This window comes from Anomaloglossus baeobatrachus, chromosome 4 (assembly GCF_048569485.1).
Source record: "Anomaloglossus baeobatrachus isolate aAnoBae1 chromosome 4, aAnoBae1.hap1, whole genome shotgun sequence".
NCBI lineage: Eukaryota > Metazoa > Chordata > Amphibia > Anura > Aromobatidae > Anomaloglossus > Anomaloglossus baeobatrachus.
In genome coordinates this window covers 526,694,598-526,965,891 of record NC_134356.1, presented here as the reverse complement: position 1 = coordinate 526,965,891, position 271,294 = coordinate 526,694,598, and the positions used below count along the sequence as shown (strand labels likewise).

Below are 271,294 nucleotides of genomic sequence, written 5' to 3'. Positions count from 1 at the left end.
CGTTAGGGACTTGGCTGGACAGGCAGATATGCGGTATGTTCCGATGTGGGACCTGTAGCTACTGTGATTCTATGGATTCATGTAAAATAGTAAGAAGTGCAGCAACAGGGAAAATCTTCACTCTACGAGACTTTAGTAATTGTAAATCTACAGGAGTCGTTTATAGAGCCACCTGCAACTGCCCCCTCGACTATGTAGGTAAAACGAGACGAGAATTTCGAAGAAGGGTAGGGGAGCATTTATCCGATATACGGAATAAAAGGGATACCCCAATTTCCCGGCATATAAACACCGTACATCACGGGGATATAAAGCATATCCGATTCTCTATACTCGAAGTAGTAAGGCGTAATCCAAGGGGGGGGGGACTTTGATAGAATTCTACTACAGAAAGAATCTGAATGGATTTTTAAAATGGGTTCCTTATCTCCAAAAGGGCTTAACGAACTGCTCTCTTTTAGTTGTTTCCTACCCATGTAAAAATACCTAAGGACTTATCTGTTCGATATCCTATAACGCTATAATATTAGAGACAGAATGCCTATGGCATCTATCCAAATCTTTGGAAAATATTAAACTATAATTTCATCTTCTTGCTTTGATAAATAGGAGTATATTAATGACCAATCTTGGAGAAATTTCTGCATATTAGGGTTGCCTGTTGCAGGGAATTTCTGAGGTATCACTGGTAATTGTTATGTATACGTTATTAATCTTACACAGGATCCCTGCTATATGTTGTATAATAAGCTACATTGATTAATATATAAAAGCAGAGATTTACCCTATTATCATGAAATGTATTCCTAATGAGCCTTCTATTAGGCAATCTAAAAGGCCGTGCATATTTATCTATGTAAAGATCAGATCTGTGTGCCCTGATGTGGCAGTATATACTGAGAATAGTTACATGATCTATACCTGCTATGTATATATGGCAGGTTTCATCCTGTAATATATACTGGCGTCGTAGAGATCATATGCAAATATGTAGCCGTGAGGGTTCGCTGCGATACGCAGGCGCAACAGTAACTCATCCAAGACGGCTGAATGTGGCGGAATGTGATGTACTGCGCATGCGCGTTGACGTCAGAGATGACGCATCGCGCATGCGCACTAACACTGCCACTATGATTGCCGGTATATTATCGGTATATGCAAATATGTTGCGGGTATATAGATAGTCATATGCGGCATTCAGCCGTGATGCTGTACCATGAGATATAGAAGGCTGCAGCTAATCTATCGGAATTGAGGTGGATGTGCGCCTGCGTGGCGCGATGCGATGTACTACTGCGCATGCGCGCTGACGTCATGGTGACGATTCACGCATGCGCAGTGGGGGCGATGCGCCGCGCATGCGCGCGGACATCGCTCATAGCCGTTCATGATAAACAGTTGCAGTGATTTAACTACTGCACGCAGGCGCAATAGCGACACTATGATGCGCCAGCCCATCTGATCAAGGGGCACACAGCTGTTCTAGGTTATGCCGGCTTTATAAACCCCTAAGGCTATGCAGATCCATAGAGTCTCCAGGGACGGAAGTGGCTGTTTATCTTGACAGGATCGCTCTGTGCTACCGCCGATTCCATTAAGGAAAGACTCCGTGGATCTGCATACCTAATTGACTCTTTGTTATGGCAAGTAGATACAATGTATATTGACTATGTTCATGTTTATTTTCCACACATGCATGTGTTATTCTTAATGATACAAATATGCAAACCTGATAGACTGTATTCTGCTTTTTGTAGCCTCCTGATGAACCACAATAATTCATGTGGGGAAACGCGTTGAGGTGAAGATCAAATTAACAGGCTTGATGTTAAACTCACTCTGAATATATTGGGACTGGATTCCATATGCTCGCCTATTCTGGACCTGCTTAAACCATAATAGCGTCTGCCATGAATGTAATGGGAAAGAGCATATAAGCCCACAAGTTAAGTTTTTGTGATGCATCATCCATAATCCTGGAGTGAGCAGCCTGTATATATGTTGAATAATCATTGTATGCTATATGTATGCGAATTCCCTTGTTATCAAGGGCCTATATGTACTATAAACCATTGTATGCTATATGTATGCGAACTGTCCTTGATATCAAGGTTATATGTACTATAATTAATTCACTGTAGGTGTGGATATTTAATTTATATATTCAAAATAAAGAAATAATTGGGAATATTTTGTCTGATAATGGAACTGTAAGTGCATCATACCAATGGGGCTTTCTGCCAGGTTATCAATCATACTGTGCGAATGGGGTGTGCTTGTAGAACAAATTATGGAGGACACTCACTGTGATGCATCTAACTATGCTGGGAACAGTTTGAAGGGTGTAATACTCGAAGGGTGAGACCACTAGGGGGGTGAGACCACTAGGGGGCTTCAGCAGGGGCACTATTTCTGTGTACATGCTGCAAAACATGGCTTTCTCCATTTGTTTAAAAGTTAGGAGCTGTAACCCTGCCTCCTCTGCTGAATATTTGATTTTTTGGGGGGAGGGGGACCCAATACGGACTCTAAAAGTCACTTTACACGCAACAACATCGCTAACGAGATATTGTTAGGGTCATGGAATTCGTGACACACAACCGGTCTCGTTAGCTACGTCGTTGCGTGTGACATATACGAGCGACCATTAACGATCAAAAATACTCACCATATCGTTGATCGTTGGCATGTTGTTGATTTCCATAATATCGTTATCGTTGTTCGTTCAGGACGTAGGTTGCTCGTCGTTCCTGAGGCAGCACACATCGCTACGTGTGACACCCCAGGAACGACAAACAACACCGCACCTGTGTCCTCCGGCAACGAGGTTGGAGTGACGATCCAGCACCTCCCCTCCGCCCCTCTGCTGCTATTGGTGTCCTGCATGGTGACGTCGCTGTGACGCCGAACGAACTGCCCCCTTAAAGAAGAGGTTATTCAGCGGCCACAGCGACATCGTTTGTAAGGTAAGTAGTGTGACGCGTCCTAGCGATATTGTGCACCATGGGCAGCGATTTGCCTGTGACCCACAAATGACAGGGGCGGGTGCTTTCACGAGCGACACCACTAGCGATGTCGCTACGTGTAATGCAGCCTTTACTATGGGGTCCAATGATTCCCATGTATGCTTCTGATGCTAACTTCAAGATGACATGTATGCATCAATAAATATTTGTAAAAGTGATAGAATATTCCCAGCCATCCAGCTATGTTAGTTGTAGCATCATTGAGATTCAGATTTGCTGGAGTTGCAGATAAAATAAAGGAGTTAAAAAATGTAAGTGAAATAAAGAAAAAACCTGTCCATTGAAATTGTGCAGAAAAAAAATACAAGGGGTAAACAGAAATACGCATATCAAACAGTAAAAGACATTTTATCTGTGAGAGCTGAAACTTATAAGACATTAGCACAGTGTAACTGAGCGAAACTCTTCTATTCCCAGCCCTGCTAGTTGCAAGCTATAAAAATAATAATGAACTTGGGATTTATGCCTCATGTAGTTGGCCATAGTACAGCTCAGTAAAAGTTATGAGTTTTATGGAACCATAATAAAGATAAAGATTTTATGAAAATAAACTGTAACCTCTGTAAGTGTCTCCATTTCATACAGCTCCATACAAAGTTGTGTGTTATTTATGTTTTTGAACTACAATAGAGAACTTTGGAAAAAGAATATTCTTTCAAATAAAGACTGAGTGATAGAAATATTACCAAACTATGTCCAACAACCTCCCCCCTAAAATATCAATGTAATATCTAGAACTTTTTTAAAACATTTTAATTCACTATCAGTAAATCACATTCAAAGATGCTAATAAAGAACTTGTCTGATAAGTTTTCCCTTTTTATTACATTTAGCATTAATGTTTTGTGTTAGCCACACAAAGCCAGCAGTGATCAGCTCACTGTCTTAGATCTATACCTGGGTATAGAGGGAAAATCAACAGTTGTGGCTGCTACAGGACTTGCATGGGAAAGCCTATTGGAGTAAAAGTGACTTTTTAATTCAACGCATTTCGCAGTGTACCCCACTTCTTCATCAGGAAATCCACCAGAATTAAGGTCTGTCTGGTGAATTTCCTGATGAAGAAGTGGGGTACATTTCGAAACATGTTGAATTATACCACCTTGCATTATACTTCTCTTGGACATGTGTCGTATCTCCAGCAGCGCAGTGCTAGATCCACGTTATACAGTGTTCCTGAGGGGCTTTTGGGTTTTCCTAGCAAGTGGATTCTGCAGCAGCTGGTTACAGGTTTTAAATCTAGTTGTGTGATAGACAACTTCATAAGGTGAGCATATTCCCTTATTTATTTTCACTCAGTTTTTGGGTAAGACCCTATTGCGCTTTTTTTCCCCTCCAGCACTTTCAAGTGACTTTTTGATAGTTGTTCTTTAATCTTGAGAACATCTAAAGTGCTCTGCAGATTTGGTGCAGAAAATAATCTGCAGCATGTCAATTGTTGGTGTTTTTTTCCTGCATTTTTTAGCCTTTACACCCATTGACTTCATTAAGAAAAAATTCTTAGGGAACTTGATCAGGATCCGGCAGTCAGGAAATAAAAAAGTAAAGAAAAAAAGAATACAGCAAGCGCACTACATATACTAGTCTTTGGAACGGCTTTAACTGCTCCTGCAGCCGCTCATTCTACTTCCGCTTATTAGCTGCGTGCATATTCATTGCTCTCCCTGCCCACCGACATCTGTGATTGGTACCAGTCACATAGTCTCCCTACCCTGAGAGGCAGCGCATCTATGAGACCCCCCATTACTAATCTGTAAGTAAAAAGAAATAAATACAAAGACCAAAAAAATCCTTTATTTGAAATAAAAGACAAAAAAGCACCCTCTTTCACCACTTTATTAACCCCCAAAACACCCAGGTCCGACGTACTCCAAATGATGTCCAACAATGACCCTGGCTCTGCCACATCTGAAGTGACACTGAGTGGCCATAGAACATGACCGCCCACTGTAACTTCAAGCAGAGAAGGACTTATGCGGGCATCACACGGTACGATATATTGGGCGATATGTCGGCGGGGTCACGTCGTAAGTGACGCACATCCGGCATCATTTCATATATATTAGCATGTGACAGCTACGAGTGACGGTGAACGAGCAATAATACTCACCTTATCGTTGCTCGTTGACACGTCGCTCACTTTCAAAAAGTCGTTTTATCTTCTGTGCGCCGGTTGTTCATCTTTCCCGTGGCAGCACACATCACTCCGTGTGACACCCTGGGAACGATGAACACAGCTACCTGCATCCTGCCGGCAATGCGCCCCTCCGCGTCTATTGGCTGGCGGCTGTGTGACGCCGCTGTGATGCCGAACGTCCCTCCCCCTTCAGGAAGAGGATGTTCGCCGCCCACAGCGAGGTAGTCCGGGAGGTAAGTACGTGTGACGGGGGTCATGGCTGGGTATCAAAATAATTAAAATAAAAAAGCCGCATGCAGTTCCTCTTATTTTGATACACAACCAAGATAAGCGCACTGCAGCCTGTAGCCATATGCTTTAACTACATTGGGTGTCATAAAACGGGGGAGAGTACTCCAATTTTTTTGTTTATTTATTTTTCTACCACGATAGTGACCTGCAGACAGCACCTCTGATTGGTTGCAGTCAGACACTGTCACACGGGCCAGGAGCGCGTCTGACTGTGACCAATGGAAGATGCTAGGACTGCCAATGGGTGGGTGATGCAGTGAATATGGATGAGCAATAATGAGCAGACCCAGAAGAAGAATGAGAAGCAGTTTCAGCCGTGCCGAAGACTCAGTAAGTATGGAGCGCTTGCTCTAATACCCTGATCCCTACCACCACCATTTTTAAGCCCCTTATCCTTGTCCCCATAGACTTATATGAGGAGCGGCATACAGACAGATATCCGGGATCAATTCCGGGCTGGAGCCTTTTTTTTTCTTAAGCACAGTAAGTCCCGCTGATCCCAGATATCTGTGAGTTTGCCCATCACTACCTACGACAGATTTTCATGAACTACTAATTGCAAAGGTAACCTAAAACAAAATGTATCCTAGAGTAATTTATAAAATGTATATTATATCAATCTATGATCCTATAGACGTCTATGCGCAGGATACAATAGATGTTACTTTAGAAGACATTAGCAGCTGCTCTCAGAATAAATGTGTTACAAGCACGTTTATGCAATGTAATATGTTCCTGGCAAGACTGTTTTTTATTGTTTCATTCTTTTGGGCTTATACTAAACAGACCATGGATTGTGCTCCTCTTTTTAGTTATGAGTATTCTATGGGGACAGAAATATGATGTCAAATTCTAAATTCTGCATTGTTTTTGCAAATTGCTGGGAGGTACAGGATGGAGCATCGTTTTCTAACATTAGTGTGTGCCGGTGTTTACAAGATGAGAAGGGTCATCTCTTCATGTCTCAAACCAAACTAATTACAAATCAGCTCTCGCTACAGAGGATGTGGTTGTAAAACAATGCAAACAATAATTGTTTCAATTCTGTTTTTAGCATTTGCTGGCCTTCAGGACTGCAGAGAACTTTTGTATCAAGTCATAAAAGTTACGTAACCATTCATTCTGGTTTCTTTGGAAGCAGCAACTAAGAACAAATTTTAAGGAATTACTGTTTGGTTAATACCTTGTACGATGTATCATATAGAGCCCAAATAACATTGCTGTTATTTCACTGCTGAATCCATAAAGACTGCAGCTGCATCCTGAGCAAATGCACAGTATAAAGTATACGTTTAGGGGTACAAACTCCTGGTGCCAAGCCTAGTCAAATTCTACTGATTTTGGGCGATGTTCGAGTCGTTTGTCGAACTCGAACGATTTGCTTCTAGTTCGGCCGTTCGAGTTTCTGTTCGATAATGGTTCGATCACCAAAAGCGTGGCTTTTCACAGTAAAGCTATGTGCGCACGTTGCGTATCTGCATGCGTCCTGCGTCCCCAGCACAATCCCTCTCTCTTTCCTACTCATGGATCAGCTGCACAGCTGTCACAAAACTCCAGCGGCTTTTCCTCTTTTGAAAATGGCTGCCGCTCATAATTCAATCTGGTATTCCCTGCTTTCCTCACCTTTTGGCGCCCATTATTGGTTGCAGGCAGACACGCCCACAATGAGTGACAGCTGTCTCACTGCAACCAATCACAGCCGCTGGCTCTATATCGTGCAGTAAAATAAATAAATAAAAAAAAAACTGCGGTTCCCCCCAATTTTGATACCAGCCAAGATAAAGCCACACGGCTGGAGGCTGGTATTATCAGGATGGGGAGCGCCACGTTATGGGGAGCCCACCACCCTAAAAATATCAGCCAGCAGCCGCCCGGAATTGCTGCATCCATTAGATGTGACAGTCCCAGGACTCTACCCAGCTCATCCCGAATTGCCCTGGTGCGGTGGCAATCGGGGTAATAAGGTTAGGTTAATCATGACAGGCGTCTCCCCGAGATACCTCCCATGATTAACCTGTAAGTGAAAGTAAATAAACACATACACCCGAAAAAATACTTTATTTGGAATAAAAGACAAAAAACACCCTCTTTCACCACTTTATTAAAATCCCCAAATACCCCTCCAGGTCCGGCGTAATCCACAAGGTCCCGCGACGCATCCAGCTCTGCTACATGAAGCTGACAGGGAGCGCCATACAACACGAGCACTCTGTGTCAGCTCCACGTAGCAACTGAAGTGAGTCGCGCTGTCACCAGAGACTTCACTCAGGTAGTGCCTGCATGTGTGCGAGGATGATGATGGGGGCATTAGTGCCTGCATGTGTGCGAGGATGATGATGAGTGCGGTAGTGCTTGTGTGTGCGAGGATGATAATGATGAGTGCGGTAGTGCTTGTGTGTGCGGTGATGAGGATGGGGGAGGTAGTGCCTGCGTGTCTCTCTCTCTCTTCCTTCTCTCTTCTCTCTCTCTTCTTACTCCCCCCCTCTCCCTTCTCTCTCTTCTCTCTCTTCTCTCTCTCCTCTCTCTCTTCTCTGCTCTCTCTTCTCTCTCTCCTCTCTCTCTCCTCTCTGCTCTCTCTTCTCTCTCTCTCTTCTCTCTCTCTTCTCACTACTCTCCTCCCTCTCCTCTCTCCCCTCTCTCTCTTCTCTCTCTCTTCTATTTCTCTCTTCTCTTCTCTCTCTCTTCTCTCTATCCTCTCTCTCCTCTTTCTCTTCTCTCACTCTTCTCTCTCCTCTCTCTCTTCTCTCTCTCTCTCTTCTCTCAAATTCAAATATGCTTTATTGGCAGGACCAAAATACAATTGTGTTGCCAAAGCAAGAGAAATACAGTAAGTGTGGTGGGAGGGGATCAGGGTTATGGGGAGTTGGGGGCACAATTTGGGCTCTGAAAGTCCATTTAGGGGCCTTATGTTCCCCCCAGCTTATGACATGTGGTGACATATCTCCTCTCTTCTCTCTCTCTCCCCTCTCTCTTCTCTCTCTCTCCTCTCCTCACTTCACTTTCTCTTCTCTCTCTCTCTCAGACCTGGCGATGATCAGCTGATGTGGTCACCTGACGGAATCAGCTGACACTATAAGTCGAGCGGTGAGGCCGGCTTTTTACCGCCCGGTCGGCTAAGCTATCAGCTGCTGCTGTCGGACAGGAGTCTGCACAGAAGTGTGTATTTTTTTGCACTGAGGCATCAGCTGATTGTAATAAAAGCCGTTAATACAATCAGCTGCTGTGTCATGTGATTCAGGCCCTTGAACCTGACACATCATCTGATTGCTTTGGATGGTGCGGGACCCTTGACCCAGGATTACTGCGGAGGGGGTTCTTTATTTCAATAAAGATGGAGTCACTAATTGTATTGTGTTTTATTTCTAATAAAAATATTTTTCTGTGTGTTGTGTTTTTTTTATCTGTACTAGAAATTCATGGTCGCCATGTCTAATATTGGCGCGACACCATGAATTTCGGGCTTAGGGCCAGTTGATAATATACAGCTAGCCCTAACCCCATTATTACCCAGCAAGCCACCCGTCACCAGGGCAGCTAGAAGAGTTGGATACAGAGCCAGAAAATGGCGCTTCTATGAAAGCGCCATTTTCTGGGGTGGCTGCGGACTGCAATTCGCAGCAGGAGTGCCCAGAAAGCTTGGGCACCCTGCACTGCGGATTCCAGTCCCCAGCTGCCTAGTTGTACCTGGCTGGACACAAAAATTGGGCGAAGCCCATGTCATTTTTTTAATTATTTCATGAAATTCATGAAATAATTAAAAAAAGGGCTTCCCTATATTTTTAATTCCCAGCCGGGTACAAATAGGCAGCTGGGGGTTGGGGGCAGCCGTATCTGCCTGCTATACCTGGCTAGCATACAGAAAAACTCCTGCATACAGTCCTGGATGGAGGAGGCTGAGCTTTGTAGTTCTGCAGCTGCTGTCTCCTCTCCTCCATACAGACAGACCGCAGCTGCAGAACTACAAGGCTCAGCATACTCCATCCAGGACTGTATGCAGGAGTTTTTTGCCCCCCCCCAAAAAATTACGTGGGATTCGCCATATTTTTGTATGCTAGCCAGGTACGCTGCCTATTTGTACCCGGCTGTGAACTAAAAATATAGGGAAGCCCTTTTTTTATTTATTTCATGAATTTCATGAAATAATTAAAAAAACGACATGGGCTTCACCCCATTTTTGTGTCTAGCCAGGTACAACTAGGCAGCTGGGGATTAGAATCCGCAGCAAAGGTTGGCCCGAGGTTTCTGGGCCCCTCTGCTGCGAATTGCAGTCGTCTGCAGCCGTCCCAGAAAATGGCGCTTTCATAGAAGCTTTCATAGAAGCGCCATCATCTGGTGCTGTATCCCACTCTTCCAGCTGCCCTGGTGATGGGTGGCTTGCTGGGTAATAATGGGTTAATACTAGCTTTTTTTACTAGCTAGTATTAAGCCAGAGATTCTTAATGTCAGGCAAGTTTGACAAGATTTGTGTAGTATATGATTAGTAGTTGTCCTGTGGATAGATTCTACATAAACTGTGAATCTCTGCAGATCCTGCAGAGTAATCATGGGCATATTGCCTGTTCATCTAAGTAGGCTCTCCTTGCTTGGAATGTAAGTTTAGGTAGACGGCCATATCTTGGTAGGTTTATAGTTGTGACATACTGTACTTCTTCCATTTTTGGATGATGGGTTGGACAGTCCTTCATGAGATGTTCAGTGCTTTGGCTATTTTTTATAACCTAACCCTGCTTTATTCTCCTCCACAACTTTATCCCTAACCTGTCTAGAGTTCCTTAGTTTTCATTATGCTAATCTTTAATATTGTAAAAAAAAAAATAACCTCTGAGGCCGTCACAGAACAGCTGTAGTTATGCTGAGAATAAATTACACACAGGTGGGCACAGTTTACTAATTAGGTGACTTCTGGAGGCAATTGATCACTCAGGATTTTATTGATATGAGACTTCAATTGGCTGAATGCAAATTCACGTTGCAATTTTCAGATCTATATTTTTTAAATATTTAGAAAATCATGTATTATTTCATTTACACTTCTCAAATATTTGCCACTTAGTGTTGGTATATTACATAAAATCCCAATAAAATACACGTAAATGTCATGCACCGTTCGTATCCGCGCATGCTGATTACTTCTATGATGTCAGACTCTGTTCACATTGCAGAGTCCGACAGACAACCTGGTCTCTTTTAAATACTCAGCTCGGCTGGGCGTCGGCTCAGTTGTTTCACCGCCCCCAGCCGTGCAGATGTTAATCCTTGTTGGAGCAGCTTGCAGAGAGCCAGGTTGCTAATTTCCTTCCACAGCTGGTCTCCTCCTATTTAAGGTTGAGGTCTGTAGTGGGAGACCACCGAAGATAATCTCTGCTTCCGTGGCATACCTCTATTTGGTGACCAGCTTATCGGTGTCTGCTCGGTTTGAGAGTTCCCTGGTGCGAATGTTTTCTAACACTTTGGTTTATAACCTTTGGTGTAGTTTTGTCTCTCCTCTGTGGTCATTTGCGGTGTGAGTGTGTTTCAGTTTTATCCCCTTGTCTGTGCCTTTGGGAGGTTGTTACCTGGGGTCCTGCCCATCCCAGGGTTGGTGTTACAAGGACAGGGCCAGAAAGGAGACAGGGCTTAGGGTGGTGACCTGTACCTCCATACCATCAACAATACCTCCAGGGTCAGAGCGCGCACAGGGCCCAAAGTCGCAGGGCCAGGATAGCACCCCATGACATTAAGTTTGTGGGTGTCACATGAAAAAATGTGCAAAGATCATGGGGTATTAATATTTCCCAAAGCGAGAGACCTGTCAATCACCTGAACAGCACTGGGGCAGCGGCAATCACCTGGATTAAGGGCAGCATTGGAATAATTCCCTCTCTGGCTATGGTTTGGTCTGATATTCTAACTGTATTTTTTCTGAAATGTTCTCTTTAACATTTGTGATGTGATAGTTTGGTAGCCAAGTAAACATCTCAAATTATTTTCTTATGGATTTCATATGAAACCGTTTTTGCATGTTTTTTTCCATTTGTTTTATGCTAATATATGCAAATAAACAGCTGCTTTTTACAGTACCAGCAAAAACTATGAGATTTCAGAAATCCAGAAACCTCATGCACACACACACACATACACACACACACACACATATATACACACACACACACATACACACACACACATACATACACACTTGCATTTTTCCTGACTGAAATGGAAAACTGTTGCGTTTTTGCTGCATTTTTGAAAGAAGCAGCCTGTCAGTTCTTTCAGCTTTTTTGCTGCTTTTTTCACCACTGACGCAGCTGCATTTTTTGCTGAGTTTTTGCTGCTTTTGTGGGGAATGAAACTAACATTATTTGAACATGTACTGTAGACAAATAACACCCCACAAAAAAGTAGCAAAATCGCAGGGGTTTTTTACTGTCAAGAGAGCAGATTTTCCTGCAGGGAAAAAAAGGAGCAAAAACGCCATGTGAGAACATTCCCTTATATGTGCAGGTAGGTTTTCTTATTTTGGAAAAGATGAAGTTTGAATATAACTGTAATTACTCTAATAATAATAATATTACTCTTGTACATCATCCAAATTGCAAAAAGACTTCACACTCCACTGATAAACAAAAAGTAGGTCATAAAGAAAAGTGTTTGGAATAGTTTGGAGTGCAGCCTTCCATAATAACCTTGCTTCCAACTCTGCAGAAAATGTATCTAATATGTTGCATTAGTAATATACATCCTAGAACATGATGTTCCAAAGTGTGTGGCGACCACATGAGAATTGCTCCTGTGTAAATAAAATAATGGATAAATTGTGATGCCGGAAACCTTGTAATTTAAGGACAGCGCTCAATGATACATTTATGTCCTCTGTGGGATACGTATACATGGATCAGCAGAGGATACGAAGATACAAATAATGACATACATCAAAAAGCTGGGATGACAAGGACACAAAGTACAAAAAAACACCTAGAAATCTTTTATTTTTCTTTTATATTTTTAATATATGTACTAAATATTGACTAGGCATTATTAATAACATAACGAGATTTACCTCCATCCATTATTAGTATCATATTAATAGATTTTGTTTTGCATATGTATAAGAAACTATATTCTGTGAACGATTTATCTATAATTTGCTAACATATGTCACAAAACTGTACCAAATACAAGCAGGTGTGATTGGGAAGATCAGTATGACCTTCTTGACAGGCTTCAGGAGCAACTGCATGGAATTCGAGGTCACATGACATCCTCCTTTCTGATTGGATTCCTTTGAAACGCATTGGATGAAATGTTTAATTTGTGATCCTTGGCTCTGTGTGTAGCGGGTGATGTCTCTTGGAGCGTGTCACTCTGTTCTTGTTCATTACGGCAGTACCGGCCGAGGCATCTCTATGGCTACCTTACTTTCTTCAGGACTTAAGCTTAAGAATTTTATACAGACTGGTGTGGAAATTTTGGCTAACATTTGACACACCATTTGATTGCACCATTGGACTTTTACCTGTATAGGTAGTCGTGGCACAGTTCCATATTTCTTAAAGGGAAGGTCTCGTGTTTTTTTATTTTTGTATTAATAATAGTGATTATGAAATCAAGTATTTTTAATACAAAATTAAATTCACTGTTTATTTCGTTTTTATTTAATTCTAGTTTTACTGAAGCACCTGAAGCACTGGGGGCTGCCATATTGGATCTGCTGTGAGTAATAACAGTTACTCACTGCCTTTATGGCAGCCCTCTGTGCATTCACTCTGATAGTCGCGCTGCTACCCTATACTTAATACAGTAGAGCTCCCTGATGTCATCTGAACGAGCCTCCTGGGCTGTCCAGATCACAGCAGAGGGAGGAGACCAGAGCCATCTTTATGGAGCACACAGCGTATGCTGTGAGCTCTACTTTCCCCCTGTCACCCACCGGGATGGATGGGGTGAGTACTAGTGCTGGGCAACGGTGATTGTACCATAACTGATGCTGGCTGCCACCCACTCTGCCGGTCCCCCCCTACCACTCCGCTCACCCCCCTACGTGTGCTCACCTCTGGTCTCCGCTGCTTGTACTGTGATCGCTGACAGGACAGGCTGCTGGGTGCACAGGTCTGAGGTGAGTGCATGCAGCTGGGAGCGGTGATCTTGGCGTGACATCTGTAGTGCAGTGCCACTCAGGCTGCAGATCACCCCTCCTCGCCACATGTTACCTTGGACCTCCGATACCAGCCAGCAGCACAGTATGTGGGGCGCGAGATACAGTGAGGCATTGGGAGACAGTCAGCGAGCGGGGCATAGGGAGACTGTCAGAGAGCGGGACATAGGAAGACTGTCAGAGAGCGAGACATAGGGAGACTGTCAGCGAGTGGGAGATAGGGAGACTGTCAGCGAGCGGGGCATAGGTAGACTGTCAGCGAGCGGGACATAGGTAGACTGTCAGCGAGCGGGACATAGGTAGACTGTCAGCGAGCGGGGCATAGGTAGACTGTCAGCGAGCGGGGCATAGGGAGACTGTCAGCGAGCGGGACATAGGGAGACTGTCAGCGAGTGGGAGATAGGGAGACTGTCAGCGAGTGGGGCATAGGGAGACTGTCAGCGAGCGGGGCATAGGGAGACTGTCAGCGAGCGGGGCATAGGGAGACTGTCAGCGAGCGGGGCATAGGAAGACGGTCAGCGAGCGGGGCATAGGGAGACGGTCAGCGAGCGGGGTATAGGGAGATGGTCAGCGAGCAGGGCATAGGGAGACGGTCAGCGAGTGGGGCATAGGGAGACGGTCAGTGAGCGGGGCATAGGGAGACAGTATAGCACTATGCAGCTGGCCTTAGTGACACTTTAGACATATTAGGATCAGTTTGGAGCCACCAACAAAAATGGCTTGGCACTGTGATCCTAAACTTCATTCTCTCTTATCCTTTTGGAAACACCCATATTGGGAGGGGGAGGTGATATCACACACAGGAGAGCAGATTCTGCCCACTTTTACTGCAGCTGTAACGTGAGCTAGTTCTACAGTAGTTCTACAGCAGGATTTCAGCAACTGCTCTCCCTAGTGTTTAAGAGTGGAAAATATCAAACTTTTAATTTTTTTTTTATTTTTTTCTCAATTAAAAACAAATCATTTTATTTAAACATAACATTAAAACATTAATACTTTATATTTTTTCAGTTATTGAAAAAACATTTTTTTACGACACCTTCCTTTAACCCCTTCATGACCGCGGGCAGTAAAATTACGTCCTATTTTAACGTGACTTAACGACCAGGGACGTAATTTTACGGCCTAAAGTTAATTTGATTGCCGTGGCTATAGCAACGGCTTTCAAATGATGTCCCCCGCTGTATCTTACAGCAGGGGACCTTTGCTTCACCCCAGGGGGGTGGCATCGCCACCCCCCATCGACGATTGATATGATTGGTTGTTCAAATCTGAACCGCCAACCACATCTTTCGCACTGATTTCGGTAAAAATAATGCCGGAAATAGTGCGATACTGTGAGATCCGGCTATGATGTGCTGTAGCAGGTACAGCAGATCATAGGTGGATCTCAAACATGCCGCCCCCAGCCCCTGCAGCACTGATTGGAGCGATCGTGCTATGACGCGCAATCGCTCCAATCAGTGTGCAGTGGGGCGGTCTGATCTGCCGGTGGCCGCCCTCCCCAGGCCTGTGCTGGTCTGGGGACCCTCCCCCAACATGTCTGCAGCGTGCAGCACTGGCTGGTACTAGTGGTACCACGCCACCGCTGCTGCTGCCACTGCTGTCACGTCACAGAGCAGGAGCAGGAGCGGTGAGTATTGTACTCACCTTGCAGCCCCCGCGCGCTTCCGTAATGGCCCCTGCTCGTGCCCCCCTGCGATCTGCCCCCCCGACATCCCGATCTGCCCCCCCGACATCCCGATCTGCCCCCCCGACATCCCGATCTGCCTCCCGCCATCTCTATTCTGCAGCTCCTCCGGTATCTCCCTCCTCCTCTGCTCTCCTTGCAGCCCCTGTGCGCTCTTGTGATTGCTCCTGCGCGCTCCCGTAATGGCCCCTGCCCGTGCCCCCCTGCGATCTGCCCCCCCGACATCCTGATCTGCCCCCCCGACATCCCGATCTGCCCCCCGCCATCTCTATTCTGCAGCTCCTCCGGTATCATTCCTCCTCTGCTCTCCTTGCAGCCCCTGCGCGCTCTTGTGATTGCTCCTGCGCACTCCCGTAATGGCCCCTGCCCGTGCCCCCCTGCGATCTGCCCCCCCGACATCCCGATCTGTCCCCCCGACATCCCGATCTGCCCCCCGCCATCTCTATTCTGCAGCTCCTCCGGTATCTCCCTCCTCCTCTGCTCTCCTTGCAGCCCCTGCGCGCTCTTGTGATTGCTCCTGCGCGCTCCCGTAATGGCCCCTGCCCGTGCCCCACTGCGATCTGCCCCACCCAACATCCCGATCTGCCCCCCGACATCCCGATCTGCCCCCCGACATCCCGATCTGCCCCCCGACATCCCGATCTGCTGGCCTCCCCCGTGATCTCTATTCTGCAGCTCCTCCGGTATCTCTCTCCCCCTCTGCTCTCCCCCTCCCCCTCTGCTCTCCCCCTCTGCTCACCCCCTCCCCCTCTGCTGTCCCCCTCCCCCTCTGCTGTCCCCCTCCCCCTCTGCTGTCCCCCCGACGTCCTCTTACCTGTCTTCACCGGCTGATCACATCTGCCTCCATCGCTGGGTCCTTCTTCCTGGGTCTTCTGCTGAGCTGTCCAACTTACTGCCTGCGGCTCCTGTACAGCTGTCTATCTCGCTTGCCTTCTGTTCCTCCTGCTACTCCTCTGGGTACTGTGAGTATAACTTTTTTTTTTTTCCCTTTTTTTCCTCTTTCCCCTGTCCATTTTTACACCTCGTGCGTCCCGCCGAGCGCTGATCAGGGATGCAGATAACGTATCTGCATCCGTGGTCAGTTTTCGGCGGGACTTTTTTTTCCCGTATCCCCGACGCTTTTTGTATCGCATCAGTCCGTGCGTCCCGCCGAGCGCTGATCAGGGATCCACATAACGGATCGGCATCCCTGCTCAATTTTTGGCGTGACAAAAAGCATCGGGAATACGGAAAAAAAAGTCACGCCAAAAATTGAGCAGGGATGCCGATCTGTTATGTGCATCCCTGATCAGCGCTCGGCGGGACGCACGGACTGATGCGATACTTTTTTTTCCGTATCCCCGACGCTTTTTGTATCGCATCAGTCCGTGCGTCCCGCCGAGCGCTGATCAGGGATGCACATAACGGATCAGCATCCCTGCTCAATTTTTGGCGTGACAAAAAGCATCGGGGATACGGAAAAAAAAGTCACGCCAAAAATTAAGCAGGGATGCCGATCCGTTATGTGCATTCCTGATCAGCGCTCGGCGGGACGCACGGACTGATGCGATACTTTTTTTTCCGTATCCCCGACGCTTTTTGTATCGCATCAGTCCGTGCGTCCCGCCGAGCGCTGATCAGGGGATGCACATCACGGACTGATGCGATACAAAAAGCGTCGGGGATACGGAAAAAAAAGTATCGCATCTGTCCGTGCGTCCCGCTGAGCGCGGATCAGCATTCCTGCTCAATTTTTGGCGTGACTTTTGTTTTTTTTCCGTATCCCAGCGCTTTTTGTATCTCATCCCACCGTGCCTCCTGCAGCGGCCGATCAGTGCACTGCGTCTGTGCGTTTGAAAAGTCAAATGGCGTTCCTTGTCTTCTGAGCCCCGCCATGCACCCAAACAATTGATTTCCACCACATATGAGGTATCTGCGTACTCGGGAAAAATTGCACAATACGTTTCATGGTGCATTTTTTCCTGATACTGTTGTAAAAAGAAAAAAAAAAAAGCTACCTTGTTGCTGCAAAAATTTAAAAAAAAATAATTTTCACGGTTCAACGTTATCAACTTTGGGGGTACAAGGGGCTCACTAAACATCTAGATAAATTCCTTGAGGGGTCTAGTTTCAAAATGGGGTAATTTGTGGGGGAGCTCCACTGTTTAGGCACCATAGGGGGGGTCTAAAAACGTGACATGGCGTCCGCTAATGATTCCAACCAATTTTGCTGTCAAATGGTGCCCTTCTCTTCTGAGCCACGCCATGCGCCCAACAATAACTTTCCACCACATGTGAGGTATCTGCGTACTCAGGAGAAATTGCACAATACGTTTTATGGTGCATTCTTTCCTGATACCCTTGTGAAAAAAAAGCTACCTGGTTCAAGTAACAGTTCTGTGGTAAAACAAAAGAAAATTGTATACATGGCTCAACATTATCGACTTCTGTGGAGCCCCTTTGGGGCTCACCAAACGTCTAGATAAACTCCTTGAGGGGTCTAGTTTCCAAAATGGGGTCACTTGTGGGGAGCTCCACTGTTTAGGCACCTCAGGGGGTCTCCAAACATGACATGGTATCCGCTAATGATTCAAACAAATTTTGCTGTCAAATGGTGCTCCTTCTCTTCTGAACCCCGCCATGCGCCCAAACAATTACTTTCCATCACATATGAGGTATCGTCGTACTCAGGAAAAAATGCACTATAAATTTCATGGTGTATTTTTTCCTGATACCCTTGTGAAAAAAAAAGCTACTTAGTTGAAGCAACAGTTTTGTGGTAAAAAAAAAAAAATTCTTTTCACAGCTCAACTTTATAAACTTTTGTGAAGCCCCCAGGTGTTCAAAGTGCTCACCAAACATCTAGAAAAATTATTTGAGGGCTCTAGTTTTCAAAATGGGGTCACTTGTGGGGGAGCTCCATTGTTTAGGCACCTCAGGGGGTCTTCAAACCTGACATGGCGTCCGCTAATGAGTGCAGCTAATTTTGCGTTCAAAAATTCAAATGGCGCTCCTTCCCTTTCGAGCTCTGCCGTGTGCCCAAACATTTGATTTCCACCACATATGAGGTATCTGCGTACTCAGGAGAAAATGGACAATACATTTTATGTTGCATTTTTTCCCGATACCCTTGTGAAAAAAAAGCTACCTAGTTAAAGCAACAGTTTTGTGGTAAAATATTTTTTTTTTCTTTTCACGGCTCAACGTTATAAACTTCTGTGAGGCCCCCAGGTGTTCAAAGTGCTCACCAAACATCTAGAAAAATTATTTGAGGGCTCTAGTTTCCAAAATGGGGTCACTTGTGGGGGAGCTCCATTGTTTAGGCACCTCAGGGTGTCTTCAAACCTGACATGGCGTCCGCTAATGACTGCAGCTAATTTTGCATTCAAAAATTCAAATGGCGCTCCTTCCCTTTCGAGATCTGCCGTGTGCCCAAACATTTGATTTCCACCACATATGAGGTATCTGCGTACTCAGGAGAAAATGGACAATACATTTTATGTTGCATTTTTTCCCGATACCCTTGTGAAAAAAAAGCTACCTAGTTGAAGCAACAGTTTTGTGGTAAAATATTTTTTTTTTCTTTTCACGGCTCAACGTTATAAACTTCTGTGAGGCCCCCAGGTGTTTAAAGTGCTCACCAAACATCTAGAAAAATTATGTGAGGGCTCTAGTTTCCAAAATGGGGTCACTTGTGGGGGAGCTCCATTGTTTAGGCAGCTCAGGGGGTCTTCAAACCTGACATGGCGTCCGCTAATGAGTGCAGCTAATTTTGCGTTCAAAAATTCAAATGGCGCTCCTTCCCTTTCGAGCTCTGCCGTGTGCCCAAACATTTGATTTCCACCACATATGAGGTATCTGCGTACTCAGGAGAAAATGGACAATACATTTTATGTTGCATTTTTTCCCGATACCCTTGTGAAAAAAAAGCTACCTAGTTGAAGCAACAGTTTTGTGTTAAAAAAAAAAATTAAATTTTTTTTCTTTTCACGGCTCAACGTTATAAACTTCTGTGAAGCCCCCAGGTGTTCAAAGTGCTCACCAAACATCTAGAAAAAATATTTGAGGGCTCTAGTTTCCAAAATGGGGTCACTTGTGGGGGAGCTCCATTGTTTAGGCACCTCAGGGGGTCTTCAAACCCGACATGGCGTCCGCTAATGAGTGCAGCTAATTGTGCGTTCAAAAATTCAAATGGCGCTCCTTGCCTTTCGACCTCTGCCGTGCACCCAAACAATTGATTTCCACCACATATGAGGTATCTGCGTACTCGGGAAAAATTGCACAATACGTTTCATGGTGCATTTTTTCCTGATACTGTTGTAAAAAGAAAAAAAAAAAAGCTACCTTGTTGCTGCAAAAATTTAAAAAAAAATAAATAATTTTCACGGTTCAACGTTATCAACTTTTAGTGGAGCCCCTGGGGGTACAAGGGGCTCACTAAACATCTAGATAAATTCCTTGAGGGGTCTAGTTTCAAAATGGGGTAATTTGTGGGGGAGCTCCACTGTTTAGGCACCATAGGGGGGGTCTAAAAACGTGACATGGCGTCCGCTAATGATTCCAACCAATTTTGCTGTCAAATGGTGCCCTTCTCTTCTGAGCCACGCCATGCGCCCAACAATTACTTTCCACCACATGTGAGGTATCTGCGTACTCAGGAGAAATTGCACAATACGTTTTATGGTGCATTCTTTCCTGATACCCTTGTGAAAAAAAAGCTACCTGGTTCAAGTAACAGTTCTGTGGTAAAACAAAAGAAAATTGTATTCATGGCTCAACATTATCGACTTCTGTGGAGCCCCTTTGGGGCTCACCAAACATCTAGATAAACTCCTTGAGGGGTCTAGTTGCCAAAATGGGGTCACTTGTGGGGAGCTCCACTGTTTAGGCACCTCAGGGGGTCTCCAAACATGACATGGTATCCGCTAAGGATTCAAACAAATTTTGCTGTCAAATGGTGCTCCTTCTCTTCTGAGCCCCGCCATGCGCCCAAACAATTACTTTCCACCACATATGAGGTATCGTCGTACTCAGGAAAAAATGCACTATAAATTTCATGGTGTATTTTTTCCTGATACCCTTGTGAAAAAAAAGCTACTTAGTTGAAGCAACAGTTTTGTGGTAAAAAAAAAAAAATTCTTTTCACAGCTCAACTTTATAAACTTTTGTGAAGCCCCCAGGTGTTCAAAGTGCTCACCAAACATCTAGAAAAATTATTTGAGGGCTCTAGTTTCCAAAATGGGGTCACTTGTGGGGGAGCTCCATTGTTTAGGCACCTCAGGGGGTCTTCAAACCTGACATGGCGTCCGCTAATGAGTGCAGCTAATTTTGCGTTCAAAAATTCAAATGGCGCTCCTTCCCTTTCGAGCTCTGCCGTGTGCCCAAACATTTGATTTCCACCACATATGAGGTATTTGCGTACTCAGGAGAAAATGGACAATACATTTTATGTTGCATTTTTTCCCGATACCCTTGTGAAAAAAAAGCTACCTAGTTAAAGCAACAGTTTTGTGGTAAAATATTTTTTTTTTCTTTTCACGGCTCAACGTTATAAACTTCTGTGAGGCCCCCAGGTGTTCAAAGTGCTCACCAAACATCTAGAAAAATTATTTGAGGGCTCTAGTTTCCAAAATGGGGTCACTTGTGGGGGAGCTCCATTGTTTAGGCACCTCAGGGTGTCTTCAAACCTGACATGGCGTCCGCTAATGACTGCAGCTAATTTTGCATTCAAAAATTCAAATGGCGCTCCTTCCCTTTCGAGATCTGCCGTGTGCCCAAACATTTGATTTCCACCACATATGAGGTATCTGCGTACTCAGGAGAAAATGGACAATACATTTTATGTTGCATTTTTTCCCGATACCCTTGTGAAAAAAAAGCTACCTAGTTGAAGCAACAGTTTTGTGTTAAAAAAAAAAATTTAATTTTTTTTCTTTTCACGGCTCAACGTTATAAACTTCTGTGAAGCCCCCAGGTGTTCAAAGTGCTCACCAAACATCTAGAAAAATTATTTGAGGGCTCTAGTTTCCAAAATGGGGTCACTTGTGGGGGAGCTCCATTGTTTAGGCACCTCAGGGGGTCTTCAAACCCGACATGGCGTCCGCTAATGAGTGCAGCTAATTGTGCGTTCAAAAATTCAAATGGCGCTCCTTGCCTTTCGACCTCTGCCGTGCACCCAAACAATTGATTTTTACCACATATGGGGTATCAGCGTACTCAGGAGAACATGACAATAAATTGTAGGGTGCACTTTCTCTTTTCTCCCTTGTAAAAATGAAAATTTTATGGCTAAAGTAACATTTTTGTGTTAAAAAGTAAAATTTTCATTTTTTCCTTCCACATTGCTTTGGTTCCTGTGAAGCACCTAAAGAGTTAATAAACTTCTTGGATGTGGTTTTGAGCAGTGTGAGGGGTGCAGTTTTTAGAATGGGGTCACTTTTGGGTATTTTCTGTCACCTCGGCCTCTCAAAGTCACTTCAAATGTGATGTGGTCCCTAAAAAAATTATTTTGTAAATTTTGTTGGAAAAATTAGAAATTGCTGATGAACTTTGACTTCCTAACGAAAAAAAAATTTCTTTCAAAAATTGCGCTGATGTAAAGTAGACAAGTGGGAAATGTTATTTCGTAACTATTTTGTGTGAGATATCTCTCAGATTTATGGGCATAAATTTTCAAAGTTTGAAAATTGCAAAATTTTCAACATTTTCGCACAATTTCCTAAATTTTCACAAATAAACACAAAAAGTATTGGCCTAAATTTACAACTGACATGAAGTACAATATGTCACGAAAAAACAATCTCAGAATCGCCAGGATCCGTTGAAGCGTTCCAGAGTTATAACCTGTCAAAGTGACACTGGTCAGAATTGCAAAAAATGGCCCGGTCATTAGGGTGTTTTAGTGGCCGGGGGTGAAGGGGTTAAAGCGCACCAATCCCCAGGATTTTCCTATGTAAACTAAATCTGGTGCTATACTGGCACTATCATGCTGATTCTATACATACCTTTAGTTGTCAGATTGGATGTACAGTTTTTGAAATGCAGGCAATTAAAGTTACAGAAATGTACAGCTTTTTGATTGGCAGCAGCTGCTGAATAGCTAATATGTGGGTGGGGTTTTGCTATCTATTCCCGCCCCTGTCTGCTGCCTGGCCTCTTTAGATGCTAGACTGTATGAGTTGCAATTCTAACATGCCCCTAACACGTGACAGAAGTGACTCATACCTGGAAGGAGCCCATACAGTCATAGCATCTACAGAGGCCAGGCAGCAGACAGGGGTGGGAATAGATAGCAAAACCCAACCCATATATTAGATATTCGTCAGCTGCTGCCAATCAAATAGCAATGCATTTATGTAACTTTACTTGCCTGTATTTCAAAAACTGTACATCCAATCTGACAACTAAAGATATGTATAGAATCAGCCTGATAGTGCCAGTATAGCACTGGATTTAGTTTATATAGGAAAGTCCTGGTGATTGGTGTGCATTAAATCATTTTTTCTTTACATTTCAGTCTCTAGGGGACTTGAACCTGCAATCTAAACATCGAAACACCTCACTTGGGTTGGTGTAATGGATTCTGGAATGAAAACATCACACAATTCAATAAATTCTGCTCTCTAAATTCTGAATGCATGCTACATTTAAGTAGTTAAATAGCAGCAACTGGCGCTGGCTCTGATTTGTGATGTTACAGACAGGAACTAGTAGCATAACACAGTCATATAAATAGCAGATTCAGGTCAGCATGGTCAATAGACCCACACCCAATGTGTGACGCATATGTACAGTGGCATGCAAAAGTTTGGGTCCCCCTGGTCAAAATTACTGTTACTGTGAATAAGTTAATGATGAAATGATCTCTAAATGGCAAAAAGCTAAAGATGACACATTTTCTTTGTATATTAGGCGAGAGGTTTTTTTTATTTTCATCTTTTACATTTTAAAATGAATAAAAAAGGAAAATGGGTAGATGCAAAAGTTTGGGCACCCTGCATAGTTAGTACCTAGTAGCACCCCCTTTGGCAAGTATCACAGCTTGTAAATGCTTTTTGTAGCAGCCAAGAGTCTTTCATTTCTTGTTTGAGGGACTTTCATCTATTCTTCCTTGGAAAAGTCTTCCAGTTCTGTAAGATTCCTGGGTCGTCTTGTATGCACTGCTCTTTGGAGGTCTAGCCACAGATTTTCAATGATGTTCAGATCAGAGGACTGTGAGGGCCATTGTAAAACCTTCAGCTTGCACCTTTTGAGGTCGTCTATTGTGGATTTTGATGTGTGTTTAGGATCATTATCCATTTGTAGAAGCCATCCTCTTTTTAACTTCAGCTGTTTTACAGATGTGTTATGTTTCCATCAAGAGTTTGTTGACATTTCATTGAATCCATTTTTCCCTCTACCCATGAAGAATGAGGAAATGATACTGAGGTTAAATATCCCTTCTATACAAAATATGTGCAATTCTAAGGCAATACTTTTTGTTGTCCATGCAGGATACTTCATCACTGAGGCATAATAGATTATTCTTGAATCAACCTATGAAAAATCAAGGGTCAATATTTAATCATGTGGATTACGTTGGACCTGGATGTTTTGAAGGTTAATATTTTGGAGAGAGGTATTTTTGTATTTTATTTCAAATAAAGGATTCTTTGGGTGTTTCTGTTTATTTCTTTTCACTTACAGATTAGTAATGGGGATGGGGGTCTCATAGATACCTTCCATTACTAATCTAGGGCTGAGTGGCAGTTCTGAGCTGTTACTAACCCCTTATTACCCCTATTTCCACCGCACCAAGGGAATCGAGATGAGCAAGGTAAAGTTACGGGATTGTCACATTTAAAGGTTGCGAGAATCCTTGGTGGCTGCAGGCTGATATTTTTAGGCTGGGGGGGCCCAATAAGCATGGGTCTCTCCAGCAGTTGTCGGCTTTATCATGGCTGGGTATCAAAATTGAAGGGTCCGCACATCAGTGTTTTAAGCCTGTATTCTTTTTCTATGCTGGGTATCATAATACGGGGGTTCCCTATGCCAATTTTTTTCTTTATTAATTTTTACTCCAATCTACAGTGACCCGCAGGCAGGGTCTGTGATTGTAAGCAGTATAACACGCCGTCACACAGGCTGGGAGTGCTGTCTGACTGCAACAAATCGCAGACGCCAGGGCTGCCAGTGGGCGGGGGAAGCAGTGAATATGTAGGAGTCTAATGAGTGGCCAGAAAGCAGTTACAGCCGCCCCAGAAACTCAGTAAGTATAGCATGCTTCTACCCCTTCTACCACCATTTTTAAGCACTGGATTCTGGTCCCCATAGACTTATATGGGGACCAGCGTCTGGCCAGATATTCCTGATCAGTTCCGGGCTGGAACTGTTTTTTTTTTGTTTGTTTTTTTAAATCCGGTTAGACCCGCCGATCCTGGATATCTGCGAGTCCGCCCATCTCTACTTGTATGCACGCCAGGGAACAAAATTGTCTTTCAGTATTTTCCATAATTAATTTAAAAACACATTGTTCATCTCATTGTGCCTCATTTGAAAAGATTTCTCTACAATGAAGGAAAGTAATTTGTCACATTGACTATTTCATATCTAGTCTTACATTATTTAATCTTTGTATCTCACACAAGTGTGATATAGATTTGTATATAAATATGTCCTCGCTGTTAACCAGAATCTCTACAACACTTCACATCAACTTTTATAGCTGTGGTAAACGTGTCTCTAATTAAAAGCTCTGTTGTAACAAAGTGATGTAATAAAATTCTGTCCCATTTACAACTAACAGTGCAATGTGCTGATTGATTTAGTACAAGTAAAGTTAAACTTGGCTTCCTAGCGAAACACTGTTATAGCCAAAGCCTAGCTTAGAGAAGAGAAAAAGTAAGAGAAGGCAGCAGAATGGACTTATGTATATCATCGGTTCCTTGCTTCAAAATCAAACATTCACCCTGAATAATCTGCTACATGATAAATAATGGTGGTGGTCCGTGAAGCGGGGTATTACATCCAATTTCTTCTTTGCAAATAAATAAAGAATTGAAGGTTAGATTTTTTCTAGATTCCACGCCTCTTTGAAAAGCAATGGTTTAGTTTCACCGAGGTACTGAACAGCATGACAGATAGTGGTATTATCTGAGCGTTTTATGGATATATTATTTTGACACCTTCATTATCATTAGTGCTTATGTGGTGTTTATAGTTTTAGTAATACATGTATTACTAACAGGTTTGGGAAAATTATCCCCAAAATTTGATTTGCTGTGGATTTATTTATGCAAATCACAAATATTCTAATTACTCTGAAAAGGTGTATAACATTTTGTTGTCCACAGGAGTGTATACAATCTGTTTTATATGGTTTTGAGAGCAAAAGAGAAAAGAGAGTGGGACGAGGCAAAGGGAGCAGGAGAGGAAAGGGGAAAGTGGGGAGAAAGAGAGAGGAGCAGGGGGAGACAGAGACCCCCCAGAACATCATCTGACACGGCTTCTATGATTTTGTATTCCAAACTACAGTACTGTACTGCTTTTTGCTGCAAGAAGGATGAAAAATGTGTTTAATTTTAATTCAAATATAGCAGAATAGATACCAGATAAACCATATCATTAATTATTTACACTGGCACTGCCGCTGACACCTGACTTATCTTTCTCTCTTATAGATTGCAACTCTGTATTACAGACTACTACTCTCATCTTGCAGTTATTCGACATATTATTTACTGGATTATTTGTTCAATGGTTAAAGGCCACTTCACACATAACGAGATCGCTAACGACATCTTTGCTTTGTCACAGTTTCTGTGACGAAACAACAACTTCACCAGCGATCTCGTTATGTTTGACACGTACCAACGATCTGCCCCCTGCTGTAAGATCGTTGGTTGTTGCTGAATGTCCTGGGCCATTTTTGGCTCGTTGGAGTCCTGCTGGGCAGGATAGATCTGTATGTTTGACACCTACCAACAATCTCGTTAATGACCTAGATGAGAACTTAAACAGATGAGAACTTAAAATTGTGACACATAGGCGTGTAGTTCCGTCACCTCTGCACCGATTGGTTGGCGCTGAGAATAGTACTGCATTCTGATTGGGTATCGCTTCATGCTTTATTCCTTTTTGAGCCTTGTTTTAAGGTCTATCAATGAAGAGCAGGTAATCCTGGTGGAATTGCAGCTTCGATCCTCAAAACAAAGACTCGGGAACGAAGGAGGGATGAATCCGGGTGCAGATGCAGCTTCGATCCTAAAAGCATGCAAGCAACCGGGAACAAAGTACGAATGAATCCGGGTGGAGTCGCAGGTTCTATCCTCAAAGCAAGGTTCAAAAAGGGACAAAGGATGAAGCGATACAAAGTTGCCTTCTAGGCCGTCCGCCTAATCAGAACGCAGTATTGGCCACTAATCGGAGCAGAGGGGTGTGGAAAAGGCGACGCATATGCACGGGTACGTGGCTCACAGAATCAAACACTACGCCCCTATTCGAGGTCGAATCGTTACATAGCTGCTGTGTGACAGGGTCCCAACGACCTCGTTATACAGGTCGCTGCATCGTTACTAAAGTCGTTGGGAAAATGACTGTGTGACATCTCACCAACGATCTCACCAACAATTTAACAACGATCCGGAAACTGCGATGTAGTAACGATCTCGTTATGTGTGACTGGACCTTAAGGGTCCATTTACATGGACCAACTATCAGCATGATAAGACTAATCTACAGTTGTTTACATGCCAAAACCAAAGTAAACAATGAGCACTGAAAAATATAGAAGATTGCTGAGCTCTAACATCTTCTCACTAGCCTAAAATCACCCTAAAATAGCTCCTGCAATCCCTGCCTCAGCTTTTATACAGGCAATGATAGTCCCACTTGATTGGTTGCTCTATACCATGTGATGTGATAGCTTCAAGGCATTAAGGGGAAGTCCTCTGGAATCATGTCAGAATGCTGTGACTGATGCAGTCTTCTGCAATGTGTAAAATGTTGATTCACATTATTTTTTTTTCAATTCACGCAAATAGAATTCCAAGTCATGAGAATTTCAGTAACTTTGACTCAAATTTCAGTAACTTTGACTCAATGTTGATGTGTGACAAAACAATTTGATCATTTCTAGTAACTAGTGTATAAATGTATCATAAAAATCCAACCTTCATAATGCATAGGATTACATGCATTCTCTCTGGTTTGGCTGGGATATTTAAGACCATCAAAATATCTTTACACGTTGACTATCTCAATGCATGGTGCGGCTATAGATATTGAGCTTCTAGTCTTTCTTATCTACTAAACTGATAAACTTTTATGAAAGTTTAGTATGACAACTCAGTGTCCTGCCACTTGTGTGGGAGATGAACTGTTCTTAATTAGGCCAAACGTATGGTTGCTTTGTTTGTTAAGTCAAGAGAAGTTGGGCATTTTCTTATGTCAGACTGATCGGAGCCCTATTGTTTGTAAATGTGGATTGCCTCAGCCATTGTGACTACATAATTCAGAGGAAAATTATGCAGTTGGATTGAACTGAAGTAGGGACCAATGAGAGAGAAGCTGTTACGAACCGGCGCCGCCATAGCCGCAAGCAGCCTGCTGCGGTTCCTGTTGCGCCCAGGCGCTGGCTGCCGTTCTTGGCCGTGCCTCAGGTCGTCCAGTTGGCTGCTCCTTCCACCACGTCTGAGTGTGGAGAGGCGGCTAGTGCGCATGCGTGCGCCGATTTACCCCAGCCAGAGTCTAAGCCCGGTGTTTTGCCTAGTGAGCATGCTCAGCCTGATTGTGTTATTTCTGAGACTAAGTCCTCAGTTCAGGCTACTGAGCATGCTCCCACAATTAACCCTAACAGCCTCTTTGCACAGGTACTTGGACTTCGTGCTGTGTCTAAGTTCTGGCATGTGCCTACTGAGCATGCTCAAACTGATAGTCTGCTTTCTGAGCCTGTTGCTCAGGCTACTGAGCATGCTCAGGCACTTAGTGCATCAGAGGCTAGGTCCGGTAAGGACCTCACTGAGCATGTCCGTGAGGTGGCAGGCCCTGATAAGGCAGAAGGTGTCAGGTGTCCTGATGACGTGGCAACTCCGGACTGGCTCGCAGAGGCCCGCCCCTATGATCTGGCACCACACCATTGGTCGTCAGACGATAACTGGTGAAGTGTTTAGGGCGTGGCTGCCATAATGTCATCAATGACGTGGCGGTTCCGAATAGGTCGCATGTGACGTCACTGATGACATAGCACTCTGCTATTGGACCTTGGTGGTTCCACCCTGGGTTTGGGGCAGACCCAGGTTATAAAAGGGGCTGGAGACAACATGGAGGTGTGCAGTCTTCATTTAGAGTTCTTGGTGGCATAATCCTTGTTAGAAGTGGTAGGTATGGCTAGGCAAACGGTGCCTGTCACGCCAAGATTCGTGGCTCAGCACATGAGGGTCAGGCGCCGTGCTTCCTTGCTACCGTTCCTGTTCTGCTAGAGCAGTCCAGTGGCGTTAACTGGGCTGCGGCTGCTGCATCACCTGTTCAGTTGTGCCTCCTACGCACATGGACAGAATACCTGTTGCGTCACCTGTCCGAGAGTGCCCTCTACGCACACGGACAGTGTACCTGCTGCGCCACCTGTCCGGTTGTGCCCTCTACGCGCACGGACAGCGCACCACAGAACCCCTGTGAAGCTAACAGGGTGTTCCTGGATTGGGTGTGTGAACCCTATTATCCTCCTCGGCTTCCCAGTCAAATGCTACTGGTGTGACTACCTGGTCTGACGTGTCCTTTACACGTGGCCAGTCGAGTGGTGGCCAGAAACGCTAATCGGAGGACCGCTCGGCCTGACGTGTCTTACACACGTGGCCGACAGGGCGCTGTCGCAGCGGTCTTCTTGGTCAACGCTAACTGGTTACCATCCGGCCTGACGTGTTGTTACACACGTGGTCGGAGTGGCGTCTGCTCCACCGAAACGCTAACTGGGTTGTCGTCCGCTCTGACGTGTCCCTACACACGTGACCGGTTCCTTGAGTTATCTCAGAGCCATCCAGCTCTATAGTCTCCGCCTAACCCACAGGGTGCCAGCAGCTCCATTACCATCTGGAGCACGGTGGGCCCCGACTGGCGATTGGGATATATACCCCTGGTCCTAATCTGCCGGTCCCCCCGTAACAGAAGCCAAGCAATCCTGTCAGCCCCAATACCGTGAATTGAGAACTGAGTAGTATAGAAGGGCCTTGCTTCTGTCACCAGGTAGATATTCTACAGTATTTCAGTCTAGGATCGACAGGTACAGCTGAAGGAGCACAAAACTACTTCACTGCTCAACGCTGAACATACGAACTCGCTTGAAGAACCCAGGTTGGGACAATTTGGTCTCCTCGCTACATATTTTGCTGTGCTCAATCAGCTTCCTAAGCTTGCCGCTATCTCCTCTCACTGGGTTGCCACTGAAAACGAGGTGCTGCTGCATGAGATAGTTGACCCTGGATGCCCTGAAGTCCCAAAAATTCTAATCCCTGGTGAGCCAATGGAAGGATGAGACTTTGTTGCTTGTACCATTTTGTGTTCTTGCTGGGAATGTTTGATATGTTTTTGACTGTTGATGAACCAATAATGTCTTACCAATGTGTGGTTCCCTCAACCTGTGTAGTCTGAGTAGTGTTCTGGGTGTATAGTGGGATGAGTACAGGTCTGCCCATTTTAGAAGACAGCCATGCCAGCGAACAAGAGCACCCATTGACCATCATGTCTCCACAGTTAGCACCACTAGTTTTATGCAACTTAGAGGATAATCATGTAGTGTCACAGACTATTTTGTGACTCTTCGGAAAAGATGAAGCAGAATGAAGTAGTAATAAATGAGTGTGAGGGAAGTGCCACAATAGGTACATGGTTCAAGTAATCTGGAGAGTCTATGTAATCATATCATCTCCCCACTGCCACAAAAAGGTTTGAAGTGCGAAATGATACAATAAAGGTGACAAATTAAGAACATCGACATAAGGAGCTATCTGTGTCAAGTCCAGGTTATATGCAGACAATATAATGGAAAAGTCTAGAGGTGGGAAGATTAGGAAGAATGATTGCAATTGGTCATTGGCCCCATAATAATGTATAGTAGGTAAGGCCGAGAAGACAAAATGGTCTGTCACCACTGCAGATTGCATACGATTGTGCCACAAACCAATATATTCAGTACATCAGTGGAAGCAAGCCCTTGTGTTTATAAGACCATCCTTCTATTTCAGTAAAATACTGTATCTTTTTATTCTCACTATATCCATTCGCTAACATCCTGGATGTTTATCTTAAGCCTATATTTATCTCTTCTCGGAGTTAGCAATTTTCTAATTACTAGCTTCAGTATTTTCTGTCTAATTATTTCTCTTGCTTATATATTTATACTCCATTTCAGGACAAAGATTTTCTATTTTTGTCAAAGTTGTCAACTTCATGAAAGTTGCATATAAATCAGATTTTACTGATTGACAGCATAATAATCATTTTTGTATTTGCTTAGGATCGTTTCAGCTTTGTATTTGTAATTGTCCTTGACATTCACAGTTAGCAGGAGGACTGTAAATACTCATGTAGTAAGCAATCATATTCTCACACAGACTAGTATAATTAACTCCCAAGTGTCCGGCATCCAACAAGAATGTAGAACGAAGAGGGCTGTTCACGCCAAAGGGATATTTTCAGCAGCTTTTATTCACATTAAAAGCATCGCTGATGCGTTTCAAGCTGACAGTAGCTCTTAGGGGCACTTTGCACACTGCGCCATCGCAGGTGCGATGTCGGTGGGGTCAAATTGAAAGTGACGCACATCCGGCATCACATGCGACATCGCAGTGTGTAAAGCCTAGATGATACGATTAACGAGCGCAAAAGCGTCGTAATCGTATCATCGGTGCAGCGTCGGCGTAATTCAAAATTACGCTGACGCGACGGTCCGATGTTGTTCCTCGCTCCTGCGGCAGCACACATCACTGTGTGTGAAGCCGCAGGAGCGAGGAACATCTCCTACCGGCGTCACCGCGGCTTCCGTAGGATATGCGGAAGGAAGGAGGTGGGCAGGATGTTTACATCCTGCTCATCTCCGCCCCTCCGCTCCGATTGGCTGCCTGCCGTGTGACGTCGCAGTGACGCCGCACGACCCGCCCCCTTAACAAGGAGGCGGGTCGCCGGCCACAGGGACGTCGCACGGCAGGTGAGTGTGTGTGTGAAGCTGGCGTAGCGATAATTTTCGCTATGCCAGCTATCACCACATATCGCTGCTGCGACGGGGGCGGGGACTATCGCACTCGGCATCGCAGCATCGGCCTGCGATGTCGCAGTGTGCAAAGTGCCCCTTAATCATGATACAAGTAAGAGCTACTGTCAGCTCGAAACGCGTCAGCGATGCTTTTAATGTGAATAAAAGCTGCTGAAAATATGCTTTTGGTGTGAACAGTCCTCTTTGTTCTACATTCCTGTTGGATGCCGGATACTTGGGAGTTAATTATACTAGTCTGTGTTACCTGGGAGTTGGCCCTAGAGATCTTTGTCCGAGCACCACACATTATCCTGCAGGATGCTGAATGAACTTTTGGATCTGGTAAGCTGATTAACTATTTTCTTATAGACATTCTCATACATTCTTTGCACCAATTAAGGCCCAGTCACACACAACAACTTACCAGCAATCCCGAAAACGATGCGACCTGATAGGGATCACTGGGAGGTCGCAGGTGAGATGTCACACAGTTAGATCTTACCAGCGATGCAGGAACAATACAGGTCACAGTAGCGACCTGTATAACGATCTCAGCAGTCACTGTGACCCTGTCACACAGTGTCAAACACAGCGATGTGTCCTGCCCAGCAGGAAATCGCCTTTGAAGAAAATGGCCTGGACCATTCTGCAACGACTAGAGATCTCACAGCAGGGGCCTGATCGCTGGTAGGTGTCACACATAACAAGATCGCTAACGGGATCGCTACTGCATCACAGAAACCGTGACTCAGCTGCGATCTCGCTAGCGATCTCGTTATGTGTGACGGTACCTTTCCTCTTTTCCTTGTGCTCCTTCACCCCATTATCTTTTTTGCCACTCAATCGTTATATAACAAACACCCATAGGACATTTCAAATCTCAGCTGTTGGATGATATATTCTGAGGGAGAACTGGAAACCTGAAGACAAAAAGGACTGGTACCGTGTTAGCCAGAAAAAAAAGATTGCTCTCCGAAGAAAAAAGGAAATAATCTTGTAGTTATGATACTGTTAGATGACTAACAAAAATAAAATAAATCATGTTACAAAGTAAGCTTTTGAGACTTTTAGGTGTCTTCATCAAATTACAGGAGACCAACCGGAGCGAAGGAGATAGAAAGGGAAGCCACCAGAAGGTGAATATAATACAGGGCTCAGGTGAATTAGATTTAAAGCGCCACTTCAGGGGTGCAATTAACACCTTCACAATATTAGAGGTATCTATACATCATGGTCAGATAGAGTTTCCTGACCGATGACGTATAGGTACGTCATGGCAATCACGCAGGGCACGGAAGCTATGCCCACACAATCACCGCCAGGAGCTCAGTGTAACTTAAAGCCGACCTCCATCTGTCACAGCCAGGGTCAGTCTCCATGATTGCAGTATTTAGGAGTTTGGGCGAGTGAGCGCGATTCAAACTTAAAATGGCACTCCTTCCCTTTTGAGCCCTACTGTGCACCCAAACAGTAGTTTTCAATTACACATGGAGTATCCTTGTACTCAGGAGAAATTGCACAACAAATTGTACTGTCCATTTTCTATTGTTACGCTTATAAAAATGGAAAAAAAAAAAAATTGGATTAAAGGGAACCTGTCAGGTGCAATATGCACCCAGAACTATAAGCCGTTCTGGGTGCATATTGCTAATCCCTACCTAAGGCTATCTGCGCATGCTGCGTATTTTTGCCGCATTTTTGCGTGTTTTTCGGGTGAGTTTTTGCTCTAAAAACTGCATGAATCTCCTTCCCCAGCAAAGTCTATAAGATTTCATTTTTGCTGTCCGCACAGTGCAGTTCTTTTTTGCTGCATTTTTGTGGTGACCACAAAGATGCAACATGTCAATTCTTTTTGCGGTTTTCCCTGAGTTTTTCATTAATTGAATTGAATGGAGAAAAATGCAGCAAAAATCGCAGCAAAAAAATGCATGCTTTTTTTTATTTGCTTTTGCCGCGGGTGCATTTTTTTGGGGCCAAAAACGCTTCATCTTTGTGGTCACAAAAAACGCAGCGTGCGCACATAGCTTAAGGGGTACTTCTCAAATAGCGAGATCGCTAGCGAGATCGCTGCTGAATCACAGGTTTTGTGACATACCAGTGACCTCATCAGTGATCTCACTGTGTGTGACACTAAGCAGCGACCTGGCCCCTGCTGTGAAATCGCTGATCATTACACACTGCTCTGGTTCATTTTTTGCTCGTTGCTCTCCCGATGTGAAGCACACATCGCTGTGTTTGACAACGAGAGATAACGATCTGAATGTACAGGGATCTGGCTTCTGGCAGCTGCGGACGCTGGTAACCAAGGTACATATCAGGTATCCAAGCAAAGCGCTTTGCTTAGTAACCCGATGTGTACCATGGTTACCAAACACAGCGCCGTTACACAGGTTGCTGGTGGCTGATTTCTGATCGCTGTAGAGATCTGCCTGATTGACAGCTCACCAGCGACCATGCAGCGACGCTCCAACAATCCCTGCCAGGTTAGATCGCTGGTGGGATCGCTGGTGGGATCGCTGGAGCGTCGCTTAAGTGTGACGGTACCCTAACTGTCCCTGTATAGATAAAGGGATCTTTAGAAAAAGTATTTCTAAAGATCTTTTATCTTATGCTAATGAGCGCAGGGACTAGTCCCAAGTGCATTTCTTCCCTGGGCTAGTCGGCCCACATAGCATGCCCCTGTGGGTGTACTAACATGCTAATGAATACACAGCGACGCATGGCGGTTGCCGAAGGATGGATCCGCTCTGCGCATGATACAGAGTCCTTAGCACTTCCAGTCATGTGCACTGTACCTCGCTGAAACTGGGAAGCTTACACTCGGCATCAGTTATGTGCACATGATCGGATGCCTCAGGTACTCCTGATGATGCGCAATGAGCATCCATTCTCTGCCAGCCGCCATGAACAGTGAGGTATGTGCGTCGTCGCTGCGTATTCATTAGCATGTTAGTACTCCCACAGGGGCGTGCCAGCATGCTATGTGGGCCGACTAGCTAAGGGGAGAAACGCCCTTGGGACTAGTTCCCGCGCTCATTAGCATAAGATAAAAGATCTTTAGCAATACTTTTCTAAAGATCTCTTTATCTATGCTAGTGTATACAGGGATGGTTAGGCAGGGATTAGTACTAAGCACACAGAACTGCTCGTGGTTCTGGGTGCACATATTTCACCTGACAGGTTCCCTTTAAAGCAACATTTCTGTGCTAAAAAAATATTTTTTCATTTTCATGGCTCAACGTTAAAAAATTCTGTGAAGTACCTGTGGGATCAGGTTGCTCACAAACCATCTAAATAAATTCTTTGAGGGACCAAGTTTCCAAAATGGGGTCATTTGTGAGGGGTTTCAACTTTTTAGGCAAATCAGGGGCTCTGCAAACGCAACATGGAGTCCGCTAACAATTTCAGCCAATTTTGCATTCAAAAAGTCAAATGGCGCTTCTTCCCTTCCAAGACCTGCCATGCCCCCCCTCATATGGGCTATTGGCATAGTCAGAAGAAATTGCACATCGAATTGTATAGTGCATTTTCTCTTATTAAAGTAAAATTTTCATTTTTTTCCTTCCACATTGCTTTAGTTCTTGTGAAGCACCTAAAGGGTTAATAGACTTTTTGAATGTATTGAACACCTTGATGGGTTCAGTTTTTAGAATGGTGTCACTTTTGGGTATTTTCTGTCACCTAGGCCTCTCAAAGTCACTTTAACTGTGATGTGGTCTATGAAAATATAGTTTAGTAAATTTTGCTGGAAAAATGAAAAATTGCTGATAAACTTTTAACCCTTCTAACTTCTTACCCCAAAAAATATGTTTCTAAAAGGGTACTGATGTAAAGTAGACATGTGGGAAATGTTAATAATTAACTATTTTTTGTGACATACGGTAACTCTCCGGTTAAAGGGCATAAAAATTCAAAGTTAAAAATTGCCAATTTTTCAATATTTTCACAAATAAAAAAAAAAAAATATTGCTCTAAATTTACCACTAACATGGAGTACAATATGTCATGAAAAAACAATCTCAGAATCACCGGGATCCATTGAAGAGTTATTATCTCATAAAGTGTCACTGGTCAGAATGCAAAAAATTGGCCTTTTCAGGAAGGTATAAACAGGCTCGGGGGAGAAGGGGTTAAGAAACTGTCATTTTCAAATTGCACATAATAAAGCATTAAAAGTTAATGTTAAAGTTAATGACTTTATATATGGGGCCATAATAAGCAATACAAAATATTTCAGCGTAAACAAATCTGTTCAGGTATTTGTGTAGAGGTTACAGTGTGGGTTTTTTTATGTCTAAAAATCTATTTAATACATTTTATAAATCATCTCTCTCCATTTCACCTTACAGAAACACGTCTCAAGTAGGGGACCCTCCTCTGTGGTTATCATATGTCCTATTACAAAATGCATTGCGTTATTATTATTATTATTATTATTATTATTATTGTTGTTGTTATTCTAGTGTGTTATTTCTGAGATTCTAATACATCTAAAATGAACAAAAATTATAATTCAGGTCTGTACTGCTAGAATATACCTGGCAGGTTAAAAAGACAATTTACATTTTATAACTAATGTTAAAGTACCCTATTTTTTGGGCTATAAAACACACTTAATTTCCTCCTTATATCGGAGGAAAGTGGTGGATGCATCCAGGCCTTGGCCCCAGGTTTTCATGGGCCCCACGTGAAAGAGTCGCAGTAGACTCAATGCACAAGCAGACACGCACACACACAGATACGTACACATGCAGGTATACGTACATATACATATTTGAAGACAAATTCAGAAAAATACTTAAAAACAGACAAATATATACACATTCATATACACTGACATACATAGCAACCTCACTTACCTCCTTCTGTTGTCTCCCGTCCATCTCTTCTAGTAGCTTGATGGCGGTTACTTTAACAGACATAGCCGGACACAGTGCACTGTGATGATGCTGGGACAGCCTGCGCCTTTAATTCTGTTTGTATGCTGGCTCAGCAGCATCACTGTTAGCAGACACGGCCGCACAGTGCACACTGAGACTGCAATATATACATTAAAGGAGACATTGGGGGCTACAGTATATACATCACAGGAGGGGCTGGGGGAAAATACATCATAGAGAAGGCTAGAAGCAAATACATCACAGGATAGGCTGGGGCAAATAAATCATAGGAGAGGATGGGAGCAAATATATCACAGGGGAGGCTGGGGACAAATACATCACAGAAGAGGTTGGTGGCATAGACATCACTGAGGAGGCTGGAGACATAGGCATCACTGGGGAGGCTGTGAGCATAGAAATCACTGAGGAGGCTGGGGGCATAAATATGACTGGGGAGACTGGGGGCATAGACATTACTGGGGCATAAATATCATTGGGGCATAGACATCCCTGGGGGGCATACATGTTACTCAATGTTAGTCAATGAGGCAGAGCAAATCTGCAATTTTTTCTCATGACAGTTTGGCATAAGAGAACAATTGCAGCATGCTACAATTGACAGCATGTCTTTGATCATGGGCACCACACAAGTCAATGGGTGTGTGCACCAGAGAAAGCATAGTGTAGAGCAGTGTTCCCCAACTCCAGTCTTTAGGAGCCACCAACAGTGCAGGTTTTCAAGGTTTCTGTAGTATTGCACAGGTGTTGGAATCATAACCTGAAGAGTTGATTAAATTCTACCTTTGCAATATTAAGGAAATCCTGAAAACATGCACTGTTAGTGGTTCCTGAGGAGTGGAGTTTAGGAACACTGATGTAAAGTGTCAGAGTCTTTAGTCTGAACAGCATATGATGCCCACTATGACACTTGTCAAGTTTAGAGACAAATACCGTGTAACAGGTGCAGTTTGCTTCTAGGTTCTAGAGGGTGCTTTGAAAAAACTTGAAGATCTCTTTGGATGTCTCCTCAGCTTATCACCCCCAGAGTAATGGGCAGTCTGAAAGAATGAATCAGTCCATGAAGTAATATTTACAAATTTTCTTAAACTTCTATAAAGATAATTGACCACATTCACCTACTTGGGCATGATTTGCCCGTAATAATTCAGTTTCAGAGTCTTCTGGGAAATTTCTATTAGTTAAAGTGTATGGCTGAGAACCTCGTCTTCCCCATCCAATTGCACCTAAAATCCTACTTCCTACTTTGAACAGCAGAGTTCAGGACATTCATAACATCTGGACTGAAGAAAAATGCAACATGGCTGCAGCGGCAGTAAAAGTGGAGACACCGTCGACCAGTTCCAAACACCTCTCTCGGTGATAAGGTTTGACTTTGAACCAAACAGTACCATATAAAGACTCATCGTAAAAAGTTTAGGGCTAAGTTCTTTTGCCTATTCTAAATTATTTAGCAAATTAATACAGTGACTTCCTGCCCAAAACCACCTCCTGAGTTAAAAATAATTCATGCTTTTCAAATCTCTCTACTACATACATTCACTGCTTCTCAATAAATTATGTCCTACTGTCAAGACAGTTCCTGCCACTGCCTCTGGACTAGACATGGAGTATAAGATCAACCCAGTTATGGACTTTAAGAGGTTTCATTGGAATCTCTTATACTTGATTGACTGGATGGGATACAGTCCCGAGGAGATGTTAGGTAGCCAAAAGGACATTAAAGCTTCACTTTTTGTTAAGAGATTTCAAGCGAAGCATCCATTATTTTCTAGTACTGATTGTTCTGAGAGTGGCTCCAAAGGGGCAAGATTTTTTCACATCTGCCCATTTAGGCTGACTTTGGCTCCCTTCTCTACTGCCACCCTTTGCTGTGCTCCACATTGGGCTTTACAAGTTGCCCAATGTGTCTCTGTGACATCATGTCCACAGGCCTCTTAAAGCTTAGATACTGTAACATGGTTTCTGGTCACATAGTTAATCTTGGGTACAGTGAAGGAAATAATTATTTGATCCCTTGCTGATTTTGTTAGTTTACCCACTGACGAAGACATGAACAGTCTATAATTTTAAGGGTAGGTTCATTTTAATAGTGAGAGATAGAATATACAAAATAAAATCCCAACAATTACTATATAAATTATATACATTTATTTGCAGTTTGCAGAAAGAAATAAGTATTTGATCCCTCTGGCAAATAAGACTTAATACTTGGTAACAAAACACTTGTTGGCAAGCACAGCAGTCAGACTTTTTTTGTAGTTGATGATGAGGTTTGCGCACAGCCATAAGTTTTCTATGGGATTAAGGTCTGGAGACTGGTTAGGCCACTCCATGACCTTAAGGTGCTTCTTTTTGAGCCACTCCTATGTTGCCTTGCCTGTATATTTTGGGTCATTGTCGCACTGGAAGACCCAGCCATGACCCATTTTTAATGTTCTGGTGGAGGGAAGGAGGTTGTGACTCGGGATTTTTCAGTACATCCATTTTCCCATTGATGCGGTGAAGTAGTCCTGTGCCCTTAGCAGAGAAACACCCCCAAAACATAATGTTTCCACCTCCATGCTTGACAGTGGAGATGGTGTTTTTTGGGTCATAGGCAGCATTTATCTTCCTCCAAACACAGCGAGTTGAGTTAATGCCAAAAAGCTACATTTTTGTCTCATCGGACCAAAGGAACTTCTCCCAATTACTCTCAGAATTATCCAGGTGTTCATTGGCAAACTTCAGATGGGCCTGCACATGTGCCTTCTTGAGCAGTGGGACTATGCAGGAACTGCAGGATTTTAAGCTATTACGGCGTAATGTGTTACCAATGGTTTTCTTGGTGACAGTGGTCCCAGCTGCCTTGAGATCATTAACAAGTTACCCCCATATAGGTTTAGGCTGATCTCTCACCTTCCTCATGATCCTGCATGCCCCACGAGGTGAGATATTTCATAGAGCCTCAGATCGATGTCAATTGACAGTCATTTTGTATTTCTTCCATTTTCTTACTATTGCTCCAACAGTTGTCTCCTTCTCACCCTGCGTCTTACTTATGGTTTTGTAGCCCATTTCAGCCTTTTGTAGGTCTATGATCTTGTCCCTGACATCCTTAGAAAGCTCTTTTGTCTTGCCCGTGTTGTAGAGGGTAAAGTCTTACTGATTGAGTCTGTGGACAGGACTCTTTTATACAGGTGACAATCTAAGACAGCTGTCTTTAAAGCAAGGAAGGAGTTGAATAGGAGCGTCTAAGTGGTCTGTAGGAGCCAGAACTTTTAATGGTTGGTTGGGATCAAATACTTATTTCTCTCTGCAAAATGTAAATAAATTTATATAATTTATACAATGTGATTTTCTGGATTTTATTTTGGATATTCTTTCACTGTTAAAATTAACCTACCCTTAAAATTATAGACTGTTCATGTCTTTGTCAGTGGGCAAGCTAACAAAATCAGAAAGGGATCAAATAATTATTCCCTTCACTCTATGTATCACAGAGGTGGTTATGCTCTATGATTTAAGCCCGGGAGCAAGCTGCAGTACATGTATCACTAAGAGAAATTATTAGGGCATATCAGGGCCGAGTTTTTACGAGCAGCCAGAGTGATGAGCGCGTCTGGCTACTCACATGCCCACACCCATGAGCCTGGTACATGAGTTAAAATGAAGACCGTTTGTTTCCCATATTGTCTGTGAGTGGAGATAGAAACACCTCCTCTGGGACCTTGGTGTGCGATTCTGTGCGAACGAACCCCTCATAGATATTGATACAGACCATTTACTTTATGTGGTTTACTTTGTGCCGGAACAGGCTGTTTTGATTTCTATTTTAATGGATCAGTTTATGAGGACAATAAACCTGCTGGACTTCAAATGAAAATCGTTCCTATTTGAGCCCCTAACCTGCAACCGAGCAAGTCAGAATCTCACAATACAGACACAAATATCTTTATGACACTCTAGTATTCAGTTGTTGTTTGGTTATGCTCTACCATCCAATCCCACCATCAGCACTGCCACTTAACCCTCTGCTAGCAACCTTCCAATTTAACCCATCAGTTGCAGCAACCATAATTAACTGTTATAGGACTCGTCATATTGTGCATTTCTTTTCCACAACTCCTGTGACTCCTGCACACCGTCAGTCCTCCCAGTTGATCCTCTGCTTCCTACTTCATGGTTAAACCATCAGTTACAGTATATTACAAACTCTTATTGGACTCTTCGTATTTTGGATTTATTTGCAAAACTTCTGTGATTCCTCTGCCTTTCACAATGTGCTGCTTTGTTATTGCGGTTTTGCTCTTCATCTTCCCTCCTGGTATTGTAGTTTCCAGTGTATCCCAGTCTTCACTATTCCACTTGCCCTTCAGCTTGCTATACTTAACGCTCTCAGTAAAGGCCCAGTCACACACAACAACTTACCAGCGATCCCGAAAACGATGCGACCTGATAGAGATCGCAGAGGTCGCAGGTGAGATGTCACACAGTCAGACCTTAGCAGCGATGCAGGAACAATACAGGTCGCAGTAGCGACCTGTATAACGATCTCAGCAGTCACTGTGACCCTGTCACACAGTGTCAAACACAGCGATGCATCCTGCCCAGCAGGACATCGCCTTTGAAGAAAATGGCCTGGACCATTCTGCAGCGACTAGAGATCTCACAGCAGGGGCCTGATCGCTGGTAGGTGTCACACATAAAGAGATCGCTAACGGGATCGCTACTGCGTCACAGAAACCGTGACTCAGCTGCGATCTCGTTATGTGTGACGGTACCTTTATTAGTGTGTCCACCGTGACCTGCTGCTTCATGCATCCACCTCACCAGATGATTGTTTTATGAGCATAAAAGTGCTGTCGGCCTGTCTGAGCAGGCTATTAAATGTTCACTTATTGGCTTCCATGGCACTAATCAGCAATTATTTAAGGGCCACAGTCGAGCAGTGTAAATTCACAGTTGGGCAGTGTTAAACAACTGCCAGTTATCAGCATCATGTGTATTCTAAGCCAATCGTGTATTTTATATAATGTTTTTGACAGCACAACTCTCCTCCCAACAGATGATAAAGGTGAGTGATAGGGATCCAGCATATCCGATTTCAGAATGCTGATCCTTTTGTTCTCGACCACATAAGCCATAATCAGAAGTGACTGGTACCGTACTTGCTTTGTCGTAGAGAACACAGGAGAGCTCAGTGGAGCAAGCACTCCTATGTTTTGAGATGTTAGAGGAGATAGCTGCCACGCGAAAGAGAAACAAAACCATCATTTAACAGACAGATATCTATTATGTATACGGGCCCCTTACTCTGATTGGCTTATACAGAGGGGCTCAGGTGTGCGATATCAATAATGATACCCATATGTAACGGGTCCGAGCAGACTTTCCTTGAGCTTTCTGAGAGCGCAAGGCTCTACTCTGACCATGGTGATGGGACGCCTCACCCTCACCCCTGTAAGGAGACTAGACGTTGAGCAGTTGCAAGGAAAAGTGAACACCACGAGCTGCACTATAATGCTGAGCTTGGTTGTGCTGGAACTCACAGGACCAGTAAGACCTCAAGCAACCCAGCAGGAACTAGGACTGTTTGAATATGCCTTGAAGAACTGCAATGTGCTGGAAGATATGTGCCCACTATCTGGAGTATGAAGTTTTGAAAAGAATGAACGTTTGAGTAACACTACAAACAAGTGGTCAAAAACATAGTAGGAGAGAGACATGCGGACAAAGAGGAGAAAAGACAGTGCAAAGATAAAGCTAATAAAAGAAGAGATAACGATATAACGAAAAGATGTATAAAGTATTCCAATGTGCAAAGTACTTTCTGGAATAAATGACTTCATGACTCACGTTTCATTTCATGTGTTTGGAAACTTATAACTAGAAACTTGGTGTAAAGCAATTAAGTAGAAGAATGATTCAGAGAAACGAACAGCTGGACCCCAACAATGTAAATAGCACGTACATCCCTGGACTTTTTCCTGTTTTATTGTATAATATGATTGGATCACCAAGGGCTTAATGATGCTATTTGACAATGATCAACAGAAAAAGACACATGAATGTCAAATCTCTGAAGCGTGCTCTAGTTGTTAAAGGGGTTGCGCAGTCTAAACCCATGTTTCTCTATGTGACTTCAGACTTATGAATCCTCACATTGAACACACAGTGCACTTTGAGGAGTCACCATTTTCAGAAATGGGAGCAGGGATTAGTTTCGCTGTGGTTCCGATCAGCTAATAGGTGTGTAGCTGTCCAGGATCCCAATAGGTGTAATCATCTCCCCGCTGTGGCCAATGGGGCAGTACCACACCCTTTACAAACCCCCAGCATTCTACCTTACTTGGCAGATGTTGTGCCTGGAAGCTTTCTGAGACTGTTTTTTTTGTTAATGATGGTATTCCTGATACTGACCTGACTGGCACCCTGTCCTCATTGGATCCTGTTATTCCCCCTATTCTGACTTCAACCTGATTGACTTTATTCTGACGTGTTACCTGTAATCTGCCTCCCTGATTTCGGCTTTTGATTCCTATTTCTCATCACTCCAGTTACTTAACTGGCTAGGTAGTCTTCTCTTTTCTCAGGCTTGTTCCTCTGGCCAGCAGCTACTATGTGGAAGCAACGGAGGGGACCCCATTCTAAGTCCAAATAACTGTGCAAGGTTTAAAGGGTGAAGGCCGAGGCTTCTTCTGGGAACTTCCATATGGATTAGTTAGCACAAAGTCTGTCCTTTTTAAGCTAATGGCCTCTGACAGACTTTACATGTAGGAAGAAAATAGACATTTAGATAAATTAACTAAATGAACGTTTAAACAAGAACATGTGATTAGAGATGGGCGAGCACTAAAATGCTCGAGTGCTTGTTACTTGAGCCAAGGAGCTTAGATACTCTGAAAGTGCTCAACTCGAGTAACGTGTATAATGATGAAAATCAATAATCGGGCAGTTTGGCTCTCTGCCCACATACAGCTAGCCATATACAGAGCATTTATGGGGAAAGGAGGATTTTTTTTTTGTTTTTTTCACACACTACATCCAAAACGTTGTTTTAACCCACAGTGAGAGCCATTGAGGGATGGCAAATGCCTCTCACTGGGTTACCTGCTCACATCATGCAGTGAACTAAGCCTGTGTTTTGTGTTCGTTATTTCAGAAATTAAACATCTGAGCATCCATGATACTCGGCTGAGCACCTCGAGTACCCGAGCATCTCGATGCTCGATTAAGTATCGAGCAGTGGTGAGCACGTTTGCCCATCATTACATGTGATGTAATGCTATAAAAGTGAACAGTTGTTATGCTGAGTATGTAGAAACATGGTGCTATAAAAAACTGGTTACTATGATATGGAAGGCCAGCAAGTGGCTCAAAGTAACATTGTTAAAGAGGTTGACCTCTATTTTAACATTGCTGTCCTGTCCTTAGGATAGGTCATCAATGTCTGATCGGCCAGGGTCTGACACCTGGCACCCCCACCAATCAGCTGTTTTCGGTCCCGGCGGTGGCAGAAGGCAGCTGGACATACTCAGTTCCGGAACTGCTCTTTCTTATGATAGCAAACACGGCTGGGTACTGCACATCAGCCTCCTATGCAGTACTCGGCAGTAGCCGCTATCAGTTGATGGGGCAGCTTCAGAACGGAAAATTTCTGGCTGCCTGATGCCACCGCCGAGACCGAGAACCAGGGCTGTGGAGTTGGTAAGCCAAACCTTCGACTCCGACTCCTTAATTTCCCTTGCACCGACTCTGACTCCGACTCCACGACTCCGACTCCTACATATATTGCTTATAGTTAAGTGAAAAATTTATTGTAGTGCATGAATATGTGTATGTGAACATCAGACATTTAACAATTTTTATGATACAATAATCAAGATATTTGGAACATAAAATATATTTATTGGAATACAACTTTAGAACACAAAAAACTAATAAATTGTAAATATGTAATACACTATGTAATATACAGTAGGTTACATATATATCTTGTGTGTGTGTGTATATATATATATATGTATACTAGAAGGTGGCCCGATTCTAACGCATCGGGTATTCTAGAATTTATGTATTGTGTAGTTAATGTATGATTTTTGTTATATATATATAGATGTTGTTGTGTGTAGTTACCAAGTGTTTGTGTAGGGCGCTGTAAATGTTCTGGGTGTTGTCTGGGTGTGGGGGTGTGTGAGAGCGGTGTTGTATGTGTGTTGCGTTGTTGTGTGTTGCGTTGTTCGTGGAGCGCTGTGTGTCTGCAGCGTTCTGTGTGTGTGGTGCTGTGTGTGTTGCGCGGTTTGTGTGGGTGTGGAGTGCGTGTGTGTGTTTTGGGGGGAGGTATGTTTTGTGCAATGTGTGTGTTGCGCGGTATGTGTGTATATTTATGTATGCCGCGGTGTTTGTGTGTTGGGTGTTGTGTGTGAGCGGCGTTGTCTGTGTGTGTGTGGGTGTCAGTGTAGGGCGGTGTTTCTGGTTCCCAGTGTGTGTGTGGTGTGTTGTGCGGTGCGCGTGTGGCAGCGTGTGTGTGTTTTGGGGGGAGGTGTGCACCCCCATCGTGCTCCATCCCCCATGCTGTGCACCCCCCATCGTGCTGCATCCCCCATGCTGCGCACCCCTCATCGTGCTCCATCCCCCATGCTGCGCACCCCCCATCGTGCTCCATCCCCCATGCTGCGCACCCCCCATCGTGCTTCATCCCACATTCTGCCCACTCCCCCATCGTGCTCCATCCCCCATGCTGCGCACCCCCTATTGTTCTCCAACCCCTATGCTGCGCACCCCCCATCGTGCTCCAATCGACATGCTGCGCACCCCCATCGTGCTCCCTCCGAAATGCTGCGCACCCCCCATCGTGCAACATCCGACATGCTGCGCACCCCCCATCGTGCTCCATCCCCCATGCTGTGCACCCCCCATCGTGCTCCTTCACCCATGCTGCGCACCTCCATCGTGCTCCATCCCCCATGCTGCGCACCCCCCATCATGCTCCATCCCCCATGCTGCGCACCCCCCATCATGCTCCATCCTCCATGCTGCACACCCCCCATTGTGCTCCATCCTCCATGCTGTGCACCCCCTATCATGCTCCATCCCCCATGCTGTGCACCCCCCATCGTGCTCCATCCCCCATGCTGCACACCCCTCATCGTGCTCCATCCCCCATGCTGCGCACTCCCCATCGTGCTACATCTCCCATGCTGCGCACCCCCATCGTGCTCCATCCTCCATGCTGCACACCCCCCATCGTGCTCCATCCTCCATGCTGCATACCCCCCATCGTGCTCCATCCCCCATGCTGGGGCCGCCGGGGGCGGGTCCGAGCGTGGCAACGTGTGCCGGGGGCGGGACTGAGCGGGCGAGGTGTCAGCATATGCCGGCTCCCTGCACATGCGTACCGGGAGCCTGTGTACGCTGGTAACCATGATACACATCGGGTAACTAAGGGAAGCACTTCCTATAGTTACGCGATGTGTATCATGGTTACCAGCGTACACCGGCTCCGTCACGATCCCAGCATCGCAAGGTTATGTCCTCCGGGGGCGGGGCCGAGTGTGCCAATGTGTGGCGGGGCGAACGGGCGAGGCGTCAGCGTATGCCGGCTCCCTGCACATGTGTACTGGGAGCCGGTGTACGCTGGAGCGTGCGATGCGTGCGGAGGGCCGGGGCGAGCGGCTAATCCATGCGGGGGGCTGGGCCAGGCCGAGGCAAGCGGCCAATCCGTGGGGGGGGGGCGGGGCCAGGCCGAGCCCAGCGGCCAATCCGACAGTTGTCACTCTAACGACACTGTCACGGTGACACAATTTTGGAGCAAGACAGACAGACAGAATAAGGCAATTATATATATAGATTACATATTTACAATTTATTGTTTTTTTGTGTTCTAAAGTTGTATTCCAATAAATATATTTTATGTTCTATCTAAATATCTTGATTATTGTATCATAAAGATGATTAAATGTCTGATGTTCACATTGTACTACAATAAATTTTTCACTTAAATATAAGCATTATACTAAATATTATTATTTAGTATGTTTTTGTTGAAAACTGTTTTTTGCTACTTACATAGTGTTATATATAACACTATGTAATATACTATGTAAGTGGCAAAAAAACAGTTTTCAACAAAAACATAGTAAATAACATTTGTGCAGTCTATGAATTTGTTGTAAGAAATAGAATTGCCTCCATCAGATCCTCCTTCGCAGATGACCTCAAATCTGACCTAATAATTTTAAGGTTATAGAACAACCTCTCTACAGTAACTTGGGTTGGAGGCAAAGCCGTAACCACATGGGCAACATCTCTAACAATTTCCGGGTATAAAGGAATTTGCCTCATGCACAGCCAGTTTTGATGAATGGTTGAATTTTTCTATTTCTTTGAGTGAAAGTGAAAAATTTTACTGAAATCTGGTCAATCTGCTGCTGTAGGAGACGGAGTGAGATCTTTTTCCTTGCAGCCACGCTTTGCCTGCTCCATGTCATCCAAATACTTGTCAAAGTTAAACTCCTCATCTGATGAGGATGAAGATATGGCAGCAGTAGCACTGTCAGGATCCAAGTCCTCTTGCACCTGGCAGTCCTGTAGCCGCTCATCCTAACTGCTACCTCACTCAAAGCTTCTTTTCCTTTAGTAAGCTGTTGATCATCAAGCAGTATACGATGACTTGGGTCCACATACACAGCTGCCAGAAGAATTTTATTTTCCAATAGCTGTGTCTCTCTCCATTTCATTGAAGCAGAAATGCCATCTGTGATTAAACCTCCTCTTTGGGACAGGCAAAATAGCAAGTTCTTCCACTCCCTTATGAAAATGCCAGAATTTAAATGCTCAGCTTGTAATTTTTAGTCACGGAAAATGGGTGATTAAACAATTCCTTCAATTCAGCCACCTGTGTCCATTGACCTTCATTTAATGTTACTTGAGGTTTAACCATTTCTATAAGAAACTATTTTAGTTCAAGCAATCGCTCAGTCATTAAATAAGTGCTGCCTCACTGAGTGGCTTGATCAACAATTGCCCCTTTCCCAGCACATCTCTTCAAGATGGAATCAATTTTAGGGGTTCTGGTGGCAATAGCCAACTTCCTTACTTTTCCAATTAGATTTCCAGCATGTCCGCCCAGTTTCACACATCTGGCTTTTCGCTGGTTTGGCGGATGTGGCGCACGCAAGTACAGTACGATACAGTACAGTGGTAGCGCCGCAACTTCCGGGTCACATGCTCCGGTCATATGACAGCATGTGACCGGCATTTGTCGCGCTGCCACTGTACTGTATACACTGTCCTGGAGTGCGCCGCATCCGCCAAACTGGCGAAAAGCCGGATGTGTGAAACCGGGGTCCCTCTTGCAGACTCTTATTGCCAGCTACAGCGTGTGCACAACACAGCGCATGTGATGAATAGGAAAGTGTTTTGAAGCAGCTTCAACAACATCATCTAATCCTAAAGTATCATTTTGCTGTTCTTCTGTTGTAATATCTGTTTGTTCCTCAGTTACATGAGCGGCACTGTGGCTCCATCTCTAACATACTAAATCCTAAATTTTCTTCTAGCTGTTGTTCATTACTCTCATTCATCAGTTTAATTGTACCTATCAAGTTTGAAGCATTGTCCGCTACAATGGCAAGAACCTGTTCTTTTTTGAGTTCGTAATCTTGCAGAACTTTTTCCACTAAGGCCTGGAGAAACTGGCTGATGTGATGAGCTTTACTATCTTTTACTGCCAGTGTCTTCATAACAATTTCTTTCTTGTTACAAACATATCGAACATTGACGGCAAAATAATTCAGTGAAATGCAGTGACTCTGGCATCCAGCAAAGGCAATGGGTGAAAAGATAGGATATTCAGACACAGCGTTTTGTGAGGATCCTCACAAAGAATGAGCATGTCAGTTTGTGTGGCATTTTTCTAATCTGCTTTTGCTATTGAAAACATTATCTATGAGCTCAGAAACCTTTCAACTGATGCGTTTTTTTAAAAAGCTGATCTGTTTTTGCAGCTGACAAACGTATCTTCAAAAAACGCAGCAACAACGCTGTGTGTGAATGTAGCCTTAGATCTGGAATAGAACAGACATTTATAGGACATTTCATGACTTTCCCAAATTCCTATGAAAAAATATTCAGCACGTTCTGCATTGCACTACTGTCCCTATTTATTATATATTTTAGGAGTCGGAGTCGGTGCATTTTATACCGACTCCGACTTCACCAAAATGAGCTCTGACTCCGACTCCACGACTCCGACTCCACAGCCCTGCCGAGAACAGCTGGGTAATGGGTGTTGGACCCCTAGTCGAACAGACATTGATGACCTATTCTAAGGATAGATCAATAATGTTACAGTAGTGGACAACCACTTTTGTGGCTTGGGGGTAAAAAAGGATATTGCCATTAGGGAATCCTGTCACCATGAGGAACTTGTCAGTATATCCATATAAATGCTCTAACCAAAGTTTTTTCAGAAGAACACTGTCATCTTGAGTGTAACCTTGGTGCATCCTGACACCATATCTATCTATCTATATACCAGCTATTGTGTGCACCCAGGCATACACACGATGAAAGAAGAAACTAGAATCATTAAACTAGGCTATCTTCCTACATTAGATTATGGTCCAGTTTAGATGCCAACTTGCTTATTTGTTGGTGAACAGAGCCACATGGGCGCTCTAATTGTTGCGACTAAACAGTCTAAGGCGGGCTTTGCACACTACGACATCGCAGGTGCGATATCGGTGGGGTCAAATTGAAAGTGATGCACATCCGGCGTCGCAGTCGATATCGTAGTGTGTAAATCCTTTTTGATACGATTAACGAGCGCAAAATCGACGTTATCGTATCATCGGTGTAGGGTCCGGCATTTCCATTATTTTGCAGCAGCGACAGGTACGATGTTGTTCTTCGTTCCTGCGGCAGCACACATCGCTGTGTGAGAAGCCGCAAGAGCGAGGAACATCTCCTACCTGCATCACCGCGTCTCACGCCGGCTCTGCGTAAGGAAAGAGGGGGGTGGGATGTTTACGTCCCGCTCATCTCCGCCCCTCCGCTTCTATTGGCCGCCTGCCGTGTGATGTCGCTATGATGCCGCACGACCCGCCCCCTTAATAAGGAGGCAGGTCACCAGCCAGAGCGACGTCGCAGGGCAGGTGAGTGCATGTGAAGCTGGCGTAGCGATAATGTTCGCTACGCCAGCTATCACCATGATATCGCAGCTGCGACGGGGGCGGGGGACTATCGCGCACGCCATGGCAGCATCGTCTTGCGATGTCGTAGTGTGCAAAGGGCCCCTAAGGGTGCGTGCCGATGATCAGGGTTCACAGCAATTTGGACGCAGCCTGTTTTCACTGCTTCAAAAACGCTGTGATGTACAGCACAAGCACAATAGATGGGATTTCTAGAAATCTCATGCCCAATGTGCTTGTTTTTCCTGTATTATTTATCTGTGGAAATGAAAGCGCACATAGGGTCTTACCCAGTATGAGATTTCACAGATAGGTGCCAAAGGCACACTCACCTGATGAAGTTGTGTCAGGCACAACTCCTTATAAGCACATGTACAGTTAGGTCCAGAAATATTTGGACAGTAACACAAGTTTTGTTATTTTAGCTGTTTACAAAAACATGTTCAGAAATACAATTATATATATAATATGGGCTGAAAGTGCACACTCCCAGCTGCAATATGAGAGTTTTCACATCCAAATCGGAGAAAGGGTTTAGGAATCATAGCTCTGTAATGCATAGCCTCCTCTTTTTCAAGGGACCAAAAGTAATTGGACAAGTGACTCTAAGGGCTGCAATTAACTCTGAAGGCATCTCCCTCGTTAACCTGTAATCAATTAAGTAGTTAAAAGGTCTGGGGTTGATTACAGGTGTGTGGTTTTGCATTTGGAAGCTGTTGCTGTGACCAGACAACATGCGGTCTAAGGAACTCTCAATTGAGGTGAAGCAGAACATCCTGAGGCTGAAAAAAAAGAAAAAATCCATCAGAGAGATAGCAGACATGCTTGGAGTAGCAAAATCAACAGTCGGGTACATTCTGAGAAAAAAGGAATTGACTGGTGAGCTTGGGAACTCAAAAAGGCCTGGGCGTCCACGGATGACAACAGTGGTGGATGATCGCCGCATACGTTCTTTGGTGAAGAAGAACCCATTCACAACATCAACTGAAGTCCAGAACACTCTCAGTGAAGTAGGTGTATCTGTCTCTAAGTCAACAGTAAAGAGAAGACTCCATGAAAGTAAATACAAAGGGTTCACATCTAGATGCAAACCATTCATCAATTCCAAAAATAGACAGGCCAGAGTTAAATTTGCTGAAAAACACCTCATGAAGCCAGCTCAGTTCTGGAAAAGTATTCTATGGACAGATGAGACCAAGATCAACCTGTACCAGAATGATGGGAAGAAAAAAGTTTGGAGAAGAAAGGGAACGGCACATGATCCAAGGCACACCACATCCTCTGTAAAACATGGTGGAGGCAACGTGATGGCATGGGCATGCATGGCTTTCAATGGCACTGGGTCACTTGTGTTTATTGATGACATAACAGCAGACAAGGGTAGCCGGATGAATTCTGAAGTGTACCGGGATATACTTTCAGCCCAGATTCAGCCAAATGCCGCAAAGATGATCGGACGGCGCTTCATAGTACAGATGGACAATGACCCCAAGCATACAGCCAAAGCTACCCAGGAGTTCATGAGTGCAAAAAAGTGGAACATTCTGCAATGGCCAAGTCAATCACCAGATCTTAACCCAATTGAGCATGCATTTCACTTGCTCAAATCTAGACTTAAGACGGAAAGACCCACAAACAAGCAAGACCTGAAGGCTGCGGCTGTAAAGGCCTGGCAAAGCATTAAGCAGGAGGAAACCCAGCGTTTGGTGATGTCCATGGGTTCCAGACTTAAGGCAGTGATTGCCTCCAAGGGATTCGCAACAAAATATTGAAAATAAAAATATTTTGTTTGGGTTTGGTTTATTTGTCCAATTACTTTTGACCTCCTAAAATGTGGAGTGTTTGTAAAGAAATGTGTACAATTCCTACAATTTCTATCAGATATTTTTGTTCAAACCTTCAAATTAAACGTTACAATCTGCACTTGAATTCTGTTGTAGAGGTTTCATTTCAAATCCAATGTGGTGGTATGCAGAGCCCAACTCGCGAAAATTGTGTCACTGTCCAAATATTTCTGGACCTAACTGTATTTCAAATGGTGGTCAGCAGCAGCCCTGCAGAAATAAAGAAAAAGGATTCATCATATATCCTTGGATTCTTGTGGTTTCTAGCGCAGCATTAAACCCGGATCTCTCTTGTTTTTCCTGTAACATAAACAGACATGCGGTGCAGCTTCTCAAAACGCAGCATGTCAATTTATTGTTGCAGAGCTGCGAATGTTCTCCGCAGTGAGAAAGACCACAGCGGCCCAAACCTCATTCGTGGGCACGGGTAGCTGTGGTCTCCTGTGGAGAGCACTCACGGCCCCGCAGTAGAGGACATTCTGCATCCAGGACGCAGCAAGTCCGGATCGTGGGCACGTACCCTATGGCTACATTTACATGACTGTCATTTTAGTCTGATCGCTATTCATAGAAAAACTGACATCCCAAGAACAGCACCAAGAACATTGTTACTCAAATGGACTTTTCAGATGACCATTTTTTTTTTTTTATTTTTTTTTTACACAAACTGAATGGTCGTGTTTCAGATGAGATTGGCCTATTAAGGTCTATGAATGCGCAATGAAAATCACATACAGAACTAGTTTTCGTTTTGTAAGTTTCACTGCTGATATATATACATAAACAAATGGCATACGGATGCCATGTGTATGACAATGCAGATGAAAAATTGCCCATTTTCTCCTCTGGATGAAAAGCAAACAATTTTTTTTTTTACGCACACATCAACTTGGCCTAACAAGCAGCAGCTGTAATGTACTGACCCCCCCTCTACCATAGCCAGCAGAAACCTTATTAACAAGGTGCACAACTGTAAAGCCGGCGTCACACGGGACGATCTATCGTGCGATCGCACCCGCCCCCGTTGTTTGTGCGTCACGGGCAATTTGTTGCCCGTGTCGCACAAAGTCGTTAACCCCCCGTCACACGTACTTACCTCCCGTGCGACCTCGCTGTGGGCGGCGAACATCCTCTTCCTGAAGGGGCAGGGACATTCGGCGTCACAGCGACGTCACACAGCAGCCGGCCAATAGAAGTGGAGGGGCGGAGATGAGCGGGACGTAAACATCCCGCTCACCTCTTTCCTTCCGCATTGCCGGCGGCTGCAGGTAAGCTGTGTTCATCGTTCCTGGGGTGTCACACGGAGCGATGTGTGCTGCCTCGGGAACGATGAACAACTGGAGCACAGAAGGAGGACTGACATTTTGAAAATGAACGACGTGTCAACGAGCAACGATAACGTGAGAATTTTTGCTCGTTCACAGTCGTTCGGAGGTGTCACACGCTACGACATCTCTAACGATGCCGGATGTGCGTCACGAAATCCGTGACCCCGACGACATATCGCCCGATATATCGTACCATGTAACGCCGGCATTACTCTTGTGGGATAGGAAAAGACCAAACAGCTCATGTATCAGTGATAATAAGAACCCTTCACAGTGTCTTAATGGTTGTCCTTTATGCTTGTTGTCACAGCATACCAGATAGGATCTGCCCCCATTAGACATGATCTGACCTATTAGTTTAACCATCAACATATGGCACTTTCTAAAGTCATTAATTTGCCCATTTTTTGGTGCAACACTACTAGAACTCGCTAGTGACTTGCTCTCACTCCAGGTGCCATTGCCACAACATAACCAATGATATTCACTTCAACAGCCGATGGTTTTAATCTGACGACTGAGCGGTGTATAACTTTGTTGTATTTCCCTATTATTAGTAATATTAAATAGTTTTGATAAGATAAAGGTGAATAGCTCTAAGCTGGATTGCACAATCAGTTATATCTGACAAGGAAATATTGGCTCTGAGATAATATAAATTGATATTCTATGGTTATCACTAAATGCCTTTATTGTTTCATGGAATTTATAAATAATCACAAACTGGGGACATCGTGGAATAAGGATTATGTTTCTGTGCTAAAGAAGTACTTTTATGTTAAGTATTGTGTCATTTCATAGATTGTTATAGATTATTATAAAAGCTTCAGAAATAAAGTTTAAAGAGGACGACCCAGCAGAAATTTGTAATATGAAGTAAAGGCATTGCCATACAGGCACTAAGATACTGAAGCTAAGCATACCTGTTATAGAAAGATCCGATGCTTGGTTGATGAAATATCTTTTATCAAGGTTGAAGGCAGGGGTGGGATTCAAATTTTTAACAACAGGTTCTCTGTAAACCCCGCCCATTTGAAAACTACACCCATTCTGTAACCACACCCATTTTGTTAGCAACACCCATTTTTACACACTTGACCTGGCCATTTTTTGCAATTTTGACCAGTGTTAATTTATGAGGTTATAACTCTGGAACATTTCAACCGATCCCAGTGATTCTGAGATTGTTTTTTGTGACATATTGGGCTTCATGTTAGTGGTAAATTTAGGACAATATTTTTTGCGTTTATTTGTATAAAAAAATCGGAAATTTGGTGAAAATTTTGAAAATTATGCAATTTTCAAAGTTTGAATTTTTATGCTCCTAAACCAGCAAGACATATCACACAAAATAATTAATAAATAACATTTCCCACATGTCTACTTTACATCAGCACAATTTGAGGAAACATTTTTTATAAGGAAGTTATAGGGGTTCAAAGTTTATGAGCAATTTCTCATTTTTACAACAAAATTTACAAAGCCACTTTTTTTTTTAGGGACCACATCTCATTTGGAGTGATTTTGAGAGGTCTACATGACACAAAACACCCAAAAGTGACACCACTCCAAAAATGGCACCCCTCAGGCTACTCCAAACCACATTCAAGACGTTTATTAACCCTTCAGGTGTTTCCCAGGAACTAAAGCAATATGGAAGGAAAAAATGAACATTTTACTTTTTGCAACAAAAATATTAATTTAGCCTCAAATATTGCATTTTCACAAGGGTAACAGGATTATATGGAGCACAAAATTTGTTGGGCAATTTCTTCTGAGCACGCAGATACCTCATATGTAGGGAAAATCCACTGCTTGGGCGCACGGCAGGACTCGGAAGGGAAGGAGCGTCATTTGACTTTTTGAACAGAAAATTAGCTGGAATCGTTTGCCACACCATGTTGCGTTTGGAGAGCCCCTGATGTGCCGAAACAGTGGAGCTCCCCCACATGTGACCCCATTTTGGAAACTAGATCCCCCATGGCATAAAAAGAAATCAGGATGCACGTACGAATGTACTGCAAAAAAGGGGGGGCGGACTAGGTGGGATGGAAGAAAGAAGTCCTGTCCAAAGTCGAGTATGGCTGCAGGACGCTAACTGATCAGGTATCTAATTGTTTAAGTTTTGTCTTTTTTTTTTATTTGGGGTGCACAAAAAAAGCAAAAACTCAAGCAATTACATACCTGATCAGCCAATCACGTAGCTGAACAGCGGTTGGCAGCAAACAGGCAGGCAGGGGTGGGGGGCGGAGAGGGAGTGGGAGGTGGGAATGGGGATAGTTAGAAAAGAGCTAAGAACAATACTTATGGGATGGATCAGAACAGCAGCAGGATCACAGGAGAGATGGAAGCAGATCGATGAGGCAGCAGATGGGGGCAGCAGCAGATGGGGGGAAGCAACAGATAAAGGGGAGCAGCAGATGGGTGGAGCAGTGGTGAATGTGAGAGGGCGGTGGTGGCTGGGAGAGGGTGGTGGATGGAGGGGCGGTGGCGGATTGGAGAGGGCGCAGTGGATGGGAGAGGGTGCAGCGGATGAAGGAGCAGAGGAGGATAGGAGAGGGCGCAGCAGAAGAAGGAGTGGCGGAGGATGGGAGAGGGCGCAACGGATGCAGGAGCGGAAGAGGGGGAGAGTAGGGAGGTTGGAAGGGGAGTGGGCGGTGAGTTTGGGGATAGCTACCTTACAGGGTGGATCTAGGCAGCAGGATCAGAGCAGATGGAGGAGGCAACAGATGGAGGAGGCAGCAGATGAAGGAGGCAACAGATGGAGGAGGCAACAGATGGAGGAGGTAACAGATGGAGGAGGCAACAGATGAAGGAGGCAACAGATGAAGGAGGCAACAGATGAATGAGGCAACAGACGGAGGAGGCAGCAGATGAAGGAGGCAGCAGATGAAGGAGGCAACAGATGGAGGAGGCAGCAGATGAAAAAGGCAGCAGATGGAGGAGGCAACAGATGGAGGAGGCAGCAGATGAAGGAGGTAGCAGATGAAGGAGGCAGCAGATGAAGGAGGCTACAGATGGAGGAGGCAACAGATGCAGGAAGCAACAGATGGAGGAGGCAACAGACAAAGGAGGCAACAGATCGGGGAGGGTGAGAGGATAGAGAGGGGGTAGCAGATGAAGAGGATGGGAGAGAGCGGACAGCAGATCAGGGAGGAAGGCAGCAGCTAATTGGGGAGAGTGGTGGCGGATGGAGGGGGGCAGCAGATGAAGGAGGGCAGCAGCGGACCGGGGGCAGTGACTGCGGTGGCGGCGGCTGAAAGGAGGCAGTGGCTGAAAGGGGGCAATGGCGGCGGCAACAGCTGAAAGGGGGCAGTGGCGGCAGCTGAAAGGGGGCAGTGGCGGCGGCTGAAAGTGGGCAGTGGCGGCGGCGGCTGATCGGGGGCAGCGGTGGATCGAGGGCAGTGGCTATAACTTACCGATGGGGCATGTACAGGGATCGCTCTCCTCAGCTTCCACGGATGGAGTGAAACTGAGGGGAGTGGTCACCAGCCCCAGATCCATGGTGATTGGAGAGATCGGTCACAACGCCGGTCTCTCCAAGCAGAGCTGGGGGAGGGTGAAACAGAGGTCACCTAGCTCCAGCCAATTATCAGTGCAATAGCTGCACTGATCATGTCTGGATTTGAATGTTTCAGCCATTTTCAATTGCTGAAACATTACAGTGGCTGTGATTGGATGAGTGGCGTTTGTCAGCCAATCACAGCCTCCGTAGGTCCGGTAGGGAGACACCACCCCTCCTGATGTCAGGCAGAGGTCCCCTCTCCTCCTTGAATCTTCGTTTTTTTAAACCTATCGCAGTCACTGGGGCTCCGGGGCAGCGATTTCGCCATCATGTACTGGGTATGTCATGGCTCCTTAACACTAGAACTACTGGACTCGTGACACCTATATAGAAATACATGGTGCAAAGTAGTCAAAATGACTACCTCAGTAGTTCTAGTGTTAAGTACCAGGGAGCCATGACGTACCCAGTACGTCATAGGTCGTTCATTTACTAGCACAAATGAATACAGAGAACCGGATCGCCGGATCGGAGAACCGGCTGCTATTTCAACAACCGACTGAATCCCACCCCTGGTTGAAGGGTGCAGTGGTGCAGGCCTTTATGGGTCTGGTCCTCGGTGTTTATTTCTGCTCTGGGGTCCTCTTGGCTTGCCCAGTTTTCTTTATTTGAGTATAATGCATCGCTACTGACAACAGCAATGGTGGCGCGATATTCAAATATAGAATAGGAGTGCATTGTCACAGTAAAGGGTGCTTTACATGCTGCGACATCGCTAGCGATTGCTAGCGATGTCAAGCGAGATAGCACCCGCCCCGGTTGCTCATGCGACATTTGGTGATCACTGCCGTAGCAAACATTATCGCTACGGCAGCGCCACACGCACATACCTTGTCAGCGACATCGCTGTGACCGCCGAACAATCCCTCCCTCATGGGGGAGGTGCGCCCTTGGAGAAAGCCACGGCGAAACGCGTCAGGGTGTGAATGGTGAGGCTATAATCTAATCTAGCACTGTGTATGATATTTCTTTAGCAGGCATGTCCTTAGATGTTATTGTCTTTTGATTGCTTTGGGCTCTATTTCAAGCCCCTTTCTGCATTATTTAAGTCACTTCTAACATCCCTGCCTAATCAATACCATCTAATCACGGTTGCTAAACACATCTTATAACCTGTATCCTCCTTTGTGTAAAGAACTCTTTATGGGAATATATGATATTCTGTCATGAATTAATGTTATCAAGATTACTATTATTAATTGACAGACTCCTTTTGTAATCAATTAATGGTGTCTATTGTTGACACTTTTTTTATACTCTTTTCTGCTGTACTACCGTTTAAAGACAACAATATTTTTTTAAAAAACAATAAAATTTATATTTTTCCATACATTTGTTTGTGTTTCTTTCTGGGTAGTATTTTAGGTTTAAATTCTGCCACTGTGTTACTACCTGGTTATATTGGCATGTGAACTGGCTTGTTATGGTTGGTGGCCAAATTGTAGGTTGATATTCAAATATAGAATAGGAGTGCATTGTCACAGTAAAGGGTGCTTTACATGCTGCGACATCGCTAGCGATTGCTAGCGATGTCGAGCGAGATAGCACCCGCCCCGGTTGCTCGTGTGACATTTGGTGATCGCTGCCGTAGCAAACATTATCGCTACGGCAGCGTCACACGCACATACCTTGTCAGCGACATCGCTGTGACCGCCGAACAATCCCTCCCTCATGGGGGAGGTGCGATCGGCGTCATAGTGACGTCACTGCGGCGTCACACAGCGGCATGCCAATAGAACCAAAGGGGCGGAGATGAGCGGGACATAACATCCCGCCCACCTCCTTCCTTCCGCATTGCCGGTGGATGCAGGTAAGGAGATGTTCGTCGCTCCTGCGGTGTCACACATAGCGATGTGTGCTGTCGCAGGAAAGACGAACAACATCGTACCTGTGGCAGCAGCGATATTAAGGAAAGTAGCGACGTGTCAACGATCACCGTTTTCGAACGATATTGCGATCGTTGATCGTCGCTCCTTGGTGTCACATGCTGCTATTGTCACGGGCGGGGAGGTCGCCGCTGCGCTCGCTAACGCTCGGGTCCGGCGCTGCTGTAATGGCTGGTCGGTGGCTCGAGCGGCGCTCCTCACCCGTGAGTAAAGGGGGTAGTTTGGTTTGGGGATTTGGTCCGTGACGCCACCCAGGGGTTGTGGTGAAGTTGGGCACCACCGCTTCTGGTGACGGGGATCCCGGGAGCGATGGTAGGGAGCAGTTGGGATGTTATTTTCCCCCTCCGTGGGTAGGGGTTGGTGGTCCCGGGGCCCGGTGAGGTGATGGGGAGGCAGGGTTGGCAAGGTACAGGGTCGCCTGGACTGCGCAGCGCAGTGCCGGATGGCACAGTTGTACTCACTCAGCCACAAATGTACGCAAGTCTCTGGTAAACCAAATGGCTGGATGGACGGGTCCCGCAGCCGGCTGCTGTGACTTCTCCCGGATGGTTGGTGGTGGCTGCCTTTCCCTGCACCTTTGTGTATGTTCGGTCCCGATGGATTACCACCGGTAACCCTCTCCCCAGCGTGTATGTGTGCCGGAGGAGCCCTTTTGCCCGCAGGCTCTGGCCCTTGGAACTCTAGCTGTGGCGGTAGCTGTATTTCCTTCTACTGGTCGGACGGTTGCCTTCAATCGGGTCTTGGCTGTTAGGAAACCCCTGGGGTTCCGGTCACTGACGGATTTGACCTCTAATGGCGACTCCAAGCCTGGTCGGGGTCCGCAGGCCCTGCCTGTGTGTGCTGGCTTCACTTCACTCCCCGGTTCGGTACCGGCGGGCCACCGCCCGTCCCCAGTCCTACGGTTCCACGTTGATTCACCTCTCCTGCAGACGGCCACCACCGTCTGCCAACCTTGCTCTTGGTGCCCGGGCCACACACCCGGACACGGTCAGTTTACTCCTCACTTCTCACTCCTCTCTCTTCCACTTCCCTAACTGATCTGCCTTCCTTTTCCCGCCTCCAGGACTGTGAACTCCTCAGTGGGTGGGGCCAACCACCTGGCTCCACCCCACCTGGTGTGGACATCAGCCCCTGGAGGGAGGCAACAAGGATTTTGTGTCTGGCTGATGTGCCTGTCTCAGGGTGGGGGTGTGTGTTGTAGTACCTGTGACGACCTGGCTAGTCCAGGGCGCCACACTATGTCGCTACCGGCACCGGATGTGCGTCACTAACGTCGTGACCCCGACAATATATCGGTAGCGATGTCACAGCGTGTAAAGCACCCTTAAGGGTGCATGCTCACGTTTAGTTTTCATAGCGTTTTGGAAAAAGCATGCTTCAGCTGCGTTGTACAGTACAAGAAAAGTGGATGGAATTTCTAGAAATCCCATGCCCACTGTGTTTATTTTTTCCAAAGCAAACACTGACCTACGGTATAGCTTTCCAAAGCACAGCTTGTCAATTGTTTGCTGTGGAGTCACAACTGTCCTCCGTATGGAGAAAAGAAGAGAGAGACCGCAACTTCCTAAGCTTGGATTGTGGGCACGGGCAGCTGCAGTCTCCAGTGTAGGAGACTCCTGGCCCCGCAGGTCAAGACCCGCCTTGTCCAGGATACAGCGGGCACTGATCTTGTGCATGTACCATAAGGCTATATGTGCACATTGTAGTTTTGTTGTCCCCAAAAAACTGCACCAAAACTGCACCTTGTCCCAGAAATGTAAAAAAAAAATGCTTGTAATGATGTTGTGGTTTTGATGCATTTTTTCAGTAGAAGTAAAACAAAAACACAAGATGATAGAACATGCTGTAGTATTGTTAGAAGTTTGTGACAAATAAACTGCAGACAAAAAAACTGCAACGTGCGCACAGCAAATCTGACTTCTCATAGACTTTGCTGGGAAGTCAAACTTGAGAACTTTCTGACAACAAAGCTGCACCAAAAAAGTGACAAAAACTGCAGTGTGTGCATATAGCCTAATTCTGTCTTCATTATAACGGTGCCAGATTCCTCGGATGCGCGTACTACAATCTCCGCCGCCATTTTATTGAAAACACTGCAGTGAAGACTATGAGAGGCATTGGCGCATGCACAGATTTTTTTTTTCTACATTTGCGCACACACCCCTGCCGCTCATAGGCTTCACCGCAGTGTCTTCAATAAAATGAGAGATCGCGGTATATGCATGCGCTATTTTAATGAAGATATTCAAATAAAGAAAAGGGGCCAAGCTAGGAGGACGCAGGAGGAGGAATAAACGCCGAGTACCCGACCCACAAAGACCTGCACCGCTACACACGTCAATCAAAATGCAGTGCATTTCTGCAACTTTTATTATTGATATTTCCTCAACCAAGCATCGAATCTTTGTATAACAGATATGCCTCGATTCAGCATCTTAGTGCCAGTATGGCACTGCCTTTACTTCATATAGCAAAATCCTGGTGGATGGTTCCCTTTAATATGTAATGTGCCTTTATTGTTGTTGTTTTTTTCCTGTCTGGATCATGATGTGAATTTATGATTATAATGATCTCTGTCCTGTGAGAAGCCCAACACATTCACGTGTTCTCAGGTTCCCTGGGTCTGTAACAGCACCTCATGTTGCCTTTTAGATGCCAAATGCTGTAAATCAACAACGGAATCCTGCTGAGACTAAATTCCCTAATCTGTGGGTGTTAGAAGTCAGAATGTAATGAGAATATTCAACGCTGACTAACAGAAAAAGACTCAGAAATGTCAAAACCTGCCCAATATCAAGTTCAGTTATTAAATGCAAAACAATTGAATGTGTAATATTCACTTCCTTTAGTAGAGGAGGTAGAGGAGCCTTGTAAGGATAAGCATCTTTCAAGTTCAAATTTGACAGTGACACACCCACCAGGGCCGCTGGGGGTACTTGGAACCAGGCCACGGTTTTGTTTGCGGAGGTCACGACGGCAGGGCCCGACTGCGTGTCCCTGGTGGTGTTGTTAATTAAAATGATGAGGGAAATATATTTACAGGGGATAATGAGTCGTGACGCCACCTGTGGTATTCGGCAATGTATGGCCGACGATGCCGGATGGGACTGCTGGGGCAGATGGTGATGCAGCAATGATGGTACAGCTTCCCACAGGTGGAGCTGGGCCCCAGGGCAGAACACACAGTTCTTTAGCAGATGAAGTGTAGTTCTTTAGCAGATGAAGTGTTGGACTAGTGTGGGGCTAGCAGCTAAGACAATGAATCCAGGACACAGCAGGATGCAGTCATTAGCTTTTTACTCACAGTTGTCAGTTCCAGATTATCATGGCAGGCCAGTCAAATGCTGCCCCTAGAGTGCTGAGTCCTGCGGTGACGGGATCCAACCGATCCCCAGGTAATTCAGAGACACAAAACCGGTGACCCTTTCTGAATCCCTTTCCTCATCATCTTCCTGCTCTGGCTTCGCCCTCCTGCCCTGCGCCTCACACACAGTGCCCTGAGCTGGTGTCCGAGGGCCTTGTCTGGGAAGCTCTTCTGCCCTATCCCCTAGCCCTCTGTGGTCACGTTTTCAACGGATTCACGTGTGGCTGCGGCTTCAGCACATGAAGATACCTCAGCCTCTGGTTTTCTAGCTAAGCCTGGTTCATCTCCACTAGTCTAGGGGCCGGTACCCCTTTTGCGGCCTAGTCCTTACACACAGGTGCATCGGATATGGATGCGAGCCCATGGGTGGATCTCCCACTGCCCGTGACTCTAGGACCCCTTCCTCCTTTCTTTTTGATCTTCCTCTTTGTCCTGGGACAAGCTCCACTGGCTCCAGTCCTCAGCACCTCTCTCCTCTGTGTCGTACTTCGTTCTTCACCTTTCACCTTATTTGTTCTACTCCTCTCTGTTCTAACTAGTTCTACCCACTAACTAAACCCCACCTCCAGACGGGCTCCGGGACTGTGTTCTTGGCTAGCACCCTGTTCACATTTACAATGGTGTTCCAGCAGTCATTTTGATTGTTATGTAATTTTTTTTCTGTCTGAGAACCCAGTCCCGCCCTTTAGCCATGATTATTCAACTTCCTATATAGCCAGGTCCCTTGCTTCCCATACACAGCAGGTTTCAACCGCACATAGAGGTAACATTTGGTTAGGTGAATGAGGCACTACACCTCTGGCTGAGGTGCAGTACCTCTGTGGTGACTTGACCCTCAGTGGCGCCACACCAGCTTCTCCCAAAATTTCACTTGCAGTGAATGCATTCTCTAGGCTAGGTCTTTTTCAAAGTAAACAAGCAATAGCTTACAGGGGCGAGCTAGGCTAGAGGCAGAAGTGCAAATGGCCCCAGGGCCAGTTACCAAGCAGCTGATTAAGGCCACCAGGCGATGTCACTGTTGTATATGTACAGGCCAGCACAATGTAGTGATGAAGACACATCCACACTGCACTGTGTGCCGCCCCTGCTGAAGAGAAGGGAGAGGCCGGCTCGCATCTTCTTCCTTAGGGAGCTTATTGGGGGACAGAATTGGTGTATCCACCTGTGGCCCCGCCCCCACCCTATAGGTATAGGAGATACCCACATTAGCCTTAGCAATGATAAAGAAGAGGACATTCCCCAATCATTGCATTGTGCTGGTAACCAGGGGACTGAGAGCCTTAGGAACAACCAGTCTGGGCCCACTTCTCTGATGATACAATTTGCCAGGCCCCTGATGACACCAGTGTGGTGAAACATGTTGGGGAGGCAAATTATTCTATTTTAATAAGGCAAGTGCAGTGTTAGTTTGCTGGACAGGCTGTCCCTTACAGGCATTTAGTACTGACAATTGTCCAATGTTCCACTATATGCAATCTATATAACTAATCAGAGCTGTCTGACTTCACCTAAGAAAGCAATTCAGCAATTAATACACCTATCACTGTGTGCCGCCCCCGTTCCAGCAGCCGGTGCTGCTCGGATCCGGATCTACAGTACGGCTCGAGGGGTTCTCTGGACCCGGGGGTCGCGCGGACACTCCGAATAAAAGGGGACGTATTTATATGGGATTGGTTGTAAAATGTCTGTGACGCCACCCACAGTGTGTGGTGAGATGTAGCACCACCGCTGCCGTTGCAGGGGTCCCTGGGGACGTTGGGCTGGCAGCTGGATGTTAACCTCTCCGTGGGTAGAGATGGATGTCCCGGGGCCCAGTGTCTCTATGCTGAGGATGGTGATTGCAGGGGCCAGCGCACCCGGTCAGGCCAGGATTGTTACTAACAGTCGAATAAAGCACACAAGCCCTGTGGTAAACCAAGGTGATGGTGGTCGGCTGCAGCAGACGGGTGTATCAGGTCCCTCACCCGGGATAGTAGTCAATGCCTTTCTCCTCTGCACTTCATGTTGCTCTAAGTTAGACTTCCCGGTGTGTAACACGGGGAGTCCGCTCCCGGTCCTTCGGTTGGGAGCCGTGCCCGTCTGACGCTGACCCTTGGGATCTATGGGCCCTGGCGGTTGCCCTATCCCTCGCTGTTGGTGGTTGTCTACTTTTCGGGACTTAGGTTGGGACAGGACCTAAAATCCTGCCCTCAATTAGTTAATTAGCTAGGCTGTTGGTGCCAGTCCTGGCTTCAGGGTCCAAGTACCCCCTCTATGCACGGTTTCCGGGTCGGTTCTCCAGTGAGCTTCAACCCTGTCCCAGTCCACCTCGGATCTCTGGCAGCCGTCTTCCCGTCTCCTGCTGGCACTGGCTACTGTCTGCCACCTAGCCAAGGTGTCAGGGCTCCGACCCTGGCACCTGTCAGCTTGCGGTTCAGGCCTTGACTGCCTGAGCTCGTCTCCTCCACTCCACTATGCACTTGATTCTAGACTTATCTGACTGTTTTTCCGCCCCGGGTTCTCCAGACCCCTAGGTGAGCATTCCTTTACCACCTGGTCCCGCCTACTGGTGTGCCTGTCCTACCCTGAGGGGAGTGACTAGGGTTTCAGGTCGGCTGATTTAACCCTTTGTGGGATGGGTGTTATGCGGAGGCCTATGTGTACATCTACATGGTTTTCCAGGGCGTTACAACTGCTCTAAGTAATTTTGTATATTTGAATAATGCGTTTATATTGTTATATTATTAACTTAAATTATTAAAAGTTATATTTTAATGAGAGTCTTTAGTTTAGGCTTTTAGTTGCCTTTTGGGAAATTGTATCTAATGATCACCCCTACACTGACTTTTTGAACTCTATTTAAAACAACACTTCTCACATGATGGACAGAGCAGGACACCAACTGCTATGAGTGATGCTTGGCGAGCGAAAAGCCAATCAGGAGAGGGGCTGAGCCTGTTCAGCGCAGTGGCAGGAGAAAGAAATTATGAGCAAAAGGCAAACAGTGCAGGGAGCGGGTGAAGGAATCAGAGAGCAGAGGAATCAGAGAGCAGAGCAAACGGGAAGGATCAGAAAGCAAAGGAATCAGAGCAGAGCAAACAGGAAAAAGCAGCCAAGAGCAGCACAAATAAAGGCATCAGAAAGCAGAGCAAACTGGAAGGAGGCGAGAGCAGAGAGAATAAAGGAATCAGAGAGCAGAGCAAACAGGAAAAAGGAGCAAAGAGCAGAGCAGCAGAGGAATCAGAGAGCAGAGCAAACAGGAAGTAACAGAGAAACAGAGGAATCAAGCAGAGCAAACAGGAAAAAGGAGCAGAAAGCAAAGCGAAAAAAGAAATCAGGGAGTAGAGCAAACAGGAAAGAGCAAAGAGCAGAGCAAACAGGAAGGAGCAGAAAGCAGAGTAAACAAAGGAATCAAAGAGCATACAAACAGGAAAAAGCAGGGAGCAGAGAAACAGGAAGAACAGAGTAGATCAAACAAGAATGAGAGAGCAAAGCGAACACGAAGAAGCAAAGAGGAAGGACCAGAGTGAACAGAAGAATCAGAGAGCAGAGCAAACAGGAAGGAGCAGAGAGCAGAGCAAACAGGGGAATCACAGAGCACAGCAAACAGGAAGGAGCAGAGAAACAGGAAAAACAGAGAACAGCGTGAACAGAGGAATCAGAGACCAGAGCGAACAGAATGAAAAAGCAGAAAACTGTATCTAAACAACACAGTCAGAAGGAGCCACAGAAAGTGCAACATTGAGACAGAAGTCAGGAACCACTAACATGCTCTCTCACAGCACAGGACTAGGTGAATATTATAATGTTCAAATGTCTGCCTGTTACAATACAGAAATTCCCCACTCTATGCGACATCACTGTGTATTTGACCTCTGTACTGTGATATCACTAAGTTTACCCTTGGATTGTAACATTACTGTGCATTATCCGTGTATTGTGACATCCCTGTGCTTATAACCCCTGTACTAAGACATCACTGTGCATATGACCCCTGTACTGGGACATCACTGTGTGCATTACCCCTGTACTGGGACATCACTATGTTTATTACCCCTGTACTGTGAGATCACGGTGTATATTATGTCAGTACTGTGACATCATTGTGTGCATTACCCCTGTACTGTGATATCACTGTATATACTACTCCAGTACTGTGACATAACTGTGTATATGACTCCTGTACCATAACGTCATTATGCATTTGACTATTGTACTGTAACATATCTGAGAGCATTACCTTTGTACTGTGACATCACTGTGTTTATGATCTCTGTACTCTTATATCATTGTGTATGTGACCCCTGTACTGTGAAATCACTGTATATATGACCCCTGTACTGTGACATTATTGTTTATATGACAATGTAATGTGACATCACTGTGTATATGACCCCAGTACTATGACATCACTGTGTATATGACCCCAGTACTGTGACATCACTGTGTATATGACCCCATTACTGTGACATTATTGTTTATATGACACCTGTAATGTGACATCACTGTGTATATGACCCCAGTACTGTGACATCACTGTGTATATGACCCAAGTACTGTGACATTATTGTTTATATGACACCTGTAATGTGACATCACTGTGTATATGACCCCAGTACTGTGACATCACTGTGTATATGACCCCAGTACTGTGACATCACTGTATATATGACCCAAGTACTGTGACATCACTGTGAATATGACCCCAGGAAGGGGGACATAGCAATTTTAGGCCAAGTTTATACATTGCAGATTTTTCTTTCAGATTTGTGGTGTGAATCCACTGGGGTTTTGCTCAGTAACAGGATGTGCTTATGGTCATGGTGTGGTGGCATTATTTTGGAATATATAGCAGAATTATTGGTCATGGTTGGTGCTGTTCAGTAAAACTATATAGTAATTGTTATTTGGTAATTGTATGACTAATTTCTTCAAAACGTTCTTAAGAAAATGTAGAGATATTTGTAGATTTGTACTCAATGTCAAGACGCAGCTGCTAAAGCAAACAAGATTTTAGGGTGTATAAAAAGAGAGATTAGATGCCGTGATCCCAACGTATTGTTACCCCTCTATAAATCACTTGTAAGGCCACATCTAGAATACGGGATCCAGTTTTGGGCTCCACATTTTAAAAAGGATATTCAGAAGTTAGAGTCAGTTGAAAGGCGGCAACTAGACTACTACAAGGAATGGAAGGTCGCCCATATGATGAGAGGTTCAAAAAGTTAGATATGCTTAGCTTAGAAAAAAGACGTTTAAGAGGAGATCTCATTTATATGTATAAATACATGTGTGGTCAATATAAAGGACTGGCACAGGACTTATTCCTTCCAAAGACAATACTAAGGACCAGGGGGCATTCACTGCATCCGGCATCTAAATAGGAAATGGTTCTTTACAATTAGAGCAGTCAGACTGTGGAATGCCCTACCACAAGAGGTAGTAATGGCAGATACTATAACGGCTTTTACAAAAGGGCTGGATGATTTCCTCAGTACACACGACATTGTTGGTTACAAATGACTTAGTGACAAAATGTAGAATTGGTGGAAGAAGGTTGAACTGGATGGACCTAGGTCTTTTTTCAACCTATGTAAGTATGTAACTATGTATTACTTAAAAATTTTTGTGGAGACACAAAATCTTTCACTAATTACTGTGAGGCACTTTGGTAGGTTTTTTTTTATTACTGTTTACTCTTGAGAGCTTTGGTTTGTTGGCTCCGTCTGATCCGCTGTATGCAGGCACTGAAGTACTCGGCGAGCGTCAAGCATTGTTACTTTGGCCACCGCTTGGTAGCCAAAGCTCATCTGGCGTAGCACCCCATCACTCTCCTTCTTAGTCAAATAGCCCTTACACAGCCTGGAGGTGTGTTTGGGGTCATTGTCCTGTTGAAAAATAAATGATGGTCCAACTAAACGCAAACCGGATGGAATAGCACGCCGCTGCAAGATGCTCTGGTAGCCATGATGGTTCAGTATGCCTTCAATTTTGAAAAAATCTCCAATAGTGTCACCAGCAAAGCACCCCCACACCATCACACCTCCTCCTCCATGCTTCACAGTGGGAACCAGGCATGTAGAGTCCATTTGTTCACCTTTTCTGTGTCTCACAAAGACAAGGTGGTTGGATCCAAAGATCTCAAATTTGGACTCATCAGACCAAAGCACAGATTTCCACTGGTCTAATGTCCATTAATTGTGTTCTTTCGCCCAAACAAGTCTCTTCTGCTTGTTGACTGTCCTTAGCAGTAGTTTCCTAGCAGCTATTTTACCATGAAGACCTGCTGCACAAAGTCTCCTCTTAACAGTTGTTCTAGAGATGTGTCTGCTGCTAGATCTCTATGTGGCATCGACCTGATCTCTAATCTGAGCTGCTGTTAACCTGCGATTTCTGAGGCTGGTGACTCGGATAAACTTATCCTTCGCAGCAAAGGTGACTCTTGGTCTTTCTTTCCTGGGTGGTCCCTCATGTGAGCCAGTTTATTTGTAGCGTTTGATGGTTTTTGCCACTGCACTTGTGGACACTTTCAAAGTTTTCCCAATTTTTCGTACTGACTGACCTTCATTTCTTAAAGTAATGATGGCCACTCGGTTTTCTTTACTTAGAATTTGTATTATGGCACGAAAAAAGCAGCTAACAGTTTATTCAGTAGGACTATCAGCTGTGTATCCACCAGACTTCTGCACAACACAACTGATGGTCCCAACCCCATTTATAAGGCGAGAAATCCCACTTATGAAACCTGACAGGGCACACCTGTGAAGTGAAAACCATTTCCGGTGACTACCTCTTGAAGCTCATTAAGAGAATGCCAAGAGTGTGCAAAGCGGTAATCAAAGCAAAAAGTGGCTACTTTCAAGAACCTAGAATATAAGACATATTTCCAGTTGTTTCACACTTTTTAAGTATTTCATTCCACATGTGTTAATTCATAGTTTTGATCCCTTCAATGTGAATCTACAATTTTCAGTCATGAAAATAAAGAAAACTCTTTGAATGAGGTGTGTCCAAACATTTGGTCTATACTGTATATAACAGTTTTTCATTAACAAGTAAGTTATTTATTTTTTATAGAGGAATACATTTTGATAAGTACACCAAGAATATACCAGGCAGCGCAGAGTGGAGTAATCGTAACATATAATCACATTCTACAACAATGCCTATTCTCCTGTCTTGATTTATCCGTGAACTCTTTTTAGCCTAAGGTACGGAGAACACAGGAAGCAACCATAAGTCATAATGATAAGGTGGTTATGGCACAGTCTGAAAGAAATATGTTCCTGGCTGTGGAAGAATAAACAATTTCAAGTCTTTCTCCCCTAGAGTTTTTTTTGTTTTGTTTTTTTTAAAGCATGAGTTTTATGTCTTATTGGTCTGAAAGCACATCTACAAGAGAAACTATGCTATTTATATATCGCTTATATTAAATGGTGCGAATCAAATTTTTTATAACAAAAAAAGTCTATTTCCAATAGTGTGGTCTAATTGTTTAACACTTTATTGACCAGTAGTTACAACTCAAGCCAGACATGTCACCAGAATCAAGGATCACCAAGCTATGACTTGCCTAGTTTGAACGTATCGTACAGAGAGAGCAATCACTGGAGAAAAACATCATGGTCGGAAGAACAGAATGATCAAGGTAAAGAGGAAGACCAGCAACTTGATGGCTTGATACTATCAAGATAATAGAAAAGAGTATGGCTAAGCTCACCGCTTTTCCAGGTGCTCTGGAGAAAAAATGTAACTATAACATGAAACAAACTCCGGCACTCAAAATAATTTTATGTTGTGAATATTCCCTTTATTTTTAGAGATATAAAGTGATAGCAAACAAAAACGTTTCGGCTATTTGCCTTCTTCAGTTTTTTATATATGGCTCTATAGTACTGAAAAGGTATACACCCACAACACTTTTTTTCTTTGTATATAAGTGTGACAATATTATATCTCTAATATGACATTTATCAGGAAATATGTTATAATAAATTGCCCATAACATACAGGAAACATCCGGCATTAATTAGGAGAAAGGATCATTGGTGATCGTGGGAATTTGTAAACTGCTCCACCGGTGGTCAGAGGGAAAGTGAGTCTTCCAATGATCCTTTCTCCTAATTAATGCCGGATGTTCCCTGTATGTTATGGGCAATTTATTAGAACATAATTCCTGATAAATGTCATATTAGAGATATAATAATGTCATATTAGAGATATAATATTGTCACACTTATATACAAAGAAAAAAGTGTTGTGGGTCCAGTGTATACCTTTTCAGTACTATAGAGCCATATAAAAAAAACTGAAGAAGGCAAATAGCCGAAACGTTTTTGTTTGCTATCATTTTATATCTCTAAAAATAAAAGGAATATTCACAACATAAAATTATTTTGAGTGCCGGAGTTTGTTTCATGTTACTATCAAGATAATGGCGGAGAAGACCCTGGTGGGCCTATCTACACTGCACAAGATCAATCTTCCTACAAAGGTTTCATCCATGAAGTCGCCATGGCTCAAAATCGAGCTGAAGGGCATTAAAAGAAGAAGAATTAAACCCTACTTGTCAGGCTTTACGCATTACCGTATTTTACAAGAAAGATTTGATGTAGTTTTTGGGGTCAAAGTAAAAAAGGATATATAAGAGTAGATATCAGTTCTATCTTTTTTCTATACATGAAAGTAGTTTAGCCTTTCAAAATGCCTGTACAGTACAAGAAACAATATTTATACTCCTTTCAATTGTAGGTTAAGGCTCCATAAATCACCGAAAGGAATGGACTTTCACAAATGTTACATTATTTCTTATTTAACAAAGAGGGAACAAATAAAAAAAGTAAGAGAAAGGTAACAATGAAGGCTGTCAGAGCACGTAACTTATAAGAAAACTGCTGATCAAAATCACTCTGGGAAAGAATGTCAGACGAGGACCAAATTGTCTCTCCAGTAAAGGAGACAAACTCTAGCACAGCGCCACCTATTGGAAGTAGCGATCCTAAAAGTCACAAGTCACAAGACGAGGACCAGTATTTCATCAGTCAGTGCACTTGCGGAAATTGTCCATCAGCATATGGGTAAGTAACGTCGTCTGATATTTTGTCATCATTCATGTGTCAATTGGTCTGACTTTTTTAAGGATGCAGTAAAACAGATTGGAAATAAATATCCTCACTAATATTATTTTAAACTATATGATTCAGAAGAATAATGGAAAGAGGAACTGGAGAAGATTAGTCGATGCAGAATATAACAAGAGCATATACATGACAAAAAGTAAAGAATTGGTGAAAAGCATAAAACGCAGCAGCGTATAAAAAAAGATTCATTGGACACAATGTCAAATGCTCAGGAAGGCTATATTAACACAGGACTTTTTTAGTAAGTTTTTTTTCCTGACCAAAACCTGATCTTGTGGCAGGAAATCTCCTTTGAGTCATCTACATTTTTGGTGCGTTTTTTAGTGGCGTTGTTGGTGCGTATTTTTTTCTACAAAATAGGCTGTATCAATGAAAAAATGTTGCAAAAACGCCGCAAAGAATTGACACGCTCATTCTTTGAAATCTGCAGCAAAAACGCAGGTATTTGACAAAACAGTCAGGAAAAAATTTGACGGTGTTTGTGTGTGTCTGTGCATAAGATTTCAGAAATCTCATAGCCTTTGCTGGGACTGTAAAAAGCAACTTTTTATTAGCATGGATTTACATAAAACCAAGGCAAACCTGCAGCTAAAAAAGCAGCAAAAACTTACCAAAAAAGCCCTGTGTGAACATAGCCGAAGAGAAATAAAAGTTTGATAGAGAATCTTTATTACCTCCATGTGTCCTAAGAATTTAGAGTTATGTTCTTCAAGACTGTTAGTCACTTATTAGGAAGTAGGAAAATCTCATGATTGCATAAGTAAATCTAATATATAAAGCTGAGTGTATGTGTGTATGTCCGCTAAAGGAATCCGCACCGTCGAATGTACAATCATGAAATTTTGCACAGACGCCTCATGTGACCCAGGGAACGTCATAGACTATGTTTGGGCGGGAAAATTTAACCCCGTGCTTTCCAGTTACATTACAAAATTCTACAGCCATTAAACTGAATGGATAAGAAATAACGTTTGGAACTCCATTCTATGTCTGAACTGTGTGCAAAAACCTAAAAAACATCACTATATGGAGATAAGGTATGCACACCAGTGACTATGTAAGGGGAATACATGTAATAGCAGAAACTGCTGTGTGAATACTGACATGAAAAATTCAATAGCTATATGTAAGAGTGAAAATGTGAAAAATGGAATCTGCATTACTGCCATGAACATATGAATCAAGAGAAATTTAGCTACTGAATTGATCAATGCAACAGAGCCCCAACACTACGCCAAAGTATTTCTCTACGTTGGGGTCCCTAGCTTGTGTGTGTCCTCTCACCTTATCTCCATATAGTGATTTTTTTTAGGTTTTTGCATCCAGTTCAGACATAGAATGGTGTTCCAAACGTTATTCCTTATTTGTTAGTAGTTTTTCGTTTGTGAACCCACCCCACTTACACCTATTGCCAATCCACATGATACGTATACATAGCCTGGGTCTCAGCTTCCCATACACGGTAAGTTTTTTAACTGCATGAGAGGACACACACAAGCTAGGGACCCCAACGTAGAGAAATACTTTGGCGTAGTGTTGGGGCTCTATTGCATTGATCAATTCAGTAGCTAAATTTCTCTTGATTCATATGTTCATGGCAGTAATGCAGATTCCATTTTTCACATTTTCACTCTTGCATATAGCTATTGGATTTTTCAAGTCAGTATTCACACAGCAGTTTCTGCTATTCCATGTATTCCCCTTACATAGTCACTGGTGTGCATACCTTATCTCCATATATTAAACTGAATGGAGCTGGGAGCTATAGCAGGCTATAAATAGCAACTGTCAGTGGTTGCTATAGGAACAAAATAAACTGTTAGTATAAGATAGGATAGACGGATAGAGAGAGATAGAAAAAGACAGACATACATAGAGAGACAGACTGGAAAATAGACAGCCCGGGAAAAGAGACAGACAGGGAAAAAGACAGCCCGGGAAAGAGACAGCCGGGCAAAGAGACAGCCCGGGAAAAGAGACAGCCCGGGAAAAGAGACAGCCCGGGAAAAGAGACAGCCCGGGAAAAGAGACAGCCCGGGAAAAGAGACAGCCCGGGAAAGAGACAGCCCGGGAAAGAGACAGCCCGGGACAGAGACAGCCCGGGAAAAGAGAAAGCCCGGGAAAGAGACAGCCCGGGAAAGAGACAGACCGGGAAAGAGACAGACCGGGAAAGAGACAGACCGGGAAAGAGACAGCCCGGGAAAGAGACAGCCCGGGAAAGAGACAGCCCGGGAAAGAGACAGCCCGGGAAAAGAGACAGCCTGGGAAAGAGACAGCAGCCCAAAAGAGACAGCCGCCCAAAAGACAGCCGGGCAAAGAGACAGCCGGGTAAAGAGACAGCCCGGGCAAAGAGACAGCCCGGGCAAAGAGACAGCCCGGGCAAAGAGACAGCCCGGGAGACAGCCCTGGAAAGAGACAGCCCGGGAAAGAGACAGCCCGGGAAAGAGACAGCAGCCCAAAAGAGACAGCCGCCCAAAAGATAGCCGGGCAAAGAGACAGCCGGGTAAAGAGACAGCCCGGGCAAAGAGACAGCCCGGGCAAAGAGACAGCCCTGGAAAGAGACAGCCCTGGAAAGAGACAGCCCGGGAAAGAGACAGCCCGGGAAAGAGACAGCCCGGGAAAGAGACAGCCCGGGAAAGAGACAGCCGTCCAAAAGACAGCCGGGCAAAGAGACAGCCGGGCAAAGAGACAGCCCGGGAAAAGAGACAGCCCGGGAAAAGAGACAGCCCTGGAAAAGAGACAGCCCGGGAAAGAGACAGCCGCCCAAAAGAGACAGCCGCCCAAAATACAGCTGGGCAGAGACAGCCGGGCAAAGAGACAGCCGGGCAAAGAGACAGCCCGGGAGACAGCCCTGGAAAGAGACAGCCCGGGAAAGAGACAGCCGCCCAAAAGACAGCCGGGCAAAGAGACAGCCGGGAAAAGAGACAGCCCGGGAAAAGAGACAGCCGGGCAAAAAGACAGAGAGAGAGAGACAGATACAGAGATTGAAACAGACTGATGCAAATACAGAGAGATAAAAACAGACAGACAAGGAAAGAGACAGACAGACAGACAGCGACACACAGAAAGAGACTGGGAGAGAGACAGAGAGACAGTTACTATCCCGGGCAATGCCCGGGCACTACAGCTAGTGTAATATATAAAGCTGAATGTGTGTATGTATGTACGTGTGTGTGTATGTCCAGGATTGGCATCTGCACCGTCGCAGCTACAGCCACAAAATTTTGCACACTCACACGTCTGGACCTCGAGAGCGTCATAGGCTATGTTGTGAGGCGAAATTTTAACCCCGCGCGTTCCAATTTACCAATCAATTTTGCCCCTATCTACATAATGGGGGAAAAGTGAACCGAAAAGTGTATCCGCACAGACACCTCATGTGACCCAGGGAACGTCGTAGACATTTTGACAGGAAAATGTAACCCTGCGCTTTACAGTTACTCTCCAAAAAACATAGCTCCATTAAAGTAAATGGAGCCTGGAACTACAGGTAATAATAATAATAATAATAATAATAATAATAATAAATAACCAATTAACTAGCATAACAATGGCCGGCCAGATCAGTGTGCTTCACCTCTTGTGTCCCCCTTCTTCCCCATAGATTGTAAGCTTTCGAGCAGGGCCCTCATTCCTACTGTAGCTGTTGAATTATGTACTATTTTGTTTTGTATTTGTCTATACAACCCCCCCACCAGATTGTAAAGTGCTGCGGAATATGTTGGCGCTATATAAATAATTTCTTTTATTATTATTATGACATTCACACTCATTGGAGTTACAATTTTTGGTAGCTCAGTACATAGTGAGCCATAGCTGTAACCACACCACGGCATTGACTGAAAAGTCAGATCAGCACTGATAACACTGTTGAGTCAGATTTTAGTCTGTGCCAGGGGTGTGGTTTCAACCACCGCTCACTACGTACTGAGCGGTGACTGAGGTTTTGCCGTCTATGCAACTATGACTCAAAGTTGGAGGCTGCTGGGAGGAATAAAGTTAATTTTCTTTAGGTAGCTGTGCTTTAAGTGCAGGAGCCGGTTACCTTTGGAATGCTATTAACCTGGAAGGTAATAGCATTTGGGGGATAACATATTCCCTTTAATAGAAGGGTTCCAACAATTTTATCTATGTTTGTAGATGCAGAAATGCTACAGAAAATCTGAAATATAAAAAACTTACCAAAAGCTCATGGTAAGACGTAGCCTACTACTTGGTGTTACTAAGAATTTGAAAAGCTTGTGCACAACATTACTTGTATTGGTAAAAAAAACATATAATGCCCTCCAACTCCCCTCCCCCCCAAAAAAGGATGGATCTTTTTCTTGATATATTACTATATGTTAATGTTTCTGTTATTACAGAGTCTTTATGTTATGTAATAATGGGAGGTCTGGATGAATTTAAAAAATTAAAGTAATTCTTTGCTCTGTCCTCTTTTAATGGACCCCAAAAGTGAAACATTTTCTCCCGCATATCATGAGACTAATATTAGGCAATGCATTACTGCTGCTTTTTGCAAGTCATTCAGTTCACACAGCAAATATTTCCTTAAATCCAATGTCCTCATACAGAAAATGTGATCTGGTGATTAATACTTCAGCATAACCTAAAATGACTAAATACTTACCACTCAGCTAATGAGCTGACGTTGTACTCCTCAGTTTCCTCTTTGCCGACTTCAAGCATAGCTTGTTATGGGCTTCCATATACTATTAAGCATTTTAGTAACTTTGGTTTTCCAATCTTAACATGATATCTCTCTCCTTGCCAATCAAATCTTCAGACATAACGTTCTTCACTGTGATAAGAGCACATGGTTGCTGATATTCTACTGCTCTTTGATCTATTCCCACTGAGGGAGATTAAAGGGTTTTCCCAAACAAATCAAGCTATCCACTTGATCCGACCACTGGGTCCCCAACGATCTCAAGATCAGAACTCTGGAACCTGCAGAATAGGACTTTGTAGCCAAGCCCTAATGGAGCTGAGGTGCACAAGCTTGGCTATGGGACTGCTGAAAATAGCTGAGGAGCTGTATTGGGCAATTTCATTATAAATGAAATAGGGCATGTGCCTATTAGCTCCATTTACGCAGTTGCTGCAAAGACCCATTGTCAGGATCCCAGGGGGCCCTCCATGGTCAGACCTACAGTAAATAGCAAGTTATCCCCTATCTATTAATCCACTATTCTACAGAAATTTTGCTTACTAAAATATCTTTAAATTTTGGTGTGCTGAATCCAAAAATCGAATCCGTTTTCTCCAGTCATGTCCGTTTTTAGCACAAAAAGCTGGTTTCCTAAGGAACTTTAACAGTAATAATATAACATTATATATAATTTTAATTAAATTATCTAAATACGCAAAAAGAAATGCTGAATATGTAATTGGTATAACTAATAGGAAGACTGATTAATAACGAGATAAAAACTGCCAACATCAGAATTTTGTGGCTATATAAGCAGCGTGAAAACTAAAGGCAGCATTCAGTTGTTCAAGAGGCTTACAAGTCGCAGCAAATTTAACTCTATTGTAAAGTTTATTGTATAATATGTGATTCAACACTCAAAACGTTTGTGGACGGTGCAGGAATGATCATGATATATTCTGTTACATTTGTGGTTGTTTTCAACACCCAACTATTAACTATTATATCATACCAATTCCAGATCATCCAAAAATCGAACATTTCTCCCTAACATTTAAAATTTACACAATTATTTAATTATTTATTATTTAATTATCATTATGCTCTCTTGGTTAGACAATAGACTCGTTTTGTGCATAAAACAAATATATTATATTGGATTGCGTCTTCAGAATTTCTTATTAACTGTGATATTCGATATTCAAAGGGGGGGATATGGGAGGGGAACACAAAAAAGTCTAGTAGCATGAAGTTTTACATAAAATGTAGTTTATGAGTAGTTTATGAATCATGATCGATTGAGGAGAGCAAACCAAAACCATGTAGCTTAAAAGACCAAAGCCCAGAGAAAATGGTTTAAAGAATGTTACCAGTCTTTCACTACATCATCTGCGAGCACCAAAATGTAGGGGCAGAAGCTTTATTGATTCATGCTAGGCAACTTTGCTTTTCCAGATATTTTGGACAGATTCATGAAATGTGACTTTTTCAAAGGTTGCATTATTTTTGCATATCTCACTCTAATCCATGTTTAAAGTAAGTCTCTCAGGCTGAGTTAAACTGTAACAAAAAAAAGCTAAAGCCAGTGCTATATACTGGCACTATCAGGCTGATTCTCTATATATAGGTTTTGAAACACAAGAAGGTAAAGTGTATAAAATCAGCAGCTTCTTGAGTGACAGAAGCTGAGGATAAGATAATATCGGGTGTGGGGGGGTATTCAGAGTTATCCCCTCCCCCTGTTATAATTAGCATAAGTATTAAATAAATGATTCACTTTTCACTTGCAGAACCTGTGTGAGGTCATACCCATGTGATTATAAGGGGCAGGGCCTCAGCCAACAAAGTTAATACCACTAAGCAATATTTTTCTGTTGGCTGAAGCCCCACCCCTTCTGGTCACATGGGTATGACCTCACACAGGTCCTGCAAGAGGAAAAAAGGGAATAGTTTGTGTATTGCTTATGCGAATTCTAACAGGGGGGTGGGATAACTATGAATTCCCCCCAGATATTATCTGATCCTCAGCTGCTGTCACTCAAGAAGCTGCCTATTTTATAACCTTTACTTTCTTGGGTTTCAAAACCTAAACATCCGAGCTGACTACTACAAGTATGTACAGAATCAGCCTGATAGTGCCAGTACAGCACTGACTTTATGTTATATAGAAAATCCTGATGATTGGTTCCCTTTAAGCTGGGGTGTCGGGAGGAGGTTGAGGGAAGTGAGGTTGTCCGAGGACCTTCCTACAAATGTTTTCTTGGAGACTGATCTGGAATGGCTGGTTATTCAGTATGTTCGTGACAACCCTCCCAGATCTGTAACCTAAATATTAATGTTGTGAATATATTAATATCAAAGTAGTGCATGATAATAAAGAATTTGATTGTGCAGGGGAACTCAGCCATGTCATCTTGCGGGGTAATATCACTGAGGATGCCCTCAAAGGAGTAAGAATCAGTGCTAAGGGAGACAGGCATGGCGACCACAAGGAAGGTGGTTGTGTGAAGCTAGTCAGGGTCACGACGGACTGTGATAAGACCGGTGGTAGCTGGTCCATAATTACCACTGATCTTGAGATATTCCTGGAGGATGGAAAGTGCTTCTCACAGCCTGTCCGAATGATGGGAGAGTGGTACCCATAACCTGTCAGGGTGATGGGAAAGAGGTACCCATTATCTGTCAGGATGATGGGAAAGAGGTACCTATAACCTGTCATGATGATGGGAAAGAGTTACCCATAATCTGTCAGGATGATGGGAAAGAGTTACCCATAATCTGTCAAGATGATGGGAAAGAGATACCCATAACTTGTCAGGGTTATGGGAAAGAGGTACCCATAACCTGTCAGGATGTTGGGAAAGAGGTGCCCATAACCTGTCAGGATGATGGGAAAGAGGTACCCATAACCTGTCAGGGTGATGGGAAAGAGGTACCCATAACCTGTCAGGGTGATGGGAAAGAGGTACCGATAAGCTGTCAGGATGATAGGAAAGTTACCCATAACCTGTCGGGATGATGGGAAAGAGTTACCCATAACTTGTCAGGGTGATGGGAAAGCGGTATCCCCAGCCAGTCAGGCTAATGTTAAAATGATGTTATCCCTTTGGAGACAGTCTACATATCCTCTGTCACCTGCAGTCAGAGTACCCAGAATGCAGGAAATGCTCTGCCTTCTGGAACCTCATCATCCAGTGGGTTAAAAAACCAACTACTGACCCTGAGCAGATTCCAGAGGATTCCAGTGAGGCTGGGGTTCTAACACTACTCCTGGCTACCTCTAGCCAGGAGTTTCAGACTGCACTGTATGCAGATGCCAGTCTTGAGGTACTGAGTGACCTCACTGAGAAGCCTATTTCAGGGTCCAAAAAGGAGAGGCTATTGTGGAATTCAGGAAGGTTGTACCATAAGATGGGCTTGGTAGACAATCTGTAAATCCGATCCCCACTCTAAAAGAGGGAGATTTCATAGATAAACTAAACTCCATCAGACGTTTCTTTGGTCTCTGGATAGGGGACATATCAATCCACTCCCCACACTGAACATATGAGATTCATTAAAACAGGGGAAGTAAAGAGGGATGACACTGCCATCTTCATTGAAGCTGGACCTGCTGGTGTGGACAGGTAATTAAAACTGGCACAACTGCTGTAAGCAGACAAAAAGCCTGGGCTTTGTATATGCGGGGCTTAGAAAAGCGTAATTCCTGTCACCTATCCAGTTAGTCACCAAAGTCCACTTACTTATGAACACTTCTATGCAGTCTGATTGAACACAAACTTGACACCGTTTTACCGGCCAAGGATGAAGTGAATTAATACAATATCATCAATGAAAAAATGTATTTTATTATTAAAAAACTCACAGATATACACTTTCAAACAAGAGAGCCACCTGGGGGGCACATGGTTCCAGATTATCTACATATCATATCATTCCTATACATATATATACCATATCAAGGTTAACTCCAAGAAACTGGATAATTGCACTCAATATTTATACATAAATACTTATTCAAATTTAAGAGTCACATCCAGAGTCTGTTTACATTAACCTACAGTGTATAACAAAAATTGATTGCAAGCAGTCCTCAATTACTCATTCAGACATATGTGACTACTTTTAGTACGCATATCACCACTGTTGCCCAATCTATATAACCACCTACTTTTCTTTGCCTTCATCAGCGCAAGAAAATGAGGTAAAAAAATATGGATTCCTCTGACATTATATTAGGGCTATCATACGCACAGCTGAATTGTCCACCAATACATCAATATCAGCATCGCCTGATTTATATATAACACTATTCAACTGCTGCGTCTCCGTCATCAAATGACGGCTGATCCCCACAAATCACGCTGATGATGCAAGGGCACTCTTACCCATGGAAGTATAACATATGATCGGGCTAACCAGTAGTGACAAGCGTTACAGATAGATACACTTATAGTAGGTGAAATTTAAGGATAGATACTTACATTATTGACTGATTTGTCTGGCCATGCGTCCCACCACCCCTGACGTACGTTTCGCCGCTGCTTTTTCAAAAGGGGGCGTGTCAGGGTGGGGAACGTTCGTGTTTATATAGTGTAAACCAGCCGGGTAATTATCGCGTCTCATAAAGATGACAGGCTGTACACGTGCGGACTATTTCCGGTATACGTCGGCGCATAATACTGATTCTGCTTCCCTCATTACAAAGGGACTTCCGGACTGCGCGCGCTGACCCGCAAGCGTCATCACGCTCTAGGTCACATGATGCGCACACGTCATGAAGTCCGAGGGGCAAAAAACAGTGCATGCGCACTACCGGATTAATACAGTCTGTCATCCCTGTGTATTTGGTTTCACATATAGAGGCGCATACACACATTCAAAGAGCAACATTGCATTAAAGATTTACATTGTACGGAGGGTAGCCAATGCAGCATCAAAGATTGTCGCTGTGTGACGGCTGACGTCGAGTCGTTATATACTTCGATTCGTCACAGGGATGGCCTTAGAGCTGTGGAGTGGTTCCTTCGCACTAGTAGTCTTGACGCATCCACTGCTGAACTATTACTGACACTGCTGGAGTTTGTATTACGACATAATTTTTTTACTTTTAATAAAAAGATTTTTTTACAGTTACAAGGGACTGCGATGGGGGCCTCATGTGCCCCCTCGTATGCCAATTTATTTTTGGGTTTTTGGGAAAGAAAGATTTTTTTGGGGGATGACATACCAGCGGTGTCAAAAGTTCAGGAGTGGATGCGTTACATAGACGACGTGTGGTTTTTATGGATGGGGTCCAGTGAGGAGTTAGATGCGTTCATGGCAGATTTAAACAGTAATGAACAAAATATTAAACTAACCTATAAAAGTGGTACCCAATTGGAATTCCTTGACATCATGGTCAACATTGATGTCAATGGAGAGATTGTCACGGACATGTACCGCAAGCCTACAGCTACGAATTCCCTGCTTCATGCATCTTCTTCACATTTGCCCTCTACAATACGAGGGATACCAGGAGGGCAATTCCTGAGGGCGAGAAGACTGTGTTCCACTATGGATAATTTTAAAAAACAGGCAGGTGACATAGCTCGTAGGTTTGCGGAACGTGCATATAGTCAGAGAAATATAAAAAACGGATACGGTAAGGCCCTTCGGTGTAACAGAGATGATCTGTTATATGGTACTCATGTCAAACAGGATAAAACTATTGAAGGTACGACTCGTATTGTCACTACGTACAATTCAAGATGGAGTGAGTTAAAAACCATTATAAACAAACATTGGGGAGTACTGATGATGGACCCCATTTTGAAGAGAGAACTGTCACAGACACCATTGATGGTGGCAAGGAGGTCGCGTAATTTACGCGACATTCTTGTTCACAGCCACTACGAAACTAAACCCGCCATTAAATCTGTTATGGGTAATTCCCTCAACGGTTTCTTTCCGTGTGGCCTGTGTAAGGCGTGCGGCAATTGTGTGAAAACTAAGAAATTTAAAAACTTTGATGGGTCAAGAACATACGATATACGTAAGACACTAAATTGTTCATCTAGTGGCATTATATATCAGGCCGAATGTCCTTGTGCAAAGATCTATATCGGTTTAACGACAAGAGAATTTAAGGTTCGTGCCCTGGAACATCTCAAGGACATTCGGAATGCAAAGGTAGCCAAAGACCCGTCAACATTGAAAACATTGCCGCGCCACTTCCACCGGTTCCATGGGTGTAACCCTAGAGGGTTAAAATTTCGTGTTATAGATCAGATTAATTTGGGCCCGAGGGGTGGCGATTTAGGCCTCGCCTTAGCGAGGCTAGAATGCAAATGGATTTATCGGTTGGGTTCCATGGCCCCCCAGGGGCTCAATGAAAGTAGTGGATTTGGCTCTTTTCTGTGATCCTCCCCTTTTCCCTTTTCCCCCCCTTTTCCCCCTCCCCCTCCCCCCCCCCTTCCTTCCTCCCTCCCCCCCTTCCCTCCCCTTCCCTTGCCCTTTTCCCTCCTCCCCCCTTTCCCCCCCCCCCTCCCCCTACCCCCCCCCCCTCCTTTTTCCCTCCCCCTCCGTTTTTCCTTCCTCCTTGGGTTATCATGTGAGAAATATATGTATAGTGGTAAGTTTAATATCTCCGAATGAAAATTCATAAATCTTGATACAGATATAGATGTATATGTTGGCTCTTTACATGCGGGAATAAGATCGTGTATACCTGCAAGACTCTGTGGTTGTTTTTAGGTGTGGGTTATGTTTTTAAAGTGTTTTTTGTAAGTGATTTTAATTTCATTTTATTCATTTTTCCAGCCAAGGAATTAATGTTTATACATTGCATTTGACTACTGATGAGAATAGGTGAACGCATGCAAGATGAATTTATGAGATCGGAGGTGATGTCGAAACCTTGAGGAACAACAACAATGCGAATTAATCAAGAAACAAGCAATGAGGATAGAATTGTAATAATACAACAGTATAATGTTTTATATATGTAACATATTGTTGTAGCATTTGCTGTATCTGTATTTGAATAAATTATACTATAGTTATTATAAGTGAACTGAAAGTTATACTAAGAAGCAATGCTTGTTATGTTTGCCAGAAAAGCTGGTAATTTGCTCTAGACTAAATTGATGAATCTATATTTAATGCTTATTTGAGTATTTTTGACAATATGATTGTATATGATAGGGTTTAGTGGAGGCAATTTGTAATCTGTCCTGATGTGTATAGGATTTGCATGTACGGGAGGATCGCTGATGTAGCTTTCAGAATGGTATAAATTTAATGTTTTGAGAAAATGAGGTTTTTGATACACAGCGACAATCTTTGATGCTGCATTGGCTACCCTCCGTACAATGTAAATCTTTAATGCAATGTTGCTCTTTGAATGTGTGTATGCGCCTCTATATGTGAAACCAAATACACAGGGATGACAGACTGTATTAATCCGGTAGTGCGCATGCACTGTTTTTTGCCCCTCGGACTTCATGACGTGTGCGCATCATGTGACCTAGAGCGTGATGACGCTTGCGGGTCAGCGCGCGCAGTCCGGAAGTCCCTTTGTAATGAGGGAAGCAGAATCAGTATTATGCGCCGACGTATACCGGAAATAGTCCGCACGTGTACAGCCTGTCATCTTTATGAGACGCGATAATTACCCGGCTGGTTTACACTATATAAACACGAACGTTCCCCACCCTGACACGCCCCCTTTTGAAAAAGCAGCGGCGAAACGTACGTCAGGGGTGGTGGGACGCATGGCCAGACAAATCAGTCAATAATGTAAGTATCTATCCTTAAATTTCACCTACTATAAGTGTATCTATCTGTAACGCTTGTCACTACTGGTTAGCCCGATCATATGTTATACTTCCATGGGTAAGAGTGCCCTTGCATCATCAGCGTGATTTGTGGGGATCAGCCGTCATTTGATGACGGAGACGCAGCAGTTGAATAGTGTTATATATAAATCAGGCGATGCTGATATTGATGTATTGGTGGACAATTCAGCTGTGCGTATGATAGCCCTAATATAATGTCAGAGGAATCCATATTTTTTTACCTCATTTTCTTGCGCTGATGAAGGCAAAGAAAAGTAGGTGGTTATATAGATTGGGCAACAGTGGTGATATGCGTACTAAAAGTAGTCACATATGTCTGAATGAGTAATTGAGGACTGCTTGCAATCAATTTTTGTTATACACTGTAGGTTAATGTAAACAGACTCTGGATGTGACTCTTAAATTTGAATAAGTATTTATGTATAAATATTGAGTGCAATTATCCAGTTTCTTGGAGTTAACCTTGATATGGTATATATATGTATAGGAATGATATGATATGTAGATAATCTGGAACCATGTGCCCCCCAGGTGGCTCTCTTGTTTGAAAGTGTATATCTGTGAGTTTTTTAATAATAAAATACATTTTTTCATTGATGATATTGTATTAATTCACTTCATCCTTGGCCGGTAAAACGGTGTCAAGTTTGTGTTCAACCTATCCAGTTAGCCCTACTGAACTAGACTGCAACCAGGCTTTTCGGAGCTATAGCAAAGTTATGAATATTGGAGTTTGCATAGATCCTGAAGTTATGAGAGATATATGTTCAGCTTTGTGACAGAATGACGAACACAATAAACATTTTTACATAACTGTGAGACCTGAGCATCGGATTTTAACATTGGGTAGATGGATACACATATCATGTTTCATATCTATAGAAAGATAAAATTGAGATAAGAAACATGACCACAATATCTTCCGCCTAGGCCCTCCAGAGACAAATGTTTCCTGAAAGTTAAGGATCTCCTAAAATTCTAAAGCGGCGATCGCTTCACACAAACAGCCCCCACATAAGTTCATTAAGGGGAGGTATGTGGGGGTAACGTTGATTTAATAAAAAGCAGAAATTGGGCTTGGTACTTTGTCAGTCCTTGGGAGGTATAGTTTGCTATGGTTTCTGTCTGTTTTTTTCCTAAGGAGTACCTCCCTCCTCTAAGTTTGAAGCCATTGCTGTGATGTAGGGGGGTTTAGGGTTAGGCCAATCACTGCATTCGTGTCTGGCACACTGAAGGTCTGTATACCCATTGTAAAGTGTACATGCCTTGTGTAGATTCACTACCAGGTGGCAGGGTAGCAGCACAGTTGTCCTGGCACCTGGGTGGGCAGCAGGATAGAGGTATATAAGGGAGACAAGGGGGAGGGGATAGGAGAGTCCTCGGGAGGATGTACGATTAATAACCCCACCATAAAGATTCTGATCCTATGTGTCACCCATGCGGCCATGACACACGGGATCCAATCCGGATTGATCAACCACGTCCCCCAAGGGGAGGGGTTGAGTCTTACGGTCGGGGGTCTGGCGTCCGTTTCATCTGGGTGCTGCTACTCAAAGAATTCCTCATTCATAGAAAGTCAGTGCATCCTCAAGTCGTAGGGTATGGCTGGATGGCCTGGGCACGGATGGGAGAGCCCTGTTAGTTGCGGTCCTTGTTATGTGTTAGCGTCCCCTATGGGTGGGGTGAAGTGGCTCAACGGACTTCATGACCCGGTCTGTGCCAGTGTGAAGTGTAGTGATGGAAGGAGAGGCCAAGAGGTGACAAAGTACCCAGGTGCCAGAGATACGGACTGCTGCTAAATTATGTATGAGAGGAAAAGATGTAAGGAACCCATATGGGAAGAGTACTGGTAGCGGCGAAGCGTGGAGCTGGGTGATGCGGAAGATAACGGAAAATAAAGTTGGCTTGTTCTGAGAAAAGAAACTTTGACTGGACTTTATTTCCTGAGAATGTGAATGTTGTGTCATCTGAAACTGTTGCGGAGTCCTCCTGTGTGTGGGGTCGCGAGGGGTTAATGACAGGCTGTGCTGTGACCTGTCGTCCCCTGATACCACGACCACTGCCTGCCCCGTGCCCTCCACCACAGTGACATCATGGTTAGTCATTTTTTTTATTTGTCACTATTATTATATGTAATTGTATATGCTGTATTAGGCTGTGTTCACACACTGCGTTTTTGACCTGCGTTTTTGGTCCGTTTTTGGTCCGTTTTTGCTGCAGAAATTTCTTGAGAAATTCTTGTAACCTTTCTGCAGACATTCCCCAGCAAAACCTATGGCAAAAAAAATTAGCTGTGCACACACTGCGTTTTTTTCTTAAGAAAATTCTTTCAGTAGATTTTCTTAAGAAAAAGAATGAGCATGTCAGGCTATGTGCGCACTAGGCGTTTTTTTCACGCTGCGTTTTTATGTGCGTTTTTGTCTAAAAAACGCACCCGCGGCTAAAAAACGCGGCAAAAACGCATGCGTTTTTGCCGCGATTTGGTGCGTTTTTTGCTGCGTTTTTGCTCACTGCGTTTTTAATCAGTGCACAATGCCATTAAAGATTGTTGATGAAAAAAAAAAAAAAAAAGTCTGATGTCATTTCCTTCTTCAAAATGTTCATTGTATGCAGGAGAGCAGACAGCAGCTGCAGAACTACAAGTCTCAGCATCCTCCATTCACTAGTGTAAGCAGGAGAGCAGACAGCAGCTGCAGAACTACAAGTCTCAGCATCCTCCATTCACTAGTGTATGCAGGAGAGCAGACAGCAGCTGCAGAACTACAAGTCTCAGCATCCTCCATTCACTAGTGTATGGAGGAGAGCAGACAGCAGCTGCAGAACTACAAGTCTCAGCATCCTCCATTCACTAGTGTATGCAGGAGAGCAGACAGCAGCTGCAGAACTACAAGGCTCAGCATCCTCCATTCACTAGTGTATGCAGGAGAGCAGACAGCAGCTGCAGAACTACAAGGCTCAGCATCCTCCATCCAGGACTGTATGCAGTTTTTTGCCCAAAAAGAAAAAAAAAATGACATGGGCTTCGCCATATTTTTGTATGCTAGCCGGGTACAGCAGGCAGATACGGGCTGCCCCCAACCCCCAGCTGCCTATTTGTACCCGGCTGGGAACCAAAAATATAGAGAAGCCCTTTTTTTTTAATTATTTCATGAAATAATTAAAAAAAAAAAATGACGTGGGCTTCGCCTAATTTTTGAGTCCAGCCGGGTACAACTAGGCAGCTGGGGATTGGAATCCACAGTGCAGGGTACCCATGCTTTCTGGGCACCCCCACTGCGAATTGCAGTCCGCAGCCACCCCAGAAAATGGCGCTTTCATAGAAACGCCATCTTCTGGAGCTGTATCCAACTCTTCCAGCTGCCCTGATGCCGGGTGGCTAGCTAGGTAATAATGGAGTTAGGGCTAGCTGTATATTATCAGCTAGCCCTAAGCCCGAAATTCATGGTGTCACGCCAATATTAGACATGGCCACCATGAATTTCTAGTAATGATAAAAAAAAAACACAACACAGAGAAAAATATTTTTATTAGAAATAAAACACAACACAATTAGTGACTCCATCTTTATTGAAATAAACCCCCCTCCGCAGTAATCCTGGGTCAGGGTCCCGCGCCGTCCAATCCGGATCCAATATCATCTGATCGGTTTGCTGGAAGGCAGAGCGATCAGATGATGTGTCAGGATCAAGTGCCTGAATTACATCATGACACATCAGCTGATTGTATAAAAGCCGATTATACAATCAGCTGATGCATCAGTAGAAAAAAAAAAAAAAAAAAAAAAATACATACTCACTTATGTGCTGTGGTGATTATTACCGGCAGCTCCTGGAGCGATCGATTGGACAGGAGTATGATCCTGTCCGATCGCTGCCGGAGCTGCCGGTGATCAGCTGATGAAGTCCCCTGACGGCAGGATCAGCTGATAGCCGGCCGGACACGAAAAAGCCGGCGAGACTACGATCAGCTGATGCGTCAGGTGACTGCATCAGGTGATCCACAGCCAGGTCCTGCAAGCAAGGTCCTGCCGGCCGGGGAGACTGCACACAGGCAGAGCAGCGGGACCGGGAGGAGCTGGGAGCGGGCATGGCACCGGGACCCTGCGGACAGGTGAGTATATGACATTTTTTTTTTCTACTGTTCACTTTGTTTTTCGCCGCTGCCTCCACCTCCCGCCCAGACATGGCGCCGCACGGTGCTGACATGCACAGGACGGGAGGTGGAGGCAGCGGTGACGGTACCGGGAGGATTCATGCTTCTGTGTTTACCAACAGAAGGAATCCTCTTCCTGTACACGTCACTGTAGTGCCCACCCCTTGCGTTTATAGCTGCGTTTTTAGTCATAGAAACGCAGCTATATGCGTTATTCATTGCGTTTTTAACATCTCATTGAATTCAATGAGTGAAAAACGCAGTGGAAAACGCAGAAATAATTGACATGCTGCGTTTTTGTGGTCACCACAAAAACGCAGCTAAAAAAAAAACGCTGTGTGAGGACAGCACTTCTGAAAACCCATTGACATTGCTGGGGAAGCAATGTCACTGCGTTTTCAGCACAAAAACGCGGTAAAAAACGCCGCTAAAAACGCGGCAAAAACGTCTAGTGCGCACATAGCCTCACTTCTTTTCTGCAGCTAACTGCGTTTTTTGCCATAGATAATTGGCACAATAACGCAGGGAGCAACCAGCGGTAAAAACGCACCAAAAACGGACTTAAAACGGACCTAAAACGGACCTAAAACGCACCGAAAACGCGGCAAAAACGCAGGTGCGTTTTTGGTGCGTTTTTTAACACAGGTGCACTCTTAAGAAATTTCTTAAGAAATTTCTTAAGAAAAATCATTTTTCTAGTGTGAACATAGCCTTATTCTGTTCTCCTTTGTAATATATTCTGAATATTTTTATAAACACTTTCTACTTTCGGATTAAATATATAAAATTTAAAGCGAATCTGTCCCCAGGTTTTTGCTATCTCATCTGAGAACAGCATAATGTAGAGTTAGAGACCCTGTTTCCAGCGATGTGTCACTTACTGAGCATTACTTACTATTACTTACTGTCATTTTGATAAAATCAATGTTTTCTCTGATGCAAATCTACTAGTTATACAGCGCTCATGTATATGCTGGACTACCTGGCAGCAGGCCAAGTAGTCCTAATGATAATCTACTGTTGATTAGACAGTACTACTAGATAGTATACTAGATTGATAGTCTCCTGCTGATAAAAAGTGATTTTATAAAAAATACATTAAGCAGCCCAGTAAGTGAAACACCGCTGGAATCAGGATATTTGTTCCTAAACTATGCTCTTCTCAGATTAGGTGGCAAAAACCTTTAATAGATTTGTTCCTCTTGCTCTATTAATCGTATCCCAAAGCCATATGCTACATGTAAGGGGTGTCCAATCAGCCTGCAAAAAATTTGGTGGTGGCAGCTAGTACTGTACTTCCTTTTATTGCGGCATTGGCAGTTACTGTACCGAGTTATACATATATTCCATGTGTTGGAATTGGTTTATATATACACTATATCGTCACAATGAGCTCCAATCGGCCTAATAGTGGAAACAGTGGCTGCCTCATCCATTAATTGTCCTGACATTAGGGGGCAGTAGCATGCTATTCTTGACAAATTGGTGGCAGCAGTGGAATATCTGTGTGATTCCTCTGGCTGTCTTCTTGACACTTGGCATTAGAGGGATGTCTGATTTTTTTCACAGACCCATAGACTTGCATTGGCAAGTTTGATCGGAGATTCGGATCAAAATTGGACTTCTCAGTAATTTTGAGTTACCAGTGTTAGACATGTAATGACTGATAGTTTGACCTCCTGATCTTATTGCAGAGCTGTGTATGATGATAACTGATGACAGTAAAGCATTAAACACATCTGTAAGTGTCCTCTCATAGTGCTTCAGCTTCCATCTCTCAGGTAGTTAGTGTTGCAGTACAGCAGAGCTGTAGCTGCTAATCTATATATATAATTGCCTTATTCTGTCTGTCTGTCTGTGTTGCTCCAAAATGACGTCCTTATAGTGACAACCGTCGCATTGGCCACTCCGCTCGGCCATGCCCCCGCACGTATTGGCCGCTCGGCTCGGCCCGGACACGCCCCCGCACGCATTGGCCGCTCGGCTCGGCCCGGACACGCCCCCCGCACGCATTGGCAGCTCGGCCACGCCCTCTGCACGCATTGGCCGCTCGGCCACGCCCCCCGCACACTGTGCCCGCTCGGCCACGCCCCCCGCAAACTGTGCCCGCTTGGCAACGCTCCCCGCACGCATTGGCCGCTTGGCTCGGCCCGGCCACACACCCCGCACGCATTGGCTGCTTGGCTCGGCGCAGCCACGCCCCCCGCATGCACTGGCTGCTCGGCTCGGCCACGCCCCCCGCATACTGTGCCCGCTCGGCCACGACCCCTGCACACTGTGCCCGCTTGGCACGCCCCCTGCACACTGTGCCCACTTGGCCATGCCCCCCGCACACATTGGGCACCTATACACCTCCCCCCAGGACTACTCCACCTATTAGACAAAAAGAGATTTTTTCAGCTCACCCGAATGAATGTCCTTGGTTCCTCAACTCGAGACGGTGCAAGGAGGTGGGCTCCGTGTTCAGGAGGCGGGAGTAGCAACAGGGTAGAGGGAATAGAATCCAGCAGCACGTCCGAGGTAAATAATTAAAATTCCACTTTTATTTCAGAAAAAAAAATAAAAACCACATATATAACATATAACAGTCAAATGAGACACAATATATATATATATAGGTGCATTTGTATATATTGTGTCTCATTTGACTGTTATATGTCTAAGACTAAGGGCCGCCAAGGCCTGAAATGCGTAAGACTTTTTTTTATTACCCCCTGGATGTTCATCTAACCTATGTGATTTTGTTTTTTTCTGAAATAAAAGTGGAATTTTAATTATTTACCTCGGACGTGCTGCTGGATTCTATTCCCTCCACCTATTAGACACCTCCCCCCCCAGGACTACTACTCCTATTATCCTCCTCTCCTCCCAGGACTACTCGTCCTATTATACTCCTCTGCCCCCAGGACTACGCCTCCTATTATACTCCTCTCCCCCAGGACTACTCCTCCTATTATACTCCTCTCTCCCCAGGACTACTACTCCTATTATCCTCCTCTCCCCCCAGGACTACTCCTCCTATTATACTACTCTCCCCCCAGGACTACTCCTCCTATTATATTCCTCTCTCCCCAGGACTACTCCTCCTATTATACTCCTCTCTCCCCAGGACTACTCCTCCTATTATACTCCTCTCTCCCCAGGACTACTCCTCCTATTATACTCCTCTCCCCCCAGGACTACTCCTCCTATTATACTCCTCTCTCCCCAGGACTACTCCTCCTATTATACTCCTCTCCCCCCAGGACTACTCCTCCTATTATACTCCTCACCTCCAGGACTACTCCTCTCTCCCCAGGACTACTCCTCCAACACACACACTGCACAAAACATACCTCCCCCCAAAACACACACACACCCACAGAAACCGCTCAACACACACACACACAACGCTGCAGACACATAGCGCTCCACAAGCAACGCAACACACACAACGCAACACACAAACAACACCGCTCTCACACAACCCACACCCAGACAACACCCAGAACATTTACAGCGCCTACACAAACACTTGGCAACTACACACAACAACATCTATATATATAACAAAAATCATACATTAACTACACAATAAATTCAAGAATACCTGATGCGTTAGAATCGGGCCACCTTCTAGTGTGTTTCTAATAAGACAAAGTTCAGTTCTACTGTTTGGTATTAGCATCACAGTGGTAATGCCCCATTTTATTTAAAATGAGTTCTGGAGATTCTCAGGGAGATCTGTTTCAAAAGCATACCAGCTCATTAAATATTAAGAAAATGTGGATCTCTATGGTATAAGACATCAGATTGCAAATTTCAAGGTATCACTTTATTCAGTTTCTTATGACTTGCATGCCCAAGTAGATGACATGAGCACAGGTATAACAATCGCAGTCGCAAAGAGTGCAACTATGACTGGGCCTGTGAAGGAGAGGAAAGCTCATGCTCATAAATGGTTACATTCTAACATGCTGTATATAAGAGCGCAGGTCGCTGTGAGAACATAAAAAAACACTTTATAATACTCACCTAAATTGGTCACTGCAGTGCTGGTTGGCCCGATAGGCGGCGCTGTTCTCCGGGACTCGCGCCTGCTTTCTCGGCCATCTTGCTCCTCCGTCTTCTGAAGCCTGTGTGCATGACGCGTCCACATCATACACACTGGTCCTGCATAGGCGCACTACAATACTTTGATCTGCCATGCGCCTGTGCAGGACCTCAGTGCCGGCGAGTGTGTATGACATGGATGCGTCATGCACACAGGCTTCAGAAGATGGGGGAGCAAGATGGCTGAGAGAGGAGGCGCTGATCCCGGAGAATAGCACCGCCCATCGGGCCAACCAGCACCGCAGCGATCGTTTTAGGTGAGTATTATAAAGTGTTTTTTATGTTCTCACAGCGGCCTGCGCTCTTATATACAGCCTGTTAGAATTCCGTATAGAAGAGCCCACTGGTGGTGGCTACAGCTTATAGGCCATAAAACTGGTGACAGGTTCCCTTTAATATGGGCATACAGGTTATAGAATGCTGAGAAAGTCATACGTGTATGTCTCATATCAGATGCCTTGTGGATAAATCTTCTTTTATCACTTTATGTAAATGAGCTCTTTTAAACTATGGGGCAGATGCTGCCTGGCAGATAACTCCGCCTCCAGGGATTATTTTAAACAAAAGGGGCATTACCAGTGTGATGTGTGATGGCCGCTCTATGCTCTCACTATAGATCTGTATGTGATTATAAGGCTGGGGCCACACGGGGACTACTGCGATCCTCGCATGACACTCGGCTCACGCTGGCAGCACAGCAGGAGCCAAGGGTCATGCGAGTGTCGTTGCGACTGAAATCCGATCATGCGATCGGACCACAGCTGCGGGGGGCGGGCCGTTGCTGAGCAGGGGAGGGCCAGTGCTGAGGAGGGGAGGGCCGGCACTGAGGGGAGGGCTGGCACTGAGGAGGGGAGGGATTTATCTCCCTCTCTACTCCATTGCCAGCTATTGCTATTCTCGCTCTGCACTCACATTACACCAGTGTAATGCGAGTGCAGTGCGATTTTTCTCTCGCCGCATAGACTTGAATGGGTGTGAGAGAGACAAGGATCGCATTCCACCCACAGCATGCTGTGACTGTTTTCTCGGTCCGATTAAGGCTGAAAATATAATCGCTCATGGGTGCTGGCAAATAGAGTAATATTGGCCCGAGTGGAATGCGATGTTTTATCGCATTCCACTTGCTCTAATTTTCTCGCCGTGTGGCTTAGGCCTTACTGACATTTCTGCAGATGCCTCTCAGCTTCAGCCTCCAGCTCACAGATAGTGTTGCAACATTGTTGCAATGAAGCAGAGCTCAGGGAGCTGCAAAAAATGTGTTTGTAAGGCTAGTTTCACACTTGTGTTGAACGGCATCCGTTTCATTGCGTTGTGTGACGGATGAACGGATGTGTTGCATTTAGTGGCACAACGGATGCAACGGATCGTACAAAACAACGGAATCAGCATTTTTTTTTCTGTTTTTTACAGTTACCGGCGGCAGACTATTGTGAATGATCAGCTGATCACCCGGCTGCCGGGCACTCAGCTGATCGCTCACAGTAGCCGGTTGCCGGGTGATCAGCTGATCGTTCGGCTGCCGAGAATGTGTGCGGGGGGCAGGAGGCGGGCGGCAGAGTGCGGGGTGGGTGGAGCTGAGCGGGGCCGTGGCGCTGAGGACAGGTGTGTGTGCACGTGTGTGTGCGCGTGTGTTTGCACGTGTGTGTATGTGCGTGTGTACATGCGGAGTGGAGTGCGGAGGGGGGCGGAGCCAAGCGGGGAAGTGTCTGGATCCCTGCACACGTAGCCAGGGTAAATATCGGGTAACTAGGCAAAGCCCTTTGCTTGGTTACCCGATGTGTACCCTGGTTACGGGTGGAGGGAGCCAGAGAGAGCATGTGCAGTGAAATCCTAAGGATTCCGCTGCTCAAAAAAACGTTACATGCTGCGTTCCTTCCGCCTGGCGGAAGCAATGCAGCGTCGGCCAGCGGAAGCAACGCAGGTACTTTTGTCACAATCCGTCATCCATCCAAGTCTATGGGAAACAGCGGAATCTGTTAACGGATTCCGCTGTTTTCCAAAAGGGCGGATTGTGACGGAAGGAAAAAAACGCAAGTGTGAAAGTACCCTAAGAAGTCAAATTTAATCTCTACTGTTCTGTGTCAGTTACTTTTGTCAAACTGGTAACGCCCCTTTTAGTTAAAATAAGCTTTGGAGACACAGTTATCTTGCAGGCAGCATCTGCCCCATAGCCTAGAAGAGCTCATTTATATAAAGTGATAAAAGATGTCGACAACAAGGCATCTGATATGAGACATACACGTATGATTTTTCTCAGCATTCTATAACCTGTATGCCCATATTAATAGGTTAGATAGGTCAAATGTGGTGACAGATTTCCTTTGAAGCAATGGATTACTTTTTTATTGTCTCTACAATGGATATAAAAGCCTACACACCCCTATTAAAATGCCGGGTAAATTCAAAGGTTACTTCAATAAAGTATTAGTGCATATTTATGTTCTTTATTTTTCTTTTTTTAACAGAACAGATTTCAATTTGTTTCTTAATGGATATATATAGAATATAGAAGACACTAAAAGTGGAAATAGTTCAGAAATTATTCTTCTTGCTATGTTTTTTTTTAATTTATTTATTTTTTAACAGGGAGGTGTAGACTTTTCATAGCCACTGTATGATCTTAAAACAGGACAGACAAATGCATGTAAAAGGAGTCTTAGGTTAAATTCGCAATAAGAGTTTTTTTTACACTATTTGCGCTCCTAAAAAAACATAGTGTCTTACAGTTCCAGCAAAGTAGATGGGTTCTATAAAGACTCATGCGCACTGTGCTTTTTTTTTTTTAAATGCTGTGTAAGCTGACCTGCGTTGTGCTTTTGAAATCCACAACATTTCAATTTCTCTTCCAGATACGCTGAGTTTCTTGTGTGGATTCTTCCCATAGAATTGTGGAAAATCTGCAGGCAAAAAGTGCATATGTGTTTTTAGTGCGATTCTGCTTTTAAAAACATATGTACTCTGAACACGACTGGATCAATAAAGCTTTGTCAAAGCAAAATACCAGGAAGTATCGAAAGTAAGGCACATTTATTTAAAGCATGCACACCAAAAAGTGACAAAACCACAGTACCAAAAATGCGATAAAAACGCAAATAACCCAATTTACCTAATAAATGCAGAAATGCTGCAGAAAATCAGTAACACTAAAAACTCATCAAATACTCATTGTGGGAATCTAGCCTTGATGCACAGAAGCTCTAACTATAACGTTATTATTAAATTAATGCATAAATCTTATTTTCAGTAGCTTTTTTCTCAACGGAAAATCGAAAGGAAAAGTTCAGACTAATCTATAGATTAATAATACCACTTGAATGCTTACATTTTAAAATCACATAGACCCCTCTATATATTCTCTGCCATTCATACATTTTATTTTGCACTCTGACTATGTAGGCAGGTTTAGTCAAGGTGAGAGCATATAGGGCCGGTGGATGTTGTATTCACACATGGAGGATAGTGACCACCCAATTTTAAAACACAATTATGCAGCCATTGCCAACTGCTGGTGTGCGGCGTTTCAAGAACTCTACCAGTTGCACCTTGTGGTCTCACCTAAAAGGTAGTTACCCACAGAGGATTTTGAGGAGTGGAAACTCTCCAAATCCTTCTCATATGCCCAAAACTCCTTAAATATGGAGAAACAAGTGTTCCAGGCTGCACACAATCCAAGGCGCACGTGCTCGAGGAAGGCATCCACAGTATAAAACTTGAATAAAAACTGGTCCTTTATTCAACTTTTTTCAAAAGTCCTTAAAAACATACTTTCTGCTCCAAAATATCAGTAAATGGACAACCCCTTTAACAATCACATACACAGTATGATCCGAAAAATATTATATGATTATCCATCCCCTGAGTGTCTAAAACAAAAATAGAAGGACATATTAAGTTTATCGTTTTGAAAGGAAGCTAAGCCAACATCTGGCTCTGATTAAGAGGACTAGAAGTGCTGGTTGCGACGTGTCAGCAGTGACTGTCTTTCAGAATGGATTTTAATAGGATCATAAATAAAGACGAGGACGTTTGTTTGAAATATGGATTCTGGAATTTGTCTTTTTTTGGAAGTGGCAAGGAACATCCTGCATGTCCATGGATGGTGCAAAAAGGTGAGCTAAGCTAACCTCAAGGAAATGACTAAGAAACTTCTTCTTCCTACACACGGCATTATTTTTTTATGCTTAGTCAAATGTCTTTTCTATTAAAAGATTTAGAATTGAGGTGCATCAGCAGTTTCGGGATTAAACATGTGTAGTGTCATTCAGGGTCAAGACAATCGAGCACCTGGAATTTTAAGCCCATGTTGCACAACAAATCTGGTAGATCCCACACAGTGGTGTAAATGTAGGATGCCAGCTCATCAGCAGTGGGTGTCCGCTGTAAAACATAGCTGACAGCATGCTGCAATTGCCAGTGTCTAACATAACTTTTGATTTTGGACTTTAAGTTTTAACCCCTTAGATTCAGCGATCCCTGTAGCACCCAAGTGACCTTACTCGCTTTGTAATCCTATTGGTGTTGGTGGGTTGCCCACAAAATCCCTAAGTACCTTAGTGCAATAGTGAGACTAAAATACAATTGGAAAAAGATAAAGTTTGTAGGGAAAAAAAAAATCCCAATAAAAAAAAAACCAAACAAACAAAATGCTTTACTATGGCAAAATGAAGCAGACATTATCCCATGACTATCATTGATGACCAAAATTTTAAAATGATTTACATTATTCATTCTGCAATGTCAACAATATTAAATGTAAAAACAAAGAAAAAACAACACACTAAAAACTGCCAGAATATTCACCCTAACTCACCCCTCCCCCCACAAAAATAAATAAAAGTGATATGAAAGTCATGTGTGTACATAAATAGTGCCAAAGAAAACCATAACTTGTCCTGCAAAAAAGTACCGGTAAGTCTTAAAGATGCAGAAAAATAAAAATGTTGTGGATCTTCAACACAACAACTTAAATGGAAGCGATCGTCAGAAAATTACCTATTATTTAAATGTTTAAATCTAGTTTTTGTGATACATGTATGTTTAAAATAAGTTTTGCAAGGGGTATTTTATTTCTGTATCACAATCTTTATTAAAGGGGACCTGTCACATGAAAAAAACGCAATGAACCTGCAGACATGGGGTTAATCTGCAGGTTAAAGAGGTGATGATGCTATTGTGGTCCATTCATCCCCATCACTTGACCCCCGGGACCCCATAATCTCTGGAATATGATGATGTCATCTCAACTTCCAGTTGACTTGAGTCTCCCTGAGTGACTGGGCTGTGGGCGGAATTTCACCGCTCATCACAGCCCAGCATCGCTCCCGCTGGTGGCGCTCTGCAGCGAAGGAGACAGAGCGCGAGATGCTGGGCTGTGACGAGCGGTGAAAAGCCGCCTACAGCACAGTCACTCAGGGAAATTCGAGTCAACTTGAAGTTGACGTGACATCACCAGATCTCAGAGGTCTAGGAGTTCCGGGGGTCACATGATGGGGATGAGCGGACCGCAATAGCGCCGCTCAGAGGCACAATTGACTGCACAAGGTATTTGAGAAAAGCCTTCTTTATGAGCTTTACATCAACATGTGGCCACAATGCTGTGTAGTGGACCAACCCTTAAATATCGCTCTGGACCTGTCTGGCACCCGCACTTAGAGCCCGACTGCTGGGAGGGAATTAACTTCATGACTGTATGCCGATCACTGCAGGGAGAAATAGAGGTGGCGCCTGCGCGGGTTCAGTCACTCCTCAGTGTATAGTGAGCGGAGCAGGAGCTGTAACCATGCCCCTGACACTGCATTAAAGGGAGGACCTTCTGGTCACATGGGTATGACATCAGCAAAGATCCTACTAGTCACTTAGTAAAACGCTTCTATAATAGAATTAGCATAAATAACAGGGGGAGGACGGACATGCAGAGGGGCGGGAATCACTATCAAAACCCACCCCAGCTATTAGCTATTTTGCTTGTGTTTCAAAACCTATACATCCTAGCTAACAACTAAAGGTATATATAGCCTGACAGTGCCAGTATAGCACTGGCTTTAGCTTATATAGGAAAATCCTGTTAATTCATGCAGGTGGCATCAGCGCAGGTTCAGTCACTGCTCAGTGTATAGTGAGCGGAGCGGGAGCTGTAACTGTGCCCCTGACACTGCATTAAAGGGAGGATCTCACAACGTGTCAACATATCTCGTAATTCTGAGGATATTTTTTCATGACACATTGTACTTCAGGTCAGTGGTAAATTTAGGTTGATATGATTTGCGTTTATGAAAAAATTGGAAATTTGTTGAAAATGTAGAAAAAATGCAACTTCTTGAATATGAAATTTTTATGCACTTAAATCAGATAGTCATACCACAAAAAATAATAAGTAACACTTTACACAAGTCTCTTTTACATCAGCATCACTTTTGAAATATTTTTTGGTTACAAATGTAGAAGGTTTAAAAGTTAAGAGGCAATTTTTACATTTTCCAACAACTTTACAAAACTTATTTTATTAGTGAACACTTCTCATTTGAAGTGACTTTTAGGTGCCCATGTCAAAAAAACACACAAATGTTACCCCATTTTAAAAAAAAAATGCATCCTTTAAAAAGGTATCCAAAACCACATTTAGGCCCCTTTCAGACGTCCGTGTTTCAGGTACGTGTGACATCCGTTTTTAACTCGGATGCCACACGTACCCATTTTATTCTATGGTATTACCCACAAGGCCGTGTTTTAACACGGACCGTGTGACCCCCTCGTGGCCCCGCACGAACACATGAAGATATGTCTGTTTTTTCTCCGGCAGCACGGGTGTCACACGGATCGCACACTGATGTGATCCATGTTTGCATACGTGTGACTCGTACCGGAGAAAACACGTCTGTGAAATAAAAAGATTTTCTATATTCACCTGTATCCGGTGCTGTTTTCTTCGGCTCTGCTGTCTCCTGCTTCTGACCCCCGCTCATTATATTCATTGATTGTTCACTGCACCTCGGACCTGGAAGTCGGAGCATCGCGTGGACAGCACCGCCGAGGACAGCATAGCTGGGTACAGCATCACCAGGGACAGCATCACCAGGTACAGTATTGCCAGGTACAGCATTGCCAGAGACAGGCGAGTATTGAGCAAGCAACCAGTGTGTGTGCAGTGACGTTCAGGAGGTCATCGGAGTATAACATTGGGCTATAAAAATGACAAATTACCATTTTTTCCACTACATGCTGCTTTAGCCTCAAGTTTTTAATTTTCAAAAGGGCTAATAGGAGAAATTGCATAACAAGTTGTACCGTCTGTTTTGTTATGAGTAGGTCTATACCCTATTTATGGATGGAAACTACTTTTCAGGCACAGTACAAAGCTCCAAAAGGGAAGAGCACCATATTCAGGATTTTTCTGAAATGGTATTCAGGTGTCATGTTTTTTTCACTAAAATGTAATTTTAACCCCAAGTTTTTAATTTTTAAAAGGGCTAATAAGAAAAAATGGACCTCATAGTTTCTTGTGAAATTCCTTTTGAGTATGCCAATACTCTATATATAGTTGTTCACTAATTTTCTGAAAGAGTACAAAACTCAGAAGGGAAGGAGCACAATATTATAAAGCAGATTTAGCTGCAATGGGTCACGGGAGCCATGTGACTTTGGCTTAGCCCTTGATGTACATGAACACCAAAAGCCCATAAGTGACCACATTTACAAACTACACCTCTCAATGAATTCATCTAGGGGTGCAGTGAGCACATTGACACCAAAGGTGCATCACAGAATTTTATACCATTAAGGCGTAAAAATGTTATTGCTAAAATTTTGGTTTAGTCCCATAACTTACATTTTCACAAGCGGAAATGGCTAAATATAGCACTAAAATGTGTCACAATTTCTGCTTGATGTGGCAATAACCCATACAACCCCTGGCAAAAATTATGGACTCACCTGGCTCTCAGGATGTTCATTCAGTTGTTTACTTTTGTTTAAAAAAGCAGATCACAGACATGGCACAAAACTAAAGTCATTTCAAATGGCAACTTTCTGGCTTTAAGAAACACTAAAAAAAATCATGAAAACATAATCTGCTAGTCAGTAACAGTTACGTTTCAAGACCAAACAGGGGGAAAATATTATGGAATCACCCTGTAAATTTTCATTCCCAAAACTAACACCTGCATCAAATAAGATTTGCTCGTTAGTCTGCATCTAAAAATAAAGTGATCACACCTTGGAGAGCTGTTGCACCAAGTCGACTGACATGAATCATGGCTCCAACACAAGAGATGTCAATTGAAATAAAGGAGACGATCAAACTCTTAAAAGAGGGTAAATCCTCACACAATGTTGCAAAAGATGTTGGCTGTTCACAGTCAGCTGTGTCTAAAACCTGTTATAAAAGCCAGAGGTGGTGCAACAAAATACTAGTGATGTATTGGAGTGTTCTTTTGTTTGTTTGTTTTTCATGATTCCATAATTTTTTCCTCATAATTGAGTGATTACATCATTTTTCCCCCTGTTGGTCTTGAAAAGTAACCGTTAGTGGCTAGCACATTATGCTTTCATGATTTTTTTTTTTTAAGTGTTTCTTAAAGCCAGAAAGTTGCCATTAGAAATGACTTTAGTTTTGTGCCATGTCTGTGATCTGCTTTTTTTAAACAAAAGTAAACAACTGAATGAGCATCCTCAGAGCCAGGTGAGTCCATAATTTTTGCCAGGGGTTGTATGTGGATGAACAGCACTGTTTTGATAGGATGGCAGGGCTTGAGAGGAAAGGAGTGCCATTTGACTGAGTACAGATTTTTCTAGAATAGTTTGTGGACTCCATTTGCAGAGACCTTATGTGTCTGAAGAGCAGAATCTCCCTTCAAGTGTCCCCATATTGGAAATTATACTCCTTTGGGAATTCATCAGAGAAAAGTGCCATGGATGTAGCAAATATTTTGACTCCATGGGTGTTTTCCAGAAACAAGCTGGGAATGCGTCAATGAAAGTTGAAAATTTGCCATTGTAGTGCCAAATACATTTTGACCAGCTTGTGCTTCTACAGACGCGCACCCCTGTTGTTAAGTGGGCTATTTTTGCTACAGTAGTGACAAATATGTGGATGCTAACTGTGGTTTAGGCACACTGTGGGGCTCAGAAGGGAGGGGGCACTTTGGGGCACAGATTTTGCTGGATTTCTTTTGAGGGCAGGAGGAAGAGGATCCATGGTGCTTTTCCGGAGCCTTTGTACTATTAGTAAAGTGGAAACTCTATATTTTTGTTAACAGAAGACAGACCTGAGTGGGGGCTTGTTTGTTTGGTTTTTTTTGTGGATTGAATTGAAGTTTTTGTTGGGAACATTTTACATAACAATTTGGATCAGATTAATCCTGTGCTCTACCCCAAGTACTTACATTGTGGTTTCTATCTAAATGTCCAAATGACGTGATTGTGATGAAAACCCTGAGGGATCCATTCAATATGATGAGGCATGCAGAGATTGTTTTTCTCTGTCTGGCCTCTGTTCAGCAGTGTCCTTTGCATAAAAGAATGGTCAACAAACGTTGTGTGTACTTCTGCATTCTTAAAAAAGACGGACACTGCAGGATCATAGGCCAGACAGCATTCAAAGTGACTCCGTCTGCCTCATTGGGAATCTTTCATCGAGCTCCGGCTGAATCACTAATTCAGAGATTTACACAGAAACCCCTATGTAAGTGCTCAATGTGAACAGAGCCTTAAGGTCCAGTCACACTAAACAACTTACCAGCGATCCCAACAACGATAGGGATCGCTGGTAAGAGCTAGGAGGTTGCTGGTGAGATGTCACACTGCGACGCTCCAGCGATCCCACCAGCAACCTGACCTGGCAGGGATCGCTGGAGCGTCGCTACACGAGTTGCTGGTGAGCTCACCAGCAACCAGTGACCAGCCACCAGCGCTGCGTGGAAGATGCTGCGCTTGGTAACTAAGGTAAATATCGGGTAACCAACCCGATATTTACCTTGGTTACCAGCGCACGCAGCTACACGTGCAGAGAGCAGGGAGCAGTGCACACTGAGCGCTGGCTCCCTGCTCTCCTAGTTACAGCACACATCTGGTTAATTACCTTATGTGTGCTGCAGCTAAATGTGCACAGAGCTGGGTGCAGCTGCACAGGGTACATATATAGGGTATAGAGTACAGGGTGCAGCTGCACAGAGCAGGGAGCAGCGCACAATGCTTAGCGCTGGCTCCCTGCTCTCCTAGCTACAGCACACATCAGGTTAATTAACCCGATGTGTCCTGCAGCTACATGTGCACAGAGCAGGAGCCGGCACTGACAGTGAGCGCGGCGGAGGCTGGTAACAAAGGTAAATATCGGGTAACCAAGGACAGGGCTTCTTGGTTACCCGATGTTTACATTGGTTACCAGCCTCCGCAGAAGCCGGCTCCTGCTGCCTGCACATTTAGTTGTTGCTCTCTTGCTGTCACACACAGCGATCTGTGCTTCACAGCGGGACAGCAACAACTAAAAAATGGCCCAGGACATTCAGCAACAACCAACGACCTCACAGCAGGGGCCGGGTTGTTGCTGGATGTCACACACAGCAACATCGCTGCTACGTCACAAAAGTTGTTCGTTAGCAGCGATGTTGCTAGCGATGTTGCTTAGTGTGACGGGGCCTTTAGAATAGTTTTTTTTTGTTTTGTTTTATGCCGTTAACCTTGCCGTATAAGTGATCAGATTAGGGTTTATTCCTTGGGTAACTAAAATTACTGCATTATCAAATTTACATAGTAGCAAAACCTAAAATAAACTATCACACACTACAATAAAAGAACACTTGTTTGACTATTTTTTTTTTTTTTTATTAGATCAACATTTTGAGAGCTATAATTTCTCTATTTTTCTTCCGACAGTCATATGAGAGCTTGTTTTGTTTTATTTTAGGGATGAGTTGATGTTTTTATTGGTACTAGTTTAGGGCACATAATGTTTGTCCCTTTCTATTCTGATATTTGGGAGACAAAATGAACATGAAACAAATTTTGGAAAGTTCTTTTTTTTTTTATTTTGTTTTTATGGCGTTCACCCTTTGGTAAAAGTAGCAAGGTCGCCAGTTTTATTCTTCAAGTCAGTATGATGATTACAGTGACACTACTTTTTTATGTTTTACAACTGTCCGCTATAGATTTTTTTATTTTTCTACTGACAGAGCTTGGGGGCTTGTTTTTTGTGGGGTAAGATGACGTTTTCAGGGATACAATTTTTATCTAAAAACCGACTAATTGCGTTCTATTCCCCTTTTTTTTGACAATTTGATAAGCATAGTTTTTGCCACTTTTTTCATTACCACAATGTTCATCATTTATCTAGTGGAAGAGTTTTATAGATCAGGTCTTTGTGGACACAGTGATACCAAATCTGTACTTTCTTGGTTTGTTTTTGTTATTACATAATTACATTTATTGGCCCAGTATCTTTTGTTTAATTCTTTATTTTGTGTGTTCTTTTAAAATATTTTTATGAAATTCCGAAACTTTTTTTTTTACTTTGTTCCACTATGGGGCTTTAACCCATTAGTCTGATCAGTGGTCTAATGCTTTGCAATGCACTAGACCTGTCAGTGTTGGGCCACGTTCAGTATTACATCAGTATTTGTAAACAAAATCTGAAGAGGAACAATCAATCAGAGGAAAAGTATAATAGAAACACGTGCACCACCTAAATTTTTCACTCACTCCGGATTGTGGCCTACAAATACAGATGTAAAATACTGACCAAATACTGAAAGTGTGAACATGGGTTTACACTGGCAAAAATGCCTTTTAGACCCTGCTGATGGCATGGTCTAACAGGCCAGTGTAACTGGCAGACAAGGACGTTATTGATTGGTTAAGATGCCATGATTATCATCTGGTCTCCATGATCACATTACAGGGGAGGGATTCCACTACCTTTCTCAAACTTCTAAATGCTGCGATCACTATTGATTGCGGCATTTAGAGGCTTAAATAGTCAAGGGCATTGTGGTCACAGTCTCAGGTGTTTTAGCAGGAGCTTGGCTATCACTTAAGCTTAGCTCCAACAGTGATCATACGAGCACAGCTCCTATGCCCACACAATCGTCAAGACGTACCGATACATCCATTTACGGGAACACTCTAAAAAATAGGACTACCGGTATGTCCAATATCGAGAAGGGGTTAGTTTCCAGGCAAATGTAGTTAATGGAATCAACTCAAGGCAGACAATTACTTGCTTTTAACATTATAGAGACCATTTATTGGGAAATGGAAAATAATAAGCGAACATCCACAGGATGGAAAACAGAAATAGTTCACATAATCATCAAGAATATTTTCTGTCCTAACAGATATTCAGTGTTTATATGTTAGTTTCATAATGATAAAACATATTACATACATATATATATATATATATATATATATATATATATATATATATATATATAAAAAATTACATAAAATGTTATATTCCCTTTTGGCTTACTTCGTATGAAGAACAGTGTGGACCCCAAAAGATGGACATAGATAAAATATTACCTAAATATTTGTAGTGTACTGATCATATTGGTGCTGTTTTAGTTTTGAAATTATAACACAATGTTGATCTGCTGAATAACGGGATCAGTTGGGTTATCCTAAGGTGTCCAACATGCTAAAGGGAATCTGTCACCAGCTTTTTGCTACCCCATCTGAGAGCAGCATGATCTAAGGCCAGAAACCCCCCAATTGCAGCAAACAGACCAGTAAGTGATGCATCGCTGGAGTTTTGATAAAATTCCTGCTTTATCTTATGTATATCGACTTGTTCTCTCAATGTTGAGCTCTGTATAACTCCACCCAAACCACTGATTTCTGAGTACGCTATGCATAGGCAGAAAGCTGCCAATGGATAGTGGGGGCAGGGTTATAAAGAGCTGAATATGGAGGACTACCTGGCAGTATGTTTAATAGCCTACAAGTTATAAAACTGTTTTATCAGCAGGAGATTATCAAAACTACAGCAAGAAGCCCAGTAAGTGACATATCGATGTAATCAGGGTCTTTGCCCCTATCTTATGCTGCTCTCAGACTAGATAGCAAAATCTGGAGACAGATTCCCTGTAAGTGAAAAAAAAAAGTGCTGCATGCAGGTTATTACTTTCCATAAGTATCTGTCAATTCCTTTGGTTTTAGAGCCAGAAAGGTTGCTCCCTAATTAAGGCTGCAAATGTCTCTCCGATCCATAATGTAGTGGAATACTTTTTCTCACCTGTGCAAACTGTCAAAGTATAAGGACATATGGCGTGTAATTTCTGCTATAAGCTGCCAGTAACATTTCATTCTGCATTCATCATCTACTGGTCTAGCCAACTGATTAAGCACAAACACGGTCTACCCACCAATATTATATATACGTGACGACTGTTTTCCATTAAATGTCACAATTGTATAATAAGTCTACAACATCCTATTCTCTGAATACAGATAAATTAAGAATAAAATAGTCCAGATTTTAAGTTTGAGATGAAGGAACGCGTCAGCATCTTTACAACCCGGCAGGTTTTGGCCTCTTTTATACCAGTTGAGAGAGGTTTGGGACCTTGATGTTGATGTCACCAATATTGATATTTCGAGGCAATTCTGGCAAGTTCATGCTCTTCACTGCGGAAACCGCTCTGGCTGGAGCTGCGGAGAATCCAGTCTGTCAGGAGTAAGGTTTATGTAGAAAAGACAAAAAAATAGGTGGTGAGATCTCAAGATTAGTTGCAATAGAAAAATACGCATCTTTTGACCTGTTAAAGCACCACTGCGGCATTTTTATTTATTTTTTTCATATTACAACTGGAATGGTATCACTATTGCATGTTCCCTGCCCATAGTAAAATATCAGCTGATGTCTTCTGTTTTTGGTGCCACTCCCAGTTGTCTTCTGTTAGTTGCGACCTGCCAGATCATTCCAGCGTTTGTTGGGCAAACCAGAACGCACTTCTCAGTGTAGGTCTATGAGAGACAGAATGAGGCTCTCATAGATTTGCAATGACAGCTTGTGACCGTTAGGTCTGACTTATGGCAATAAGATGGCGGAACGGGAGCAGAGCTTGGAAAAGCAGAAGACTTCGGCAGGTTAAGAAGCAGAGCAGTGCTGGGAAATGCAGAAGACTGCGGCGGGTTGAGAAGCAGAGCAGTGCTGGGAAATGCAGAAGACTGCGGCGGGTTGAGAAGCAGAGCAGTGCTGGGAAATGCAGAAGATTGTGGCGGGTTGAGTAGCAGAGCAGTGCTGGGAAATGCAGAAGACTGCGGCGGGTTGAGAAGCAGAGCAGTGCTGGGAAATGCAGAAGACTGCGGCGGGTTGAGTAGCAGAGCAGTGCTGGGAAATGCAGAAGACTGCGGCGGGTTGAGAAGCAGAGCAGTGCTGGGAAATGCAGAAGACTGCGGCGGGTTAAGAAGCAGAGCAGTGCTGGGAAATGCAGAAGACTGCGGCGGGTTGAGAAGCAGAGCTGTGCTGGGAAATGCAGAAGACTGTGGCGGGTTGAGTAGCAGAGCAGTGCTGGGAAATGCAGAAGACTGCGGCGGGTTGAGAAGCAGAGCAGTGCTGGGAAATGCAGAAGACTGCGGCGGGTTGAGAAGCAGAGCAGTGCTGGGAAATGCAGAAGACTGCGGCGGGTTGAGAAGCAGACCAGTGCTGGGAAATGCAGAAGACTGCGGCGGGTTGAGAAGCAGAGCAGTGCTGGGAAATGCAGAAGACTGCGGCGGGTTGAGAAGCAGAGCAGTGCTGGGAAAAGCAGAAGACTGCGGCGGGTTGAGAAGCAGAGCAGTGCTGGGAAAAGCAGAAGACTGCGGCGGGTTGAGAAGCAGAGCAGTGCTGGGGAAAGCAGAAGACTGTAGCGGGTTGAGAAGCAGAGCAGTGCTGGGAAATGCAAAAGACCGCGGCAGGTTAAGTATTTTACAACAGGGAGGCAACAGATATTAGGTGGTTTAAGCATGTACTACACCTGCAAAGTATTTTAGTCATAACCTACAGGAAAACCAAAGCCACTTAAGAGTCAAGACACAGCAGTGTGAATTTCCTACTGTTCCCATATGAGATTGTGTACCCCACATAGTAGTGCCTAGAACACAGTAATAGAATTATGACCGAGTTGTCCATAACAATTCTCAGAGCAGATGGAAAATGACACCACCCTTTTGAGCTAACATTTGATAGTGTGTCATACCCCTGACCACCACCTAAATAAACTTTCTTTTATTAGCCCAAAATGACACAGGAAAATCTTGTGCCATTTGGGTAATAAAAGTGATGGCAGAATACAGCAGACTGAGTCTAGTGTATCAGACCCCCTTTACACGTCAGTGATTCCGGTAAGTATGACGTCCGTTTTCATACGCATCGGAGACACGGAAATATGCAGACCCATTAATATCAATGGGTCTGTGCATGTCTGTATGGAGCACACTAGTGTCCGTGTGTTCTGCACGGAGACAAGCCCATTCTTCTCCAGCAGCACTGATGTCACACGGACCACACATTGATGTGATCCGTGTGACACGTACCGGAGAAAACATGGGTCTTTTAAATAAAATGATTTTGTGCTATTCACGGCAATTAAGCCCCCACTACTATACTCACCTGTTTCAGCGCTGCCGTCACTTGCTTCCAGGTCCCTCTCATTATGCTCATGCTTATTCACTGCACTGCGGACCCGGAAGCAGCAATAGCGCCAGAGACAGGTGAGTAAAAGGTTCCTATCTCCGTGTGCTATCACGGATAGCACATGAAGAACACACGTGTGTCAAAAACACGGCACACGTAGGGCCATATGCCTCTTCATCACGGCCGTGCAAAACGTGTTTTTTTCCACAGACGTGTGAAAGAGGCTTTAGGAGGGGTGTGATCTCCAGCGAGACCGATCGGCTGCTGTATATCTGATCTGCACATATGCTGCCCAGCAGCAGGTTAGTATTTTTCTGGCAGAACATATCAGATATCTGTCAGTTGCTGAAAGCTCAATATATCCCTCACAATCATGCACGCTTAGCTAATCATGCATGTATGTGTACTAAATGGGCAGAGGGTAGTTACATGCTGCCAGATACATTTAATAACTGCAGACTGATGTATCGCACATTCACCCTCGCACAGCTGCCACAACACTTCAAAGGAATAACACAATCAAACCCTTCAATGACACTTACTACAAACGTAGTCATCTGAAAACCAACCTGAAATATGGAGAGCGCATGTGTGGTCCTCTACTCTCTATCCAGCTAATATACCAGGAAGAAATGGAGGCCATTTCCCCGCTACAGGATTGTCTAGTCTTCTCTGCAGAGTTCTGTAACTGGCAGAATGGTAATGCCAGGAAAACAAAGTGAAATATAACACAATTGGCAATAGGCTGCTATGTTACTGGAACAGAAACTCCCATCTCCCAGCTCCACATAACTAAATCCAGGTTACAGAACACAGAAAGTCAATTGTACAGAGCCCAGAATAATGCAAATATGGTGTGCTGTATTCGCTCGCCCCCCTCGGGTTTTCAGACTGGATGCAGAGTCCCTGATTAACGAGCATAAAATGCATGCTAAAGCATAATATATGTAATGTAAGCCCCAGGACTTATATTGGCACAAATACTCGAGCGGGAAATACTGGGCAGAGAACCAGTCCCTAGCAGCGATTACTGGAAAATAATCTTATACGGCTGCCTTTCATTACCCAATAAGAGATACACACCCCAGATATTAAGGTCAAGTAACTCCTTTTGCTGCTGATAACAGAATCAATGCCAGTCTAATCATACTTTACAACCAGACCACATTAAAGGGAACCTGTCAGGTGCAATATGCACCCAGAGCCAGGAGCAGTTCTAGGTGCATACTGCTATTCCCTGCCTATCCGTCCCTGTATACACTAGCATAGATAAAGAGATCTTTACAAAAAGTATTTCTAAAGATCATTTATGATATATTAATGAACGCAGGGACTAATCGCAAGTGCATTATTTCTCCTGACTAGTTCGCTCTCTCAGCATGTTAACACAACCACAGGGGCGTGCTAACATGCTATTCAATGCCCAGCATCATTGGTGGTGACGTGCATGCCTGTGCCCATTGTTACCGCCTCAGACACCGGGTTTAGGCTCAGTGCGCGTTATCTGAAGTCCCGGCACATCCAGTCATGCGCACAATGAAGCTAGGTCTACACGTCCCGGCTTTAGAGAGGTCTAGTACGCATGACGGGAAGCGCCAGGAACTTCTGATCATGTGCACTGAATCTAAACCCAGCGTCATCAGCGGTGACAACGGACACAGGTACGCACGTCACTGCCTATGACGCTGGGTTTTGAATAGCATGTTAGCACGTGGGCGTGGTAACATGCTATGAGGGTGGACTAGTCGGGAGAAATAACGCCCTTGCGACTAGCCCCTGCGCTCATTAGCATATCATAAAGGATCTTTACAAATACTTTTTCTAAAGATTTCTTTATCTATGCTACTAGATACAGGGACGGTTAGGCAAGGATTAGCAATATGCACCCAGAACTGCTTGTGGTACTGGGTGTATATTGCCCCTGACAGGTTCTCTTTATTTCACTTAAAGGGATTGGTTACTACTTTACATATGCTTTTCACGTGAAATAACTGATATAGATAAGCATTTCCCTAAAAACTTTGCTTTCTCAAATCTTTCTGCAACCAGAGTTGCACTTCTAGTTACATGATCTCTAGCTGAGACTCTGACTTCATGTGACGTCACGTTATATTTAGGGCTGATCGAATCCGCCAAAATCCGGGACCAGCGGATCCCTGCCAGATATAAAAAAAAAAAAAATCCAGATCCGCTCCGGATTCTGGTGCCCATATAAGTCTATGGGGACCAGAATCCGGAGATTAAAAACATTTGTGGAAGGGATACGGGGTTAGGAGCGCGAGCGGTGTACTCACCAGAGGCTGTGTCATGGCAGCAAACTCCTTCTGGGTCATGCTTTTTTTCTCTTCTGGAGCCAACAATTCAATATTCATTGTTTTGCCCACCCTCCGGCGCGTGTAATTGGTTGAAGCTAGACGCGCCACCAACTTGAGTGGCAGCGTGTCAGCTGACTGCAACCAACCACAGGCAACAGTATGGCCGGTGGGCGGGGAAAGCAGTGAACGTGTGTGCGGGTCAGTATGGTGAACATGCATGTCTTTCAGAAACCTGTCTGTGACTGTGCTGGTGATGCGCTGTCAGTCTCGTACAAGTCTGACATGACATCAACGGGCACAGCCTGCGCTCTCTGAAACACATGCACGCTCCTGTCAGAAGTGTGCGCGGCTGTCTCGGTGATGTGGCTTTTTTTTATTATTTAAATAAATAAGTAATAAAAAAAAACGACGTGCGGTCCCCCCTAATTTTCACACCCAGCCATGATAATGCCGGGTGGGGGCTGGTAGTCTCAGTCCGCAGCCGCCCTCTATTGCCGCATCTATTAGATGAGCCGGTATTGCACCGGGACTGTCACTTCTCGATTGCCCTGGAGCGGTGGCAGTTTGGGTAATAAGGGGGTTAATAGCAGCACACAGCTGCTACTAAGCCCTAGGATAGTAATGGTACAGGCGTGTATGAGATATCTGCATCACACTAACCTGTAAATGAAAGTAAATAAACACAGACACAGAGAAAAATCCTTTATTTGGAATAAAGTACAAAACACACTCTCCTTCACCTCTTTATTAACCCCCAACACCCTGCAGGTCCGGCGTAATCCACACGAGGTCCCACGCCGCTTCAGCTCTGCTACATAACACAGCCAGTGGCCATAGAGCATGACCGCAGGTTGTGCAGACAATGACAGCTGCGATGACTGCACGGCAGGCAGATACTGTCACGGGCTGGGGGCTCGTCTGCCTGCAACCAATCACAGACGAGAGAACGGCCGGTGAGCGGAGAAAACACGGAAAGTTGTGTGTATACAATGCACAGTACAGGAAGTGAATGCGCAACCCCGGAAGCAGTGTGCCGCCATGACACAGAGTCTCAGTAAGTATAAAACGCTGTTTTATTTCTGTTTTTCTTTATTTTTCAATTATTTTCCCCTCTGCCGGATCTGTATTGTGCACCTGGAATTCCGGATCCGGAAATCTTTGAAACCGGACTTTTACAGTTCGGATCCGCTCAGCACTAGTTATACTCTCCCTGTGTTTCCAAACTCTGAAAATTAACGAGTGGGTGTGTCTTGCTGTGTGAGGGTGGGGCCATTCAGCAGAGCTCCCTGTGCAAGATAATGCAGACACAGATCTCCCTGGAGACATAGCTTTCCTTTGCATCTTTATACATACAACAGGGGGTATGTAGATAAATAGATGTAAACACACTACTCTACACCCCTGTGTGATGTACATACTCTGCTCTATTCCCTCTATATTATGAATGAATTCATTTATCTCTTCCATTCCTCCATCATTGGGGGCAGGAGGGTAATATCTATTAGGGGGAAGATGGATGCTCCATACATATTAGGCTGTTAGCCGAACACAACAATATTGTAGATGTTAGTGTAACATATATAAGGGATACCGTATTTTTACACGATGAGTTAGAGAGTATTGATAAATCAGCCCAATGAGTACAGTATTGACTAGATTATATCAAAGATTACAAACCTCGGAACCTGGAAGCCAACTATCATCCCTCACAATAGCCATGGTGCCTAATGGGCTTGAATATCCCTGATTTATACAATTTAGATTACATTTCATAGGAGATCAATTACCTTACCAATATGTTCTTGGAGGGCGAGAGGAATCCGGAGTACCCAGATAAAACCCATACCAACAACAGAAGCACATACATGTTCCAACCAGATGTTATCCTTCCTCTAATTTGTTCCAGAACTGGTTGACAATAGTACTAACTACGCTGTCACTGTGCTGAACTGGGACTATATAAGTATATTGAAAGTTTTTTAATTCTTTATAATACAGAAATTGTCTTGAAAAAGTCAAGTACTTGCAATCAAATTATAACTAAAGAGTTCTACAATCTGCACAACCCTTGTCCTCATGCCATTTTACAGCAATCAAACAAGTGACCTAGGATTTTGGCTAGGTGGGAGCAATGCCTAGTAGACTAGCAAGACAAAACAATCCCTGAGGTATCAATCCACAGCCATCTGTTTCGGGGTATTGCCCCTCATCAGTGTGGCGTAGGATTCTGGCTAGGTAGACCAGCAAGACAAAACAATCACTGATCTCGGGGAGACCAGCCAGAGAACACACTGGCGGCAGCCAGCAAAGGCGCTCAACACAGTGAAATCCAATGCACCTAAGATTTCACTGTGTTGAGCGCCTTTGCTGGCTGCCGGCAGTGCCTTCTCTGGCTGGTCTCCCCGAGATCAGTGATTGTTTTGTCTTGCTGGTCTACCTAGCCAGAATCCTACTCCACACTGATGAGGGGCAATACCCCGAAACAGATGTCTGTGGATTGATACCTGGCCTTGGTATTTCCCTGGTCATATCTTTAAACTCGTCAAAGAGTTGGATATTGACTAAAAGGGCCCCTTAATATGGTGGTTATGGTGGTCTCCTTAAAAAGAGCCACTCCTTGGCCAGGTCCTTCCCGGAGGGATATCTGGCTATTTTTCGGTGTCGAGACTCCTAACAGAGGCTCTACGGACCTTTTTTGATTTGCATACTTCCCAGGGGGCAATGGACCTAAGATTTCACTGTGTTGAGCGCCTTTGCTGGCTGCCAGTAATGTTTTCTCTGGCTGGTCTCCCCGAGATCAGTGATTGTTTTGTCATAAAATCAACTGTGGGAGCAAGAATAAGAAGATTGAAGACATACAAGACCACAGATAATCTCCCTCAATTTGGGGCTGTACGCAAGATCTCACCCCATGGGGTCAAAATGATCACAAGAACGGTGAGCAAAAATCCCAGTACCACACGGGGGACCTAGTGAATGACCTGCATAGAGCTGGGACCACCGTAACAAAGGCTACCATCAGTAACACACTATGCCGCCAGGGACTCAGATCCTGCAGTGTCAGACGTGTCCCCCTGCTTAAGCCAGTACATGTTTAGACCCGTTTGAAGTTTGCTAGAGAACATTTTAATTATCCGGAATAATAATGGGCGAATGTCTTATGGTCTGATGAAACCAAAGTAGAACTTTTTGGAAGAAACACAACTCATCGGGTTTGGAGGAGACAGAATGCGGAGTTGCATAAAAAGAACACCATGCCTACTGTGAAGCATGGTGGTGGCAACATCATGTTTTGGGGCTGTTTCAATTGTAAAGGGACCAGGACGACTGATCCGTGTACATGAAAGAATGAATGGGGCCATGTATTGTGAGATTTTGAGTGAAAACCTCTTTCCATCAGCAAGGGCATTGAAGATGAAACGTGGCTGGGTCTTTCAGCATGATAATGATCCTAAACACATCCCCAGGGCAACGTGGAGTGGCTTTGTAAGAAGCATATGAAGGTCCTGGAGTGGCCTAGCCAGTCTCCAGATCTCAACCCCATAGAAAACATTTGTAGGGAGTTGAAAGTCCATGTTGCCCAGCGACAGGCCCAAAACATCACTGCTCTAGAGAAGATCTGCACAGAGGATTGGGCAAACATACACTAACAGTGTGAGCCAACCTTGTGAAGACTTACAGAAAACATTTGACCTCTGTCATTGCCAAAAAAGGATATATAACAAAATATTGAGATGAACTTTTGTTATTGACCAAATACATATTTTCCACCATAATTTGCAAATAAAATATTGCAAAATCAGACACGGCAATTTTCTGGATTTGTTTTCTCATTTTATCTCATAGTTGTGGTTTACCTATGATGTCAATTACAGGCCTCTCTCATTTTTTTAAGTGGGAGAACTTGCACAATTGGTGGCTGACCAAATACCTTTTTTCCCCACTGTATATGTAATTAGTGATGGGCGAATAGTAACTATTTGGGTTTGGATTCATAACAAATCCCAAAGTACTATTCCAGTACGAACCTAATGCAAGTCAATGGGGAACCCGAGCATTTTTTCATGAAGATTTCCCCGAAAAATGCTCGAGTTCTCCATAGACTTGCATTAGATTCTTTATTCGTGATGAATACCGGAATAGTACTTTGGGATTCGTTATGAATAATCTGAACACAAATAATTACTATTCGCCTATTACTAATAGTAAACTCAAAGGATATTGTATATTATCATTATTTATTATTATAGCGCCATTTATTCCATGGCGCTTTACAAGTGAAAGAGGGTATACGTACAACAATCATTAAACAGTACAAAACAGACTAGTATAGGAGAGAAGACCCTGCCCGCGAGGGCTCACAGTCTACAGGGAATGGGTGATGGTATAATAGGTGAGGACAGAGCTGGTTGCGCAGTGGTGTACTGGACTGAGGGCTATTGTAGGTTGTAGGCTTGTTGCAAGAGGTGGGTCTTGAGGTTCCTCTTGAAGCTTTCCACGGTAGGGGAGAGTCTGATATGCTGAGGTAGAGCGTTCCAGAGTATGGGGGAGGCACGGGGGAAATCTTGTACGCGATTGTGGGAAGAGAAGAAAAGAGAGGAGTAGAGAAGGGTCTATAATCTGTAAGCAACTAAGACTAATAGATAACATGAGTATCAAAGTCCTAACATTTGGCTTCTCAGGTTAGGCCAGATAGCGTTGTATAATGGGACTACGGATATTACAGTTTTATGAAAACCGGATAAAGCACCAATCCAGCTTTTTTTTTTTTTATTCCCCAACTGGAGTGGTGCTTTAACCCCTTCAGCCCCGGGGCACTTTCCGTTTTTGTTTTTTGCTCCCCTTCTTCCGTGAGCCGTAACTTTTTTATTTTTCCGTCAATTTTGCCATATGAGGGCTTGTTTTCTGCGGGACAAGTTGTACTTTTAATTGAAACCATATGTTTTACCATATGGTGTACTGGAAAACAGCAAAAAAATTCCAAGTGTGGAAAAACTGCAAAAAAGAAGGGAATTTTGTTTACTTACCGTAAATTCCTTTTCTTCTAGCTCTAATTGGGAGACCCAGACAATTGGGTGTATAGGCTATGCCTCCGGAGGCCGCACAAAGTACTACACTTAAAAGTGTTAGGCCCCTCCCCTTCTGCCTATACACCCCCCGTGCTCCCACGGGCTCCTCAGTTTTGGTGCAAAAGCAAGAAGGAGGAAAAATAATTATAAACTGGTTTAAAGTAACTTCAATCCGAAGGAAACTCGGAGAACTGAAACCATTCAACATGAACAACATGTGTACACAAAAAAACAGGGGCGGGTGCTGGGTCTCCCAATTAGAGCTAGAAGAAAAGGAATTTACGGTAAGTAACCAAAATTCCCTTCTTCTTTTTCGCTCTATTGGGAGACCCAGACAATTGGGACGTCCAAAAGCAGTCCCTGGGTGGGTAAAATAATACCTCGTAAGAGAGCCGTAAAACGGCCCTTTCCTACAGGGGGGCAACTGCCGCCTGAAGGACTCGTCTACCTAGGCTGGCATCCGCCGCAGCATAGGTATGCACCTGATAGTGCTTCGTGAAAGTGTGCAGGCTCGACCAGGTAGCCGCCTGACACACCTGTTGAGCCGCAGCCTGGTGCCTCAAAGCCCAGGACGCTCCCACGGCTCTGGTAGAATGGGCCTTCAGCCCTGAGGGAACCGGAAGCCCAGCCGAACGGTAAGCTTCGATAATTGGCTCCTTGATCCACCGAGCCAGGGTTGATTTGGAAGCCTGTGACCCTTTACGCTGGCCAGCGACAAGGACAAAGAGTGCATCCGAGCGGCGCAGGGGCGCCGTACGAGAAATGTAGAGTCTGAGTGCTCTCACCAGATCTAACAAGTGCAAATCCTTTTCACATTGGTGAACTGGATGAGGATAAAAAGAGGGTAAGGAAATATCCTGATTGAGATGAAAGGGGGATACCACCTTAGGGAGAAATTCCGGAACCGGACGTAGAACCACCTTATCCTGGTGAAAAACCAGAAAAGGGGCTTTGCACGACAACGCTGCTAGCTCAGACACTCTCCGAAGAGAAGTGACTGCTACTAGAAAAACCACTTTCTGCGAAAGTCGTGAGAGGGAGATATCTCTCATTGGCTCGAATGGTGGTTTCTGAAGAACCATCAGCACCCTGTTTAGATCCCAGGGTTCTAACGGCCGCTTGTAAGGTGGAACGATGTGACAAACTCCCTGCAGGAACGTGCGTACCTGTGGAAGTCTAGCTAGGCGCTTCTGGAAAAACACAGAGAGCGCTGAAACTTGTCCCTTAAGGGAACCGAGCGACAAACCCTTTTCCAGTCCAGATTGAAGGAAGGACAGAAAAGTAGGTAATGCAAATGGCCAGGGAGAAAAACCCTGAGCAGAGCACCATGACAGGAAAATTTTCCACGTCCTGTGATAAATCTTGGCGGACGTTGGTTTCCTAGCCTGTCTCATAGTGGCAATGACTTCTTGAGATAACCCTGAAGACGCTAGGATCCAGGACTCAATGGCCACACAGTCAGGTTGAGGGCCGCAGAATTCAGATGGAAAAACGGCCCTTGAGACAGCAAGTCTGGTCGGTCTGGTAGTGCCCACGGTTGGCCGACCGTGAGATGCCACAGATCCGGGTACCACGACCTCCTCGGCCAGTCTGGAGCGACGAGGATGGCGCGGCGGCAGTCGGCCCTGATTTTGCGTAACACTCTGGGCAACAGTGCCAGCGGAGGAAACACATAAGGGAGCTGAAACTGCGACCAATCCTGAACTAAGGCGTCTGCCGCCAGAGCTCTGGGATCTTGAGACCGTGCCATGAACGTTGGTACCTTGTTGTTGTGCCGGGACGCCATGAGGTCGACGTCCGGCACCCCCCAGCGGCAACAGATCTCCTGAAACACGTCCGGGTGAAGGGACCATTCCCCTGCGTCCATGCCCTGGCGACTGAGATAATCTGCTTCCCAGTTTTCCACGCCTGGGATGTGAACTGCGGATATGGTGGAGGCCGTGGCTTCCACCCACATCAAAATCCGCCGGACTTCCTGGAAGGCTTGTCGACTGCGTGTGCCGCCTTGGTGGTTGATGTATGCCACCGCTGTGGAATTGTCCGACTGAATTCGGATCTGCTTGCCTTCCAGCCACTGCTGGAACGCTTTCAGGGCAAGATACACTGCCCGAATTTCCAGAACATTGATCTGAAGCGAGGACTCTTGCCGGGACCACGTACCCTGAGTCCTGTGGTGGAGAAAAACCGCTCCCCACCCTGACAGACTTGCGTCCGTCGTGACTACTTCCCAGGATGGGGGTAGGAAGGATTTCCCCTTCGATAATGAAGTGGGAAGAAGCCACCACCGAAGGGAAGCTTTGGTCGCCTGAGAGAGGGAGACGGTCCTGTCGAGGGACGTCGGCTTCCTGTCCCATTTGCGTAGGATGTCCCATTGAAGAGGACGCAGGTGAAACTGCGCGAAAGGGACTGCTTCCATTGCTGCCACCATCTTCCCCAGGAAGTGCATGAGGCGTCTCAAGGGGTGTGACTGGCCTTGAAGGAGAGATTGTACCCGTCTGTAGTGACCGCTGCTTGATCAGCGGAAGCTTCACTAACGCTGAGAGGGTATGAAACTCCATGCCAAGGTATGTGAGCGATTGGGCCGGTGTCAGATTTGACTTTGGAAAATTGATGATCCACCCGAAACTCTGGAGAGTCTCCAGGGTAGTGTCGAGACTGTGTTGGCATGCCTCTTGAGAGGGTGGCTTGATCAACAGATCGTCCAAGTACGGGATCACCGAGTGACCCTGAGAATGGAGGACCGCTACTACAGTAGCCATAACCTTGGTGAAAACCCGTGGGGCTGTTGCCAGGCCGAATGGCAGTGCCACGAACTGCAGGTGTTCGTTTCCTATGGCGAAGCGCAAGAAGCACTGGTGCTCTGGGGCAATCGGAACGTGGAGATAAGCATCTTTGATATCGATCGATGCAAGGAAATCTCCTTGGGACATTGAGGCGATGACGGAGCGAAGGGATTCCATCCGGAACCGCCTGGTCTTTACGTGTTTGTTGAGAAGTTTCAGGTCTAGGACAGGACGGAAAGACCCGTCCTTCTTTGGGACCACAAACAAGTTGGAGTAAAAACCGTGGCCCTGTTGATGAAGAGGAACAGGGACCACCACTCCTTCTGCCTTCAGAGTGCCCAGCGCCTGCAGAAGAGCCTCGGCTCTCTCGGGAGGCGGAGAAGACCTGAAGAATCGAGTCGGGGGACGAGAGATGAACTCTATCTTGTAACCGTGAGACAGAATGTCTCTCACCCAGCGGTCTTTTATTTGTGGCAGCCAGGCGTCGCAAAAGCGGGAGAGCCTGCCACCGACCGAGGATGCTACTAGAGGAGGTCGAAAGTCATGAGGAAGCCGCCTTGTTAGCGGTGCTTCCAATGTTCTTTTTAGGACGTGACTTAGACCGCCATGCATCAGAGTTCTTTTGTTCTTTCTGAGACCTTTTGGACGAGGAGAATTGGGACCTGCCCGCGCCCCGAAAGGACCGAAACCTCGCCTGCCCTCTCCTCTGTTGGGGAATGTTCTGTTTGGGCTGGGGTAAGGATGTATCCTTTCCCTTGGATTGTTTGATGATTTCATCCAGACGCTCGCCAAACAGCCTGTCGCCAGAAATTGGCAAACTGGTTAAGCGCTTTTTGGAAGCAGAATCTGCCTTCCATTCCCGTAGCCACAAGGCCCTGCGGAATACCACCGAATTGGCGGTCGCCACCGCCGTACGGCTCACAGAGTCCAGGACAGCATTAATAGCGTAAGACGCAATTGCCGAGGTCTGGGTGGTAATGGATGCCACTTGTGGCGCGGCCGTGCAAGTGGCTCAATTTGCGCTTGACCTGCTGAGATAGCTTGCAGCGCCCATACGGCTGCGAATGCTGGGGCAAAAGAAGCTCAGATAGCTTCATAGATGGATTTCAACCAGAGCTCCATCTGCCTGTCAGTGGCATCTTTGAGCGAGGCCCCATCTTCCACTGCAAGTATGGATCTAGCCGCCAGTCTGGAGATTGGAGGATCCACTTTGGGACATTGAGTCCAACCTTTAACCACGTCCGGGGGGAAAGGATAACGTGTATCCTTAAGGCGCTTAGAAAAACGCTTATCTGGACAAGCATGGTGATTCTGGATTGCCTCTCTGAAATCAGAGTGGTCTAGAAACACACTCTGTGTCCGCTTGGGAAACCTGAAACGAAATTTCTCCTGCTGAGAAGCTGACTCCTCCGCCGGAGGGGCTGAGGGAGAAATATCCAGCAACTGATGGATGGACGCAATAAGATCGTTCACTATGGCGTCCCCGTCTGGAGTATTAAGATTGAGAGCGCTCTCAGGATCAGAATCCTGATCAGCTGTCTCCGCATCATCAACCAAAGATTCCCCCCGCTGAGACCCTAAACAATATGATGTCGAGGGAAATTCTAAGCGAGCCCGCTTAGTCAATCTGGGGCTGGGGTCTAAGTCAGAACCCTCAGACTGGGATGTAGGAGATACCCCGGGAGGACATTGTTGGTCCAACTGAGGGGGGCCCGGGAACAACGATTCAACAGGGTCCCGTTGCTGAGATACCGGCCTGGACTGCAAGGCTTCTAGTATCTTAGCCATAGTCTCAGAGAGTTTAGCAAACTCAGTCCCCATCACCTGGACAGTGTCAACAGGTGTCTCCCCCTGGGCCCCTCTTAGCATAGGCTCCGGCTGAAGAAGTGGCACAGGGGTCGAACACTGCACACAATGAGGGTCAGTGGAACCTGCCGGTAGTGGGGTCTTACAAGCGGCGCAGGCAGCATAATAAGCCTGTGTTTTGGCACCCCTGCCTTTTGTGGGCGCCATGCTATAGTTTTCCTTGAGTTACACAAAAAAGTATATAGCCAGAATGCACTGTGCTCATACAGTGTAAAGTATATATGATACACAAATAATGTACCAATACACTACAGCACCATGGGGCTAGCACCAACAGGTGCTGCTTACCAGCCGCCTAAAGCGGTTGTGAGGCCACCAGAGACCGTGTCTGGGTCTCCCAGGACTTGTCCCTCTTCTGCAGCGTCGGTGGAGCTGACAGGAATGGCTGCGGCGTCCTGACGAGATGAGGGAGCTGTGGGCGTGGCCGAGAAAGAGCGCGAACTGGTGCTCACACCGTGCACAGTGAGGGGGGTGGAGTATGTAAATCATACTCCAGCCCTCAGAGCTGCTCGCTCCGTGCAGCGTCCCGCCCTTCCCCCTGCCTGTCAGGGCTGAGGGCGGGAGAAAAGTAAACTAGGCCGCAAGGAAGCCGGGGACTCTAGTAATAAACGCGGCCGCTGTAAAAGCGCGGCCGGCGTGAAAGTCCCCGGCGAACTACAAGTCCCAGCCTCGCCGCAGTGTCCCATGGCAGCGGCGGTTAGTGCGGTAGCCCTTACATATAAACACACTCAGCGACGCTGAGTGTGTAATGGCACATATAGACCCGGTCAGCGCCGCGGTCCCCGGTGCACTAGCACACCCAGCAAAGCTGAGGTGATGCCGTGCGCGGTCCCCACAGGGATACAGAGTACCTCCAAGATGCAGGGCCATGTCCCTGAACGATACTCGGCTCCTATCCATCAGGCTCCACAGGAGTTGTGGATGGAGCACGGTCTCAGTGCCTGGAGACCGGTAAGATCCCACTTCACCCAGAGCCCAGAGGGGGATGGGGAAGGAAAGCAGCATGTGGGCTCCAGCCTCCGTACCCGCAATGGATACCTCAACCTTAACAACACCGCCGACAAGAGTGGGGTGAGAAGGGAGCATGCTGGGGGCTCTATATGGGCCCACTTTTCTTCCATCCGACATAGTCAGCAGCTGCTGCTGACTAATCTGTGGAGCTGTGCTGTGCGTGTCTGACCTCCTTCGCACAAAGCAAAAAACTGAGGAGCCCGTGGGAGCACGGGGGGTGTATAGGCAGAAGGGGAGGGGCCTAACACTTTTAAGTGTAGTACTTTGTGCGGCCTCCGGAGGCATAGCCTATACACCCAATTGTCTGGGTCTCCCAATAGAGCGAAAAAGAAAAGTGTGATGGAACAATAGTTTTTGGGATGTTTTATTCATGGTGTTCACTATATGGTAAAACTGATGTGTTGTTGTGATGCCTGAGGTCGGTGCGAGTTTGTAGACACCAAACATGTATAGGTTTACTTGTATCTAAGGGGTTAAAAAAATTCACAAGCTTGTCAAATAAAAGTGGCGTACGTTTTGCGCCATTTTCCGAAACCCGTAGAGTTCTCATTTTTTGGGATCTATGGCTCAGTGACGGCTTATTTTTTTGCGTCTCGAGCTGACATTTCTAATGGTACCATTTTTGCGCAGATGCTACGTTTTGATCACCTGTTATTGCATTTTGCGTAAAACTTGCGGCGACCAAAAAACGTAATTTTGGCGTTTGGTAAACGGCGTAGTGGCAAAAAAATTCCAATCAGATTAATTGATTTTATATTTTGATAGATCGTGCAATTTTGAACGCGGCGATACCAAATATGTGTATATGAAGCAGGATGAGAAGAAAAAGACCGCACTCCATCCGCTGTTTAGGATAACTCATTTAATCATAAGTGCAGGGTAAAAGGCTGGATGCGGCCAGTGAGCTGGCTCCTACACGAGGACGACGGCCGTTTCGCCTATCAATTAGGCTTCCAGTGGACCCATGGAAGCCTAATTGATAGGCGAAACGGCCGTTGTCCTCGTGTAGGAGCCAGCTCACTGGCCGCGCCCAGCCTTTTACCCTGCACTTATGATTAAATGAGTTATCCTACACAGCGGATGGAGTGCGGTCTTTTTCTTCTCATCCTGCTTCAGATGGACTTCCACGTGTGACGAGCACCCCCGCTTTGGATTTCATCACTGTTCAGCTCCCCTCTGGAACATACGCGGTACCGCAGGTAACACTAGCGATATACATTGGTGCAGGACCGCCCTCACCCTTTTCCAAATATGTGTATATTTATTTATTTTTTAACCCTTTTTCAATGGGGGGAAAGGGGGGTGATTTGAACTTTTAGGTTGTTTGTTTTTTTTTTGTTTTTTTAAAACCTTTTTTTACTTTTTCTTTTTTAATGTTACTAGTCCCCCTAGGGGTCTATAGCGATCAGCAATCCGATCGCTCTGATCTATCTGCTGATCGCAGCTATACAGCTGTAAACAGCAGATACGGTCACTTCCTGATTCATTCGGCTCCGGGCCAGGTGAAAATAAAAGTGAAACGTCATAGCTGCAGGCGTCATCACATGACCCTGTGCTACCATGGCAACCACCGAAAGTCACGTGATCACTCACGTGTCTTCCGGTGGGGGCGGCGGTAAGTGAAAATCTTCACCGCGCGTATATACATCTCACTGCCAGACTTTGGCAGCGAGATGTAAGGGGTTAATGTTACGGGTGGAATGCGATTCCACTCGTAACATGCAGGCACACATATCAGCTGTTTTCAACAGCTGACATGTGCGCCGATCGCAGCCGCCTGCCCGCGGCAGGGGGCGGGGCTTAATGGGACATGCTCCATGACGGATAGATCCGTCCATGGTCGTGAAGGGGTTAAATGCAAGTTCCCAGCTCCCTGTATTATATTTACCCAAAGTCGTCTTCATCTTTTCCCAGCGTCGCTCCTTTTGGTCTTTGCCAATTTGTGACCTGCTGTAAGCTCCAGTGCTTGTTGAAGTGTGTGCCAGAGGTCACAACTCAATGTAACTCTATGAGAGCCTCGTTCTGGCTCCCCTAGAGGTGCGTGGAGCTCTTGTGATGTAGCTTTTGACTTCCAACTAGTCAGAAGTTACAAGCGCAAGATGGCGCCGCGGGACTGGAGCGCTTTAAATGTAAGTCCCCTGACCCAGTCTTATACTCACCTGCCACCGTCTTCATCCTTTTCCGCCGCAGCTACTCACTGAGAAAAACACTGGAGTGGTGCTTTTAGGATTGCAGTATTTAATTTTGGACTTTTGACGTCTTTTTTAATTTGTTACTTGATGAAGCTATATAATAAGCTTTTGGCTATCAGGAAAAATGGTATTTAACTGCAGCCCTAGAGATAATCTGCAGGATAATACTGGTTCAGAAATATTTGACAGTTTAATGTGATGTTTGGCTGCAGGGAGGAAATTAAGCTGTGAAAAGTAAGCACACTGCAATCACTCTTCCTGCCTCTTGTATGATATCTTACACCAAATCACACGTGCAGAGCAAGCTGTCACTCAAGGAGCAGAGAAAGTGATCAGTGAGCTCAGTGTACAGAAACCGCTAACTGGTCACTACTGCCAGTGCCTCCCACTTGACTGGAAGACAGCGGCTGCAGAGAGAACATAACCTCATTCTCTCTGTGCTACAAACCATCAGATTAAGCAGCAAAATATGTTTTGAAACTATATTTACCTGTAGATTGGCACGATAACTGCTTTTCTTTTTTAACAGGTTAACAAAACAAAAAGTTAGGTATTCCACGAATAGCAAAAATACTGTGCTTCCTGCTCCCGACAGTGATAAACCCCGACCAGGTTGGATTTGTTATGGGAAGGGAAGCCAGAGATAATGTAATTAAAACGTTGTCTCTGATTGGCAGGGCGGGGGGGGGGGGGGTTTGGCCTTTCCAATGTGCATCCTGTCGATAGATGCTGAAAAGGCCTTCGACAGGGTGCACTGGGAGTTTTTATTTCAGGCCCTTCGCCATATAGGCCTCCAGGAGGCCATGATAAACAGAATTTCCGCACTCTACTCCTCCCCCACAGCCCAAATAAAAGTTAATGGCTCTTTGTCACCCCCTTTCTAAATTGGAAATGGCACGAGGCAGGGGTGTCCTCTCACCCCTGCTTTATGTTATTTGTATGGAATTTTTGGCAGAGGCTACAAGACACAACCCCTCCATTAAGGGCTTTCCTCTCAAGACCGCAGAACATAAACTTTCATTATTCGCAGATGATCTACTTTTATACCTTACATCCCCTTTAACTAGCCTCCCCAACATTATGTCAGAATTTTGCAAATATGGCCACCTAAGTAACTTTAAAATAAATGTGCACAAATCGGAGATACTAAATATCAATCTGCCCGGACCTTTGGTCACCCGTTTGCAGTCAACTTTCCCTTTCAAATGGCAATCAGGGCCCCTCACATATCTAGGAGTCAAAATATCGGCTGACGCCACAAGTTTATTTGCTCAAAATTCCGTTCCTGCCCTGCGGTTAGCAGAGCGAGATCTTGAGCAATGGAACAAGCTACACCTGTCTTGGTTTGGTAGGATGAGTGCGGTTAAGATGGACTTGTTGCCACGACTGCTATATTTTTTCCAAAGCCTCCCCATCTGGCTTCCAGCATCCTTCTTTCCCGCCTCAAGAAAGCAATTAATAAGTTTATCTGGGCATCCAAGCGGCCCCGGCTATCCTTCCAGTTACTTAGTTGTCCTAGGAAGATGGGGGGATTGGGAGTCCCAGACTTTCGCCTCTACAGTATGGCTTCCCTAGGTACATGCATACTCGACCTATATCACCACAGGGGTGGGAAGAGATGGGTAGACATTGAACACGACACACCTGGTCGTAGCCTCCTGGTTTTCATCTGGTCTAACCATGCCCCTTTGGCCTTAAGTATCATGCCCTCTTTCCTTATAAGAAACCTAGCTTGCTTTGTCAGACAAGGATCAAGGCTCTTGCGCCTCTTCTCAACCCCTAATCCCCTCATACCTATCTATGACAACCCACTCTTTTCAGCAGGGATTAATAGAACTAAATTCCTACACAAACATAGAGCAGATCATCCGATCAGATTTTAGTTCTCCAACTACTATTATACCTGTCAGTGACCTATTTCAAAACTCCCAGCCCCCCCCCCACGCATGTTTTTTTCACAGACAACTACGTAGCTATATTAGCTCTCTCCATCCACAGGGAAACATTTTTAGATCACTGTTGCCCTTCGAGTTGCTTCCCTTATGTTTGTTCCCACTTGCTTAATCTGTGATCCTTCTTGTTCCTTCCTCTCAAGTCCTTGTTTAATTTTTCTCTTCCTACTCCTTTTCTAAAGGTCCAGTCACACTAAGCAACTTACCAGCGATCCCAACAACGATAGGGATCGCTGGTAAGTTGCTAGGAGGTTGCTGGTGAGCTGTCACACTGCGACGCTCCAGCGATCCCACCAGCAACCTGACCTGGCAGGGATCGCTGGAGCGTGGCTACACGAGTTGCTGGTGAGCTCACCAGCAACCAGTGACCAGCCCCCAGTCTCCTAGTTACAGCACACATCAGGTTAATTAACCCGATGTGTGCTGCAGCTAAATGTGCACAGAGCAGGGAGCAGCGCACAATGCTTAGTGCTGGCTCCTTGCTCTCCTAGTTACAGCACACATCGGGTTAATTACCTGATGTGTGCTGCAGCTACATGTGCACAGAGCTGGAGCCGGCAGCACAGGCAGTGAGAGCGGAGGAGGCTGGTATCAAAGGTAAATATCGGGTAACCAAGGACAGGGCTTCTTGGTTACCCGATGTTTACATTAGTTACCAGCCTCCGCAGAAGCCGGCTCCCTGCTCACTGCACATTAGTTGTTGCTGTCTCGCTGTCACACACAGCGATCTGTGCTTCACAGCAGGACAGCAACAACTAAAAAATGGCCCAGGACATTCAGCAACAACCAACGACCTCACAGCAGGGGCCAGGTTGTTGCTGGATGTCACACACAGCAACATCGCTAGCAACGTCACAAAAGTTGTTCGTTACCAGCGATGTTGCTAGCGATGTTGCTTAGTGTGACGGGGCCTTTACTCAGATCTTACTAGCCTACTCATCATCTTAAAACCTCCCGAGCTTCCACGGAGGAGATGTTTATTTTATATTAAACTGTTGGGATATAAATTAGACTTATATTTTTGTAATTACATGCCTTCTCAATATGATTACTCCATACACTGATAAATTGATTTGCAATGTTGATGTTACTTTTTGTGTAAAATTATAATAAAACTTAATTTGAACTAAAAAGGTAGGTATTCCCAAGCTATACTAATCTTTTAAAATCCATATAGAGAGCTGTGTCTGACAAGCTAAGTCTCATAATCAGGGTCCTGGTAATGTACTTCATGAGAAATAGAATAGAGTAAATTGTCCCAGAAATGAATACACAATAGTATAACCAAACATTTTATAAATACAGAAGTAATTCATGACATGCAGATCAGGACAAATAATTGACACTACCTGAACATGTTGTACTCGCACCCTTCATAAAGTATGACAGAATATGTTCTATCTAGGTGTCCGTGTCCATGATGATACATTAGTTAAGGAAGTTGCTTAATCTGAAAAGTCCATTAGAGATAATGGAAGTCAAATTCCAGCAGATTCTAGATAGGGAAGTCATGAACTTTCCCTGGTACCACTACCACTAGTTGGCAAACATATCTCCGCATTGGGATGTTGAAGCACCAATAGGCCGAGTCATCAAGCAGTTTATGCAAATTCAACTATTTAAAATGTTGCAAACTTGGATGGAAACTGGAAAAGTGTATCAGGCTGTTCCGATCAGTTGGTTTAGTACAAATCTGTGCTAAGTGAGCCGTCTTCTTCAAGTTTGACAAGGGTGTCCTGGAAGTTAATAACCTGTTCATCATAATGTATAGTAATTGTCAGATTGGGAATACATGAACTAATGTATAGAAAATATTGTTTATGGATTTCCATAGTGCAATGCCAAATAAGGAAAATATCGTCGCTATACCATTTCTAAAGAAGTACGTGTTGTTGAAAGAGTCTCACGATATGACTCTCTCATCCCGAGTCATGGCCCATCTCACAATATGCTTCTCCCATCCAGAGTCATGGCCCATCTCATGATATGCCTCTGCCATCCCGAGTCATGACCCATCCATGCCTCTCCCATCCCCAGTCATGGATCATCTCACAATATGCCTCTCCCATCCCCAGTCATGGATCATCTCACAATATGCCTCTCCCATCCAGAGTCTTGGCCCATCTCACGATATAACTCTGCCATCCGCAGTCATGGCCCATCTCACAATATGCCTTTCCCATCCAGACTCATGGCCCATCTCACAATATACCTCTGCCATTCCCAGTCATGGCCCATCTCACGATGTGCCTCTCCCATCCCCAGTCATGGCCCATCTCACAATATGCCTCTCCATCCCCAATCATGGCCCATCACAGACACACGACATGGAGAGACGCAGCAGAAGAGGATGTCCGTGCAGGGCCATATGTGGATTTCAGAGCTGTACTAGACAAACATAAAATCTGTGTATTGCTCTCAAATATGTAATATGCAAAATTAAATAAAACAAAAATGGAAAACTAATTTTCCACGGTATTAATCCTATTAGTACTTTTAATAAATCTCTGCTACTCTCTGATTATTAGAGAGTGCTTGTTTTATGTCCAGCGGAACAATGATTTATGTTAACACTATCGTTTAGGCCTACATGCCATCGGCCGAGAGAATTGGGCGCCTTTATCTTAGCTAATATAAAAATACTGTGATTTTTGTAATTAAAGGGATTGTTTACTTTTGGGTAAAATTTCTGGTTCCTACTAAAAGGGAATCGGTCAATTAGTTACTGTTGCCCAAATCACGGGCAGCATGAATCGGTGCCTTGCTGCATGACTGCAGACTGGTATATTTCTCTCTGAAACACTCCAACATTTCAGAGAAAATATACAGAGATGATATTAGTCCAGCGCCACCACTGTCTGGCTTCTCACAGCTCTGCAACAAGTGATTGAGAGGTGTATCACTATGGTTGAGACCTGTCAATCACCTCTTGCAGTGCTCAGAAAAGCAGACCAGGGATCATAGGAAGAGACGAGACTAGTCCTGCTTCTCCTCGGTTTGCTCTTCCCAGCATTTCTAGAGGTGATTGACAGGTCTCTCCCACAGCGAGAAACCTCAATCAACTGACCTGTAGCAATTCTAGGAGAAGATATTTAAAGTATATTTTCTCTAAAACACCAGATTGTTTCAGAGGAAGATATATCCGTCTGCAAATGTGCAGCCAGGCTCTGATATATGGCGCCCATGGTTTGGACAGCATTAATCAGGTGGCAGGTTCCCTTTAAATGCTTGTAATTAGGACAACAAAATCATTTTTGCAATTGGGTTTCATTAAAAAAATTAGCACCAGCTGCTTTGCTGGCTGCAGAATGAGTTATCTGAGAATGTCAGTGAGAGCATTAGGATGGGTTGTAACTCTTATCTGTCTTTTTAGGAGCTCTTCAAGTTCAATATGGAAAGATATAAAAGGACCTTTAAAACGTAAAACTGGGCAAAATCTTTAATAAAACCCAAGTGCAAAAATGTTTGGATGTTGTTTCTTTTGAAGCCCAAAATACATGCATTTAAGTAAGAAACATCAGTGTGCCCAAAGTTGGACAATCCTTTTTAATTCCATAAACTTATCTGTGGTTCTTCATAGAAACTCACCTCTGATTTTTCCACTTTGCTTTGGGCTTCAACTTGGGCAACGACTTCATTCATATTTGTCTCCAGAACCATCCCACCCATCACCATTTCATGTAGTATGTAATGCACCTGCAAGCAAAGCATAAAACAAATCACTGATACTTTCTCAAATTGCACTTTCAGCATTAAAGAGGTATTCTCCTTACTTCCATGATGCTTGGGGGACAGGTACTGATACGTGTGCTGATCAGTAGCTTCTACTACAACACATTAATGCTCTGTGAGTGTTTGTTCTCAGTCTACAATGTTATCAGTAAACTTGCATAATATATACATACACAGTCAAAGTGAGAGCCATGTTTAGGAAAACTGCAGCATAGAAATCAATGGGCTGGAGAGGGGTGGCTGGTATGTCAGGAGGTAAGGGGTAGTCCAAAACCCAAGGATTCTCTGTTTAATGTAAAAAACACTTTTCTAATATACTTCAAATTAAAAAAAATACCAACCCTTCCCCCAGTACACTAACTTTCCATCAGTGGTTTTTTTTTCCCTTACATTTCATTTGATTGTCCCTAAATGTACTGGGGACTCTCAGACAAGATGTCATCAAGGGGCTGGCACTGTGGGCCTCAAAGGGATCGTCAGTAGGAACGACTACTTCACTGGCTGGGCAATCCTCTGCTATATTGAATACATCTGTTCACCATGTTGTTCCCGATCGCCTCTGTCTTGCTTTCATTACCAGTCACTGCTACAGTGACCACGACAGCCAGACAGCCAGCGTAAAAGCAACAGTGCTGACAGCACTTCTTCAAACTCTAATTACAGCGATGCTGCAACACAATGACAAAGATTTGGGAGAGTATGAATGTCCTGCTGTAAAAGTAGCCATAAATGACTGAAATATTGCATTAAATTGCTTTTTAATCATGGGAAGTAATATTCAACACAATAAAATGTATTTTATGTGCAATATCACTGTAGTTTGCAGTAAACTTGTCCACAATTATTTTCATTGCACACTGACAGTGCGTTCTCTTAGGTGATGTGCTAGCTCTACTACTTTACAATGCGCACTGACAGTGCACTCACGCGCAGGCTATTAAGAGACGTAGCAAGCTGGCCAGATCTGTTACCAAAGCATTGCTTCTCTTTAGAGCAGGCGAGTGATCACGCTGTCAGAGCGAAATGAAACTAAAGCCTGCTTTACATGTTACGATTCTGCATACGATATCGTATGCGTTCGTAACCGCCCCCATCATATGTGCGGCACGTTCAATTTTGTTGAATGTGCCGCATAAATGATTAACCCCCGTCACACGTACTTACCCGTCCATACGACCTCGATGTGGGCGGCGAACGTCACCTTCCTGGAGTGGGAGGGACGTTCGGCGTTACATCGACATCACGCAGCAGCCGGCCAATAGAAGCGGAGGGGCGGAGCTGAGCGGGACGTAAACATCCCGCCCACCTCCTTCCTTCCGCATTACCGGCTGGGAGCCGCAGGACGCAGGTAAGATCTGTTCATCGTTCCCGGGGTGTCACACACTGCGATGTGTGCTGCCTCGAGTACAATGAACAATCTGACGTTCAATTCATGAGGAATGAACGACGTGCGTGTGATGAACGTTTTACCATTCATTCGCAATCGCACGTAGCTGTCACACACTGCAATGTACCTTACGATGCCGGATGTGCGTCACTTACGACGTGACCCCGCCAACACATCGTAAGATATACTGTAGTGTGTAAAGCAGGCTTAACCCAACCTCGATCAGTGAGCAGCATATGGAGCATCAGTACTGAGAGCAAGCGCATGATCAGTAAAGAGGAGAAAAGCCCAACGCTTGAAACGGTCGTTACTGCTGACAATCCGTTTAAAGGGGGAGACAGAAGCTGCAGTAGTGACTGTAGTGCCAGTCCTTTGATTAATATCTCATTTGAGAGTACCCAGTGCATGCTGGGAGAGTCAAACAAAATTTATATGATATAAAAAAAAAAAAACTACCGATAAGAAGTTAAAGTAGAGAGAGAAAGGTACGGATTTTTTAATTGAAGATTATAAAAGTGCTTAGTTTTTTACATTAGAGGATCATTAAATTAAGTTAGGTTTTGGACAACTGCTTTGACTCCTCGGCCTAGAATGTAACTACTGCACATACTCTCCCAGACACTGATAGTCTCCTTAGCAACAAGCTTTACATTATGTAAGATCATTGGAAATGTACTTATTTTTATGGTGTATAACTAAAGCAATTTAATACCATGAGAAAAACCTTTATAATTGGTTGTCTTACCAAACATATTTAATCAACTATGATACCGCTGGGACTCCAGACAGCCCTGGGAACAAGGATCCTGAAGACCCCTATGTGAATGCAGCTTTGTGTGTTTAACAACCACTCCATTCACTTACTAACGGTTTAGTACGCTGTCAATCACAAACTGTAGATTTGATAGGAGAGGAAAATCGGGTATATGCCGAGATAATACCACGGAATCCGAAATTAATATAATTCCTTTATTGGTTTGTACGGGTCGACGTGTTTCAGAGACATTTGTCTCCTTCATCAGGACATCAAAGGAACAGTTCCTTCCTATCGCATCTACGTCTCATACCTCGGGGCTGCGGCTGATACCATTACTACACGTGCATATAGGGCAGGGGTCTCAAACTCGGCTGGGTGTATGGGCCGCACCGAGGAAAAAAAATAATTTGGGGGGCCGCATTCTTTGCAGGACAAAGTGACATTTTTATTGGTACCATATATATTTTTTCACACACCTTTGGATGACTGATTTTCAACATTTTTCACTTGTTTATTATAACAAATGTGCACATTCTTTGGTTAAAATTAAAAAAAAAAAATAATGTGATGTTAAAAAAAAAAAAGTCATGCCTTTTTTTTTTTTTACATTTTATCCCTTTTTTGTAACTAATAGTGTTACAATTATCACTATATAGAAATTTTGGCCAACATCCTTTAGTAATGTCCCCATCCAATAGTATTATGCCCATCCTTGTAATGTCCCCATCTTTTAGTAATGTCCCCATCCTATAGTCATGTGCCCACCTTGTCCCCATCCTATAGTCATGTGCCCACCTTGTCCCCATCCTATAGACATGTGCCCACCTTGTCCCCATGCTATAGTCATGTGCCCACCTTGTCCCCATGCTATAGTCATGTGCCCACCTTGTCCCTATTCTATAGTAATGTCCCCATCCTATAGACATGTACCCACCTTGTCCCCATGCTAGTCATGTGCCCACCTTGTCCCCATCCTATAGACATGTGCCCACCTTGTCTCCATGCTATAGACATGTGCCCACCTTGTCTCCATGCTATAGACATGTGCCCACCTTGTCCCCATCCGAAAGACATGTGCCCACCTTGTCCCCATCCTATAGACATGTGCCCATTTTGTCCCCATGCTATAGTCATGTGCCCACCTTGTCCCCATCCTATAGAAATGTGCCCACCTTGTCCCCATCCTATAGACATGTGCCCACCTTGTCCCCATCCTATAGTAATGTGCCCACCTTGTCTCCATGCTATAGTCATGTGCCCACCGTGTCTCCATGCTATAGTCATGTGCCCACCTTGTCCCCATCCTAGTCATGTGCCCACCTTGTCCCCATCCTATAGTCATGTGCCCACCTTGTCCCTATTCTATAGACATGTGCCCACCTTGTCCCCATCCTATAGACATGTACCCACCTTGTCCCCATCCTGTAGTCATGTGCCCACCTTGTCCCTATTCTATAGTCATGTGCCCACCTTGTCCCTATTATATAGTCATGTGCCCACCTTGTCCCTATTCTATAGTAATGTCCCCATCCTGTAGTAATGGGTGGTGGGGGCAGTGGCGGCGGCGGGTGAAAGGTGATAATTTACCGATCGTTCTCCGCTTCCACCCACAGATTCCTGAGTGAAGCTGAGGGGGCGGTCTCTGGCCCCAGATCCACAGTGATTGGACAGATCGGTCACAAGGCCGGTCTCTCCAATCAGAGCTGGGGGCGGGTGAAACTGAGGTCACCCAGCTCCAGCCAATGATCGGTGCTACAGCTGCACTGATCATGGCTGGGTTTCAATGTTACAGCCATTTTCAAAGGCTGGAATATTACAGTGGCTGTGATTGGCTGACGAACGCCGCACAGCCAATCACAGCCTCCGTAGGTCCGGGGAGGAGACACCACCCCTCCTGAGGTCCCCTCCTCCCCAAATCTAAGGTATTTGCTATTTGCAATGCAAACAGCGATCGCAGCCACCGGGGCTGCGATTTCGCCATGACGTACTGGGTATGTCATGGATCCTTAAGTACCAGGGAGCCATGATGTACCCAGTATGTCATAGGTCGCTAAGGGGTTAATGTGCCGTCCTTCACATACACAAAAAATAAAAAAACACCATTCTTCTCACCTGTCCCGCGCTCCCTCGGCTTCTCATCTCTGCTTCTTGCTGTCTGCAGGCCGTGCCCCCGGTGACTATCGCGGCCGGTGCAGGGGCCACAGCCCCTGGCAGCGATTTATGTCAGATCAGATGGTTTTTTTGCCGGCGCTGCGCGCGCACAGTCCTTGCCTCTGAGAACTCAGCGCCGGCAAAACACTCATCTAACAAAGTGCAGACAGTGGCTGCGGCCCCTGCACCGGCTGCGATAGTGACCAGGGGCACGGGCCTGGGGGCCGCACGAAGCAGCCTGACGGGCCGCATGCGGCCCGCGGGCCGCGTGTTTAAGACCCCTGATATAAGGGTTGTGACTGTCACAACCTGAATAGGTGAGTGCGCCTAATATTTTGTCTATTAATTCCCCTACCGGGTAAGACCCTATTGCACTTCACTGTTCCACAGTTTTACACATTAATCACATAAACTGTTACACACATTTCAAATCAAAAGACTTCCTGAATAAAAACCCACTATAAAGCACAATGTAAGTGTTCACTCTGCCAGCAAAAATAATAGCAACAACCATGAAAACAGTCCCAATGACAATTGTCATGTATTTTGGTTGCACAAAAGTTGACCAAAAAAAACCCCCCAAAACTTTATATATTTTTTGTACTAAAACAAACAAAAAAACAAACACCACAATTGCAACTGGATTCATATTTTTATTTAAAGCACAGAGGTCTATGGAAAATGGATCCATCACATAGCCATCTCATCCATTTTGCTTACATTTGAGTACAGATTTTGTTTTTTCACTTACCGCTCCCATTTCAAACTGATGATTACTGACATGTAAACTCAGCTTGACTGTTATAAGCCGTATAAATGAGATAGGAAAACAAATACTGAGTATGTGAGCATGCAAATTAGCTGAAGTAACAAACAGATTCACTATCCTGGTCCAGTGTCCACTTTGGTACTCGGTAGAAGGTGAACCAGAGCAGAACACTGAACTACGAGCTGAAAATAGTCCGTGCACGCTGACAGCCGCTGCTCGCAGTGTAGTGAGCGCTGCTGCGAGCCGTGACTGTGGCCGCTCCGTACATGTCCCCATGACTGAAAGCTGGCGGGTCTCAGGAAGAAATAAATTAATTTTCTCCCTGTAGCTGCACTTAGTAAGGCAGCAATAATATTTACCTGCAAGCATTTTCAAGGTGACAGGTTCCATTTAATATGACATGAAACATCTTATTGTACATAAACTAAATCCTGAAATACTGACTACACCTACATAAGGGCAGCAATACCTCCGGCCTTTCACGTCAGTAACTCTCCTGTGCTTTCTATCATTGTAGAAGAGCAATAGGTGGTTTCATGTTCTGAAAATAAATTAATTGTGTTTTATTTGGAGTGTTTATACATTCCATGTATAGATACATATAATATACCCTGCCAGAATGGCAGCTAGGATCAAGCGTATTTCTATTTTCTGGAGGTATTCTATGCAGTATGTGTACCACCTATACCATTGGGTTACTTTTATGGAACAGTTTACATGGGCTTTACAACCAGAAATCATTATCATGTATTAAACTCAAACTCTACTCACAGACATACTAGAACTGCTTCTAGATTTTTTATTTCTTTTTCTAATTTCTGCTCCTAAAACCTACATAAAATAGTGATAACTGCATGACGAGCAATAACATGCACTGCATAAAGTGCTTGTATCACACTGCACATTATTCAAGATTAGAGGACTTTAACCAGGCTATATATATACTGTATATATGAATGCTATCAGGACACTTTTTATTACACTAATCTTTACAATTAGACTATCTAAAGGCCCCGTCACACACAGAGATAAATTTTTGGCAGATCTGTGGTTGCAGTGAAATCGTGGACATATTGTTCCATTTGTACACAGCCACAAACCTGGCACTGATTGTCCACAATTTCACTGCAACCACAGATCTGCCACAGATTTATCTCTGTGTGTGTGACAGGGCCTTATCTTCCATATTTTATCTGCACTTTATGGTCAAAGCTAAAATTCCAAGTGTGAGCTCATATTATGTAAAAATATACTTTTATATCAATACCATACATTTACAAAAGTGTTCACCAGTGGACACCACCGACATATATATCACTGTACTGGCATGCAATGGCATAAATCTGTCACTGAACCCTATTGTAAAAGAAAAAAAAATGTATAGCGGACAGTATAAAGCTCATTGGAGCTTGAAGGTGATGTACATGACATACATGTTACATCTAGGGAGGTGATGAACTTGAAGTACATGAAAAGCCGCTAGAAGTACGGTATATTGAGCCTTTTAATCATCAGCCATATAGGTGCAGTGACATCAACCTGAGCACTATGCTACGTGGTGAATGCATGACCGCACCAACCAGAGATGAAGCCATAAAACGTTTGTTTTTTTGTTAGTTTTTTTTCTTTTTCCCTGTTTTTTTTTTTGTTTTTTTGGAGGCATAGCAAAATCTGTACTAACTTTCTTTCTGGGCATGAAAACACCCCCCCCCCCCCCTTAATATGTCTGAATTATGAATTTGAGGATTTGATGAGACTTTTTGTGTGTGAACGTGGCCTCAGGCTCCCCAAAGATAAATAGTCGGTGGTGTTATTAGTTATATGTTTTTCTTTAAAAAAATAAATCAGTAAGTATGAGATGTAAACTCCAATATCCCAGCAGGTCCTTCCTTAATACACCCCATTCCTTTGAATCTACGTCTCGGTCTTAAATTCACCCACCGGCGACTTCATGTGTCGTCACTGCCATTCCGGTTAGTCTCTAGCAGTTTGTGACTTGCCACAAGTTACAGTGTTTCCTAGAGGGCGCCGGAGGTCCCAACTCAATACATCTCTGAGAGCCTCATTGTGGCCTCGCTCTGGCTCTCATAGACTTTTATTGAGAACTTGTAACTAATGATGGGTAGTGATGGGCGAACGCACAGATATTTGGGATCAGTAGATCCAACTGGATTTTTTTTAAAAACCCGCTAATAGACCGAAATTAATCCCGAATATTTGCCTGGACGCCGCTCCCCATGTTTCTCTATAGGGACCCAAATATTGTGCTTTAAAATGGTGGTAGAAACCGCTAGGGGGATTAGAGAAAAAGCATAATACTTACAGAGTTTCCTGTGCGGCTGTAACACAATTTCCGGGGGCGGCTCATTAACCCATATACATATTCACTGCTTCCCCTGCCCACCAGCAGTCCTGGCATCTCTAATTGGTTGCGGTCAGACCACACCTCCACCCTGTATGACAACGTGCCTGATTGCTTATAATCATACACATTGCAAATCTATAGTGGTGTAAAAATAAATTTTAAAAAATTGGCGCAGGGTCCCCGCATATTATGATATACAGCACAGATAAAGCATATGGCTACAGGCTGCAGCCCCCACAGGACAGGAGGCACAGAATAGGATACAAATCAGACAGGACATTTTACATACAGGGTGGGAGATTTTATAAAAGTTATTTTTGGGGTCAGGGGATAACATGCACCTTTATAGAGTGCGGCACAGGCGCTGCTTAAGGTGCTAGTTTTAGCTTAGAAGGCCAAAATTTGGTGACAGGTCCCTTTTAAAACTGAACATTTTATTTATGGTAAAGTAAATGAGTAGAGCTGCTTGGACTGGCAAAAAACCTGGACCTGCGGATCACTGCTCGAAAAAAAAAAAAAAAAAAAAAATAAAAAAAAAAAAAATCCGATCAGCTCCGGAATTTAGTGCCCATATAAATCAATGGGCATCAGAATCCGGAGATTAAAAAAGTTGGTGGAAGGGATAGGGGGGCAGGAGCGCACAGCACTCATTGAGGCTGTGTCATGGCAGCAAACTCCTTCTGGGTCATGCTTTTCCCTTCCGGAGCCAACAATTCAATATTCACTGTTTTGCCCGCCCTCCGGCGCATGTAATTTATTTGCAGTTAGATGCGCCACCACCCTGAGTGGCAGCATGTCAGCTGACTGCAACCAATCACAGGCGCCAGGACGGCCGGTGGGCGGGGAAAGCAGTGCAAGTGTCTGCGGGTTAGTATGGTGAGCATGCATGTAGACAAACACATGCAGCCCGCTCCTGTCAGAAGAGTGTGCGCCTGTGACGGTGATGCGGTGTCAGACTAGTGCGAGTCTGGCACAACATCAGCTGGCACGGCCTGCTGCTCTCTGAATATGAGCGTGCATGTACCTAGAAATACATGCACACTCCTGTCAGAGTGTGCAGCTGTGCCGATGATGCAATGTCAGACTCTTACAAGTCTGGTATGACATCACCCGGCACGACCTGCCTGACGTGCGGTCCCCCCTAATTTTCATTCCCATCCAAGATCAAGCCAGCTGGGGGCTGGTATTCTAGCATCCATTAGATGTGACAATCCTGGTGCTTTATCGGCTCTTCTCGATTGCCCTGTGTGACGGGGTCCTTCTCCCATATCACACAATCAACAGAGCGAGAGATAGGTGAACAATCCAAAGATCCTTTATTCTAAGCAAATGAAAAGATTCATAATATAGTCAAGAAAGCAATAAATAAATGTCCAGGTATCTCTGAGAAGCCACAGCTTCAGCCCAGAGGATCAATCTTCATCCTTCTCTCTTCAAGTTCTCAAACAGATTGCTTCTCTCTTCTCCTGCTCAGCCAGACTACCCTATTGTTCAAGTAAGCAGAGTTTAGATGGATCCCAGGCCCACTCCCCCACACCTAGGGACAGAAGCGCTTCAAGGAGTTATAACCTTGCAGACAGGATAAACAATACATCGGACAGGCAGCCCACCACGCCCAAAACATGAAACCACACAAAATGGTACATGACCCACGATATCCCATCATCATAACCTCGCTCTCTTTTTTAATAAGTAAATACACCATGAGGTCTACACAGACCTCTGGCAACCTCACTTAAGTCCATGCTGCTCAGCTGTGGATAGTCTCTTGTACACCAGTAGGGTTGGAAGGATAAGCTTCCATTTGTGTCCTCCTTCACTCAAACGGTGTTTCCTGCACCCACAAAATCGGCATTGTAGATCTCCCACATAATTTCTAAGGAGAATATCTGCAGGCAGACCGATCATCACTCCAACCACACATTGCTTGACCCCAAAGCCAAAGTCTAGATCTACAGTTATCTTTGGGATATTCCTCCTTTGTCCTCCAGCCAATTCAATAACAATCCCTGGTCCATGATGTATTGCCTCTGGCCGAAACACCACTCAGCTATTGTGAGAAATGCCCCGTAGTCACAAAATCCAATAATTCTCTGTCCATCCAGCACAACCTCCTGTAAGTGCTTACCTTGATGGTAAGAGGAACTCGGGGCTGTGACTCGCACCCCATAAACCCCTAGTGGTCGACAATGAGTGTCTAAGTCATTAGGAAAGTCAACTGTGTATTTGGCTGTAGAGAACTAACAGGTCGATTTGGTGCAAAGTCATTCCTCAATCGACCAGCAGGGCAGTGTTTTTCAAATGCCCAGGCTGCCCACATCAATAACATCTGCGCTGCGTCCTACTCCTTTCAATGTGCATTCTGGAGAAGGCAGTAGGAGAACCTGGTGACAAAGGCCGGAGGCCATACACTCCCAACAGGGGCATCTATGGTGCAGAGGTCAGAGGTACACTCCAGTGGAGGTGGTTGTCCCTCTTCCTGAGGTGGGATGGAATGCGCAAAATGCACCGGATGAGATGGAGGTGCGCGGGGGTCACTCAGAGTCCTTGGGGGACAACTGGGTTGCAGGTGCCCATGTTGCCCGCACCCATAACATCTCCTCTCTGTGATTCCGCCAGGGTGTGGTCGGAGCTGTTGGGGCCCAGAATTGTGAGCTATAGTTGTCATCGACCTGCAGCTGGGTGGAGGGGCAGATATAACTGGAGAGGGCCGAGGTGCAGGAGGATCAGACTGTGGCTTATTGTCCACAAGCCTCCTCCATTGCGGTCGTATAGCTAGGACCTCATCAGCCAGGGCTGCAGCTCTATCGAAGGTGCCCGGAATGTGCTCTCTGACCCATTCCCATATTTCTGAGGGACACTTGGAAAGAAATTGTTCTATAAGAAATACCCGTATAACGTCTTCCACAGTAAAGGCGTCTTCAGCCTCTAGCCATCTCCGACATGTAAGGGACATCTTATGGGCATACATCCTAAATGATCCCCCTGTCGTGCATGGGAGGTCTCGGAACTGTGCCCTATGCGAGTCTGGGGTGATAGCATGGTAATCCAGGATAGTCCGTTTTACAAAGTTATCCCGGTTCTGCTGTGAGTCAATGGTGCGAGAAGCATCCGCCAGGCTTCCGTTCAGGAGTCCCACTAACAAACGGATCCAGCCAGAGGGGGGCACTTCCATCACGGCACACTGCTGCTCAAAGTCCTTGAAGAACCCTTCCACATTTCCGGAAGCCTCATCAAATGGCTTGAAGTCTACCCGGGTGATCCGTACAGACTCCCGGATTGCTGGGTTTACACTCCAACTCATATTACTCCCTCTGCCGGACTCCATTGCTTCTTGTCTCCTCTGTGCTCGACGAGTAGCTTCCTCCTTACGAACCGCCATCTCTTCTTCGAACCACACCAACCACTGGCTTTTTGGGGCAGGGATCCCCATCTCCAGTGCTTGTCCATCAGACATCTGGGAGGAGGTGGTCTGGCTCGCACCCACCAGCAGATCAATTAAGGCCTCTTTGCTCAGTCCATGGTGGTTCAAGCCCAGATCTCTGGCTCTCTCATGTAGATTGCATGCAGTCCAGTTTCTGTACTCACTCTGTGGGTGGATCTCCATTAGGCTCTGCTCTGTTGATCGCAGTGCTGCCACCAGTTTTGACGGGGTCCTTCTCCCATATCACACAATCAACAGAACAAGAGATAGGTGAACAATGAAAAGATCCTTTATACCAAGCAAATCAAAAGATTCATAATATAGTCCAGAAAGCGATAAATAAATGTCCAGGTCTCTCTGAGAAGCTACAGCTTCAGCCCAGAGGATCAATCTTCGTCCTTCTCTTTTCAAGTTCTCAAACAGACTGCTTCTCTCTTCTCTTGCTCAGCCAGACTGCCCCATTGTTCTGGTAAGCAGAGAATTTAGATGGATCCCAGGCCCCCTCCCCCACACCTAGGGACAGAAGCACTTCAAGGAGTTATAACCTTGCAGACAGGATAAACAATACATCAAATAGACAGCCCACCACGCCCAAAACATGAAACCACACAAAATGGTACATGACCCACAATATCCCCCCATCACACCCTGGTGCGGTGGCAATCGGGGTAATAAGGGGTTAATAACAGCGCACAGCTGCTACTAAGCCTCAGGTTAGTGATGGCACAGGCATCTATGAGATACCTGCATCACTAATCTATAAGTGACCGCAAATAAACACAAACACAGAGAAAAAATCCTTTATGTGGAAAAAAAAATACAAAAACACACCCTCCGTCACCACTTTATTAACCCTCAACACCCTGCAGGTCCGACGTAATCCACACGAGGTCCCACAACGACGCATCCAGCACTGATACATCTCACAGCTAGCAGCCAGAACGACCGCCGGCTGTGACTGTAGCCTATGAGTGAGCCGTGATGAGCAATGACTGCAGGCACATGCTGTCACAGGCTGGGGGCGCGTCTGACTGCAACCAATCACAGACGACAGGATGGTCGGAGGGCGGGTTAAGCACAGAAATCTGCGCAGTACAGGAAGTGAATGTGCGACCTGGAAGCTGTTTGCCGCCATGATACCAAGTCTCCGTAAGTATGAAACTCTCACTTAACTCTTGTTTTCTTTATTTTTCAATGAATTTGCCCAATGCCGGATCCGGATCGTGCACCAGGTATCCCGGGCATCTTTGAAACCGCGCGGATCCGGACTTTCACAGTCTGGATCCGCTCAGCCCTATAAATGAGTTCAATTACTTTTGAACCGCTGAAATGAGGAGGCTTTGTAAAAAAATGGTTGTAATTCCTAAATGTTTCTAAGAATATTTTTGCTCAACGCCTTCAATATTAAAACAAAGTCTACACTTCTATTGCATATAATATAGTATATATACCGTATTTTTTGCTTTATAAGACGCACCTGATTATAAGACGCACCCCCAAATTTGGTGAAGGAATAGAGAATTTTTTAATAAATGGGGTCCGTCTTATAATACCAGTGTGCGTCTAACAAATAATATAGGGTATATGTCCCTCATAGCCCCCTCATCCTAAAATTAGCCCCCTTAATCTGGATATGGCCCCCTAATATTGAACATGTCCCCCAGTGATGCCACATTTCCCCTATGGCTGGCACACAGGCCCACTGTGGCAGGCACACAGGCCCACTGTGGCAGGCACACGGGCCCACTGTGGCAGGCACACAGGCCCACTGTGGCAGGCACACAGGCCCACTGTGGCAGGCACACAGGCCCACTGTGGCAGGCACACAGGCCCACTGTGGCAGGCACACAGGCCCACTGTGGCAGGCACACAGGCCCACTGTGGCAGGCACACAGGCCCACTGTGGCAGGCACACAGGCCCACTGTGGCAGGCATACAGGCCCACTGTGGCAGGCACACAGGCCCACTGTGGCAGGCACACATCACCCTCTGTTACATATCGCCCCCATGTTGCTGCTTTTAGTAAAATAAACTCTTTCCTTACCTTCTGCAGCGCTGTTCTGTCTCGTGTGTCCCTCCTCGGGGTTGAACTCCTCCTGTCTCCTGCACTTCCTACTTCCTGGTTCTAGTGCAGGTCATGTGATCGGGACAGCAGAGAGATATCTATGCGTGCCTAATCACAGCAGCAGGAGGGAGACCGGGCAGAGGAGGAGGTGAGTAAAGAGTTTATTATTTTACTATGGGCAGCAGCACGGGAGGCCATATCTAACACAGGGGGGGGAGGATCCTGTGCGATCAAAGGTAAGCACAGGCAGATATAATATGCCCCGCTGCCCCAGCCCATCAGCGCGATGCAGTTTCAGCACCACACTGCTGGACAGCAGCTGTGCATATTATATGAGCGGGAGCAGGAGATCAAACGCTGCCGCTCCCAGGTTTCCCTGCCCCCAGCAGCCCCAAGCACCGCTCCAGAGCTGCCCGCACCTCCACTGGACTCTGTATATATATATATATATATATATATATATATATATATATATATGTATATGTATATATATATATATATATATATATATATATATATATATATATATATATATATATATATATATATACACATACACACACATTATATATATATATATATATATATATATATTATATATATATATATATATATATATATATATATATATATATATATATACACCCCCCCTCCCATATATTTGGATTATAAGACGCACCCCCTATTTTCCCCCAAAATTTGGGGGAACAAAAGTGCGTCTTATAAAGCGAAAAATACGGTGTATATATTTATTATATACACACACACACACACACACACATATACATACATACATACATACTGCAATGTGTGTAAACAAGATGTATATAGGCCGCAGAGACCGTATAGAAGACATGTACAGTATATCATAAAAGTGAGTACACTCTTCACATTTTTTGTAAATATTTTATTACATGTTTTCATGGGACAACACTGAAGATATGACTTTGATACAATGTAAAATAGTCCGTGTACAGCATGTATAACCGTGTAAATTCAGTGTGCCGTCTAAATAACTCAACACACATTAATGTCTAAACCGCTGGCAACAAAACATGAATACATCCCTATGTGAAAATGGCCAAATAGTCAATATTTTGTGTGGCCACCAATATTTTCAAACACTGCCTTAACTCTCTTGGGCATGGAGATCACTAGAGCTTCACAGGAGCCGCTGTAATCCTCTTTAACCCCTCCAAGATGACCTTAGGCTCCTCCACCTTCAGTTTAGGATGCCCAACAGATGCTCAATAAGGTTTAGGTCTGGAGACATGCTTTGCCAGTCCAGAACCTTTCCCCTCAGTTTCTTTATCAAGGCAGTTGTCATCTTGGAGGTGTGCTTTGGGTCATTACGATATTGAAAGACTACCCTACGGGCCAGGTTCCAAAGGGACTATAAATGCAAACAGTTGCACACTGAAAAAAGCCAAAAATGTACTAGGAAAAATATGGCACTGCATTACTGCAAAAGAGAGATATTTAATTTATGTATTGGCCAATGCATGTAAGCCCGGAAACCAAATGGCAAGGTATATCTCTGTATTCTGGGAACCTAACTTAAATGCCACTATCTAGGTTAAAAACATCCATATCTGGGAAAAGAAGGGAATTTTCTTTACTTACCGTAAATTCCTTTTCTTCTAGCTCCAATTGGGAGACCCAGACAAATGGGTGTATAGGCTATGCCTCCGGAGGCCGCACAAAGTATTACACTAAAAGTGTAAAGCCCCTCCCCTTATGCCTATACACCCCCCGTGCTCCCACGGGCTCCTCAGTTTTGGTGCAAAAGCAAGAAGGAGGAAAAAATTATAAACTGGTTTAAAGTAAATTCAATCCGAAGGAATATCGGAGAACTGAAACCATTCAACATGAACAACATGTGTACACAAAAAAACAGGGGCGGGTGCTGGGTCTCCCAATTGGAGCTAGAAGAAAAGGAATTTACGGTAAGTAAACAAAATTCCCTTCTTCTTTGTCGCTCCATTGGGAGACCCAGACAAATGGGACGTCCAAAAGCAGTCCCTGGGTGGGTAAAATAATACCTCGTAATAGAGCCGTAAAACGGCCCCTTCCTACAGGTGGGCAACCGCCGCCTGAAGGACTCGTCTACCTAGGCTGGCATCCGCCGAAGCATAGGTATGCACCTGATAGTGTTTCGTGAAAGTGTGCAGGCTCGACCAGGTAGCCGCCTGACACACCTGCTGAGCCGTAGCCTGGTGCCTCAAAGCCCAGGACGCACCCACGGCTCTGGTAGAATGGGCCTTCAGCCCTGAGGGAACCGGAAGCCCAGCAGAACGGTAAGCTTCGAGAATTGGTTCCTTGATCCACCGAGCCAGGGTTGATTTGGAAGCCTGTGACCCTTTACGCTGGCCAGCGACAAGGACAAAGAGTGCATCCGAGCGGCGCAGGGGCGCCGTACGAGAAATGTAGAGTCTGAGTGCTCTCACCAGATCTAACAAGTGCAAATCCTTTTCACATTGGTGAACTGGATGAGGACAAAAAGAGGGTAAGGAGATATCCTGATTGAGATGAAAGGGGGATACCACCTTAGGGAGAAATTCCGGAACCGGACGCAGAACCACCTTGTCCTGGTGAAACACTAGGAAAGGGGGTTTGCACGACAACGCTGCTAGCTCAGACACTCTCCGAAGTGAAGTGACTGCTACTAGGAAAACCACTTTCTGCGAAAGGCGTGAGAGAGAAATATCTCTCATTGGCTCGAATGGTGGTTTCTGAAGAACCATCAGCACCCTGTTCAGATCCCAGGGTTCTAACGGACGCTTGTAAGGAGGGACGATGTGACAAACCCCCTGCAGGAACGTGCGTACCTGTGGAAGTCTGGCTAGGCGCTTCTGGAAAAACACAGAGAGCGCTGAGACTTGTCCCTTAAGGGAGCCGAGCGACAAACCCTTTTCCAGTCCAGATTGAAGAAAGGACAGAAAAGTGGGCAAGGCAAACGGCCAGGGAGAAAAACCCTGAGCAGCGCACCACGACAGGAAAATTTTCCACGTCCTGTGGTAGATCTTGGCGGACGTTGGTTTCCTAGCCTGTCTCATAGTGGCAATGACCTCTTGAGATAATCCTGAAGACGCTAGGATCCAGGACTCAATGGCCACACAGTCAGGTTGAGGGCTGCAGAATTCAGATGGAAAAACGGCCCTTGAGACAGCAAGTCTGGTCGGTCTGGTAGTGCCCACGGTTGGCCGACCGTGAGATGCCACAGATCCGGGTACCACGACCTCCTCGGCCAGTCTGGAGCGACGAGGATGACGCGGCGGCAGTTGGCCCTGATCTTGCGTAACACTCTGGGCAACAGTGCCAGCGGAGGAAACACATAAGGGAGCTGAAACTGCGACCAATCCTGAACTAAGGCGTCTGCCGCCATAGCTCTGGGATCTTGAGACCGTGCCATGAACGTCGGTACCTTGTTGTTGTGCCGGGACGCCATGAGGTCGACGTCCGGCACCCCCCAGCGGCAACAGATCTCCTGAAACACGTCCGGGTGAAGGGACCATTCCCCTGCGTCCATGCCCTGGCGACTGAGATAATCTGCTTCCCAGTTTTCCACGCCTGGGATGTGAACTGCAGAGATGGTGGAGGCCGTGGCTTCCACCCACATCAAAATCCGCCGGACTCCCTGGAAGGCTTGCCGACTGCGTGTGCCGCCTTGGTGGTTGATGTATGCCACCGCTGTGGAATTGTCCGACTGAATTCGGATCTGCTTGCCTTCCAGCCACTGCTGGAACGCTTTCAGGGCAAGATACACTGCCCGTATTTCCAGAACATTGATCTGAAGTGAGGACTCTTGGTGGGTCCACGTACCCTGAGCCCTGTGGTGGAGAAAAACCGCTCCCCACCCTGACAGACTCGCGTCCGTCGTGACCACCGCCCAGGATGGGGGTAGGAAGGATTTCCCCTTCGATACTGAAGTGGGAAGAAGCCACCACCGAAGGGAAGCTTTGGTCGCCTGAGAGAGGGAGACGTTCCTGTCGAGGGACGTCGGTTTCCTGTCCCATTTGCGTAGGATGTCCCATTGAAGAGGACGCAGGTGAAACTGCGCGAAAGGGACTGCCTCCATTGCTGCCACCATCTTCCCCAGGAAGTGCATGAGGCGCCTCAAGGGGTGTGCCTGACCTTGAAGGAGAGATTGCACCCCTGTCTGTAGTGAACGCTGCTTGACCAGCGGAAGCTTCACTATCGCTGAGAGGGTATGAAACTCCATGCCAAGATATGTCAGCGATTGGGCCGGTGTCAGATTTGACTTTGGAAAATTGATGATCCACCCGAAACTCTGGAGAGTCTCCAGAGTAGCGTCGAGGCTGTGTTGGCATGCCTCTTGAGAGGGTGCCTTGATCAGCAGATCGTCCAAGTAAGGGATCACCGAGTGACCCTGAGAGTGGAGGACCGCTACTACAGTAGCCATAGCCTTGGTGAAAACCCGTGGGGCTGTTGCTAGGCCGAACGGCAGTGCCACGAACTGCAGGTGTTCGTCTCCTATGGCGAAGCGCAAGAAGCGCTGGTGCTCTGGAGCAATCGGTACGTGGAGATAAGCATCTTTGATATCGATCGATGCAAGGAAATCTCCTTGGGACATTGAGGCGATGACGGAGCGGAGGGATTCCATCCGGAACCGCCTGGTCTTTACGTGTTTGTTGAGCAGTTTCAGGTCCAGGACAGGACGGAAAGACCCGTCCTTCTTTGGGACCACAAACAGGTTGGAGTAAAAACCGTGACCCTGATGCTGAAGAGGCACAGGGACCACCACTCCTTCTGCCTTCAGAGTGCCCAGCGCCTGCATAAGAGCCTCGGCTCGCTCGGGAGGCGGGGATGACCTGAAGAATCGAGTCGGGGGACGAGAGGTGAACTCTATCTTGTAACCGTGAGACAGAATGTCTCTCACCCAACGGTCTTTTACCCGTGGCAGCCAGGTGTCGCAAAAGCGGGAGAGCCTGCCACCGACCGAGGATGTGGATTGAGGAGGCCGAAAGTCATGAGGAAGCCGCTTTGGTAGCGGCACCTCCGGTGGTCTTTTTAGGACGTGACTTAGACCGCCATGAATCAGAGTTCCTTTGATCTTTCTGAGGCCTTTTGGACGAGGAGAATTGGGACCTGCCCGCGCCCCGAAAGGACCGAAACCTCGACTGCCCCCTCCTCTGTTGGGGTATGTTCGGTTTGGGCTGGGGTAAGGATGTATCCTTTCCCTTGGATTGTTTGATGATTTCATCCAAACGCTCGCCAAACAATCGGTCTCCAGAAATTGGCAAACTGGTTAAGCGCTTTTTGGAAGCAGAATCTGCCTTCCATTCCCGTAGCCACAAGGCCCTGCGGAGTACCACCGAATTGGCGGATGCAACCGCCGTACGGCTCGCAGAGTCCAGGACAGCATTAATAGCGTAAGACGCAAATGCCGACGTCTGAGAGGTTATGGACGCCACCTGCGGCGCGGACGTGCGTGTGGCTGCGTCAATTTGCGCTTGACCTGCTGAGATAGCTTGTAGCGCCCATACGGCTGCGAATGCTGGGGCAAAAGAAGCGCCGATAGCTTCATAGATGGATTTCAGCCAGAGTTCCATCTGCCTGTCAGTGGCATCTTTGAGTGAAGCCCCATCTTCCACTGCAAGTATGGATCTAGCCGCCAGTCTGGAGATTGGAGGATCCACCTTGGGACACTGAGTCCAACCTTTGACCACGTCAGGGGGAAAGGGATAACGTGTATCCTTTAGGCGCTTAGAAAAACGCTTATCTGGACAATCATGGTGATTCTGGACTGCCTCTCTGAAATCAGAGTGGTCCAGAAACATACTTGGTGTACGCTTGGGAAACCTGAAATGGAATTTCTCCTGCTGAGAAGCTGACTCCTCCACCGGAGGAGCTGAGGGAGAAATATCCAACATTTTATTGATGGACGCAATAAGATCGTTCACAATGGCGTGCCCGTCCGGAGTATCAAGATTGAGAGCGGCCTCAGGATCAGAATCCTGATCAGCTGTCTCCGCGTCATCAACCAGAGATTCCCCCCGCTGAGACCCTGAACAATATGATGATGTCGAGGGAATTTCCCAGCGAGCTCGCTTAGTCGGTCTGGGGCTGGGGTCTGTGTCAGAGCCCTCAGCCTGGGATCTATGAGATACCCCGGGGGGACATTGTTGGTCCAACTGAGGGGGGCCAGGGAACAATGATTCAACAGTGTCCCTGTGCTGAGATACCGGTCTGGACTGCAAGGCTTCTAGTATCTTAGCCATAGTCTCAGAGAGTTTATCCGTAAAGACTGCAAACTCCGTCCCCGTCACCTGGACAGTGTCAGCAGGTGGTTCCCCCTGGGCCCCCCTTAGCAGAGGCTCCGGCTGAGTAAGTGCTGCAGGGGCCGAGCAGTGTATACAATGAGGGTCAGTGGATCCTGCCGGTAGCGGGGTCGTACATGCGGCGCAGGCAGCATAGTAAGCCTGTGTTTTGGCACCCCTGCCCTTTGTGGGCGCCATGCTATTGTCTTCCCTGAGCAACACAATAGGGTATATAGCCAGAAATCAACTGTGCACCATACAGTGTAAAGTATATACCATAAACATATAATTTATAATTACACTTCTGCATAATGGGGCTAGCACCAGAGGTGCTGCTTACCACCCGCTTAAAGCGGTTGTGAGGCCACCAGAATCCCCGCCTGGGTCTCCCAGAATTTGTCCCCCTCTGCAGCGTCCGAGGAGCTGACAGGAATGGCTGCCGGCGTCCTGAGGAGAGGAGGGAGCCGTGGGCGTGACCCAGAAAGTGCGGGAACTGGTGCCCCACTGTGCACAGTGAGGGGGGTGGAGTATGCAAAGCATGCTCCAGCCCTCATTGCTGCTCGTCCTGTACAGCGTCCCGCCCTTCCCCTGCCTGTCAGGGCTGGGGGTGGGAGGAAAAGAGACTAGGCCGCAAAAGCCGGGGACTCGAGTAATAAGCGCGGCCGCCGTATAAGCGCGGCCGGCGCGGAAGTCCCCGGCGCACTACAAGTCCCAGCCGCGCCGCAGTGTTAAGCATGGCAGCGGCGGTCAGTGCGGTAGTCCCCTCACACAAACACACTCAGCGACGCTGCAGTGTGTAATGGCACATTTAACCCGGTCAGCGCCGCTGTCCCCGGTGCACTAGCACACCCAGCAATGCTGGAGTGTTGCTGTGCGCGGTCCCCACGGGGACACAGAGTACCTCCAAGTAGCAGGGCCATGTCCCTGAACGATACCCGGCTCCTATCCAGCAGGCTCCTCAGGAGTTGTGGATGAAGCACGGTCTCAGTGCCTGGAGACCGATAGGATCCCACTTCACCCAGAGCCCTAAGGGGGATGGGGAAGGAAAACAGCATGTGGGCTCCAGCCTCCGTACCCGCAATGGATACCTCAACCTTAACAACACCGCCGACAAGAGTGGGGTGAGAAGGGAGCATGCTGGGGGCCCTATATGGGCCCACTTTTCTTCCATCCGACATAGTCAGCAGCTGCTGCTGACCAATCTGTGGAGCTGTGCGTGCATGTCTGCCTCCTTCGCACAAAGCATAAAAACTGAGGAGCCCGTGGGAGCACGGGGGGTGTATAGGCAGAAGGGGAGGGGCTTTACACTTTTAGTGTAATACTTTGTGCGGCCTCCGGAGGCATAGCCTATACACCCATTTGTCTGGGTCTCCCAATGGAGTGACAAAGAAAATACCACTATTTGGACTGCAAACCTCCATGTATGGGCAGGTAGGCTCCTGCTATAATGGTTATGAACAGCCAGGTCTTAGGGCGGAGTGCTCAGTCAGAAAGAGACTCACTAGAAATATCAAAAAACTGACCCGCACATCCAACAAATGTGAACAGGTGCTAACTGAAAAAACATAGTAACTATCAACGCAAACAGTTGCACACTGAAAAAAGCCAAAAATGTACTAGGAAAATTATGGCACTGCATTACTGCAAAAGAGAGATATTTAGTGTATGTATTGGCCAATGCATGTAAGCCCGGACACCAAACGGCAAGGTATATCTCTATATTCCGGGAGCCTAGCTGCCCATACATGGAGGTTTGCAGTCCAAATAGTGGCATTTTTTCCCAGATATGGATGTTTTTAACCTAGATAGTGGCATTTAAGTTAGGTTCCGGGAATACAGAGATATACCTTGCCGTTGGTTTCCGGGCTTACATGCATTGGCCAATACATAAACTAAATATCTCTCTTTTGCAGTAATGCAGTGCCATATTTTTCCTAGTACATTTTTGGCTTTTTTCAGTGTGCAACTGTTTGCATTTATAGTTACTATGTTTTTTCAGTTAGCACCTGTTCACATTTGTTGGATGTGCAGGTCAGTTTTTTGATATTTCTAGGTTCCAAAGGGAGGCGATCACGCTCTGCTTCATTTGCTGAAAATGGCTGTCAACCAACATTCACCATCCAAACTGATGGAACTGGAGAGGATCTGCAAGGAATTATGGCAGAGGATCCCCAAATCCAGGTGTGAAAAACGTGTTGCATCATTCCCAAGAAGACTCATGGCTGTACTAGCTCAAAATGGTGCTTCTACTCAATACTGAGGAAAGGGTCTGAATACTTATGACCATGTGATATTTCAGATTTTCTTGTTTAATAAATTTGCAAAACTTTCTACATTTCTGCTTTTTTTCTGTCAAGATGGGGTGCAGAGTGTACACTAATGAGAAAAAAAAAGAACTTTTTTGAATTTACCAAATGGCTGCAATGAAATAAAGAGTGAAAAATGTAAAGGGGTCTGAATACTTTCCGTACCCACTGTAGACATTAATGACTATGTTTGAGGGCACCAAATTTACACTGTTATACAAGCTGGACACGACTACTTTATGTTGTATGAAAAGTGTCATATCTTCAGTGATGTCTCTTGAAAAGATGTAATAAAACAGTTACAAAAATGTGGGGATGTACTCACTTTTGTTACATACTTGCAAACTGCAGAGGCCGTAAATCAGACAGTATCACATGCATATATAAAAGTTTGTCTAATTGATACAAACAGATTACCTTTATTAGGCAATAATTCTGGGTATTAGAGTCCATAAAACTATATTGTAAGGTCATGGGAGCAAAATACTGTATTATGCAAGGATAAGTCAAAAAACATGTCAGCAATTTTTATCTGCAGAGATAACGAAATTACACAGAACCATAAACGTGTGGCAGCCTACAGAGAGCGCCTATCATTGAATTTCACTTCTAATGATTGCAGAATACAGCATCTAATTGGCCTTAGATTACTTTATTGCCGTGTTGTGCACAGATCACAGTGGGCTGTACCGACACATCAAGGCATGCGCGAGTGCTATCACTATGACAATGCAATATTTACATGTTCAGCAGCAGGACCAAAAAGATGTAATACCCCCCCCAGCAAAAAAAACAAAGAAAAAAAAAAACGATAAACGAGAGCATGCTCTCTTGGTTGCGGGCTTGCAGCTTCATATGGACCAAAAATACTGCTGAGTGAATGCACCACTCTGGGTAATATTTCTATCAATGGAGAATGAAGGTCGAACTCTTATTTTATGTAAGACATACTGTATCGGATTATAAAACGCACTTCCTCTCAAAAATTTGAGGGGGGGGAAGAAAGAGTCTTAAAATCCGAATCTAGCTTAGTGAAGTGCTGTTTGTGCGGCCGGGTGTGTGCGGGCGGCCAGGTGCCTGTGGCTGCGTGCAAGCGGCCGGGTGCCTCTCTGTGCGGGGTGGGCAGGCGGCCGAGTGGCCTGCTGGCTGCCATTCTGTGCGTGCGGGCGGGTGGCTGTGCAGACTGCAGTGGCTATGCGGCAGGTGTCCTAGTGTGTCCGCGGTCCCGGTTTCAAATGATGGCGCCGGGAGTCAGCGTGTGCGCAGATGGAGCTCTTGAATGACAGCTCCATCTGCGCATGTGCCGCTCCTGGTGCAATCATTTGAACCGGGACCGCAGACAGACTGGGACACTCACCGCACCAGCCTGCTCCACCACTGCCACCACTGATCCGCCACCATTGCCGCTACTGACCCGCCGCCGCTGCCAGCACAACCTCTGCCTCCTGTGACCCCGCTTCACCACCACTGCTGCCCCCCTCCAGTAAGACAACACCGGAATATAAGACGGACCTCATTTTTATTTTTTTTTTACCTTTTTTTTTATCTCTAAATTTGGGGTGCGTCTTATAATCCGGTGCATCTTATAAAATGAAAAATACGGTACGTTGCTCAAGTTACAAAAATGGCAAATTAGTGCATCAATAGTTCTTAGTAACTCACCTTATCCACATTAAAGATCAAGTCAAGTTCACAAACATTTTCAAAGCATTTGTCCAAAGTTTCCACAAAAACCTAGAAGTATAGAACAAAACACAGGTTAACAGCAATTTTTTTTTTGCAGCCGATTGATTAGACAGTGCAGAGTTTGGAATGAACTCGATTCAAAGTAGTGACATGTCCTCTTTTTTTCACCAGGTGTTTTCTCAAACCTGAGGTGGGAAAAAAGGCTCAAAATACTTCTCATAGTAACAATGTGTTTTTCCACCGTAAGAAAGTTGGACCTCAAATGATTTCAGTGATGTAAAATAACAAAATAAGACAGAACTCTCCCTCCCCCACTCCAGCACCGCCTCCCTGCTGCTGCTTCAGTCTCAGGCTTTGGCTACAACAGTAGCATCATGGCGATTGCTCTCAGCACCACTCTAACCAATCAATGAGCTGAGCAGCTCATGCTGTATATATTACCATATAGATTTTGACCAGTCCCTTATGTAACTCCAGAAAATTAACTGAACTTCCTATGGTTTCATTTGGATTAGCGCAATTATGCATAACTTACAACTTTAACTAGGAGGATAAACTAGGACATAAATAGTGTACCATATTAAAAAAACAGTGCAGCATTTTTTATTTATTTATTTCACCACTGAAGTGCTTCTTGAAAACTAAGTCCCCTGCCCCTGTCTCATACTCACCTGTCGCTGTCTCCATCCGTTTCCAGCGTTGCTCATCTCGACGTTCTAGTTTGTGACTTACAGGCAGCTCCAGTGTTCCATGGAGCGCGCAGGAGGTCCAACTCAATGCAACTCTACGAGAACTTCATACATGCTCTCATAGACTTTTATTGGGCTCTTATGACGTAACTGCTAACTTTTGACCAGTTAGAAGTTACGGGCACAAGATGGTCCTGTGGGACTATCAGTTACTTTTATGACTCAAGACTTTGAAGGAATGGCTGGGCTTACAATTGTTACATTAAAGGGGTGGTTCACCCATATTTTTTTATTGTCTAGATCGATATTATATTGAGAAACAATGTTTCTCTCAAATACCTTGTGTTGTCAATAGGGCCTGTGAGAGGCGCTATTGCAGACCTCTGCTCCCCGTCCAGTGACGTACCCGTGCAATGCTGCCATGTCACATCCGTGCGGACAGCTACAGTCTTCCAGACTCTGAGCTGTGAGCGGTGTTTCACTGCTGTCACAGCCCATTTGCTCCCCCCTCCTCCTCCCTCCTAGCACAGCACTGCGCGTCTCCTGCTCCCCCCTCCCTCCTCGCAGAACGCTGCAAGCAAGAGACGTGCTGTGAGGGAGGAGGGAGGAGGAGCAGGGAGCAGATGGGCTCAGAATGTAGCCGGCTGCACGGATGTGACGAGGCAGCATTGGACGGGTACGTCACTGGACGGGGAGCAGCGGTCTGCAATAGCGCCTCTCACAGGCACTATTGACAACACAAGGTATTTGAGAGAAACATTGTTTCTCAATATAATATCGATCTAGACAATAAAAAATATGGGTGAACCACCTCTTTAAAAGGGAACCAATCACCAGGATTTTTGCATATAACATAAAGCCAGTGCTATACTGGCACTATCAGGCTGATTCTATACATACCTGTAGTGGTCAGCTCGGATGTTTACCTTTTGAAATCCAAAAAAGTAAACTTTATAAAATTAGCTGCTTGTTGAGTGACAGCAGCTGAGGATCAGATAATATATTCATAGTTATCTCCTCCCCCTGTTACAATTAGCATAAGTATTATACAAACGACTCACTTTGTCTAGCAGGACCTGTGGTGAGGTCATACCCATGTGACCAGAAGGGGCGGGGCCTCAGCTAACAAAGCTGGATACCAGGTCACATGGGTATGACCTCACACAGGTCCTGCTAGACAAAGTGAGTCGTTTGTATAATACTTATGCTAATTCTAACAGGGGGAGGGGATAACTATGCATATATTATCTGCTCCAGTGCAGCTGTCACTCAACAAGCAGCTAATTTTATAAACTTTACTTTTTTGGATTTCAAAAGGTAAACATCCGAGCTGACCACTACAGGTATGTATAGAATCAGCCTGATAGTGCCAGTATAGCACTGGCTTTAGGTTATACGCGAAAATCCTGGTGACTGGTTCCCTTTTAATTTAGTGCAATATTCACATCCAAAAGTAGAAGGGATAGACTGAGACTGTTGGACTCAGCAGCTTCCAGCAGGGCTGCATTCGGACTACTCAATAATTACAACAGACCCTCAATACGATCTGAAATTCATCCATAACCATCCCAGCGGGATCAGGTCGCAAGCAAAAAAAAAAAAAAAGGTGAAAAGCAACACACCAAAACTAATGCTGTGAGGAAATACTGAAAAAAAACCCCTACAGTCATGAGTTTTTGGCTACCTAGGCAAAGCAACATAGCCCAAAAGGAATCCGGGGACATACATAGGCTTCAGCTTGCATTATATTCCACAGCTGTAATCCGATATTCTGCATGATTTAGGATTTGTGCCCACGTTGCATTTTTGTGCTTTTTTCTGCACAAAAAGCATGTTTTGACAGGAAAAACGTAGCAGAACAAACACGCATTTTTCATTGTGTTTGCTTGTTTTCATATGCGTTTTTCCAGCTTCTTTTAGTCATGGCGATCATGGGGGGTCCAGGCACTGTACCCCCCACGATCACTGCCGGGTCCCTGGCTGATGTTACAGCTGGGACCAGTCTCTCACTACCAGGAGCGGTGCCCTCACCACCACCACCCCCGGCAGTTTAAACCCCTAAATTCTATGATCAGTGATTGCAGCATTCAGGAGGCAAAGAGAGGAATCGCTTACCTCTCCCTGTATTGCGATCACAGGGACCCGATCGCTGCCATGGTAACCCTGGGTCCTCACCATGACAACCCAGGGTCACGGAGCTACATAGATCCTCACACACCATGGAATATGCATGGTATGCAAGGCAAAGTGCTACGATATAATCCCCTGTAGTGATAAAGCATTGCAGGGGATTATAGAAATAAACACAGAAACAACTGACATGCGGCTTCTCTTTTCAGCAACAAAATCTGCAAGAAAAAAAAAGAAGCAGCGTGTGCACAGCAAGTCAGGATTCTCAGACTTTACTGGGATGCTTTTTCCTTGTTTTTATTGATTAAAATAAGCAAGGAAAATTTGCATGAAAAAAATGCGAAAAAAACCTGCGACGTGTGCACATAGCCTTAGAACTGAAATGTCCTGGGCCTTCTTAGGTTTCTCTGAGACACCCCAGTCTTGTCCAAGTAAACCGATGTAATCTAAAGGCTGCTTTACACACAAGGATATCGCTAGTGATCTTGTTAACGATGTGACACGCCAGATCGTAGATACAATTTGCCGAGATCGCTCATAGGTCGTTTTTGTAGCGCCGGTCACAAAACGACCTATGTGCGATCTTGGCAAATCGTATCTACGATCTGGCGTGTCACATCGTTAACGAGATCGCTAGCGATATCGTTGTGTGTAAAGCAGCCTTAGGCTATGTTCACACACTGCGTTTTTTACCTGCGTTTTTGGTCCGTTTTTGCTGCAGAAATTTCTTGAGAAATTCTTGTAACCTTTCTGCAGACATTCCCCAGCAAAACCTATGGGAAAAAAAATTTGCTGTGCACACACTGCGTTTTTTTCTTAAGAAAATTCTTTCAGTAGATTTTCTTAAGAAAAAGAATGAGCATGTCACTTCTTTTCTGCAGCTAACTGCGTTAGTTACCATAGATAATGGCACAATAACGCAGGGAGCAACCAGCGGTAAAAACGCACCAAAAACGCACCGAAAAGGCACCAAATCGCGGTAAAAACGCAGGTGCGTTTTTGATGTGTTTTTTAACGCAGGTGTGCTATTCCTTCACTCAAGAAATTTCTTAAGAAAAATCCTTTTTCTAGTGTGCACATAGCCTTAAAACTTTTAGTGTTGACATACAGCACTTTTCAATAAGCTGCAGACAGAAAATGTAACTTATGCACTGAATATTGGGCTCCGCTAATCTGTGGGGAGGATAAATCATCAACAAGTTTCCTGACCATTTCTAACGACAAACCGCAAGACTGTAAGTGCAGTTCGGAAGTGTAATGGAGGATCAACTGTTAAGGTGAACTCTTAACCAGAGATCACTAGTTGCCTACTGCCTGGTCTAATTGGTGTGGGTCGAGTGCATGCTTGAAAAATGAGATCAGACACAGTCGGATATTCATCTTTCCTCGACAGAAGTCAGCCCATGCTCTGCTTTATTACAACTGAGCTTGCTCTGATATAACCTTGCAAAGGGGCATGTCCGGATGTGTTCATTGGTCAGTGGGTCGAACAATGTGTTAGTCCATGAGCTGATTGGTAGGCGTCATTGTAGGCGGGTCTATGACATCATTGGATGGATCCATGGTGATGGTGAAGGGAGGGACGTCATCTGGTGGATCCATGCTGGATGGTCTGGTCTGTAATGTCATCTGATCTTTGGGTTGGTCTTCTCTTATATGATATCTTCTTTCATCTGGACATTCCTTGCATTCCAAGCAAGGTGTGGATAACAGGAAATAGCGGTCATCTTTATATCTGTGTCATGTATATGATCTGAAACCTGAATTATGTAAGGCAAAACGATATATTTCTCACAATCCCTTGTCAAGAGGTTAATTAAGTATTTAATCTTATGGCTCTCCTCAACAGTCCCCCCTAAATACTTTATTAACCTTCTGACCCTACCGTGGTCCTCTAACACATCAGCTCTAATGCTTTAACTGCAACCTTTTTCCGTTTTGCTATCCGCTATACAAGCAATACTAAGCCTTTGCCCCACTGGTACAGACTGCTGATCAGAGAGTTGATCACATCCCGCACACACAGTTCACAGAGGCACAGGTAACTAGAACAGACTATTTAATGCTGAAGAGCTTACTCAGAATTTGAGATTAATCGATTAGAAAGAGTAAGGCAATTGTAAGAATAAGCTTCTTACTGCTATGCTGCAGCTTTTAGCATTACTGTTTCTGAAAGGCTGATTCTCAGTCAATATCCGAGTGCTGTCCGCGTCCTCGAGACTTTTCTACCCGAATACACTTGATTGTATCACAACACTAATGGATCTCTTTTTGTCTCTGGTCTATAATCTACCACCAGGAGGCCTTTAACAAGATTTCCCTTATGCATGGATCCGATTATCTTCAGTAACACAGAGTAGCACTTTTACGGCTTCAAATACCAACAAATAAAACAATACCAGTTACCTATAAGTGTATGTTATCCTTAAGTCACTTAAACCCTTAAAATAATTGATTGGTTCAGGTCAGATAATGTCTTTCCCACCATGAGCCCTTATTTGTGTAATATTCCTGTACCCATTGTTCCCTTATGGTTATTTCCCATGTATCATCCCCAATCTAGAAATTCTCCATAAAGTTCTATATGAGATAATCCAGCACTATGTGTGTTGTGACCCCCATTCTGCTGGTACGATGGACTCTTTACAGGGGTTGTTGTCTCCAGATGGGTTTTCCCTCAAGCTTCATGGAAGTTGCTGTGGTTGGGATAAGCTGGATCTGTCCACCTGATTCTGACTCAGGGATCATTCTGACTTGTCTTTTTAGGATCACCCAGTCTCCTGGCTGGAGACCACGTGCTCCTGACACTGATTTAGGATCTGGAATTGGAGGATACACATGTTTAACACACTATATAGGCAGTTGTATACGGCTCATACATCACTGGTCAGGATATCACACTGTATCTGCAGTATCTGTGAGAAATATAATCACGTTCTAGGTACTAAACCAAAAATACCTTATGTAAAGATCGAATTATTATTAAGAAGAAGGAAAACGAACATTTGTTACATGATTTGCAGCGTTCGCCATTATCTTGTGGATCGTTACATGATTATGTTATAATCATTAAAATTCCAAACAACATACACCCATGTGACTATAGACACAATAAGATATTCCAATAAAGGAGGGGGCAGGGATTGGGGCAATAGCCCTAAACTCTCCCTACCTCGCAGCGGAGGTCGGCACCCTATAAGGCGAATTGGCGCCCCCGCTCACCGACGGCTCACCCTCCCTATCCCTACACTGCTAAGCTAATACGTGCTGCTAATGTCAGTGAGGGAATATAGAAACCGTGAGATACCGGGGATAAAGAGGCGTCAGTATGCAAGTATATATATCCAATTCATTCCCAAAGATTAAATATTCACACTCTGTATTTACATAGCTGTTTGTAGCTTAAATCAATATGATACAGCAAATTCAAGGACCAAACCCTAAAAGAAATTAAATATCTCACATGTATAACATGTACCCACTGTATAAATATAATAATAATAAGGCCAGGTAAAGTCATGAGGAGATCTTGTCCAATCACAAACCCTCCGCTGTCCAATTCACACTCAGGCTAATAAAAATAAACGCATATTTATCAGCCACTTAGCATGAAAGAAGCGCAACGCGTTTCTCCCCTCTTCACAATGGCAGATGGGTTCATCAGGGGCATCCCCAGGTACTGATCTCTATAATGACCTCTGCTATAGGATATGTACTTTTACCGCTTTTTAGGAACTCCATCTTTACATACCACCAGCACCATGAGTTTTTCAGCAGTAACGTTTTCCACACTGGATATGTTTCAGAGCAGACCTGAAAAGAAATTCACACAACACGCACAAAACTCATATAAACCTACTCATGTAGATGTATATGACTAATCTGCAATCACCGGAGCAGTAGAGCGGATGAGGGGGGTGTTTCTACGAGGTCTTTACAGTTTTTCTACCTTAATAGGCACACGTCTTACAAGACTGGAGGTGTCTGGCCACCTGGGTACTGAGCAGTGGTGCCGCCCAGATCTTGTCCATCCCAACACCTTTGTCACATGGGTTACCTGGGCCATTATTGAGTAGAGCGCTCATGGCAGAGAAAGCTTACCGCCCTTTATCCACAGACCTTCCTCAGTCACTGGCTCCCTGCGTCTCACACTCCGTTCCTTGCTGAATCGCTTGTTCCTGTAAGGATTTAAGAACACAAGGAGTGACCAATATCACGGACGACGTGACAGGAGCCACCGAGGTACTGGTCTGCATTGTATAAGGACTCTCAACTCTAGGCCCATTCACTGCTTCTTTGTTGCCTGCTCCATCAGTCACCGGCTCTTTTGATAACAGGAGAGCGCCTCCACCTGGGCTCATACACTCTCTACGGTCTTTATAGATTTATCACGTCACACTCCACATTTTCCTATCTTACCCCTTTCCGCTCTACGAACCACAGTGATCGCAAATCTTCATCTCATTCTCCTATTTCGATGAGAGAGGAGTGGTTTGATTTTTATTACCTCATGTTGCGTAACCTCAGCATATCCAGTGCAGAATCAACCAGCATCTTGGTATCTGGATCCATCTACGGAAAAACTCAAAATCTGCATTAACAATGGCCTCATCTGAGACAAAACCTGACAATTCTTATTACAGCAGAGCAATCATGAGATATATGTCTGTCTGCTGTATCCTCCTTACAGATAAAAATATAAAGAACACTTAATAGAAAAACCCAATCGATGAACAAATTAAAACCTTAAATAATACATGTGATTTTCCACATCATCTTTCCCCCCCTTTTTGAATCTATTATCCTTTTTGAATCTATTATCCAAAACATAATTAGATTCAAAAACTGTGTGGCCCCGGAGCTCTACCTTTAGGCATGAAAGTCACATTGTATAGATTGTACCTAATCAGGAACAGCAGAAATATTGTTTTTATCTGTAACGTAATAATGGAAAACCCTTTCAATGGCTTTTATAACCTTTGCTTGAACCACAGAAATCTGCACTGCAATCATTCTTTCTATAAAAAGAAAACAGGTTATTCAATACATGAAATATAAAACACAGAATTCCATAAATCATCCACATACTTTTAAACCAAATTATTGTAATTATGAATAAATTATTATTAATAAAAATTATTATTTTATCATTATTATTAACAACAATAATATTAATAACGTAACACAACCTCTGGATATAGAGGCGTTCATATTTGCAAAACTGAGGACATCATCAGTAAATTTTCAGCATCTCTGTGATAATTCTGCCCATAAATACTATTACTTTTTATAAAATGCTGATTTACCATAGAAATCCATCTGATTAAACAGCTTCCTATGCTCTTGTATCTACCAATAAATCTAAACATTTACACAATTAAGTTTTATTCCTTTAGGATAAAATTAGTAAAATAAAGTATACCTTTTTCCAGTATAATTTGCAATGAATTAAATGCAGAAAGGTCTTTTTTTTTTTTTTTTTTTTGTTTGCTTGGGCTGCTCATTAAGGTGTAAACTTCAATAGATAGAACTAACCCTCCTTGCTAGTGGAAGAACCTGTATTTTCATCCACCCCCTGTAGCCACAAACACACAAACAGGTTGTTCCTCCCCCAAAAGCCAGAAACATACTGTTCATTTTCCCTGGACACAAGTGAAATCAATTTCCCTCCTTCTGTTGGATTTTTTTTTTTTTTTTTTATTATTATTTATTTATTTATTTTCTTAAAACATTCAACTCTCAGGATTATTCGCCATATTCGTAATTGGAATATGTATTATTTATCATGACATCTGCCGCAAAGGTACGTTTATTTTAAGGTTTTTCTCTTATTCTTTTATTGCTTATTAATTAAGATATTGCTCCTTGTGACTGTCCTGACTCAATCCAACCTGCACACTGGATCTATATTAAGTGTCTTCCATAACTACCCAATCATTCAATGTTCCATCTTTTAGTGCTATAAACATTTACTAACACTTCATATGTTATTTGGTGGGAGCAGTTTTGTCAACTTTACACAGATTTACTAACAAAATGGCCACTGCCAGAATAGCACATGGCTTTTCTCACACCTCCTCCCCCACTAACTTCCTTTCTTTGTCTCAAACATGCCTCAGCCACCATGTGGCCTTCATCCACCATTTTGGCATGTGGCAGGGAAAAAAAGGACCTCACATCTGCTCCAACTCTCTCTCTCCTATTTTCTGTAGTCTGTACTTATATATATATATATACAAACACACACACACACACACACACACGTGTCCACAATCTAAGTCTAATTATAGATAAAAACACTTATTTTTCTGTCTAAGTATATAGTACTCCATCCAATCCATTGCTCAAACATTTACAGAGCACATGGTCTTCACACAAACCCCTGATTCACTTTGCTTTCTTTGTCTCAATCATGCCTCAGCCATGTGCTTCATCCACCATTTTAAACCATGCATGCCTCAGCCATGTGCTTCGTCCACCATCTTAAAATCTGACCTAAAATGGCTGCAACCAAAAATAGCACATGGTTTATCACAGGATTGCAGCCTAGAGTCCCCCCATCCCAACAAAATCCACTCTCATCCGGATTTTTCCAGCACAACTAGACACAACTTCACCAATTTCTCCATCTTTCTCTCAAGATAAACAACACCAAACAATCTTTCTCTATGCAGACCAAGATAAAAACAACAGACAAACAAAGATGGGGAGATGATTCACAACTGAAACACTAAAGAAAACCTAGGGTTGGCAGCATACACTTCCAAATCCTTCCTTATACTGCCACGTGGTCCCTGTCTGATTTCTGCATTCCGTAATATACAAAAAAATACCTACGGTAGTATCACCCCTGACTACAAGGTGTCTATACCGGCCGATTCGCCTCTCTTGGAGGACTTACAACTACACACAACTTGAACACTAAGTAAAGTTTTTAAGTCTGCAGCAGGCGCCTCGTCACGGTGTCCCTGCCCAGTTTCTACATGGTCCATAATTCATAAAGACACCAATGGTGTCACCCCTGGCTACAAGGTGCCCGTACCAGCCAATTCACGTCCAGCGCTTTTTCTAGACCCCAAGACACCTCATACCAATTATATCACCCAAGCTTGCGCTAAGCCCCAATGGTATCCGTACCAGCCATTTCACGTCCAGCGTTAGGCCCCAAGACTACCACGTACCAGCCACAATACGCAACTTAAACGCTATGCCCCAATGGTATCCGTACCAGCCATTCCACGCTACACTGCGCTAGGCCCCAAGATTACCACGTACCAGCAGTCCCACGTATTTCCTCACAGAGCCATAAACTGTACCACAGGCGACAACCGTATACTATACCACAGACAAAATCCTTTACCATATCAACAAATTTGAGAGCCCGTGAAAAACACGTGCCTAACCTGACCAATTAAAACCTGCGCTATATCTCTAGGTCTTGTACCAAACCGTATTAACTACTTAAGTCTCCACTAGAACCACAAACCATATCACAGGCGACAACTAACAGAACTCATAAACCCACATGCTCTCTTCACAAATACACAACAGACAGCAGGCAACTGAATATGTGACGGTTCTTCCGCAATCAAATATGGCCAATAGCCGTGAGACCCGTCTGCCCGTCAACAGATACCCCAACAAACCGGACACAGTCAGGCAATCAGTGCCACACACCCCACCGAGACCACGGGAAGACTACAGATTATAAAAAAATCAGCAGACTTACCGTACTCTCGTTCGGAAGTGATCAGTTTCCTGGGGTGTCCAGCACGTCATGCCATTCCAGTTGCCGGTTCATCAGGATTTCAGGCGTCCCCGTCTATTGGCCCCACGTTGGGCGCCAATAATGTTAAGGTGAACTCTTAACCAGAGATCACTAGTTGCCTACTGCCTGGTCTAATTGGTGTGGGTCGAGTGCATGCTTGAAAAATGAGATCAGACACAGTCGGATATTCATCTTTCCTCGACAGAAGTCAGCCCATGCTCTGCTTTATTACAACTGAGCTTGCTCTGATATAACCTTGCAAAGGGGCATGTCCGGATGTGTTCATTGGTCAGTGGGTCGAACAATGTGTTAGTCCATGAGCTGATTGGTAGGCGTCATTGTAGGCGGGTCTATGACATCATTGGATGGATCCATGGTGATGGTGAAGGGAGGGACGTCATCTGGTGGATCCATGCTGGATGGTCTGGTCTGTAATGTCATCTGATCTTTGGGTTGGTCTTCTCTTATATGATATCTTCTTTCATCTGGACATTCCTTGCATTCCAAGCAAGGTGTGGATAACAGGAAATAGCGGTCATCTTTATATCTGTGTCATGTATATGATCTGAAACCTGAATTATGTAAGGCAAAACGATATATTTCTCACAATCCCTTGTCAAGAGGTTAATTAAGTATTTAATCTTATGGCTCTCCTCAACACAACCACATGCATTACAAATTGCTCAATATTTCTGGGGATTATGTTATTAAGCAAATCATAAGGTAGGTCTCACATGAGGACACAGCCTTTAGTTAATTCTCAAGGTGTAGGGTTTTGGTAATAGAGCTGATGGGAGCACAGATCTCTTCCAGATCTCACGGTGCCAGTCAATGAGCTCTTACTACTGCTGCAATCCAAAGGGTGGGTCCGTTTGTCACTCCCTCGCTTTCCTGGCTTCTTCAAAAATAAAGATAACATGAAGAGCTCAATTGACTTTCCCAATCAATCCTACAACATGAAAGCTCGGAGGTTACACCTCACTCTCACTGTGACATCATGCAAAGGCTGAGAAAAAGGCTTGATGTGGACTTTACCTATGCATGGGGGGAGAAAATGATTATCTTCTTGGAGATATGCATCACCAAGATAGCAATAGATACTTTCTGTACTTTAACAGCATTATGCTCTTTGGATATTAGGTCATAGTAGAAGATTAACAACGACTTTCCATATCCTCCATGACGACTGTGATACTGTTTACAGGATAGTCTGTGACCGGCTACTTATAAAACCACTTGTAGCCCTTGAGGAGAACAATATGTTTGCATATGACATAGTACAATAAGAAAAAAAGTTACACCCTTCCAAACAAATAATCCAAAACATACTGAAAAAGCCATTTGGTCTCTTTACGCTCCTCTTACTTTGGGACTACTATGTACCCACTTAAAATTTGGTTATTGCTGTTGCCAACTGTAAATGAGGCAATTATTTTCTTTTAATATATTGATACTTAAAAGGCAATTATAAGCTTTTATTACATCATCTAAACATCCTTTATATGAGGTTTGATCAGAAGTGTATATCGTAACATGATGGCCCAACATGTCACGTCAGGATTTTTGGTCTGCCATCCAATAACTACTTCATCATTACTAACAGCTTAGTTATAATGGCTTGAAGGAAGATACCAAGGAAAAAAAACTATGGTAGGGCATGCCACACTTAAAATTAAATGGTAAAAATAATGGTCAATTACATGACTTTCATCATATAAAGGTAACCTGTCAGAAACTTTTACCCCATCACACTCTAAAGGGGGCTTTACACGCTGCGACATCACTACCAATATATCATCGGGGTCACATCGTTAGTGATGCACATCCGGCGCCGGTAGTGACATTGCAGTTTGTGACACAAATGAGTGACGATCAACGAGCACAAAAACGTGAAAAATCGTTGCTCGTTGACACGTCGTTAATTTCCTTAATATCGTTGCTGCTACAGGTACGATGTTGTTTGTCGTTCCTGCGGCCGCACACATCGCTGTGTGTGACACCGCAGGAACGACAAACATCTCCTTACCTGCCTCCACCGGCAATGCGGAAGGAAGGAGGTGGGCGGGATGTTATGTCCCGCTCATCTCCGCCCCTCCGCTTCTATTGGACGGCCGCTTAGTGACGTTGCGGTGACGCCGAACGCACCTCTCCCTTGAGGGAGGGATTGTTCGGCGGTCACAGCGACGTCGCTGACAAGGTATGTGCGTGTGATGCTGCCGTAGCGGTAATGGGGCCTATACCCTGCATCACCACTGAGAGATCCCTATCACAGCGCTTTGCCTGTTTGTGACCCTGTATTTTCAGTATTATATACCAGGATTCCCTATAGAGCCCTATTGGGACGATTTGCTCTCTATCCATGGCATCAGTGCCTAAATGACTATTCTCTCATGCTACATAAAGCATATTTGTGTGATCCTGAAGCAACTGAGGACCCTTCAGTGAAGGAATCGCATTTTTCCTTCTAAACTTCCATGATACACCTATCATTGGCTACTACATAGCAATTCAGCATTTTTGTGATCCTGAGGCAACTGAGAACCCTTCAGTGAAGGAATCGCATTATTCCCTTTAAACCTCCAAAAATACCTACCAGTGGCTACCATATAGCAATTTAGAATCAACCACAATTATTTACCGCTTCCAGTTCTGGAATAGGCCTCCGTCATCTACTTACTATAATATTGACAAGTGCATAAGGATTGCAAGTTTTCCATTTGTCTTCTAATGGTGATGACCTTATATAATAGAATGCACATTATCCTGCGGTTTATATAGATAACTTTATCCTTGATAAAGACCTAAAGTAATATGGTCGAAACGTTGGATGAATTATCGCTTATCCTTTTGCACAAATAAAGAATATTCAACATTCAAAGAACTTTTTTCTCATGTTATCAATTATTCTAGTGTGCCAGAGGTATTTCTATTGAATTGACTATTATTATTTTTCCTGAGCACCTACTATATACACAGTGAACCAGACATATTCATTTCTCGCTACGGCAGCGAGCACAAAATGTCGTACATACGACGGGGAGCGGGTGCTCTCGCGCTCGACATCGCTAGCGATGTCGCAGCTTGTAAAGCACCCTTTAGACCAATAAATGTGATAGTGTAGCCCTTTAAAACATTAGCCGGTCAATCACCCTAAGACCCCAAAGCCATACTCCAGCAGCGAGAAATCACATTTTGAGGTTGATGGTGCACCTAGCTTCTCAGCCTTAGGGTGCCCTCACACGAGCATAAACTTGCATGAGTATTGGAACGCATCACTCGGTGCGGCCGCACACTCTCTGGACAGGAGCATGTCATACGCATAGAAATACATGCAGCTGACCCACTCCTGTCAGCAGAGAAGCCAGCCGCGCCGGGTGATGCGTTCCGATACTCATTCGAGTTATACGCTCGTGTGAGTCCAGCCTTACGCTGTATTTCCTACCTAGCAGTACCCTCCCCAGGTTAATTGACAAGTCATTTACTCCAGTACCTGTCACTCAATCAAAGGAGTGTGACACTCAACAGGGTACACAGCGTGAGGCTGAGAAGCTAGAAGTGCAACTACACAGCCCAATGCACTTCAAGACAACATGAAAACCCCATTTTTCTTGCTGATAGAGCATTGCTTTGGGGTCAAAGGAATCGACTGGCTGTTCTTTTAAAGAGCTACACTGTCATATAAATTGTTTAGAGTTAAAGGATACTGACAATTTATCTTTAAAATTATATCAGTTTACAATGTCCTATGATCTTAAACAAAAGAGGCCACTCCCCAATGGTTAATTGGGATTAACCTACCACATACCAAAATATAACCAATAACCAAATTTAATACATTATTATATAAGTTAGATATAAACCCTACTGACCTTCTACGTCTGTGTAATTCTATGAATATTTGAGTTTCGAGGGACACCTCGACTGTGGTCAAGCATTTCAGCATGATACACGTCTTATGCAGCGCTCACATCGGCAATATTTGCCGCAAAACCGGATCCATTACAAATGTGTATCAGTTCAATCCATTTCCAATGGAATTGCGGCAAGATACGGTCACATGCGGTTGTGTATGACGCACGCAACCGCATGTGACCGCGTCTTGCCGCGATTTCATTGGAAATTAATTGAACTGAAACGCATTTTTAACAGACCCGGTTTTGCGGCAAAATACTGCTGATGTAAGCGCAGCCTTAAGCGGGCTTTACACGCTACAATAAATCTTACGATGTGTCGGCGGGGTCACGTCGTAAGTGACGCACATCCGGCATCGTAAGTAATATTGTAGCGTGTAAAATCTACGTGCGACTGAATGAAAAACCATTCATCGCATGCACATCGTTCAAAAGCTAAAAATTGCACATCCGGTTGTTCAATGTTCCCGAGGTACCACACATCGCACTGTGTGACACCCCCGGAACGATGAACAGATCTTACCTGCGTCCCACGGCTCCCGCCGGCAATGCGGAAGGAAGGAGGTGGGCGGGATGTTTACGTCCCGCTCATCTCCGCCCCTCCGCTTCTATTGTCCGGCTGCCGCGTGATGCCGAACGTCCCTCCCACTCCAGGAAGTGGATGTTCGCCTCCCACAGTGAGGTCATATGGAAGGGTAAGAACGTGTGACGGCAAATAATTGTTTGTGCGACACGGTCAACAAATTAAACGTGCCGCACATACGATGGGGGCGGGTACGATCGCATACGATATCGTATGAGTAATTGTACCATGTAAAGAAGGCTTTAGCTGTAAAAAATTTTAAAAAATGCAGTGCAGGGAAAACCAAATTCTGACTGCAATTAGGAAAATTCCTTTAAGTGACCACCCTCTAAAATATCTGAAAATCTATCTAACCCTCTATTCTTCCAAGTATGAAAGCCCTGTAGGTCATGCAAATTGGGTAACCTTGGGTTCTCCCACTACAAAGTGAACTGCGAGTCTCCCCGTATTTCCTGTAACGATCTTATTTTTCACCATATTTTGTGAATCAAAACCACTGTTGAGAGATTATCTGGCAAAGACAATACTTTATGGGTCTCAAATGTCGCATATAAATCTGTTGTAAAATGTTGTTGCAATAAAAGGCATTGGATAACCCCTTCCCCAGGATCATTCCATCCACGAATATGTTGACAATGGGCTGCCACAAAGTACGCCCACGGATTCGGGACTGCCAAACCTCCCGCCCCCTTATCCCTCTGCAACGTTTTCAGTCTAATTCTCGGGGTCTTTTTTCCCCCATATATTTCTCTAAACAGGTTATGGACTTTATGATAATAAAGTTTCAGAATCCAGACAGGTGTGTTATGTAGGACATATAATAACTGGGGCATCCAAATCATCTAGATAAGGTTAGTGCGACCCACCATGGAAAGCGGCAATTTCATCCAAACATTGTTTATTTTGGAAGCTATTTTCATTGTAATAGTAATGCCCAGTTCTTTAAATTGAGAAACCACTTGCAAACCTGAGCTTGCATAGATTGAAAGATCTTCACTATCTACCGAAAGCAAAACCGACTTGTGCCAATAAGTGACTAAGCCCGACTATGTCCCAAGCTTTTCAATGGTGTCTATTGCTATTTTCAAGCTAGTAGAGGCGTCAGACAAGAACAGAAGAGTATCATCAGCATATAGGGCCACCTTCTCCTCTACATAACCTCTGCGGAAGCCTACTATGTCAGGGTGAGATCTAATAATCGCTGCAAAGGGTTTGATTGCTAATGCAAAGAGTAGAAAAGAGAAAGGCGAGCCCTGCCTTGTTTTCATGTGAAACCTGGAGAGACCCCTGTTCTCTCTTATCCTAGCCAACAGATTACCATACAGCAACTTAACCCAGGATATAAAAGTGAGACCCAGGTCGACCCTTTCCATTACTACCCACAAGATCCCCCACTCAACTGAGTCAAAAACTTTTTTCGGTGTAGATGTTTATTTCTATTAACGTGCAGATTAGTTATGAGGGGGGGGTCTCCAATTCCTAATCCAGGGCCTGTGAGCTGACATTAACCCCTTATATTACCCCGATTGCCATTGCACCAGGACAATCGGGATGTGTCTGTTAAAATGCTGGTAATTGTCACATCTAATTCTGGGTGGCTATTCTTAGGCTGCTATTCTTAGGCTTGGGGAGGCTAAATAACCATAGGCCTCCCCAGCCTGAGAATAAAAGCCCCCCCCCCATCTGTCAGCTTACCATGGCTGGGTGTCAAAATTTGGGTGGGGGGACCACATGCAGTTTTTTAAAACTTTTTAAATAATTGTTTAAAAAGCCACATGAGGACGCTCTTATTTTGATACACAGCCAAGATAAATACACGGCTGGGGCTGCACCCTGTAGCCATCTGCTTTATCTGCGCTGGGTATCACAATATGAGAGCACCATATGCCAATTTATTTTTACACCAATATAGGAATGCAGACAGCGGCATGTGTGATTCCAACCAATCACAGATGCTGTAACACAGGGTAGGGGCGTGGTCTGACTCCAACCAATCACAGACGGTGGGACTGACGGTGGGCGGGGAAAGCAGTGAATATGTATGAGAGTTACTGAGTGGACCCCGAAGTAGTGTTATAGCCCTGCAGGAGACTGAGTAATTATATGCTCCTGCTCTAATCTCCTTAGCCCTTTCTATCACCATTTTAAAGCACAATGCTCGGGTCCCCATAGATTTATAAGGGGTTCAGCATCCCAGCAGATGTTTGGGTTCAAGTACAGTTCCAAACCGATTTTTTTTTTTTTTTTTTAAGTCCGGACAGACCCGGTGAACACAAAACATCTGCAGGTTCGTCGATCCCTACTAAAGAGTAAAAACATGTGCAAGCTAAGTCAAGGTGGCACAAAATACATAATTTAAAAAAAAAAAAAAAGACAAGTTCTCACCTAGAAGATGGTACACATACAGGGATAAAATCCCCATATGTATGGCCACTAAAAATGTGGCTTCATCAGGGGAGAATCATTAGTCTTTGGTCTGATAACCACTATAGCCATTTGAGCTCTTTTAAATTTGTTTGTTTGGCTTATAAACTAATGTATAATTTTTGATATTTTGGTTGATCCTCCAGAAAGTCCACGCAAGTGTGAAAAAAATAAAAAAAAGTCACCAACTCCAGGATTTTTTTTTTTTTTTAATATAGTCACCAAAATATAATCAAATAACAGTGTCCCCCGACATGATACAAAAAGTGCTCGGCAGGGGCCATTAAGCAATGTACGAGGCTGTGCTGTTCCTCCCAGTGCATCGCTTACATCCAGCTGCTCCAAACACAGTGCTCAGGTAATAGGGGAGGGAGTGGGATGGGGGGGTGCTGGGTGGCCTACCTATGACTTCTTATTGAAGTATATAACTATGGGGTATATGGGCTATATTTCAGCTCTGGACAACCCCTTTAACATCTACTTCATGGCAACAAAAATAAAGAAAATAGCAATATACCGGTCTAACAAGTACACACCAAACAGTGAGATGTGATGTTTGGGAAAAGACAGACCAAGACATTGCAGAGAACAAAAATGGTTATTAAAACCTGAAAAAAAAATGCTTATGTAAATGTAGGTTGTGAAAAAGTTTATAATACAGGATAGAACAAAATAGGATAAAACATGCGTGGAGTTTAGAAGGGCGGATACACAGATCTGCCAGAAAAAGGGATGTGTGAATAACTCCATCATATCGAGATCTATGTGCTTTGGACATTTCTTTCTCCCATATGACAGTAAGGAATGTAACAGGACAGATCAGCGGACATTGTGAATGTATAGAATTTTAAATAATTGAATGCAGTTGTGCACTATTTGCACAGCTCCTTAAATAAAACAGGGCCTCACCGAAAATAAAAGTTTCAAGCAAGGTCAGTGCAGTATCTGTGGGCACCTTAATGATACTCATGTCATGTGACTGCTGCAGACAATCAGCAGCTGCAGGTAGGCTGCAGCCTACACCTCCCCCAGACATCAGAGTTTCATCCAAGGGAGATGTGAATGAAGCTGCCCATTAGCTCCCACAGATTGTTACGTCATGAGATTGCCAATAGACACGGCATGGACATCTCTCGATCCGTGCTGGGTAGGTAGACGAGTATGAAGGTTTTTTAATTTAATGGGATCATGATTCATCAAAGGGGTTGTCCAAAGAGTGGAAAACCTCTAATGTGTGCGCGCGCCTTTCCTTTTTTGTTTTGTTCTTCAAGTGAAAGAGAAAAACTGAAGTATACAAAAACTGTAAGATGTTACAGTGTTCCACCCCGTACATTATATAGGTCATGGATTTTCCGGTCCTTGTCACCCCTTTTAAGCGCTCCTCCTTTTTATTGAGCTATATCTATTGCATTGTTACAGCCAGGTCAGAACATTTCAGGAGCATCAGGACTATGATCCCCCAGAATTTAATACAGAAGCAAAAGCTGGATAACATAGAAAAAGGCTACAATTTCTGCGTTGGAAAGAAATCCAAAAAAGACTAGTATATTTTTTAAATATAATATATACAGTGGAACCTTGGTTAACGAGAACAATCCGTTCTGGGAGTGCGCTTGTTAACCAAGTTACTCACCATAGGAAATCATTGCAATGCAGACGATTCGTTCCACAACTTGTTCAATGTCCCATCCTGGTCCCCTGTTGTGCCACTCCACACACACAAACACACACAAACACACACGCACATATTATGCTCACCTTACCTTCCGTTCCATCGTCGGCCTGCTGGGACTTGCTGTTCTCTAGCACGGGCTGTGTATCGGGTAACCATGACGACAAGGGAAGAACTTCTGCACCCAGAGCGCTGACATCAAAGGCAGGAGCCTCTGATTGGTCAGCGCACTGCCTTTGAGTAGCGTCTGACAGCGGAAGTTCCTGCCTCGTCGCCGATGGTTACCGATACACAGCCTGGAGCGGCGAACTACAGGACCCAGGAGGCCGGCGATGGAACGGAAGGTACACATATTATGTTCACCTTAACTTCCATTCCATCACCGGCCTCCTGGGTCTTGTAGTTCACTGCGAGGATTCCTCCCTTGTCGCGATGCACCGGCGGACTACAAGACCCAGGAGGCCGGCTATGGAATGGAAGGTAAGGTGAGCATAATACTGTATGTGTGTGCGTGCATGCGTGTTTGTTTGTGTGTGATTTGTGTGTGCATGTGTGTGTTTGTGTGGACTGCAAGAGCAGGTCAGAGCGTGGTGGATGTACGGAACCGGAAGTGTGTGGGATGAAGATTTCGCTCATACAGCTTTTTCGTAAACCGAGTTACAAATTTACAGAAAGCTTTGCTCGTTAAGCGAAATTCTCGTTAAATGGGTTACTCGTTAAGCGAGGTTCCACTGTATATGGAAAATTGGAGCACAAATGAGCTTCCACTTCGAGATTTACTCAGGCGAGAGAACCGTCCTCAAACTTTTATAGCGGTCTATGGAACATCTTCATCTGTGCCGAGTAAAGTTGGAAGAGGCCAAATCTGCCAGGAGCTCTTTAGCAACTCCTAACTTTCTGAGGGTCTCACAGTGAAGACCCTAGTTCTGGAAACATCTACTATGCAGTAGACACATCAGAAGTTACCTAGAATTAGAAATGCTCACACAATAAACCATGCTTATAATCGGTCTAACGAAAGTCAGAGACACTAAAGAGCTTAAGTGCCTGTCAGCAGGATCAGTTTTTATTGTTTTATGGCAAAGGCAATAATCATCTCTATAGTAGCTAAAATACAATCTAGAGGATTGGAAAAAAGGATCCCTGAACTGGACCTAATCATCAAGCCTCTATATAGGGGGCAAAGTGACAATCGTGCCAAACTGGGACTATAAAGTGCTATCTGCAGCCCATTTTATGGTCCACTGGTCAAAGAAAACCCAACAATATAATTGACATTTTACACAGCTTTCACCAGACAGTGGTCTGCATCTCCTCCCAAAATATCATAATCAAAAAACTCATTGGTCTATATAAAAACCCTACCTAGAGTAATATAATACATAGAAGACAGGTATGAGAGGAAAAATAAATAAATAAATAAAAAGTAACATTTTCGCAGTTTTCAGTCATATAACGAAAAAGTTATAGTTTTAACTTTTCACGATCCTGATTCTGAAGAAGTGATAGCGTAAAAAGGAGAAAAGGGGAAGGGTGGAGTATAACAAGAGATACTATTAACAAATATTAAACGTCACATATCTAAATTGAGGTTTTATTATGTAAGGCAATGTGCATCTAGATTGACTATTGCAACGACCTTTCATTCAAGTTAACCTGCATCATGCGGGAAAAAAAAACAGAGGTCAATAGGTATATCTACAGATATATCAACTAAGGAAGAAGGTAATAACAGAAGGGCCATAAATAGTGCATATAGTCTAAAAGTCTACATCCCGCACCCATTAACATATCTTATATGAATAGTCATGTACTGTAAGGGCATAGTAGGAAAAAATGCTAAAGAAACATAATGTGATACTTCTCTATGTGTAAGGAAATGTGCAAGTCATCCTAGAAATAGGAGCATTAGGCTCTTCTCACACTTGCTTTGGAAGCACTACCGTCCTTTTTTATTGATTGCCTATCACTGGGATAGGCCATCAATATCCGATCGGTGGGATGTGACACCGGGCAGTACCGCTGATCAACTGTTACCTGCAACTTTGATGGCGGGAAGTTCTCAGATGCTAGAACAAATGTTGCTGTTACACACAACTGATGGAATAAAGAATTGCATGTTTTTTCACGTGGAGGAACGCGGTCATCCTTACTATTGGTATGTAATGACTGACAGTCTGCTCTCCAGACCTCACTGCAGAGCTGAGTGTGATTATAGCTAACACTTTCAGGATCCTCTAAGGCTGCTTTCACACCTCCGTTTTTTCCTGTGCGGTACAATCCGGCTCTTTGCAGAAAAAACGCAACCGTTATTTTTGCCGCCGGTTGCGTTTTTTCCGCATAGACTTTCATTAGTGCCGGATTGTGCCGCATGGCCTTGCGTTCGGTCCGGTTTTTGCCGGATGCGGCATATTTAGCCCATGCGGCGGCCGGATGGACCGTTGCCTGGCACGTTTTTTTTGGCCGGCAAAAAAAAACCGCATCGCGCCGCATTCGGCCGATGCGGCGCTTTTTCCAATGCATGCCTATGGATGCCGGATACGTTTTTTTGCACTGCGCATACTCAGTAGCGTGCCGCAACCGGCAAAAACTGGACGAGGCGCATGTAAAAACTTATACAAAAGGATGCGGGTTTTTTTTCGCCGCATCCGTTGCATAAGTTTTAGAGCCGGATTTAGCCGCACTGCAAAAAACGGATGTGTGAAAGCAGCCTAAGATTCAGCTTCTATCTCACAGGCAGACAGTGTTGTAATACAGCAGAGTTGTGAGAGCTGCAGAAAATGTGTTTGTAAGAAGACCGAGTTCTGCTCTACTGTTCTGGGTTAGTACATGTCTCATATTGGTAATGCCCAGTTTTATTGCAAATAAGCTCTAGGCAGATTCTCCTGCAGATCAGTGTCCGACCCACAGCCTGACTGCTCATTTACATATAAGAAAAATGGCCATATCTATAGAATCAGACATCAGATTGCAGATATCAATGTATTATTTTATTTCATTTCCTAGGCCTTTCTTGAACTTTGTCAATACATCAACCATCACACTGTGTGATACAGCAGTTCAGTCTCACAGATAGTCTTCCAAATTGGAGTTAGCCCAATGCTGTCGCTATGCTTATAGAGTGCCAAACGCAGTGGCTCAGTGGTTAGCACTGCAGTCTTGCAGTGCTGGGGTCCTGGATTCAAATTTCACTAAGGACAACATCTGCAAGGTGTGGGTTTCCTCCCACACTCTAAAGACATACTGATAGGAAATTCAGATTGTGAGCTCCGATGGGGACAGTGTTGCTGTTGTATGTAAAGCGCTGAGGAATATGATGGCGTTATATAAAAATAAAGATTATTAAACAAACAGGAAGTCATTTTTTTTCCTCCAAAACTAATTATTTACTTCCCAATGAGAATCAGATTTTGGGTATTGAGCTTACTATTGATACATGTAGGGAGAGCTCTGCAAACTATCCTTATTAGTCACCAGACAGGTCAATCTCATGAAAACTTCTATGGAAATATTTCTTAGGGTCCATAAAGTACTAGTCAGGTTACATGTTCGACGCTGATGTATATGACCTTGTATACAAGCGGGCTATTTAAGCGCGGTTGAGCTTATTACATACCACACCACGGCCCCCGAAGAAGACAGCAAAACGTGCGCGTCGGGGCACGTTTTTCTCGGGTTCCAAGCAACTACTATGGGTGAGTGTAGGACAGGGTTTGTATAACAACATTATGACATTTCTTATCTACCTGTCCGCTTTAAACTGATACTTTGTTCCATGACCCATTTCTATGATGTAATTTGTCCTTCATACATAAGTGCCGCCCTGCACTTTAGGACATATGCCAACGTAATTATCATTGGATTTACTATGTTTTATGTGCTGCATTGTTGGGTCAATTTTTGATTATATGGGGAAAAAAATTTCTTCAGGTCATGGCAATATTTATTCTGACATTACTCCCCATATGGGAGGTGGACCCATGTGTTTAACATCAGTGACACCCTTATGAGCCTGATCACTTTTTTATGTAACCCTTTTTGATACTGTATTTTACAGTTAGGTCCAGAAATATTTGGACAGTGACACAATTTTCGCGAGTTGGGCTCTGCATGCCACCACATTGGATTTGAAATGAAACCTCTACAACAGAATTCAAGTGCAGATTGTAATGTTTAATTTGAAGGTTTGAACAAAAATATCTGATAGAAATTGTAGGAATTGTACACATTTCTTTACAAACACTCCACATTTTAGGAGGTCAAAAGTAATTGGACAAATAAACCAAACCCAAACAAAATATTTTTATTTTCAATATTTTGTTGCGAATCCTTTGGAGGCAATCACTGCCTTAAGTCTGGAACCCATGGACATCACCAAACGCTGGGTTTCCTCCTTCTTAATGCTTTGCCAGGCCTTTACAGCCGCAGCCTTCAGGTCTTGCTTGTTTGTGGGTCTTTCCGTCTTAAGTCTGGATTTGAGCAAGTGAAACGCATGCTCAATTGGGTTAAGATCTGGTGATTGACTTGGCCATTGCAGAATGTTCCACTTTTTTGCACTCATGAACTCCTGGGTAGCTTTGGCTGTATGCTTGGGGTCATTGTCCATCTGTACTATGAAGCGCCGTCCGATCAACTTTGCGGCATTTGGCTGAATCTGGGCTGAAAGTATATCCCGGTACACTTCAGAATTCATCCAGCCACTCTTGTCTGCTGTTATGTCATCAATACACACAAGTGACCCAGTGCCATTGAAAGCCATGCATGCCCATGCCATCACGTTGCCTCCACCATGTTTTACAGAGGATGTGGTGTGCCTTGGATCATGTGCCGTTCCCTTTCTTCTCCAAACTTTTTTCTTCCCATCATTCTGGTACAGGTTGATCTTTGTCTCATCTGTCCATAGAATACTTTTCCAGAACTGAGCTGGCTTCATGAGGTGTTTTTCAGCAAATTTAACTCTGGCCTGTCTATTTTTGGAATTGATGAATGGTTTGCATCTAGATGTCAACCTTTTGTATTTACTTTCATGGAGTCTTCTCTTTACTGTTGACTTAGAGACAGATACAACTACTTCACTGAGAGTGTTCTGGACTTCAGTTGATGTTGTGAACGGGTTCTTCTTCACCAAAGAAAGTATGCGGCGATCATCCACCACTGTTGTCATCCGTGGACGCCCAGGCCTTTTTGAGTTCCCAAGCACAGCAGTCAATTCCTTTTTTCTCAGAATGTACCCGACTGTTCATTTTGCTACTCCAAGCATGTTTGCTATCTCTCTGATGGATTTTTTCTTTTTTTTCAGCCTCAGGATGTTTTGCTTCACCTCAATTGAGAGTTCCTTAGACCGCATGTTGTCTGGTCACAGCAACAGCTTCCAAATTCAAAACCACACACCTGTAATCAACCCCAGACCTTTTAACTACTTCATTGATTACAGGTTAACGAGGGAGACGCCTTCAGAGTTAATTGCAGCCCTTAGAGTCCCTTGTCCAATTACTTTTGGTCCCTTGAAAAAGAGGAGGCTATGCATTACAGAGCTATGATTCGTAAACCCTTTCTCCGATTTGGATGTGAAAACTCTCATATTGCAGCTGGGAGTGTGCACTTTCAGCCCATATTATATATATAATTGTATTTCTGAACATGTTTTGTAAACAGCTAAAATAACAAAACTTGTGTCACTGTCCAAATATTTCTGAACCTAACTGTATGTCACTTTTTTTGCTATTGATCTTTCTAATAAAATACCTGTTATATTTTTGCAAAAAATGCTGTGTTGATGCAACTCTTTATTTATTGGTCCTATTGTGACCATGACTACTGTTCCCTTGGTTCTCTTCATATCTATTAATATTGTTAGGGTGTAGTCTTTCTACAATGCTGTATTTGGTGTCACATCTTGCCATCACCCCTCTAAAGATCACTTTATTGTTTTCCTATGTTCAGATTAGTTTACACTATGTGCACTAACATTCATAGTCATTAAAGGCTGAAAGTAGACACAAGTCCATCAAATTCAACCTACAGCCTAAGGCCGGGGGCACACGGGGCACTAGTGCGATCTTCGCATGACACTCGTCTCACGTTGGCAGCACAGCAGGAGCTGTGTGTCATGCGAGTGTCACTGTGACGGAGGTCCGATCATGCGATCGGACCTCAGCTGCGGGGGGCGGGCCAGCTCTGAGGAGGGACGGGCCGGCACTGAGAAGGGGAGGGAGGGATTTATCTCCCTCTCTCCTCCATTGCTGGCTATTACCATTCTCGGCCTGCAATCGCAACCGGTGTACTGCGAGTGCAATGCGATTTTTCTCTCGCCCCATAGACTTGAATGGGTGCGAGAGAAAGAGTCTCGCATTACAATCGCAGCATGCTGCGATTGTTTTCTCGGTCCGATTAGGGCGGAGAAAATAATCGCTCATGGTTGCTGATACATAGGTTAATATTGCTCTGAGTGGAATGTGATGTTTTATCGCATTCCACTCACACCGATTTTCATGCCGTGTGTCTTAAACCTAACATGTACTCATTGATTCATATAAATGTACATAGTTGTCCAAGTGTAACAAAAAGTATAAAGCCTGCAAATTCTTATTCTTATGTATAAGTGATTTTAAAAGGAATCTGTCAGCAGATTTTTGCTACCTCATCTGAGAGCAGCATAATGTAGAAGAAGAGACTATGATTTCAGCAATGTATCACTTAGTTTACTGTGTGCAGCAGTTGAGACACAATCAGATTTGTTAGAGCTGAGAAAGCTAACCCCGCCCACAGCAGGCTCCCTATATACATTGTCTATTGACAGTGAGCTGCTGATCAAAGGAGGGGTGCGATTAGATTACCTGGCAGGAGGCAGCTAGTCTCAAAAATGATGAGATTTAGGGGTGCTTCACACACAGCGAGCTCACTGCCGAGATCGCTGTTGAGTCACGCTTTTTGTGACGCAGCAGTGACCTCATTAGCGATCTCGCTGTGTGTGACACTGAGCAGCGATCTGGCCCCTGCTGCGAGATCGCTGCTCGTTACACACAGCCCTGGTTCGTTTTCTTCAAAGGCGCTCTCCCACTGTGACACACAGATCGCTGTGTGTGACAGCGAGAGAGCGACAAATGAAGCGAGCAGGGAGCAGGAGCCGGCGTCTGACAGCTGAGGTAAGCTGTATCCAAGATAAACATCGGGTAACCAAGGTGGTTACCCGATATTTACCTTAGATACCAGCCTCTGCAGCTCTCACGCTGCCTGTGCTGCCGGCTCCGGCTCTCTGCACATGTAGCTGCTGTACACATCGGGTTAATTAACCCGATGTGTACAGCAGCTAGGAGAGCAAGGAGCCAGCGCTCAGTGTGCGCGGCTCCCTGCTCCCTGCACACACCGCTAAGCGGTGTGCGCTGGTAACTAATGTAAACATCGGGTAACCATACCCGATGTTTACCTTAGTTACCAGTCTCCGCAGCTTCCAGACGGCGGCTCCGTGCAAGCGCAGCGTCGCTTGCACGTCGCTGCTGGCTGGAGGCTGTTCACTGGTCGCTGGTGAGATCTGCCTGTTTGACAGCTCACCAGCGACCATGTAGCGATGCAGCAGCGATCCTGACCAGGTCAGATCGCTGGTCGGATCGCTGCTGCATCGCTAAGTGTGAAGGTACCCTCACTGTAACACAGTACACAGCTTTATAAATGACATTGCTGAAATCTGTTTCAGCCCCTATCTTTTGTTGTCTTCAGATTACACAGCTAAAACCTGCTGATTCCCTTTAACTGGATGATCCCCTTAAGACCACACCTGATGAAGATACGTCATTCAGAGAGCTAAGAAAATATACATATAGTGGAAGGACGTTCTCAGGTCTCATTAAGACATCATATTTTTCACTTACGCAAAATATAGTCCAATGTTTGGTTAGTATTTCAGTTTTTACAATCAGCCATTTTTTTCAAATGAAAAGAAGGGAATTTTGTTTACTTACCGTAAATTCCTTTTCTTCTAGCTCCTATTGGGAGACCCAGACAATTGGGTGTATAGCTTCTGCCTCCGGAGGCCACACAAAGTATTACACTTTAAAAAGTGTAATCCCTCCCCTTTGCCTATACACCCTCCCGTGCATCACGGGCCCATCAGTTTTGGTGCCAAAGCAGGAAGGAGGCAACTTATAAATTGGTTTAAGGTAAACTCAATCCGAAGGATGTTCGGAGAACTAAACCATGAACCAAAGAACAATTCAACATGAACAACATGTGTACACAAAAGAACAACAGCCCGAAGGGAACAGGGGCGGGTGCTGGGTCTCCCAATAGGAGCTAGAAGAAAAGGAATTTACGGTAAGTAAACAAAATTCCCTTCTTCTTTGTCGCTCCATTGGGAGACCCAGACAATTGGGACGTCCAAAAGCAATCCCTGGGTGGGTAAAAGAATACCTCGATAAAAAGAGCCGTAAAACGGCCCCCTCCTACAGGTGGGCAACTGCCGCCTGAAGGACTCGCCTACCTAGGCTGGCATCTGCCGAAGCATAGGCATGCACCTGATAGTGTTTCGTGAAAGTGTGCAGACTCGACCAGGTAGCCGCCTGACACACCTGCTGAGCCGTAGCCTGGTGCCGCAATGCCCAAGACGCACCCACGGCTCTGGTAGAATGGGCTTTCAGCCCTGAAGGAACCGGAAGCCCAGAAGAACGGTAGGCCTCAAGAATCGGTTCCTTGATCCACCGAGCCAAGGTGGACTTGGAAGCCTGCGACCCCTTACGCTGGCCAGCGACAAGGACAAAGAGCGCATCAGAACGGCGCAGGGGCGCCGTACGAGAAATGTAGAGTCGGAGTGCTCTCACGAGATCTAACAAGTGCAAATCCTTTTCACATTGGTGAACTGGATTGGGACAAAAAGAAGGTAAGGAGATATCCTGATTGAGATGAAAAGGGGATACCACCTTCGGGAGAAACTCCGGGACCGGACGCAGAACCACCTTATCCTGGTGAAACACCAGGAAGGGGGCTTTGCATGACAGCGCTGCTAGCTCAGACACTCTCCGAAGTGATGTGACTGCCACTAGGAAGACCACCTTCTGCGAAAGGCGTGAAAGAGAAACATCCCTCATCGGCTCGAAAGGTGGTTTCTGAAGAGCCGTTAGCACCCTGTTAAGATCCCAGGGTTCTAGCGGACGCTTGTAAGGTGGTACTATGTGGCAAACCCCCTGCAGGAACGTGCGTACCTGCGGAAGCCTGGCTAGACGCTTTTGAAAAAACACGGAAAGCGCAGATACCTGTCCCTTGAGAGAGCCGAGAGACAAACCCTTGTCTAATCCGGATTGAAGGAAAGACAGAAAAGTGGGCAAGGCAAACGGCCAGGGAGTAAAACCCTGATCAGAACACCAGGATAAGAAGATCCTCCACGTCCTGTGGTAGATCTTGGCGGACGTTGGTTTCCTGGCCTGTCTCATAGTGGCAATGACCTCTTGAGATAACCCTGAAGACGCTAGGATCCAGGACTCAATGGCCACACAGTCAGGTTGAGGGCCGCAGAATTCTGATGGAAAAAAGGCCCTTGAGACAGCAAGTCTGGTCGGTCTGGTAGTGCCCATGGTTGACCCACCGTGAGATGCCACAGATCCGGGTACCACGACCTCCTCGGCCAGTCTGGGGCGATGAGGATGGCACGGCGGCAGTCGGACCTGATCTTGCGTAACACTCTGGGCAGCAGTGCCAGAGGGGGAAATACATAGGGCAGACGAAACTGCGACCAATCCTGCACTAATGCGTCTGCCGCCAGAGCTCTGATCTTGAGACCGTGCCATGAATCCGGGACCTTGTTGTTGTGCCGGGACGCCATTAGGTCGACGTCTGGCGTTCCCCAGCGGCAACAGATCTCTTGAAACACGTCCGGGTGAAGAGACCATTCCCCTGCGTCCATGCCCTGGCGACTGAGAAAGTCTGCTTCCCAGTTTTCTACGCCCGGGATGTGAACTGCGGAGATGGTGTACGCTGTGGCTTCCACCCACAGCAGAATCCGCCGAACTTCTTGGAAGGCTTGACGACTGCGTGTGTCGCCTTGGTGGTTAATGTACGCCACCGCCGTGGCGTTGTCCGACTGAATTCGGATCTGCCTGCCTTCCAGCCACAGCTGGAACGCCTTTAAGGCTAGATACACTGCCCTTATCTCCAGAACATTGATCTGAAGGGAGGACTCTGTCTGAGTCCAGGTTCCCTGAGCCCTATGGTGGAGGAAGACCGCTCCCCACCCTGACAGACTCGCGTCCGTCGTGACCACAGCCCAGGATGGGGGCAGGAAGGATTTCCCTTTCGACAGGGAAGTGGGAAGAAGCCACCACTGAAGAGAGGCTTTGGTTGCCCGAGAAAGAGACGTTCCTGTCGAGGGACGTCGACCTCCTGTCCCATTTGCGGAGAATGTCCCATTGGACTGGACGCAGATGAAACTGCGCAAATGGAACTGCCTCCATTGCTGCCAGCATCTTCCCTAGGAAGTGCATGAGCCGCCTCAAGGGGTGAGACTGGGCTCGAAGGAGAGATTGCACCCCTGTCTGTAGTGAACGCTGTTTGTCCAGCGGGAGCTTCACCATCGCTGAGAGAGTATGAAACTCCATCCCGAGGTAAGTGAGCGATTGGGTCGGTGTCAAATTTGACTTTGGGAAATTGATGATCCACCCGAACCTCTGAAGAGTCTCCAGAGCAGTGTTCAGGCTGTGTTGGCATGCCACCCGGGAGGGTGCTTTGACTAGAAGATCGTCTAAGTAAGGGATCACCGAGTGTCCCTGAGAGTGTAGGACTGCCACCACTGCTGCCATGACCTTGGTGAAGACCCGTGGGTCTGTCGCCAGGCCGAAAGGCAGTGCCACGAACTGAAGGTCTTCGTCTCCGATGGCGAAACGCAGGAAGCGTTGATGCTCTGGTGCAATCGGCACGTGGAGATAAGCATCCCTGATGTCGATTGATGCTAGGAAGTCTCCTTGGGACATCGAGGTGATGACGGAGCGGAGAGATTCCATCCGGAACCGTCTGGTTTTCACGTGTCTGTTGAGCAGTTTGAGGTCCAGAACGGGACGGAATGATCCGTCCTTTTTTGGCACCACAAACAAGTTGGAGTAAAAACCGCGACCACATTCTTGAAGGGGAACAGGGATCACCACTCCTTCTGCCTTCAGAGTGTTCACCGCCTGAAAAAGAGCATCGGCTCGCTCTGGGGGCGGAGATGTTCTGAAGAAACGAGTCGGAGGACGAGAGCTGAGCTCTATCCTGTAACCGTGAGACAGAATGTCTCTCACCCATCGGTCTTGGACATGTGGCAACCAGGCGTCGCAAAAGCGGGAGAGCCTGCCACCGACCGAGGATGCGGTCTGGGGAGGCCGAAAGTCATGAGGAGGCCGCCTTGGGGGCGGTTCCTCCGGCGGTCTTTTTAGGACGTGACTTAGACCTCCATGAAGCAGAGTTCCTCTGGCCCTTCTGTGGCCTGTTGGACGTGGAGAATTAAGACGTGGCTGAGGGCCGAAAGGACTGAAACCTCGGTTGTATCCTCCGTTGCTGAGGTCTGTTTGGTTTGGACTGGGGTAATGACGAGTCCTTTCCCTTGGATTGTTTAATAATTTCATCCAATTGCTCGCCAAACAGACGGTCGCCAGAAAATGGCAAACCGGTTAAGAACTTCTTGGAAGCAGAGTCTGCCTTCCATTCGCGTAGCCACATGGCCCTGCGAACTGCCACTGAATTGGCGGATGCTACCGCTGTACGGCCCGCAGAGTCCAGGACGGCGTTCATGGCGTAGGACGAAAAAGCCGACGCCTGAGAGGTTAAAGACACAACCTGCGGAGTAGAGGCACGTGTGACTGCATTAATCTCAGACAGACAAGCTGAGATAGCTTGGAGTGCCCATACGGCTGCGAATGCCGGAGCAAAAGACGCGCCTATGGCTTCATAGATGGATTTCATCAGGAGCTCTATTTGCCTGTCAGTGGCATCCTTGAGCGATGAACCATCTGCCACTGCTACTATGGATCTAGCCGCCAGTCTAGAGACCGGAGGATCCACTTTTGGGACACTGAGCCCAACCCTTAACTACGTCAGTGGGGAAGGGGTAACGTGTGTCATTAAGGCGCTTAGTAAAGCGCTTGTCCGGAAATGCTCGGTGTTTCTGGACTGTATCTCTGAAGTTGGAGTGATCGAAAAACGCACTCCGTGTACGTTTGGGAAACCTAAATTGGAATTTCTCCTGCTGAGAAGCTGACTTCTCAATCGGTGGAGCTGGAGGAGAAAGTTCTAGCACCTGGTTGATGGACGCTATAAGGTCATTTACTATGGCGTCCCCTTCAGGTGTATCAAGATTGAGAGCAGCGTCAGGATCAGAGCCCTGATCTGCCACCTCCGCTTCATCCTCCAGAGAGTCCTCATGCTGAGACCCTGAGCAGTGTGAAGAAGTCGAGGGAAGCTCCCAGCGAGCCCGCTTAGCCGGTCTGGGACTGCGGTCCGTGTCGGAGTCCTCACCGTGGGACCTAGGAGTCACCCCAGGAGCACTTTGCTGCTCCGACCGAAGGGGGCCTGGGGGCAATGAATCAACAGTGCCCGGGGCCTGTGTTACAGGTCTGGACTGCAAAGCTTCTAGTATCTTAGCAGACCATCTATCCATAGACTGAGCCATGGATTGTGAAAGTGACTCAGAAAGTTTCTCAGCCAACACTGCAAACTCTGTCCCTGCCACCTGGACAGTGGTAGCCGGTGGTTCTACCTGGGCCGGGGGTCCCACCCGTGGCTGAGGCTCCGGCTGAGTGAGTGTCACAGGGGCCGAGCATTGCACACAATGAGGGTAGGTGGAACCTGCAGGTAACATAGCCGCACAAGAGGTACAGGTTGCAAAATAAGCCTGTGCCTTGGCACCCTTGCTTTTTGCGGACGACATGCTGTTGTCTCCTCTTAGAGCAATCAGGGAGGGTATATAGCCAAAAGCAAATAATGCGGCCGAACAGAGCAAATGTATACAGTATATGGATATATCTATATATACTCTTCGGCACCCGGGGGGGCCAGCACCAGGTAACCGGTGCAGCTTACCGACCGCCCTCAGCGGTTGTGTGTCCACCAGATTCCCTGCCTGGGCCTCCCAGAGCTGTGGAGCTCGGTCTGAAGTTCTCCACCGGCAGAAGTGCAGATAGCAATGGCTGCCAGCGTTCTCAGAGGAGGAGGGAGCCGTGGGCGTGCCTCAGAAAGTGCGGGAATCTGGTGCCCCACAGTGCTCAGTGAGGGGGGAGGAGGATACCTAGTATGCTCCAGCCCTCACCGCTGACGTCCAGTCTAGCGTCCCGCCCTTACCCCTGACTGGCAGGCCCGGGGGCGGGAGTATGCGGTACTAGGCCGCAGAAGCCGGGGACTAAAGTTAGTAACCCGGCCGGCAAACAGGCGCGGTCGGCGCGGTAGTCCCGGCGGTGGAGCTGGAGGTGTCAAAACACACAGCAGCCGCTGCAGCTTCTGTTACACAGGCGCTCTATGCGCCGTCCCCAAGGGGACACAGAGTACCTCAGAGTAGCAGGGCCTTCACCGCTGACGTCCCCTGATGATACCCGATCTCCTGTCCGTCAGATTCCTCCAGGGGCTGCGGAGGGAGCCCGGTCCCAGTGCATGGTGACCGGTTAGGATCCCACTTCTCCCAGAGCCCCTAAGGGATGGGGAAGGATAACGGCATGTGGCTCCAGCCTTTGTACCCGCAATGGGTACCTCAACCTTAACAGCACCGCCGACCAGAGTGGGGTGAGAAGGGAGCATGCCGGGAGCCCTGTTAGGAGCCCTCTTTTCTTCCATCCGATAAAGTCAGCAGCTGCTGCTGACTAAAATGTGGAGCTTGCGTGCATGTGTGACTCCTTCAACACAAAGGAAAAAACTGATGGGCCCGTGATGCACGGGAGGGTGTATAGGCAGAGGGGAGGGGTTACACTTTTTAAAGTGTAATACTTTGTGTGGCCTCCGGAGGTAGAAGCTATACACCCAATTGTCTGGGTCTCCCAATGGAGCGACAAAGAAAATAAATAACTTCTCCTACCCAAATATTATTATTCCAAGATCTATTGATTAAAATGTACTTTGTAAGTAGCACAGCCAGAAGACGGAGATGCTGAGGTCTCACCACTCTGGCTGTTGAGGTCACAGCTGAATAACATGGAAAAGCGCCGCGTGAGCACAAGTACACAAGTCCTTATGTGGTATATTGGCACAAACTTATCAGTCCTGGGTTCAAGTCCCATTGAGGACAACATTTGTGATGATTATGTGCGCCCTGTGTTTGTCTGGGTTTCCTCCAGGTTCTCAAATTTCCTCCCACACTTCAAAGGCATAATGATGGGGAACATAGTGTGTGAGCCCCAATTGGAGACAGTGATGATGTCTGTAAAGTGCTATAAAAGCAAGAATAAATATATCAGATCTAAAAAAAGTAAATGGTAAAGACTTTCACTCAGTTTCCCGTCATTTTAGTGGTAATTATAGTGACAAATGCAAAGTTATACAAGATGAAGGCGAAGTTGATGTAAACCAAGACTAAAGGCTGCTTTCCACACAACGATATTGCTAGCGATCTCGTTAGCGATATGACATGCCCAGATCGTTGTTACGATTTGCCGAGATCGCTCATAGGTCGTTTTGTAGCGGTCACATGTACACATCTCACAAACGACGCTACATCGTTCAGCGATATATTGTTTGACCAAGGCGGTCGTGTGGATTTTGTTCGTCGTTTGCAGGGGCGGGGAGAGAGACAGAGAAATAGAGAGAGAGCGAAAGAGAGAGAGAGCGAAAGAGAGAGAGAGCGAAAGAGAGAGAGAGCGAAAGAGAGAGAGAGCGAAAGAGAGAGAGAGCGAAAGAGAGAGAGAGCGAAAGAGAGAGAGAGCGAGAGAGAGAGCGAAAGAGAGAGAGAGCGAAAGAGAGAGAGAGCGAAAGAGAGAGAGAGCGAAAGAGAGAGAGCGCGAAAGAGAGAGAGCGAAAGAGAGAGCGAAAGAGAGAGAGAGAGCGAAAGAGAGAGAGCGAAAGAGAGAGAGAGCGAAAGAGAGAGAGAGCGAAAGAGAGAGAGAGCGAAAGAGAGCGAAAGAGAGAGAGAGCGAAAGAGAGAGAGAGCGAAAGAGAGAGAGAGCGAAAGAGAGCGAAAGAGAGAGAGAGAGCGAAAGAGAGAGAGAGCGAAAGAGAGAGAGAGCGAAAGAGAGAGAGAGCGAGAGAGAGCGAGAGAGAGCGAAAGAGAGCGAAAGAGAGAGAGAGCGAAAGAGAGAGAGAGCGAAAGAGAGAGAGAGCGAAAGAGAGAGAGAGCGAAAGAGAGAGAGAGCGAAAGAGAGAGAGAGCGAGCGAAAGAGAGAGAGAGAGAGCGAAAGAGAGAGAGAGAGAGAGCGAAAGAGAGAGAGAGAGAGCGAAAGAGAGAGAGAGAGAGCGAAAGAGAGAGAGAGAGAGCGAAAGAGAGAGAGAGAGAGCGAAAGAGAGAGAGAGAGAGCGAAAGAGAGAGAGAGCGAAAGAGAGAGAGAGCGAAAGAGAGAGAGAGCGAAAGAGAGAGAGAGCGAAAGAGAGAGAGAGCGAAAGAGAGAGAGAGCGAAAGAGAGAGAGAGCGAAAGACAGAGAGAGCGAAAGACAGAGAGCGAAAGACAGAGAGCGAAAGACAGAGAGCGAAAGACAGAGAGAGCGAAAGAGAGAGAGCGAAAGAGAGAGCGAAAGAGAGAGAGCGAAAGAGAGCGAAAGAGAGCGAACGAGAAAGAGAGAGAGAGAAAGAGAGAGAGAGAGAAAGAGAGAGAGAAAGAGAGAGAGAAAGAGAGAGAGAGAAAGAGAAAGAAAGAGAAAGAGAGAGAAAGAGAGAAAGAGAGAAAGAGAGAGAGCGAGCGAAAGAGAGCGAAAGAGAGAGAGAGCGAAAGAGAGAGAGAGAGCGAAAGAGAGAGAGAGAGCGAAAGAGAGAGAGCGAAAGAGAGAGAGAGAGAGCGAAAGAGAGAGAGAGAGAGCGAAAGAGAGAGAGAGAGAGAGCGAAAGAGAGAGAGAGAGAGCGAAAGAGCGAGCGAGCGAAAGAGCGAGCGAGCGAAAGAGAGAGCGAGCGAAAGAGAGAGCGAGCGAAAGAGAGAGAGAGCGAAAGAGAGAGAGAGCGAAAGAGAGAGAGAGCGAGCGAAAGAGAGAGCGAGCGAAAGAGAGAGAGCGAAAGAGAGAGAGAGCGAAAGAGAGAGAGAGCGAAAGAGAGAGAGAGCGAAAGAGAGAGAGAGCGAAAGAGAGAGAGAGCGAAAGAGAGAGAGCGAAAGAGAGCGAGAGCGAACGAGAAAGAGAGAGAGAGAAAGAGAGAGAGAGAAAGAGAAAGAGAGAGAAAGAGAGAGAGAGAAAGAGAAAGAGAAAGAGAGAGAAAGAGAGAGAGAAAGAGAGAGAGAAAGAGAGAGAAAGAGAGAGAGAAAGAGAGAGAGAAAGAGAGAGAGAAAGAGAGAGAGAAAGAGAGAGAGAGAAAGAGAGAGAGAAAGAGAGAGAGAGAGAAAGAGAGAGAGAAAGAGAGGGAGAAAGAGAGAGAAAGAGAGAAAGAGAAAGAGAAAGAGAAAGAGAGAGAGAGAGAAAGAAAGAGAGAGAAAGAAAGAGAGAAAGAGAAAGAGAGAGAAAGAAAGAGAAAGAAAGAGAAAGAAAGAGAGAAAGAAAGAAAGAAAGAAAGAAAGAAAAAGAAAAAAAAAAAAAAAAAAAAATGGATCTGGATCGTGCACCTGGAATCCCGCGTCTGGGTCGGACGCGGATCCGGTATTCAAACCGTGCGGATCCGGATTTTGCCAATCCGGATCCGCTCAACACTGGTAGCAATATGTCTGCTGCGTTCCAAACGACAAACAATATTTTGAAACTGAATGACGTGTCAACGATCAATGATTTTCACCCTATTTGCGATCGCTCGGAGTCGCACATAGGTGTCACACGCAACGACGTCGCTAACGATGATGGAAGTGCGTCACGAAAACTGTGACCCCGACGACATATCGTCAGAAAAATCGTAGCTTGTAAAGCGGCCTTTAGTTATCCTCTGGAAAGTTATGAATTTTTGCATGGAAGAAAGTACGGTAGATAACGCACCCACCACCACTAATTACTGTCCTATATATGATCATAGAGCACTGTAATATTAGGAAGCAGAGAAACCACCTTTCTATTTATAGTAGGTTGTATATTTAGTTTTTGAGGTTCCCTGAAGGGGGTATTCCAGCCATAAACATTTATCACCTATCCCTGCTTATCACAAAAAGGGGAATCCAGGTCCTCCACTTCTTACGGCCAGCATTTGGGAAGGAGTTGGATGGATTGGTGGAGAAGAATGCCCACTATTTTTCAATACCCTATGCCCAGAGGGTGGGCACCTGGAAATACTGCAGCAAATAAGTAACTGGTATGAGATAGACAGCTCACCGTCCAAGCATGATGGCAGTGATCCAGCCCACCGCACCGAACTTCACTGCCAATAGATTCCTCAGTTAGGCTATCTGCGCACTGGGAAATGGAATTTTCTTGAGAAAATTCCGCATCCTCTCAAAGATTACCGCACCCGAGGTAAAAAACTGCGGGAAACCGCACCCGAAAACCGCATGCGGTTTGCCGCGGTTTTACCGCGGTATTATTCGCGGTATTGCCGCGGTTTTGCCGCGTGCGGGTTGGGATGTGCTTTATTGCATTCAATGCAATAAAGCACATTGAAGAAAAAAAAAAAAAAATACATTTAATTCTGATAGTAGATAGACAGAAGAATAGATAGAGGGATAGATAGACAGACAGAAGAATAGATAGAGGGATAGATAGACAGATAGATAGAGGGATAGATAGAGGACAGATCGCTGCATTTCCCACGGTCGGCAGTGAGTTCACATTACCGGCCGTGGGAAATGACCGGTAATTACCTCTGCTGTCTGCTGCTTTCATTCAGCGCTGTGTCTGTGACAGTCGCGGCTGGATGGAAGCAGCGCAGGACGTCGGACCTGTGGATTACGCCGGAGCTTTGGTGCGGGAGGGGTTAATAAAATGGTGAACGAGGCTTGTTGGTTTTATTTAAAATAAAGGATTTTTCTGTGTGTGTCTTTTATTCACTTTACTTACGGGTTGATCATGTCAGCTGTCACATAGACGCTGCCATGATCAAGCCTGGAGTTAATGGCGGTGATCCACCACCATTAACCCCTTGTATTACCTTGCCACCACTGCTACACGGTGGCAAGAAGAGCCGAGGACACGCCGGTGCTGCCGCATATTGCATGCGACAGTGCCGGGGCAGCTGCGGCTGATATTCTCGGCTGCGGGAGGGGGAGTGAGGCGGGGGACATTAACCCTGCCCCTCTCCCTCCCCAGCCTGAGAATACCGGGCCGCCGCTGTGTGCTTACCTCGGCTGGAAGGTAAATATGCAGCGGAGCCCACGTTCTTTTTTTTCTATATTTCTGTTTTCTTTCTATGTGTGATCTATGTCTGTGATGTGTCTGTGTCTGTGAGATGTGTGTTTGTTTACTCTCTGCTCCGCTTCCTCTTCCTGTAATGACATCACTTCCCTGCAAAACCGCAGACAAGCGATGCACATTACCGGAGGTAAACCGCGAAATACCGCAGGGAATAACGCAGGAAAACGCAGTGAACCGCACAGAATTTGCTTCCTGCGTTATTCCCTGCGGGATTTCATGATTAACATTGGAGTCAATGGAGTGAAATCCCGCAGCGATGTGCGGAAAAGAAGTGACATGCACTTGTTTTTGCTGCGGGATTCCCGCAGCAAAACATGCAGCTGTCAAATTCCGCCCAGTGCGCACAGGATTTTTTTTTCTCCATAGGATTTGCTGGTGATTCACTGCAGAGATGTTATGAACATTTTCTGCAGCGAAACATGCAGCAAATCCGCGGAAAATCCGCGGCAAAATCCGGTAAGTGCGCACATAGCCTTAATCTTTATCCATACTTCTTTCATACTTTGTTGCAAGCTTTCATGCAACACTGCAGCAACAAGGTATTGCAAATGCATGGTCCAGCTACATACAGTACATTATTTGGATGGTGCCGTCTAGTTTACACATTGCAAAGGAAATATGACCTACAGAGCTGTGATGCCACCTATTGGACAGGACACACAATAGCAAAAAAATATTTTCATATATTCATCGCAGAACGTAAAGGTTTTTTTCTTTCAAAAATGGATCTTGAAATGGAAAGCTAAAAATACATGGGACCATCAAGTTCATCTTTTGTACCCTCCACAGTGATAACAGCTCATAACACAGGGAAGAAGGGAATTTTGTTTACTTACCGTAAATTCCTTTTCTTCTAGCTCCAATTGGGAGACCCAGACAATTGGGTGTATAGCTTCTGCCTCCGGAGGCCACACAAAGTATTACACTAAAAGTGTAAAGCCCCTCCCCTTCTGCCTATACACCCCCCGTGCTCACGGGCTCCTCAGTTTTGGTGCAAAAGCAAGAAGGAGGAAAAAATTATAATTGGTTTAAAGTAAATTCAATCCGAAGGAATATCGGAGAACTGAAACCATTCAACATGAACAACATGTGTACACAAAAAACAGGGGCGGGTGCTGGGTCTCCCAATTGGAGCTAGAAGAAAAGGAATTTACGGTAAGTAAACAAAATTCCCTTCTTCTTTGTCGCTCCATTGGGAGACCCAGACAATTGGGACGTCCAAAAGCAGTCCCTGGGTGGGTAAATAATACCTCATAATAGAGCCGCAACCGGCTCCGTCCTACAGGTGGGCAACCGCCGCCTGAAGGACTCGCCTACCTAGGCTGGCATCTGCCGAAGCATAGGTATGCACCTGATAGTGTTTCGTGAAAGTGTGCAGGCTCGACCAGGTAGCCGCCTGACACACCTGCTGAGCCGTAGCCTGGTGCCGCAAAGCCCAGGACGCTCCCACGGCCCTGGTAGAATGGGCCTTCAGCCCTGAGGGAACCGGAAGCCCGGAGGAACGATAAGCCTCGAGAATTGGTTCCTTGATCCACCGAGCCAGGGTTGATTTGGAAGCTTGTGTCCCTTTACGCTGGCCAGCGACAAGGACAAAGAGTGCATCCGAGCGGCGCAGGGGCGCCGTACGAGAAATGTAGAATCTGAGTGCTCTCACCAGATCTAACAAGTGCAAATCCTTTTCACATTGGTGAACTGGATGAGGACAAAAAGAGGGTAAGGAGATAACCTGATTGAGATGAAAGGGAGAAAGTCCGGAACCGGACGCAGAACCACCTTGTCCTGGTGAAACACTAGGAAGGGGGCTTTGCATGACAGCGCTGCTAGCTCAGACACTCTCCGAAGCGAAGTGACTGCTACTAGGAAAACCACCTTCTGCGAAAGGCGTGAGAGAGAGATATCCCTCATTGGCTCGAACGCTGGTTTCTGAAGAACCATCAGCACCCTGTTCAGATCCCAGGGTTCTAACGGACGCTTGTAAGGAGGTACGATGTGACAAACCCCCTGCAGGAACGTGCGTACCTGTGGAAGTCTGGCTAGGCACTTCTGAAAAAAGACAGAGAGCGCAGAGACTTGTCCCTTAAGGGAGCCTAGTGACAAACCCTTTTCTAATCCGGATTGAAGGAAGGACAGAAAAGTCGGCAAGGTAAACGGCCAGGGAGAAACACCCTGAGCAGAGCACCACGACAGGAATATTTTCCACGTCCTGTGGTAGATCTTGGCGGACGTTGGTTTCCTAGCCTGTCTCATGGTGGCAATGACCTCTTGAGATAATCCTGAAGACGCTAGGATCCAGGACTCAATGGCCACACAGTCAGGTTCAGGGCCGCAGAATACAGATGGAAAAACGGCCCTTGAGACAGCAAGTCTGGTCGGTCTGGTAGTGCCCACGGTTGGCCGACCGTGAGATGCCACAGATCCGGGTACCACGACCTCCTCGGCCAGTCTGGAGCGACGAGGATGGCGCGGCGGCAGTCGGCCCTGATCTTGCGTAACACTCTGGGCAACAGTGCCAGAGGAGGAAACACATAAGGGAGTTGAAACTGCGACCAATCCTGAACTAAGGCGTCTGCCGCCAGAGCTCTGTGGTCTTGAGACCGTGCCATGAACGTCGGGACCTTGTTGTTGTGCCGGGACGCCATTAGGTCGACGTCCGGCATCCCCCAGCGGCAACAGATCTCCTGAAACACGTCCGGGTGAAGGGACCATTCCCCTGCGTCCATGCCCTGGCGACTGAGAAAGTCTGCTTCCCAGTTTTCTACGCCCGGGATGTGAACTGCGGATATGGTGGAGGCTGTGGCTTCCACCCACAGCAGAATCCGCCGAACTTCCTGGAAGGCTTGCCGACTGCGTGTCCCGCCTTGGTGGTTGATGTATGCCACCGCTGTGGAGTTGTCCGACTGAATTCGGATCTGTTTGCCTTCCAGCCACGGCTGGAACGCCTTTAGGGCAAGATACACTGCCCTTATCTCCAGAACATTGATCTGAAGGGAGGACTCTGTCTGAGTCCAAGTCCCCTGAGCCCTGTGGTGGAGAAAGACCGCTCCCCACCCTGACAGGCTCGCGTCCGTCGTGACCACAGCCCAGGATGGGGGCAGGAAGGATTTCCCCTTCGACAGAGAAGTGGGAAGAAGCCACCACTGAAGGGAAGCTTTGGCTGCCCGAGAAAGGGAGACGTTCCTGTCGAGGGACGTCGACTTCCTGTCCCATTTGCGGAGAATGTCCCATTGAAGTGGGCGCAGATGAAACTGCGCAAAAGGAACTGCCTCCATTGCTGCCACCATCTTCCCTAGGAAGTGCATGAGGCGCCTCAGGGGGTGTGACTGACCATGAAGGAGAGATTGCACCCCTGTCTGTAGTGAACGCTGTTTGTTCAGCGGAAGCTTCACTATCGCTGAGAGAGTATGAAACTCCATGCCAAGATATGTCAGTGATTGGGCCGGTGTCAGATTTGACTTTGGAAAATTGATGATCCACCCGAAACTCTGGAGAGTTTCCAGAGCAATGTTCAGGCTGTGTTGGCATGCCCCTTGAGAGGGTGCCTTGACAAGTAGATCGTCTAAGTAAGGGATCACCGAGTGTCCCTGAGAGTGTAGGATTGCCACCACTGTTGCCATGACCTTGGTGAAGACCCGTGGGGCTGTTGCCAGGCCAAAAGGTAGTGCCACGAACTGAAGGTGTTCGTCCCCTATGGCGAAGCGCAGGAAGCGCTGATGCTCTGGCGCAATCGGTACGTGGAGATAAGCATCTTTGATGTCTATTGATGCCAGGAAATCTCCTTGGGACATTGAGGCGATGACGGAGCGGAGCGATTCCATCCGGAACCGCCTGGTTTTCACATGCTTGTTGAGCAGCTTTAGGTCCAGAACGGGACGGAAGGATCCGTCCTTTTTTGGCACCACGAACAAGTTGGAGTAAAAACCGTGACCCCGTTGCTGAAGAGGAACCGGGATCACCACTCCTTCCGCCTTCAGGGTGCCCACCGCCTGCATAAGAGCCTCGGCTCTGTCGGGGGGTGGAGATGTTCTGAAGAAACGAGTCGGAGGACGAGAGTTGAACTCTATCCTGTAACCGTGAGATAGAATGTCTCTCACCCATCGGTCTTTTACTTGTGGCAGCCAGGCGTCGCAAAAGCGAGAGAGCCTGCCACCGACCGAGGATGCGGTTTGAGGAGGCCGAAAGTCATGAGGAGGCCGCTTTGGGAGCGGTTCCTCCGGCGGTCTTTTTAGGACGTGACTTAGACTGCCATGCATCGGAGTTCCTCTGATCTTTCTGAGGCCTTTTGGACGAGGAAAATTGAGATCTGCCCGCGGTCCGAAAGGACCGAAACCTCGATTGTACCTTCCGTGGTTGAGGTCTGTTTGGTTTGGACTGGGGTAAGGATGAATCCTTTCCCTTGGATTGTTTAATGATTTCATCCAATCGCTCACCAAACAAGCGGTCGCCAGCCAATGGCAAACCGGTTAAGAACTTTTTGGAAGCAGAGTCTGCCTTCCATTCACGTAGCCACATGGCCCTGCGGAGTACCACCGAGTTGGCGGATGCCACCGCCGTACGGCTCGCAGAGTCCAGGATAGCATTAATGGCGTAGGACGCAAACGCCGACGCCTGATTGGTTAAGGACACCACTTGCGGGGCAGATGTACGTGTTACTGCATGAATCTGCGCCTGACAAGCTGAGATAGCTTGGAGTGCCCATACGGCAGCGAATGCTGGGGCAAAAGACGCGCCTATAGCTTCATAGATGGATTTCAACCATAGTTCCATCTGTCTGTCAGTGGCATCTTTGAGTGAAGCCCCATCTTCCACTGCAACTATGGATCTAGCCGCCAGTCTGGAGATTGGAGGATCCACCTTAGGACACTGAGTCCAGCCCTTGACAACCTCGGGGGGGGGAAGGGATAACGTGTGTCCTTAAGGCGCTTGGAAAAACGCTTGTCTGGACAGTCTCGGTTTTTCTGGATTGCCTCTCTGAAGTCAGAGTGATCCAGAAACATATTTAATGTACGCTTTGGAAACCTGAAACGGAACTTCTCCTGAGAAGCAGACTCCTCAATTGGAGGAGCTGGGGGAGAAATATCCAACACCTGATTGATGGTCGCTATAAGGTCATTCACTACTGCGTCACCTTCAGGTGTATCTAGGTTGAGAGCGGCTTCAGGATCAGAATCCTGATCTGATACCTCCGCTTCATCCTCCAGAGAGTCCCCCTGCTGGGACCCTGAACAGTGTGATGAAGTGGAGGGAATTTCCCAGCGACCCCGCTTGGGCGGCCTGGGACTGCGGTCCGTGTCAGAGACCTCACCCTGGGACCTATGGGTTACCCCCGGGGCACTTTGCTGTTCCAATTGAGGGGGACCAGGGGTCAAGGATTGGATAGAGCCCGGGGCCTGAATCACCGGTCTGGACTGCAATGCTTCCAGTATTTTAGCAGACCATTTATCCATAGTCTCAGACAGTTTGTCAGCAAAGGCTGCAAACTCCGTCCCTGTCACCTGGACAGTGGTAGCAGGTGGATCCACCTGGGCCACCTGTAGTAGAGGCTCCGGCTGAGTAAGTGCCACAGGGGCCGAGCATTGCACACAATGAGGGTCAGTGGAACCTGCCGGTAGTACAGCTGTACATGAGGTACAGGTTGCAAAGTACGCCTGTGCTTTGGCACCCTTGCTTTTTGCAGATGACATGTTGTCTCCTCTGAGAACAACCAGGAGGGTATATAGCCAAAAATCAACAGAGCGACCGTACAGTGCAATGTATAGCCTATAAGCCTATACATATATATATATATACACACTTCGGTACTCAGTGGGGCCAGCACCACAGGTGCTGCTTACCGACCGCTCAGAGCGGCTGTGTGGTCACCAGATTCCCTGCCTGGGTCTCCCTGTGTTGTCTCTCCTCTCCAGCGTCTGAATCGCTGACAGGAATGGCTGCCGGCGTTCTGTGGGGAGGAGGAGACCGTGGGCGTGCCCAAGAAAAGTGCGGGAATCCAGTGCCCCACTGTACTGAGTGAGGAGGGAGGAGGATACTAATGTATGCTCCAGCCCTCCGCTGACGATCCGTGCAGCGTCCCGCCCCTCCCCTGACTGGCAGGCCTGTGGGCGGGAATAAACGACACTAGGCCGCAGAAGCCGGGGACTAAAGTTATAAGCGCGGCCGGCAATAAGCGCGGCCGCGCGGTAGTCCCCCGGCGCACTAACACCTCCGGCAGTGCTGGAAAGTGTCTGGCACAAGCGCTCCATGTCCGGCGCACTAACACACCCAGCAGTGCTGGAAAGTGTCTGGCACAAGCGCTCCATGCCCGGCGCACTAACACACCCAGCAGTGCTGGAAAGTGTCTGGCACAAGCGCTCCATGCCCCGCGCACTAACACACCCAGCAGTGCTGGAAAGTGTCTGGCACAAGCGCTCCATGCCCGGCGCACTAACACACCCAGCAGTGCTGTAATGTGTATGGCACCAGCGCTCCATGCGCGGTCCCCACGGGGACACAGAGTACCTCATAGTAGCAGGGCCTTGTCCCTGACGATACCCAGCTCCTATCCTGCAGATTCCCAGGGGCTGCGGAGGGAGCACGGTCCCAGTGCCTGGAGACCGATCCGGATCCCACTTCACCCAGAGCCCATTAAGGGATGGGGAAGGAAAACAGCATGTGGCTCCTGCCTGTGTACCCGCAATGGGTACCTCAACCTTAACAACACCGCCGACAAAGTGGGGTGAGAAGGGAGCATGCTGGGGGCCCTGTTATGGGCCCTCTTTTCTTCCATCCGACCTAGTCAGCAGCTGCTGCTGACCAAGCTGTGGAGCTATGCGTGGATGTCTGCCTCCTTCGCACAAAGCATAAAAACTGAGGAGCCCGTGAGCACGGGGGGTGTATAGGCAGAAGGGGAGGGGCTTTACACTTTTAGTGTAATACTTTGTGTGGCCTCCGGAGGCATAGCTATACACCCCAATTGTCTGGGTCTCCCAATGGAGCGACAAAGAAATGCAACGTTCTGCTTCATGTTCAGAGAAGGTACTGCCGACGGGTAAAGCATAGATGTACAGGTCAATCCATACAGACGCTTATAGTAATTTACCACCCTGCTAATAATACTGAATTTACCTGGATGAGGTCCAGAATTCCCAGTTCACTTTCCGAGGAATCCACACAGAACACGAAGTAAAGAGTAGCATAATGGCGATAGATGAGTTTATAGTCAGATCCTCCAATTAAACTGTAAAGACATAACAAAGGCTATATATTAGTCAGTGAGCAAAAATGAGCTTACAAAGAGCTCCTGACAGCGGATCCATTCTGTCCACAGGCAGCACGTGTCAGGCACTGGCTGGATGATTTCAGCCATGTAGGTTTGACTCTGAAATGCTGCAGCGTTTTAGAGAGAATCATACATTAAAGGACCGAGACTAGTCAGACAGGCGGGTACCCAGCAGCTTCTACCTGCGTACTGCCAATGACTGACAGGTCACTCCCTATACACACACACACAAATAAGGAGAGACCCGTTACTGAGGGGAGCAGGAGAGGAGAATCTGCCAGGACCCAGGTTCCAGTCCAACTCGGTCCTTGGCAGCTTTTAAAGTATATTTTTCTCTGAGATACCGCAGCTTTTCAAAGTTAACCTTCAGTTAGTTGCACCAAAAATACCAGTCCACAGGACCCAAGCTCCTCGCTGTGGCATGTGTAGTTGATGCTGCTTCTCGCGATGCACTGAGGAGAAAGGGGCACTCTAGCTAGATATCTACCGAAACGGAGCGTTACCTACCGTCCATACCGCTGGAAATATGATAAAAAAAACTCGCTAGGGGTCCAATGGACCACACATGACTGATTAAAAGGTTAAACATACATGGCTCAAATCATACAGCCAGTGTTTTATGCTGCCTGATCCACAGGCAGCATGAATCAGCTGTCAGGTTCCCTTTACGTAGAATATTCTTGGCTCAATGGGATTATTCAATAACCACACATCTGCTTTTCATTTTCAACCTCATGTGTACTTCCCCCTCAGCCTCCATCTTGATTCCAAATAGTGATGGGTACTTTATCTGAACGATGAGAGCCGCCACCATAGTGCAGGGGTCTCAAACTCAGCTGGGTGTATGGGACACACATAGAAAAAATATAATTTGGGGGGGGCGCATTCTTTGCAGGGCCAAGCGACGTTTTTAGTGGTACTATTTATTTTTCTTTACAAGTTTGGATCAGTTTTTGAACAGATGTTGCTTGTTTATTATAATAAACATACACTTTTTGTTTATATATAAAAAATATTTTTAATGCTGATCTTCCCATCCAGGTTCCCTTCTTGTAGTAATTGCCTATCCTGGTTCCCTTCTTGTAGTAATTGCCTATCCTGGTTCCCTTCTTGTAGTAAAGCCCCATTCTGGATCCCTTCTTGTAGTAATGTGCCCCATTCTTGTCCCATTGTATTAATGTCCCCTTTCCTGGTCCTTTGTAGCAATGCCCTGTAGTAGTCTCGCCCATTGTGCCATTCTACACACACACACACACACACACACACACACACACACACGTCGTCCGTTCCCCCGTGTCCTTTTCCCATGGCCCCCTTTGTGATCGTGGCCGATGCAGGGGGGCACCGCGGTCAGTCACACTTTACTTCAGACGCGCTGTGCAGATCCAAGCTCTGTGCATAATTATTCCATTCCACGGGCAGCCGCTAGCCGATCAGAGGCCAGGAAATTACATCATACGCTTCAGCTACTGGCCTGTGATAGTCAGTAAGGGGGATGCATTTGGAATAGCTGCGCAAAGAGCGTGACACTGCGTAGCAACGTCCAATCATCTGAAATAAAGCACTAACTGCTGCGGCCTCTGTACCGGCCGTTCTCATCAAGGAGGCCACAGGCCGCACGGAGCAGCCTCAGGGGCTGCATGCAGCCCGCGTGTCTCAGACCCCTGCCCTAGTAACAGCCACTTGTGCTGTCTTAATGCCTCTACCTGGGGATAAAATGACCTAGTCCAGCTGCCAATGAGACAAAAAACCCTGAGTTTGTGGGATGGGATTCAAACCCATCTGCACTGTGTGATTTTACGACAAATTTTGTGTTTTCCTGCGTGTAAAGATATATTTTATATGAATCCATGTGGACTCTTTTTTGGCAAATGATGCAGATCACCAAGAAGAGCCATGATTATCTTTCCTCTATTGTGTGTTCTCCTAAATAATTTAATAGATATCATTATCCAGTAGGGTGAACAGTCATCTCCTACATTATAAGTGTGATGGGAGCAGTACAGTCATCATCATTATCTTTGTTATGTGTTTCAGATCCATCCCTGTGGAGAATTTCAGTGACACAGTCCATGCCAATGCATCATGCATGAACTTCAACTAATGGTGAGCTTCCCAGGGTGTCACCAGGAGATGACATGATCTACCTGAAGAGCAAGGGGAGTAGTGACTGGAAAATAAATAAATTATACATATGAACACACAGATATGGTACTAGAGACAAAATGAATTAAGAAGAGAAGAAGAAAAAAAAAACCAAAAACTGAAAAACTGGAGTGCTACCTTAATGTCATTGTTCATGGTCATCGGACACTGAAAAGTGTAGTATGGAAAAACGTATCATCAAATTTGAAGTCTAAATAATATTCTGCAGTATAAAAGTAATTATATTATCCCCTTCCCAGATACACAACATCTCCAAGAAATAAACCATCAGGACTCCATCGCTCATGGTCATAGATGGAACTTTGGTCTACTGCAAATAACTTCACATAGATGAAAAATCTATATACAGCTCTGACAAAAATTAAAAGACAACTGCAAAATTGTCAGTTTTTCTGATTTTTCTCTTTATAGGTATAATTTATTGAGTAAAATGTAAATTGTTCTTTTATTCTATAAACTACTGACCACAGGTCTCCCAATTTCCAAGCAATACATTTTGTTTTTATTTTCTGAAAATGAGAAATGGTCAAAATAACAAAAAAACACATTGCTTTCATACCTCAAGTAATGCAAAGAAAACAAGGTCATAATCATTTAGAAACAACAATACTAATATTTGAACTCAGGAAGAGTCCGGAAATCAATATTTTGTGGAATAACCATGATTTTAATCACAGCTTTCATGCGTCTTGGCATGCTTTCCACCAGTCTTTCACACTGCTTTTGGGCGACCTTATGCCAGTCCTGGTGCACAAATTTAACCAGTTCTTTGTTTGATGGCTTGTGACTATCCATCTTCCTCTTAATTACATTCCAGAGGTTTTCAATGAGGTTCAGGTCTGGAGATTGAGCTGCCCATGACAGGGTTTTGGTGTGGTGGTCCTTCATTCACACGTTGATTGACCTAGCTGTGTAGCATGGCACATTGTCCTCTTTAGCTTTGCCCAACACCTGGTCGTCTAATGGTTAGACAGAGACCTAGAGAGGTGTACAAGCCACAGTATCTTGCACCCACTGTGAGATTTGGTGTAGGACCGGTCATGATCTAGGAATGCTTCTGGTATTGTGCAGATTAAACTTGCGAAGGACATATGAATCAAGCTGCATACAAGGTTATCCTGGAAAAACAGTTGCTTCCTTCTGCTCAGGCAATGTTCCCCAACTCTGAGGACTGTTTTTCCAGCAGGACAATGCGCCATGCCACACAGCTAGGTCAATCAATGTGTGGATGAAGGACCACCACATCTAAACCCGGTCATGGTCAGCCCAATCTTCAGACCTGAACCCCATTGAAAACCTCTGCATTGTAATCAAGAGGAACATGGATAGTCACAAGCCATCAAACAAAGAACTGCTTACATTTTTGCATCAGGAGTGGCATAAAGTCACCCAAAAGCAGTGTGAAAGACTGGTGGAAAGCATGCCAAGACGCATGAAAGCTGTGATTAAAAATCAAGGTTATTCCACAAAATATTGATTTCTGAACTCTTCCTGAGTTAAAACATTATTAGTATTATTATTTTTAAAGGATTATGACCTTGTAAAAACAATACATTTTCTTTTTGTAATTTTGACCATTTCTCATTTTCAGAAAATAAATGCAAAATTTATTGCTTGGAAATTCGGAGACATTATCAGTAGTTTATAGAATAAAAGAACAATTTACATTTTAAAAATCAGAAAAACTGACAATTTTGTAGTGTTCTCTTAATTTTTGCCAGAACTGTATATGCATGATAGCGGTGACGTGTGCTCGGATTAGGGGGACAGTGGTGATGTTCAACAGCTTGTCCTCTCAATTCTGTGGTAAGAAGTCAATTAAAGGGAACCTGTCAGATGTAATATGCACCCAAAACAAGGAACAGTTCTGGGTGCATATTGATAATCACTGTAACTGTCCCTGTATACACTAGCATAGATAGAGATCTTTAGAAAAAGTATTTCTAAAGATCTTTTACTGTATGCTAATGAGGAAGGGGACTAGTCCCCTAGGCATTAGATCCCCTTGCTAGTTGCCCCATTATCATGTTAGTGAGCCCCTGTGGGCCCCTGTGGGTATGCTAACATGCTAATGAATATGCAGCGTCGCAGGATCATCTCACTCACCTCTTCACCGCCATCGCGTCCGACAGGGGATTTCGGCTGAGTGCGCATGAACCCGGAGTTTGGGTCATACGCAGTACTTCAGTTTGAAGCCAGGATGCGTACACCCGACTTCATAGTGCACATGACTGAAACTACAGGGTCATGCGCACTGAGCCAAAATCCCCCGTTAGACGTGATGGCGGCAGAGAGGTGAGTGAGATCATCCTGTGATGCTGCATATTCATTAGCATGTTAGCACACCAACAGGGGCGTACTAACATGCTAATGGAACCAACTAGCCAGGAAAGCAACGCCCAGGGGACTAGTCCCATCGCTTATTAGAATACGGTAAAGGATCTTTAGAAATACTTTTTGTAAAGCTCTCTTTATCTATGCTAGTGTATACAGGGACGGTTAGGCAGGGATTAGCGATATGCAGCCAGAACTGCTCGTGGTTCTGGGTGCCTACTGGACCTGACAGGCTCACTTTAACCTTATATGTATATCTTTCATTCCCATCTCTTCTTCTCCTATAGGTAAATTGAGAGTTCATGCAACTGAGCTATCAAAAACCTTAGGGCAATTGTATTTTCGGTCCGAGAGTGATCTGACAAAACATTGTTTTGCACTAGACCATCACACTAGGCCATGGAAGTCAAAGGGTCTGTGAAAAAAAACCAAAAACGGACAATACTCAGATGAAATCCAAGTGCGATGCGAATTTCACAAACTAACACAATGGAGAATTTTTTTATGATCTTCTCCATCTCTAATTACAAGTAATTGGACCGATTTTCTCAGATGAGAAAAAAATAAGGTGATGTGACCCTAGCATTAAAGTGGCTTTCTGGTCTAAAATGGTAAGTCTGCAGAGTCACTCTATGTATCACTATGTGACTGCAGACTTATCAATTCCCTCCAGCGTACTGTGTACTACGAGAAGTCGCTGGTTTCTGAGCCGGGAATGGCGGTCACATGACCACAAGTGTGCACTATGCATGTTCCTGGCCAGAACCAGGGGCGCAGCCTCACTCAATACAAACGTATGGCGTGGGCACCAGGGCTGTGGAGTCGGAGCTCATTTTGGTGAAGTCGGAGTAAGGGAAGTTGAGGTGTCGGAGTCGAAGGTTTGGCTTACAGACTCCACAGCCCTGGTGGGCACATCAGACTAGTAGGCATGGCCTTGCTTAATAAATTTGTTTTGAGCAAGGCAGCGCCCACTATTCGGGTTCTGCCTGGGAACATGCATAGCACACAAATGTGGTCACGTGAGTGCCGTTGCAGGCTCAGAAACCAACAAATTCTTGCACAGGGTGTACGCTGGGGATCTGATCAGTCTGCAGTCACATAGAGAGACACATAGAGAGACTGCAGACTTATTTTAGACTGGACAACCCATATAAAAAACTTCGGCTCTCCCTCACCCCATCTCCTACTGTTTCGGTGCTACGACGTACAGATTGTGTCACTGGCAATGATTATAAGGGTTAAACCAATAGAAAATTCTTACAAATGACTTGTGTTACACAGGTAATTGTAGCAGTGACCTCGGCATGATCTCTGCTATGGACTTTTATTATGTAAGTGGGGACAATCCCTATAAAAAGGCACCGTAAGTATATGAAACTAGCAAGTGAAGCCGGGTGATGCTGACAGGGCCATGGCCAACTGCTCCCTACAGCCTTGTCAGCAGCGCACATAGGGGGCAGACGTAGCACCCGGCAGCTACACATTGTACACAATCCTTATTATAATTCTAATTTCCCAGCATAAAGGCACGTCCTGCCGGCTCCTGCACATCTCTGTGGAGAGCTGTTTATCTGAACAAACGTGGTCAGTGGTGGGTCAGCCAGGTATGTCTATGGCCATCACCTTCATAGGGTGTGATATGGTGATGGTCATATGGGGCACCACATGACAGAATACACGTTCTCACAGCTGTACCTTCCTCCCTCCAGGAAGTTGCAGACATTGTCATCCCTCTTGGACACCAGGTGGAAGGTCTCCCTCACTATCTGCTGCTGCATCTCTTCACTCTACAAGAAAGCGCACAAGATAGTGAGCGAGAGGACAAGGAGCAGAGCAACAGGGGGGGAAAGAGCAGAGCAGAACACCAAGGGGTTAGAGGACAGCAGAGCAGAACACCGAGGGGTTAGAGGAGAGCAGAGCAGAACACCAAGGGGTTAGAGGAGAGCAGAGCAGAACACCAAGGGGTTAGAGGAGAGCAGAGCAGAACACCAAGGGGTTAGAGGAGAGCAGAGCAGAACACCAAGGGGTTAGAGGAGAGCAGAGCAGAACACCAAGGGGTTAGAGGAGAGCAGAGCAGAACACCAAGGGGTTAGAGGAGAGCAGAGCAGAACACCAAGGGGTTAGAGGAGAGCAGAGCAGAACACCAAGGGGTTAGAGGAGAGCAGAGCAGAACACCAAGGGGTTAGAGGAGAGCAGAGCAGAACACGAAGGGGTTAGAGGAGAGCAGAGCAGAACACCAAGGGGTTAGAGGACAGCAGAGCAGAACACCGAGGGGTTAGAGGACAGCAGAGCAGAACACCGAGGGGTTAGAGGACAGCAGAGCAGAACACCGAGGGGTTAGAGGACAGCAGAGCAGAACACCGAGGGGTTAGAGGACAGCAGAGCAGAACACCGAGGGGTTAGAGGAGAGCAGAGCAGAACACCAAGGAGTTAGAGGAGAGCAGAGCAGAACACCAAGGGGTTAGAGGAGAGCAGAGCAGAACACCAAGGGGTTAGAGGAGAGCAGAGCAGAACACCAAGGAGTTAGAGGAGAGCAGAGCAGAACACCAAGGGGTTAGAGGACAGCAGAGCAGAACACCAAGGGGTTAGAGGAGAGCAGAGCAGAACACCAAGGGGTTAGAGGAGAGCAGAGCAGAACACCAAGGGGTTAGAGGAGAGCAGAGCAGAACACCAAGGGGTTAGAGGAGAGCAGAGCAAAACACCAAGGGGTTAGAGGAGAGCAGAGCAGAACACCAAGGGGTTAGAGGACAGCAGAGCAGAACACCAAGGGGTTAGAGGACAGCAGAGCAGAACACCAAGGGGTTAGAGGACAGCAGAGCAGAACACCAAGGGGTTAGAGGACAGCAGAGCAGAACACCAAGGGGTTAGAGGACAGCAGAGCAGAACACCAAGGGGTTAGAGGACAGCAGAGCAGAACACCAAGGGGTTAGAGGACAGCAGAGCAGAACACCAAGGGGTTAGAGGACAGCAGAGCAGAACACCAAGGGGTTAGAGGACAGCAGAGCAGAACACCAAGGGGTTAGAGGACAGCAGAGCAGAACACCAAGGGGTTAGAGGACAGCAGAGCAGAACACCAAGGGGTTAGAGGACAGCAGAGCAGAACACCAAGGGGTCAGAGGAGAGCGCAGCAGAACACCAAGGGGGTTAGAGGAGAGCGCAGCAGAACACCAAGGGGTTAGAGGACAGCAGAGCAGAACACCAATGGGTTAGAGGACAGCAGAGCAGAACACCAAGGGGTCAGAGGAGAGTGCAGCAGAAAAGAACAGTACAGCACCGAGAGGACAGAGCGCAGCAGAAAATAACGGTAGGCACTGAGGGTAGAATAGAAGAGAACTGTACGGCACCGAGGGTTAAAAGCAGAACAGAACAACACTGGGGGGGGTCAGCACAATGCAAAACGTGACTGGGGGGTCAACACTGGAGGGGGTTCAGTGCAGAGAAGAGCAAAACAACACTGGGGGGGGTTCAGTGCAGAGCACAACAACACTGGGGGTCAGTGCACTATATGGTGGTCTGGCCACTCCCGGTGACTCACAAAGTGCTGGTAGAAGCGCATGAACCGCGGCTTCCCATGATTGTTGAACACCAGAATGGCCTTTATCATCCTGACTGTGGCTCTGGCACTAATATTCCTGCTCCCAGCCAGGAACACACATCCGGTCCCGGTGTCACAGCGGAAGCTTCCCCCGGCGGAGGTGTTTCCGGTCCGTGCTGTTCCTGGGCTCAGCGCCTCCGTGCCCTCCCGGTGGACGCAGCGCTCATTCCTTCCCCGCACGTTACCGGCCTTCTTGTGACTGATGGTGCTGCTATTACCGCCATGTATTCTCGTTTTCCTCGCTCCTTCCCCGTGCACAGCGCCGTATGAGGGGCGCTTTGTGGGCGGCTGTACTGGTGCACGGCTGCATTATGCTCTGAAAATCGGGGAGAAATGGGAATTGGGAAAAGCGGCCGTTATTCCATTTCTGTGTGATCATGTCAGTGTACTCTACAAAGCCTGCAAGACACTCCAATATTGCAGTGTTTGTAAATGACCTGTGAGGCCGAGCTGTGGGCATCGTGGGAGCACCAAGATGGCTGCAATGCCCGCCGGCGCTCTGCCGATGACCGGGCTCACACAGAGATAGGAACAACCGTTTAAACGCCGCTGTTACACATGGAAAACTGCATCTAATGGTTAAACAGCAGCAATTCGCACAAGTTCTGGTCGCTGCTGTATAATGCACGCTTCACCCGCCCTGTATGAAGCATGTTCGGCTCCTGGGCATTCACACACCCGATATACAGGCTGCACTCATGTCTGCCATCTGCAAGGGGCTAATAGTAGAGGTGAGCGAGCATTACTATGCTGGGTGTTCAAACCGAACAGGTCGGACACTCGTGTACCAAGTATAATGGAAGTCAATGGGGAAACTCGAGCACTTTTCCTGGAAGATCGTCCTGAAAAATGCTAGAGTCCTCCACTGACTTCCATTATACTCGGGTACTGGAGTCGCCCCATCCCAATGTCAAACTGCTCATGAGACCCGAGCATGGTAGTGCTTCGTCATCAATAGACAAGAGGCTTCTTGCCTCTAACGAAATCTCCCTACACACTCGCCGTTCGATAACATCTCGTGTCCTATCACGACTATAGCATCCAGTCACTGGCCGCTGCGGTGCTGACAGCACGGACATCGCATCAGAAAACTACTAGGCAATGCTCCCACTAGCCAGTTTCCTACTCCACACTGATGAGGGGCAAATACCCTGAAACAGCTGTCTGTGGATGGATACCATGTTTGGTATAGGTGGTGTCCTTGACTGGAGACTGCCCTTCCCATGGTTGTTCCTTCCTGGTGAAAGACCTGGCTAGTTTCCTGCCAGCGTTGAGAAACATGTGATGGTGTCTCCGCCGCTTTCTTGTTTTGAATTTACCGCATCAGAAAAATGACCAAATTGCATAGTCGTAATGTGACATCTTCATCACATCAAGAATCTTTAGAGGAGCACCAGTTAATACTATTATCGTAGGTTTAGGAGTGTAGGGGTGAGAACCTCCTTTCAATGTAAGAAAACTTACTTTTGCAAAACATATCACAAACCTGCATGGAAGGTAAGGCTAGTTTCACACTTGCGTTTTTTTTCCTTCAGTCGCAATCCGCCGTTAACGGATTCCGCTGCATCCCATAGACATGTATGGACGACTGATTGCGACTGATGGATCTGTGTTGCTTCTGCTGGCCGACACTGCGTTGCTTCCGCCAGGCGGAAGGAACGCAGCATGTACCGTTTATCGTGCATTAAAATGACGCAGAGTGGCGGATTCTGTCGGCGTCCGTTTTTATAATGGACGTCTATGGTGGCGGATTCCGTTAGAATCTGCCATTTGACGGATTCCGTAAATGCATCCGTCTTTAAACAACTGCGCATGCCCAGATGTGTAAAGTCAAGAAAAAAAAAACTATAACGGATTCCGTTGTTTTGTACGATCCGTTGTACCACTATATGCAACGCATACACACAACACAATGCAACGGATGCCGTTCAACGCAAGTGTGAAACTAGCCTAAGACAAAGTATGGGTGATTTACACCTATCAGCCAAAACAGCCATGAACAGGTGACGTGAAGAACATTGGTTTCTGATGCTTCCTGTCCATTTCCAAAAGTGCCTACAGTGGGCACCAGGAGTTGAAACCTGGAAAATTGGAAGAAAGTGCCCAAGTCTTCTAGATCATGTGGCTGATCAGATGCATGCCCATTGCTTGCCACATGGCAAGATGTGAAAATATATAATATGGTAAAAGGCATGGTGGGGAGGTAGCGTGATGCTCAGCAATGCTCCGCTGGGAAGCCTCGGGTTCTGGTGTTCAGATGGGTGTTGTTTTGTCCAAGTACTCTACTTCATCCCAGTGGTATTCAATCTCTGCAGGATACTGTGCCATGCCACCCTGCAGAAGAAATGGTTTGAGGATCACGGAAAAGAGTTAGAACCTGTCGTATTTCTCCCAATTCCCCAGATCTCAGTCTGATTGAGCGGCTGTGGGATAATCAGGAAATACAAGTCTTGTCCATGGCAGCCCCAATTCACTACTTATAGGACATTAAAAGGTGTCCCATAATTACAGCTGGTCACAGGATATGGAAGTCTAAAGGCTGCTTTACACGTTACAATTTCGCATACGATATGGTATGCGATGTGACCCGCCCCCATCGTATGTGCGGCACATTCAATTTGTTGACCGTGTCACACAAACAATTATTTCCCGTCACACGTACTTACCTTCCATACGACCTCGATGTGGGCGTCGAACATCCACTTCCTGGAGTGGGAGGGACGTTCGGCGTCACAGCGATGTAACGCGGCAGCCGGCCAATAGAAGCGGAGGAGCGGAGATGAGCGGGACGTAAACATCCCGCCCACATCCTTCCTTCCGCATTGCCGGCGGGACGCAGGTAAGATCTGTTCATCGTTCCCGGGGTGTCACACGGAGCAATGTGTGCTGCCTCGGGAACATTGAACAACCTGACGTTCAATTTTTAGTAATTGAACGACGTGCATGCGATCAACATTTTAACGTTCAATCATAATCGCACGGAGGTTTCACACGCTACAATGTAACTAACGATTCCGGATGTGCGTCACTTACGACGTGACCCCGCCGACACATCGTTAGATAAATTGTAGCGTGTAAAGCCTGCTTACGGCTCTGATCACTGGGGGGTCTCACACCTGAGACACCCATGGATCATAAGATGGGAGTCCTGTATCCATCAACTGAATACACCAGCAGTCACACAAACGATCCCTTGCTCGTGAACAGTGGGCATACCTGTGGTGTGGTGAGAGCTCCACCTGTGGATACGTAATAAGTTGTAATGGTGAGATGTTGCTAAAGTCTTGGACATAGATCCTTTGAGATCCCTTCGGTGGTCCTCTTGGGCAATAGCATTGCTCAGATTATCACTGTCGTCAGATGGTTTTGGGTTAATGTGTAATGGTACGTGCCCATGATCAGACTTCCTGGTGTTCTGGACACAGTGCAATTTCTTTTCCGAGATGTAAAGGTCCAGTCACACACAACGACTTACCAGTGATCCCGAAAACGATGCGACCTGATAGGGATCGCAGGTAAGTCGCTGGGAGGTCGCAGGTGAGATGTCACACAGTCAGATGCAGGAACAATACAGGTCGCAGTAGCGACCTGTGTAACAATCTCGGCAGTCACTGTGACCCTGTCACACAGTGTCAAACACAGCGATGGGTCCTGCCCAGCAGGACATCGCCTTTGAAGAAAATGGCCTGGACCATTCTGCAACGACTAGAGATCTCACAGCAGGGGCCTGATCGCTGGTAAGTGTCACACATAACGAGATCGCTAACGGGATCGCTACTGCATCACAGAAACCGTGACTCAGCTGCGATCTCGCTAGCGATCTCGTTATGTGTGACGGTACCTTTAGAGCAGGGGTGGGGAACCTCCGGCCCGCGGGCCGTATGCGGCCCGCCATGACCTTTTCTGCGGCCCCCGGGCACATTGCACAGTCCACAGAGCTCGGGAGGCAGCAGCGTCTTGCTTGCTGCTGGCCCTTTAAACCCTGTATGGCTTACGTCCTCATGCTAGCGTGAGGACGTACTTTGTGGGTGGAGTTAGCGCTCAACTCGCTCTTTTTCCACAGAAGAGAAGCTACTACCTCAGCGTCCGACAGGTGTGTTTGTGCTCCCATGCCTGTGTGTGCCCCTGCACATCCCCACTTCAGCCTGTGCTCCGTGCAGCGTCCCATCCACCTTGCGCATTCCCACTGCAGCCTGTTCTCCGTGCAGTGTCCCGTCCTCCTCGTGCATTCCCACGGCAGCCTGTGCTCCTCACTCTCCCCCACGGCAGCCTGTGCTCCTCACTCTCCCCCACGGCAGCCTGTGCTCCTCACTCTCCCCCACGGCAGCCTGTGCTCCTCACTCTCCCCCACGGCAGCCTGTGCTCCTCACTCTCCCCCACGGCAGCCTGTGCTCCTCACTCTCCCCCACGGCAGCCTGTGCTCCTCACTCTCCCCCACGGCAGCCTGTGCTCCTCACTCTCCCCCACGGCAGCCTGTGCTCCTCACTCTCCCCTACGGCAGCCTGTGCCCCTGTGGCCTCCCCACGGCAGTCTGTGCCCCTGTGGCCTCCCCACGGCAGCCTGTGCCCCTGTGGCCTCCCCACGGCAGCCTGTGCCCCTGTGGCCTCCCCACGGCAGCCTGTGCCCCTGTGGCCTCCCCACGGCAGCCTGTGCCCCTGTGGCCTCCCCACGGCAGCCTGTGCCCCTGTGGCCTCCCCACGGCAGCCTGTGCCCCTGTGGCCTCCCCACGGCAGCCTGTGCCCCTGTGGCCTCCCCACGGCAGCCTGTGCCCCTGTGGCCTCCCCACGGCAGCCTGTGCCCCTGTGGCCTCCCCACGGCAGCCTGTGCCCCTGTGGCCTCCCCACGGCAGCCTGTGCCCCTGTGGCCTCCCCACGGCAGCCTGTGCCCCTGTGGCCTCCCCACGGCAGCCTGTGCCCCTGTGGCCTCCCCACGGCAGCCTGTGCCCCTGTGGCCTCCACACTGCTGCCTATGCCCCTGCGGCCTTCACACTGCTGCCTGTGCCCCCCTGGTATGTCAGAACCCCTAGCAATGTCCTTAAATTTCTCCCAGCCCTCCCAAGTGATATATAATCCTCCCTAGTGATGTCTAGTCCTCCCAGCCCTCCCCAGTGATGTCTAGTCCTCCCAGCCCTCCCCAGTGATGTCTAGTCCTCCCAGCCCTCCCCAGTGATGTCTAGTCCTCCCAGCCCTCCCCAGTGATGTCTAGTCCTCCCAGCCCTCCCCAGTGATGTCTAGTCCTCCCACCCCTCCCCAGTGATGTCTAGTCCTCCCAGCCCTCCCCAGTGATGTCTAGTCCTCCCAGCCCTCCCCAGTGATGTCTAGTCCTCCCAGCCCTGCCCAGTGATGTCTAGTCCTCCCAGCCCTGCCCAGTGATGTCTAGTCCTCCCAGCCCTCCCCAGTGATGTCTAGTCCTCCCAGCCCTCCCCAGTGATGTCTAGTCCTCCCAGCCCTCCCCAGTGATGTCTAGTCCTCCCAGCCCTCCCAGCCCTCCCCAGTGATGTCTAGTCCTCCCAGCCCTCCCCAGTGATGTCTAGTCCTCCCAGCCCTCCCCAGTGATGTCTAGTCCTCCCAGCCCTCCCCAGTGATGTCTAGTCCTCCCAGCCCTCCCCAGTGATGTCTAGTCCTCCCAGCCCTCCCCAGTGATGTCTAGTCCTCCCACCCCTCCCCAGTGATGTCTAGTCCTCCCACCCCTCCCCAGTGATGTCTAGTCCTCCCAGCCCTCCCCAGTGATGTCTAGTCCTCCCAGCCCTCCCCAGTGATGTCTAGTCCTCCCAGCCCTCCCCAGTGATGTCTAGTCCTCCCAGCCCTCCCCAGTGATGTCTAGTCCTCCCAGCCCTCCCCAGTGATGTCTAGTCCTCCCAGCCCTCCCCAGTGATGTCTAGTCCTCCCAGCCCTCCCCAGTGATGTCTAGTCCTCCCAGCCCTCCCCAGTGATGTCTAGTCCTCCCACCCCTTCCCAGTGATGTCTAGTCCTCCCAGCCCTCCCCAGTGATGTCTAGTCCTCCCAGCCCTGCCCAGTGATGTCTAGTCCTCCCAGCCCTCCCCAGTGATGTCTAGTCCTCCCAGCCCTCCCCAGTGATGTCTAGTCCTCCCAGCCCTCCCCAGTGATGTCTAGTCCTCCCAGCCCCCCCCAGTGATGTCTAGTCCTCCCAGCCCTCCCCAGTGATGTCTAGTCCTCCCAGCCCTCCCCAGTGATGTCTAGTCCTCCCAGCCCTCCCCAGTGATGTCTAGTCCTCCCAGCCCTCCCCAGTGATGTCTAGTCCTCCCAGCCCTCCCCAGTGATGTCTAGTCCTCCCAGCCCTCCCCAGTGATGTCTAGTCCTCCCAGCCCTCCCCAGTGATGTCTAGTCCTCCCAGCCCTCCCCAGTGATGTCTAGTCCTCCCAGCCCTCCCCAGTGATGTCTAGTCCTCCCAGCCCTCCCCAGTGATGTCTAGTCCTCCCAGCCCTCCCCAGTGATGTCTAGTCCTCCCAGCCCTCCCCAGTGATGTCTAGTCCTCCCAGCCCTCCCCAGTGATGTCTAGTCCTCCCAGCCCTCCCCAGTGATGTCTAGTCCTCCCAGCCCTCCCCAGTGATGTCTAGTCCTCCCACCCCTCCCCAGTGATGTCTAGTCCTCCTCCCACCCCTCCCCAGTGATGTCTAGTCCTCCCACCCCTCCCCAGTGATGTCTAGTCCTCCCACCCCTCCCCAGTGATGTCTAGTCCTCCCACCCCTCCCCAGTGATGTCTAGTCCTCCCACCCCTCCCCAGTGATGTCTAGTCCTCCCACCCCTCCCCAGTGATGTCTAGTCCTCCCAGCCCTCCCCAGTGATGTCTAGTCCTCCCAGCCCTCCCCAGTGATGTCCAGTCCTCCCAGCCCTCCCCAGTGATGTCCAGTCCTCCCAGCCCTCCCCAGTGATGTCCAGTCCTCCCAGCCCTCCCCAGTGATGTCCAGTCCTCCCAGCCCTCCCCAGTGATGTCCAGTCCTCCCAGCCCTCCCCAGTGATGTCCAGTCCTCCCAGCCCTCCCCAGTGATGTCCAGTCCTCCCAGCCCTCCCCAGTGATGTCTAGTCCTCCCAGCCCTCCCCAGTGATGTCTAGTCCTCCCAGCCCTCCCCAGTGATGTCTAGTCCTCCCAGCCCTCCCCAGTGATGTCTAGTCCTCCCAGCCCTCCCCAGTGATGTCTAGTCCTCCCAGCCCTCCCCAGTGATGTCTAGTCCTCCCAGCCCTCCCCAGTGATGTCTAGTCCTCCCAGCCCTCCCCAGTGATGTCTAGTCCTCCCAGCCCTCCCCAGTGATGTCTAGTCCTCCCAGCCCTCCCCAGTGATGTCTAGTCCTCCCAGCCCTCCCCAGTGATGTCTAGTCCTCCCAGCCCTCCCCAGTGATGTCTAGTCCTCCCAGCCCTCCCCAGTGATGTCTAGTCCTCCCAGCCCTCCCCAGTGATGTCTAGTCCTCCCAGCCCTCCCCAGTGATGTCTAGTCCTCCCAGCCCTCCCCAGTGATGTCTAGTCCTCCCAGCCCTCCCCAGTGATGTCTAGTCCTCCCAGCCCTCCCCAGTGATGTCTAGTCCTCCCAGCCCTCCCCAGTGATGTCTAGTCCTCCCAGCCCTCCCCAGTGATGTCTAGTCCTCCCAGCCCTCCCCAGTGATGTCTAGTTCTCCCAGCAATGTATATTCCTTCCAGCCCTCCCCAGTGATGTATATGCCCTCAGCATCTCCTGTGATGTATATGCCCTCAGCATCTCCTGTGATGTATTTACAGCAGTCCCAGCTGACACAAACGTGGAAAAACAGTTGTGAGAAGCAATAAGATCAATATTGAATAATATAGCCGCACCAAAAACAAGAAGCTTCAGCCGCCACGATGAGTTAATTGTTTGACTAAGTATAGCAGGGTAATTTTAAGTTGATAGTTTTGTGCGGCCCCCGAAGGTTGGTAGAAAATTCCAAATGGCCCTCGGCATTAAAAAGGTTCCCCACCCCTGCTTTAGAGTCCTGGGCGGGAGAACACAGTGTTCGTGCCCACGATCAAGATTTTGGACGCAACATATTTTCGCTGTGTTCTCCGCTAAGAACACTTGCATCTCAGCAAGAATAAATTGATATGCTGAGGCTCAGAAAGCCGCGCCGTAGGTCAGATTATGCAACGTTAAAAAGAGGCACTGTGGGCAGAAGATTTCTATAAATCCCATCTACTGTGCTTGTACTGTACAACGCAGCATTCTGGACGCAGTGAAAACACACTGAATCCAAAACGCTGCTAACACGGACTGTGGGCACGGGCCCTGAGAGGAGTAATGGTACCGGAACAATAACTTATTGTGTATTTGGCCAACAACATAATTTAGAAAGGTATGTAAATTGAGCACCGGCACTACAGAGATGGTGGAGCCGCTAGTGATAAAGTGGCCCTGTGTGGAAACCACCTAAATAAAATGATTAAGATAAGGTGATAAGTAGAACACCGTGTATCCAATGGGGATTACATATAAAGATGCTGGATACATAATACCCAAGGAGGTACACGATGGTAATAAACTAAGTGTCAATAGTATTGCTTCTTTATATCATGGACCAGAGCTGCACAGTGGAGACAAAGACACACAACATAAGTTTCACTTACTCACAAACCGGAGGGTTGAAGAGTGAAAGACTGAATGCAAGTGTGGCCTCTCCCAGAGTTAGTTGTGCAGAGCAGGTGGCAAAAAGCGCAATACAGGCCAGAGCACGCCGGCTGGTGATGTCCTGGCTGTAATGGAGTCGCGTATGGAGTAGTGTGTGACTTCACAAGGTCAGGTGGTGAGCACTACGGGCTCACGCTGGTTCCAAAAAACCAACGCGTTTCAAAGGACTGTGCGTCCTTTGTCAGGGATCCCATAGTGAATGTAAACAACCACGGCAAGAGTTCACCAAAAAGAAACTGTTATAATAATTGGGTGGGTTTTTTTACACACACAATATGATTAAAGAAATTGTCCGCTACTGTACAGGACCATCTTAGGCCGGTTTCAGACGTCCGTGTTTAATCAGGTACAAGTCACACGCATGATTATGGTTATACGTGTGTCACACATGTGACATCTGTGTTTGCTTATGTGTCACACGTACCGGAGTAAACGTGTGTCTGTGAAATAAAAAGATATTCTATATTTACCTGTATCCAGCGGTGTTTTCTTTGGCTCTGCTGCCTCCCGCTCCTGACCGCCACTCATTATATTCATTGATTATTCACTGCACTGAGGACCTGGAAGCCGAAGCATCACTGGGTACAGCACCGCCGAGGACAGCATCGCAGCTCACGGGGACAGGTGAATATTCACAAAGCAGTGTGTGTGCAGTCACGTCCAGGAGGTCATTGGAGTTCCCAATGACCTCTGATGACATCCTGATGACACCCCCGGGCTACAGCGGGTGTCAGGACGGTGACTTCACTGGATCATCAGAGTTTATTGTTTAAAAGAACAGAGAGTCCTCAGTGGTTGATATCTTTTAATGGCTAACTGAAAAGATGGTAATAATTGCAAGCTTTCCAGACTACTCAGGTCTCTGTTCTTTTAAACAAAATTTTTTTATCTCTACTGGCTAACACGGTACAAAGATATATTTTACTTGTATCAGAGTTTATTGGGAACTTTGATGAGTCCCCGATGCTGTCCCCGCGATGCTCTGGCTTCTAGGTCCTCACTACACACCCACACACATGTATACCATGTATACACTGAGCACATACAGTATGTATACACATAGCAGACACACATGGATACACCAAGTACATACACACACATAGCACACATGCATGTATACACTGAACACAGACAGAATCATATGTCTTCACACACACACACACACCTGGATACTCGCCTGTCCCGAGCAGTGCTGTCCCCGGCACTGAAGTCCCCAGTGATGCTCCGGCTTCCAGCTCCTCAGTGCAGTGCATATTAAGTGAATATAATTTGAAGCAGGAGACAGCAGAGAAGAAGAAAACAGCCTGGATGCAGGTGAATATAGAAAATCTTTTTATTTAAAAGACACGTGTTTACTCCGGTACATGTCACAGTGATGTCACACGGATCACAGTAGTGTGTGATCCATGTGACACCCGAGCTGCCAGAGAAAAAACGAACATGTCTGCGTGTGTGCGTGCGGGGCCACGAGAGGTCACACGGTCCATGTGAAAACACAGCCGTGTAAGTACCAGTATAGAATAACATGGGTACGTGTGGCATCCGTGTTAAAAACGGATGTCACACGTACTTGAAACCGGCCTAAAGGCCGCTCAGCTGAGCGCTCTCACATGCCGGCGGCCGGGCACTCAGCTGAGCGCTATCACATGCCGGCGGCCGGGCACTCAACTGAGCGCTATCACATGCCGGCGGCCGGGCGCTCAGCTGAGAGCTCTCACATGCCGCCGGGCGCTCAGCTGAGAGCTCTCACATGCCAGCGGCCAGGCGCTCAGCTGAGAGCTCTCACATGCCGGCTGCACAGCTGAACGTTCGGCCACCGAGAGACTAAATAAAGTTTCTGTGATAAATAAAAAAAGCATGAGCAGTGAAAAAATAGAGGATTCCGCCACTCAAAAAACGGTACATGCTGCGTTCCTTCCGTCCCCGGCGGAAGCAACGCAGCGTCGGCCAGCAGAAGCAACGCAGGTACTTTTGGCACTAACCGTCATCCATACAAGTCTATGGGAAACAGCGGAATCCGTTAACGGATTCCGCTGTTTTCCAAATAGGCGGATTGTGACGGAAGGGAAAAAAACGCAAGTGTGAAAGTACCCTTAGGAGACTGAAAAAAATGAAAGCCACAGTCATAAGACTCCGTGCACCCAGCAATGTGTAATGAAAATCTATGACTTTTCAGATAGTGGGGAGATGCCGCCATCTACTGGGAGATACTTATACTGAACAGGGAGGATTACATTACACATGACATGTCAGGCTGCGTTCACACTGTGTTTGCACATGTATACATTGGGAAGATTTCCCAATATATACCTCCAACCGCCGACACCTTTGGTGGCAGATTATTGCATGTGTATACAAAAGGATCAAGCTTTGAATCCCAATTGTCGCCTCCATCTCATCCCTGAACATCATCGGTAGGATGACATGACTTTAGTGAGTATGTGTACATGAATTCCAATATTGCTATAACATTAAAAATATAGGTACATAGTTAGCATTTTTTTTTTTAACAAACAGCACAAAACCATCCAATGACGTCAAGGTGTACCTAAATATGGAGGGTCTCGCATCACAAATGTCCTACCTCTCCATGTGCCAAAACCAGCCTCATCTTAACTGGGGTTAAATCAGGTCCTATGTATGGTCTGTAAATTGGTCGATATGAAAAATTATTGGTATGTGCAGGCACACTGGGTAAAATTGGAGAAGTGTGTTGTCCATTGAGCACACGGACAGAACACTGATATAACACATGGCCATCTGAACTCAGCCTCAGGCTACATTCACATATTTATAATCTACATCAGTCTCCTAAATCATCATCATCATGATATATGGAGTATTTGCCAAAATTTGTAAGTATGCAAAAATATGAGGTTATATATTACTCTGTGTGTTAGGCCTGTGCCACTCACGTGAAAATCATGCACGTGCCGCGAGACACGTATTTTCCCTTCGTGTTGCGTGAGGTAAGTACGTGTCTCCGGTACGTGCGGTCCACGTGTGTTCTCCATGTGCTATCCGCGATAACACACGGAGAACCGGTAATTTACATACTCACGTGGTCCTCGCTGCTGTCCAGGGTACTGATCTTCGGCTCCATCCACGCCCACTCCACGCTGATGTTGCTTCCGGAGGGGCGGAGATCAGCACCTGTGACAGCACACACACCTCCTTTACACGCTCATAATGAGTGCCGGCCGGCAGCAACAGTTTACTGCAGAAGATTCTGCAGGGAAGAAGGAGGTGAGTATTTGTTTTTGTATTTTATAATAAAGACACGTGCTTCTCCGGTGCGTGTCACATGGGACCGCATCCACACTACATCCGTGTGGTACAGGTACGGGCCGTGTGACACCCGTGATGCCGGAGGATACGTGGACATGTCGGCTGTTTTTAAACACGCAATAACGTACAATCCACACAGACACATTCCGTGTGGATTTACGTTAATGTACCTGTTACCATAGGGTAACATTGGTCCACGTGTGTACGTGTCTCCGGTACGTGAAAAAACTGCCAATCATGTACTGGAGGCACGTGAGTGTGGCAGAGGCCTTAATAACTCTGGAACGTTTTTACATATCCCAGTGATTCTTAGATTGCTTTTTTTTTCCACATGTAGCTTTTTTCTGCATGAAAAAGCAGTCTGGCCATTTCTCCAATGTCTCTGTAGGAGGTGGATTAGATTAGATGTTAAATAAGATAGGAGAGATAACATGGAGGAAGAAAGGGGCTAACACCGCGCTGGCAAGTGAATAAGACGAACGTCGAAGAAATGCTAGTGTTCTTATTCTATGCATTTCGGAGTCAATTCTCCTTCAGGAAAAAAAAATCATTGATGTGCATCAGCAGTCTCATTCAGGAGGGTGGGTGTGTGTGCATATAATATATTACACACAGTGCATTGCGAAAGTATTCGGCCCCCTTGAATTTTTCAACCTTTTCCCACATTTCAGGCTTCAAACAAAGATAAAAATTTTAATGCTACGGTGAAGAATCAAAAACAAGTGGACACAATTGTGAAGTTGAACAAAATGTATTGCTTATTTTAAACTTTTGTAAAAAAGAATAATCTGAAAATTGGGGTGTGCAATATTATTCGTCTCCTTTACTATCAGTGCAACAAACTCACTCCAGAGGTTCATTGAGGATCTTTGAATGATCCAATGATGACTGATGATGATAAATATAAGCCATCTGTGTGTAATCAAGTCTCCGTATAAATGCACCTACTCTGTGATAGTCTCAGTGTTCTGTTTAAAGTGCAGAGAGCATCATGAAGACCAAGGAACACAACAGGCAGGTCCGTGATACTGTTGTGGAGACGTTTATAGCCGGACTTGGTTACAAAAAGATTTCCACAACTTTAAACATCCCAAGAAGCACTGTGTAAGCGATCGTATTGAAATGGAAAGAGTATCATATCACTGAAGAACTACCAAGACCCGGATGTCCCTCAAAAATGTCATCTCAAATAAGTAGAAGACTGATCAGAGATGCATCCAAGAGGCCCATGATCACTCTGGATGAACTGCAGAGATCTACAGCTAGGCAAGATACCCTGAAATCACCAAATTCAAAATATATGTTTTCATTGTTTTTATTTCATGATAATCCCATTACAACTAGTCAAGTATAAGTCAAGAGGGCAATGTATGGAGCAGGGTCCGAAGCAGAGCTGGCTACACAATGGGCGGAAACTGGCTGTGTTGTAACTTGCATCTGCCTGCAGCAGCGACCTGAGCTTGGTCCAATCACTTCTGTTTATTTAAATGCTGCTGTCAATCACTGACAGTGGTATTTAAATGACTCGTGTGGTTGCATGTGCTCACTAGCTCCCATTGGCCTCTTACAATGCAATTGTGAGAATTGAGAGGTTACCATGGCAGTTGGTGGCCTTCTGCCATCTTAGTACTTGCGTGCGTGTTGCCACCCGACGGCTGGCCCGCCCCTATCGGGACGTTGCCGGCGTGCGCGCGCGTCACTGGAGGATGTGACGTACACGGAAGTCTGTGTGCGCTCCATAACAAAAACCCCTGGATTGCAACGAGCATAGTGCTGCCTTCTCCCTCCCTGAGGAAGCCGAATTTGAGCACGGCGCTCATATAGGCGAAACGTACGTTGGTGGGGTATGGGGGAGCCTTCTCTTTATGTTTTCGGGATCATGCACTAGCCACTTTAATATGCATTGGCCACTTTCTTTGTACCTATTGTAATACCTATTGGATTGAATCATGCTACAATAATGCATTTGGGGGCGTCCGAGCAGACCATTATATGCACATGCACTTTATATGTACAATTTTCTATTATGATTGCTCTGATATCCCCCCTCTGCCTCATTTATGCTGTTTCGAATTAGTCATTCCTGATTATTTATTAGTCTGTTGATCCTGATCACATATTTTCACACCCCCTTGTGATTTTATCTTCTTTCTTGCTGTTTGCACAAGTTACTATTGTAAATTAATAAAATTACATTTCACTTTATGGCACTCTTTTGACTCTAGTCCTCCTATTTTTATATTACATCTTAGTACTTCTATGAAGTCCAGACTGGCCTTCATTGGAGACCGCCAGTGACGCTATGTACTACAAATTATAAGTTGAAAGGAAAACAGCGCAATAGGGTCTTATCCGGGATATAGTGGTGTATGCTCACCTTGGAGCTGAAAAACAAAATGGAAAGCCATCAATCAGCTGCTGCAGAACCATGGACTCGCTGAGCTGAGAAATAACGGTGAAGGTATTGAGAAGGATAAGTTCTGCACTGCTTGACAGATGTTCAGATAGTGTGGTATTGCAACAAAAAACAAAGTGGTTGGACTTCCTGTTCCGGCGCTGAGGATGTAGGACGTGTGGTGAGGAGCTCCTGCACCTTCAAGAGATCATACTAAGAATCAGGGACGGATCTGTGCCCATCAAACACCCCAAAGACACAGCTGCTGAGGGATAGCTGCCTCTGCAAGAGACTCCCTGAGAAAAAGCTGGGTGAGAGACAGATTGAGGGTCTGGCAGACGCACTGCACTGGGGTAGAGACCGGAGGATCCCCTGACCCAGGACTCCAGCTGTGGAGACTGCCGCTGATATCCCTCGCTCTGGCCAGATTACAGTGAGGAAGACAGAACACAGCAGTGCTGGGCCGGAGCCTGCCATTAAGAGCTGAGGCCAGGGACAGAGACTATCAGGGGTAGGTCGGGGTGGTCCACGCTCCCCCCTTCCCCCTACCTCGGGTAGCACGGATCACTGAACTGCTGGTTGAGGTCCCACTGGTATCCCTCTGCCCCCCCCTAGACTGTGCTAAGTTGTGCCCTCACCTGTGCTGAAGAGAGAGGATTGCTGGAGGTCGGGAGGGCAGAGAAAGCTGCATGCTGAGCACTGACACAGGCTGGAGAGAGATTTCTGGTCGGGAAACCTCCATTTATTTAATTTTTTTTTTCTCTTAGAAAACTGCCCGACTACTGGATCCCCGGGAAGCAGGAAGTGAGACATCTAGTGGGTGAAACAATAAAGTGCATCTCACACAGAGTCATCTGCAGGATACTACCTCCCTCTTGTGGCCATCATACAGTACTGCATCTTGTAAATTGATTGCTGGCTTCTGAAGGAGCTGACAGTAAGCCACTCATATACTAAGACCCTCACACTACAATTTATTGTCTCCCCTCGTTAAAGGTACGGTGCTTTTACAACATACAGACCTGTGATTTATGGAGCGGTACCTCCTACGTAGTGCACAAAAAATGGACTACTCTCGCGCAGGGCTGTGGAGTCGGAGTCGTGGAGTCGGAGTCGGAGCTCATTTTGGTGGAGTCGGAGTCGGTATAAAATGCACCGACTCCGACTCCTAAAATATATAATAAATTGGGGACAGGAGTGCAATGCAGAATGTGCTGAATATTTTACTAAATAATAACATTTAGTATAATGCTTATATTTAACCCTTTAGTGACGGAGCTAATTTTCACCTTAATGACCAGACCAAATTTTGCAATTCTGACCAGTGTCACTTCATGAGGTTATAACTCTGGAACGCTTCAACGGATCCCGGTGATTCTGAGATTGTTTTTTCGTCACATATTGGACTTCATGTTAGTACCAAATTTAGGACAATATTTTTTGTGTTTATTTATGAAAAAAATTGAATATTGGCAAAAATTTTGAAAATTTAGCAATTTTCAACTTTTGAATTTTTATACCGTTAAACCAGAGATTTCTGTGACACAAAATAGTTAATAAATAACATTTCCCACATGTCTACTTTACATCAGCACAATTTTGGAAACAAATTTTTTTTTCGTTAGGAAGTTAGAGGGGTTCAAAGTTTATCAGCAATTTCTCATTTTTACATCAAAATTTACAAAACCAGTTTTTTAGGGACCACATCACATTTGAAGTGACTTCAATAGGCCTAGATGACAGAAAATACCCAAAAGTGACACCATTCTAAAAACTGCACCCCCCAAAGTACTCAAAACCACATTCAAGAAGTTTATTAACCCTTCAGGTGCTTCACATGAACAAAAGCAATGTGGAATGAAAAAAAGCAAAAATTAAATTTTACCTAAAAATGTTGCTCTAACCCAAATTTATTCACTTTTAGAAGAAATAACACAACAAAATGGACCTCAAAACTTGTTCCCCACTTTCTTATGAGCGCGCCGATACCCCACATGTGGTCAGAAACCTCTGTTTGGACAAATGGGAGGGCTCGGAACAGAAGGAGCAATATTTGAATTTTGGAAAGCAAATTTGGCTGAAATAGATTGCGAGCACCATGTTGCATTTAGATGTCCGCTAAGGTACCTAAACAGAAGAAATCCCTCACAAGTGACACCATTTTGGAAACTAGACCCCTCAAGGCTTCTATCTAGGGGTATAGTGAGCATTTTGGATCCACAGGTACTTCACAGATTTTGTTAACGTTACGTTGTCATATTGAAAATTTTAATAATTTTCTCAAAAATGTTGCTTTAGCATCAATTTTCTCACTTTTTCAAGAGGTAATTCCAAAAATTTGACCTCAAGGTTTGTTAACCACTTTTTTATGAGCGCGGTGATACCTCACATGTGGTCTGAAACCTTTGTTTGGACAAATGGGAGGGCTTGGAACGAAAGGAGCAATATTTGAATTTTAGAAAGGAAATTTGGCTGAAAAAGATTGCGGGCACCATGTCGCATTTGGAGGTCCCCTAAGGTACCTAAACAGCAGAAACCCCGCACAAGTGGCCCCATTTTGGAAACTAGGCCCCTCAAGGAATTTATCTAGATGTTTGGTGAGTACCCTGAACCCCCAGGTGCTTCACAGAATTTTATAACGTTGAGCCATGAAAAAAAAAAAATAAAATTTTACCACAAAATTGTTATTTCAACCAGGTAGCTTTTTTTTTTACAAGAGTAAAAGGAAAAAATTCAGCATAACATTTATTGTGCAATTTATCCTGAGTTTGGCGATACCTTATATGTGGTGGAAATCAACTGTTTGGGCGCATGGCAGGGCTCGGAAGGGAAGGAGTGCCATTTGACTGCAAAATTGGCTGGAATCAATAGCGGACGCCAGGTTGCATTTGGAGAGCCCCTGAGGTGCCTAAACAGTGGCGGTCCCCCACAAGTGACTTCATTCTGGAAACAAGACACCTCAAGGCTTTTATCAAGGTGTATAGTGAGCAGTTTGAATCCACGAGTACTTCACAGAATTTGATAAGCTTAGGTTGCCATATTGAAAATTTTCATTTTTTTCACAAAACTGTTGCTTTAGCATCAAATTTCTCACTTTTTCAAGAGACAACAACAAACCGTGGACCCCACAGGTTGTTATCCAATGTCTTATGAGCACAGGGATACCCCACATGTGGCCAAAAACCTCTGTTTGGATAAATGAGAGGGCTTGGAATGGAGGGAGCACCATTTGAATTCTGGAAAAGTTGAAATAAATTGCGGGCACCATGTCACATTTGCAGGGCCCCTTGGGTACCTATACATCAGAAAACCCCCACAAGTGACCCCATTTTGGAAACTGGATTTTATTCAGGAGTATAGTAAGCATTTTGAATCCACAGGTACTTCACAAAAATGTTGCTGTAGCAACAAATGTCTCACTGTTAGGCTATGTGGCCATGATCCAGCGACACGGCATCTAGTACACAGTGTCAGCCTCCTGCAGAGATGTGAGTGTTGTCCACGGGAGAACGCAGCTGCCCAAGCCCACGATTTGGGTTCAGGCCGCTGTGGAGCTCTATGCTACCTGCAGAGAACACTCATCTCCGCAGCATAAATTGACATGCTGAGGCTCGGGAAGCTGCGCCACAGGTCGGTTTATGCTGCGGAGAAAAGAAGCACATTGGGCATGGGATTTCTAAAAATCCTTCCACTGTGCTTCTACTGCACAATGCAGCGCTATGGACGCAGGGAAAACACTCTGCGCCCAAAACGCTGCAAACCCTGATTGTGGGCACACAGCGTAAAATGCTACAATGGATGAATGGATAGATGTCAAACAAATATAACGTCCCATTCCCCTGCATATTCTAAGCTGGCGCCCTTTAGTGCCTTTCATGTGGCACTAAAGGGTGCCTAGCCTTGTATTTAGCCCCCCAAAAAATTAATAATTAAAATAAACGACGTGGGGTCCCCCCTATTTTTGATAGCCAGCTAGGGTAAAGCAGACAGCTGTAGCCTGCAAACCACAGCTGACAGCTTCACCTTGGCTGGTGATCAATTTGGAGGGCTCCCCAGGCGTTTTTTAAAAAAAAAAAAAAACGTGGGGTCCCCCCCAAATTAGATCACCAGCCAAGGTGAAGCAGACAGCTGGGGTCTGGTATTCTCAGGGTGGGAAGAGCCATGGTTATTGGACTCTTCCCAGCCTAAAAATAGCAGGCCGCAGCCGCCCCAGAAGTGGCGCATCCATTAGATGCGCCAATCCTGGCGCTTCGCCCCAGCTCATCCCGCGCCCTGGTGCGGTGGCAGACGGGGTAATATATGGGGTTGATACCAGCTGTAATGTCACCTGGCATCAAGCCCTGGGGTTAGTGATGTCACGGCATCTGAACAGATACCCGACATCACTAACCCAGTCAGTAATAGAAAAAAAAAAGACAAAAAAAAAATTTATTTGAAAAAACACTCCCCGAAACATTCCTCTTTTACCAATTTATTGAAAATAAAGAAATTCCGGTCGCTATAATCCATTTTGGAGGTCCCACGCCGGCTCTGGATCTTCTAGAATATGGGGGGCACGTTCAGGGAACGTATCCCCCATTTTCTGGAAGAGCAAGCTCTCCATGAGCAGTGTGGGTGCAGTAATCTGAGAATACTGCACTCACACTGCCCCGGTCCAACCTAGGGCAGAGTGACCTGCAGTAACCTCATTCCAGAATATGAGGGGCACGCTCACAGAACGTACCCCCCATTTTCTGGAACAGCAGCCTCTCCATGTGAGGAGTGTGGCTGCAGATCACTGCACTCACCCTCCCCCGGTCCACAGTGGAGCCTGTGCATCAGCGACGTCAGCAGGATTCCTGCTTGCAGGGATCCAGCTGACAGCCACTGTCTGCGCATGCGCCGCCAGCATTGAAGAAGAAGGAGGCGGCGATCGCGGGCCCGGAGCGGCAGACAGGTAACGTATAACCGGGGGCTTGGGGGGGGGGGGGGTGACGGGGGGTGACCTAGTGGGACCTGGGGACACCTTTCTGCCGCATGTGACGTGTCACATGCGGCAGAAAGAGCAGAATGAAGGCGGCCGCGCGCTGTGCGCCGCCATCTTCCACGCTCCGGAGGGGGGAGGGGGGTGGTGGCTCTGGAGAACCGGAGGGGGCTCCGGTGACCAGAGGGCTCCGGTGGACCGGAGGAGGGGTCAGGGGGAGGACATTTCCCTCCGATCTGAAATGTTTGATCATTTCAGATCGGAGGGAAATGACTGCAGAGTCGGCGCCGGCGGCAGTTTTCTGTGCGCTTCGGCGCCATTTTGGATGTCCGGTGGGGGTAGGGGTGGGGGTGGGGGGACTCTCCGGTACCGGGGGCTTTGGGGGCACTAGGGGGTTAGATTTCTTTCTCATCTGACATGTTTGATCATGTCAGATGAAAAAGAAATCAGTTTTACCGGCCATTTCTTTTTTTTTCATGTGTTCGTCGGTATACGGTGTATACCGCCGATCACATGATCGGGGTCCAAAAAAAACACCCCGATTCATAATCTGGGGGGTCTCAGCTACCCCCGGTAGCTGAAACCCCCGAGATTTTCGGTCGCTGGGGGGCGCTACAGGGTTTTTTCGGGCCGCCGCTTTAAAGCGGCGGAACAGAATAAGTACCCTGTTTTGCCGCCGCTTTAAGTCGTACGGCCGTCGTTATGAGGTTAAGTGAAAAATTTATTGTAGTACAATGTGAACATCAGACATTTAATTGTTTTTATGATACAATAATCAAGATATTTGGATAGAACATAAAATATTTATTGGAATACAACTTTAGAACACAAAAAACTAATAAATTGTAAATATGTAATATATATATATATATATACACAGTGTATATACACACACAAGATATATATGTAATCTACTGTATATTACATAGTGTATTACATATTTACAATTTATTACAGTTTTTTGTGTTCTAAAGTTGTATTCCAATAAATATATTTTATGTTCTATCCAAATATCTTGATTATCGTATCATAAAAATTATTAAATGTCTGATGTTCACATACACATATTCATGTACTACAATAAATTTTTCACCTAACTAAGCAATATATGTAGGAGTCGGAGCCGGAGTCAGAGTCGGAGCCGGAGTCGGAGTCGGTGCAAGAGAATTTGAGGAGTCGGAGTCGAAGGTTTGGCTTACCGACTCCACAGCCCTGCTCTCGCGTAAGAGACAGGGCCAGCAGCGAAGGGGAGGAAGAAATGGCACCGAGCCCCCTGGAAGAACAAGTCTCTGTTGATATATCTCAACCGCTTCACAATGCCTTTATGGGTGAATCTACCGAACACTCTAATGACAGCAACAAAAGTTGACACGCACATGCAAACGGTAGACTTTAAAACAATGGCAACAGAGGTTGCAGCTAATATCATGCCAGAGATCCAGAAAACCATAGAGAAAGCTATCCAGAATGCCCTCCACAACTTTCAGGAGCAATTAAACAAACATAAAGGACAGATAGAGGAGTTGGAACAGAGAGTGTCATCCCTAGAAGAAGATAACAAGCAACTGTCCTCACCGTTAGAGGAAACGGTCGCAGAAACGAAACGCCTAGCGGACAAGGTTTAAGATCTCGAGAATAGGTCCAGGCGGAGCAACCTGAGAATGGTGGGGCTATCTGAAGCTGTTCCCGTAGCCGAACTTCAACGCTTATGTGAAAGAGATCTCCCGGCGGCTCTGGGAATTAATAAGGACTGTAGAGTCGAAAGGGCTCACAGGGTGGGCCCAGACCTTCGCTCCCATGCCCAAAAATCTGGTGATCAGACAAGACCACACCAAGTGATCATGACATTTTTGGACTACAACGACAAGTTTGACATAATAAGGGCCTACAGAAAGAGAACCCAACCATTGCTCATAAGAGGAATGAAACTTCTTCTGTTCGAGGATTATTCTGCAGATGTGGCCAAGCAAAGAAGAGCTTTCAGCAAAATATGTGTGTCTCTGCATCAAGCTAGGAAGAGCTTCACACTTCAGTACCCAGCATTACTGAGGATTTTCCAAAAAGATGGTGTCAACATTGTCTACAACTCGGCAAGGGACGCCGAAAGAGACATTGCAGTATTTTTTCAAACGGCGAAAACTGCAGAGAGAAGAGGAGACCGAGAGGGGGACAACCGAACAATGTCACCGAAATCCCAGAGGTCAACAGGTCGTAATAGGTGAAGCAACCCAGTGATAACTTGTGAATGGTGATGTAGTATATACCCTTACCCGCTTTCCCTTAAAACGGTCTGGACTGTTATCTGAGCTGTTTGTGAGATGATACCAAGATAATGAATGAATGAACTTTTTTTGGGAGGAGGGGAAGTGTGGGTTGGTGGGGGAGGGGCCAGGAATGGATTATGTCATGTCATGTGAGGCCTGCCATGCCAGAGGACCCTTGTTCACATCATCTCTATCCCCATCTGGGGATGTGTCCTGTGGTTTGGTGAGGGAGGAGGTGGAGTGGTCTGTTTAGACAAATTGTGAGGGGATAGTTGGGGGATACGGATGTCGTCCTGATTGATATTCCCTACATTTCATGTGGTGCAGGTTGTGTTTCTCTAATATGCTTGTGTAATCAACCACTTTCCCAATCTCAGAAAAAAGTGAAGTTCATAGCACTTCTGGTGGTGCGCGCAGTTCGGAACACACCACACTGCATTTCGAATTTAGAGTTATTGTTGCCCTAGGATATTTTTCCTTGTTGTGTATTTCTTGTTCTTTTTTTAACACCTTTGTTCTTTCATGAGTCACAGATAGACTCCGCATGCTGTTTAACCCTTCCACAAGTAAAGTATCTGATAACAGGTAGTAACCAAAACTAACAGGGACTCCTATGATTGTCATTTCCTGGAATGTAAAGGGTCTATGATCTCCGAACAAAAGGTCTAAGATACTGAGGCACCTTAAAGGTCCCGTCACACTAAGCAACATCGCTGCTGATGCACAACTTGCTAGCGATGTTGCTTAGTGTGACATCCAGCAACAACCTGGCCCCTGCTGTGAGGTCGTTGCTGAATATCCTGGGCCATTTTTTAGTTGTTGCTCTTCCGCTGTGAAGCACACATCGCTGTGTGTGACAGCGACAGAGCAACAACTAAATGTGCAGGCAGCAGGAGCCGGCATCTGCGGACGCTGGTAACCAATGTAAACATCGGGTAACCAAGAAGCCCTTACCTTGGTTACCCGATATTTACCTTCGTTACGAGCCTCCGCCGCTCTCAGCTGTCAGTGCCGGCTCATGCTGCCTGCACATGTAGCTGCAGTACACATCGGGTAATTAACCCCATGTGTACTGTAGCCAGGAGAGCAGGGAGCCAGCACTAAGCAGTGTGCGCGGCTCCCTGCTCTGTGCACATGTAGCTGCAGTACACATCGGGTAATTAACCCCATGTGTACTGTGGCTAGGTGTGCGCTGGTAACCAAGGTAAATATCGGGTTGGTTACCCGATATTTACCTTAGTTACCAAGCGCAGCATGCTTCCACGTGTAGCGACGCTCCAGCGATCCCTGCCAGGTCAGGTTGCTGGTGGGATCGCTGGAGCGTTGCTTAGTGTGACATCTCACCAGCAACCTCATAGCAACTTACCAGCGATCCCTATCAGGTTGTATCGTTGTTGGGATCGCTGGTAAGTTGTTTAGTGTGACTGGGCCTTAAGGCCCAGTCACACACAACGACTTACCAGCGATCCCGAAAACTATGCGACCTGATAGGGATCGCAGGTAAGTCGCTGGGAGGTCGCTGGTGAGATGTCACACAGTCAGATCTTACCAACGATGCAGGAACAATACAGGTCGCAGTAGTGACCTGCATAACGATCTCAGCAGTCACTGTGACCCTGTCACACAGTGTCAAACACAGCGATGTGTCCTGCCCAGCAGGACATCGCCTTTGAAGAAAATGGCCTGGACGATTCTGCAACGACTAGCGATCTCACAGCAGGGGCCTGATCGCTGGTAGATGTCACACATAACGAGATCGCTAACGGGATCGCTACTGCGTTACCAAAACCGTGACTCAGCAGCGATCTCGCTAGCGATCTCGTTATGTGTGACGGTACCTTTAAAGATTCTCCCCAGACATTGTCCTACTTCAGGAGACTCACTTAAGGGAAGAGGATTTTTTCAGGCTTAATAAATTCTGCGTGTGGACAGTAGTGGGATCGGCAGCACAGGGTAGACATGCAGGGGTAGTGATTTTGTTCCGCCGCAACTTCGTTTTTAAATTATTGTCTCAGGAGTGTGACAACCAGGGAAGATGGGTACAGGTTACTATAGACCATGGAGGAGAAACCTATTCTATATAGAACATTTATGGCCCTAACGGTTCAAACAAATCCTTTTTTGAAGCTATAGAGAGAAAAATTGTAATGGACAATTCTCCCTTGATAATTACTGGAGGTGACTTTAATACGGTACATAGGATAGAGGAAGATAGAAGGAGTCAGGGTAGTACCCCCCCAGAAAGAGGAGAACGCACTCACCTCTCTACTTAATCAGACTGGGCTGAGGGATGTCTGGCGCTGGCTGCATCCTGATGCTAGAGAATTTACTCACTTTTCCCATGTCCACCAGTCGAGAATTGACTACCTCCTGACCTCTGAGAGGCTATTAAACAGGTTGAAGTCAGTCGAAATTTTTGATTTGGTTATATCAGATCATGCCGCAGTGGGTATGGAACTGACGGATAGGGTGGTCAGGGGAACAGACTTTATATGGAGGTTTCCAGCCTTCCTGACAAAGGACGAGGGATTCAATGACAAATTGCGCTGCTGGTGGGATGAGTTTGTATCTGACAACAGAGAACACGTAGATGAAACTGCTCCGTTTTGGAACACAGCAAAGACGGTGCTGAGAGGCAGAATTTTAATGTACGTCTCTTCCCTTAAGAAAAAAGTGAAGGAGGGGTATTCAGAATCGAGTGCAAAACTCAGACATGCCTATACAGAGTTCCTGCAGAACCCCTCAACTCAAAACAGAGAACATTGGAAACTGACCAAACAAGAGTTTGAGACGTGGATAGACAGGAGGGAGCAGGTGTATAGATCTAGGCAAGAGGTCGAATTACTTAGATACGGCAACAAAGCAGGTAAGCTTCTGGAGAAATTGGCAAAGGGACGTTTACAAGTATCACCCATAGTCAGAATAAAAGATGGACAAGGAAAGGTAACCTCTGATCCCAAAAAAATAAATTCCACTCTACAAAATTTTTATAAAGATCTATAAAAAAAACTCTCACACACAAATACGACAGAGGGTAGAGCCTTCCTCCAAAGCTTATCTCTCCCTAAACTCACGCAGGAGCAGCAGGATGTAATTAATGCAGACATAACGGAAGAAGAGGTGAAGCAAACTATAAGTCATCTTCAAAATGGAAAGGCACCCGGTTCTGATGGGTATAGTGGGGAATTTTACAAAGCACTCAAGGAACAGGTTTCCCTGGTATTGACTACTTACTACAACAACAGGAGATATTCCAGGTAGATCCAAGGAGACATATCAAAGTAATTCCAAAGCATGGCAAAGACCCCTTGGAGGCTGGTTCCTATAGACCTATTTCACTTATTGACTTAGATCAAAAGATTATATCCAAAATAATGGCTGACCAAGCAATGGTGCTTCCCCAACTGGTGAAGCCAGCTCAGGTGGGATTTGTTAAGGGAAGAGCTGCAGTTAAAAACATAAGAAAAGTCTTGACAGTGCTGGACGAGGTAGGACGACAGTAGCATTTAGGAGACAGACCAGCCCTCCTAACTCTTGATGCAGAGAAAGCATTTGATAACGTTAGTTGGGAGTGGCTGGGGGCGACGTTGGACTCGTTTAATTTAAAAGGCAAATTTAGAACATTTTTGGATGGGGTCTACAATAGCCCTACAGCTAGAGTACACACACCAGGATTCCTCTCTGATTCTTTTCACTTGCACAAGGGGACCAGAAAGGGATGTCCAATGTCACCATTGCTGTTCAACCTGGCCATGGAACCCTTTGCTAGATTTATGGAGGAGTCAGATATATTTGACGGAATCAGAGTAGGCAAAGATAAAGTTAAGATTGCTCTATTTGCGGATGACGTCTTACTTTTTTTGTCAAGACCACTAGAGCAGCTGAGGAGGAACTTTGACTTTATTCAGAAATTCAGTGAATATTCGGGGTACAGGATTAACATCAACAAAAGTGAACTTCTAGAATTAGGAGACAAAATACCTCAGGAGCAATGGGTCAAGCTAGGTCTGGACCTACATGTCTCAAAGTCATACATAACATATTTGGGGATAAAGATAGGGAGGAGACCAGATCAACTCTATTCACTTAACTACACCCCCCCTTATAGGTAAAATATTGGGGGAACTACAGCGGTGGCATCACTTACCAATATCTCTTTTGGGTAGATGTCACCTGGTTAAAATGGTTAGCTTTGCCAGGCTCCTATACCCCTTGCAAACCCTGCCCTTGATTTTAAAACATTTAGACATAAGTAGACTGAAGAAGGCCTTTACTCATTTTATTTGGACAGGTAAAAGATCCAGAATTGCACTAGAAAAATTGATGCTACTGAGAAGTGAAGGCGGGGTTAATTTTCCAAATATACGTGCTTATAATATCGCCTCTTTATTTAGACACGTAGTGGACTGGATACACGACACTAGTTGCTACTCAAACACCCATCTAGAACGACAGTTAGCCGCCCCTTGGGATCTGACCGCTCTTATCCACACTAGACAAGCTAAACTGCCACAGATAGTGAAAAGGAGGCTCTCACTAAAGGGACACCATAGTATGTTGGAAGATAGTGAGGAAGGCTCATAAGCTTCCCTTTCTGGTTTCCAAACATATGCCAATATTTGGTCACCCCGAGTTCCCCCAGGGAGCTGAAATTAAGAGGGTCATTGATCAGAGCTGTGATCAGTTGCAGACAGCGGGGTCCATTATGTGCCGGGAGGAAAACCGGTGGATGTCTCCACAAGAAATTATGGACAAATTCAAGATACACAGGAAATATTTCATGCAGGTCCTGCAGCTTCATTCTTTTTGTCAGTCCAGACTCAGAAAGTTGGAGAGGGAATCTGTCTCTCATGCCTTAGATGACAGTATAGGCCCGCGCACCCAAATGGCGAGTATCACCTCATTGTACAGCACCATGAGGCACAAATTTGTTAAATTAAAACAGAGCAAAATGTTCAGAACATGGGAGAGGTGGACAGGAGATGAGGAGATAGCGAAGACAATATCACAAGGGTGGGAACAGGTGAGAAAATCCATCTTGTGTGAGAGATGGAGGGAGACTTATTTCAAGCTCATGCACACAGCGCTGTATGGCTTTAACATCCCGCCTTCCCATAGCTGCCCTGGCCGGATTACAGCATGTCCTAAGTGTGGGGTGTCCTTTATGAATCTGTGGCATGGGGTGTGGGAGTGCACAGAAGTAACAACATATTGGAAGCGAGTAAGGGACCAGATTCAAGCATGTTGGGGGGACGAAACTTCCACAAACACCACAGGCTCTGCTCTTCCACCAATTACGCCCCCCCGAATCTGAATCTCAGAGTATGGTAGACAAAGTAAAGATTCCTAGAAACATCCACACATTTTTAGTGGTGGCTCTTTGGGCTTTGTTTAGTGAGTGGCTTAAACCAAACACTCCATTGATGGGAGCAATAATATCTCAGATCAAACATCTATTGGGACTGGAACTAATAGAAGCAGAAAGAAGTAAAGAAAAGTCAGCAGGAAACGTTTTTCCACTGTGGAAACAATTCATTTGTTTTCATTATAGTCCTCAGGAAATCCTGAAAATAATTAGCCCTTTCCGCCATACAGAATGGTATTGTCTGGAAGACCTGGGAGGTACGTTGGGGGTTTTGGGACCATCATTAGACACTTAGCATGTACCATATGGAGATAGTAGTCGACACCATAGCAAGAACATAATTGTGGAAGGGTTCACACTCACATTCTTATTCTTTGTTTGTGATACTACCTTTTATTTTTTTTTTCCTTTGCAAGGTTTACAGTTGCATTGACGAACAAATCAATCTTGTGTATACTGATGTTTACTATTTGACCATGGAATTGACTGTTTCATTTTTTTGTTATGTTTAAAAATTTGAATAAAAAAGATGTTTTAAAAAAACAAAACAAAAAAACAAAGTGGTTTATTCGATCTACACAAAGTCTGTGACTTCCCCCTCAGGATCACAGCCACAACTACTATTGTGGATACTTATTTTTCATGTTCTCCTATATCGGCTAACCCTCTTTAAAATGGGGTATTCCATTAATAAAGTACATTTTAATAAACAGATCTTGGAACAATAATAAATTGGATGTGTTAAAGCACCACTTCAGCAATTTTTTTAATTTCACCGCTGGAGTGGTGCTTTATTTCACCGCTGGAGTGGTGCTTTAAAGCTAAAGACCACTTTACACACAGAGATAAATCTTTGGCAGATCTGTGGTTGCAGTGAAATCATGGACCTATTTTTCCATTTGTACAGTCACAAACCTGACACTGATTGACCACAATTTCACTGCAACCACAGATCTGCCGCAGATTTATCTCTGTGTGTGAAGTGGCCTTAAGTCCCTTCCTCTAGTGTTACCCTCCGGCAGCTTCATTTTTTTCCAGCGTTGCTCTGGCCATATATTTTTCTTTCTGTACTGATCACCCAGATCTTACTGAGGCCTAATTATAAAACTACCAGTACCTGTGGTTTTTATTATGTATGCATTGTTTTAGCTAACAGAAATCGAGACAATAAAAGTGATTATCACAGTGTTTATACAGCAACAGTCTAAATAATGAGTCGGTGAGGTATATAAATGATTTATTTATCTTGTATAAAAATATTACAGAAGATTAATCATCAATCATGTACATTTTTGTACAGATAGTCATTTTGTGTCCGAAGAATGCAATTAAAAAAAAATCCAAAATTTAGAATACAAAGTACAGTATATATTTCACAAAACTGGAATGTTCCTTATTACAGGGTAGATGAACTACAAGTAGAATCATTGTGACTATGAAAGACTATGACAGTACCACCCTAATACACTGAACAGGACAATGCAGCGCCAGTCTGCAACCTAAAATGCTTCTTAATAAAAGGAAAGATCTATGCCATCAAAGACTGCAATCATGCAAAAGAAGTGTAGCTCTAAATATCACTGCCTAGGACATGTATTCTGTACTATATGGATATAGCCATAGTCTAGAACACTGATAGGCACACAAGTCAGACTGAAATTAAACATCTTTACACACGAAACACATAAAGGAGCATATGTTTATATACAGGGCCAAGGGTGGGCTTACACTAGCATATCGGATCCGATGCAACAGCATGTGATATACTAACGACACTTGACTCAGACTCTGCAGAGTGTCATCTACTGGGCTCAAATTCTCTCACATATGAGAATCAGAGAAAAGGTGAGCAGAAGATGGAGAGATTCATTTCTCCATCTTCTCCATTGCCTTTCTCTGCGTATATCGGACTGTACTGATGACATCCGAGTGCACTCCGATGTTTCACTCGCATCCATGGACTTATATGGGGTCGTGTGGTCGGAGATATGCTGACAATCGCAGCATCCAGTAACTGTTTTCCCATGCCGATCGGCATGAGAGAAAAAAAAAAACAAAACTTGCAGATCTGCTCTGCCTCATTGACTAACATTGGTCCGAGTGCAATGTGAGATTTTCTTGCATTGCACTTGTCAGATTTAAATGCTAATGTGAGCAAACCCAAACACTGATGAACAGCGAATATGAAGGATCAGTGCAGTGAATGACCACACCTGTAGTGCCAGGAGCAATATGGCAGGCAAGGCAACACGTAGTGTCATGCTTCAGAAGTTATATAGAAAGAAAATAACCCATCAATTAAATGCTTGCTTGACTTCTTCCGTCTGGAGATCTGGGTCATATTTTAGATCTGTGCTCAACCAGCAGCCAGGAATTTAATCATCCTGTAAAATAAATGACAAAGATTAGACTAAAGGCATCATCCCATCAAGAAAACATGTTCTTTTGGCACCAAGCTGGTGGACGTATCTGATGGCCGCCATGAAATATTCCAAATCCCCTGCACAAGCCGCAAGCCATGACTTCTCCATACAAAATCACCTGTTTGCCAGGATCAGGAACTGAGACAACCACTTAAAGGGAATATATTATAAAAAAATGACCTATTGTTTAAAGGGATTCTGCCAGCTCAAAATGACTGTTCAGTCCAAGTACAGGCGCTCGTGCATCATGGCAGGGCCAATCATCTATATCCACCGCCTCCCTGCTTGTTTCCCCTCTGTGTCCATACTTCTCTGGCTCTATGAAGCCAAAGCCATCAATCAAAAAGAAGGGAAGGAATAGAAGGAAAACAAGCAAGTGGAAAGCTGCTTTATATGTTTGGCCACACGATGATGTGCTGAGCGAATGTATATAGACTGAACAGTCCTTTTGTGCTGGCAGATTTCATTCAAATCAGGTTTTCCTTTTACATGTTTTTATTTTTTCCCTCTATATCATGATTTGTATTAAAAAAAAAACCAAAAAACTAAATTAGTAATCTTTGCAGTTTTCACATTGACTACTGGGGCCTTTTTAGGCCGGTTTCAGATGTCCGTGTTTAATCAGGTACCAGTCACACGCATGGTTATGGTCATACGTGTGTTACTCGTGTGTCACGCATGTGTCACACGTGTGACATCAGTGTGCGCATACACGTGACACGTACCGGGTAAAACACGTGTATCTGTAATGAAAATATGTTCTATATTTACCTGTATCCAGCAATGCTGTCTCCGGCTCTGCTGCGTCCCTCTCCTGATCCCTGCTCATTATTTTCATTGATTATTCACTGCCTGAGGATCTGAAAGCCAGAGCATCGCGGGGACAGGCTGGGTACAGCAAAGCCGAGGACAGCACCGCCGGAGACATCGCCGGTGACAGGTGAGTATACAGCAGTTTGTGCAGTGACATCCAGGGACTCATCAGGGTTCCCAATGAACTCTCATGAACCCCTGGAAGTCACCATCGTGACACTCGCTGTAACGCAGTTGTCGCAGGGGTGTCATCAAGAGGTCATCAGAGTTCATTGGGAAATCCGATGACCTCCTGGACATCCCTGCACACACTGCTGGCAGGATACTCACCTGTCACTAGCGATGTCCCAGCAATGCTGTCCTCGGTGGTGCTGTCTCCTGCGCTGTCACCACGATGCCCCTGCTCCCAGCGGTGAATAATCAATGAAAATAATTAGTCAGGAGCGGGAGGCAGCAGAACTAGAGACAGCATCGCTGGAACAGGCAAATATAGAAAATCTTTTTATTTAAAAACCCGTGTTTTCTCCGGTACGTGTCACACTGATGTCACACGGATCACATCAATGTGCGGTCCGTATGACATCCGTGCTGCTGGAGAAAAAAACGGGCATGTCTCCATGTGAAATAGCAGGGCCACACAGTCCATGTGAAAACACGGCCGTGTAAGAGTACACAATAGGGTAACATGGGTACGTGTGACATCCGTGTTAAAAACGGATGTCACACGTACCTAAAACACGGACGTCTGAAACCAGCCTTAGACTCATACTTCCTGTCCTTTCAGGAAGAGCTTTCAGTGGGCTCATTATCATCAGAGGCAGTGGATTCCAATAACAGGTAATACTTCTATAAACAGCTGATTATATGGGATCCACCAACCACAATATTCAATGTCACTATCCTTTCTTCCTTCACAATGACTTTTGCACCCTCACGTTAGATATTTTAATAGAAAAAGATAGGGTGTGAGCCGGTCTATTGCTGATAATGTACATGTAGATTTTATAAAACAAGAGGGAGTAAAAAAACATATCCCCTTTGGCAAGTGTAAAAATTGCAACATTTCTATTTTTTATTTTTAATACAGATCATGATATGGGGACAAAGCCTGCCAATATGGTTTACAAACTGCATTTAAAACAAAAAGCAGATCTACACAATAGGTCATTTTTTGACGACTCCTTTCCTATATGATCACGTCCATCTGCATTAATAAGAAGGGTGTCATCAGCTAAACTTAACGATTATTCATAAATCTTGTCACTAGTTTCTGATTATGTTCCTTTTTTCACACTTACTAGCAACACAAATATTGTGTAGGTGTAAGGGGTTGAAAAGGGAACCTGTCAGGTGCAATATGCACCCATGACCACGAGCAGTACTGGGTGCATATTGCTAATCCCTGCCTACCTGTCCCTGTATACACTAGCACACATAAACATATATGTTTAGAAAAAGTATTTCTAAAGTTTGTTTCTTATATGCTAATGAGGCCAGTGGCTAGTCGCAAGGGCATGAGTTCCCTTGGCTAGCCGTCCCACATAGCATGTTAGCACGCCCCTGTGGGTGTACTAACATGCTAATGAATGCGCAGCTTAACCGCACATACCTCACTGTTCATGGCGGCCGGCGGAGGATGGATGAGCACTGCGCATAATCCAGAGTACCCTGGACTTCCGATCATGCCTACAAAATTGATGCCGGGTGTAAGCTTCCCGACTTCAGTGAGGTATGGTGCGCATGATGGAAGTCCCGGGGACTCTGGATTATGCGTAGTGCACATCCATCCTCCACCTGCCACCATCAAGACTGATGTATGTGCGGCGTCGCTGCGCATTCATTAGCATGTTAGTACGCCCACAGGGATGTGATAACATTCTAAGGGGGCCAACTAGCCAAGGGAACTCACGCCCTTGTGACTAGTCGTGGGCCTCATTAGCATATAATAAACGATCTTTAGAAATACTTTTTCTAAAGATCCTGTTATCTATGCTAGTGTATACAGGGATAGTTAGGCAGGGATTAGCAATATACACCCAGAACTGCTCGTGGCTCTGAATGCATTTTGCACCTGACAGGTTCCCTTTAACAAACATAACATTCAGCAAGACTGTCACACTAGCCTTGATATATGTCCCACCGAGCCGCTTCATACATTTGTCTACCCACAATAATAATAAATGGCCGATGACATGCACAAGCTTAGAGCTCTGTGCTAGAAGGCAGATACTGGAACTTCTCACAGTGAAAGAAAGGAAATATTGTAGCGTTAAAAGTAAAAATATGATTTAAGAATTTGACAAAAAAATGAAAAACAAACATTGAGAATAACAGCATTGGCTTGCATGGTCGCTGATAGGGAGTGGTTAAAGCTCAGGTACCTTACATGTCATAGTGGTTGTGTCAAAAGGGGGTCACAGGACCAAGGACCAAATTCATTACGACTGGAGTTATGCCCGAAGTCTTAAAGAAGGCACCGCTGCAGTAAGATGCACCCAATTCAGTTATGTTACTCCAGTCCGGAGCTAGTATACCTTTCTGGCGTCATTTCTGCCAATAAAAGGCTTCACCACACCTCTTAGGCACTGCTGGGTGGGGTTAGCAAAGAAATTACATAAAAAAAAAATTATGCAACTTCAAATTGCATAAACATTTTGCGGCATTTCAAGCTGTTTTAGGTTATAAATCTTGTCACAAGAACTTGACGAATCAGGCCCTAAAAGGTAGATCGTCTTTTTCAGTAGGATCCGGACACGGAAACCGCTGATCAGAGGTGATCAAAAGAATAAACCTAGGCATTTTTAAGTAAAAACGACTTGTTTTACTTATATTGAATATAGCCCCCTTGTGCTGGCACTTGTCCCCCAGTGATGCCACATGTCCCCCATTGATGGCACATGTCCCCCTGTGCTGCCCATTGCCCCCTATGTGTGATATGGCCCCCTATGGATGGCACACGTCCCCCTGTGTTTGATATGGCCCCCTATGGATGGCACACGTCCCCCTGTGTTTGATATGGCCCCCTATGGATGGCACACGACCCCCTGTGTTAGATATGGCCCCCTATGGATGGCACACGACCCCCTGTGTTAGATATGGCCCCCATGCTGCTGCCCATAGTAAAACAAAAACCTCTTTAATTACCTTCTCCAGCGCTGTCCTCCCTCGTGTCTCCCTCTGTGCTGCTGAGCTCCTGCACTTCCAGGTTCTCGGTGCCGGTCATGTGATCGGCACAGCAGAGTGACATAATCTCTGCGTGCCTGATCACAGCGGCAGCAGGGAGACACCGGGAGATCAGCGCTGGAGGAGGAAAGTAGTTTTTTATTTTACTATGGGCAGCAAAATGGGGGCCACATCTAACATAGGGGGGGCGCATGTGCCATCAAAGCGGGGCGCAGGCACATATAATATGCGCCGCTCCCCCAGCCCATCACCGCGGTGCAGTTTCAGCACCACGGTGATGGACAGCGGCAGTGCATATTATATGAGCGGGAGCAGGAGATCTCCCGCTGCCTCCTGCAGCCTTCACTAGCCCCCAGCACCGCTCCAGAGCTGCCCTCGCCTCCCCTGGCCCCTGCAGTATATAATACCGTGTAAGACACCCCCGATAGTAAGACGTAATGAGGGTTTTGGGGGGGGTCGGCTAATGTAAGACGTACCCCGAAAGTAAGACGTAGTAAAAATTTATTTATTTTCTTCTTTCCAGTACAGTTACAGCGGCCGAGCGCTCAGCTGAGAGCCCTGACATGCCTGCGGCAAAGCGCTCAGCTGAGCACCCTAACATGCCGGCGGCCGAGCGCTCAGCAGAGCGCACTGACATGCCGCATGTGACAGCTCTCAGCTGAGAGCCCTGACATGCCGGCGGCAAAGCGCTCAGCTGAGCGCCCTGACATGCCGACGGCAAAGCGCTCAGCTGAGCGCCCCGACATGCCGGCGGCAAAGCGCTCAGCTGAGAGCTGACACATGCCGGCGGTCTGGCGCTCAGCTGAACGCTCGGCTACCGAGAAATGTTGAAATGTTGCAGTAATGTTGTCCGTGGTCCATCAGGACCATGGACAACATACAAAATCACGCAGCCTCAGTGCCCTCATGTGCAGCCGCTGGTGGTTAAGTTTCCTTAACTTGCGGTACACTTAGGGCGCAATCGCGGCAAGTCCCCATACGGTACATTGCATGGAGACTTGCTGCGATTGCTGTGGGATTTTTTCCAATATAAGACATACCCCGAAAGCAAGACATAGTGGCACTTTTCGGGGTAAAAAGAAAGTAAGACACGGTCTTACTTTCGGGGAAACACGGTAGTATATTCTGTATATATGCAGTATATTCGGATTATAAGACGCACCCCCTACTTTCCCCCAAACTTTGGGGGAATAAAAGTGCGTCTTATAAAGCGAAAAATACGGTATGTTCTAATTATTTACCCCTATCGGGCTTACATGATGGTATATACATTCGAGCCTGTCCATGCATCGGAGACTAGTGTTTTCCATGGTGTGTGAGACTAGGGAGATCAGGGTCAGTCATGAGGGATAGCCACAGAGGAATGGGCGCATCACACTGCTAACTAGGGTGCTAAACCTCCATTGTTAGGGTAAATTCCCGACATTAAAAACAGCTGGCCCATGTACATTTATGTCCTTATTTATGGACTTTTCTCTGATACTTACCAATTTCTAACACAAATTGTTTATGTGTAATTGTTTGTTGGTTGTGTCCTTTGTAGATCTTCCTTAGGTGTTTAATAATTAACTTAGATATTTTTAATATTTTATGCTGCATTCACATTAATTTTCTACACACACACACACACACACACACACACACACACACACACACACACACACTATACTATACTATACACATATATATATATTATATATAAATAACACATATATACACCTTCTCTGTAGCACAAAAGACGCTTCAGGAAAAATAAGACGCCAGAGTTCCCTGAAGTGCCTCCTGTCTGGAAAAATGTGGTGGGTTTACAGAAATGTCAAAGACATTGTGGGCATAATCCTAAGGGTGCTTTCACACTTGCGTTGTGTCTGATTCGCCAGGTCCATTGCTGTGTCAAAACGATGCATCCGTCAATTTTAATTTTTGTGTTGCTTATGGACCCAACGGATGCGTTATTCCGCAGGAATCAGTCAGCGGCACTACCGCCCCCATCATCACCGCACACACGCAGGCACTACCGCCCCCATCATCACCGCACACGCGCCGGCACTACCGCCCCCATCATCACCGCACACGCGCCGGCACTACCGCCCCCATCATCACCGCACACGCGCCGGCACTACCGCCCCCATCATCACCGCACACGCGCCGGCACTACCGCCCCCATCATCACCGCACACGCGCCGGCACTACCGCCCCCATCATCACCGCACACGCGCCGGCACTACCGCCCCCATCATCACCGCACACGCGCCGGCACTACCGCCCCCATCATCACCGCACACGCGCCGGCACTACCGCCCCCATCATCACCGCACACACGCCGGCACTACTGCCCCCATCATCACCGCACACACGCCGGCACTACCGCCCCCATCATCACCGCACACACGCCGTGTGACCTCTGTGGATTACGTCAGACCTGGAGGGGTATTTGGGGATGTAAGTAGTGAAAGAGGGTGGGTTTTTTTGTCTTTTATTTCAAACAAAGGATTTTTTGGGTGTATGATTATTTACTTTTACTACAGATTAATCATGGGGGATGTCTCAGACGCCTGCCATGATTAACCTAGGACTTACTGGCAGCTATGGGCAGCCATTAACTCCTTATTACTCCGATTACCACCGCACCAGGGCAATTCGGGATGAGCCAGGTAGAGTCCCGGAACTGTCGAATCTAATGGATGTGGCAATTCCAGGAGGCTGCTAGCTGATATTTTTAGGCTGGGGGCTCCCCATAACGTGGGGCTCCCCATCCTAACAATACCAACCTTCAGCCGTGTGGCTTTATCTTGGCTGGTATCAAAATTGGGAAGGACCGCACACCGTTTTTTTAAATTATTTATTGTACTGCACAATATAGACCCGCCCACCGGCGGCTGTGATTGGTTGCAGTGAGACAGCTGTCACTCAGCGTGGGGGCGCGTCTGACTGCAACCAATCATAGGCGAAAGTGGGCGGAGGAAGCAGTGCACACGAGATGGAATCATGAGCGGCCGGCATTTTCAAAAGCAGGAGAAGCCACCAGAGCAGTGTGACAGCTGTGTAGCGCCACGCCGGTGATCGGTGAGTATGAGAGAGGGGGTGAGAGGGAGAGACATACTGACAGAGAGAGAGGAGACCAACCTACAGAGAGAGAGAGAGAGAGACCGACCGAGAGAGAGAGAGAGAGAGAGAGACCAGGAGTGATTTTAAACGATTTAGATCATTCTGCTGGACATGCTGAGCATGCTCAGTAGAACGTGATGGGATCCGCCACTATAGACAATCATTAGACACCTTGGCGGATTCCAACGCTCAGTCAAAATAACGACTCAGCGTCGGACAGCGGATGCAACGCAGACACTTGCGTCACAGTGCATCGGCAATACAAGTAAGTCTATGGAGAATAGCGCTGTCCGTTAACGGACTGCGCTATTTTCCATAGCTGCGGATTGCGATAAACGCAAGTGTGAAAGCACCCTAAGAGATCTGTAGGATTTTTTTTTTGTACACACTACAACTGATAACGCTGTTTTTACCACCATGGGGCTGAGTACCGAGCGTACTTATGCACAGCGAAAAGATTAACTCGTACACTGATCTCTAGTACTGCATCCAGCACTTGTTGACCCACATAAGATTTTGTTACCACCATTGCATATTAAGTTGGACCTAATGAACTTTGTAAAGGCAATGGTTAAAAAAATGCACAAGCATTGATGTAGCTCATGGATAAATTTCCGAGATTCAGTGAAGCAAAGATAAAGGAAGGAGTCTTTGTTTGATCTCAGATTCGTAAGCTTCTTTAAGATGAGGAGCTTTTCTGTTTGTTGCAGAGCAAGGATATGGCTGCATGGGTAGCATTCGCAATTTTGGTAACTAATTTTGGGGAAAACTCAAGAGTAAAGATGAGCGAACCCCAAGGTTCGGTGTTTCGTCCAAATACGGACTTTACACAAAAAACAGAGTTCGGAGTCGGCGTTCAGGTGCTTTACGTTCTGGCTCTCATAGACTTGCATTGCGAGCTTGTGAAGTAACTTTTGACTTCTGTCAAGTCAGAAGAAGTTACACTCACAATATGGCACTGAGGAGCCGGAGCAGCGTCGGTAAAAGGTGAAGCCATTGGAAGGCGAGTATATGACAGGGGACTTAGATTTAAAGTGCTGAACAAAAAACAAACAAGAAAAGAAACCACAGGAGCGGTGCTTTAAGAGAATTAGAATGTGTTGCTTTCAAACTATTTGTACTGAATGTACTGCTCTTTCTGTACATACGCATTGTGTGATCTCAGTCAACCTCACTACGTGTCACAGTGAGGGGATAGCTGTTGTTCAATGATATATCAGAATCTCAGGACAGACTCCCAACCCAGATAGGGTCTACTGCCCTCACAGTTGCAATAATCGTTTTATCTATAAAATATATATATTTTATAATATTCAGGATTAAACAGTGCCTTTAACTGAATCCTCTTGCACATTGTTGTATCACAGCTATAAATATACATACATATACACATATACATACTGCATCTCTGTAAGCCTATAATTTCACTCCAACAACTATGCCACGTTCCATCTAGGGCCGTATCCAGGACTATTGCTACCATGTCATTCAGCGGTTTGTCAACTGTTCATGGTTTTATGATACATATATCAGACATCTTATGAGTCAGTGATGTAAATTTTCATTTAGAAAGTGGCCTAGCCCTTTAAAAATATATTGGTTATTGGAATGGTATCCTATTTTCATACCCATTCATCATCTTCAGCTCCATCACCTTGACCACGAGACTCAGTTGTGGGCTCAGCACTGCGAGATTTATTGGCCATTATGTTGTCTGTCCATGAAGCTCCAGTCTGAGAATCCCCAGCAAAATTACATTTTGTCACCGTTCCAGTGTCAAGTTTTGCCAAGGAAACTGAAAGAGAAAATCCATTACTTAAAGCTGTCTTGGGCAACATTATTGCAGAAAGGAGATGAACACTACTATTATAACACTAACAGCACCTGAATAAGGCTGTGTGCACACACTGAGTTTTTTGTTGCAGATTTGATGCCGTTTATTATCCAAATCTGCATGTCTATACTAATCCCAGCAAAGTCAAAGAGAATTCTGAAATGGTGTGCGCATATTGCTTCTTTTTTCCTGCAGTTTTGGGTGCAGAAAAAAAAAAAATCTGCAGCATGTCAATTGTTGGTGCATTTTTCCTAAGGTTTTTTTTTAGCCCTTCAAGGCATTGATTTAACAAAAAAACATATGGCAATAAAACTCAACAAAAACGCGTGCGTTTTTTGGTGAATTTTTATGCCACAAGGTGCTTTTTTGGTGCAGAAAATACCTGCAAATAATCTTGAGTGAGCGCACATACCCTAACATGGCTAACAAACTGCCACCTACAGCCTAAATCGAGAAAACTGTTCTCTAATTATAGGGAACCTGTCAGGTGCAATATGTGCCCAGAGCCACGAGCAGTTCTGGGTGCATATTGCTAATCTCTGCCTAACCGCCCCTGTATCTAGTAACATAGATAAAGAGATCTCTATAGAAAGTATTCATAAAGATCGTTTATGATATACTAATGAGCCCAGGGACCAGTCACAAGGGTGTTAGCTCCTGCTCTCATTCCGCCCTCTTAGCATGTTAGTACACACACAAGGGAAAGGGTCTGCTAACATGCTATTCAATGCAGCATCACCAGAAGTGATAAGCGTACTTGTGTCCGCTGTGACCGCTCCTCTGAATACCCGGCACTTCTGGTCATGCAGTATGAAGCCAAGTGTACGTGTCCCGGTTTCAGAAAGGTCTAGTGCACATGACCGGAAGTGCCAGGACTTCGGATTGGCGGTGACAGCGGACACAGGTACGCTCATCTCCACTGGTGACGCTGCATTGAATATTCTTATAATAATTATAATAATAATAATAATAATAATAATAAATAATATTGAATAGCATGTTAGTACACCACTGTGGGCGTGCTAACATGCTAGAGGTCGGAATGAGAGCAGGAACTAACGCCCTTGCGAGTAGTCCCCACGCTCATTAGCATATGATAATAGATCTTTAGAAATACTTTTTCTAAAGATTTCTTTATCTATGCTAGTGTATACAGGGACGGTTAGGCAGGGGTTAGCAATATACACCCAGAACTTCTCGTGGTTCTGGGTACATATTGCACCTGACAGGTTCCCTTTAACCCTAGAACGCGCAAGCAATTCAATCTACCATAGAAAACAAATGACCTAACAGGCCTGCGAGGCCCCAGGGATGCGTTCTAGGGTTAAGGCTGCTTTCACACATCCAGTTTTTGCTGAGTGGCACAATACGGCACTTTGCAGAAAAAAACGCAACGGGTTTTTTTTGCCGCCAGTTGCTTTTTTTCCCGCATAGACTTGCATTAGCGCCGTATTGTGCCGCATGGCCTTGCGTTGCATCCGTTTTTTGCCGGATGCGGCATATTTAGCCCATGCGGCCGGATGGAACGTTGCCTGGCACGTTTTTTTTGTGCGGCGGAAAAAAACGCATAGCGCCGGATCCGGCGCGATTTACAATGCAAGCCTATGGACGCCGGATGCGGCATCCTGCGTCAAAAACCGCATCCGGCCGCCGGATGCGGTTTTTTGCACTGCGCATGCTCAGTATCAAGCCGCATCAAAAAACGGACGGGCCACATGGAAAAACTTATGCAACGAATCCGTTTCTTTCGCCGCATCCGTTGCATAGGTTTTGAAGCCGGATTGAGCCGCACTGCAAAAAACGGATGTGTGAAAGCAGCCTAAGTAACATTTTATGTTGTGCTGTTCCAATGAAGACAATAGGCTGGGCAAGATTCTCCATTACGCGAGAAAGACCGATGTATTACTAATTATAGGTAGCTCTCTGGGGAAAAAAAAGTGTCAGGTCCTCAGTCTGAGTGACAAAGGTCATGCACATGAGAAAGAGAGAACATTGAGTATTCTATCCAAACTGAAGAGGTTTGTGAGACTTGATACATCATAAGGTCATGTAATTACAGCAGCCTCTGCACAAACCCAAGCAGATACTGCAGTGCAGTGTGTGACAGTTGTGACTATAGGGGGCTAGCAGAGTGGGGAGAGGAGTATAATATGAGCTAGAAAGCTTGGAGTAACACCAGTGACTCAAGACCCAACAGAGGTACTGTATATGAGGAACTACAAGCACTGACATCTTTAATTTTTTACTGTTGGTACACTTAAAGAATTCCAGCAAAATTTACACAAAACTCACTATGTTTAAATATCTAACAGTATCTCAATAACAAAGGAGAATTCAATAACTTAAAGAACATGGAATAGCATTTTGTCTGCAACAGCTGTACAGTATGGCGTTAGTATACAGAACACAGCTATATATGATGAAGCTGATGGGTCAGGATTTATACAGTAGAGCCAATAAAAGAGCAGTTAAAGCAAAGAGAATCTAAGCTGTCGGAGACGTTTGGGAAATGCTTCTATATACAGTATTCTGTATTATTAGGGTTATGACCTTACATATAAATGGTCCATCTCCCAAGGTTTTCACTCGAAGCTGTTCACCAAGCTCAAGTTCGGTCTTCTCCATTTCAGCTTCTGGCAGCCAAAATGCAAAGCTATCTTTGGGGGTAAACCTCAGACTGATCTTCATCAACTCCTCCTTGTTAATAAGACGTTTCAGCTCCTCTGTTTGGAGTCTGTCTGTTTCACCTTTTGCTTCCACCTCTAGTGAAGAAAGTATAGTTATTAATGGAAACCATTGTGACACCTCATTTCAATACAGGAGAAGATTTAGGGTGCGTGCTCACGATTAGTGTTTGCAGCGTTTGGATGTAGCATGCTTCAGCTGCGTCCAAAACGCTGCATTGTACAGTACAGGCACAGTGGATGGGATTTCTAGAAATCTCGTGCCCACTGTCTTTTTTCCGCAGCAAACACTGATCTGCGGTGCGTCTTTCCAGACCGCAGCATGTCAATTGTTTGCTCCGGAATTGTATGCGTCCTCCGTAGGGAGAGCACAAGCGAGAGACCGCAGCGCACCGAACCCTGATCATGGGCACATTTAGGTACGGTCTCCTGCGGTCTCCTGCAGAGGAGTCTCGCGGCCCCACAGGTCAGGACCCACTGTGTCCAGGACACAGCGAGTCCTGATCGTGGGCACATACCCTTAGATCATGGAGATCTCTGCGTTCTAATATGTTGAGAAAATCTGTTCATGTAGTCAGACACAAGTAGTGTATATGAACTCTGCATATTCTGAATTTATAGCTCTGATTTTGTAGCCAAAAATATGAATTTCTATGCAAAATTTTGTAAAAATGTTAGACCACAGAACTCACATCCTGCATAAATCTCTCACATGTTCAGAAAATGTTAAAGTATTAGGATATGTTCACACCATTTTGCTGCCTTTTTTCCCACACAGAAAATGCAAACACCAGGCAATTCCTCAATAGCTGTTTTTTTAATTCGGCCGCTGATGGACTTGAGTGCTCAAGTGACTATATGATTATTTTTATATTAAAAGAAGGGCTATAGCATTTAACAAACGCTTGTCCACTGGTCCACTGAACTAGATATTAAAATGTTAATGGCTTATGCAAATTTGTAAAGGGTATTTCTTAAGTTGATCTCTGGACAGCAGTGAGCATAAGGGAAGATGTCTAACATAGTGATGGGCAGACCCAGACTGTAAAAGTCCAGACCCGAGCGGATTTAAAGGTACCCAAGTGCCGGGCCCGGAATTCTTAGATAATACCTTCTGAGTTAATTGAGGTCCCCCTGTGATCAGGTTACCTGCGATCACAGGTGGAGGGCCATGGGAACCTCTAGCTGTGCCCACAACTTACCTAAGTGACGTCACCGCTTCAGTCTCTGCCTGAAGCGGACAGCGGGTGGTCATTGTTCCATGATTGCGCGCTGTGACTTCAGATGTAGCAGACCTGCAATCATCGTGGGACCTCGTGTGGATTACGCCTAACCTGCAGGGGTGTTTTGGGCGTTAATAAAGTGGTGAAAGAGGATGTTTTTTGTATTTTATTTCAAATAAAGGATATATTCGGTGTTTCTGTTTATTTGTTTTCATCTACAGATTAGTAATGTGGGGGGTCTGATAGATGCCCCCCATTACTAATCTAGGGCTTAGCGGCAGCTGTGAGCTGCGATTAACCCCTTATTACCCCGATTACCACCATACCACCACACCAGGGCAATCAGGAAGAGTCGGTATCAAAATTTTCTTCTTATTTTGATACACAGCCATGATAAGGGTACGGCTGGCGGCTGTAGCCGCTGGCTTTATCTGTGCTGGGTATCACAATACGGGGGGACCGTACGCCAAATATTTTATTTCCTTTATACCACGATAGACGCACACAGCGCCTGTGATTGGAAACAGTCAACTAACACACTGCCACTCGGGGTGGGGACGTGTCTGACTACAACCAATCACAGGCATCAGTGGGTGGGGAAAGTAGGTTTACAAGTCCTTTACACTAGGTCTCCTGCTGATAAAGAAAGTGATTTCATTAAAGCTACAGCAAACAGCTCAGTAAGTGACACATCGCTGGAATTAGGGTCTCTATCTCCACATTATGCTGCGCTTAGATTAGTTGGCAAAAATCTGGTGACAGATTCCCTTTTGGCTAAGTTCCCACAAAGAGTATTTGGTTGATGTTACAGATTTTCTACACCATTTCTGCCTCTATTAGCTAAATTAGACTACTTACAAATTTTCATTGCATTTTTGACACAGAGGTTTTTTCTCTCTTTTTAGCCAGTCCTATTTTAAATAAAGCTGCTTTCTTTTGATATTTCATGTTACATGGCTCTGACAAAACTGTATTGATACAGTCATGTGTGGATTACTTGATCTTTAGTTACGTTCAACATATGCATTTCTTACCTGTGGATTTCCGCTTCTAATGCAATTCTATAGGGGAATTGAAACTGTAAGACGCTGTGTTTTTTTGCTAAGTGAAAACACACAGCAGAGTTAAAAATTCAACAAAATTTCATGGAGGAAACTTAAATTTAACATGAAAGTCTAGTCTTAGTTAAAGGGATTGTTCTGTGTTGTGAATCAGAAGCACACAGCTCTGCTGCCTCCCGCCTTCCTTCTTGCCGGGGAGTGATGCACTCCTGCTTAACAGTTCAGACTGGCAACTTTGTCCGCCACTTGCCAGGACTGTGCTTTCCCCAATACTATATACGGCCGCTTTACTTCTGCAGCATCGGAGAAACGCAGGGGAATTGTAGCTAATCAGATCCAATTATCCACAGAGAAGCTTGTAAGTGTTAAAGTCCTTGCCTAGGAGAACAGCCATCATTGATAGCCAGGTGTGACAGCCATTGACTTATGCGGGCGTCACACGGTACAATCTATCGTGGGATTGCACGAGCGATCGTACCCGCCCCCGTCGTTTGTGCGTCACGGGCAATTAGTTGCCCGTGGCTCACAAAGTCGTTAAACCCCCGTCACACGTACTTACCTCCCGGACGACCTCGCTGTGGGCGGCGAACGTCCACTTCCTGAAGGGGGAGGGACGTTCGGCGTCACAGCGACGTCACACAGCGGCCGGCCAATAGAAGCGGGACGTAAACATCCCGCCCACCTCCTTCCTTTCGCATTGCCGCCGGGACGCAGGTAAGCTGTGTTCATCGTTCCCGGGGTATCACACGGAGCAATGTGTGCTACCCCGGGTACGATGAACAACCAGCGCAAAGTAGAATAAACGATTTTTTAAAAATGAGCGACGTGTAAAGATGCGCGATTCGTAACCGATTTGCGATCATTTACAGACGCTCGTAGGTGTCACACAGGATAACGTCGCAAACGATGCCGGATGTGCGTCAAGAAAACCGTGACCCCAACGACATATTGCACGACTGATCGTCTCATGTGACGCCCGCATTAGGCAAGGAGTAGGGCTGGGCGGACCTGGACTGTAAAATTCCATATCCACGCGGGTTTTAAAGATGCCAGGGTGTTTGATCTGGATTCGGCACTCGAGAAATTAAAAAAAAAAAATAAAAGGAAAAATAAAGAAAACAAGAATGAAGCGAGCGCTTCATACTTAGTCTCCATCATGGCGGCACACTGCTTCCAGGACGCGCATTCACTTCCTGTGCCGCGCATTATCTCATTGCATACACATGGCATTCCCCGCCCATCGGCCGTCCTGTTGTCTGTGATTGGTTGCAGTCAGACACACCCCCAGCCTGTGTAACCGCATCTGCCTGCAGTCACTGACAGACGCTGTATGCGGGTCAGTACTGAGGTATAAAATTAAATAAAACAATTGTTGCACGGTCCCTCCCGGTATTCTAATACCTAGCACAGATAAAGCCGACTGCTACAGCCCCAGCCCTGCGCTTATCTTGGCTGTGTATCAAAATAAGAGGAACCGGATGCACTTTTTTTTTTTTTATTTAAATAAATTAACAAATTAATTCATTAAATTAAATTTAAAAAATTACGTGCGCCCCCCCCCCAATTTTCATACCCAGCCATGATAAAGCCAGCTGGGGGCTGGTATTCTCAGTCAGGGGAGATCCAGCCTAAAAATATCAGCATCTAGCCGCCCAGAATTGTCACATCCATTAAATTCGACTAGCCCAAAGCTGTACCAGCTCTTCCAGATTGCCCTGATGCGGTGGCAATCGGGGTAATAAGGGGTTAATAACCCACAGCTGCTACCAAACCCCAAATTAGTGATGGCACAGGCGTCTATGAGACACCCGCATCACTAATCTTTAAGTGAACATAAATAAACAAACACAGACATCGAAAAAATCCTTTATTTGAAATAAAAGACAAAAATCACCCTCTTTTACCACTTCATTAACCCCAAAACACACTTGCAGGTCCAAAGTAATCCACACCAGATCCCACGGCGATTCAGCTCTGCTACATTTGAATCTCACTGAGTGCCATAGAACATGACCGCACGCTGTGAGTGCAGACACACAATGACTGAGCCAAGATGAGTGATGGTTATTTGCGGTCACAGCTGGAGATTCCCACGGTCCTACACCTGTAAAAGCAGACCTCAGTAAAGTCAGTGACCTCAGCTCAGGTGAAACCAGCATCTCCTGGCAGAAAAACACAGGGGTTTTTTAGCCAAGAGATATAGAGTTGGTGCTGAAAATTTTACATCATATTCCTGCACCCAATCTACACCTCCTGGCAAAAATCCACGCTTTTTTTATGCTTTTTTTTCCTCGCGTTTTTTGCCGCGGTATTCTGCCAGGTGGTGTACATTTGGTGCTGAAGTCGTCTGCACCAGATCTCAGCACCAAGTTTGCACCTCCTGGCAGAATAAAAAACAAAACTTTTTTTGCATTTTTTGTCCAAGAGATGCAAATTTGGTGTTGAAGTTTTTACACCTGATTCCTTCACCCAATCTACACCTCCTGACAGAAAACCGTGGCAAAAAAAACAAGTTTTTTTGCCAGGAGGTGTAGATCGGGTGCAATAATATGGTGTAAAAATGTCATTACTAAATTTGCATCAATTGGCCCACAAATGCAAAAAAAAAAAAAAAACATTTTTCTGCCAGGAGCTGCAAGTTTGGTGCTGAAATCTGGTGTAGACAATTTCAGCACCAAATGTACACTTCCTGACAGAAAACTGTGACAAAGGTTACCTGCTGTTACAGGTGAAAGACCGTGGGAACTTCCAGCTGTGACCGCAAATGACCTGAGTGATGTCACCGCTCATTGCGCAGCTCATTCATTTTCTGTACTCACAGCAGGCAGTCTTGTTTTATGGCGTTTGCTGTGACTTGGATGTAGCAGAGCTGAATCGCCGTGGGATCTCGTGTGGATTACTTCGGACCTACAGGGGTGTTTGGGGGGTTAATAAAGTGGTGAAAGAGGGTGGGTTTTGTATTTTATTCCAAAATAAAGGATTTTTTTTCTGTGTTTGCGTTTATTTACTTTCATTTACAGTTTAGTGATGCAGGTGTCCCATGGACGCTTGTGCCATCACTAATCTGGGGTTTAGTAGCACCTGTGGGCTGTTATTAACCCCTTATTACCCCAATTGCCACTGCACCAGGGCAATCGGGAAGAGGCGGTAAAGCATCGGGATTGTGGCATCTAATAGATGTGGCAATTCCGGGAGGCTTGAGGCTGATATTTTTAGGCTGGGTCTCTCCAGCCTGAGAATACCAGCCCTCAGCTGGCTTTATCATGGCTGGGTATCAAAATGGAGGCTGGGACGGCACATCGTTTTTTAAAATTATTTAAATTAAAAAAAAGCTGCATGCGGTTCCTCTTATTTTGATACACAGCCAAGATAACCGCAGGGCTGGGGCTGTAGCTGTGGGCCTTATCTGTGCTGGGTATCAGAATACCAGGGGAACCCTGCACAAATTGTTTTATTTATTTATTTATTTTTATACTTAGGTATTGAGGGCAGATGCTAGAATGTATTGGGGTTCTTCCAGGTATAACGTCATTTCAACACACCCGCTATCACATTACAGGAGCGTGTTCAAAATACCATCCGATGTTTTCAGCCAGAATAAACATTTTTCTAACTCCACGTGGGCATGGAGCTGGTTATAATAAAAGCAGGGATCTGGGGGTGAGACCCCCAGATAGGAGGAGTGCAGGGGGTGGCAAAGCTCCCCCTTGCATGATTATGGCGGACGAGAGGAAACATCACCACGCCCATTAACCTGGAATGAACACATATATTCTAGGCTCACGGTGGATGCTAGAGTGTATGTGCTCCTCTAGTTACGCTGCTTTCCCCGCCCACTGGCTGTCCTGGCACCTGTGATTGGATGCAGTCAGCTGACACGCTGCCACTCAGGGTGGGGACGTGTCTGTCTGTGCATCTGACTGTAATCAGCAGCACAGGCAGCGAGTGAGAGGCCTGGGAGCAGCGTACAGCCATGCTGGAGCGTTGGTATGTCCACGGTGTGCTCTCCCATTCCTCTATCCCTTTTACCACTATTTTTAATCTCCGGATTCTGCACTCCATAGACTTATATGGGGGCGGAATCCGGACCAGATCGGTTTGTTTTTTTTTGTTTTGTTTTTTTTTAAAGTGAGCAGGTTCCCGCCATTTGTGTTTTTGCGAGTCCACTCAGCTCTAGCAAAGAGCCTTTAAAGAATAGACTAAAAATCCTTTAATTCTTGAGAACGTAGAGGATTTTTAACAAGTAAATTTCAAAGTTGTTTCTACAAGCACTTTTTGCAATTTTCAACATTTATATAGATTAAACTAAAACCTTTAAGCTATCTTAGTGACTTTCCTTTATCACATTTTAATAGAATGAATATTAGGTATGTTTTATAGTATTTTTTTTACACATATAGTCACAATATAAAGTCTATAGCGCTATAATATGTGTGTAATACCTACTGTAAGAAGACATGAGATAGCCAGTGTTCACCTTCTTCGTGTCACTAAAGTTAGGCTCAATTTCGTTCCCTTTACTGTCAAACTTCCTCCGATGTATCGTGCTTGGATTCATGTAGAGAATGTACCATCGTTCCTATTATACCAGAATACAAGAAGATATATAAAACACAGACATAAAAGCTAGATCAGGAATAAAATGACATAAAAAACTGCAATCTTTTGATCACAAGTGCTGAACATAATGCCACGTGATATATAAAACTAACGGGTTAGAAAGGAGTTTGCCTAGAAACATCTTGTTGGCTGTGGATTTCCAAAACAATCCCCTTTTTGTTTCCTTTAAACTGAGGTTTATTTGTCAAAGAGATCATAATAAGACTTTGTTCCCCAGCTCTGAGCCTGTGTTTTTATCCCAGAACACAGACTATAGCCTTGCGCTTGTGGTTAGCTTGATCTCTGTCTCACTAGCCAGGACCGCCATCATTCATCTCTGCTTGGTATCATGGCCACAGCTGCGGGACTTGGCCAACACATACAAGTAAAAGGGTGGAGAAGAGGGAAGTTTGTGTGCCAATCATGCCGCCGTGAGCGCGACAAGCGAAATGTAGGGATGAGTGACTGCACCCCTGAACAAGGCCGGGTACACAAGTGCCCGAGATTAATAATTTATTTTTTTATTTTTTTTTTTTTTCAGACAGCACTAACTGTTACTTATAATAAAAGCCTAAAGACTAAGCACATTATTAGGAGCCTGAGGAAATGCTCCTATTACATTAAAGGGAAAAATTCTCACTTGGCGGATTACCTTAATACATATAGAAATAATAAAAATAAAAAAAAGGACCATGTCAAGTGAGTGAACTCCAGAAAATAGACAGGTGATTGCATGTAAGCAGCAGAATTGATCTTCCGCGCTCAGCGGCACAGTATTCACCGTGCAGTTTACAAACTCATGTAGATGTCATTGTACAGCTAAAAATCAATGAAACATACTGACGCCTGACTGCAAGACATCAGAAATATGAAGACGATGAGTAAACCTAGCCTCCTTAGCGCAATCTATACACCTGACTCCTGTCCGTATTAATCATTATTGCAGCTGCACACTGAGCAAACAACCTTTGTATGGAATTCTAGGCATTCAGAGGCGCTTATAGCGGAACCCCATACACGAAAATGTGCCCTATAACCCCACCTATCCAGGAGTATGGAAGTAGAGCCGTGTGTGTACTACACAGGCTGTACATAGAAAACAACAAAAAAACTCCTGATGGAGAATCCAAAGTAGTTATGTAACGCTTCTAAATAAATTACCGAATTATAACTAGATTTACAGGATTTCTGAAATCATCAATGTTTATACTCAGGATCTGCAATGTGAGTGTAGACAGGGTTAATACTGCACCAGTGGATGGAGTCATGTGAAATCCATCCATGGGCATACACTAGGTGGTTGAACATGCTATTATGGACCCTCATGGTGAAGTCAGAAAAAGTGACAATTGCAGTCAGTAAAAAGGTCTTAAAGGAATCTGTCAGCCGGATTTCACACCGCAGCTTTTACAAAGACAAGTCCAGTAATACCATTACATGAACCGGCTGTTCCTGCGTTACTGACAAATTAGGGCTTGAATTGATATGCAAATGAGGCTGAAGTGCTATGATAGATCTGGAGCCTCTGCCTCCTTGTGCTTGATAGACGACACCTTTGCTGGAAGTCACTTACTTAGGCTGCTTTCACACATCCGTTTTTCACCGTCAGACACAATCCGGCGAAAAACGGATCCGTCGCATCAGTTTTTTCCATGCGATCCATTTTTTGACGGATCCGTTGTGATACTGAGCATGCTCAGTTAAAAAAAATAACGGATTCGTCGTTGGATTCCGTCATATGCCGGATGACGACGGATCCGGCGCCCATAGACTTCCATTATACAACATGCCAGATGGCGCCGGCGTGGTCTGTTTTTTTGCCGGAGACAAAAAATGCTCATGCGGTGTCCTTTCCAGCAGCCAGACGAAGAAATTTAGCCGGATCCAGCAGAGGCAGCGTGCAATGCAAGGCCATCCGGCACAATCCGGCGCTAATACAAGTCTATGGGGAATAAAACGGATCCAACGCCAGAGCCACTTTATCTGCAATTCGCTGGATTGAACCTGACCGCGAAAAACGGATGTGTGAAAGCAGCCTAACTGAAGAGCGGTTATCAATCTGCATGACGTCGGCAGTGATACCCTGTTGACAGAGCAGAGCGAAAGAGAAAAAGCCGATCTGTCGACATGACGTTACTGGAATCAGTGACCGCTCTGAGAGGGCAGAGATCGGTGCCAGGCAGAGCAAGTAAGTAGTCAAAAACTACCTGCCTGTATGTTCTTAAGCCCATTCGGAAAAATAAACGAAGTCCCAGATAACCACTTTGAAGGGAACCTGTCTTAATCTCTGACTGTCACCAAGAATCCTTCCTTTTAATAAGGTGTTTTGTGTGATTACGAAAGGTACCGTCACACATAACGAGATCGCTAGCGAGATCGCTGCTGAGTCACGGTTACACAGTAGCGATCCCGTTAGCGATCTCGTTATGTGTGACATCTATCAGAGATCAGGCCCCTGCTGTGAGATCTCTAGTCGTTGCAGAATGGTCCAGGCCATTTTCTTCAAAGGCGATGTCCTGCTGGGCAGGATGCATCGCTGTGTTTCACACTGTGTGACAGGGTCACAGTGACTGCTGAGATCGTTATACAGGTCGCTACTGCGACCTGTATCGTTACTGTGTCGTTGGTAAGATCTGACTGTGTGACATCTCACCTGCGACCTCCCAGCGACTTACCAGCGATCTCTATCAGGTCGCATCGTTTTCGGGATCGCTGGTAAGTCGTTGTGTGTGACTGGGCCTTTAGGCTGCTGGGTTTAACCGGCAGTGAATGTAAACTGTCAATCATGCCCAGGGAGGCGTGCTTAGAAGATCAGAGGTCAGTGCAGGGGAAGAGACGCCCTTAGGCTATGTGCGCACTAGGTGTTTTTACCCGCGGATTTACCCGCGGTTTTGCTGCGGAAATTTCTTGAGAAATGTTTGAAATCTTTCTGCAGACATTTCCCAGGAAAACCTATGGGGAAAAAAAATAGCTGTGCGCACACTGCGTTTTTATCTCAAGACAATTCTTTGTGAAGATTTTCTTGAGAAAATTTCTTGAGAAAATGTGCATGTCACTTCTTTTCCGCAGGTACCTGCGGTATTTCACTCCATTCACTGTAATGTAATCGCGAAATTCCGGGGGTATACCGCAGGTAGCAAATGATGTGCGATATACCCCCGGTATAGCCGCGATTTACCTGCGGTAATGTTCATCGCTGCCTGCGGTTTTTCAGGGAGTGATGTCATTATGCCAGAAGAGGAAGCGGAGCAGAGTAAATACAGACGTCACACTCCCTGGACGCCGCACAGAAGCACTTCCGTGTGACCTCCAGGTGTCCGAGCAGTCTGTGTCCCGCTCCGGCCCCGCGGCTGCCCGCCCTGCAGTGTCAGTGTCTGCCCGCAGTATCAGAAGCTTGTCACGCTGCAGCGCAGGCAGACACTGACACACAGCAGTGCGTGCAGCCGCGGGGTTGACGGGCGCTGCTGTCAGGAGGTGAAATGAGATCATTACCTGTTGTGACGATCTCCTGCCTCCTGATGTCACCGCTGTCACTGCCGTCTATGCCCGCGGCCCGAGAATGTCACTAGCGGTGACGTCACGGGCTCTTGCGATACTGCTGAGAACGCGGCGGGCATAGAAGGCAGTGACAGCGCTGATGGCAGGACTGCAGGAGATCATCACAGCAGGTAATGATCTCATCTAACCTCCTGATGGCAGCCCTCGTCATCCCCTGCAGTGACCTGGGCTGACCTATTGATGTTAGCTCAGGTCACTGCATTACTCTCCCAGCCAATGGGGAACCTTCTGTTCTTCATTGACTGGGACAGTAACTATGGTATGGATCCTTGTGGGACCCCCCCCCCCTTATTGGATTACGCCGGACCTGGATTTGATTGTTCTTGTCAATAAATTGGTGAAAGAGGGAATGTGGGGAGTGTTTTTTCAAATAAAACTTTTTTGTTGTCTATTTTTTATTTCTTACTGACTGGGTTGGTGATGTCGGGTATCTGATAGACGCGTGACATCACTAACCCCAGGGCTTGATGCCAGGTGACATTACACATCTGGCATCAACCCCATATATTACCCCGTTTGTTACCGCACCAGGGCAACGGGATGAGTTGGGGCGAAGCGCCAGGATTGGCACGTCTAATGGATGCGCCACTTCTGGGGCGGTTGCAGCCTGCTATTTTTAGGCTGGGGAGTGTCCAATAACAGTGGACCTCCCTAGTCTGAGAATATCAGACCCCAGCTGTCCGCTTTACCTTGGCTGGTGATCCAATTTGGGGGGGGACCCCACGTTTTTTTGTTTTAAATTATTTATTTAATGTAAAATAACAGCGTTGGGGTGCCCTCTGTTTTGGATTACCAGCCAAGGTGAAGCTGCCAGCTGTGGTCTGCAGGCTGCAGCCGTCTGCTTTACCCTAGCTGGCTACAAAAGATGGTGGGACCTCACGTAATTTTTTTTTTTAATTATTTATTTATTTTTTGGCTAAATACAAGGCTAGGCACCCTTTAGTGCCACATGAAAGTCACTAAAGGGTGCCAGCTTAGAATATGCAGGGGGTGGGACATTATATAGGTCTTTCTCATCTATCTATCTATCCATTTTTCCCTCTATCCATTATCTATCGATTATCTATTATCTATATTATTTATTGCAGTTCAGCATAAAAAAAATGCAGGGACCAACCTGCAGAAAAACCGCGGCAAAATCACGGCAAAAACGAATGCTTTTTTCCTGCGGTTTTGGTGCGTTTTTTTACCGCAGGTGCGGTAATCTTCAACTCCCAGAAGTTTCTCAAGAAATTTTCTTGAGAAAAATCACTTTCTAGTGCACACATAGCCTTACCCTATTGGGAAATGAGATTCTGCAGGATAAAACTTCAAACATAGAGTGTATTTAAATGACATAAAACACTTGTTTGGATTAAAGGAATCTGCACTCATAATGCTATAAGTGGTGACAGTCTGATAGGTTCCCTTTAATAAACTGCTCACCTTCTTCCCATTGATGTCTGTGATAGTATGGCGAGAGTAATCCACTAGTGTCCCTTCCAGAAGAATGCCGGGTCCACTACAAGACAAAATTACAGTGTGATGATAATACACAACTGATCTACATCCTCCAAATATGTAACAATTCGTTCTACAGCTAAAGTGTCAGATAAATCCGATGAGGCGTCCAATGTACATTGGGTTTCAATATGCCTGTGTGGCCAAAGAGAATGCTGGTAGTAGTGGATATTGCCTCTCTGTATGGCACGAAATGTGCACGCTTGGCTGATGTGAGCGCTCATATGTATGGGGATACAGCAGCATTTGGATAACGGCTATCTGTGTATTTACATACACTGTATATCTGCACACTGCGGCTAATGACTATGTGACTCTTTGGCTATATGCGCACGCTGCATGTTTTTCTGAGTTTATCTTTTTTCCTGTGGTCACGGAAAACGCAGCTTGTGGCCGAAAAAACGCATGATGTTTTGCCACGTTTTTGTTATTGCATTTTTTAAAGGAGAAACAAAATATGATAGGATAATTGATAGACAGCTAGAATAAATAGAACATATAGAATAGATAATAACAGAACAGATAGAAAGAAATAACAGAATAACTCAATAAAGTGATAGCTAGCTTGGACAGCTGTTTTTTAATTATTTTTTGGTAAAAAAAAAAAATGATGTGGGTTGCACCCCCCCCCCCATGTTTCATATCCAGCACAGGAACAGCAGCAGCTCCAGGCTCAACCCTCATCTGTCTGCTGCATCTTGGCTGGTTATGAAGAATAGAGGGGATCCCAAACTTTTTGTAAATTATTTGATTAAAAAAAAATATTACTTTGAGTTCCCCCCCATTTTTCTAAAACCAGCCAAAGTACAGCAGGCAACTGGGGGCTGATATTAGGGTGGAAAGGGCCATGGTTATTTGGCCCTTTCCAACCTAACATTAGCAGCCTGCAGCCGCCCCAGAAGTGGCGCATCCATTAGATGCACCAATTCTGGCGCTGGACCGACTCTTCCCATTGCCCTGGCAATCGGGGTAATAAGGAGTTAATAGCAGCCTTAGCTGTCACTAAGTGTCTACGAGACCCCATCACTAATCTGTAAGTGAAACTAAAACACAAATACCCAAAAAATCCTTTATGTGAAATAAAAGCACCCTCTTTCACCACTTTATTAACACCAAGAACACCCCTGCAGGTCTGATGTAATCCACACGAAGTCCCACGACGCTTCCAGCTCTGCTACATCTGAATTTACACAGAGCGGCCATAGAACATGATTGACCGCTGTGAGGTTCAGGCAGCGACTGAAGTGAGCCAAGCGATCAGTGGTGACATCACTCAGGTGATTTGTGGTCACAGGTGGAGGACTCAGTCTCTGCTTGAACCTCACAGCGGGCAGTCATGCTCTATGGCGCTTGCTGGGAGCTTCAGATGTAATAGTCCTGGAAGTGTTGTGGGACCTCGTGTGCATTACGTCAGACCTGCAGGGGTGTTTTTGGAGTTAATAAAGTTGTGATAGAGGATGCTTTTCTAGTCTTTTATTAGAAACAAAGGATTATTTCAGTGTTTGTGTTTATTTCTTTTCACTTACAGATTAGTGATGGAGGGTGTCCCAGATGATTCCCATTACTAATCTAGGGCTTAGTGGCAGCTGTTGGCTGACAGTAACTCCTTATGAGGCCAGGGCCACATGGGGCACTAGTACAATCCTTGCATGACACTCGGCTCCCGCTGGCAGCACAGCAGAGCTGAGTGTCATGCTAGTATCCATGTGACTGAGGTCCGACTGTGTGAGCGGACCTCAGCTGCGGGGGGCGGGCCGGCACGGAGGAGGGGAGGGAGGGATTTTCTCCCTCTCTCCTCTGTAGCCGGCTATTGCGATTCTCACGGTACACCAATGTACTGCGAGTGCAGTGCGATTTTTCTCTCGCCCCATTCACTTGAATGGGTGCGAGAGAAGAGAGTCTTGCATTACACCCGCAGCATGCTGTGATTGTTTTCTCGGTCCGATTAGGGCTGAGAAAATAATCGCTCATGTGCGCTGACACACAGGCTAGAATTGATGCGAGTGAAATGCGATGTTTTATCGCACTCCACTCGCACCGATTTTCTCGCCGTGTGGCTTAGGCTTTACCCCTATTCCCACCGCACCAGGGAAATTGGGAATAGCCGGGTAAAGTGTTGGGACTGTCTCATCTAATGGATGCAGCAATTCCAAACAGCTACAGGTTGATATTTTTAGGCTGGGGTGCCCAATAACTATGGGTATCCCCATCCTGCTAAAAAAAAAAAAGGCCTGCATACATCACTTTGCAATTTTTTTGTCACTTTGTCATGTGGTATTCATTGCAATGTTTTTGCACCAAGTTCTAAATGGCGCTCAGTTCATAAATTTCGCACAAACTCAAAACTGGTCTTTTCCAGATGTTTTAAGTCATTTGGTGTCTTCACAGCAGTTTTGGGCGATCCCATCAGAATGGGCCGAGCCGGGTACGAGCCCGGGCAGAGTGTGGCTACAACCATCCCCCAAGTTTTGGAAAACTCGCTGTTTTTCCGGTGAGGTGCACACCACTGGTAATATCGCCATACTGATTGTGCAAGAATCCGTCATTGGAAGGCGCACGCTGCACAATCTTCACCAAAATGAAGCCGGGAACATTTATGACTAAAAATTGTGGCTTGTCCAAGTTATAAATGAGGCACCAGAAGAGAACATCTGCAGACACTAAACCCACCCACAGGGGCGAACTACAAAGAGAAGGCAGGTGAGCGCATAGAACAGCCTCCAAAACGCTCCAAGTGACCATGGCGCAAATAAATCCATCACACCTCACAAGAAACTGACGCATTATAGGCCCCAACAGCTGAGCGCCCATCCCCCGCCCTGCACCGCCCATACCTGTGATAGGCGGCCGGCTGCCAGGCCCCGGACACCCGCTCATCGTGCACCGGCTTGTTCTGCAGGGCACTATCGTGATAGATCCTGCTCATCGTGACAGCAGCTCAGGACTGAGACAGACTGCGGTCAGAGGCCGGAGGAAGCAGATCCCGGGCGGGTGTGGAGGTGACAGGAGCCGGATGTGCACAGCACATTACCACTGGTGTACACCCCGTGTATGACGTCACCACACTCAGTATATAGGCTGCAATGTCAATCCATACACATAATATAATACACTACGTATATCACTTCACGTGACTCCCCTAATACTCAGCGCACATGGTACAGTCCGAAGTCACATTCCCTCCTTCCTGGACTGGAGGCTGGACCATCCGTCAGCTACAAAGGGGGGTATATAGTGTATAAATATATACAAGTGGCTGTAGCATAGAGGGATATACACGGTGTATATATTCACAAGCGGCTGCAGGAGAGGGGGCTATACCGTGTATACATATATACACAAGCGGCTGCAGGAGAGGGGGCTATACCGTGTATACATATATATATATATATATATATACAAGCACAGAGGGCTGTTCATATACACAAGTGGCTGCAGGAGAGGGGGCTATACAGTGTATACATATATATATATATATATATATATATATGTAATGGGTGGGCAGACCCCTACAAAGGAAACATAGTCATCCGGAAATGTTAGTGTTGTTTTAATAAAAGTGTTTTACTGATATTGTATTGTGTTAGGGCACCCCCTAGTGGCCGGGTGGGACGGCTGTCGCCACAGGGAACGAGGAGGAGCCGGCAGAAACCAGGGGAAGATAAAAAAGTGTGTGTGGGGTAGAAAGTGGCAGTTGGGCCCGGGAGGAGCGAGTGAACAACAAGGGGCAGAGTGTGGGAGCTGAATTGATAGGGGACGCAGGAGGAGACGGAACCTCAGCGAGTGAAGCAGCCGGTGAAGTGACTAGGCAGGGAGGCCTCTGGCTGTGTAGTCGTGGCAGCACTATGGTGCAGGCACATCCCTGTCTTCATCACTTCTTTAGGGTTAAAACAGTGTGTGTCAGTGTCTTCGTTCTCCATTACACAAAAAGACTTCAGGCAAGAGTTGAATGCAATAAAAGAGAACATTTATTCAGCACAGTCCAATAATCCGAACAGCAGACAGTCAAGAAACAGGCAGTTGTAGACTTTCAGTGGAGCTGGGGACACCCTGACCAAACGCCACCTCGGGTGGGGATATGCCCTCCGTACTCTACTTCCTTCGGGCGCCCACGATCCAGCCAAGCATACACCGGACCCACACCGGCAGAATAGGCTCTGAGGTTGCGTCCACCTCCTTATCTCCGGTGTCCCGTGCTGTTTCGCTCACACTCTGCCCAAGTGCACACACTGCTGTCCCGGATCTCACAGCTTGACAGACACTCCGGTAAAAAACCACTCCGGTCAGCGGATCACGGCAATATTAGTGGAGCTGGGGACACTCCGACCAGACGTCACCTCGGGTGGGGATATGCCCTCCGTACTCTACTTCCTTCGGGCGCCCACGATTCAGCCAAGCATACACCGGACCCACACCGGCAGAATAGGCTCTGAGGTTACGTCCACCTCCTCCTCTCCGGTGTCCCTTGATGGTCCGCTCACACTATCGCACTTGCCGCTGCAGATGCTCGCACTCCGCTGACCCGGATCTCTCTACCCCACACACAATCAGACCTAGCCTAGATCTCCGGCCGACTCCTCCTCCCCGGTGGCAACAGCCGTCCCACCCGGCCACTAGGGGGTGCCCTAACACATCACATAAAAACATATAATTCAACACTTTTAATAATCACAATGCCGGGTAACTATGTTAAACTAGTAGGGGGGTAGGCCCACCCACTACATGCCTCCCCTCTTAAAATCCGAGCCTCCCGGCAAGGCTCTTAAACACATAAAAACATAAACACATAAAAACCTTTCGGTTCAGTCCTCAACAGCGGCACCAGTTCAGCGGCGCTCCCGGTCTTAAGGGGCGCTTGATGGCGCAGCAGCGCTCCCGGTCTCTGGATAGCGCCCGGAGGCTCAACAGCGCTCCCGGTCTTAGATGTGCGCCCGGAGGCTTCAATAGCGCTCCCGGTCTTTGCTGAAGGTGCCCGGAGGCTTCAATAGCGCTCCCGGTCTTAGATGTGTGCCCGGAGGCTTCAATAGCACTCCCGGTCTTTGCTGAAGGTGCCCGGAGGCTTCAATAGCGCTCCCGGTCTTAGATGTGTGCCCGGAGGCTTCAATAGCACTCCCGGTCTTTGCTGAAGGGCAACAGGCCCGAAAAACTTTTCAACAAAAGCAACTTTCTGCCGGTTTACAACCATCCCGGTCTTCACAGGTGCTGGAGCGAACAGCTTACTCTGGGGGCCAGGCCCTCTTCCACTCTTCCGCTTGAGCCTGGATATAGGCCCCCAGAGTTTGTCCTGGCTGGCGGCGGATCCGCCTGAAAGACACCGGAGCGTAGCACGGCTCCTCCGGCACAGCTGCTGCAGCACCTCTTGGTGGTGATGGCGTCTCCGCCCGGGACGGTGGTGGTGCGGCGGGCGACGCGTCCAGCATGAAAACTGGCCTGTTGTTGACATTTTGCGTCACCGCCACCACAGTTGGAAGCCTCTCCGGATCGAGGGCTGGCTCTGCCTCTGCTTCCGGGGCAGCCGTCGGTACGCGCCGGGGTTGAGGAGGCGCGACCGGTCTGGTACGGCTCTGTCGTCGCTCTTGCTGCTCCTCCCACGCAATCTCCTCCTGCCACTGCTCCGCTTCCCGGGTGGTGGGCATGCGGGAAACACACACCGCAAACAGACCGCGGCTGCCTTTGTCCGGCAAGAAGCTGACTTTCTCGCCCGGCCACAGGGTATGGAGTCGCTTGGGGAGTCCTTCTACATCCAGGTGAACTCGGTTGTAAAAGTAGTCATCCCCGGTCTCTACTTCACGGATGAATCCATACCCCTCCTGCTGGTTGAATTTAACAACCACCCCGGTCACGAACTGCTGGGCCAGATCCTCTCCACCGGGCCCGGACAGCATTTCCCGGACTATGGTCTCAGCCAGGAGCCGTTCCCGGACGGGATCAGGCTTCGGGGGCGGAACACTGGGACGCGCCCTCTCCGGCGGGGCGATGACTGGGTCCCAGAAGAAGCCCAGGTGGTCCTCCTCTAGACGCCCGGCTAACTCTTCGGCTGACTCCGGCACCGGGACAAATGGTGTGGCGGCGGCGTTAAGCTGCGGGGTGTCCCAAGGGAAAACAGCAACCCCCGGACGGCTTGGCATGGGCGGGGTAGCATAGGTCGCCTTCACCTCCGTAATGGTGCTCCCGGTTTGAGCGTCCCACGAGGTCTTCCAAGAGACCTTGTCCGGTCTTGTAGAGCCTCCCGGCCCAATGGGGAGATCCGCTATCGCGGCCTCGCTAGCAGGGGCGAACCGGGGTCGGCCTCGGCCAAGGCTGATGAGGGCCATAGTCGTCGCCAACTCCGCAGGTTGCCCAAAGTTCTCCATCTCGGTTCTCACCGGAATCACTGGTAATGGCGGTGGTGTCGACGCTGAGACTGGAGGAAGTGGAGGCGGGTCTTCGTTTCCCGCTCTTGAACAAACTCCACCCCCAGCCTCACGCATCATCTCGACTCCTCCGCCGAGGTACTTCTTTTTCCTTTTCTTAATCTTCAATGCCCTGGAGCTGGCGCCTCCCCTCTTTGGGCGGAGTACTCTGTCCTTTTTCTTCGGCGCTGGCCAGCCCCAGGCTCTTCTTTTGGCGCCAACTTTTCGCGCCCTTTCTTCCTCACAGATAACGGCCTCCTTGCCGCCATCTTGTACCCGGTCCAACGCCTTGGGCACTTCTTCCTCCCACCATGGGACTGGAAATCTTCTTTCATCGTCCGAATTCCGTGCTTCAGGCACTACTTGGTCTTCAGACTCCTGGTTCTCCGGCAAGGGACTTGGATCCTGCCGACTACGCCACATGAAGTGACTAGGCAGGGAGGCCTCTGGCTGTGTAGTCGTGGCAGCACTATGGTGCAGGCACATCCCTGTCTTCATCACTTCTTTAGGGTTAAAACAGTGTGTGTCAGTGTCTTCGTTCTCCATTACACAAAAAGACTTCAGGCAAGAGTTGAATGCAATAAAAGAGAACATTTATTCAGCACAGTCCAATAATCCGAACAGCAGACAGTCAAGAAACAGGCAGTTGTAGACTTTCAGTGGAGCTGGGGACACCCTGACCAAACGCCACCTCGGGTGGGGATATGCCCTCCGTACTCTACTTCCTTCGGGCGCCCACGATCCAGCCAAGCATACACCGGACCCACACCGGCAGAATAGGCTCTGAGGTTGCGTCCACCTCCTTATCTCCGGTGTCCCGTGCTGTTTCGCTCACACTCTGCCCAAGTGCACACACTGCTGTCCCGGATCTCACAGCTTGACAGACACTCCGGTAAAAAACCACTCCGGTCAGCGGATCACGGCAATATTAGTGGAGCTGGGGACACTCCGACCAGACGTCACCTCGGGTGGGGATATGCCCTCCGTACTCTACTTCCTTCGGGCGCCCACGATTCAGCCAAGCATACACCGGACCCACACCGGCAGAATAGGCTCTGAGGTTACGTCCACCTCCTCCTCTCCGGTGTCCCTTGATGGTCCGCTCACACTATCGCACTTGCCGCTGCAGATGCTCGCACTCCGCTGACCCGGATCTCTCTACCCCACACACAATCAGACCTAGCCTAGATCTCCGGCCGACTCCTCCTCCCCGGTGGCAACAGCCGTCCCACCCGGCCACTAGGGGGTGCCCTAACACATCACATAAAAACATATAATTCAACACTTTTAATAATCACAATGCCGGGTAACTATGTTAAACTAGTAGGGGGGTAGGCCCACCCACTACACCGGTGTGGGTCCGGCCTGTGGGTAGCTGTTAGTGGGAGCCCGGCGAAGTGGAGTAACCGGTCACACCCCACTGGAGGGTACGTCAGGGCAGGTTGTCCCCCAGCTCAAGCAAGTGTACCCGGTATCCATAACTGCACTGTTTGTTTTCTGGAGAAGAAGTGTGAAAATAAAACATGTCGTTTATTTGCATTGAACCCTGCCTGGAACGTGTTTATGCGCCGGATGATCGTTACACCACCACACTCTGCCCCACTGAGTCATCTCCCGGTCTTGAAGTAACAGAGGAACCAGGGGTAAGCCTTACAGCAATGGCCAAGACTACAAGGCCGGAGGCACCCCTGGCCCCTCGTTACATATGTATATATACAAGCATAGAGGGCTGTTCATATACACAAGCAGCTGCAGATGAGGGGCTACGCAATGTATACCTATATACAAGAGGCTGCAGGAGAGGGGGCTATACAATGTATACACATATATATATATATATATACATACATACACACAAGCGGCGACAGGAGAGGGGGCTATACAGTGTACACATATATATACAAGCATAGAGGGCTGTTCATTGTGTTCATATAGACATGCGGCTGCAGATGAGAGGCTAAACAATGTATACCTATATACAAGCGGCGGCAGGAGAGGGGGCTATAGAATGTATACTTACACTACAGTTCAAAAGTTTGGACTCACCCAGACAATTTTGTCTTTTCCATGAAAAATCATACTTTTATTTATCAAATGAGTTGCAGAATGAATAGAAAATATAGTCCAGACATTGACGAGGTTAGAAATAATGAATTTTACTTGAAATAATTTTCTCCTCACACTTTGCTTTCGTCACAGAATGCTCCTTTGCAGCAATTCCAGCTTTGCAGACCTTTGGCATTCTAGCTGTTAATTTGCGGAGGTAATCTGGAGATATTTCACCCCATGCTTCCCCCCCTCCCACAAGTTGGATTGGCTTGATGGGCACTTTTTGCATACCATACAGCCAAGCTGCTCCCACAACAGCTCAATAGGGTTGAGATCTGGTGACTGGGCGTGCCACTCCATTACAGATAGAATACCAGCTGCCTGCTTCTTCCCTAAATAGTTCATGTATAATTTGGAGGTGTGCTTTGGGTCATTGTCCTATTGTGGGATGAAATTAGCTCCAATCAAGCGCTGTCCACAGGGTATGGCATGGCATTGCAAAATGGAGTGATGGCATTCCTTATTCAAAATCCCTTTCACATTGTAGAAATCTCCCACTTTAACAGCACCAAAGCAACCCCAGACCATCACATTACCTCCACCATGCTTGACAGATGGCGTCAGGCACTCTTCCAGCATCTTTTCAGTTATTCTGCGTCTCACAAATGTGATCCAAACACCTCAAACTTCAATTTGTCTGTCCACAACACTTTTTTCTAATCTTCCTCTTTCCAATGTCTGTGTTCTTTTGCCCTTATTAATCTTTTCCTTTTATTAGCCAGTCTCAGATATGGCTTTTTCTTTGCCACTCTGCCCTGAAGGCCAGCATCCCGGAGTCGCCTCTTCACTGTTGACGTTGACACTGGCGTTTTGCAGGTACTATTTAATGAAGCTGCCAGTTGAGGACCTGTGGGGCTTCGATTTCTCAAACTAGAGACTCTAATGTACTTGTCTTGTTGCTGAGTTGTGCAGCGGGGCCTACTACTTCTTTCTACTCTGGTTAGAGCCTGTTTGTGCTCTCCTCTGAAGGGAATAGTACACACCGTTGTAGGAAATCTTCAGTTTCTTGGCAATTTCTCGAATGGAATATCCTTCATTTCTAAGAACAAGAATAGACTGTCGAATTTCACATGAAAATTCTCTTTTTCTGGCCATTTTGAAAGTTTAATGCAGGGGTGGGGAACCTCCGGCCCGCGGGCCACATGCGGCCCGCCATGACCTTTTCTGCGGCCCGCGGCAGATTTCCGGGGGCGGCTGTGCTACGGCCGCCGACGCGGTATTACCGGTAGCCGGCCCTTTAAATCTCCACATGCGCTGCTTGCGTGCACCAATGATCTCTCTCGGTGGCAGGTGCCAGCGTGATCAGGGCTTTGTGGGCGGGTTTATCATTCTGCGATTCTGTCCCACATCACCTTCACCGCCTCCAGCGCTTGTGTGCCGCCCGCTCCACGGTGCTTGTGTGCCGCCCGCTCCACGGTGCTTGTGTGCCGCCCGCTCCCCGCCCCTTCTCCGGTGCAGCATGCCCCCTCCACTGCTGTGTGCAGCTCCCAGTGCTGTATGCTAGTGATGTCTGTGTGCCCCCCCTTAGTGATGTCTGTGTGCCCCCCCTTAGTGATGTCTGTGTGCCCCCCTTAGTGATGTCTGTGTGCCCCCCCCCTTAGTGATGTCTGTGTGCCCCCCCTTAGTGATGTCTGTGTGCCCCCCTTAGTGATGTCTGTGTGCCCCCCCTTAGTGATGTCTGTGTGCCCCCCCCCTTAGTGATGTCTGTGCGCCCCCGCCTCAGTCATGCCTGTGCGCCCCCGCCTCAGTCATGCCTGTGCGCCCCCGCCTCAGTCATGCCTGTGCACCCCCGCCTCAGTCATGTCTGTGCGCCCCCGCCTCAGTCATATCTGTGCGCCCCCGCCTCAGTCATGTCTGTGTGCGCCTCCGCCTCAGTCATGTGTGTGTGCGCCCCCGCCTCAGTCATGTTTGTGTGCCCCCCTCAGTCATGTCTCCGTGCCCACCCCCTCAGTCATGTCTCTGTGCCCACCCCCTCAGTCATGTCTGTGTGCCCACCCCCTCAGTCATGTCTGTGTGCCCACCCCCACAGTCATGTCCCCCCTTAGTCATGTCTGTGTGCCCACCCCCTCAGTCATGTCTGTGTGCCCCCCCTCAGTCATGTCTCTGTGCCCCCCCCCCCCTCAGTCATGTCTCTGTGCCCCCCCCCTCAGTCATGTCTCTGTGCCCCCCCCCCTCAGTCATGTCTGTGTGCCCCCCCTCAGTCATGTCTGTGTGCCCCCCCTCAGTCATGTCCCCCCTTAGTCATGTCTGTGTGCCCCCCCTTTAGTCATGTCTGTGCACCCCCATTAGTGATGCCTGTGCCCCCCTAGTGATGTCCATGCCCCCCTAGTGCTCTCTGTGCCGCCTAAGTGATGTCTGTGCCACCCCAGTGCCATCTATGCCCCACAGCAATGCTTATGCCTCCCAGTGACCTAGTAATGTCTGTTCCCCAGCCCCTCTTGTCATGTATATGCCCCCAGCATCTCCTGTCATGTATATGCTCCCAGACCCTCCTGTCATGGATATGCCTCAGCATCTCCTGTGATGTGTATGCCCCAACCCCTCCTGTGATATATACATCACATTGGAGATGCTAGGAGCATACACATCACAAGAGGGGATGGAGCATATACATCACAGTGGAGACAGTGGGGACATATACATCACATTGGAGATGTTGGGGCCATACATATGACAGGAGAGGTTGTGGTATATACCTCACAGGAGGGGCTGGGCACATATACCTCACAGGAGGGGCTGGGCGCATATACATCACAGGAGGGGCTGAAAGCATATACATCACAGGAGGGGGCTGGGGGCATTTACATCACAGGAGGGGGCTGGGGGCATATACATGTCCCCAGCCCCTTGTGTGATGTATGTGCCCCCAGTGTATCCAGTAATGTAGGGGTCTCCTGTGATGTACAGTATATACAGCAGTCCCAGCATCTCCTATGTGATGTACATACAGCAGTCCCAGTGTCTCCTATGTGATTTATATGCCAACAGCCCCTTCAGTCATGTATGTGTAGGGACTGGTGTATTTATATACAGCAGTCCCTGTGTCTGTTGTGTGATGTATATGGTCTACCAATCTTATTATCACAAAGAGTTGCCTGCGCTCCAGACCGTGACAAACCTGGAAAAGAGAGAAGCAACATAAGTATCACTGAACATCACAGCTGCACAAAAGATAAGCAGCTCCGGCCACCACAATAGGGGGTTAATTAACCGTTTGACCAAATATAGCCGGTTCATTTTCACATAGATAATTCTGTGCGGCCCCCGAAGGTTGGCAGAAATTTCCAAATGGCCCCCAGCAGTAAAAAGGTTCCCCACCCCTGATTTAATGGAACCAACAAATGTAATGCTCCAGATTCTCAACTAGCTCAAAGGAAGGCCAGTTTTATAGCTTTTCTAATCAGCAAAACTGTTTTCAATTGTGCTAACATACTTGCACAAGGGTTTTCAAGGGATTTCTAAACATCCATTAGCCTTCTAACACAATTAGGCTACTTTCACATCAGCGTTCTTTTAACTGCAGCAGAAATTGATTTTTTGCCACTAAGCCAGATCCTTTATAAATGCATTGTCATTTCAATGCATTTGCAATAGAATCGCAGCAATATGCGGTCACAAGCGGTTGCGTGCGGCACACACTGGTCCCGTTGCTTTGCGGCATTTTACCTTTTTTCAAAACGCTATTTGCAGCGATTTTGTCCTCGGGCAAAATACTGCATCTCAATGGCTCAGTTAGATTGCTGCAGCACCTGCAATGTATTTTAATGGGTGCCGGATCCTGCTGTAACGGCAGTTGCCGAATCCTGATAGACAGGATCCTGTTTTCTGTACTGAGCATGCCCAGAAAGCAGCCTGGCATAGTCAGTACAGAAATATCTCTCTCTTGCCGGTTTCAGATGTCCGTGTTTTATCAGGTACAAGCCACACGCATGGTTATTGTCATACATGTGACAATACCAGAGAAAACAAGTGTCTTTGAAATAAAAAGATGTTCTGTATTCACCTGTATCCAGCACTGTTTTCTTTAGCTATGCTGCCTCCCACTCCTGACCACCGCTCATTATATGAATTGATTTTTCACTGCCCGAGGATCTGGAAGCCGGAGCATCGCCGGGACAGCACCACAGGGACAGGTGAGTGTACAGTAAGCAGTGTGTGTGCAGCGACGTCCAGGAGGTCATTGGTGTTCCCACTGAACTCTGATGACATCCTGATGACACAGTGCGCATGATGCATGTATACACTGAACACAGACACACACATATGTCTTCACACACACACACACACTGCTGGATATGCACATTTTCCCAGCGATGCGGTCCCCGGCACTGAAGTCCCCAGTGCTGCTCCTGCTTCCAGCTCTTCAGATCAGTGAATATTCAGTGAGTATAATGAGTGTCAGTCAGGAGTGGGAAGCAGCAGACGGATGTCTGAAACCAGTCTCTCTCTCTCTCTCTCTCTCTCTCTCTCTCTCTCTCATTGAGGAGTGAGAGGGAGTAATTAAAATGGAGTCCCTTAGTGTGTCTGTGTATTTATTTCTAATAAAGTTGGTTTTTTTTTCTGTTTTATGTCTTTTTTTAACCCCTTCATTGGAGATTCTTAATGGCCAGGTCAAACTTGGCCTGACATTAAGAATCTCAGGCTTTATGCCAGCTGGTAAAACAAAGGTGGTATTAACCCCTTATTACCCAGAGTGCCACCCGGCACTAGAGCCGCTGGAAGAGTTGGATACAGCGCTAGAAGATGGTGCTTCTATGAAAGCGCCATTTTCTGGGGCGGCTGCGGACTGCAATTCGCAGTGGGGATGCCAGAAAGCTTGGGCCACCCTGCGTTGCAGATTCCAATCCCCAGCTGCCTAGTTGTACCTGACTGGACACAAAAATTGGGCGAAGCCCACGTTATTTTTTTTTTTATTTTAATTATTTCATGAAATTCATGATATAATTAAAAAAAGTATATATAACCAAAACTACCATATATTGATAGGAGTAATTGTAGCACAAACTAAAGAGAAAAAACTCCTAAAAACAATTTTTTATTCTAATCAATATTAAAATTATAGATATAAAATCACTGCTCATTTAAAATAACTACAGTGATATATTATAGTGAGTGTAATAGGGTGATAGACTCGATTGGTGGGGACAGTGTAAATAGTTTCCTGTTCTCAGGGTAGGGGCAACCTTAATAGTTGCGCTAGTTTATTCAGATACAGCAATACGTGGTTCAGGGGATGACCTATCTCTCCCTCCCTTTCTCCTACCTACCAACGGAGGTGTACCATGAATTATTGGGTACCCCCCGCTCCACGTCGTCTCTCCCTAGTATCTCCCTTCAAGCTAGTTGCTCAGATCCGGGAGACCCACCACCAAAGAGAATATGTGCAAATAGTTACAGTACTTAGAGATAATTTAGATATTTTTTATAAAAAACTTTTTCTAGATATTAGATGGATCTCAGATCAAAAAAGAGTTCTTATATATACATGGATATAAAGTCCCAGCAGGGAATGGCTTATCTGCCGAGACCATCCAGTATTTAGTCCCAAACTAAGTTTATATATACATATGGATATAGAGTCCCAGCAGGGAATGACTTATCTGCCGAGACCATCCAGTATTCTATCCCAACGCGTTTCCCCCCTATATTTTTTCTAGGGGTTCATCAGGGGACTGATCCGGATTAGATCTCTAGAAAAAAACAACATATCCAAGACATAGTATCATATTCTATTCCAATAACCCATAGAAATATAAAGCAAAATGTGGAACTACCGATATCAGCAAATGGAGGGGGCATACCTTATATCTTAATGACTGATGGTCGCACCGACAGT

At 45.9% G+C, this 271,294-nt stretch overlaps 2 protein-coding genes across 2 annotated transcripts; both read right to left on the bottom strand.

Moving 5' to 3' along the window:
* Positions 1-103,602: 103,602 nt before the first annotated feature.
* On the bottom strand, positions 103,603-204,349 carry AP3S2 (adaptor related protein complex 3 subunit sigma 2). Its single transcript, XM_075345912.1, has 6 exons — positions 203,985-204,349; positions 202,145-202,236; positions 195,796-195,907; positions 151,092-151,163; positions 127,781-127,888; positions 103,603-105,054 (listed from the first exon to the last, which is right to left on the bottom strand). The coding sequence occupies exons 1-6, from the start codon at positions 204,051-204,053 to the stop codon at positions 104,926-104,928; spliced, it is 582 nt and encodes a 193-aa protein (XP_075202027.1). The 5' UTR covers positions 204,054-204,349; the 3' UTR covers positions 103,603-104,925.
* A 27,846-nt stretch (positions 204,350-232,195) lies between these two features.
* On the bottom strand, positions 232,196-260,008 carry ARPIN (actin related protein 2/3 complex inhibitor). Its single transcript, XM_075345911.1, has 6 exons — positions 259,792-260,008; positions 256,883-256,958; positions 251,747-251,879; positions 244,888-245,094; positions 242,127-242,293; positions 232,196-233,355 (listed from the first exon to the last, which is right to left on the bottom strand). The coding sequence occupies exons 1-6, from the start codon at positions 259,881-259,883 to the stop codon at positions 233,347-233,349; spliced, it is 684 nt and encodes a 227-aa protein (XP_075202026.1). The 5' UTR covers positions 259,884-260,008; the 3' UTR covers positions 232,196-233,346.
* Between the last annotated feature and the right edge of the window lie 11,286 nt (positions 260,009-271,294).

What these genes read in the sequence shown, in the direction of transcription:
- AP3S2 (XM_075345912.1), bottom strand. Translation starts at nt 204,053, where the DNA reads ATGATAAAGGCCATTCTGGTGTTCAACAATCATGGGAAGCCGCGGTTC. An exon ending in TGCGCTTCTACCAGCACTTT is followed by an intron (nt 202,237 to 203,984) that starts GTGAGTCACCGG and finishes GCTTTCTTGTAG; the next exon opens with AGTGAAGAGATGCAGCAGCA. An exon ending in GAATTCTGGACCTCATCCAG is followed by an intron (nt 151,164 to 195,795) that starts GTAAATTCAGTA and finishes CTATACTTCTAG; the next exon opens with GTTTTTGTGGAAACTTTGGA.
- ARPIN (XM_075345911.1), bottom strand. Translation starts at nt 259,883, where the DNA reads ATGAGCAGGATCTATCACGATAGTGCCCTGCAGAACAAGCCGGTGCAC. An exon ending in CAGCCGGCCGCCTATCACAG is followed by an intron (nt 256,959 to 259,791) that starts GTATGGGCGGTG and finishes TTTGTCTTGTAG; the next exon opens with TGGACCCGGCATTCTTCTGG. An exon ending in GGGAGATGGACCATTTATAT is followed by an intron (nt 242,294 to 244,887) that starts GTAAGGTCATAA and finishes TTTCTCTTTCAG; the next exon opens with TTTCCTTGGCAAAACTTGAC.